The sequence below is a fragment of the Chamaea fasciata genome, unplaced genomic scaffold, assembly GCF_029207755.1.
Source record: "Chamaea fasciata isolate MVZ Bird 193981 ecotype frontalis unplaced genomic scaffold, bChaFas1.0.hap1 SCAF_5, whole genome shotgun sequence".
Classification (NCBI taxonomy): Eukaryota; Metazoa; Chordata; class Aves; order Passeriformes; family Sylviidae; genus Chamaea; species Chamaea fasciata.
The window spans coordinates 14,262,622-14,473,689 of record NW_027094090.1 but is presented as its reverse complement, the minus strand read 5'-3'; the positions used below and the strand labels follow the sequence as shown (position 1 = coordinate 14,473,689).

Here is a 211,068-nt window from a genome sequence, read left to right as displayed (position 1 = left end):
CCTTAGAGACCAGCCACAAGTTCACTTCATAATTTTTCAGTTGAGGGGTTTTTTTTCCCCTTAAAGGCCTGATCATCTTCAGGAAAGTAAACACCAGCTCCTCGAGGAACTCATTAATACAATCCCCTGGGAAACTTCCTTCAGGGACAAGAAAGAGAACAGAGCTGGCAAATTTTTAAGGACATCTTCATGGAGCACACAAATTAGTGATCCCCAGGCACAAGAAACTTGGCAAGGAAGGCAGGAGATGGGAATCACTGAGTCTGGACCTGCTGGTCAAGCTAAAGGGCAAGAAGTATGTGTGCAGGCAAAGAAAGCAAGAGCAGGTAACCTGGAAAGAGTATAGGGTTGCAGTCCAGTTCTACAGGGATGGGGGCAGAAGGCCAAGGTGAAGTTGGAGCTAGACTTGGCAAGAGATGCAAAGAATAACTGGAAGGGATTCTACAGGTGTGTAGGGACTTTTTACAAGAGCGTGTAGTGACAGAACAAGGGAAAATGGCTTCAAACTGAAAGAGGGCAGGTTTAGTTTAGACATTAGGAAGAAATTCCTTATTGTGAGGGTGGTGAGGCACTGGAGCAGGTTGCCCAGAAAAGCTGTGGATGCCCCATCCCTGGAAGTGTGCAAGCTGGATGGGGCCCTGAGCAACCTGGTCTAGTAGAAGGTGTCCCTCCCCATGGCCAGGGGGGTCAGAACTTGATGGTGTTTAAGGTTCCTTCCAACCTAAACAGTTCCATGATTCTATGAAGTGAAAGCTTTGTCCCTTTAACAGAAGCTGTTTAATCAGCTGGATACTGGCAGAAAACATCCTGAACATCTCCTTCAGTTTCTAATTTAGAACCACGAAGTGCATCATCAGCTATTCAGCAGGAAACAGCAGGAAAGCTTACTCAGGCTTTGAAGTACTCATCTGCTCTGTTATCATACAGACCATATAGAGTATATAGCAATGCAGTGTACCCCAAAGGATGATGAGAGGGGAAAAGCAGGCAGAGGGAAGATTATTTTCAGGAAAGATAAAGGGCAGGAACTCCAGGGACAGCCCCTCTTTTGAGGAAACCAGGTCTTCTCTGGCCTTCTCTAAGAAAAGCACAGTTTTGAGGCACCTTTGTTTAACTTAAAATCCCCATAGAACCAAAGTATCCATAGACCATTTACTACTGTAGTGGAAGTATTCCCACCACTAGGTGTCAGCCCATTTTAACATATGCACAAATTTCTTTAAACAAAATTTCACTTTTGTTATACTTTAATCCTTTAACTACATAATGGAAATATTCATATGTACTTATATAATGCATACATACACTTATAGCACGCAAGCTGACGCTAGGAAACATACCTAATAACAATTTCAGAAAAGCATGTTGAATACCTAAAATCTTTTTGCAAGTCAAGTAGAGCACCTGCTTTCAGAAAGGTACATTTCATAGAATCATTTAGTGTGGAAAAGTCCTTTAAAACCATCGAGCTCAGTCTTTAGCCCTGCCAAGTCCACCATTAACCATGCCCCTAAGGGCCACATCAACAGGCCTTTTAAATATCCCTGGGGATGGTGAATTAACCACTTCCCTGGACTGCCCATTCCAGGGCTTGACAACCCTTTCAGGGAAGAAATTTTTTCTCAATTTCCCATTTAAACCTCCCCTTACACAACTTGAGGACATTTCCTCTTGTTCTATCACTTGCTACTTGGGAGAAAACATTGACCCCCATCTGGCTACAGCCTACTTTCAGGCAGTTGTAGAGATCAATATGGTCTCCCCTGAACCTCCTTTTCTCCAGGCTAAATACCCCCAGCTCCCTCAGCTGCTCCTCATAAGACTTGTGCTCCAGACCCTCCACCAGCTTCATTGCCCTCCTCTGGACTTGCTCCAGCACCTCAGTGTCTTTCTTGCAGTGAGAGGCCCAAAACTAAACACAGGGTTTAAGGTGCAGCCTCACCAGTGCTGAGTACAGGGCAATCACTGCCCTGGTCCTTCTGGTCACAACATTTCTGATACAAGCCAGGATGTCATTGGCCTTCTTGGCCACTTGGGCACACACTGGCTCATGTTCAGCTGCTGCTGACCAGCACCCCCAGGTCCTTTTCCACTGGGTAGATTTCCAGCCTCTCTGCCCCAGCCTTCATCATTCCATTGTTGAGGGGTTGTTGAGACCAAGGTGCAGGACTCAGTACGTGACCTTGGGGAACCTCACACAATTGTTCTTGGCCCATCAGTCCTGTCCAGCCTGTCCAGTGTCCTTTGCAGAGCCTTCCCATCCTCCAGCAGATCAACACTTCCACTTTGGTCCCAACTTGTTGCAAACTGACAGGAAGCATTTGATCCCCTCATCCAGATCATTGATAAAGGTATTAGTCAGGGCTGGTCCAAATTCTGACCCCTGGAGAATGTCACTTGTGACCAGCCATGACCTGGATGTATCACCATTCACCACCACTCTTTGGGTCCAGCCATCAGACAGTTTCATACCCAGCAAAGAGAGTGCCTGTCTGAGCCCATCCATTTGGAAAGCTGTGAAGATGATGCACCTTCACATACAAAGAGTAGTGAACAAGTATGGCGCTATGGACAGTACTTAATCTTTTTAAAATTTAAATGCCCAATAGCTAAAATGAGAGCTGAAAAGGTCGAGGTAGAATACCTGCTCTGCCACTGTTTTCTGAAGCAATGAATTCATTAACACCACAGAGCCCCTGCTGGTTATGACATAGAAGCAGATGGACCATTTATCAGCACTTTGTCCAGGGGTGAATCAAATAACTGTCATATCACTTCTGAACAGGCTCTGTCTGAGCACTTTCTGTCATTCAAATTAACACCACCCCCTCTCCAGCTGCAGGGTTTAAACACACAGAATGGGGATCTAACACTGGAAAGAATATTTATTCAGAGTATTATGCCTTCAGTGATAAATATGCATGGGCTCTTCAAAGCAGATTTCAAAACCAAAAAAAAGGTGGTTATAAAGTCTCGTGTAATTAAATTTTCATTCTCCTCTCTAGGGGAAGTATGATGAGACAAAATTGAATGTGAAAAAATGGACTTGACTGACATTGCTCTCTGTCAGAAATAGCTTGCACGGGAGAGTCCCCAGGCAATACCTAACACAGCTTCTGCAGGCTCACCAGGTGGTGTAAAGCACTGCAAATAAAATAATGGGAGAGCAGGAAGAGGGGAAAAAAACAACAAAAGACAAACAAAACAAACCCTCAGAAAACAAAGCCAAACAAAAGCCATTCAGAACCTCCCCCACAAAAACCCAAACTCATTCTCACATACATCCCCCCCTTCCAAACCAAACAGAAAGAAAATCCAGAGTTCCACCCCCAAAAAGCCCAACTGAACTAGCAATGATCCAGGGAAAAGAACTGTTCCAGAAAAACATCTTCCTTCACAGCAATGCAGAAACAACAGCCTACAGTCTTTCCTTGCACACAGCCTCCCTCTCCTGTCAAAAAGATGAAGTTTCACTTCTGAAATATACTTGTATCACACTGCAACATACAGTCCTTTCACAGCTGACCCAGAATCTCTCTCTGCATCTTGATATCTCACCCTATAAGCTCCATAGAACATTTAAATCAGTGTCAGCACCAAAGCTAAGAAGGGTGAAGAAATGAGGGATCTGGTACACAGCTGATAGCAAAAGCCAATCAGAGATGGCTAATGTCAAGGACAGACTGAATTAAAACATGAAGCAGAAAATTTTATTCCAAACATGAAAATGTATGTAGCCAAGAGAGGAAAATGGGCCCAAGACATGAAAATTATATTCAGAATAAACAATAGAGATGACTGAGAACAGAAGTCAAAAAATGGCCCCTTTACAACCCAAATCAACCTGGAGTTCCAACCAGGATTTCATTTCTAAAACAAATCCTAGGAATGGGATGAGCCTTAGGGCCATAACTCAGACCAAAAAAGTTCTTGTGGGTCTTTTGGTGTGTTTTCCAGCAGCTTGCTCCTTCCTTTGGAGTCCACTTTGCAGCCTCCAACAGAAGCTCCTACCCCAATCAACTTCTACAAGGAGCTAAAACAAAATACAGTTACAGTAGACTCAGATCTAACATTGTGTTCACTTGGAAAGTTTCTGTAAGGGTCAATGCATCCTCCATTCATACATAACATTACACCAATTTCAAGAAAATATAACAATATGCATTATACACTGGATGATGAGGCCATGGAAATTGGTACACCAAACCAGAAGACTCTGTGACATGGAATAATAGCCTGTGGCCAAAAAGAAATGGAATCCCTTTTTCCTGGAGGTGTTTAAAAGAAAAGACTTGATGTGCCACTTGATGTGCCATGGTCTAGTTGACAAGGTGGTGTTAGTCATAGGTTGGACTCAGTGATCTCAAAGGCCTTCTCCAACCCAGCTAATTCTGTGACTCTATACATCTTTTCAAACTATGTGCATAAAACACACTACAGCTGATAGAGAACTGAAGACATGGAATAAACACACTGAGACCCAACAGAAAAAGAACAAATTGTTTAAATTAGTTAAAGATCTGGGGCCCTTTGTTGTGGTCTTCATGGTAAGCCATCCACTTACCACCATTCATTGACAGAACATTAGAAAGAAGTCAGAAACATATGAAACTTCCAGAGCAGAAGAATGTTTAAGAGGCACTCCAGAGGTGAGGTTCTTTGCCCTCTTCTCATGGTCTGGTAAGAATGACATTCTGACAACTACACTTTACTATCAGAGCTCAATTTTCCTGCCAAACATCAACACAAGGACAGCTCAGTCACAACCTCTAATCACTTCTACAGATCATACAATGGTTTGGGTTGGAAGGGAACCTTGAAGACCACCTCATTCCAACTTTCCTTCTGTGGGTCGGGATACTCTCTACTAGACCAGGTTGCTCAGTCTCATCCAACCTGGCCTTGAGCATACCTAGGGATGGGAGATCCATAACGTCCCCAGGCAACCTGTTTGAGCACCTCATCACCTCCACAGTAAAGATTTTTTTCCTAGTATTCAATCTAAACTTACTGTCTTTGAATTTGAATCCATTATCTCTATTCATTCTGGTGATGATATATTAATATCTTCACTTGATCTTCCTAGAAAAATCCAGGAAAACTACAATATAGATGCTTACCAAGACTACCTCATTCTTTCCATTCTCCTCTTGTCTAGCTAATTAATACACTTCAGAAGACTTTTTTCAAACTCTACCAGACTTCCAGAGACTTAGCAGAAGCTGGCATCCTCTCGTACCAGCACTCCAGGGAACTGCTACCTGCAGAGGAATGAACCTTAGGAGACATTGCAAGATTAGTGTTTGAGACACCTGATCTCTAGGAGCTAGTTCCTGTATTTATTCAGGAACCTCAGAAACACTAGCACAGTTTTTTATTCTTTGCCAACATAAGTGGAAAGAAGAGGAAACATTAACTCAGGCTCAGACTGTCTAGCTCAGGAATCTACAATTTCAACAAATTATTTACTGAAGGAAACACAAGTGATCCAAGACTTCGAGCCAGCTGGGAGCTGAAACAAGCTAAGAGACTTCAGCTACACAATATTTACTATCAAGGTGGGTAGAAGATACACACTGAAGATTTCAGACATCTGTGGTTTCAAGCAAGAGTAATGTGGTGGGGGCCAAAAAGGATTGTGGTGGGTTGACCCCATCTGGACACCAGCTTCTCAGCAAAACCACTCTAACTCACCTCCTTACCTACGGGGGGGGGAGGGGGGGGAGATAAACATAGCAAAAGACTCATGGGTCAAGATAAGGACAGGGAGAGATCATTCACCAATCACCATTACAGGCAAAACAGACTCAACTGGGGGAAATCAGTTTATTGCCAAACAAATTAGAGTAGGGCAATTAGAGATGGAAATGAAGTCTTAAAACACCACCTCACCCCTCCCTCCTTCCAAGGCTCAACTCCACACCCTTCCACAGGGCGCAGCCTTTCAGGAACAGACTGCCTCGGTGCAGGTATCCCACAGGGTCACAGGTCGTCACCCCCAAAGCTCATCCAACCATAAACCCACCCACGCCACACCGCCCCTGCCCGGTGTTTATACCGAGGCACTGCGGGGCGGACCCCGGCTCCAGCTCGGCAGCTCCATGGGCAGCTCTTTCGTCAGTCGCTGTGCGGGGGAGCTGCCCGCGGGTCTGTTCTGTCTGCCGGGCGCTTGCGCGAGGCCCGCGGGCGTTTCCCAGGGGTTACCGGGGGCCGCCCGCCCGCCCGCGGGGCCGGTCCTTGGCCGTGGCCGTGGAGCAGCGCCGTGGGAGGGGCCGGAGGCCGCGGCGGGGGCGGCTCGGGAGGGCCGGGTGACGGCGGCCGGGCGGCGGCACTGCGGGGCTGCGGCAGCGGGACAGGCCCGCACCGCCCGGCCCAGCCCTGCGCTCGTCCCGCCGACCGGCGGATGGGCACAGAGAGGGCAGCGGGTCGGCCATGGCCAGCGGCGGCCCCGAGGAGGGGGAGGCGGTGGCGGGGGAGGAACAAGCCCTGAGGAAGCTGGTCGTCCGGCTCCAAAACGTCCAGGAGAGGAAGCGGCTGGAGACGCTGGTGCAGACCCTGAGCGACCTGCTGGAGCTGGCGGCCCGGCAGAGCGGTGAGCGCCCTGCCTTGCCTTGCCCTGCCCTGTCCCGTCCCGTCCCGCCCGCCGCCGGTCCCTAACGCGCTCTCTCTGTCTCTGTCCCCCCACAGCTCCCCGGCTCTTCAGCGGCAAAAACGTCCACGTGCCCCTGCTGCTGGTGGTGGATCTGTACCCGGGAGCGGCGGGCGTGCAGCAGGTCAGGGGCCGGGGCCGGGGCCGCTTCCCCCGCTCCGGCTGCGCTCCGTGGGATGAGCGAGCGCGCGGCCCATCCCGGGATAAAATTTGTTGTTCCGCTTGTTGATTTCTCCTTAACTTGCTGTCTGTCTCCTGGGCCGCTTCATCAAGTGCTCTGAGCTGTAGAAGGGCGCTGTCACCGCTGGCATTTAAAGGGACCAAGCGTTCCAGCTTATTGCAGACGCCACTGGCTGCGTCTCTGTTTTTACCGGCAGAAGGAGGCGAAATAGAAAATAAAAATTAAGCCATGTGAATGCTGTCATGCAGGGTTCTAAATTACCGATAATGTTATCTAATATAATTTTGTCGTGTCCATATTGAATTTTGCCATGGTTAGACAAACTCCTGAAAAGCGCTATTTTTTACTATGAATTCATATATATGTAGCCATACCCATGAGACTTGTGCTAGCACAGTTTTTTAAAGGCAGAAGGGAATATTTTAGGTAAGGGTTAGTTCTGCAGTTTAAGGTTCAGCCTGCCTGCTCCTGTAATTTAGCATTGGCCCATTTGGACTAGGTGTGGTGCTTGCACAATTTGATGTTATACTTATGGTACAGCTGCCAGACTTGTCATATGAAACAGGTCCTTCCTGGCAGGCATATATTAAATTTCTGACTATGCTATGCATAGAGGATGTTTATAAGCTCCAGATTTATGTGCAATTCACTTGATTCTTTATTATTATTATTAAGCCCATTTACATAGTTACAATATTTTGGGCACGTTTTGAGGTTTTTTCAATTCAGCTGGAAGGTAAAACATGAATTATATTGCAAATGCCTCTTAAATAATAATACATTTTAAGGTTTTGGGTTTGGGGGTTTTTCTGTGTACTAGACCTTAGCCAGAGGTCAAAAGCCCAAAATCAAGATTAGGTATGAAATTTTATTTCTGTAGGGATTAATCTGAAATAAGAATGATCTTGGGTTTTCTTTGAGGACTAAATATTTATGCAGTGTCTTAAGATTTTACTTATTTTACTATTTGATTGTCAGCTTGTTAACAAATACAGGAATATGAATCAGCAGTTATCTTCAAGATATGTAACAGTTTAAAAAACCTCTGCCCAGAAGTTTAAACTTAGAAGTAAAACATCAATCACCACAAGAAGTAGGTGTGAAATGATAGCACAAGACTCTCAGAATTGCATAAAGAAGACAATGATTAATTTTCTTTTTAACTTTCTTAAAATACCTTACTCTAATGCGGAATTTTAAAATTAATTTTAATCTTCTATCTGCCTACATTTGCAGTCATACAGTCTTTCAGTTTAGAAGTTCTGGACCTCCTTTGCATTACTTTGTTTGTGTCACAGTGGGAAATACATTGCCGGTGCAAAGCTCAAATCCCATTCCACATAAAATGTCTTGGGCAGCTCTTCTTTCACATTCAGTTTTGATGTTTACAAACATTCACACTATATAAGTAGAGTTCTGTCTTCTTGCTTCATTCACTGCTATTTGTTTGTAATCTTTGTGAATAAATTCTCACTTTACAGCAGTGGCAAAGTAATGAGGTCCTGATTTCAGTGCAGTCTCTTTGCACTATTAATGATTTTTATTGAATAAATCATCAACCATCCTCCTTTTACTTTTGGCATTGTAAAAAAATTGACTCACATAAGAGAATAAACACAGAGACATACCTGAAATGAGAATTTTCTTTACCTCCCCTCCTTAACTGGTTACAAAGCATCGTGGATTGCTGCTGTTCCACTAACTTGTTCAGGGTTAATTTGCCTAGTAGATCAATATTGCAAGTACTAGCCCAAGTCAGACTGCAGGTGAAAACTGTGCAAGCTCCTTCACAAATAGGGAGGTGCTGGTGTGGAAAGCCAGTAGTTCCTGTAAATAAAATATGTCTTTAAGTAAATAGGGTAGTTTTCTGTGATTTCTCTGGCCATGATTGGAGCAGCTGAGAAACTCCAGAGCAAAATATGAGTGCACTTGAGTAAAGAGCACTCAGCAGAGCTTTATTGTCTTACGTAGGTGGTGGGCCCTAATGTAATACAAATTAATTGCATGCTAGCAACAAAAAGGGTCTGATATAAAAAGTGTTTCAGTGCTACTACCAACTGTTTCTGTATCTAGGGACCCCTTTAAGTCTTTATAAGGACATCTTTGTTTGCTTTATTTCCCTTCCCTGTAACCTTTAGGATTTCTGTTATTTAAAAGACCCTTGCTTTCTTACTTAATTATCAAACAGCTAATAAGCTCTCTGTTACCGCAGGTTGTGATTTTAATATTGTAAAATAGACCACGTATCAGCAGGTCAGATGTTCCATTGGTCTTCTCTGGATCCACAGTTCTGATAAATGTTTGTCAATACAATCCAAATAAAAGTGTTCAATGGGAATATAAAATTCATCAGAAACAGTTAATACGGAAAGGAATTTTCTAAAGTAATCACATCTAATCTAATCACATCACATTCTAAATCTTGTAAGAACAGTTAGGATGCTCTTATAAAGTGGGACTTCTCAAATAAAATGTTTTCTAAGGGATAAGCAGTTCATCAATTAATAGTCACCTCTACAATGTTTTTGAAATTTGTACCTGATTGACTGTCCACCAGTAAACTCTATTTTGCTTGGAGTATGGAAATTTAGGGAATTACATATCATCATCTTGGACTGATGGTTACTAAGACTATTCATTGTACCTACACTTAATTAGGACTCAGTTACACAGACCAGCTTGAATGTCTGTGTAAGTGATTTGTAGTCTCATGCAGGGCCAGGCAGCTTGATATCCAAGGAAGAGAAGTGTGTGGAAAATGAGCTTGACTATCAGCCGATCTGCAGACATGAAGGTTGTAATTGGCTTAAAACGGTTGTCTCTGCAAATCTAAACTGAAACAGAAACAAAAGTACTGCAGATATGGGCTATGCTCACATTGCAACCACGTACATGAAAGACAGAAGCGGAATTCCAGTCCCCAGGGAGCTGCATCACCTTTTGCACGCTCTACAAAGCTGTCAGGAAAGCTGTCTAGATTCAAGCTCATGCTGTTCCTGTGGGTGACTCTACACTACCAGACTTGTAATTCAGTGTCTGTAGTCTTACTGATTGCAGGGTTAGGCATCATGCACTTTATATGAACTTTGCTGTTAAACTCTTTGGAGGTAGCCATTTACATTCCTGTTGTTGGCTGTCCCATCTTGACCTCTTTGCTTTACATAACTCTTCTGTGTAAAAGTGATCCAGTTACGCATAGAGTCCATGACTTATTCTGCCTTGCCTCTATTCTTAAAGTACAGAGGCCTGCTTCCACTTTTTTATTTACTTACAGGCTCAAGGAAACTCACATGCCTTGTTAGAATTCCTTTTTGTACAACCTGCTTCATCTTGACTTTTGCCATTTCACAGTTCACAAGTTTTCTTTCAATACAGAGGGATTTTCTTTCATCAGTTATTTCTTTGTACAGATTTTGTTTACTGCTTCCTCACTGCAGCCGATTCAGTCACATCATCCTGTAAACATTCATAAGAGAGCAGTTTTTTTCCAATTCAGAAGATCAAAGAGGAGTGTTTTTAGCTTTTGGCATTATTTACAGATGTTTGAAAGTCAAAGAATTTGCATAGGATGGAATAGGTAGTTATTATGAAGAAATACACTGGGTTTAGTTGTCTTTCACTCTGTATGATCTCAAAACTTCTACTGCCTTCATGACATTTTGAAAGCACACAGTACTGAGGATTAATGGCAAGAATATGAAATGTATGGTAATTTATGTATCTCATCCCCATTTAAAACATTGAAGACCCTTAAAAACCTATACTTTATCCTTACAATTTGCAATTAAATGGCAAGTTCTTATGAAAACACATTTTTCATTAAAGCTGAACCCCCTGTAATAGTGCAGGGGTTTTCCCTGGCCGGTGATAACATACTATGGATCACATCATATGTTTGTCTGTCAGCAGCTCATTTAACTGTGTGCCCTTTATTCTCAAACAGTGCTGAAGCAGATTGAGAGTGATGTGTTCCTGCAAGCAATGCAATCAGAATCTTTAGCATATGTTCTACTTCCGTCTTTTAACTTTCCATGCCATTTGTCTTGTGTTAATTAATTTTCCCTTAGTGATTTAGCTAGGTAACAGAACAGCTGTCTTGCGAAAGCCAAGGATATTAGAAGACAATGTAGAAGTTCCAAGCAGAATATCTATTGTAAAATATCTGCATTTTTGTTTTACAGATGGGCTGGTCACTTCTTTGTAAATTAATAGAAATCTGTCCAAGTACTCTACAAAACATAGCTCCTAAGGATGTTGGGAAGGACTGGGAAGTACTGGGTGTTCACCAGTAAGTATTTTGTATATGAAGAGTCTGCCAGAATGCTTGGTCGTTTTGGCAGCATATAGATGCAATGAAATATATGAAGTTATTACATCAGGGTTGTTTTTTTTTTTGTATTTCTTCAGCCTTCAGAATGTGACACACACAAACAGGCATCTTATCTGTGTATTTCAATACCTGGTGCAGAAAGTAAAGGAGATTGAGTCAGGCCTTTTTTAGTGACACTCGGGGACAGAATGAGAAGCAGGCAAGGGGCCCAAATTACAAAACAGAAAATTCCACTTACATATGAAAAAAAAAATCCTAAGTAACCTTTTTGGCAGAGGCAGTATTACCTGGATGTTTGTGTTTTTTCAAATGTGAGGAATTATATCCACAAACCTAAAGTAGTGTAAATCAAGAAGAGGAGGTTTTGTCACACCTATTATTATTGTCTTAAAGGTAAATGTTTATACTGATCACCTCAACTACCTGTGAATTCACTAGATACAATTGTCTTTAGTAGGGATGGTTTGTTTTGTCTTTTTAGTATGGAGCTAACTGTGCTTTACACTTGCTCAGCTCTCATCCATCAGCTGTCAAAGGAAGCCTAAGCAAGTGTTTTCTGGATGTCTGTGGTTGGATGGCATGAGCACCCACATAAATTGGCTGAATTGTTGCCCAACAGCACAAATGCTAATTGTAGATGTGGGCAGGATGCGCATGGGAGTTGGTTTGGGGGCTTGGTTAGGTGTTCTCACTCTTGCACAGATTGCTGCCTTCAGGGCTGATAATGACAGCGGCAAGCACTTACAGCCTTATAACCCCATGAATCTGCCTCCATAGTCCTCACCACACCCTTCCTTGGAAAGGCTGTTTTTGAAAAATAGCATGAAGATGCGTTTTGATTTTGTGAGGGTTTGTTTTATAGTGGCTAGAATACGTGGTTAGTAGGGGAATGAACTCCCTTGGAAGATGTGTTGGCAGTGTTTGTTGGAAAGGAAAAGTGTTTTGGGTTGCTTTTCATGAGCAAGAAATAACTGAGCTGAAGCTGCACATGCTAGTTACAGTTTCTTTGGCAGCTTAAAAGCTTGTAAATTGACTGAAAGTTATCCTGAGAGCTGGAGATGCTGCTGCTCATTCTCAGGTCCCAGAAGAATTACTTTCTGGGACTAATCTTTCCCACAGCCTCCTCAGCGCCCACGCTGTGTGTGTGGTTAACAAAGAATCCTTTTCAAACTCAAAATTCACTAAAGATCTCATGATAGCATTGCTGTACATGTTTCTTTCTCGGTACCAATATTTTAGCCAACTGTGTATCCCTGTCTGACGTGTTGACGGTTTTCCTTGCTGAGGAGAGATGTAGTGAGGGGAGTGGGCTCAGGCATTTCTGTCAGTGCCAAAGGCAGAGCAAGCCAGCTAAACTAACATCTCATGTTCCTTGAGCATGGATTGTACGAGAATTGCAGTGAATCAACACCATAATGAATACATCCTGTTTACAGCAAGGCAGGAAACAGTTACAGTAGAGAAGAAAAGGTCATTTTTTTTGGCAGGAGATTTTCCCTTTTGTGTGTGTAACTATTTTAGGAGAATAAGAATATTAAACCAGAAAAAGCATTTCTTTCTTTTGTCTCTCAGCTGTGATCCAACTTGACTACACTGCAGTTATATTTACAAATGGTAGTTTGCTATTGGTTTAGGTGTTTTTGACCGACAGTGTAATAAATAAATTGTTGCGATCACCCTGAAGAGAAAGAGAATTTCCTTCAGTGTATTTGCATTCTCTCTGCAAGCTTAAATAGACTTCCTGAGATGTTTTGTAATCTCTTAGGTTAAACTTTCCTACAGCAGAAGTTTAGAAAGGTTTACATCCTTCTTCTTGGTTATACTTGAAATGGGAGGATATATGGGAGGGAATTCTCTAAAGGTAAATTTAGAAAATTTTTGTTATACCTATAACTGATTTTATACCTCTCTTCAGATTTTGTGTCTCTTGTTTACTTTGGTCATCATAGCTACAACACTAGTGCTACAACAGAGGAGAGAGAAACTAGCAACATCATAGTATGACGGGAAAACACCGATACGTTCATTCCAGTTTATAAATTTAGGCTTCAGCAAGGCAAACAACATCACTGCCAAAGCTGGGGTATGAAATTTGGATGAAACTTCAAGTGCTGCTTATGGTTTTCAAGACAGGTCAAGAATATCAACTGAAGTATCACAAGCTACTGCACAATCTATTTTTATTAGATATTATATATGCAGAGATTCACATTTGAAGATAATTAAAATTGCAGAATCAAGCTCTCTAAAATAAGGAAAAGTAAAAAGAAGTTTCTTTAATTTTTTGTGTGTAAATTTATGCATTTTAATTTGGATTTTAATTACAGTTTCCCCCATTTTGAGATATGCTTCATTCAGTGTGATAATCACTGCTTTTAAATTTTTTTTTTGAAGAGGTGTTACAGATGTTTAGTCACAATTTTACAGATAGCGGTTTGAGTAAAGTACATTAAAAATACTTACTGATTTTTAAGTGCCCAGTTTGATACACAACCTAAATTTTGCAGCACTTGGCATTGTTTGACTCTCTTTGTTTAACAAGTCAGAACAGAAAGTAGCGTGTGCAGCTGGCAGTCTAGGAAATGTTTCCTTTTAGTGATTTGTCCAGCATCATGTAAGTGCTGTAGGGCTGAAAAGTAGTGTAGAGTTCACGAAGATGCTGTTCAAGTTCTTCAGCTGGGAAACTGCTGCTTCTCTTCCACCAAACCCTTGGTTGTTCAGTGTAACTGAGCTCTTGCTGCAAGCAGGGCAGTGCTGTGCTGTCCACACTCTATGGTGGTCTGGAGAGTAACCACCTCCTAGATGACCCTGCAGAAATAATTTATATGATTGGCTAAAAATTAAAGTAAATTGGATAAATTATACATAAGTATTTTAATGAACTATGATCATAGTTGAAATTCCAATATTACTTTATTGGTAACTTGGAAAAATATAAACTGAAATAGAAGTGTTTTTGAAAAATTATTTGAGAGCATTTAAGGTTTTGCTAACTTCTGTTTTCAAAGTAAATGATAAAAATCTGTGTTTGTCAATATTTCTTTAGCTATAACTTTTTTTTCCCTTTTTTTGTCTTTAATTTTTAGGCAGATTCTTAAAATGCTTACGGTTCACAAAGGAAATATAAATCTTTCAGTAATAGGACTAAAAGCATTAAATCTACTCCTCATGTCAGGTATTGTGTGCCTTACTTTCTTGTTTTGTCTAAGCCTTTAAAACACAGAGCTGATACAAAGTGTGTGACTGTACGTGGCAGACTGGATTTTTCTATTTTACTCCATGAAGTCACTTGTCATTTGTACTTGTATACAAAATAATAACAGTACTATTTTGCACCTTTTTTTACCAGGTTCATACCAGGTGGTTATGAACTGTCTTTTGGTGGTAAAGTTTTAGAACATCAGTACAGTAAAATCCTACCTTAAGAGATAACTTTGTCGTGGGTTATACAAAGCTGGATTTGAACTGTCAGAGTAAATTTTAAGGACAGTATTAAAGAGTTTTGGATTCTATAGTGTTTCAGTAAATATGTTGAGAAATAATCAGTGCAACATGTAATCTCTTCTGTTGTTCAGATATAATTGCTTTCCTGCTCTTGGAAGAAGAGGTAGATGTGTTTTCCTTGATATTTCATGCCATGCACACCTTCCCTAAAAATGAAGAGATCCAGCAGCATGGATGTAAAGCATTACACAAACTTTTTGAGAAAGGTATTTTATCTTGTAGTTTATGACATTAGAAAAATGTATAGATTGGGAGAGATGACAGATATTAATTTAAATGCAGTAAATTAACTTTAGCATTCTACATTGGTTTGTGAATTATGCCTGTTCTTAAATGAGCTAGCACAAAACAGACTTTCCAAGCAAGATCACAAATTCTATAAATTAGGGCAATAAAAATGACATCTTTAAAAAAATCAAAATATCCCTTCATTTCTAACTCCAGAGTTAACTAAAAAGATGGGATTTTTCATTGGTCAGTAACTGGAATAAGGAATAGTGACATTTGACTTTAATTCTCAGAAACAGAATTGTGTATTTAAAGACTGGTAAATTTTAGTAACAGGAACAGTTCTAAAATCAAGCAAAATGTTTTTACTTTAGAAAAATACTTGATTCTGCATTTTACCCTGACCATGCTAAAAAGTGATTATGTGTCCTTACAATATTCCCATTTATTCTGAAGAATGAAGTCACCATGTACTGAATTTTTTCAGAAATCTCAGGAACTGTGCATGTTATGGCCTTGTTGTAGTCCCCTTGCTTTGAATTGAATTTCTTCGTTCAAAATAAATATTGAGAAATGCTATTGCTCTGTTGTACTCCTTTGCTTCAAAGATAGTCTTCAGTTCTTCAGATTGGTCTTTTTGGCATCATTCTATATTGCTTTTTTAAGTCTTTCTCCCACGTGTGCTTGGAATTATCTTCTCTTTTCCTCTTCCTGTCCCTAAATACTTTTGCCCTGCTATATTTTCTCTTCAGTCTCCACAAAAGTCTGAACTTCTTATGTTTTCTGTGCATGTTTTTTGTAAGTGCCAGATTTTCACAGATCTGGCTGCAGGTACAGACTTGCATACCTTCTTCTTGATCTCAGCACCAATGTGGCAAGTTCGTAGGCTGCTCTTGCCTCATTTTCTCTACATCTGAGCCACCTTGTCAGTTTTTGTTATGTGGATGTTTGCATGACCTTATCTTGAACCAGATTCAGAAAACACTTCTGCTTGTGAAATTTAAAAGGCGCTGTTTCTCATCCTGGGTCAGTTCCCTTATCTGGTTCATTGCACAGCCACACAGTTATGTCAGTATGTGTTACAGGGGCCAGGAAGGGAAAAACCTTTAGCCATTAAGGTAAGATATTATTAAATAGTGGCTTTATGGAAAGAAGTACAGTATAAAGAAAAAAAAGAAAAATTAAATAAAATCAGAGTATGCAAAATGTCATTCCCTAATGGTTTTTTTTCCCACTGTATGCTTAGCTTTTCCCTCACTTACATATTGTATTGGTTATGGCTGTCTGTGGAAACTTGGTTTGGACTGTCATTTTCTGAAGAAGGCTAAAAGACTTCTAAAATACAGATTCACAAGGTAGCATCTAAAAGTCAGAACTCTATTTCATCAAGTGTAAGCTAGAAAAAATGTTTATAAAACAGCTTTTTTTTAGTTAAAAAAGCCATAACCATTTAGTTAAAAACTTCTAACTAAAATATTTTAGTTAAAAAGGAAAGTACTTTACTTTCTTTGAAACATAGAAGATAAATACAAGGAAACTTGATAAAAACAATTGTCTTTTCTCATGATGTACGAGGAAAAGAATTATTTCCTCAAGACACCCTGTATCTCTTGCCTTTCAATTTAGTTCCAGAAGAGCAACTGACTGAATTTGTTGAAAGCAAAGATCATATGATCATACTGAAAGTATTTAAAGAGTTTCCAGAGAAAGAAGAGGTGATTCTTCCGGCACTTTATTCATTACATTCCTTAGCTGGTCCATGTAAGTATTAGAAGTTATTTTCAATTCCTTTTCTCCCACAGTGTGCATCAACTCATGCTTTCTGTGATTATAAAACGTAATCTTTGTGTGATTGCAAAAAATCATTTAGGACTGGTTGGGAGTTGCCAGACAGATCACCTTCCTGTTTTATTTGGGAAACACTTTTTTTTTTTTTTTAATGGGATATTTTTTATATTTAACCATTAAAAAGCATGACTCTCTCCTAAATAGCAAAAAAATACTTTGTTCCACTTGGAGTAAGTGGTAGCAAAGATGCGTATCATGGTTGTAGAGACTGAAGTTCAAGACCCTGCCCTGTCATCTTTTATTACTTGAAAAATAAGATACATTTATTGACTAAATAAATCTTCAATGAGTTCAGGTTGCAGGTAAAGAATATTCTTGGCAAAGTCTGTCCCACAAAGGGAAAATTGCCCATACAAATTCAGTGGCCAGGCCTGTGAAAAGATATCTGAGTTCAGACACCTGCTGTGGTCATTCAGTGGTGGCTGCAATGGTGAGCATTGTAGCGCTGTGCATGTGGTAGTCTTACAGTGTCCTCAGCTGTTGTGCAGTAAGACTGGAAGAAAATGTCTTTGTTATTATCTCTTGTCTTCCCATAACAGCATTCCCTGTTATATGCAAAATCAGATCCTGAGAAATGTGTCAATTTGTTGACAGCAATCTGATCTTGTTGACACAGAGGCAGCTTTTGTCAGCTTCCTGCTGACAAACTTTGGGAAGCCTAGAGCAGGGTTCTGCTCTCCATGTCTTTCATGGGGTGCATAATGTTGTATCTCCTGCAAATGTGTTTACTTACAAAGCCTTGCTCATACATCCTGTCTGGCTCTGTAGGAACTGTGCTGGCCCCATGAATGCACACTGAACAAAAACTAGATGGAGTGTCCTGCATTTCATCAGACTACAAGCTATCTAGTTCCTGTTCCTCAAAATTCTTGCTGTTCCAGTTTGTGTTTAAAAAGTTTAGCATTATTAAAATAAAATAAAATAAAATAAAATAAAATAAAATAAAATAAAATAAAATAAAATAAAATACAATAAAATAATTTTTCTCTAGCCCAGAAGTTACTGCTGCTTTTAGGGAAGAGGATGCTACATTTTAATTCCTTTTCAAAACAGTAAATAGTTATACAAATTGAAACAAGAGAAGGCATGAAAAAGACCTGCTCTTAAGTCAGTATTTATTACTCTTATTTCTAATATGAAATATTGAAAATAGCCGGAGGAACAGAGACTACTTGCACATGAATGTGCAAAGGTGGTATTCATACTCTTGGCTGGTGACATCCCTCAAGATCTCAATGAAATATATTCCTTTAAGGTCACCACAGAGAAGACAATTCAGTGTAAGTTCACACTGTAACTTACCCAGTAGCAAAATGTCTCCTCATGCCCTGAAGTTCAGGTCTCTTTCTGAATGAGTACCTCACTATGCCTTCTTTCATTAATACATACTTTGACTTGGTTCTGGCTCATGTCATAAGAAATTGTAAGATAAGGGTTTATTCCAGTGCTGTACAAGAACTCTTAAATCTCAGTAGTATTTGTGGCATGAAAAAAATGCTTTGCTGCTAGCTGTCCTCCAAAGTGGAGTGGTGGATCACAGAATGTTACCTATCTAAATGGCAGGCACAGGGAGCTCTGTTTAGTAGGAAGAAACAGTCACTTCAAAAGAAAATTTGCCTAACCCTAAAACCAGTTGGGATGAGTCGCCATACAGAGTTGCTCAGATCTCATCATCAATTGTTGAGAGAACCTGGATGACCAAATTTTGGTGGTTAAGATTAAATGAGATCTGTTTCATCTCTTTTTCACTAACTTGTTCTGGCAAACAGTGACTCCCTGCAGATGTACCATTGCTTGGCTCTTGCAGATTTCAACATGCAGTTTATTATGCCATCTCCATAGTGATCAATTTTGGAATTGTCAGTTTTACTGTATTCATAAGTATCACCTTTAAAATCATAACTTGTTGTGGAGTGATGCAATACTGTCTTGTGGAATGTGTGTTTTCATTTGAGAATGACATGATAAATTGCTGTCCTATTAAAGCATTGTGAAAGGTACCTTCCTTCACTATCAAATAGAGTGCTTCAGAAATGCTTCCTACTCAGAGCTTGCTTTTTCATCTGGTAGGTTGTCATTATTAAACGTCATTTACAGATGTATTATTTTAAAGATTTGTTGCTCTTTTTAAAAGGGTAATTATCTTTAATAATGCAGTTGTGAGTATTTCTCTGATGTTGTATCCAGGGAAGCCAAGCTGTTGAAAGAACAATTAAGAAAATTTATAGAAGTCAGCAGAGTAATGCTAACTCCCTTGGAGTTAGTGACAGGACTCTCTTTCATTCATTTGGCCCAGGATGTTGGCCAGGATTTCTTGGGTTCATGTTCTGTCTCATACCCTGGATAGAAATACTACAAGGTTGCTTTCATACACTGTGTTTTAACTACCATGATGATGTTTTGCCTGAGATGACTATATGTGGGATCACTCTGTCCTAAAGTTGGAATGGACACATTCTGTCTTTGTGTGGGCTCACGTGATTGTCCTGTTGGTTTCTGTATCTGGCCTGAGTAATAAATAGTAAACAGGGTGAGTGAGAGTGACCAAGCTCTGGCACAGTTTTCTTGGAGGGGCTGTGAAGTTTCCATCCTTGGAAATACTCAGAAGCCATCTGGACAACCTGCTGTAGGCAGCCCTGCTTGAACATGTGAGTTGGACATGGTGACCTTTTAGCTGTTCCTTCCAACATCAGCCTTCTGTGACTCTGTGAAATACAGGGTGTGCAATGGCTTTCAAAACATTGCAGGAATAGCATGATGAAAATTTCAGTACCCTCAGTACACAACAGGTGTACGGTAGAACTAATTTATATGATGATAGTAACTTCCTTACTTGCCCCCTAAAAAAAGAAGGAAAACTTAGAAATACATTATTAAAACAAATAAATTATTGCAAAATAAATTTTATGAGAAAAAAAATCTAAAGTATTTCTTTATTTTATGCCCCTGGGGATATTACTGAAATGCTGTAGAATGTGTACTTGATCACAATCACTTTTGAAACACCATTTATAAGATTGATATAGTGCTTATAAAATAGTTTGTTCACATTTAAGAAAAAAGCTACTTAATATTAATTTGAGAGGAGGTTTCTGTTACATGGCCTGATACAGAATGGGAGAAAACCAAAAATGGTAATCTGAACTGTGATTGCACATTGAAAACCACTAGCTAGATAGGAAAAAAAAGTCCTAGCAGTTAAATTACCATTCTCTATGTGAGAAAGTATTGTTTTAATGAATAATTTCCAAATGTACATTGTAATGTACGTCTTTTATGGCCATATCAAGCAATAAAGCCACCTTTCTTTAAAGATGCAAGGTAAAAACTGCAATGTAGTCACAGTTCTCTAAATAAATCTGTTTAACTGAAGTCTGAATTACAATCCAATCAACTGGGTTTTTTTCTCCTTTCTCTTAAGAAGCAGTTTTTGTTTCTGTTTCTTTCTTTAGCCAGCAATGTTGAAGTTCTCATGTCGGGAAATGTGCGCTGCTACAATGTTATAGTGGAAATGATGAAAAGTTTCCCCAGTAGTGAAACTGTTCAGGAAGTCAGTTGCTGTTTGTTGCACAAGCTTACATTGGGTAAGTTTACAAAGTTTTTTGTATAAAGTCAGCTTATTCTGTGTAAGAATTGGAGTTAACTGGGAGTATTACAGGCAATAGCTGCTATTCCAGTAAATCTGCAGGGTGCTGCATAGATCCTTGTGTCTAATGATGCAAAACCCTAGTGACAGTCAATATGATGTCTTTACGCGGTATATATAAGTAACAATGAGAAGCTGCCATAAAAGACTCAAGTTAGGGGGAAGTAATGAGACAAAAAAGGGTGAGAACCACAACAGGAGAACGGGAAATCAGTAGGTCTGATTCTGTATAAAGTTACTATAGAAGAGAAGGAAATAACTTAGAGATTTCATTTTTTGAAGTGCCAGTGGTGAATGTGTGAGAAACAACTGGTGCTACAGAATTAGTTGAAAAGTGTTCTCTAAAACTTTGGTTTTCCTCCTTTCAATGCATCTATCAGACCTGTGCTGCATTCCTGACAGTGATGATGCTTGTCTTCAGGCCCCCCTGTGCTGCAGCAGTGAATGAATCACTGGCTTCTGGACTTGCCTTGACTTGAGCAAAAGTACTTTGGTTGTCTGGGCTAAAATGGGCTGCTGTCACATCAAGAGAAATTATGTCAGTGGCAAAAAGTTGTGCCTCTCAGCAGCCCTGTTCTCACACGTGCAACTTTAATAAGTCCATTTGCACACGTAGTAGGAAGTTCAAATGAAAGTAAATATGTTTTACCCCTGCTGCATACAAACCCACTGTGAGCAGCTGCCTGAGCAGCCCTCACTCCATGGCTAGTTCTTCTCATCAAGAGTTAGACTTCCCAATTTTTGCAGGTGGTGGCCTCAAGCTACTGCAGATGTGGTACCAGTGCATGACTCACCATGACAAAGTCAGTCCCATCCTTTCACCATCTGTTTCCACTTCTTCATGCAGATATGGTGGAAAATACAGATCAGACCTGAGTGCAAGCCAGAGCAATTTCCCATTCCCCTTCAGAAAGCCAGATATGATTTTTAGGAAAATATGGTGGCTGCTGAGGTGGCAATTGCAGGGTTTTTTGGCAAGAGGTGAAGCTAACCTTGAACAATTTGCTGTGCAAGGCTAACTGAAGACAGGCAGGGAAACCAAGCACTTGTGGAGACACAGAAACTTGGTTGATAGGCCTTGATCTTGCCAGGAGTGCAACCAGCCTGGTTTCAATCAGATGTTTGCCATGTGTTTATGCTGACCAACAATGAAGACTGGCAGAAAAGCAGCCACAAGATCCATTTCTTCTGGAAATAGTCTGGAAGATTTTCACATGTATAGCTGGTGTTGCTTCCCAGATTGTTCTGATGCACACTGTCTTCCTAAACCCGTCTTAATTGGCAGTAAAATGGTAAAGTCAGCATCTACTAGCTTTCAAAATCACCATCATGCATTCTTGCTGATCTGGTAATGACTATCCTAGATTTGGCTGTCTTTGGTATTTTAACTGCTGATACCTGTTTGGCCAGCCACAAGTCAAACAGAATTACTCATCACGTAGCCTAGATTTATTAATTTCTTTAGGTAAGTGATGCATTTACACAAACCTACCTATTCCATTAAAATATGTTAAGAAACAGCAATGCTGATAAAACATGACCACACAACTGATCTTTCACGTTGTTTCTCTGATTCTCATTTTTGCTAATCGAGATTTATATGAAATTAAGTATCAAAATAGAGGCCATAGCTATCAAACCATATTTGACAAAGTGAGAGTTGGTGTATTATTTTCTAATCATACTCCAAACAAGGAAGTTATTTGAATTTTCTTGCTTTTTGGAGAGTGACTTATATATAGCCTATAATACAAAATACTGTACAACTTACAATAATTGTTATGCTTTAAATGTATTTGTTATCCAAAGGTTTTCTTCTGTTCCAGAAGGAATATATTCTATATTTATAATGCTGGCCTCGATTTATTTATGAGGAGGGTAAAACCAGAGAGTAAACTAGGGTTAAATTACTTTTGTCATAGGATAAATCAAATGATTGCAGGAATTCAGGACCAGGACTGCATTTGCTTCTTGGCAGGAAGTCTGCAAGTGATATACCAACTTTATTTTTCTTATTTTGATGACAGTGTGTGTTTCGTTTTGTGTTAAACCTCTGTCTCTTGTAAAAAAAAAAAATATTAAAGGTCTACAAAGAATGTTGATCCCAACTGTTTTTAATCTTAAACTTCTTTCCACAAATAAAATTTGGGTGTGTCAAGCCTTGTAATAAGAAAACCAACATTTGGTACAAAGTTTTTGTGTTGCGTGCTGAGAATTTTATGTTAAATGCATGTAAAGCTCTAGATATCTGTTTGTATTAATTTTATATCTTATCCGATTTCAGGAAATTTTTTCAATATCCTTGTATTACATAAGGTTCCAGAAGTAGTTGTGAAGGCTGTTACAACATATCCTGAAAATGCAAAGTTACAAGCTGCAGCTCTCAGTTGTTTAGCTCTTCTAAGTGAGTAAATTTCTGTCTACTTGTTAATTTTTTCATTCTAGTAATTTCCTGTAATAATATTAAACTCCATTTCTTTAACACAAAAGCCTCAGGCAGGACAGCTTCAACAAAGCTGGGTTTCCTACATGACTACAGTTTGCTGTTTCACTATGATAATATTGTGTTCATATCATATGCCCAACATCTGCACAGTGTTCAGAGCTAGTAAGTTATGCTGACAGATCTGAACAGAGCAAACTGTTTATTCATAGACAAATTTTGGATAATCCCTTCTTAACATAAAGTCTCCAGTGATAACAACACTGATTTGATGTTGTGTTTGCCAGGTGTGACAGTACTCACATTGTGGCAGTTGATAGCAACACCAAATCAATGCTTGTGCTTGAGTTCTGAAATCAATTAGAAGATGTACATTTTTCCTTGAGTTCTGTTTAGACAGAAATTAGTTAGCTAGTGGGGAAAAGCTAAGAACCTGATCCCCTTTGTCCTTGAGTAATTGTTCCAAATAAAAGTCAATAGAAGTGCTGTTTAAGAATCCCCAAAATAGCAAAGATTAGAAATCAGTACAGATTCCATTTTGCCTCAGATATTATGCTTAGTGTTGGTATCTCTTTCTTTCCTTAATTGCTGAAAAATCACAGGTAGAAAATTATATATTTGAAATTCTGTTGCATTTTCTAGGATCAGGTATTTCTCTCTTAGCAACTGCAATTTGCATTTTGTTTTTGATGGCATTGCTTCGGAGTGTTAGATGGCTCTGTAATGAGTGGTTCCATGCAAATGATTCACAGTTATATTTTATGTCTGTGGTGCTCTGTATGTAAATACACAACAAAAAGAGATACATGGTTGTCTTTTCAGAGCCAAAGCCTAGACTGATCTGTAACTATATGACTCATTTACTACCTTAAACTTAAGTTCTTAACTCCCTTTATAACCTTGAAGACATTTTACAAGTCTGTCTTGGAGTTTGTATCAAAAGATTTCTCCCTTCCCAGAAAAGGCTTATCTTCCCACTGATTTTCACATTGCCATTGCCAGTGTGAGTGCCTTCATGACTACAGAAAGGTTAAGACATAGGTGTTTTGTTTTCACAGTAAGAATTTATAGTAAATATTTTATATTTCCAGCTGAAACAATATTCTTAAACCGGGACTTAGAGGAAAGAAAAGAGGAGGAGGAGGAAGAAAAGTTATGCTGGTTGGAAGCATGTTACAGAGCATTAGAACTGCACCGAAAAAATACAGATGTGCTGGTGAGAAATTATGGATGATGGGGATATGAAAGGCTGTATTATGTATTGAATAAAATGTTTAGAAACATGCTTTTCTCATCTATCTCCTCAGGCAAAAAAAGGCCTTGATGTCTGGATTAGATTTAGAATAAATCTTACTTTTCTTGCCTTTCTTTGTTCATCTCAAGAGGTTTTAGTTACTTCTTCAGACCAAATGTAGGTAGTTAAGATGAGGGTTGTACCTGAAACTTTGGCCATGCAAAGATTGTTGTTTACATACCTTCTTTGTATCCAACAGCCAGACACAGGCCCATCAGCAGAAGAATTAATCTTGGCCTAAAATAGATATCAAAATGCAAATCAAATAGTGAGATTGTAATACATGTTTGTAACTTGGGCCTATCTGAGCTATGAAGAATGTTACAGCATACATTTTGTTGTTCTTTTTCTACATAAAGTACCTTGTACCTCTTTTGTGAAGTGAAAAGCAGTCAAACTATTTTAAGTTTTTTCATGTATTTTTAATCTTGTAGAGGTATATTTTCTTAATCTTTTTTTTCTTGCCTTATATTTAGGAGGCTGCGTGCTGGGCTTTGAAGAATCTCTTTCTGTATCAACGCAACCTCCATGAGAAGATTGGAGATGGAGATAATCAGTCAGTGTTGTCTTAAACTGGATTTTTGGAAATGAAGGAAAAAAGAGTGCCTATAATTAGGGGATTTGATGTGTAGTAGATGAAATGCATGATGATCACACCTGGGAAAGTTTCTTCCAAAGTGTGCTAACCTTGACTCAGGAAGATCTGCTAGTGTTTTCATAAAGGATCAGAACACAGCCTATTACAGATAATTTTTACAGTTCATAAGGAATTTTGCCTTCAGTTGCAACAGGGATAAAGAATGTAAGACTTGGGAAAACAGACAAGATTAAGATACCTAGCATGTAGGGAGTGTAGAAAAGTAGTGCTCATTTTCTCACAAATCAAATGATAAGGCACTGTAGAGGAAATGCTGCCTCATTAGGGAAAATCTACTGGGCATGGGTAAGACATAAATTTCCATTTTACTTAAACAATTTCTCAGAGTTCTTTAAAATTTTAGTTGCTCAATTTTTGTAAGCCTGTTCATACCCCTTTCTGGACCTCAGGTCCCTTGGAAAGTGTGGTTCCAAGGAATTCAGTGAGACTCAGACTAGACAAAGTTGCATAGGTTACAAAGGGGTTTCTGTCAGCTGTTGCTCTGGAAACATATTAGAAACCAAGAGCAATCACCTGTAATTTTCATTATGTTACATAATAGCTTTTAGGAAACTGAACTGCATTTATGAAGTAACTGCTGTAATACAGTCGATGTGCAATGATTTGTTTCTCTCTGAAAGGTTCCCAATAGATAGAGCAGTGATGCTCTCCATGCTGATGCACTCCTCTTCAAAAGAAGTGTTTCAGGCAGCTGCTAGTACCTTGGCAATTTTGTCACAACAAAATGGTAAGGGACTTTAATTAACTTTTCTTTCTCATTCAGCAGAAAGTTATTGCAAAAGTATTAAAGAGAATTTAGTGTACTGTTGAATGAATACAATACTCCCTGTGATTAGAATATTATGTTGTGTTAAGTAGGAAATTTATTCCTTGCTTTTAAAAAGTTACTGTTGGCTAGTATCAAAAAATATGAGGAAATAAAGAGCTCTCTTCCATTTTATGTGTTGCAATTGCTACTTTTTGGAGCAGGAGACATGAAAGAAGTGTGCTCTCTTTGTATGCTTGTTTAAATATTTATCACATGTTTGAATTTCGTCAAGAGCAGCATTTGTTGAAAAATCACATGAATAAGGAACACAGCCCAGCAAATACCACTTTCTTGCTTAACACAGTCCTGTTGACTTCAGTGGATCAAATTGTCTAGAAACTTAAGCATGTGCATGACACTTTTCAAGATTGCTTTGCTCCTGATCGTGTCCCTAACATGGTTTCCTAACTTTTTTCAATTCGCAGACCCCCTCAAAATTTTTCAGTGGAGATGTGGACCCCTGAGTAGAGTATTTAAGCCTACTGACAGTTGGCCTACTTTTATTAGATAACTTTCACAGACTCCTTTGAAATGTTTATGGACCTCAAGTGGTTTCCAGACTGCACATTGAAAACCACTGGCTAGATAGGAAGAAAAATCCTAGCAGTTAATTACCATTCTCTAGGTGAGAAAACATTGTTTTATCACCAGTTTATAGAGCTGTCCGAGTACATAAAACCTAACACAGAGGTTTTATAATTATTTATGAGATCAATGTGTATCTATACTGAGAAATAGATCTCATAAATGTATGCATTCTATTGTCCTGTACCAGGTACTTTCATAACTGTTACTGACAAGTGGATCTCTGATTCCTTTTGGAAATCTAAAGCAAGGTTTTCTTCTTTGTTTCTTTTTAATTATTATTCTTTTTTTTCCCCTGAATGAATGTTCTTACAGCAGAAATGATAGACGTAAAGAAGCTTAGTAAAACCTTCTGACATAATGCAGTATTGCTTGAACTAAACCATCTGAAATGGATGTACTGAACTGCGAATAACAAGATTTGGTAGAAGTTAATATGATAATTTTAATAGTGTTCTAATTTTTATTAGTTACAGTTAACTCTACAACATGTGCTTGGATATTTGAATTTCCAAAAAGTGAATTAACAAAGTAAAAAGAATGAATGAGTGTAAGTTCATTTTTGAAGTTTAATTTTGGAAATTAGAAGGTTTTTTAAAGTTTTAGGCTCTAGCTATCCTACATGATTGCAGAATGCAATTAGAAGGAAAACGTTTAAGAATAAACATTTCTGAAAATATAAGTAAGACTATACATTCTCCTTCCCATATGTTAACTTTACCTAAGTAAAAATAGTAGATGTGTAGAAACTTACTAAACAGTCAAAAATTATAATGTATTTGATTAAGCTATGTAAACAGAAGTCAGCTTCAGCTCAAATTGTTTCCCATTTTAATTTATACTGTTATGTCTGCTTGGTGAGGCAAAAACACTGAAAAAAAAAGAGGAGGGAAAAAGTTGTTTTTGAGAACTACACAGAAAGATTTACTTACAGGATGCTTGGTATTTTGTGTTTTAGTAAATATTAGGAAGACACTTCTGGCAAAAGGCATACATATGAATGTTTTGGATATAATGAGGAAACATGCTCATTCTCCTGAAGTGGTTGAAAGTGCCTGCAGGATTCTGAATCATGTTTTTGAAGGAAGGTAATAAAATTAGAAATGCATGTCCAATTCCATGGTGAAGAGTTTTGAGATTCTGTGCCATGAGTGATTACATTTAAATTGTTGACTGATAGTAAAACTGACCACAGACTGCCAGCCCTGTTTAAGGCATGGAATTTTGTAAGCCCTTAAGCCCTGTAGTCAAAAGCCCAAGTGAGTGTGTGTAGGGAGCTGCATGTTCTTCCCTTTGTGGCTCTTGAGCAGTGAGTGGTCTCCCCTCCTGTTAGCCACACTGAATTCCATTGAGAGATAAGAAATTTCCCTCAAAATTACCTCTGATTATTAAAATAGTATTTTGTTGGTACTACTTGCTTGTTGGCTAGGATGCAATTATTTACATAGACTGAATTAATGGAATGACGTGAAAATAATTTGCTATGATGAAGGAAAGTATCACAGTTTAATTTATGTTTCAGATTTGGTGTTCCAAAGGGTTATCGCATGGTTTTAATTAAGGACAAATACATGGAAAATTTAGAAATGCATTCTTTTTATTTATTTTATAAAAATTATTTTCAGTTTCCCTCATCTGGATGTAATGACAGTAGCAGTATCAGAAGTTGTAAAAGCCATGAGGAAGCATGAAAAATCACTCTCTGTACAACTGGAAGCACTTCGAGTCCTTTTACACTTCATGATGCCCAGTAAGTCATCCAAAGGCATACACCAAATCAGAGAATAGAATCAGATAGCTGGCTTTTAGTCTTTCTTATCTAATGAGACAACTTTTAATGGGACTTCAAAAAGTTATTGCAGTTCTGTACATAGCAGAGAACAGCTGTAAGTCTTTAGGAATGTACAAGATGGGAGAAAATATTTGGGTTATTGAAGGTAACAGACCAGAATTATCACTGCTGATTTCCTCTTGATTTCATCAGTGAAGAGTCAGATCCATTACTTCTAAGGAATTCAGGGAATGAGTATGGAGCTATCAGTGTCATTGTGGTTTGCATCATGAATTCCATTTAAGTGAGAGCAAACCATGATAGTGGCATGAGCATTGCTGTAGCACAAAATGCAATTGTTTTGATTGTATCTCTTGGAAGGAACATAAAAACTCAACAGTGATATTTATATTTAAAGATATAAAATACACAGTTATATACTACTTTCTTGCAAAAAGGAGAAACCCTCAACCAGGACACTAGTTTAGAAATTCCTTTATCAGCAATCCAGAGGGGGCAAAAATGTTCTTTATTAGTTTCATGCCTTTAGTAGAATTTTGGAAAAGTTTTAACTCTTTTTGTCAGTGTACTGCTATGTATCCTGATTTTACCTCTGATATTGGGTCTAGGAGTACAGACATGGGGTACTGATTTCTTTCTTCAGAACAACTTTTTGCAACTATCTCTCAGCAGTTTTCGCTGAACATTTACAAAACTAATAACTCTGAAAAATAGTAACCTGGTTAATGTGCAAACTGATTGCAGGTTTTCAGTTTCTTTCTATTACTTGAGTTCTAATCCTAATACTTTCCTCTTTTTTCAATGAAGAGCAATATTTAGACTTGATACATGTGTTCTAACAGGCAAGGCATTCTGATTGCCAGTGTCCCGGAAATGAGACCTTCTAAAGTGTAATCAAATACAGAGAGCACCAACTGGATGTTGAAACTTGCAGGTTAATTAAGGAATAAAAAAAAGTAATTCATGGGAAAAATAGTAATCACAATAAATATGAATGCTGAAGTGACTTTGAAAGGATATCTGGGTACTTTCTGTAGTGTCACTTGACTGCAAGTGCGAAAAGCTACAAGAAGGGTAAATCTGAAAGACTTTTCTCTGTTTTTCTTCTATATGCTCACATTCCACTTAATGTCATCTGTGTGTAAAATTTGTCCTATGATGTGCTGCCAAGTGAGCAAGAACAAATAGTTTATAGCTTCTCTCGAGTGTCTCCTTACCAGAAGGAAGAGGCATTCTGAAGTAGGTATCAGAAAATTCCATACCTCAAAAAAGTAATATATTGCAGTGTACCTCAGAACAGATTCTTTGGCACGTATGCAGTGAGCAAATAGGTGGTGAAATTTTCCTTTCAAACACAACGTGCTCACATTACAATGTAAATCTGGAGGGATTCCAGTCTCTGCAATACAGTGTTCTGAGAGTACCATAAGATCTGAAATATGCTCTCTGAGTCACCTCAGTGTTCATTTGATTGTTAGATCATATTATTGGGTTAATGGTGGGGAGAATATGAAACCTGCTGTTCTGAGGAAGGCTGTTTTCCATTGTTGCAGATACAAAGAATGAACACCAGAATGGTTCTTCCAGAGATGTGGGAGATGCTGCTTTTGCACTTACAGGAAAAGTCATTAAAAGCCAATGTCTGTTGGAGGGAACTCATTCATTGGTGCTTAATGCTTTAAACAGGGTATAGTTAAAGCTTTATTTTAATGGATTTTGTCATTATTTTACACTTGAAACAGTGAATTATTTGTAAGTTTTAGTTCTGCGTTAATTTTCCTACTGATTTGGTAGAATTAATCTTAACTCCCAAGTTTCATGAATCTTTTACGGTTTCTTTTTACTTTCTTTTCTGGAGTGTATTAGATGATTCTTTATACAGTAATTCTAAAGGATATTTATTTTTTTTAAAAAAGCTAGGTTTTTTTCCAAGGATACAGTTTATTTAGTAATTCTTTTTTCTTAAAACAGACTAGCATATGTATGAAAAATGTCCTCATGCCTATACCTCAGCTACACAAAGAACTGAGTGGACAGCTCAGTTGTCTGCATTCTTTTCACTTTTTCCAGCCCCTGTAAAATAGAATGATCACAGTGCCTTGAAAGGGAAGCTGAAAAATGCCAGGCTGAAGCAGATTCAGTCTATGCAAAGGAAACACTGGGAACTTTGCACAGCAAATTAACCTTAAATCCTAGTGATCAGAAATGTTTAACTTCATGGCCTTCAGAAGAATTCAGTCTCTACAAGGTTTTCAAGGTTTACATGATCACAATCAAAATGTTGCATTTCCTAATTTTTTAGAACTCTGTCTCAGGAATTTTAAGCTTGCCAAAGAGATTAACTCAAGGAATTTTATGTCTTAAGACATTAATACAATTTATGTATTAAGTGACATAAATTTATCTTACATTTATTGTAGAAGTCAGAGCAAGTAATATATCAGTGAAATAGTTCTAGAGTGTCTAAAGGACTTCTCAACCCAAAGATATCAGATATAGGAGCTAAAAAAGGAGGTAAAATAATTTTTGCTTCATAAGGTCTTCAGTATTTCATGATCATCCCGATTGCATTTTCCAGTGCAGCTGGTTTGTGGTTTGGGGTAGTACAACATCAGCCAGAAGGGCTAGAAATTGACACATTTAATTAAAAACTAGAGACAGAGTAAGGAGGAAGATGGGCATGACTCCATTGAAACAATTTTGGAGATTTGTGATGGCTGTGACACTTTCAGATCTAGGCCTCATCTAGGTTTCCTCCATCTAAAAGTGGGGGGTGGTAATAGGTATGTTGCTTCAGGTCTTTTTCTTTTCATATTTTTTCAGTTGCCAGCATGTTTATCTCTTGTTCCAGTTCTCAAAAAAAAAACCAAAAAAACCCCCCAAAACAAAAACAAACCCAAAGCAAACAAACCAAAAAACAAAACCAAAAAACCCCCCCACAAAACCAAAACCACATTTATTTTTTTGTTTTTAACCTCAAAGGAAGTACACTTTCTCCCTGTGCTTGACCTAGAAAAATGGTGTAAACTTATCAATGAGAATTTGAGGGGAAAAAAATCAAGTTTTTCATCAAAAAAGTAGTAAGAGAACATTTTTCAGAAGCAAAGATGAAAATCTAGGGAAGTTATGAGCATATGAAACTAATGTTAGATCAAAAAATCTTTTTGGAATTGTGATTGTTATTGTTTATTGTCACATCAGTTGTAATTTCACATACTTAAGAACAAAATTCACTTGTTACAGAGCAGTTTTAAGAACAAGCAACTCTTCTGTTGCCATTGTAAGTAGAACAATCTTGAGGTGATTTTATCTTCCTTTCTCCACTAGTTCATTGGAAATCCTAGGATTCAGAAGTGTGGATTAAAACTACTTGGTTCCGTAGCTGAGTGCACTGGTGCACTAGAAATTTTAACCCAGCAAGGAGCTACTGACACTGTGCTTCACACTCTGCAGATGTATCCAGATGACCGAGGTAGGGAAGGTTGGCAGAATGAGAATGGCACGGCAGAGGGTTTGTAACAGACCTGTTGCTCTCTTTAGTGCTGGATGTGATGTAGGTTGCATGGCAAGAGAAGGCTGCAGTGCTGCACAGTCCTCAGATTCACCCATGTTGTAGTTATGCCCAGCCCTTTAATGGCTTGTGCAAGTAACTCTGGAATGTTACTGAGAGATTACTTAAATCATGGGTTTATTGCCCTCAGAATGTCTGAATTATTGGTGTCTGAATAATATTTTTTTTTTCTAGACATACAGTGTTTGGGTTTGAGTCTTCTACGCTCTTTGATTACAAGGAAGAGTTTGTGTATTGCAAGTATGCATGTCCTGGCAGCAGTTCTGGTTGCTACTCTGCGACGATTTAAAGAAGCCACTGAAATCCAGATGCATGTATGTGTCACTTCTGTCTATGAAGATGCAAAACTCAAAACTGTAGAAAATTATTTCAATATAGTTATATTTGAAGTATAATTCCGTATTTTACTTACTCGATTTTGATTTTATTGAAATTATTAGATTAGTATAAACCTTTGTAATTAAACTGAGACATTTGTTGTAGGGATGATTTTCTTGGAGGTGTATATTCAGTCCAGAATGTGTAAGCATAGGTTGCTTATCTAAAACTTCTGAGATTTGCAAACTAGATCAAATTTCTCAGTCATGATCCATCGTTCTGTCAATCTGTAACCTTTTCATGAAGTAAGCATCATTAGAGTACTGATTGTCCTTCTTTAAGAGGTCATACAAGATAACTTAGTTCCCAACCTTGTGGCCAGGAATAAACTTAGTGCAGGAATACTGTATTTAACAAAAGATATTACTGGAATACTATCAGACTTTGGACCCACATCTGGATATGGAAGGAAAGTTCTTTGTCTGTAAAAACACATTTAATCCTCATGTAAAATTCTGTTTCCTCTGCTTCAGAAGTTTTCCCTGTTTGTTACCAGTTTCATTATTCTAGTGGGGTAGAGTTTGCATGTGACATCAGCTTTCTGTGAGAGTTTCTATGTTTGTCTTCCAGGTGAATATGAAAATATCATCAGTATAGCCTCCCTTCTTTGCTGCCGTTTTCCTCTCAGCCTTTCTACATTTATCTTAGCAACCAATGTAGAGAGAAATAGAAATAATGTACTGGAATTAGGAAGTTGCTTTAAGTGATTTAGTTTCAATTGGATTTGGACAAAGAGTCCATAATTTACACAGTTCACCCTTCTAGGTGAACATTACTTGCAGAATCATGGGATAATTTTGTATTTCTTTGTAGTTTTTAGATATACCTGGTAATTTTTTCATTTAGTCTAACAGTTCTTTTCAAATTCAGGGATTACAGACCAACACACTGGAACAGGGGAAGTATCTTCATTCCATATCCTTAGAAGGGGATCATTTCCTCTTTACATTTTCAGGAAATCACAAGTGCATTTGTCACTGCCAGGCAGGACATAGTCAGAAATTATGGTGCATTTTTGGCTTTTCAAAATGTTGGTTAATATCTGTTCAAGTGGGTCAGCTAAACAAGCATGAAACTACAGCTATAGAAACAGAGATAACTGCTATTTCTGCCTTCTCTCTCAGACTTCTATTTGTTAAGTATTGCGTGTTTAAAAGTAAGACAAAAAAATTAAAGCACAAATCGTGTGGTTGAAATTTGATTTTGTTTCGTGACCTGTTTTAAAGTGACACTTTTTAATACTGCACTTCTTTCCGTGTCCTCTTTGTTTTCTTAGGGTTTTCATGCAATCTTGGCAATTCTTGGTTTGTCACCTTGTTTTGCAAAGCTGCTGGTAAATGAATCATTTGACACAGTCATTTTCTACCAGATGTCTATGTGTTTCACTGACCAGCGAGATCAACAGGTATCTTCTTTCTCTGACAGTTCCACCGCTGAAAAATATTGGTGTGTTTTTTTGTCCTAACTTTTATTGTTTGTCTTCCCATTCAGTTTCAACGCCTGTGTTGTAAATGTTTTGCTAAAATAGCTGAAAATGATGATTTAAAAAATACTATGCTGGAAAAAGCGTGTATGGAGTACAATAGTATTATGGCTGAATGTTTACTTCTGCTGGGAGCTGATATTAATAGGAAGACAAAGACAAACTCTTTGATCTATCAGGTAATTAATGGAAATATATATATATAATTTTATTGCTTAAAAATTTGTGGGTTTTGGTTCCTGTCTGTTGTCATTGTCATATTTATTTGGCAGAATGCAGAGAGCAGACAGACTGCTCCCACTTGCCCACAAGTACTTCTTGCTAGCTGTGACCACCTTTAAATTTAATTTTTTTTCTTTTAAGTGATATGAATAAGCACTTCTTTATTTTGGTTCAATGTCAAAGTTTTAAATAGTCTGAGAGAACTCCAGTACTGTGTGAAGGGAATTAGGAAGTGTTCAGTTCTGCTGGTAGAACTGTCTGGGTGATGAAGCACAGCTGGGTTTGGAACTGACCATCCATTCATAGAGTGTGAGGTAGGCAAATCAGTGTTAGCAAGCCACAGTGGACATATTGAAGTAACAAAGTCTTTGTAGAAAATATTTTGAATATTCACAATCAAGCCTGGTCTGTGTAGCAGTACAGGCTTGGAGACTGGGAGGAGCTGACTGAACCACAGAAATATAAAGGTTGGAAAAGACCTTCATGATAGTGAAGTCCAAGTTTTGGCTGAACACCACCTTGTCAACTAAACCAGAGCACTAAATGCCACATCCAGTTGCTCTTGGACACTTAAATAGGGATGGGGACTCCACCACTTAGGGTTTTAATGCTTAACGATCCTGTCAGTGAAAAAAATTCTTCCTGATGTCCAACCTGAACCTACCCTGGAGCAGCTTTAGGCCATGTCCTCTTGTCTGTCCTCATGTCATCTCTACCTAGCTACACTCTTCTTTCAGGTAGTTAAAGCCAGCAGTTATGGGGTTGCAATAATAACCTTAATGCAATAACCAAACTAGATAAATTACCATTCGTTTCTGCCTGAAAATTGTGTGCACTTATGACAAAAATTACAATTGCAGATCTTAAGCATTTGATACATTTGTGCAAAGCCTTCATGAAAGTGGGAATTGATGCTCAGATGCCTTGTGCTCCAAGGAGTAAGGAATTGCATAATTGAAAAAGAGACACAGTCCTTAAAATAAAGTCACTCTGAATTTGAGACAAGTATCTTAATGCAGGTTTAGCTGATTAATGCTTCATATTCTTGGTTTAATTGCTTTTCTCTATTAGGTTTGTGAGAAAGGAAATAATCCTAAATTGGTGGAATTGTTACTAGCCAATGGTGCTCGAGAGCAGGATGTTCGGAGTGCTTTGACCATCAGTATAAAGAGAGGAGATAGCCAAATCATCAGCTTGCTCTTGAAGAAGCTTAGCCTTGATGTCACCAACAGCAGTATATGTCTTGGAGGATTTGGTTTTGGCAGATTAGAGCCTTCCTGGCTCATTCCTTTGTTCCCAGATAAACTTACTCAAACAAGAAAACAGAGTGAGTATATATAGAAATTGCTGTACAAAATGTGTCAATATCTTTTGATGATGCTATGAATGTGTTTTAGGTGAAGACTTTCAGTTGAGAATCTCTTCATAGCATTCAGCTTGCTATAGAAAGTTTCACAAAACTTGAAAATAAATCAAGTTATTTCTGTTATTTTTTTGAAGCTACATAGAATTCTTGGAGATTATTTTATCTTTTCCATTTCTTGTACATACAGATGCAGGTTCTGCACTGGCAAGGATGGTGCTCAAATTCCAGATGAGGAACATTTCAGAGGATAGATCAAGAGCCTCCTCTGATCCAAACTTGTCTGAAGATGGTGTGGATAGAAACTATGATTGGAATTTCATACCTGACCCATTAGTGGAAAGTATTTTTCCTTTGAGTGATGACATTGATAGTGAAGGTAATTGTTTTTCATTTCTTTTTTGCTTTTTGTAATCCCAATCTAATGCACTAGGACTGGACTATAGCCATAAATCAGTTGCTTATTTGCATTTGAGATTTAACACCTCCCATGAAGAAAAAAACTTCTATCTAAAATTTTGTTTGGGGTAACAATAGAAAATAGTTTGTGGTGAGTATGTGCTTCATCTACAAAACTAAGACCTTGAAGAATTTTATTCAGTTATACATTTAGAATTAGTTTGTCATGCATTCAGTTTTTTGTAGAGAGAAAGAGTAAGATTCTTGAAACTGAATTTAGATTTTATCTTTTTCTGGCTGCTTCTGAGCTGCTGTTAGAGTCTATGACAAAAAAGCAAGAGCTTCAAGAGCCTAATTTGTCTCATCATGAAGCAAGGTGTATTGTGATCTAGAAACCCCTCTGTTCCCTGGGTAGTCTGTAAATAAAGTTTGTACAACCAGATCTGGTATAAAGGACTGTGTAATTAACAAATAAAGCAGGTGAAATAAGCCCTATCCCAAAGATAACTAATTGATCAGAAAGTGTAAGTGACAGGTTTATGTTCAACCCAATACCATCCTTTGTCACCAGGACATTTGAATGCCTTTAACTTATAGAAAGACAGCATTTCTGTCTATAATACCAGCAACTTAATAATTAAAGTAGCCTTAATTTTTAACATATCTTTTTTGTTGTTCAAATGTTGCTCTTGTTTTAGAACAGCTGGTTACTTAAAATCATCACAGATTAAAAATTTGAATTCTGGAATGAAAGAATCCTAAGGGGCTTTTTGATTCTGCTTTGTTCTTTTCCTCATATCATTCAGCACCACTTTTAATTTCTGTAGGTCTATTTGTGCTACATTTTTTCATGTAGAAAAGTTGTTATGATTAAAAAAATGCAGGAGTGATTTTAGGAGTTTAAAAAGTAGCTTTGAGAAGAGGGACATCAAATGTCTCCAGATAATGACACCAAATCTCCTAAATCACCAAATCCAGAGTGGCATTTGATGTTTCATTCTCAATAAATGCAGGAGTGCAAATTTATCAATTGAATATTTTCTTTTACCTTTCTATTTTAAAAAATTATTTACACTGAAGTAGCAGAAAGATGTGCTATGAAACATGCATAATAATCCTAATCCAATAGAAATTTACTCTTATATTTACTTAACTTTCATTCAGTGGATTCATGTTCATTAGAAATAAAAGTGGTTTTGTGGGATTGTTTGAAGTCATTTACTGCAGACAGCTGCTTTAAGATGTGTGATATTAAGTAGCATAATAATGGCAATGGAACAGAAAAACTGCAGGCAATTTATATCTTAAATTTTATGAAATTGGAAATTTTGTATCATAAATCATCAGTGCAGGTCCTGCAATCACCTACAGGTCTGATTTGAAGAATGTCAGGTGGCCCCTCTGCTCTAAAACACACTGACAACATTCTTGGCCTATTGCACACAGAATTGACTAGCAAGATCCTGCCAGTATTGAGGCTTTTGAAATGCATCACTTCTTTGTATGTCAGCATCTATATTACAGTTGAATTCTGAGCCTCATCTTTAAATACATTTTCTTACCTATTTCTGTTCCTGTGTTCAAGGAAGTGAAGGTTCACTTTTTACAAAAAAGAAGTCCAATTCCATTGCAGTTGCTGATTTATATTGTAGGGAAATGGCATGTCAGAGAAGCTCTCCTACTTTGCTGCGACATTCCTACTCTGTGGTAAGTCAGATCCATGCTCCTCCGAGGTTTTTAAGTCCATCTACATAGCCTACTCCAAAATGGTTAACAATCTAATGTTAGGAAAGGTCATGTAACCATATGGGCTTTGTCTCCCTGTTGCCATTCAGTGTTTCCTTCTGTTGTGGTGTACTGTGTGGATGAGTTCACGTCAGCGAAAATTGATGATCACTAAAAAGTAGACACCCTTTTGAAGTGTTCACATTTGCAGTCTGGTGTTCAAATGGAAATACAGGGATCATGGGCCCGTTCACAAAGACTTAATTTCCCCTTAGTGAAGCTGATCTTCAGTAATGATCAATGGAGAGAGACTGATTCCCTAAGAAGACATAGAGGACAAATTGATGGAATCAAAGTCAGGTTTCTTTGGTGGGAGCTTGTCTCTTTCCATTGACTGTAAAGGGAAACTGAAGAGATTGGCTTTCCTAGAGAAAGTTATGTTTTGTAATACTCTGCTCCATCCTATTACTGCACCCTAGTGAAAGTCATTCTGGGTTGCCAGAAGTGCACTACTTCTGCTGCACTTTAAATGTACCATTCTTTCATATTGCATGGATTAATATGTTTGATAAAGCTGTGACCTACTGTTATTTTGAGTTCAAGTGTGTGTGGTTTCTTTGTGTTCTCCGTGTAAGCTCTGATGAAGAGAAATCACAATAAAAAGACTTTTACCGAATTTGGATGATTTCAGAACATGCCTGTAGTCCTAAATGCTTTTTCTCTTGGATTTTGCAGGGACCTGGCTCAGATTATGAACCTTTAATGAAACAAAGACGAAAATTCTTGCTCTCAGATGAATCCCCCAGTAAGTAAACTGTACAATTTAAGGTATATAACAGATTTTGCATCCTTAATGCTTTCACCAGCATAGCATGCAAAGATTTGAGACAGATTATATGTTTGTTTAAGGGAGGATGCATTTTGGAAATACTGCAGTGAAGTACAAATAATGCATATATAGGGATTTTTATTTCTTGGGCTCCACAAATAATTTATGTAGGCAATGGAATTTCATGAGTGCCCTTATTGGCTTTCAAAATCTCCTTCTGTTGTGCAGTGCATAAACACTCACCTCTTCCTCTTCCTGTCTTATAAAAATATCTGTGTCTTAATAGAATTCTTCATGAATTTGGATCTTAACCAAATTCACTCTCTTCACCAAACATTCACTCCCTTCTGCATCTTTAGATCCCAAGTTAAATGATCCCAGTTTTACCTAAGCGATAAATGAAATTGTGGTATTTTCACATTTTTGTTTTAATAGAAGGCATCTCAAAATTGTCATCACACCTAAGACCATCAGACAGTCTTTCTTCATTGATCTCAGAGAAAGAATATATTAAATCACTAGATCTTTCATCAAATGAGCTGGAGAACATTGATGCCATCAGCCAGAATAGCTGCTTAACTAATCATCTGGAACACCTCGAGAAACTGGAGCTCCACCAAAATGCTCTTACAAACATTCCAGAACAACTGTGTGAAGTAATTCTGCATAATTTTATATAACACAAGTTGAAATTAGTTAAAATAAAGTGTAGATCTCTAATAATGTAGTCTGTATATATTGTAATAATGTATCCATAGCAATATTACTCAAGAATATGGGTGTATATTTTGGCATGCCTCATGCATTTACTCAACTTTCATTCAGTGGATTCATGTTCATTAGAAATGAAAGTATTTTCATGGGATTGTTTAAAGTCATTTACTGCAGAGAACTGCTTTAAGATGTGTGATATTAAGTAGCATAATAATGACAATGGAACAGAAAAGCTGCAGGCAATTAATATCTTAAATTTTATGAAATGGAACTAATTGTTTTTGAATAATGCTCTATACTTTATTTTTTCATAGAAATATTATAGGTTACATTGATGTGATTGCTAGTTTCTGCTACTTTTCCATGTGAGATAAATATAAATAAATTAATAATCCGTATAAAAATATAACTCAATTAGAAACATATAAATTCATATTTTCTTTTAATTTTTTACAATCAAATTACCCTTTTCTTTCAGAACTTGAAATGCTTGACTTACTTGGATTTGCACAGTAACCGATTTACTTCTTTCCCAACTTACTTACTGAAAATGAATTGTATTTCAACTCTTGATATCTCACGAAACGACATTGGGCCTTCCTTTGCTTTGGATCCGTGCCTCAGATGTCCAACTCTAAGGCAACTTAACCTTTCATACAATCAGCTGGTGTGCACTCCTGAATTTCTTACAAGTGTTGCTGAAAATCTAGAGCATCTCTTGCTGGAAGGGTGAGTAGCATGAGTAAGTGGACTGTATAGGAAAGAATAGATTTGTCATGCAGAATGATGACTCTTAAAGCATGCAAAGGATTGAAACACTGACATTGTCTTTCAAATGTGTAAATTGCTACAATTTTCGTAGTTGGAATGCAAAGTACAAGACATGAGAATGACTTTGGACCTTGATAGAATCTAAAAGCATTGCTGTTCCATTAACATACTAGATATGTTGTAGTTCAGTTTCTTTCTGCTACCATACTATTAATCTACAGGGCTGTGTAGCCTGACATATTGATACACAATAAAGTTTCCACTGCATTTCATATGCATAAAAGCTTCCCTGGAAGTAGTAGTAATGTAATTTTAGGTATTGGTATGGATATATTTTAAATGACAGAAACAGATGAAACAAGTAGCTTTTTTGTTTGCCAGCACTTATCTTATTTTTTTAGTGAGGTAATTTGTATCTATGTGGAATTCTTAAGAATGTAATTGATGATAGCTCTGTAAACTACAGAGACTGTCTCAGTCATTTTCTACACTTCATGCTAGATAAGATTTGTTAGTAATACTACCCTGGCAAAACAGTGGGTGTATCTTTTATCTCTGTTTTTTGGGGATCTTTCTCTTCCTCTTTCAAGTGTTCTTCTCCCCAGAATACGTTGTGTAAAATTATATACTCATCCTGAATTGCATTCCATACAAGAATCCTTTAAAAAAAAAGTTTAAGTTGTCAGTAGTTCTGTAATTATGATATTACAAACACTTTTTTTTAGGACACAGAACCCCCTCACAAATGCAACAGTCCTCTTTGTGTGGAATTGAGCTCCAGTATGTAATCAGGAAATTAAACTTTGTAACACCTTTTGATGCTTGGTCTCCAAATTGATTAAACTGGTGTTAATATCAGTCATGCTATTCCATGTTGCGATATGTACTAGTGTTTTTGCTGACTGCTCAGTTTTGATGTAGACAAAGCTTTCTAAATGAAACATGGATTATCCTTTTTCTTGTTATCACAGAAACAAAATTTCATGCTTGTGTTCACCCCTATGCTTGAAAGACCTGAAAATTTTAAACATTAGTAAGAACAGTATTTCGTCCCTTGCTGAGAATGTCTTCATGGGCTGTACAAAACTGGAGCAGTTCAATGCCAGGATGAATGCTCTTGGTAAGTGTCTGTGAAAATAGGATTCACCTTCTAGAAATTATTTTCAGAAATTCACAAAATTCCTCTGCTACCAACTTTTGGAATCTTGGGAGTACAGAAAAGAGTAACACCACATGTACTTGTCTTTGTTTATAAAGTTTCATAAGCATCAGCTTTTAATCACTGAAGCATAGAGTATGCTTCCAGTCATTTGATCTGACTCTCCTAGCTCATCTTGTTCCTACTTTTGGAGTGCATGTTGTAAAAATGATTGAGTATACTTGAGATTGTACACACTGTTGAGGAAGGTTCAAAAAAGAGAAAATCATTCAGATTTAGCTTGCAAATCTAGTACAAATACAGGTCTAATACTGTACTGTAATACATAGAAGCATCCTGGCTTGTACCAGCAATAGTGTGTCCAGCAGGACCAGGGCCGTGATTGTTCCCCTGTATTCAACACTGGTGAGGCCACACCTCAAACCCTGTGTTCAGTTTGGGGCCTCTCACTACAAGAAAGACGTTGAGGTGCTGGAGCGAATCCAAAGGGCAGAGGAGTTGGTGAAGGGCCTAGAGAACAAGTCTGATGGGGAGCATCAGGGGGAACCTTATCAGTCTCTACAGCTGCCTGAAAGGAGGCTGCAGCCAGGTGGAGGTCAGTCTCTTCTCCCAAGGAACAGGCAATAGAACAAGAGAAAATGGCCTCAAGATGTGCCTGTGGAGGTTAGATTGGGTATTAGAGAAAATGTCTTCACTGAAAGAAAGATTGAAGTAGGCTGCACTGAAAAGTGTTGAGTCACCATCTCTGGAGGTTTTTAGAAGATAAGTGAATGTGGCCTTTAAGACCTTTAGTGGTGGACTTGGCTGTGCAGGGTTAACGGTTGGGCACAATTGTCTTAAAAGGTCTTTTCCAACCTAAATGATGCTGTGATTAAATATTTACCACACTATATCCAGCATTATCTTCAAAACAAGAGAGAGTGTTTGGTTCACTTGTCTGCATGCAGGTGTCATTTGAGATGCCCTGATTCATCCCCCTGGGCTTACAGCTTCTGGTCCAGAAAAAAATCTGGATTTTCCATTAGCTCCTGTGTTTAATCTTTAAACCTTGTGCAGACAGCTCAGGTAGCACAGGACAAATCCCCTTCACTAGAACCCAGTGTTAAGAAACTGAATTGAGTCCATCCACAGTATGTGTCAGTGGCTTAGCATATTTTTTGCAAAGGTGTCAAAATCACTTCATTTATGCAAATTAAAAACTATACTAATTCGATTATCAATTATATTGGGAGAGTTTATAAGTTACTGTTAGAATTTATTCTTTCTTCAAGACATGAAGTCTTCCATTCAGAAATTTTTGTCCCATTATTTCAGAAGGTAACTCTTAGAATTGCATTAAACACAGCTGAACCATTAGACTCATTTTGATGAGAATGAATAACAATGAATGGGTGAATAAGACCCAACAAATCCTACGTCACATGGGACTCTTTTGTATACTTGCAGTACAGTAAAGTGTAAGTAAGATTATTTTGGTGTTTAATGCCACTAGGAGATGAAGGATAACAATGTATAATTTGTTAAAAGCCAATATATTAATTAATTTGGGGAGTTTCGTTTTTAATAGGCTTTAAAAAAAAAAGGATTTGAACTTTGCCTTTGGTAGGTGATACCTTTGTATGAAAATTATAGACTGACCTTTTAGTCTGTCTAAACTCCAGTTTTAAAAATAATTTAAACCATTCTTAAAAATCATAGGATTAACAACTTTTTCTGCTCTAGAAAAACTACCTGACTTGTCATCCAGCATAACAAGTTTAAAATTATCCCAGAACTGTTTTATTAATGTTCCAGAAGCAATTCTTCTTCTACCACAGTAAGTTACTCTTTTATTCACTGATGTTAATGTCCAGTTCTTGATAAAGAAAATCTGATGAGAAAATTGTTGTTAAGCAGAAAATTCTTCATGTTTTACTGATTTTCAGGGAATCCTCACTGGTTAAATCCAGAACTTGGTAGCTTTTAAACTGAAGACAAATTAGTCACATTTTCTTCATGGTTCTGAAACATTCCTCAGATTCAAATCACTACTGTTGAAAATATATTCCTTGACAGCTGAAGCTGACAATTCTTACTGAGAATACTAGGATTAATCTCATATTTCCTTGGAACCAACAATAAAAAGATATCAACTATGTTTCCTTTTTGAGTTCTGCAGACTTTTGCACAAGACTCCTGAGATTAGTTTTTCACTTCCCAAATAACATGAGAGACTTAATCTCAAAAAAACCCCACTTCCTCTAGAAAGGGTTGTGATAAAGATGCATGTGACATTTATTTTGCTATACCTTCAAAGCATTACTTATGTGAAAATCAGACTTCTGCTTTTTTAATAGAAATTGCTGACCTAAACAGATCTCTAGAATGAGATTGTGGAGGGAGCGCTTGGAAGGGGTGATCCAATAGGTGTGGGGAAATGTGAGGGCTGATGGCACCACAGAGAGAGCAGATCCACAGAATTGAGAATTTATATTAATGAAATTAACATGAAATTGTACAATTTCAGCATGCTAACATTCACAGCAGCAGATTTAATGGATGTGTTGGGGAAAAAAATGCAGTTTTCAGGCTCTATATCTCCCAGCTCAGACACATGAAGAAGGTGTTGTATGCATTTTTGTATGCTTCATTTTTCCTAGTAACATAAACAGCATACTTGTGCAATAGGTGTAGGTGAACCATGTAATTTCTGCACATACATGTATTTGCAAACACATCTACTTGTATTTGGATTTCAGTCAGAAAACCATCTCTTCTAAGAGCTAATCCACTTGTTTATTAAAAATTAATACAACTTTGGTTCCAGCTGATCTGGGTTTTATTTTTTCATTTGCTAACTTCTCTCTTTTATTTTCATGTTTTCAGTTTGCGATCAGTAGATTTAAGCCAAAACAAGATCATAAGCCTGCCTGGACCAATGCACTGGAAATCACTAAATTTAAGAGAGCTGTTATTTAATCATAATCAAATAGACGTCTTGGACTTGAGTGAAAAGGCATGTGCATGGTCTAGGCTAGAAAAGCTACACCTCTCCCACAACAAGTTAAAGGAGGTAAAGTGTAAGATTCTACCTAAAGCAAATTTTATTGCTTTTGAGTTGAATGCAATTTTTCAATGTTCATTTGATTTTCATGTCACCTCTCATACCATTGTGCACAGTATTAGTGAAATGGTGTGTAAGTGCAAATAGTATTCTGTGAAGGAAAATCACTAGATTCTATTCAGCTTTTCTGCCTGCAATGTGTCATATAATCAGTTTGTATACTGAATTATTTATAAGATCTTTTCTCTCTTACTGTGGGGTATTAGGCCTTTTCATTTAAAAAAATGAACTACAGCACTAAAAATAATACCTAGTTCTGTTAGAAAATCAATGTATTCATGTTCCTCATTTTAAAAAACATTTAGTTGCCCATTAAATGTTCTTTTATTTAGATTCCTCCTCAGATTGGCTTCCTAGAGAACTTGACTTCTCTGGATGTAAGTCATAATCCTGATTTGAGATTCTTTCCTGATGAAATGGGAAGACTGTCCAAAGTCTGGGATCTTCCTTTGGAAGGACTCCATCTTAATTTAGACTTCAAGCATGTAGGATGCAAAGCCAGAGACATTATCAGGTTTGTTGCCCTATAGTTCTTGAATATTCCTGGTTTGTTTTCTTGGGATTTGCAGTAAGCATAGAGAAAATAACATGCTGTTTTGAAAAGACATTCTGGATTGTCAAATGAAATCCAGGATGCTGTTCTATGGAAGGTTATGTTATCAAGAAAGAGATAAAATAGATTAGAGTGGTTTAGACCACTTGAATGGTGGTCTTGAATTGATGCTTGAATTTGATGCTCTTGCATTTGATGCTTCTATAAGCTGTGCAATAAATGTTGCTTACCAATTATTTGTAATATGTTTATTGTGTTCCCCAGTGCTCTGTGCAGTGCACTGGGGAACACAGAATTTTGGGATAATTACAGAACAAAAAAAGAATGAATTAAATTTTAGCTTTCAAATCAGAAATTAAGAGTAAACAGTGAAAAGAACAGTAATATCAAACAGATACTGAAAATTTGAAGAAAATGGTATGGGTCTAGATTTTTCTTTGGTCTTGAGTTCTGTTGGCCTTTTTCTCTGTTATACACTTCTATGAATTTGGCAAACTTTTTTCTACCAGATTTCTTCAACAACGACTGAAGAAGGCTGTGCCTTATAACAGAATGAAGCTCATGATTGTTGGAAACACTGGCAGTGGGAAAACTACCCTGCTACAACAACTTATGAAAAGCAAACGAACAGAATTGGGCTCTCCAAAAGCTACAGTAGGCATTGATGTGAAAGACTGGATCATTCAAGGGAAAGGCAAAATGAAGAAGGAGCTTATATTAAATGTGTGGGACTTTGGAGGTATTTCCTGAGTTTATTTTCCTTTACTATTGTCTTTTCTAACATTTTAATGCATTACTTATTCTTCAAGTCAGAAGGTAATTCAAACTGGGGACAGTCGAATCACAAGCATGCACCAAAAGTCCAATGACCATTTACGTGAATTCTGTAAATTACCATCTAATCCCTCAAATTTAGTATAAAGCCTCAGGAATTTCTTATCACCAAATGTAGTTTGACGACTCATTTCAACTGTAATACTTCAGAATAAGCATTTCAGAATAGTAAGAAACTGCTTGTAATCACCAGAAGAATCCTTCATGCAACTCTGTTTCTCCCTTTTGTAGTCCAGGTCTCTTTAGGCTCCGCAGTATCACAGGTTTGTAAGGCCACAGACAACAAAGCATTTAGGACAAGTCTTTGAACCTTGTATTTCCAGAAAACTTTCTAAGTTTGAGGGACTAGAGAAGCACTTCTAAAGTCCAGGGCTGTTTGAGGCTATAAAAAATTTACTTTTAAACAGAGGCGTATCACCATTTAAATACAGTCTATCACATTGCATAAGCACAGACCAGCACCATTCGAGCTGGATGTCCAGTTTTAGTTGTAGTTTTGAGTGCTTAATTGTGTGAATTTATTTTGAAGTTGCTGAAAGTATAGGAGAAAGGAAAGGAAGAAGGTAGAAGAAAAGGAAAGTGTGAGGGAGAAATTCAGTACTGGAGTTTTAGAAGAATCACAACTTCTTAAGTTGTCTATGCAGCAACCGTGTTTATCCAGTTAAATCTTACACTTGACATAAAACCAGTGTATGTGTTTTAACATTACACTTCAATCGATGAGCTACCACAGAGTGCCTTTCTAAAATTTATAGTTATTATTGTTTCCTGTCAATTTATATACATTTCTGCAAACATTACTTTCATTTATGAACTCGTGTTCTGGGGACGTGTCTTCTTCTGCCTTTTTGTGATCTGAAGATGTTGAGTCAAGGAAGTATTAACCAAAGGAAATTTTTGATCATTAGGACAAGAAGAGTTCTACAGTACCCATCCTCATTTCATGACCCAGAGGGCTTTATATCTTGCTGTTTATGATCTCAGCAAAGGACAAGCAGAGGTGGATGCTATGAAGCCGTGGCTTTTTAACATCAAGGTAAGACATACAGAATGGAATTCTCCTTTCCAGGGAGCTGCAGGTGAACAGCAAATTAACCATAAATATTTATACAGGGGAAGAAGAAAAAAAATTATTCAGAAAGTAAGAATAGTAATATTAAACAAGAGCTGAAATACATCATGTATTGGATATGAAAGTATTTTTAGACATAAAAAGACATGATCAGCACCATTTCGGACTTTAAATTGTACAAAGTGATGTGCAGAAGAATAGTTTGTATATTCTGGCAATATTTTGAATTTACTGATAAAAATAAGAAAGGAGTAGTACTAAAGAAATAATGAGTTAAATAATGCATTTGCTTTTACACCAGTATAAATTTTGGGGAAATCACAATTAGACTAAATTAAACCTGTCTAGATACGGGTTTGAAATCATGCTATTAAGTGTATGCTTAGTATCCTATTATTAGTAAGAATGATTCCAGAACTATGGTAGGAAATTGACCTGAGAATCTGCCTCTATATTTGTCATTTTTTTCTAAGTGTTTATCTCCATTTATGGATCCATTCCATGATGAGTGAATTGTCTTTTCTTTTGGTAGAATGCTTAGCCATGACTGGGCAATACACTCACATAAAGAGTTTGTTTACTGATCCTGTTAAACTTGTATTTTTCCTTCTTTTCACCTTGGGCATTGGTACAGGACACAGCCTTGCAATCAGTTTAGTGTTGATGAAAATCACTTCTGATGTGTCCTCCTTTGCTATGCAGTACTTGCTGATGTTTCACTGCTGCCCTGTTCCAGTGATGGCTAGCAAAGTACCGTGTCTTTTGGCTTTTTCGTTTGGTTGGATGTTCTTAACAAATAATGCCCCTCTGTTTTACTGCCTATTGTGTTAATGTGCAAGAATGAAATCCAGATGTACACTCCTTCCTTGTAGAAAAAGCTGATTTTTTAATATTTCTGTTTTGAAATAGTTCTCTGAATGTTTGACTAAATTACTCACGTTTTATGTGAATCTAAAACACTAAAATCAACATTCACTATTGAGTTAATCAGCAGTATGGATCTCACTAACAGGCTCGAGCATCAACATCCCCTGTCATTCTTGTTGGCACTCATTTGGATGTTTCTGATGAAATGCAACGTAAAGCCTGCATGAGTAAGATTACTAGAGAGCTGTTGAACAAGCGAGGCTTCCCAGCAATCCAGGATTACCACTTTGTCAATGCTACAGAAGAATCTGATTCCATTATCAGACTTCGGAAAATCATCATAAAGGAGAGTCTTCACTTCAAGGTAAGCCACATACTGTTTTTAATGTTGAAAACGTCCTTGTTTGACTTAAGTGAACACATTTTTGAACATTAATGCATAATTAAATAAATTTGCATGTGATTGCAAAGTCATCTTGCCTTCTATAAAATGTTAAATACAGCAAAATAATGAAGAAAAATCACCAGGTTTGTTTTGATTTTCTTCCCAGAAAATCATCTTAGTAAAAATCCCAGCTAAGTTGTGTTTCCAAGCACTAGGGCCAGAAATCAAGTATTTAATTAAAAATGGGCCATCTTCATCTTACAAAGAAATTTAATTAAAACCTTGGTTTCTTGGGCGGCATCATGTAATTACAGTAAGTATTGCAAGATTTCAGGGGACAGGAAATACGATATTGTGGTTTGTGGAAACCAACTGATTTCCAATTTACTGATTTCATTTTACATTGCATGAAACTATTTCTATAAAGAGGAAAGTGAATTAAAACAGGAAAAGAAGATCCAGTGGACTGAGTGATCCTCCTAGATTGGAATATCTACACTTGTAATTCTGTTGTCTCCAAAGTCATCCCAGCTCATTCCCTGCTCTATCCTTAGCCTCAGCATGAAGCCCAAAGTGTGAATGAGGAGACCAGCCCAGGCATGGAGCTTATAGAAAGATAGGATCTTATCTGTAAAAAAAAGAATATACTGTTTTTTAAATTTATACAACAACACATTTTTCATTTATATCATAACATATTGAAGAGAAAAGGTGATGTTCTGTGTACTTAAATCAATAGCAGAGCTTCAGAAATCGTACCAGAACCCAAATTTCTTTTGAATGACCACTTGGAAGATTTTATAGAGCAGATTATGTATTTATGACTGGCCTCACATCAGTGGTGTTACAAATGAGTTAAAGTGTACATACCTCTCTTGTTTCTTTTAGGAATTAGCAGCTTAGCCACATCCAAAATCTCCCTAACTTCATTCCACAGTGCAAGGAAATGTCCTAAATGGCAAGGAGGTGCCCTCTTAAAGTGAAATGGGTTAATTCCTCTTCTCATACATCCAGTAGGCATGAATAGAGCTGGTGGGTTTTTTATGTGGCTCTATGTCTCACCATACTTATTCAACACTCCAGAGAAGTTCTGATTTTTGAAAAATGTTGTTTCTTTAGTGTCTACATCTCTTGAGACTATGACTTAACTGATGTTTAAACTTCTACACAGATGTAAGGTGGCCTGAAGGAAATTAGATAATTACCATAAATGATGCAGGTAGTTGGTGAAAGGAATAAGGGATCTGCAGGTTGGCAAAGTGAGTTAAGTATTCAGCGTGGTCATCAAGTACTGCAGTCTTTGAAATTGCACAAGGTACTAATTTCATCTGCACAAGGTACCAATTATATTTTTGACACATTAAAAACATCACAGTGCATTGGTGAGAGAATGATTACAGTTAAGAAGCGTGTTTGTAAACATTGGGAAAGTTGTTTCCCATTTCCTCAAAAAAGTTAGTAGGTCAGCGCACATGGAGAAAGGAAAACCTGACTGGGTACTAGTGATTACCAAATATCAAAGGGTGTCTGCAGGAAGGAACAGAGGCTCAGGAAACAGGCACAAAGCACTTGTTTGTGTCACTCATGTGGCTAAATTTATTTCATTCTATTCTCTTGTCCACTTACTGCCAGTAGTGGAGACTTTTAATCGAGCTGCTACTCTTTTTCAGTTTATCTAAAGACATGGCTAGAGATATTACGTATTACAAGAAGTATAGGGGTTTTTTATTAATTTGTCTATTGTTTTGTGTTAACTGAAGATGTATGATATCATCTGTTCATACAGTGAATATTTTCCTTTCACTTTGAACCAAAGCTTCTCTTTGAAATAGCATCTTCTGAGAGATCTCATTTATTATTTTTAATGTACAAGTAATATGGAAATATTTTCTTCCCTGAGTATTTATTTATAGAAAGATATTATAATTCTGAAAGAATAATTACTTGTATCTACCTTTCAGAAGCCATGTTAGTCAATAAATGAGTGTTCTTGTTCCTTTCTGCTACTACTGAGTGGACGTGCACTTTATATCTTAGTTTTATTTTTTGCATTTTGCATGAATAAATGAATACATTTAAGATGATTATTCCTAACTTTACAGATCAGAGATCAACCAGTAGTTGGTCAGCTAATTCCTGACAGCTACCTCGAGCTGGAAAAGAGAATTTTGCTGGAACGTAAAAATGTCCCAGTGGAATTTCCTGTAATTGATCAGAAACGCTTGCTGGAACTGGTACAAGAAGGCCAGTTACAGCTGGATGAAAATGAACTCCCTCATGCAATTCACTTTCTGAATGAATCAGGTAAAATATTCTTTTCAATGTGTGTTTGTTAGCACTTTGTTGTAAATCTGCAGCTGACAGATCTGTACATGTTTTTAAGTCTTTTCACAAGATTGCCGCAAAATGGTGAGCTGTAGTGTCTAAGCTTGGGTAACATTAATTTGTTAAACCACATTGTTAGGAAGGAAATTCCATGATGTGAAGAATCAGTGCTGTAACAGTTCATATCTCTTGCTCTCTCTTACCCCTCCTTGAAAACATTCTACTTCTGGTTAAGCAGCACAGTTGCTGAAGAAAGATGCAATTGCTTTGATAGCTCAAATAGAATAGTGGTTAGAGGAACACATGGAACAGCTTATCTCAATGCAGTACTGACTTCCTAAGATTATATTATAAACTACACAGAGCTTAGCAAAAAAGCAAGTCAGATTGAAAATCTAACAAAAAGTCTGAAAATAAAGGTAAAGCTGAGCGAGCCATGCATCCACTCTACTGTTCTGAGATGTTGACATAAATATAACTGTATTTATTATTCAAATTGTTTATATCAAGTCATATAATAAAACCAGCCCAGAGTGGAGTGCTTGCTTTGCTTAATATTGATTTTGAGCAATGTATTGCTAATTACAGTATTCTTTGTGCAGGTGTTCTCCTTCATTTCCAAGACCCAGCACTACAGCTAAGAGATCTGTATTTTGTAGATCCAAAGTGGCTGTGTAAAATCATGGCACAGGTCAGACTGATCACCTTTTGTATATACATTTATGGTACATTTTCCCTTGTCTAAAGCCACTGTAACTCATCAGTGTTCCTTCTTCACCATTTCTTTATTGTTTCATGATCTAGAATTTTCTCAAGGCCCACATTTTTTTACCTGGTTCTTTCTGTTTCTGTTGTGTTCTTAACAGCTGACTGTGTTATTGCTTGTCTGTTCTTACACTGTATTGTCCAAAGTCATTTAAACTGCAATGGGCACAAGAATATATGTACAATAGAAAACCCCATGGATGCAAGGTAATCCTGCAATATGTTGCCACAGATTGGGATGAAAGCAAGAACTTTGGGCTGAAGGCTGTAAGAAGAAGGAAGAATTGTAATTGTATGCTAGATACAGATGGCAGAGAAAAGTGAATCAAGTTGGAATGGGAGAGCAGCAGACTGCTAAAGTGAGACTGTCATTGAAATGTTGATCTAGAAACACTCTCAAAATTTATTATATATATATATATATCCAGATTTTCTAACCTCTGAAACTTTCATCTAGTGATGAATGTACACCTGAAATTGTTTCACTTTTTTTTTAAAGATTCTGATGGTGAAAGTGGAAGGCTGTTCTAAATACCCTAAGGGAATTGTAAAGCGTTCAGATGTGGAAAAATTCCTTTTGAAGAAGAGCAAGTTCCCTAAAATCTATATGTCACAATACTTTAAGCTTCTGGAAAAGTTTCAGATTGCTTTGCCATTAGGAGAGGACCAACTGCTTATCCCAAGCAGGTAAGCAAGGAGCTACACCCACAAATGACAGCCAAAGAGATAGATCAAAATAGAAACCTCCCGTCAGACTAACTAGTTTCACTGGTCATCAGAGCAACTGGGCACATGAAAGCATGACGTATTCTTTGTATATTACATTTTAGTAAATGCTTTCAGAAGAGACATATTAAGCTGATCTTGTAGCAGATAAAGCTTACGTTGTATTAACATGGTAGCTAAATGAAAACTATTAATGATAGAATACTTTATGAGTATAGTACTTCTTTTACAGTTACCATACTTCAAGACTACAGCAAGGAGATTATAATTTAGCTTCACACAGCAGTGGGCCAGCATTACAGATATTTATTGCAATATAAAAGATAACGAAACGCTTCCATAATCTATTTGCGTGAAGTGAGAACCACAGATAAGTTACTCAGAGGCAGTATCTCCTTCCAAAAGTATAGATTCTAAATGTGGTGACAAAAAAAGTGTTATGACTTTGAATGTAGTTTTTTTGTTTTATCTGAAGCAGATAACTCAGTTTCTCTGCCTCAGTTACAGATTTCTCTAATATGTTTAGTAATGTTTACATTGCCAAATGGAGAGAGTGTTGCATCGCTGCACTGATTAGGATTTTTATATCCTTCAAAGCCCTGGGATAGGAAGATTTTATTTGAATGACTTACCAGACTTATGTACATCTCAGATTTTTCTCATATTTGCATTAAATATCTAATGATCCATTTGTGAGGTGCTGTTGGGTTTAAACTACAGTCAGAACTTCACTTTGACACAAGCGAGCAGAATAAACAACACTATCTGTTAGATCCCTGACCATTCATTAATAAATAATGCATTTTACATGATAAATAATATATGTCATCAGCTGAGATATATTACATCATCAAATACTGTCTTACCATTTTTATTCTTTCAGCTTGTCTGATCACAGGCCTGTTATAGAGCTTCCCCACTGTGAAAATTCAGAAATTATCATCAGGCTTTATGAGATGCCATACTTTCCTATGGGATTTTGGTCCAGGCTGATCAACAGGTTGCTTGAGATATCACCTTACATGCTATCAGGAAGAGGTACCAATCTTTATCTTCAAAAGGAATAGTGTGCAAGTTTGCCTTGAATGCCAACACCTGCATGTTAAAGCTTTAGTCCTCAACGCTGTTTTGCTTTAGCTAAATTCTGAACACTTCACAAATGTTAGAAAAAGACACTGGTCATTTTTGTAACTTAGAAAGTATCCAGGAACAGATAATGTCTAATCTTCAGAGTGGTGTGCAAAAGAAAGTAAAGATTGTGAGTGGTCCATTTCTCTCCTCCACATGCTAGAGATAGGGGAAACCCTTATGCTTATGCAATATTGCTATTTGCTTCCACAAAGAGTACAGGAAGGGGAATGTCTTCCACACAGAAAAACAAACTTCTTTTCTTCAGATTCATTAATTCTCCCTTTATTTAAGTCTCAAAGTTTTGCTTTTATCAGTAAGAGAGGATATGTCTTTACTTTTTTCCCAAGAATTCCATGCTTTCACATGCTGATACTCTACAAATATCACTTGTAAACACCTGATGTACTGGCATTTGAGTTTCTTCTGAGCATCAAATTCCAGTTGCATCCTGCTATTTCGTGAGCATGTGACAGGAAAAATTTAAATCGCAGCTTTTTTTCTTATTTTCCCTGAGATATTCTGTGCTTGAACCTGAATGTACCTAAGCATTTCTATAATGCCTACCTGCTTCATGACTTACCATCTGATTAAATATTTACAGTTTTTGGGCATGCCTTCTAGAACTGAACACAAGTTGGCATATATTTAGTTTTTGTGGGGCTATGTTGCCTATTTGTTAATTTGGTAAGTATAACCCTACAATCATAATTATATATTCAACGTACCATGAATTATTCTGAACATTTTAAAATTGACATTCATATTGGAGGTCAGACTTTTAATCTACTTTTGTGTTTTCTAGAGCGAGCTCTTCGTCCTAATAGAATGTACTGGAGACAAGGCATCTACTTGAACTGGTCTCCTGAAGCTTATTGTCTAGTGGAATCAGCAGTATTTGACAACAACCCAGACAGTTTTTTGAAAATTACAGCACCTTCTTGCAGAAAAGGTTAATTATTCCTGAGCCTGAATTTTGCTCCAGTTTGATTGCAGCTTGGCATTTTGGTTTGTTGTGCTTTTGCCTTTGGAATATAGAGTTTATCTTTGCAATTAAAAGTATGGCAGATTGGGTCTGTAATTTCCCTCTTTTTGTTTCTTAAAGGGTGCATCCTTTTGGGACAAGTTGTGGATCACATAGATTCTCTTATGGAAGAGTGGTTTCCAGGTTTATTGGAAATAGATGTGTGTGGTGAAGGGGAAACACTGTTGAAGAAATGGGCTCTGTACAGCTTTCAAGATGGTGAAGAACACCAGAAAATACTACTTGATGACTTGCTTAGGAAGGCTGAAGAAGGTAATATATTAATGTCATTTTAGGTATATGGAGGTACATTTGTATCTACACAAATACTGTGCAACATCTGCTTTATAACATTTGGGTACTTCATGTTATTTAAAAATGTATCATTTCCTTGAGAAAAAATTGCAGTGTAAGTCAAAACCATCTTTTTTTTTTTTATGTAAGAGCTGTCTATTATATATAAGTATAGAATGAGACAGATTGCATCTATTCTGTGTAGTTATATAAAAATAGTAATAATGGAAAGAACACTGATAATGCAGCTTCAATCTTGGAACTGAATCCAGCAGATAGTAAAACTAATACTTGATCTCTTGGTTGGATCACATTGCACAGTAATTTAAAAGACAATATTCATTCAGTATGGCATTCTACATACTAAAGGCATTCTTTCTTTTTACAGATAGAAAAATGTTCTGTTGGTTAGTTTCGTGGTGTTACATAGCAACAAATTTTTTCGCATTTCATTGGTACATATATAGAACCTTGAAAATACTTAAACATGTAAGAGCTGAGAATTTGAATGGCAAACTTAATCAGTATGTATGTCTCTGTGCATGCATATATATATGTGTAAGCACATATATTAATCTAATTTTAGGTATATTGATCTTACTCATTCTCAGAGATCCTCATGCCTTTCAGTGCTTTTCCTATGATGCCTACCCTTTTTTTTTTTTTTTTTTTTTCATTTTCTCTTTTGTTTTTCTTAGGTGACCTTTTGATAAATCCAGATCAACCAAGACAGACCATTCCAATTGCTCAGATTGCTCCTGATCTGATACTCGCTGATTTGCCAAGAAATATTATGTTGAACAACGATGACCTGGAATTTGATGAAGCTCCTGAATTTCTCTTGGGTAAGAATTATTTTGTAGGGTGGTTTTTTTGGTTTGTTTGATTTTTTTTTAACAGAGATTATGTAAATGAATCTATTGAAGTCAGTTCTGTAACATATGAAAAGCATTTTAGAGATTTCTTTTCTGAGAAATGTATTATTTTAAGGTATTCTGAATTTCAGGTTATTGAGTTTTGAATTTTTCATTAACTTGTGCACTAGGACACTGGTTTTTATGTGTTCAGTTTACTGATCATGAATCTTAACACAGTAGATCCATATATTTTAAAACTGAACCCTTTCAGCTATTATTTTTGAGAAATGGTTGTTATCCCTTTTTTTTATAATACTCTTCAATTTTATTGTTTCAAAGGTGATGGTGGGTTTGGATCTGTGTACCGTGCATCGTATGGTGGTGAAGAGGTTGCTGTAAAGATTTTCAATAAACATACTTCCCTCAGGCTCCTAAGACAAGTAAGAAATACTGCCTTTTTTCTGTAGTGTTGCTCTTGGAATACAAACCCTAGCAAAGAGTTTTAAAAGTTTAAGTAAATTTCAAGTTCTCACTCCAAAACATTCCTCAGTTTACTTTGGATGTAGAGATTATGCTATTGCCACTATTTCATCTGATTTTACAATTTTCAGGAGCTTGCCGTGCTTTGTCACCTCCACCACCCCAGTTTAGTGTCTTTGCTGGCTGCTGCAATCCGTCCCAGGATGCTGGTGATGGAATTGGCCCTCAAAGGATCTCTTGATCGTCTGCTTCAACAAGATAATGCAAGTTTAACTAGAACACTTCAGCACAGGATAGCTCTACATGTAGCAGATGGCTTAAGGTAAATGTGACTTCTGCATTGCTGTGAAAACAGGATATAGCTTCAATGATGATATACTGCAAATGAAAAGCTTCTGTTCTCTCACATCTCAAGCAGAATATTTCCTGGGTCAGACAAATGGTTGTATTTTTATGGTTGATTGGCTGATCTGTAACAGGTACTTTCATTACCTGTTTTTTAGCTGCTAACAAGTGATGCTTATATAAGTAGAGAAATTGCAAGACTCTGGGTGCAGTTTCCATGTGGCTGTTGATTTTTTACTGAAATGTCACCTCACCTCGTTGCAGTGTAACTTTAAAATGATAGAACCTGCAAGAGGGTTAAGCTTAAGGTTCTAAGATGCATTTTTCAAACTACCAGTGACTCTTCAGATAAAACTTGGTGCTGAAATACTGCAATGTAAATAGTAAAGTAGTAAACAGTAAATAGTATTTCAGAACAATTCTGAAGTCATTATCCAGAAAGGCTGTGTCATGCTGGTGATGTTTGACATTTTTAACACAATATTTCAAGTTTGAAAGCACAATTCACTGTTGTGGGAATAATGTACTCAATATGTGTATACAGGTGAATCCTTAATTTATGAATACTTCCAATAAATATTTTTTGATTACTAGGTACCTGCATTCAGCAATGATCATCTACCGTGATTTAAAGCCTCACAATGTGTTGCTCTTTACCTTATACCCCAATTCAGCTGTTATTGCAAAAATAGCTGACTATGGCATTTCCCAATATTGTTGCCGAATGGGAATAAAAACCTCCGAAGGCACACCAGGTATGGAAATATGTTTTGACTTAAAGTCCATTATGGTGAAAAATAGCTAATATATTTTTCATGTAGTCTGTAAGAAGTAACTCAGATCTAGTCAAAAATCACAAAAAGTAGTCCTAATTATACCTCTTGGCCTTTCTCCTGTTCATGTTTTAACACCTTTTAGAGGAATCAAGGAGTAAATTAAAGGATTAAAAAGAAGAAATTAAATTACATGCATTCATAATAAATTTTCATTGTCTTGTTTTCATATAGTTATTGTGATATTGAAATTATACTGCTTAAATCTCGTGCTATAATTTCCAGTAATGCAAACATAAATCTTAATTTTTTTTTAAAGGCAATAAATATCTTCACTATTCCCCAGCTTTAGAGAGAACCTATTAGCATCCATTCTAAAGCACTGAACATTCAACCACTTTGAAAAGTTCCTTTAGGTCTTTTAAATTGTGCTTGAGAGCATCACTTCAAGTGTTAAATGTTAGACCTTCAATAAAGACTGCAGACTTGCCCTCGATTTTCAGCATTCATTGATAAAATAATTACTTTATATTAAAATGGGCAAGAGCTCTGTAACTGATGTACTGTTCTCTTCCTTTGTACTTACTGCTGATATTTTTGGACAATTGCCAAATACAAGCTATTGCCAGCTCAGAAATAGTTTGATGTTTTTCCTTGCAATTCCTGTGTAATTTTTATCAATAATTGTTTACTTTTTAAAGAACAAACATGGCTTCATCTTGATATGAAGCATGTTTATTAATGAATGATTTATTTGCAGGATTTCGAGCACCAGAGGTTGCCAGAGGAAATGTTATTTACAATCAGCAAGCTGATGTTTATTCCTTTGGCTTGCTGCTTTATGACATTTTAACAGGAGGAGGAAGAATAATGGAAGGCTTGAAGTTTCCAAATGAGTTTGATGAATTAGCAATACAAGGAAAATTACCAGGTATGCCTTGTTTCTAAAAGTTCTAGCCTTTGTCCTGCCACTTCCAGAAATAGTGTATCTTATGAGTTATGTTGTATCTAACACTGATCATAGAAGGAGACTTAGAAAAAGATAACATTCTTCACATTCCTTTGGCATTACAATACATAATTATTGGCTGCTGGAAGGAAGATTAAACAGGCTATCAGGCTGGACATGATGTAATCATTTGGACAGTATAACTCAGGACAATGTAACTTGGGCAATTTCTGCCAAAGTGTTGAGAGCTGTTGAATTTTTATAGCACTACAAGCTTAATGTCTGGTGTTCCTATTTATTGCCCAGCAATAGTGGGTATACTCATGAAACATTCTGTAAGGAATGTTTTGCTCCATTTAGGAAAGAGCAGCATCACTCAGTCTGGCATAGCTTCTCCATTATGAGAGACAGAGTGTTCATACATTTTCTGCTCCTTATGGAGAACAGTCCAGTTCTTAGCTCAGACAGTTTCCACCACCTTCCTGAAGGGGATATCCCAGGAAGTGATGTCTAAATATGTCTTAAATGCAGCTGTATCAACTGTATTGTAAGCCCTGTGGAATAATTGAAGTATTAGTTTCTGGAGATAGTACAGCTCCTCCCACCTATGCTCATCCCTTCAATATTTCCACCAAAAGAGGGTCTGGCTGATCTCTCAAGCAAACAGTGCCTGTCTTTTGCTGCACTGAATATGTTCATTTGGAGGTATTCATCACTAATGTTACCTCTGTCTGAGGTAGAACTGGAATATTTGCTGTGGATTATGCTGTACTAAAAGGAGAAGCAATACAAACACCATCATGAATGATTTTTTCTCAGAGAGTTCAGCAGCTTTATCTTGTAAATGCTATATGGGGTTGTTTATCTATTTGCTGTATCTTTTATTGGAAGTTTATCTGTATGCCATATACTCAGAAGAATAAATCTGGAGAACAGTGTTTACAGGAATTTGAAAGACTGTTGACTAGAGTGACATACCCTTGAATGGTCAGCATTAATGGAAACACAACCCTCATTTATCTGCAATTCAGTCCCAGGCACAGGGACATCAAAGAAAAAGATAAAGCAAAATCCATTTGCTTAAACTGCTATTAATTAAAAGGACTCTAGTTCTAGCATTTCATGCTCCAGCATATAATGGCAGATGAGCAATTCCAAGCTGTTCATGCTGACATTTTAACTAAGAATGTGGTGTTTCTTAGAGCAGCTCAGTAAGACATTAGATGAATTCTAAAAATAAGGTTAGTTAGAACTATGGTAAATGCTGGTTAATAAGTTATGTAATTTTGCCTTCTAGATCCTGTCAAAGAATATGGGTGTTCCCCCTGGCCTGAAGTTGAAAATTTAATTAAAAAGTGTTTGAAGGAAAACCCTCAGGAACGACCAACATCTTGCCAGGTATTTCTTAGTTTATTTATTTGATTTTTTTTTTATGATAGATGGCAGTAGAAAGTTGTGGTTTCTGAAAAGGAGTCAGGCACTGAGTTAATGAGAAGCACGGGTTTCTTCCTGTTGTTCTTTTCTGGAATGGAAACTGCCATGAAATATTGCCTGCTCTCACCATCCAGAATAAGCTGTTCCATTGAAATCTACCAACCGCATGTTCTAGCTCATTATTTTCCCCTGTGTTGCTGTGTAGCAATTGTAGTGAAACACAATTCAGGTTACTTCTTGGTTTTTACAAGAGTTATGGAAAAAGGAGTTTATTAAGTAGTATCAGAGCAGTTACACACTATTCTGTGGCAGTACAAAGGACCAGGCTTGCTGAGATACTGTGTCCATATCTAAAAAATGTTGTTATCAGTTGCTTGTTATATATCGCTGTACAAGCCGTTGTTGTCACCATGGGCATGCTATGACTTTCTTTATAGGTTTATGAGATCCTGAATTCTGCAGAGCTTATCTGTTTGATGAGGTATGTCTCCATACCCAGCACATCTACAGCAGAGTGCATGGTGGCTGCCAATCAAAGCTGCAAGAAAGCAGGAGTCTGGATAGGCAATGGGAACACAGAAAAGGCACAGCTTTCGTTTGTTAACCTAAACACAGATGGACATACTTGTGAGGTATGTGGGAAAGTTGACATTTATTCTATTTTTTCTGGCAGACAGATGTATTTCAGAAAAATTAATTGCATTATTAGAGCACGGTATTACTTCTGGAAAGCTAGGCTTTGAGAGAACAAAGATTGCTCATAAATGAGTCATCATTGGATCCATGAAATGAAGTAGAAACGCAGTTGCTTTTTACTCTCTTTCTGCTATCCAGCCTGAACTTTCTCATAATACTGTCTTTCCACTACTGGATTACTTTCTTCTACTGAGACGGAAACTATTTCTAGCATGGAGACCACAGAAAGGAGTTAATGGTTGGGTAGACCTTCATACTTTTACCTCCTTTTAACTATCCAGGTTGTCTCTTAACAGCTTCCTACTTCCCATAAATGCTATCTCCTTGTGCCACTTTAGTGATGCCCTCCAGCTCTTTTCATTTGATTTTGGTATGTCTCAGTTCTATCCCATCAGCAGTGGGGAAAGGTTTTACTCAAGACTGATGCGCTGTGATGAACGTGTGCCAGAACTGAGCATGATTCATCATCAAAGTTGTACCAGTTCTATTTCCATCTGCCATCTGTTGACCATGATACATCTGAATTGGTAGCTTTGGTATAAATTATGTGGGTTGTTTTTCTAAAAATAAAATGAGAAAAAGAAATATTAGCCCAATACTTTCGTTATTAGCAATTAGTGTTGCAATAGTTGCATTTGTTCAATTCTCTGATGGCTTCAAGGCCTTGATTAGAATAAAAAGAATATCTTTTTTCTCAGCATTCAGCTGAGAGATTTTCCTGTGTACTGTTTAAGGGGTCCTTCCCAGCACTTTGAAAATAGGTAACCCTGTTGATGATGTATTCTGCTAATAGAGAATTAGATTTCTTAAAGGGGGAGTTGGGCCAAGGGAGTCCACGAGGATTGTGCTATATTTTTATCATCAGTAATTTACTAGCATTTACTGTTACTGAAATCATGACCCAAGTTGTTTTTCTTCTTCTTTTCTGACTCAGGATATTGCAGACAGTAAAATTATAAGTTTGGCCTTAGTGACTCTTCCTACTGAGAAAGAAAACTGGATTGTAGCAGGAACCCAGTCTGGTTCTCTGTGGGCAGTTAACACAGAAGATGAAACAAGAAGGCATCGTCTGCAGAAAATGTCAGATTCTATCACTTGTTTATACTCTAATTCTCAGTCAAAGCAAAGGTATAAATTAATTTTAAATGTTTTGAGTTACATTTTGAAAATACGGCTGAACTGATGTGTTCCAAAAATGTCATTGTATACTCTGCAATTTGTTCTGACAACTGCTTATTTTGCCTGTTTCACTTAATTTTGCACCCAATGCAACTGGGGACTACATTCATGATCACAAAGGTTGTGTTTGCTCTTAGCGTTTAATTGAATACTTGAAACACTAGAGACTTCTCAATTTATTTTTTCTTCTTACCTGATTAAGGCATTTTTAGAATTAATTATTTTATTTTATTTCAGCAAACAGAAGAATTTCTTCTTGGTAGGCACAGCTGATGGCAGACTGGCAGTTTTTGAAGACAGAGCAGTAAAGGTAGACTTGTTCTTTGCTGTCTGTTCTACAGGGTGTTATCAATAATATCTAAAGCAGCTACCAAGAGTAGCTTTATTTCGTGCCACTTATTTTTAATTGCTTCTTTAAAACTAAAATTAATTTTCTGCTGCAGTCTGAGAGGAACTGTACATTTTACAATAGCTGCTTTAAACAAGAGTTAAGAGGTGGAAAATTCCTTTGAAAGGCCTGGCAAACTGGATAGAGACTGACATTATTGGTTGCTGTTAAGGATATTCTAACAGTTTTAATCTCCTTTATTTATTGCTGTAATAGCTCCTTTTTTCTCTCATCTAGTAATTTTTTGTAAAACAGCTATGTTCAAAAATAAAATATTGTTTAGGCTTTTTGTAGATCAGAATCCTTCTCACAGAACAGATGAAGAAATGCTGGAAGCTGTTTGTATCAGCTGGCACCTGAGTGTTTGGCTCCTGACCATATGCATTTAGAGCAGCTATGGAGTTGCAGTGCATTTCAGAATTAGAATATGGTCCAGTGTAGGACATCTTCAAAGGCATAGATGTATCTTCCTAACCAGTTCTTCATTGTGCCAGGGGTTGCAGAAAGTGTCAGTGCCTGCTCTGGCCTGTTCCTGCTCACAGACTGTCTCCTATGGGACATCTGTAATGGGAATATGTTGCTTTTCAGTCAGTAATGTTATGGGAATGTTGTGAACCATCAGAAAATCTAGATGTGTAAATTTAATTCAGCAGGCTGTGTGGCCTTGTTTTAACAAGATTCTGAGTGTCTGCATCCTCCTTGTGTCTGATGCAGAGTATATTTTTTCTTGCAGTGTAAGGGTGCTGCACCTTTGAAGATACTGACTATTGGAAATGTTAGCACACCCCTGATGTGCTTAAATGAATCCTCATGCTTATCTGAAAAAAATGTCATCTGGGGAGGCTGTGGAACAAAAATCATTGCCTTAACCAGTGACTTTTCTGTTCAAAAGCTCATTGAAACAAAGACAAGTCAACTGTAAGTTTTTGATTTTTATAAGTGATGTTACTTGGCTCATTTGTTTTCATTAAAGATTTCTGATAGTACTTTGATGTCTTGTTCTAGGGCTCGTTCTTTGAGTTTGCTTGTTTCTGTTTTTTTCTTTCCATAATGCAGATGAAGTGTCAGTGAGTAATGTTGAAAGTGTTTCTTGCTGCTTTTAAGCAAGGAGATACATTTTTGCTCCATAAAGGATTGATGAAGTCAATATCTATGCAGCTGATCAGTTTTATTCTCCAGTTGGCCTAGTCCAGGCCCTGTCTACTTTACTTAGAATTACACATGCATATTTATCATGGTATTTGTCCTTCTGTGTTTGTCAGTATGCATATCTTTGCCCTATATATATTTAATCACATCAGATTGCTGACTTCTGGCTATTTAGAAATTCTTGACTGAGGGCTTGGGAGTGTTTTTTGATGTAATTCTCACATGGGCAAATCCTACTCTGAAGTTAAGGAGTGTTTTTCCTGAGCAGGGAAAACAGTGTTTGATGAGAAAGATTTATTAATAGACTTTGAGCATTAATGTGCCTCCAAGGATGTCATCAGCCTAACTCTGTTACTGTGAGAATTTATGTTGAACTGTAGAAAGATGAAAGCAAAGCCTTTCAGTTGTATCTTAGCCTAGTTTGATTTTAAGACTGAATGATTCTGCAAGAGTCAGAGGGAAACTAATCCCACTCATAGTAGTCAAGTTTTTTTACTAGGTATTTTCTGTGTATCTAACTGGAGTTCTTCTCTCTTCTAGGTTCTGTCATAATGCTTACAGTGATGCAAACATTATTTCAATAGCAATAGACAAATCCATCTACTTGGCAAAGAAAAACAGCCATTTTGTGGAAATCTGGGACAAGAAGACAGAAAAACTTTCTGAATTAATTGACTGTGCACATTTTCTTAAGTAAGTGTTTTATTTCAGATTGTTGGCCTGGTGGATAGGAAGCTGAATATCAGATTGCCTTCTCTAGCATGGCACCCTAACCTGACAGAAGTAAGGGATTTGCCCAGTTCGCTGACAAGTGTGGATTTCCTGTCCTGTCTTTTGGCCCAGAACCTCAGAATATTCCGTGCACAATCCCACTTTTTAAAGACCCTTACTGGATTTCCCAATTTCTCTATGATGTCAAGAAGGCTCATTTAGTTCAAGAAAGAAGAAAGTCTTTTGCTGTCCTTCAGGTACTAAGGCTAATCCAGCTACTTCCTGCATCCCCTGAACAAGAATGACTTTTCAGTGCACAGATTCAGCAGGAAATCAGATTTTTATTAACTGAAACAGCTTTTAATTTGCATTTAAATTTTTTCTGCCTTAACATGCCAAATCCATTTCTTTTTTGTGGTGAGGTTAGTAGCAGGTGTAGGTGTGCTCTTCCCACATTGCTGTGACATTAACATCCTGCAGACTGGGGGAGAACTGAGAAGTGTTCCTGCGTTCTATTTAAAGGTCTTCTGAAGAAGACTAGATGGCTCTTTGGAGTCCAGTAATTTTCATCCCAGCTTGTTGGCTTGAGAATTTTGTGATTTGATTTGGTGAATGATTGCTTAAACATCTGGTATTCAGAGTGTTGTTTTAGTAGCTGCAGAATAGGGTGCCACCAAATTCCAATGCAAATTCTTTCCATATTTGTAGGAACAAAGTGGAAAAATTAAATAAGGAATCAAAACATAAACTGGCTTACTCTGGAAGAGTGAAGACCATTTGTCTGCAGAAAAATACTGCACTGTGGATAGGGACAGGAGGAGGACATATCTTGCTGCTTGATTTGTCAACACGTCGTCCTGTACGAGTTATAGACAAGTTCTGTGATTCTGTTCGAGTCATGATAACAGCTCAGCTGGGTGAGTAAAACCTTCCAGTGATGAGTACTTTGAAATCATTGCTAAGTTTAGGTTTTCTCTGTACTTCTTGTTATAGTGTTCCAGGAACAGATTAGTGTTATCCAGGATTTGTTCATTCATTCTACTCCATGGCTGTCATTTTCCATCAGTGTCAGACTCTAGGGTATAATCTGAATATCAGCAGGCTGAATACCTGTGCCCACATAAAGCAGCAACTCTTCCCTGACTTGTCACTGGTCTGCGCATAAACCTCCCACCTTCACTGCATCCCTGTGCTGTGCTTCAGCACAGCTCTCACCATGCTCTGTCATGTGGTCTTCTTTTACGTGTGTCTGCCTGTGTTCTTTCTCCATATCAAGTGTTACACTTCTGGCTTCTCTCTCTGTTAGATTTTAATAGTTTTTCTTTCATTGCTTATTGCCTTGTTTTCTTCTTCCATCCTCATTCAGGAATGGTTCTTTTAGATTTGGGTCACAGGTAGATCATAGCAGAGCTGGGAAAGTGCTACACACCTGGAGGTATGGACTTGTGTAGATGTGCTGCTGCTGTCATCAGGGACAGTTGTTTTGAGCTGTTGTAGGCATACAGGAGTTGTGGTGTTTCAGTGGTGACCATGAACAGCCACAGGAATGCAGATGAGGAAGGGACACTCCTTAGCTGTTGAAACTTCCTTCACCTGTACATTGTCCTACACCTTTCCCAAAAGTAGTAAAGACCATATCAACTCAAGTTTGTGGTCCTGCTGTGGTGAATACATTCAAAATACACGTTACTTCAAAAAGTACTTTGTGGCATGGCATGAGGATTCCCATCACTTTCCACTGTGTTCTGGAAAAAACTCTGGAGTTTCCCTGTCAGTGTTACTTAAAGTGTGTTTGCTGTCAAAAAAAAAAAAAAAAACAAAACAAAAAAAACACCACAAAACAAACACTGAAACTGTTGTGAATTCAGCAACTCACTGTAATTCTGCTAGCAAATATCACAGTTGCAGGTTGTGGATATTTTCTCCTTACCATCAGGAACTTATTCTGTGGGCTGTTTCTTCCTTTCTGTTTCTTCCTTTCTGGAATCCATGGATTCCACTCAGGTCATAGTGCTGGCAACTGTGTTGTATGAGTCAAACGTACCTCACCTTCCTCTGACTTGCCTTTGCCTGAAACAGCAAGTGTAACAGTCCGTTCAGAGCCCAGCTGTTAATGGTGCCAACTACAGCACAGCATTATCATTCCATCTAGTCTTGATAGCTACAATGTTGCTATTATAAAGGGACATTTTATTTTTAGCATTTTGTAAAGAATAATTACTATGAAAATGTAATAATTTTTGCCTTGCCACTGTCATTGATAGGGAAAATACATTGTGTAGAATAGTGTGATTTTAAAAACTCTGAGGCTCAGTCGCCTGAACAATTCTAATCAAAATTTTATTTATAGAAAAATTAGTAATCAGAAGTTTAGCTGCATTTGAACAAATCTCGAGAATAGCAAATAAGATTGATATATGCAGTTTGATGTGTACTTTTTTCTCTTGATCATGTTTTTGCAGCAATTATTTATGAGGCTAGGATTTTTTTCCTAAATTCAAGGACTTGGTTTCTACTGGAATCTCTGAAAATGGCACTGAGGCTGCTGAGCAGTTTTTCAACAGTACCACATTGCTTATCTGAAATAAGAGAAGATAGTGGGAAATATTTTCATCTGAAATAGTTTTGTTTAAGGTTGAAACATATAATATCAAGCAGAGGTAAATATTTCAGGAAAAAGAGATTTCCAGACTTTGAGACAATAATTTTACCTGTACTTCATATATGAGTATGGAAATGCAATGTAATTTTCCAATTCTGTCACCTAACACATTGATGCTGAATAGGCATGAGACTTACCATAGAGAATAATTTAGATGTAAATCTGTAGTTTGTTTTGCAAGTGCAAATTTAGATTTCTATATAGTAAGACAGGACCTAGGTCTAAATAAGAAACGTTACACTTAAGTTCCAATCACTTTTGTAAGGAGTATGGATTGGAGTGACTATAGAAAAAAATCAAATTTATGAAAAATCTGAGCATGGAGGATGTCTATGGTTCCCACCATCCATCATCTACTATAACCAGATCTACATCACTCTCAGAGGAGAATATAGTGCTGATCTCCTCAGGGCAGGAAAAAACCTCTACCTTGCAGAGGTCCCAGAGTGTGTTAAAAAACTTCCCAAGTGCAGCTTTCACAATTAAGCCACACTCCAGTCTATTTATGCCCCAGACACTGCTCCCCTCCTCACCTTGGCCCTAGGGTGTAAGGCTCTGTGGATGAAGCCGTGTGAGGCACGGTGCTGCAGTGGGGTGTCTGCACAGTGGGGGTTGTTCCTTCCCTGGCCTGCTCCTGACCCAGGGACATAGGCTGAGTCTTTGGCAGCCTGCAAAATATCTTTGCAAGACATTTATAGACATGTCTTGTTGGAAATAAGCAGGAAGTTGATATTGAAACACTGGCACATTCTGTTTATCCTTTTGTGATCCAGTCACTCCTGTCTTCCAGGCCTTTATTTGTATTATTCAGTAGGTACCTTCTTATGATCTATCCCCTATTCCACTTCCCACCCATATGCCATCATAAGTTTAAGACTATTAGTTCATAATTTTTACTCAGTTTTTTGTCATATTTGGTTGGTTTAGTTTTTTCATAACTGAACTGGTATGCTTTGCTGTGCACTGGGACTTCACTTGCAGCCTGTCCTTTCACTGTGACATCTGTTTGCTGTGACTCTACCACCTCTGCCTGTGCTGTATAATAGGGGCTTTGTTCTTGGGCTTGTTCAGCAGGCTGGTTAGCTGATCCTGTGCTTATGCCTTGGAACCCTGATAAACCCTGACATTAAATGGAGATGGGAACTATATTGTCTTCATGTCTGGGTTTTTCATGGTTAATGATTCTGAATAAAGGGTCTGGTCGATTGATCTCTGCTTTCTGTCCTCTTGGTGCCTTGATGTCATCTACCTTTTCTGTCCTTAAATTACAAAATTCACATAAAAATTAAGGTTTGATATTTTATTTCTTTGAAAAAGGGAGCCTCAAGAATGTGGTCCTTGTTTTGGGATATTGCTATAAAAGTGACACGGAAGACAACAAATATCACAAAGGTATCTGAATTGTGTTTTATTAACTTGTATTATTAGTGGAGGAGACACTATTGTACTTGATTACTCATTGAGAGTGAAGAGTTGATCATCATTTGATACAATTTTATTAGAACACTACTATTAAATAGTTTTTGTTTTCTTTTGCATATCTGGGCTCATACAAACTAAAAGTAACTTCCAAAAATGGATCTGAGGTAGCCACTGTTTGAAGGATACAATACAATTTGTTGGGAAACTGTATTTGGAGAGTAAATGTCATTGTCTAATTGGAGAATGTATCAAATGGATTTCCAGAGGTGTCTGTGCTAGGTCAGGAATCCCCAATGTTTTCCTGAGTGATGTGGATAAAAGAATAGTGAATGTACTTTTCAGATTTGCAGACAACTCACAGTTAAGACAAGCTCACTGGAGGGCAGGATTAGAGCTCAAAGTGATCCTGACTTTGAATAGAACTAATGGTCTGGAAGGAAACAGGATACAATTCTGTAAGGACAAATGCAAGACCTTTTATTTAATTTGGAATGATCCGCTGTACCAGCATGAGGAAATGATCAGCTTAAACAGCAGTGCTGCAGAAAAAGGTCAGAATTGATCAGAGGCAGGTCATGAATCAGCCATGTCACATGGGTGCAGATGAGGCAAACACCACTCTCACACCATGAAAGTGGTGTCTGTAAGACATGAGCTAATCCTTACACTCTGCTGAGTGCTAATATGGCCTCTGCTGGAGGAGCCTAACCATTTATTGCTAAATGATCTGGACTATTAGGAATAGTCCAGGGAAGACAAATGGAACCTGTGAGGAAATGTTGCAGGGAGTTAAATTGATTAATATAAATAAAGCGTAGAGAGGACATGATGATAAGCTTCAAAAATGTAAATGAAGAGCAAGAGAATAAAGACTTCTACATATTCCCTGTGGGTAGGATAAGCACTAACAAGTTTCTGTTACAGCAAGGGAGATTTCGGTCAGACATCGGTAAAAGCTTCCTGACAATTAGGATAGCAAAGTGCTGGAAGATAGAAAATCTGCATCTTCAGATTTTTCTAAGAACAGTTACAGTTGATGCTCTGATCAACTTCTTGACCTTTATGCCCTTCTTCACCTTTGTCTCATCTCAGTTTTGGTGACTCCTAAAAATGTGGCAATGGTAGTATAAAGTTAAGGAGGACAAGTGTAGATGAGCTGCCTGAAATGGGTCAAACTTTAGAGCATTGAGTTTACACTGTGGTATTTCCCAATTCTTGTAACCAAAAGAACATCTATTGGCTTCTTGGCATTTTTTTTTTTTTAAGAGTGAGGTTTAAGAATCAGAGACTCCACAAGCCTTGGGGCCTTAGTTTGTAAGCCTCGAGTCATATAAGTATTCTCAATTATCCCTATTCTACCAAAACCAGTGTGAATTCTTAATGAATAAAGAGTTGTTTGCATGAATGGAGACTGAAGAAGTGACCTTTCCTCAGTATATTCACTAGCTTATGAAATCAGTGTTTATTTTACAGTGAATGGGGTTTGAGTCTCACAGGCAATTAGGGTATATCTGCTTGGAAAGATAGAGATGAAATTTTAGCAGGCACCTCGGTATTAGCATTATCTGTAGATCAAGTCAGTACCTTAAGGCCCACAGGCACCAGAAATGTTTTTTCAAGTGCTTGTAAATGAGATACTCTAAATTTAGGAGCTAGAATCCAAATCACTGTGCAAGTACAAACAGCTTGTAACTCATAACTGCATCACCTCACACATGAAGTGTCATGGAACTTGTCTTCTGGGTCCTAGAGATCATGCTTCATTGGGTAAATTTATGAGTAATTGAGAACAAGCAGATAAGCAAAATCATTTCTAATTATGCAATAACTCATCTCTGTTGCAGTTTTCAAATTTTCTTTTTTTTTTTCTCCAGAGTTACAATCCTGCGTGTCAGTGTGGGACATTAACCTGCCCCATGAAGTGCAAAACCTGAAAAAACACATAGAAATTAGACAGGAATTAGCAGAAAAAATGAAGAACTTTTCTTTGGACTGAAAAGTCACCCTGCAAGTGTCATTTCTTTTTCTAGTCTTCCATCCTAACATACTGTGCAATATTTACAACTTCTTCTTCTTCCTGTTTTTTTTAACCTAAAGCAGGAAGAAAATTACCATGGGAGTATTCACAGGATACCAAGAAGAAAAGTTATTTTTAATATTTGAAAGGACAGAAAACTGTTGAGAATTTCTGATTCTGAAATGGTATCATGTGTCTGTTGTTTACCTGTGAAGTTTTGCTCTCTGCAACTATGGCTCAACTTCAGTATAACATTGTTCATCCAGTTTTTGATCCCAGTTAAACTGGGAGTAAGCCAGGAGACTATAAATGGCTCTAATTTACTTCATTATCTCTACTGAGTTGAGACTCTAATAAGAAGCAAAATTTAAGCCTCTGTGTGTTTACTGCAGTTTGCATGTTTGAGTTTGCTCCTATGATTCATGGTTTAGTAACGTCAGAGCTCATGACCTATTGAAAACATCATATTTTATCTAACACAGTGTTTAAAGGAAGATATAATTACTACATTACTCTGAAAACGACAGGCAGAGTTGTCTTTCTTCAATGAATAATTGACTTTATTTTTCATTATGACCAGAAAAACCCCATTGTGCTTCAGTAATAAAATAGCTGCAAATTAAACACACCGTGAGGCTTCCACATGTGAGTGTCCTCCTGCAGCGCTGCAGTCTGCCTGCTCCTAGGAGATGCGGTCACACCACTGGGATCGCTGCCAGTCACGTAGCTCTTGTGCAGCTCTCTTGGAAGAGAGAAGAGAAAGCACGGGGTGAATGCTCTCATCTAAATGCTGCTATGACTTGCTCTTAGCCCAACTTGCTTGTTTGCTTACCTCAGTCTAAAAAAAGGGAACTTTGGCATTGATTTTTCTAACATGCAAAGTTTCCACTTAATCATTCGTGTTTGAATTTATGTTGTTTTGGGAGATAATCAGGGGAACCTTGAGGAGTGTAAGAAATGGATGCCTCTTCCAAATTTGTTTCCACACATCATCGTTCAAGAGTCACTTTTTGCTCCTTTCTGGCTGTAAGTCCCAGCTGCTGCTTACAGCCCACACTGACCTACTCTAAGAAAGTGCCTTATTTCTGTCCACCTGAAGACAGATGCCGTTCCCTTTTTTTGATACTAGGAGAATCCACAGGGCGCTCCAAAAATCTCAGAGGAATGGAGTATCCAGAGCCATTCCTGAGTCTAGGGAGCTGAACAAGGTTGCATAACCAAAAAGTTCTCAGTTTTTTTGTTTGGTTGGGTTTTTTTAGAAAATTACGTACTGGGATGACAGCATTTCTTGTGTCCGACTCTAGCATTGTTCAATTTTCTGCCAGTTGTGGAATGCATACTCAGGATTCTTTTCAGATATGCATCCCAGTTTCTATGTATTCTCGTAATCTGTGTACTGATAAGAATTTTCTATTTATATGGGATTTTATAACTCAGAAAATATATATTATGTTAGAATGAATATGGTTGGTTTTTTAAAAGAAAAGAATATATGCATTGTGATTAAGTTTATTTGTAAGTCATTTTGAAATGTAAGCCTAAACATTTCTATTAAAACTGTGCTTTGTTAATAATGTAAGTCTACTTTCTCATCATTGAATTTTTAAGGAGGGGCTTTTCTGTGCAGCTTTTGTGGCATTTAATTCCTTCAGGATGATGCAAAACCCTGGCTCTGCAGGAATTATTGACAGCTGCATTCCCACTTGTGCTCTGTCTCAGTGCGTCTTGAGCCCTTTTCCCTTTCCCTGTTTGTCTTCTGCTTGGTGTTCCTGAGGTCTTCCCCAGAGATGGGAGGTGATCTGTAAGGAGTATTGTCCCTGTGGTCTTTCGTCACCTCTCCAAGATTCTGGGTAACGTTGATCCATAGACTGAACTGGGGGTAGTGTATTCAGTATTACAGGGAAGGTGAAGAACAAAAGAAACAGGAGCCAAAAGAGAGTCAGGAGCTCATTGCAAACCCAACTCAACTGGCCACTGCTGATTTGCCCATGGCTAGAGAGAAAACTTCTGTCATGGTGGTAACTCACTGGGACTGTTTAGCAATACAGCACTCATTCACACAGAGCAAGGTGATCCTTCTGCATCCACACCAAATAGTTTTTAATACTTCAAGAAAATATTTAGAGAACATCTTGTGTTGGTGCTTCTTGTTAGAAGTGCTCAGGGACTGGCATCCCCTCCCCAGCTGGCGCCTGCTGCCATGGGCAGGAGCAGCACCATTGAAACCTGCACTATAAGGAAACCTGTTCCCCGAAACATCTCTACTGCCAAACTATAAGGAAAGAGGGAAAAAACCCCATGACTTTGTATCACTCTGGTTTCAGTGGAGGTGTTTGAAAACCAGTGAAAGCTGATCACATAAGAAGACAAGTCCTGTCAGATATAGTTTGTTGCATACTTAGGATAACATCCAACATGTGAAAACAGATAACCCTTACTTCAGAGAAGAGGTTGTTTGCTCATGGGAAACAAGCATGTGGTGTGGTGTGACTGAACACGTGAGCTGAGACACGTGAGTAACCCCATGTCCCTCAGTGGAGCTAAAGGGTACTGGGGTTTAAACCTAAAGACAAAGAGATTAAATGTACACAGTGACCTGAATGCTTGATTGAATACTGTTGGGGTTTTTTTAAAGTATCCTTCCCCTCCTGCGCTGCTGACTTTAACTAGTCATTCTTTTTTTATTGGTTGCTTGCTCTGATAAATTACATGTGCAGATTCACCTGGTCATTAATTTTAACCTCATTTCTTTTACAAGCAGTTCCTGTCAACCCCACTATAAACAAGCTGCACAGCCTGATTTAATGCGCTCTTGGTATTTTGTCCTGGCATTCCTCTGAACTCTCATACTGCCTCTAGTGTCCCATATTATTACCCTATTACTTCAGGCACCACTTTGGGGCAAAACTGGGACACATAAGGGAGGAGAGAGAATGAGGCCTCTTAGGTGTGGCTTAACCCCCAAACGTGGGCATTTGCAAGACAAATAATCCATTTTACAATGGATTCAACACTTTGGATACCAGAGACATGAGAGAGTAGTAAGGAAAAACAATGAGTCTAAGTGAATGAGGAAAAGACAGTGACAGTCAGATTTTTCTATTAGTCTTTCAAGTAGAAAAGCATATGAACAATTTTCCTCACTTTCTGGCTTTTGTCATTAATTTTTAAAAAATCTGGAAAGAGCTCTCCTTACCTGTCTTAAAAGAACCAAATTTCCTGATCAGAACTAGCAAGCATTTTGTTATTTCTGCCTCAGTTAGTTCTTCATCCATATTATGGACTTATCCCAGGACTGTACTGACCTGTATATTCTCTCTCATATATAAAAGCCTTCTTCATGGCCTTTGAACAAGTATAACTCACTCGCTCTCAGCATACTATTTGGTAACTTTTCCAATTTTTTTTTTCTGTTAGGTAGTCATGTGTCTTTGCAACAATTAGTTTATAAATACAGAGTAGCATAATCACATGAAAACAGAGAACCATACTTACTGCATATCTGTATTTTAACATTCATTATTTTAAGAGGAAGAAACCACAAGATGTCTTAATTATTGTTGTATTAGCAAAGGGAAACATCATTTAGCAAAAATTTTGAAGTGAACCCGGGTGAAATTTCTAACAGTTTCAGGAATGTTCTATGTGGCACCTGTGAGATGTGTGGGCACTGTGAGGACAGTTGTGCCTCGAGCTTTAGGCACCTCAGCAACACTCCTCAATGCTTACACTGGTCCTTGTTCACTGAAGTAGCTGAATTACAAGAATTATCAAATAGTGATACAACTTTTTCCCCTGCAGTCACCTCAATGCTGACTGGTACCTACCTCTTTACATGGGTTGTTTGGACTGAGCAGTAAACTGGAATGATTTTTTAAAAGTTATTAAAATTTATGGTACACCAATAGATCTATTTAAAAAAACAGTAGTTTTTTTAAACCATACCAATATGATTCTAGTATAAACACGATGAAAGTCAAAAAGCAGCAAGGACCTTTTCTTTTTTTCCCTTTCTACTGTGTTGCTTTGCCTTTCCTGCTGCCAGACGTTTAAGTGCTGCCGTCAGTCCCTACAAAGGCTGTCACTAATTAGTGAGGAGAGGCGTAAAAAAATCAATGTTGTGTCTCTGGCGTACGTATTTACTTACTTCACTTCCACCGCAGCCTATTAGTGTCACTGACCTGAAAAGTTAAAGCAGACAGAAAAAGGGAAAGAAATTAAAATCTCCTGGGACCATTTCAGTGTTTTGCCTTTTCTGAACCATTTTTTTCCCGTGCCTTTTTCCGTGCTTTTCCCTTGCCATGTCCCGGCACTGGCTCCTGAAAGCTGTGCCTGGGAGAGGGACAGACTCTGCTGGGGGGACTGTGACACCGCTGTCACCCAGCCGAGAGGCACTGACACCATTCTGCGGGAAAGCGGGAGGGGAGAGAAAGCAAGGGGGGAATGAGAGAGAGAGAGAGAGAGAGAGTAAGAGCGAAAGAGAGAGCGAAAGAGGGAGGGAGGGAGGGAGGGAAGGGGGAAAGGAAGGGGGAAAGGAAGGGGGAAAGGAAAAGAAGAAAGGACAAGCAGAAGCTGGTGGTGTCAGTGCTCAGCGGCCGAGCCGGCAGTGCTGCGGGGGCCGGGGCCCGGCTTTGGTGCTGCCAGTGCCGCCTCACGGATCCCCTCCCTCAGGGCTGTCCCAGCAGCGAGATCAGGGCAGAAAACGCGGTCAAACGGTGCCCGGGGCTCAAGGATGCCTGGACAGGAGAGAGCAGGCTGGAATCCCCTCCGGCGGCATTGAGCTGCATCCCACCGGGAGCTTCCCGCTCCTCCTGTGCCAGCACCTCCCGTGCCCGAGCACCCCAGCTTGCCCCGGCCACGGCTCCTCTCTGGGGCACCCCAGGCCGGCACCATCCGGCCTCTGCAGACCTGTTCAACGGGGCTGCAAAGAGGACAAAACCCTTCACGACAAGCTCTTAAGTGAAGGATGAGCCACAGTCAGTCACAGCAGGAAGGAGAGGCCCCGGTCAGCCCCACGCAGGGACCGGGCGGGCCGCGCCTCGGCTCGCAGGGTCCCACGGCTCCAGCCCCGCCGCCTCCTCCCCTGCTCGGGGTCCCGGCCCAGCCTGGCCAGCGCCATCGCGCCGTGAGCTCACAGCGTGTCCCATGTGCCACAGGACGCGTGGACAGGGACCCGTGTAGCAGCGACGGAAACACCTGGCGCTTTTCACTATAAATACAGCAGCATAAGGTCGGTGAGTCTCAGTTCTGCTTTTTCTTGCCACGACACCTCTGCAGTTGCCTTGAAAACATCTGTTTTCTGTGGAGTTACAAGAAACATCCACCCCCACCACCATCTGCCAGGCTCCTGGGCTCTGCAGCTTGAACTTTAAATCAACTGAGCTAAGGCTGAGGCCCAGAAATGACAACTTCATACTAGTATCCTCACAGATCACAATAAATATTTTTTAAAAGCTGCAGAACTGCTCTCAAAGCTATGAGCCCTTGGGTGAGCAGCAGCAGAGCTTGCAGCTTGCCACGAAGAGGGTGGGTTTGGGTGCTGCTGATGGAGGACTGAAAGGCAGTGCATTCCCGCTGAGGTGATGTTGGCCATGTAAAAAGCATTTCCCCTCTCCACAAGCCTCCGGAGACTGCTACAGTGACCACTCCTTTGCGTTAGTCAAGCACCATTAGGTTCAAGTGAAACTCAAAGGATGCTGTTAAACCGCATATGCATAAGTAAAGGTTTAATGAGCTTCCTATTATTCCACTGAAGTTCAAAATTTGCAAAGTGAATTTCTAAACTTCAAGGAGAGGTGCCCACAAGAGCCCACACTACCAGCTGAAGCAGAGCAACAGCAGCACCTGATGCATGCAGAGCCAAAGGCTGGGGCCGCCCTGCCCTGTTCAATGGCCCTGCTCAGTTTAAATGCCACCGTTGTTCACAGTCACTTTTAATAACCAACCACCAGCTAGGGAACTCAGCTTCGGTAAACAGTAATTTTCAAGTATTATCCATGAGTCAAAACTCAGCTCAGCTCACTTTTTTTTTTTTTTTTTTCCTTTTCCAAAATAGTCCTATGTGCTGAGCACTCTACAACTGAAAAACCTCATGGCAAAAGACAGTCTTACCTTGTAATTACAGGAAAAATTTTAAGGGATAAAACCCAACAACCCCAAACCCTTTCAGTTCTGTTTTTATGACTTTTACAGCTAAACCCAGGAAGAGACACAAACACCTGGACTCTGCAGGGACTCGATTGCTGCAGAGCACCTGGTCCTGCTGAAGGAGTCTGAAATCTGCTTTGCTGGAGCTGGGGATGGAAGTGGGGCAGGGGAGTGCAGGGCCCAGCTCAGAGCGGTGTCTGTGGCAGCTCCTGTCCGTGCCTGTGCAGGCAGAGACACGGGCACAGCAGCCTGGCTGGAGAAGCTCTGCTCATCCTGAGCCGGCCCAGCAGCTGTTTGCCATGGCCTCTTGCCTCCAGACCACACCAGGGCCCTCCTAACCCCAAACCAGTCTGGCTTTCTGTTTCATTTTTCACAAATCAAATTACTGGTCCTGCAACTCTGAACATTTCTACGTATATATGCAAAAAACAAACAAACAAACAAAAAAAGAAAACAAAAACAAACCCCAAACCGAGCCACAATGAGATTTTACTTGAATTTTGGTAAGTGGAAGCCCCACAGACAGGTTTTCAGAGCCTGCCTTCAGCTCTCACCAAGGGGAGGCTGCACTACCAGCCTTGAAGGTTCATGTTTTGATTAATCCATGGACCAGCTCTCACAAAACTCCTCCGGAAGGCAGGGAAAGGTGACACTGCCTTTCTCCTGGGCCAGCAGCAACGAGAAATGCTTTGGAAATTATGCTAAGCTACGGCAGAAGGAAAAGATGAAGTATTTAATATGCTTTTATATAAGTCAGCTCAAATGCATACCAGTGCTCTAGCAAGATGAGCACAGGCAGATGGTGCACAGACATACACCATCAAACCCTTGCCAGTGCACAAAAGGCGGTAGGTAAAGTCCCTTAAGGCTCCTCGAAGCATTAGTCGCTAAACATTAACTTTATATTGCAAGCATGGACATTTTCTCTAACCAGCAGGTCTACTGCCAAGGCCAAATATCAGACACAATTTGCATTCACTTAGCATTGGCAGAAAAAAAATGTCTTTACAAGAAGTAACTTTGCACCAATCTGAGCAAGGAAGGTGTAAATAAACCCCAACTTCTGGGGTGCCTTTTAAAAACAGAGATCTTAGCAAGTATCCCCAAACAAGCTGTTCTCCTTTCCTATCTTCCCAGAAGAAAGCTGCAGCACTTGTCTACCTCTGAAGAAATAGGGAGCAGAGAGCTTTAGTACCATCAGTGCCACCGGAGATGTGACGAAGGTGATTCTCCTGCTTCAGTATAACTGCATCATTACACAAGACATCCCTAGCAACAGATCCTCTCACAGAGAACTCAGTAGCAAAAGGACAAGGCAACAGCTGCCTCCCTGACCTTGGTTTTGTCTGTTCAGTTAATCATAATTGCATTTATACACCAAACATAATCTGCCTCTGACCCTTCCTAAGCAACAACACCCTCTACTTAGGGCTTGGTTTGTGAAATCAGTCCCTGAAAAGCTTCAAAAGATGTTGCACAGGGCAGGAAGGAAAGTCCTTGTTCAGTTCCATGCAGGACTGACTCCACCAGCACATGTCCCTGTCCTGCCATGGACCACCCCAGACAGTCACCCCAGGCAGAGCCAGTGGGTGCAGAAAGGCTGAGGCCCATATCTGCAGTACAGGTCCCCACCACAGAGCTTTTGAGAGGGAAAGAGGTGAATTTTCTTTCAAATAACTTACCTATTACTAGGATGAGAATTTCAGGGGAAAGCAGCTTGGGTTTGCTTTTTTAAAAAATGTCTGCTATATCGCTTAACCTAATTCCTTTCCAGCTACAGACAGACGTTAATTTCTTCCCCATCTCTCTACTAGCAAGAGCTCCAGACCATCTGCTAGAAAAGTCAGGGAAAAGAAAGAAAAGAGCCTGAAATAGGGAAATTTCCATTCCTATACCCACTTCACTGTCTTCTTGTGGTGTGTCCTGCAGTAGGCACAAAACAGAGATGGTAAGAAAGAATCAGCAATCTCTTGTGAAATACACCCAGGAACACAGTAATGAGGTGTCATTGTAACTCAGAGATTTTATAGCAACTTCTTGTCAATGCTGTGTGGTGCTGGCTCACAGGTGACATGGCCAAAAATGGTCTGGTCTGTTAAAAACCCAGATCGGTGTTTCCTCTTGAGGCATAAAACTGCCCCTGGAGCAATATCCATCCCCATCCCCTCCCCTCCCCACCCCTTGGGGCTGGCACCGGCTTCCCACAACACTGGGGTGAGGCTCGAGGCCCCAGGGACACCCCCAGCCCAGACACAGAACTCCAGGTGTCAGAGGCAGGCACAGGGACAGGGCTCTGCTAACACGGCCTCTCCCTGGGGGAGCAGGGCAGCAGCAGGACACAACCCAGACCACGCTGCCTGGGAGTGGGGAAGAGCTGATGGCCAGACAGACAGTGGTCTGCAAACGATGTGCTATGGACACACCTGATAAAGGTTAAAACTGTCTTCCCCTGGGCTCTGTCTCTTCACCATCGTGTAAGAGCAAAGGATAAAAATACATCATTTTTACCATCTTTCCTAATCCAAAAAATGGTGTTTTCATCTGCTATCCCCCTTTCAGAAAATACATATCACATCAACATCTGGGCTTCTGTTTCCCTTGGAAACTTCCTCCCATTTTTTCATCCTGCACTCACTTTTGCATAACGCAAATAAATGTGACCCAAAAGGAGTCCCTGCAATAAACTATTATTTCCCCCAGGACTTCCCTGCACGTGCTGGTTTAAGGTGCTGACAACACATGGTGCCAGGGTCAGCAGTACTGCTCCAACTACCAAACCCACTGTGGAGAGAAGGCAAACAGCACAGGGTCAGCTGATCCTGCATTCGCTCTGCAATGCAGCACCTCACATCTGCAAGCTGATCATAAATTTTCTTCCATTAGCAACCAGCCCTCACACAAGCTTTTTTTAGATAAAACAACACGAATATGCCACACAAGGATTTAAGACACATCAAGCTGCTTGGCTCTTTTATGTGAGAATAGAAAATAACATTTACAGTTCTGCTACAGAAAGTCAATTGAGATCAGTCTCTCCCACCAGTACGGTCTGTTCCAGGCAGATAAGAAACAAGTGTTAGGAAAAGCCCAAAGCAGAACCAGTGTGAGCAGAAGTAGAAAAGAAACCTCAGAAGGAAGCACCAAAGAGAAATGGGAACCAAAGAGTTTCTCAAGTTGCTGCAGTTTTAATCAGTGTTAAAAAAACAAAGCACAAAAGAGAAAACCCCAAACCTGGCTGTCATCCCCAAGGACCTGGCTTCCTTGAACTTTTTTCTTAATAGCCAAATTCAATAATAGTCTTTCCTTATTTCCCACATTTTATTTACTATTTCATTTCTTTTCAGGAAGCCCTTTGCTCTGCATAGCAAATCAGCTGTGTTATAAACACTATGCTTGTCAACAAAGTCCAAGTGTCCTATAAAGTACATTAATGGAAGTCAGCAAAATCTGACACCACCACAAAGATTTTTATTTTTGTTATTAGTCCTCTTAATTAAAATATTAGTTCCATGGTAAGGCCAGGATCAGCATCATCTTCTAACATATTATTAAATCAGTTTTGCTGAGAAGGAATCATATTAATAATTTTTTACATTGGTGGAGTAACTGCTCAACCACAGGTGTACACCAGTAGTTCAGCAGTAACATGATGTTCGTTTCTCAAAGCACCATTTGCATTAATAACATTCTTTCTCAGCAGCATATTTACAATACAATATTGCTCTCTTCATTTAATTTACAAAAACCTTCATGAACAGCAAGGATTAGTTCTGCAGATCCTCTCATCACCTGTCTGCAGCAATATGATTCAGATTCCCTGGAGTCACCTACTACCAGCTCCACACTCCCTGCTGGGCCAGATTTCCCAACTGCCCTGAACTGGAAGCTTCTTGCCCCCTTCTCCCTTCCCCTCTCCATTTCCTGCATGTGGATGCTCCCATGGCTCCCACATGAGCAGCACAGCTTCAACAAAGATTCCATCAAAGCAATTTCTTTACCAAGAAAGAGGCATACAAAGATTTCCTGGGTTTTTTTTACTATGGTATCTTGCCTTTTATCAAAACTACAGTCAAATGCCTTACTTAAAGGGCTTCTTCTTCCAAGTCCAAAAGCTGTGCAGGCTGGAGGGCATTCTTGGAGTCCTTGGACACTTCCACACCAAAGCCAGAAGTGACACTCACTTTTGGCACAGTGGCTATGTGGAAACACAGACAACTCCTCTGCTCCACATGTTTCTTCCACTAAGGAATGGTACGGCTGCAGAAAGGCAGTGTCTGTGACCAACATCATGGCTTGGGTTCCACCTTACTCTCTTGTTCCCTTCTTCTTTAGGATTTTCTAGGATTGCTGCCCAGCTGTATGAAAGGTGTCTTAGGCTTCAGCCCCAGCATTATAAAAGAACAAGAAAATCCAAACCCCCATTTGCACACTTAAGAGAAACTCCAGCTCTCTTACTGTCCCTCTGCGGCTGCTGCCAGCCCTTCCACACATCCCACTTGTACCCTTTTCTCCTTAGGGCCTGCAGCCTTCCCAGGCATCACTAAGATGCTTCAGTGGTCATGGGCAGCCACCAAAAAGACGTTCAGCTTGACCACGAATACCGTGTTGGCAGCAACACTCCTTCACTCCCCAGAAGATCATCCACCTCACTGGTCTCACAACTTCCTATGTCTCCACGTGCACTCAAAGACAAAAAAATTACACAAATTGTTTTGTTGGAGGTTTTTTTGTAAAGGCTTCATTTTTTTGCTGCCCATCAGCACTGTCTCAGCATATTGCACAATGTTTTCTTTATTATAAAAAAGTCTGTATCAGGCAGGAAGAAAAATTTTTTTCTCAGGAGGCTAATGTGTACTATTGTCTGTAATTAGAGGTAAGTGGTTGCTTGTGTGGCCATCTGGAAGAGGGACCTGGTGAAAAAAAAACAAACAAAAAAACAAAAAAAAAACAAGGTGTTACTAATGGCTTGACCAGAAACAGAATCTCCACCCTCCCTCCCCAAAAACACACACTTCTTTATTCTTGCATATTTCCTGGATGCCTTTTACCTGGCCTCTCATAGAACTGTTATACAAATTTGCTTGCCTTCTTTCCTCTCTCCCCGCTCACATAACCTTGCCAGCTGACAAACTTCAACCAAATTTGAGAGAAAGGCAGAGGTCTCAAAGGCTATCTACAGGCTTAAATGGGAAAAAGTAATATAAATTAAGTAGTTGCTAGAGAAGCAATTCTCTTACTGCCTAATGAAGGGAAAGGTGAAGGCTCAGCTCTTTCACACTGCTTGGCAGTAGCCTGCAGAGCAATAAGGAGCACCACTGAACCCCTGCAGCACACAGTGCCTCCTCTGCAGTGTGCAGGCCAAGCCAAAGGATATGTGAAACCAAAAGGAGAGAGACTGACCAGGCCTGGGAAACATGTAATTTTTGGAGCAATATGAAAATAAAAAGAATATAGTAAGGACAATGAAGGGAATGTAGGACATCTAAGAGACTCAGCTGCATTGATTCAATTTGTTAGAGAACTCTGCTTATTTACATTTTAGGTTTTCCAACTATTTTTAAAAGCTGTTGAATCTCTGCTAATATGAATGTCAAGGTTTATTGCAAATATCTTAAATTCTCCTGGGACCAAATCCCAAAGTTGTCCTTATCATCCATCCCCAGCTGTACCACTCAGAGAAATACTTAAGAGGAAGTTTTCCTTACCGATGTGGATCTGTAAGAGCCCAGTCTGAAACGGCAAAAAATAATTTCTGCTACAAATCTTCCAAAGCCATGTAAAATTCCTGCAATGTCAAACAAGATTTAAATTGTCACCAATACTAAAAATGTATTATTTATGAAAGCAATGCAATAAAGCTATGCACCATACTTAGACAGGACAGAGTGCAGTAAACCCATACATTAAACACTGAGAAATTAAGAATGGAAGTATCAAGGGCAGGGCAGGGGAGAATTCCAACATTCTGAAATGCATCAAGAAAGCAAACCTACCAAGTAAATGTCATTCCCTCTGCCGGCTTTCATGAGTGTGGGACAGAAATACCTATTTTGAAAAATCAGCTCTCAGATTGAAGCCTCTTTACTGAGCTCTCTTCCAATGAGAGCCAAGGAAAGAAATAACTTGTAATCCAGATACCGTATTATGTCTTGAGCAGTAAGTGAATTGTGCCTTTTCAACTCAGTTTATTTTCTTTGATGAAGAAATCCAGCACTACATTCACACGGAAAATCTTCCCAATTACTTCAGATGGAAATTTTATCTCAACTTTTGTCACTGATTTAATTACTGGATCCCATCAACAAGAAATACACAGAATATCAATAGGTGTGTGCGTGTGTGTACATACATATACACAGATATCTATTTATCTATAGACAGATATAGCCTTGCTCTTCCAGAAGTAAATTAACTTTGCTATAGTTACCAAAAAGGAAACAACCGGCCCTCAGAACACCAGAAATGCCATAGTGGGACGCCAAAACTGAGTAGCTTTCATGACACATTTCAATGCACACGAACGAGAACTTTGTCTTAAACCTGTTACAAGGACTCCCTGTACTTATCCATATCCATATGTACTCCCTGTACATATCCATAGTCCTGTTACAAGGACTCCCTGTACTCATCCAAAAAAAAAAAAAGTGATAGAACTTAAGAAGGAAGGCACTGATAATCACCTGTAGTTGAAAAAATTCCACCAATAATGCCACAGAGCCTCACTAAGAACTGCCAAAAAGGCATGTGTTCTTCTGTCACCGTCACCATCAGTGAACTGATGTCATATTTCATGAATATTCCTGACACCCCATGGCTGCCAGCTGCATGGTTAATTACTCTTTCCTGAAAGAAAAGACAGAAACCCTTGTTAGTCGCACTTGTTATTACTCACAAGAAAATCAGTCTTACAAGTTGGGACAACAAAGAGTTATTTAATCAGAGTTACCAATGAACAGAAAACTGGGGAGTATCAAGGTCATTTTGACCAGTACTTTCTAAAAGTCAAACATTGTGAAGTAAAAATTTTTGTTGAACACCCTTACCAATGGCAGAATCCCCAGATACATTACCAGATAGAATACCAGCTTGGAAGGCACCTCAAGGAACACCTGGTCCAACCTTTCTTGGCAAAAGCCTCTTTTCAAAATTTCTGTCAGTTACATCATATCAGACAACAGTCACACACCAAGAAATACATCTCAGTAAATAAACACCCCAAACTCACTACGACTACTCAGCACCTCAGCCCTAATCTGAGAAATTTCTAGTTTCTTTTCATTTGCCAAATTCTCAAACCAGAAGACACCAAAGAGGAGACTGTGGCGGCTATAAATACCTACTTTTTAAAAAAGGTTTTAGGAGAGAACACATCTTAACACAAGCTTCTTTCAAAGGTTTGCTGTAATTTTGTTGTTAGTGAAAGGTGTTGATAAATGCACTGCCAGGTAAGTCTGGCTGAAAATATCTAAGGACAGCAGAAAAGAACATAATGGACTGAAGACAAACTCTGCCATGCCTAAGCTAGTAAGAATCAAGAAGACAAGATAAGCAGGACTGAACAGAAAAGGAATAGATCATAGCTCCATTTGTCTGTATATTTAACAGTTTGTGCTCAAAAACCATGCAGAATATGGTACAGAATAAAAAGCAGAATATCACTTTGGAAAATGCAGGTTAAGCAACTTCTTCAATTAGCTAACATTGTCAAAAAACATACTGCTTTTTATGCTACCACGCCAAAATTAAAAAGATGTCAAAATAACATATCAGTAATGATAACAGGTCCCAAAAACTTTGCAATGGTTAAATAAAACAAACCAGTAGAAAACGCTTTCCATATTTCAAAGCATGAAAACTGTCAGCATTTAGAAATGGATGATCAGTCATACTAAAAAGGAAGAGAAGACTGAAGGTAGTTAAACAGAGACTTGTCACTGGCAAAGGACAAAACTCTACTTTTGTTTGCTTTTCCTCTGTTATTTCCCTAAGCCTTACTGGTCTTTTGGGGTCAAATGGTGGGAAAATAATATGAAGTTAAATAGAACACACAGAACTCCACCCTTAAAAGAAACAGAATTCTTTTTCTGCAAACCATTTTGATCTGCTTCCAACTACCACTGCTGCAGAAGATTTACACCTTTCGATTGCTAAAATCTGCTAAAAATGACTAACCTTGCATCAGTGATGCCTTGCTAGAATTAAATCTTTTTAACATAAATAACCACAGTATCTCAACCATCAAGAATAGTGGAGAAGATTCAGCCCACACCTCTCAAACTCTGCTTCCCCATGTGCCCAACACTGACAATTAAATCTCACTGCATTCAAGTTTGAGCCATGGCTGTCTGATCAGCTTTTTCCATGTCTGCACGTGAACCTACTCTTTCAAAATAAATGCACTAAGGTGTTCAGTGAATAGCTGTTCTTAGTAACCTTTCCCAGCTCATCTAATAGGAGTATTTGGTTCCCTAAGATTAAATACAAATAAGCTTTGGAGGCAACAGGGTTGCCTACTGAGGCAGCAAGAGCAAACAAGTACATAATGGACACTTTATCTCCATTATTCACAGGCTCTTCTTCCAAGCAACCTGTGGTGGTTGTAGCAATTTTTGTAAAAATACATCCCCCACAAAAAATTGAAGAGCTAACTTAGACTTGACAGTTAACTGAAAGAACAACTGTTACACAGGAAGAGAGAAAAACTGAATATAAGATGAAAAAAAAAAGAACACAGAACAAGAATAAGATAAACTGTTGACTGACATACAGAAGCTTAAGGAATGCCTTAGTTGCTGCAGACTGTGCAGAGAAAACACAAAGCAGATTGCTAAACCAGCAGGAGCTGAGAGTATACTGCATTATGAAACTCCTCTTCATTCTCTCTTTAGTCCAGAGTTTTGGAGCAAACCTTTCCCTTCAGTGGCCTGCATGTCTAAAGTTGAACACCAAGACATCACGCCTATCCCAGTACCCCTACCTCAGTATTTTTCAGCAGCACAACAGGGAATTGTGAGGAAACGAAAAATTCTTCTCCCTTTGAGAACATCACAAGCTGTAATACAGTGAACTGTCATCCTACTAATATCCACATTTTCTTTCAACCCAAGGCTTTCTCTGCCATTTTTAATTAAACTTTTCACAAAGAATTTTTTTTTTGCTTTTGAATAAAAGATGGAAACAGAGTCAGTGTCTGAAAATAAGACATGTAGCCAGTACACCCAAACTTCTTTTCCTAGTCTTTAAATTAGTACTTTATGATACTATGCTGCATCAACCACCCTTGTTATGGATTCAGAATTAAAAGCCTCTCAAAACCCAGAAGTGGAAGCACTCTAGGCTTGAGAGTAATTAAATCTGGTGGTTCAACAAAGATTAAACAAGACAGCTGAGACACTTAATGTGTGATCAGTTTTTCATACAAACTACCTGTTTCCATTTCTTACACTCCACAACCAAGTTCAGGATATTCAAGCAAGCTGCATCTTTCTTTGCTTCCCACACAGATAAAAAGCTAAAGGTGAATTAAGTATTTGTAAAGCTACACACTGGGTTACAGACCTAAAATTTGGAGGATTTCACCACCACCACTATTAGCATCCAATTACTGTCTATCATTAATTCTAGTATCAGACTCCAGATCTACAGATGCAGAACATTAACAGAGGATGTTTGCATGTGTCACCAAGCATATATATATATATTTATTTATTTCTTTTACCATCACTGCTGTATGATTTACAGAAAAATCTCATGTACAAGAATGTTCTACAAAGAATCTCTTCATGATAGAGTACTTCTTACAACCATGGTACTATTTTCACATTTGAACTTTTGTTATGAAAAATCACTTTTAGATTTTTCTTGTCTCCATGGTTTTTTTCTTTCTTCTACTTACCCTTTCTGTCACTGAAAATTGATGAGTTTCTGCTGAAATTTTGTATGTATGGAGTTTGGTTGGCACAACTGTGATAAAATATTGGAACATCTGATTGTCTAGAAGAAAAAAAAAAAATCTTACTGTTGAATCAGGAACAGAGTCAAAGGCCATCTGAGATAGTCACAAATAAATCAAAGAAATAACAAATCAGCTAAGCCATTTGCACTAGGTACATTCTTCAAGGAATGCCAGCACTGCCAAAACTACTTCAGCACCATCTGCACAAAGTTAGTTTCCATGGAAAAGACCCATATGTCCCATTTATACTCAGAAATTTACACTTTTGCCATGTAATGAAAAGACCCACTAAGGTCAGGTCACTCAAAGCTTCATGAGAAACACACAGGTAGTGTTTTCCAGGACTCTGGAACAAGTTTCACACTGTCACATGTTTCATGATATTTACAAATCTCAGAGTGGTCTGAAGAGATGTTGGCCATTGAACTGTATCTACAGTGCTGGAAGTCCTTCTAAACTCATTACAGATTTTCTCTGGATTACACTCCTAGAGAATTCTTCCCGAGACATCAGCATGCTCATGCATTTGATTGCTCTTTGTGCAATTCCCTAAGGGAACAAACACCAATAGACTGAAGCAATTTATTTCAACTACTCTAAACCATTCTGGCTGTAAGAGCCAAGGAACCGACTGGCTTTGAGACAACAGCAGCTGTAGAAGGCTCTGGGGTTCACTCTCACAGGGAATGCCAGTGGTGAGATGAGGCAGGTTACTACTCTATTTATACACGAGGAAACAAAGTGCTACACAAACCCATCCATCCTGTTGCAGTCTCACAAAACACACTGTGGAAGGGACAAACCAAATACAGGAATAGAACCCAACACTCCTGGTGCTATTTTTTAAACCAAATCAGGCTTATTTTTCCCCATTATGACAACAATCAGATCTGTGATTCTCCACTGTCACATACTGCTGCAATATGGTCAGACACAGTGAACTTCAACATAACAAACCTGGAAAAAACTGCAAATTGCCTTCAAGGAAACAGCACAGAACAGCAATGCAGATATTAGAAAGAAATGCCCATTTAAGATGCCATGTTTTTAACTGAACAGGGCATTGCTCACTACCAAATTTAGCCTGACATGCTGCTTGTCAATCACAAAATTTATGAAAAATAATACTTTCAATGTAACTATTGGGAAACTCAACAAAACAATTTTTTTTTTAAACACACAACACTTACGATCTGATGCAATTTTTTCTGTTCCATCCAATGGATTAATAATTCCTGGAATAAGCTCTCCAAATGACAAATGATCTATTCTATGGGAGAAGTTATAGGCTGAAAGACAATGCAGAGAAATGAAGCATTTTTAAATTATGAGATTCTGTACTTAGAGAAAAAGATGCACCCATTTCTGAGACTGAAATATTCTAATTAATGCATTTACCAAATACCACTGTACACGTCACTGGATCTACCCACATTTAAAGAAAACTCAAATCCGAAATATTTAACAAAAAAGGTTAAATTTTTCTACAAAACAGCTTCTGAATCAAGTTCTAAGTATATTAGAACCAATGGTGGAACTGAACAGAGTTATAATTTTATAACAGAGAATTTCTAGTTGGTCAAATACTTATATTATTCTACAGTCCACATTCTTGTAAGCAACTGCATTGAAAAGACTAAAATTTAGTAAATCAAATGTACAGAGGAAGTATAAGGCAGCTGCCAAGTTACTAACTTACACTGCCTATTTTGCAGGTACTTAAGATGTATAAAATTATTGAAGGTGTGTTAACATAAATTCATGAGCAGACATTTGGAGGCTTAACCAACTGTTTAATCAAGTTAATTTTCCACAGTAAGTCGCCTCTGCCTCACATTAAGTAAGGCAGCAACATACATTTAATATCTAGACTCACAGTCCAAAAATTAAGTTTCTAAGGAAAAAGGTCAGAAATTTTTAACCTTTTAAAAGGTCTTTGAGGAAAGAGGTAGCTTGGACTGAAATACAGGAATTTTATATGTTTATATGTTACAGCAAAGTATATCTGAGATTCCAGTGTTATTATTATTATAGAAGCAGCCTAAAGATAATCTTGATAGTGTTAAATGTATAAAAGCAAATTGTTACAGAGTCAGATCATTGCAAAGAATATTCTTGATTTTTTTTTTTTTTTTGCAATGCAATTGCACAGCTAGAACATCTTTAGAACAGCAACCTAACATGAACCAGGAGAGCAGTCTGACTGAAATGAATCATGGTGGTATGGAGATGACAGAAGGAACTTACACTCATGGCTTACAAGGGCTGCCAAGTGTGCATGGCCTCGAGGGTGTGGTATTGCCCTGAAGAAAGCAACAAATATTTAATGAATCCACACAGGACTATGAGGAAAAATTACCTTTCCTCCTCTATTTCAATAAATATTTTATAAAATATGTACATATCCTCATATGTATAACATATAATGCTCAAATAACTGTAACATATATATATATATTTTAAAAACTGCTATCTATTATGTGTATCTATATAAAACCCAAATATGACATTTTTATTACTGTCAAGTACAGACAGACTGAACAGTAAGGTCAGGAACCTTTGACTCAAAAACCCTCATACACAAAACTAGTGTCTTGCATTTTTAGAAATATCAAAAACTCAAGTCACTATGCTTTTGGAAGAGCCAGCAAGTCCTACTATATGAAAAGCTGCAAGACTGCTCAAGTGACTAACAAAAGTTTGACCATATTTGTTCCATGAGTAAGCAAGTTAACTGCACTCTGTATTTCCTCTCTGACAAAGCAATTTTCAAGAGTTTCCGTCCTATAAAACATTAAAATTCACAATGACTACATTACATGCAACAATGCACTGCACAGCACTGTTTTGGTAATTTATGAGGAAAATTAACAGTGCAAGAATAGCTATTACATGGAAAAGATATCAAGCATGAGTACAGGAAGGTCAATAAAACCCAGTCATTAACTGAAGCATAAAAGCACACACACATATACATACATGCACTATATAGAATATAGAAGTCAAGGGATTTTTTATTTTCAGGAATTGGACAGAACATACTTGCCCACAGTTATGTGAAAGTTCCCTGCCACTTTATTGACATAGAGATGACCATGAATTCTGCATGCATCTGGAGACTGTAATGAATTATCTTCCCTGTTTAAATTAAAAAAAAAAAAAAAAACATTGAAGGTACTTGAGAATATGAACTGCCTAGCAGAAATAACAGCAGTACAGTTAGACCTCGTTTTCCTAGCATAAAGATACAGCATTATCTTCTACCTGTCCTTACCGTACTCTTCTGGAATTATAGCAGAGATGGTGGAAGGGAAGGAAACTAGTAAAGGTCAGTTTGATGAAACCAATGAGCTTTCATTCATACTTGTATTCAGAGATCTGGCCTACAAGACTGGCTTATGATATCTGAACACACAAACAGAGAACATTAGACCATAAGTATATCTGCCCCAGAGATTTTTATTTTCCCACTTCCTTCTACCAAAAATGGCTCAGTGAGAAAATTTTAACGCTACAATGAACAGAACCAAATACATTTTGGTCACACTAACAACACCGTTGCAAGAAGAGCTTTCAACTTTATTTTTCACAAAAGCTTCCACTCCTCAGTCATGTTGTGATGTCCACAAAAAATCTATTTCCAAAATCGGCTCCTTAGAGGAAGATGAAAACCAATTTTGTTTTCAATACATCTCAAGCATAAATACCATTTCAAATACTGCACTAACAAGAAACACAAAGGCACAGAAGGACTTTAATTAATCTGAAGACATCAAGAAAATAAGAAAAAAAGATTTTTTGAGCCATCTATAGGCTTGCCTTATGAAGAAAAAGATCTGTTTATTCCTCTGGGAGATTACAACACGGGAAGCGCCTATGGCAGCTTTGGTGTTTGTTTTGTTTTACTCAGGTTTTGGGGGGTTTTTTGTGCCGTTTCTAAGTGGAGAGAATTTCAGCTTTCATGTAGAAAGTGTTTTTCCCTTGCGAAGAAAAAACCACACACCATCTAGATTCAGTGGACCAAACATACTATGCACTAATCTCTTAACATTTCCAAATAGCTGGAATTAAATGAAAACAGTAAGGCTTGTCCTTACAATCTTAACAGTGCTATCTCAGACACAGGAATTCACTAAGAAAACACATTTGTATTCAAAGGCCGATTCTTTTAAAATTATGAAGCATTATGACACAGGTAATAGCTGCACTGCTTTTAAAAGCTGCTGAACAGAAAAGTAATTTTAAAAAAAGACTCTTGTTTAGTATTGATCTGACATTACTAATTCCCATTAAGAAGGAAGCATCAAACCACATGGAATAAAAGCGTGTGTGTATATGTTTACTTATGTCTGTATATGCATGTGTAAGCACACACACAAAACCTGGCAACCTTCTCCAGTTTGGAAACCCCAGAGGTCTTCATAACACAACAGCTCTCCAAATCAAGTATCAAGTACGTTATTTTAAAAGTCATTAAAAATCAGTGAGATCTTTTCTTACAACCTTGTCTTCTGGGGGTGGAATCATAACCACAATAAAATGTTAATTCATAGGGTTGGAGGAAAGGGGAATAATGACACAAAATCCCAGTTTTTCTTACCGTGGTGGCAGTGCTGTAGAAGCACTTTTAAATGCACTTTTGAATATCACATCTTGAAGAGAGTGTTCTTCCTGCAGCCTACTCTGAATTATTTGCAGCATCCTAAAGATTAGAAACAAGTGTGAATGCATGCAACAGTAAAACAAAACCTAGTTTCACAATTCATTATTGGCTTCAATTGCAGGCTGCAAATCAGGACCTTAGCAAAGTTATGACAGTAATAAAGCATTACATTAAACTCTGGGAACAATATTTTATACAGAATTTAAAGCTCAGGTGTTCATAGCAGTGTGTTATCTAAATACCAAAAGTAGCCAGACCCCCAGGTAAGTTTCAGTACTATTACAAGACTATCGGTATAGTGGGCACACACAACACCAAGATATTAAAGTGATAAACACTGTGTCTATTAAGTTATAGGAAATAATTAATTTGTTTTAGCAAGAATGTGCCAATTTGTTACAATAGCTCAGCTTTGACATTTAGATAGCTATTTTACACATTTGATTCCATGATTTTAACTTGTGCTACCAAGCATTCATTTTGAAACAGAAGCTGAGTAAGTCCACACATCTTGGCTTGCAACTTCATGACCCCATTGAACAGGTAAGTCCAACGCCAATTTTCTTTTTCCATAACACAGATCTTAAATAATGAGGAAAGCAAAGGAACTTGGTATCTTTTTGCAGGGTTGCATTCTTAAATTACAAGCAGGAGCTGGTAGACTCAAGACATAGTTGTGTCATGTAGCTCTGATGTACTTCAAAGTCATTTCCAGTACAAATAATACAAAACATAAACATGCCTCTCAGTGCTTTACCTTTGCAATTCTTTTTGTTGTGGGGTGAGCTCAAATGGTACCTGAAACAAAAATAACACATCTAATAAAACATACAGAAAATACCTCTTCCATGAAATCTAGAAGAGAACTGAGGTGTGGGTACAGAGTTACAATCAACTTCACACTTAGTACCACATAATACTTTATGAAAGGATTCTGCAGCTTAAATAATATATTTTGTGCTCAAATATAAAAATTTCTATCCCTTCCCACCCAGAATTGCAAAGGAGCAATCTTTGAAAGACAAGCAGGTGCAGATTGCTTATTTCTAGGCTCATCCCACATAAAGCACTAAAGACAAGCTACCAGACCTGCTATACTTCATCGGCATTAGAGGATCACTAGTAACATCTGTTCACCAAGTTCAAACCTAAATATTTCTTAACACAAACTTACTCAGTAAATTCAATTGCAATTAATGCTCAAACGTACCCAGAAGCTATGGCAAAAGAGATCAACTACAGAGTGTTTCTCTGAGAGGCTGGTGGAGGAAAAAAAAGCAGCAAGCAAACAAGCCCAGTAGTGCTTTGCGCCACAAGGAATTAAATTTTTAAATAAAAAGCTAAGAATCAACTTACTGGTTCATAGATTAACCCATCTGCAGAGGCGACCATTGTTTCTGCTAAATCCAGAACATCAGCCCCCACATCTATTTTGAACACAGAGAAATATTAAGTCACACAGATGATCAAGGACAAGCAAAAAAAAAATTCAAGTTGAAATGAAGTTTCACAGTACAGTGATGAACTTCAGTATTTGTTATTGTTCCTTCGACCTATTTAACCTTCAACATCAGCTGATGGACACTGATCAAAAACTCTTCAGATTTGCAGTATTTTCTCATTGATTTAACACCTGCAGAAAAATAGTATGAACCATACACACACAAGCTTTCTAGTATCTGCTATGCATAAATATTTTCTCCTGTTTTACAAGCACTGAATAGATATCAAGACTAGTCAAAACAGAGGATAAAAGTTTATTTGCAAAAAAAACAAACAAACAAACAAACAAAAAAAACAACAAAAAACCCACTGAAGTACTGTACAATTAATGCAAGGTTTAAGCTAGCCAAAAAAAGTGAATCCTGAAAAATTTCTTGCATTCCTGGTAGAAATAGTATTCTCTCTTCTCTCAGTCCAGGACAAGCAAGACTGAACACAATAAAGGTTCATTACCTAAATGATGTCAAAATAATATTAAGTATTGCCTTTAATAAGGAATGTTATGCTCACAAGGAGGATGAAATTATGTGATGGTTTCAGCACTGTTACACTAGACCAGCTTAATATATCCCAAGTTCATAAATAAATAGAAATTGTTATAAATTCCTCTGCTGAGTTGTGTCTCACACTGAGCTTTTAAAATACTTCAGCTAATGAGAGACTGAACAACAGATCCTGTTCCTGCTGACAGACAAGACAAGGTTCTGCAAGATGTGAATGAAATGGCTCAGATATTCTTTACATTTCTTACTAATTCCTTCAATGAGTCATATGCCATCAAGATCACTACATCCCATTAAGATCAGAAGAAATGACACTGGTAAAATATTCTGAACAATATCCAACTATATTGTGAGCAATATAGTTGCTCTCTGAAGAGGCTTTAAAGTATTTGAACACTTTCATTGATGGAATACTTACATTGACACCTCATGGCAACTGTAATATCAATATTGATCCTTAATTTACTGGAAAGAAAAAAAAAGCAAAAATCCATTCAGTAACCCTGAGTACAAGTATCAAGAAAGAAATCTCAGACTACTTGCAGAAATCCAGTCAAGTACCAAAATTTATATTAATAAATATAAGACTGTTTAAAATTTGGGTAAAATAACATGGATTTTTAGAGCACGTTAAAGCATTTGTAGCTTAAGAGAACCTCCATCACACCAAAAGTCTGACTGTGTGGCATTCCCCAATATTCTGGGCATTTCCTATTGGTTTACAGGTTAAGTTTCACAAAAGTCATTTGAACTATAAGGAATAAACCCCCTCACTATAGTCACAGGGTTCTGTTCTCAGGGAGCTTCCTCTGGGACTTAGCTGACCACAAGCAAATCACATAAGCAAGGGATTCAACACTGGCTCAACCTGGGGTCAGACAGGGTCAGTAGGGTGGAGAAAAGCAGTTAAAATTATACCGGTCTCCATTGGTTCAAATTGCCAAGAACCACAGGCTGAGTGATTAGCCCACAATCAAACTGGGGAATCTGTAGTAGGACATACTCCAAATCCCGTAACAGTCTCTTAACTGATAGACTACCCTTCCTGTATGATAGCTTCACTTGGGATATAACCTACTTTAGCAAAGACCTAAATGTGAAATCCCAGCTGCCTGAATAGATTTACTATCATTTGAGCCTTTGATGCATCTCCTTTAAATTTTCCCTTTTTTTTTTCATTACAGAAACCTTCATTAATATCTGTATCTTTAGCTTGTTACCACAGCAACTACCTGAACAGCCTTGTAAGTTATTTCAGTTCAGTTTGTGGGTGCCTGGCAATGGGCCAGTGTTAAACCACAACACAGACACACGACATTTAAAGGTGTTCAGGGCACAAAATCTGCATTAACTTCACAGGGACTCATGGGTGCCTGACAAGCTCTGGAAGAAAGGCAAACACAGTCCTGACAGGCACATGAAACCATCAGCAAACAAAACTTATGGGGGGCTGTATCTGGAGACAAAATCAGTGGCAACCTCTAATAATGCAGTCAAAGTTCTGAGTGCTTCAGGCTCACCTCCAGCAGCACGAGATATAATGACAACACACTAACTGTATGAACTAGAGAAAGCCTCCAGGCAAACTTGGGGGGGGGGGTGTTACCTACTTGATGCTGAGTTACATCTCACAATGTTCTCTAAATTGTTAGCAAGTAATTCTTAAGGGAACTCCTCCAATAACAAACCTATACTATTTTGACTTCTTCATTGCAGAAATCTCAATTTATCTTCTTCATAAATTACATAGTAGAAAAAGCCCCAAAACAATCATCAGATGAAAAATCAAATCCCTGTAGTATTAAATTTGTAATTTCAATTAATTATACATTGCTTTCAAGTCACATGAACATTTTAAATCTATTCTTTCAGGAAATGCAGGCAAGTAACATTTTATAAAGAATTCTAACAAATAATGTTACCTAGTAAAATCCTTGTCTACTTCATATTCATATTTCATCCATGTGTCCTGGTACACCATGAACTCCATTATAGTCAGGAAAGCTATTGTTGTAAATGCTATCAGAGAAACTGGTCAGAGGAAAAAAAAAAAAAAAAAGTAGAAATTCAGACTGTGAGAAATATTATTCAGAAACATAAGCAGAACAAAATTCTAACAACTCCAGAAGTTGAACATTACCAGTACAACACTGGTATCTTTGATTTATAAATCCAAAACCTACTCTTAGCTATTTTCATAGTGACAGTATTTGTTTTCAGACAGGATTGGCAAAGAGTAAGTCCTACCTTTGCATCAAGAAAGTACTTTTTAAGTACAGTCAAATACTGGGATGATTAGGAGGTTGTGAAATCCCTGTATGGAAAATTTAAGAACAGGATAGATCTTCCTCCACATATAAAATGCACACAAATCACTGTCAGGGATGGGCTAGGAAAACTCCATCCTAACTTCCAACATGAAAGAAGGAGGAAGTGCACCTTGGAATCCCTTCAAGCCTCCACTTCTCTACAAGTTAAGTTTTTATAACAATTTTTTTTGTATCAAGTTTTAGATTCAAGAAGCTAGCAGATAAGAGAAATAAGATGCATTATATTACTTGTGTATAGCTGCATAGTCATGACTCCCACTCCAGTATTTCAAATAAGTCTCCCTCTGGCAACAAGCAACAGGCAGCTATCCATTCTACCAATACGTGAAGAACTTGAAATTATTTTTAGGATGAAAACTAATTGGTGTGTTTTAGTAGTATATGTGCTTCACTTATCTCCAAGGCAGCCTACTCATCACACTTACAAAGTTGTACAATGCCAGGGGAAGATCAGCCTGCTGCAGTCAGAAATGCAGGAACAGATGCACAGAAGCACCTGCTATGTCCCTTTTATTATATCATGGCTTTTGCAAGCTTGAAAACACCTCAGTTATGGAGCACAGTAGCAATTTGTACAGTTTACTGGCACTGTAGGTTTTTTCATTTAAGTTCTGTGGAGTATCTCTACGGAATCCGTGAAGGGCAACTTGAGACAAAACAAGCTCATTGTTGATAGGCTTCAACCCACTACACAGGGGTCCACAAGCCAGAGGTGGGAACAGAGAATAAAGGCACTGTCCTTACAGATCAGGAAAGAAACTATTGACTGTTGTATCCATCAGCAATGTTTCCAGTTCTAGCTTTCAGCTGACACTATGTAAGAATATGAAACCCTTCATGTCAACTGCACTAATCAGTTAATTATTCTGGCTCTCAATTTCCTTCTGGAACCAGCAGGCCAGGCTCACCCTGGATATGCAACAATAAGAAAGCTGGAGCCATATCAGCTATCCAGAGCCACATAATTAGAGCCACAGTTGCTTTCTGGAAAATTCTGAGCAAACAAACGTATGTGTGGATCTGAACAGGAAAATAAAGTCTTCTAGAATTTGCTTTCCTGAAGGGTCTCCCAGCCCCAGAGCTGGAGTCTCAGCCTGTCTGAGAGACCAATACTTCTTTTGCAATGGGTTTGAAGGCTGTGAAAGTCTGAAAATAGAGTCGTGGAATGTTTTAGAACCCTATCACATCAGAAAGTAAGCCTGACACCTTAATCCTGAATGAAACACAAATACTATATTCAGATTTCATAACGGCACAGAAAAAGACAATCCTATATCGCCATTTATAAGGTTACTGGGATAAAACCAAAGAATGTTAAAGTGACTTCTGGTGTTGAGAAATCCTTAAGGCACCATTCGCCAAAGCAAAGGTCTCATGAAGGATAGTGCTATACTACAAAAAAGGATTCTTTAAGCATTTGGTGTTATTATGCAAATTACAACACAGAAACAACACACTTACTTCCTCAGGGACTGGGACGAACATGAACAAAGAATTATTTAAACACTTTTTAGAGACTGTTTTATATACAATAATCCTTTAATTATTAACAGTGCACTTGAGGAAACAGCAAAGTAATTTGGAACCTTCTGATATTTACTTCTACACTATAAGTAGCATAACAACTTCAAAGGCTTATCAGTAGGTTGTAATTGCTTCCTGAAGTTTTTACTCAACTGAGTTTCAGGCATAATCACACACGAGAGATATTTGTCCTCCACTTCTAAGTGCTAGCAGTTCCCTATCTGCAGATAATTCCAACAGTCCAAGAGATGAAAGAGATGAAGTCACTATTTTCAGATCAGGCTACCTCTAACTCAGCTCAACTTAAAGACACAAGTTTATGATCATACATAAAGAAAGGTCTTTTTATACAGCACCAGCTTTTTCAGAGAAGCTCAAGTGACTAATAAGGACAGTACAAGTACATGTCCTGGATTAAATAGTTTAGTTCTTCAAAGGGTTTTCCTTACTCATAAAATCAAGTACACCTCCAAGATAAAAGCTTTAGAAAACCGCTCTTAAGCGTGATGCTCAACTTATCTGTCTCTGAAGAATATTTTTTTTTGCTTTTGCAAAAGCATAGTGTTGAATCCCACCATCATTTCAGGTCATGCCCACTCAGTCTCACTCAGAAACCTGACACCAAGAAAAGAGCTTGGTGAGACAGCAAATGAGAGTTTTATTACAGCCTTGGCACAGTGCATTTCCAGTTGTGACTGGTTAGATGTTTTTATTTTTAACCTTTACACTGGATTGAGCATCACCAGCTTTATACAAAATTCTCCCTTCAGATCAGTGACGGATGCATCTGTTTGGATAAGACACTGTGTCTTTACTTGAAGGGGATGAGCTCAGTCAGTTCACCAAAGAATTCAAGAAACCCATTTTGGCTAGTTTCAAGGGAACACAGATGTCTGTTTTCCCCATGCTGAAGCTTCTATCAATATCAGAACCTCAACAAGGCCTACCTGTGCCTCCACTGGCTGAAGTCTCCACATAGCTTTCAGGAACCTTTGGAAAGGCATCCAATTCTTTCATCAAATTCAAGGTCTTCTTCCGATTCAGTCGCCTCATCTTCAGCAGACTCCTCCACCTCCTCCTTCATATATTCCCTCTAATTTGAGAATAAATTGATGTGATTAAAAAGCACAAGCAATAGTGCTCAAACTGACCGGCTTCAACATAAAGCAATGATAAGGCCATTCAAACCCCAGAAATATGTTTTCAAGAAACACACACTAGACAACTGGATGTTCACTCTTGCTTCAAGAAAACTGTTAAGATTGGCCTGGACACCACTGCTTACAGTCCAGCCACAGCCATCTCATTCACCATTTAATTATTATGATTAATTTCTTTCTCAATTAAGTTCTTATTGGTAGTGAATATATCACATTTTAAATTTAAAAAAAAAATCAAACTCAGTCCTGAAGTAAATTTGCTAAACAGACCTGACAGTGCGCCACGTCACTGACTTAGGAAAAAATATCTAATATAAACTGCATAACCTTCAGAGGACATCAGACTGCTCTGGGCTCCTACATTCAGCCAATGTGGGCACAAACTATATCATAAAGGAGAAAAAAGGTGCATTTTGTGTTTTTGCAGATGTAGAATATTATGATCATAAAATGACCATTTTTTTCCTCTATAAAAATACCTCTCAAAGCAAGTTAGGCATCAAATCCTAACTCCATCCTTCAGAATCATTTCTGTACACAACATGATCTCTGCTTGGAGTCATGTTAAGCAGCAGGATGAGAAAAGCAGCTTGCCCTAGAAATACTGTCTTAAAGCATTTCCAAATCATGCAAATACGCTCACAGCCTGGTCCTGCCAATACACTGCAAGTTTTAACAAGTTGACACTGTTGTTTTTCTTCTGGGAAACTGCTGAACTTCACCCTGAATTTCTGAAGCTATGATGCATTTACTGTATTCTGGGAATATGTCATCTTATTGTTCCCTATTTAAACACTATAAGGTGGGCAAGCTAACCTACACTGCCAACACATTAGACAGCTCTCATCATCATCTTGTAGAAAAATCAGAGAACTCATCTACCCTATTTCAAGAGAACATCAAGTCTCTCACATGTCCTAGCAAAATTCTCAAGACCTATTCCATGCTCTGCCCCCTCCTGGTGCTGAGCAGGCTTTGTACCATGCAATAACAAAGCAATAGGCTCTACTGGAAATTAAAGTTCACACAAGAAAAATCATCTATGCCTGCAATTTTCTCATTACACAAATTGACTTCAGACACAGACACTGCACTTGGCCAGGCTGCAGAGATCAACAAAACGGTACCGTGCGTGTCACACAGGATTGAAAGAAACCCCAGAGTGGGCAGAGAAGTGCTGGAACAGGCTTTCGGTTATAAAGCATAAAAAAAAAAAAAAAAAAAATCAGGAAGCAAGGTTCTGTCCTTACCACACCACATAACTGTTTTAAACAATTAATTCAGAGCAGCTCAAGGACAAGTTGTAAAACTTCAGCGCACAGATATGGCAAAGCAGCTGCACGGACACAACTGAAGTCATAACATTCGTTAGCACAGAGGAAACACCAGCAGGGCTTGCCTGTTATCCTACACATATAGCGAAGAAGCCAACATAGCACCCTTTCATTTTCCACATTATCTTCCTTGCTATCGCATGTGTAAGAGCACACCGCAAAGAGGCACAAGATAAACACAGGGAATTTGAGAGCACTTTACTAAAAACCATTCTAAATCATCCTGCATCAGTAAGTATGTGGATTATTGTAATCCAGCTAGAAATATGCAAGCTGTTAATTGGTTTCTTTAATCCCATACAAACTCACTTTCAGCTACAAACCCACATGGAGACCTGACCCCTTCCCGTTTCCTATCCCTGCCCATCTCCACACATGTACTACAGACACACCAACACATTTGGAGTCCATTGCTATGAAAGCAAGATGATATGAATCTAAGAGCAAATTGTGTTAGGAAACTATTATTATTATTATTATTATTATTATTATTATTATTATTATTATTCACGATACGTAAGGGATAAAGGACAGCACAAATATGACTCAAGACCAGAGGCCCGCTCGAAGCCACGGCAACTCCGACCCAGCCGAGGGGCTCAGGCAGTTTTCCCTTCCTCAGACAACTTGGCAGCGAAGCCGCTACCGGCGCGTCCCACCACCCGCTGCCACGGGCGCGGAGCGGCCCCACGCGTGAACCCCCCGCCGGGCGCTGGGCCCCACGCCTGAACCCCCCGCCCAGGGAGGCCCCGGCCGCCAGCTCGGAGCCCGCACACCTGTGCGGGCCGCGGGCGCTCCCCGCCGCCGCCACGCACCAGGCGGCCGCGGGACGGGACAGGCCGCGTCCCCGCCGTCCCGTCGCCCTCCCCTACCTCTCGCTTCTGCCGCCGCTGCCCAGCGCCGCTGGCGAGGCCAGACGGAGGACACGAGCCGCAACGCGCTGCCCAGCGCCCGCCCCGCTGAGCATGGCACCGCCGCCCGGGGCGGGCTCGCTCCGCCGCCGACACCCGGCGGGAGCCGCGGGCCGACGGGAGCGGCGGAGCGCCCCGCCCGGCCCTGCGCGCATGCTCGCAGCCCTCGGGCATGCGCCGGCCGCCGCGGCCCGGGGCGCGCAGGGACGGCGCGGGGCCGTGCCCGCCGGACCGCCGGACCCTGCCGGGGAGCGGAGCCGGGAGCAGCCGCGGGCTGAGCCTCCGGAGCCACAGGGAGTGCGGCTCCACGCCGCTCGCAGCGCTCCCTGCGCAGCCTCGCAGCCGGTCTCGCAGGCGCGCGGGCTCGCGGCAGCGCCACCTCCGCCGTGACAGAAGTGCTGCTCCCGAGAATCTGTGACCCTACGAGGTATTTAGTGATCTTCTAAAGCCGTGGATGTCAAGTACCTTCCAAAGCCCACTGATTAAGGGCTGTCACGCGGCTTGCAGCGTTACTACTGGTTTGGACACTATGGACATAGAAGCTGGCAGCGTTTGACAAGAGGCAGCATCTTGGATTAACTGTGAAGGAAGAGGCTTTAAGACAGTGGCCTCTAATAGAGGAGAAGGAAAGATTTTAAGCTTACAAGCCAGTCTTCAGACTTGGAAGTAAAAAATGTAAGAGGGCTCATGTATACCCAAAATCTCAGTCCTTTTCCCGTGCTAGTGGAATTAATAGGCGCTGCCTCTCCACAAGCTTTATGCCTTAGTAACTGCAGCATTAGTTTATCTCCGGATTTTTCTTTACAATCCTAGCAACTCTCATCATGCTACTGCCACCCTGCCCACAAGTAGCTGACCCAGCCTAGGCAGGTTACGGCCAAAAAGGGAAGTCTCCCAATATCTCCCCGGGAGTACTAACATCTTAGATGATATCAAAATGATTCAGAAAAAAAATGCTTAATAAAAGGGGTTTTTATATATATATATATATATTTTATATATATATATATATATATATACACCAGACATTTATCATCATAGATCTGAAAAAAAATGAGACCGAAGGCTTCGGTATTTTTGATAACAAGGCAAGCAAATAAAACCCCCACCTTAGAAACACAGATAGTGGTGAAATCTGCAGCATTAATTCAGATTTGCTCTTTTTAATGGTTCAGAGGAAAAAGTAGATCCATGACAAAAGAGTTTCAATAGCTTGCCAAAGTATACACTAAGTATACTATTAAGTATACCATTAAACAACTCTGGGTATCTACAGCATTTGAGAATAAAAGGAGCCTGAAAAAAGAAAGGAGTACGAACAGATTCAGAGTATTTTTTGGTTTTTAGGGATAGGAAGGAAGGAAACAAACATGCAGCAACATACCAGTGTTCTCACTGAATTGCGATCAGTCTGTTTCCATCACTTTAGCAACTCTAATAACAACCGGATCAGACAGTCAAAAAGAAGAAAGGGGAGGGGGGGAAGTACGATGTTACAAGAGATAAATAACCAGGCTAAAAATATGTTGGTTGTATATTTGTTCCCTCATCTCAGAAAGAGCAGGCAGCTTTAGCTTCAGCTCATAAAGCTCTTACTTTGACATGCCTAGGTCCCAGGGTATAATTCAGCAGCCAGGGATTTTTCTGGCTAAACACTGTTTTCCCTTGAAATGCTCTTGGCGCTGAGGCTTGGAAGGAGAAACTGATAGATCTGGTTATTAGCTGTGCAGCAGAGATGCTCAACAGATGTTTTCCCAGGCAAACAATCTCATCTGCTCACAGACAAACATGGGCTCAGCCTTAGTCCTCTACATCACGCTGAGATGCCTCTTACACAGAAGTGGCACAGGATAAAACTGCTTGCAGCTTTGCACCACCATTGTCTTATTTATAACTACAGATGTCTCTATGAGATTCTATGAGGAAAAACACAGGGGAAAAAATCAGAATTTAGGAAAATCAGAGAAAAATTATATAATGATAACACTGTCCATTACACTAACATTATGTATTTGACTGCACTGTGCTGAAGAGACACAACAGTGATTGTTCTGCTCTCATCAAGTACCAGACTACTCCAATTCAAACTGCTCCTTTCCTTATGCCCCTGTTTGTTTTCTGCTCTCCTGATCACACCTAGAGTCGTGGCAGCTGAAAGGTATCTGCCAAATAACCTCAGGGATCTTAATGAGGAGGAAGAAATCAGCTGCCAAGAGCAAACCATGCATGCAAGCCAACAGGGTGCCCCTCAGCTGCTGCTTCACACATTTGTTTCATTTCAGTATTTAACAAGATCTCAAAGCACCCCGGGAATTAAATGCAGCCACCTATGCAAAATTAGAACTGCCTTCCCAAAAACCCCAGCATTTCCTAACACTGGTGATTTATAAAGTCCCTTGATGTGTGCAGAGAGAGGAAACCACATCTCATATCCATACGGTTTAGCAAACTACAAATTACATAGGAGGGAAGATAATTCCCAGGAGTACGGGCTATGAAGAACATTGATACCAAAGACAATAACAAAGAGGACGGTAGTAGACCAAACAAGAGAAACAAATGTAAACATGCACAGATATCGCCCACCTGCGCTTCAACACAATCCAGCATTAGTTAAAAAGCTGGAAACCGTGTGCAGGATATACAAACTAAAATAAAAACCTGGATAAAGCATGTCGAGACTAAACACAAGCCCCCATCGTTTACTACTGCTGCAGTCGCCTTGCACAGGTGGTTCACGATAGCTGAAAAAGCATTTCGCTAGCGCGAAAGGGCGAGGGAAAGGCTGGATAGATAGCACGAGTGGGATCGGCCAGGAGCGCCTGCAGGGGGTGAGGCAAGGCAAGGTTTCAAGGAGAGCAGCTGCTTTACCCGAATGTGGAGGCATCGAGGTGGCATTTAGGAAGGAGGAAGAGCAGGGGAAACAGGTGCAAAAAGAGCGAATATGGAGATGAACGGTGGGAGTGGCTGGAAAGGGGGTGGAGGAGAAGAAAGTCCTGGAGGTTGAGGGGCGAGGACTGAGAAGATTGGGAAGGATATAGCGTGAGGGAGGGGCAGCGAAGGGACGACGAGGGCGGACAGCAGCGGCCGTGGTGCGTGTGTGAGCGTGGCCAGGAAGGGCGGCCCTGACGGGGGCGGGCCCCGGCGCCTCGGAGCGGGATGGGGCGGGAGCGCCCTCGGCCAATGGGGAGGATCCACGCTCGAGGAGGCGGCGGGCGGAGGCGGCGGGCGGAGGCGGCGGGCGGAGGCGGCGGGCGGAGGCGGCGGGCGGAGGCGGCGGGCGGAGGCGGCGGGCGGCGGCGGCGGGCGGCGGCGGCGGGCGGCGGCGGCGGGCGGCGGCGGCGGGCGGCGGCGGCGGGCGGCGGCGGGCGGGCCGGGGCCGCCCGCTCTCCGCGGCCGCAGGCGCCGGGCGCCGGGTGCCGGCCTGGAGCCGGCGAGGAGCGGCCGTAGTGCGGTACCGCGGAGGTCACTGCCGCGGGGCTTACTCACGGACTGTCATTTCCTTCGTCTGTCTGTAGCTGGTGTCAATAAAAATAAGCTGTTGATAAAAGACTTGGTCTCTCTAGTTTTTAACATCAGTTTTCCAACTCAACCTGACATCTGGTCTTCTGGGAGATCCTTTTTTAAAATTGTACTATGGAAGATTTCTTGTCATAGGGTCTCAAAAGAAGAACTGTCCTGCTCACTCAGAGGAGGACGATGTTAAAACTACTGAGGCAATCTGAACAATTTCATTTTCCATTAATTCATCGTGTAAACAGAACGGCTTTGTTCTAGATAGTCACCACTGTTTTCATACGTAATTACTTACGTCTACAAATTTTTAACGATAAATTAATCCTAATTCTCATATTTAACATTTCTGTGACTTAGCTAACAATTAAGATGTAATCTATACAGCTGTTTCATGAAGCTCATGGGGAGCTTACAAGGCAGCTGAGGTAAGAACTGTGTTGTGCTGCAGTGAAGTACTGTGAAAGCTGGCTTTGAAAAATGTTACAGCGTAATCTTCCTGGGTTTTTTGTCCTTCTCCTAAGAGTTTAAATTGTTTGGTGCAGACAGATAACCGACTGGAAGCTGTGTCTTTCATTCAGCAGAGATTTGCTGTATGTTGTTGATAGATTTTATGGTATCTATGGGGAGGAAAAGAGGATTGCTCACTGAACTGAATTCCTGTCCAGATCATAAATGTCAGGTTGGTAATAAAGCCTGCTCTTTCACTGCTTGGCTATTCTTAGTAATTACATCATGATTACAAAACAGAAATATTTTGATAATTGATCAAGTTACACAAAAACACTAATTCTTCCACATAAAGTTCTCGAATTGTCTAAACATAGCACAAGGCCATATGAGGAGACAAAGACACATTAGTGTATGTTATGAACTTCAATATTTCTTTTATTTTAATGTTCTATTTTCTGTTCTTTGGAACAGTTTTCTTGAAAAAAACACTGAGCATTAATAAAAAGGTTTCTGAAAGTTTCTTTGAAGCTATATTCACAAATATACTATATTTTACTCCTTTGCTTAGAGTCCCAGCATAAAACGTGGTCTTGAAAAATATCACTAGTCTTAAAAAGATGGATGGTAGGAGGTATTTGGTCTTCTGCAGGGTTACCTGGTTGAGAACGGTGATAGCTGGCATAGTAGAGACCATTTGCTTTGATAGATGAAAAGCATTGCTATTTGTTAACTGCATTAAAGACACTTAAGCCTTTCTCAGGGTTTGGAACAGATCTGGATAAGCCGTATATGAGGTGATGGTGATACTAGGATATTCATAAAGTGTATGACATAGTCTTACTAGTATTTTATCAAAAAAAAATCAAATTGTGACACTTGTGGTGTTAGAATTATACTAGTAATATGCATATAAGGTGATGCTTAGTCGGCAGAAATCAGTATTTTTCCCCAAAGTTATTGTAAACTCTGTGTAGTATGTGCATCTGATTGTTTGGGCTCTATATGTGTCATAGACAGGTAGAAGAATTATAAAAGAAAGGCCTTATGAAATCAGGCCTCATTCTGCTAAAATTGCCAAAGCTGGCCTGTCATTTCTTCTAAGTGCAGCTAACAAGCAATTTGCAAGTTCCCATGTGAAGCTGTTTTGAAAATGAGAAGTTCCTTTAACACAACCGTCTGTACTGAGGGTGAAAAGCAAATGCACCCGTGTAAACAATAAGATTTGTCCGATGAGAACCCACAAAGGAAAAATGTAAACATATCTAGAGAGAGAAAATTTGTTAGACATAGACAATAGCACTTACTGACCAATGAACTGAGTTTCACTGTGCTGCTGACCAATTAGGTTAAACACAGTGCCTTCTGATATTTCCTATAAATATGAGCTTTGTGAATAAACAATTGGCTTTCTGCATGAAGAAAATGGAGTCTCGGCTGGTTTATTCCAATATATGGTGACCCTGAAGATGTGATCGATGCAAGACGAACAGCCTGTCACGAAAGAAGAAGGTGAAACGAGCCAAGCCGACCGCGGAACGGGGCGGTGAAACGGGACTTAGAGACGGAATATACAAAATCGTAAAAGGAAGATTGCAGCTGGCCGCGAGTACGGCCCAGGCGGCAGCGAACAGCAGCCTGCAGCGAGACGAGACACAGCCCGCGAACGCAACCACCGGCAGCGTCGCTGGCCGCAGGATCAGCACGGAAAGAAATTCAAGCACCGAATATCTATAAAGTAGCAAAAGGCTACGGCTACCGTTAGCCGCGAGATCAGCGCGGAACAAGCAAAGACAAGAGCCTGCAGGTGAGGCGAAACGCGGGTGGCGAGTGCACGGGGGCTGCAGACGGCGTAGAGAACACTTAGAAACGAACACAACCCCCGGGAGAAAGCGCGCACGTGGGAAGACCAAAATTGCCAGTCGCAGAACGCAAACGCGGTCCTGAACCGCGTATCGGGAGATCCGCAGCCGAACGAGAGTCGCGGAAGGGGCGGCAGCCTAAGAGTGAACGGTCAAGAACCGGAAAATACATTCCGTGTGTTAAAGCGTGGGGAAACAAGCCGCAGAATAGAACTGTGATGTGGAAATGGCACGAGGCAGCGGCGAGCGCGCGGAAACGTACGCTTGACGTAAAGAAAGGCAAACTTGGAGTTACAAGAGGCAAAATATGTTGGGAAAACGAGAAAGTAGGAGAAGTATATGCTGATACCTTTGTTACTGTGTTGTGTGGTGCAGGGGCTGGTCCTCTGTTCGGCAAATGTATTTAGTGGACCCCGAGCCTCCACTGCAGTTCCGGGACAGCACCTGTGTGTGTGTCCCTGCCTATGGATGCTCGGGAGCGCGCGACCTCTCTATTTTCCGGTCTATCTCGGGGCGGCGGGAGTCCAACCGCGTGGAGAAACTAAGTACCGGGAGCCCGGAGCCGCAACTATGTTGCATACGCTTGCAAAATTACCTCCGGCGCGATTAAGTTACCCGCCTCCCCCCCGATGGCGCCGGCAGGCCGGCTCCCGCTCTCTGGGGGACGGTGGCGGCTGCGGGGGACGGCGGGTGGTGGCTTGGCGGTCGTCAGAGCGTGTCTCGTCCTGCAGAAATCCCCGGAGCCCCGAGTGCAACGGCTCGGTGCGGAACTCGTAAACTGCGAGTCCGGCGGTGTCCGGACAGTATTTTTGTAGCAAAGCTTCTGTCGGGACCCGGCGGCTCCAGCGGGGTTGGGCCCCTGGGTCGGCGGGTCCCCCGCGGAACTCGCACACTCCGAAACACAAGAGCCGCGGGTGCTTTGTGTCTTTCTAGCGTTTTCTACTTTCGTCTTTTGGTATTCTTCCCCTTGCGGTGTGCAGTTTTTAGGGTTTATTTTTTTATTGCCTTTTTCCTTCCTGTTTTCCAACCGCAAGTACTTTAGTGGGGCGAAAACAGAGGTGCAGCGGCACAGGGCGGTGCCGCGACGGGTCCGTATGGCTCCCACCGGCGCCGAAGCCCGGTCATTCCGGAGTTAATATTCTAATCCCTACGGATGTGATACGGTACGGCGGGCTCGGTTCGCGGCCGCAGGACGGTGCCGCGGAGTTTTCCCTTCCCTAGTTGGCGGCAGAACAGCTCACACGCCCCGTTTCCCCCGCGCCCCTCTTCGAAACGTTGCCTGCCCGTCACTTGGGACCAGCTGATCTCTATTTAATCTGTGTTCATCTAAGAGACCTGTTGTAGATGTAGGGCGGCGCGGCGGGCCTCACCCCGCCCCGGCCGCTGCAGCTCTGTTACTTTTTTTTTCGTTTGCGGTGAGGCGCCACCTTTTATTTAGAAAACAATGGGGACAGGCTGGGGATAATACGGGGGACAAGGATAGGGGACAAGGACGGGGACAGTGCCACCGCACTGTCCCAACACCCGAACCGTGGCCCCGGGTGACAGCGGGGGTGACGTCCTCCGATCCCGGGGTGGCACCGGTCCCCTGCGGAGTGACAGAGGGCGGTGCAGGGGGGGCTGACAGGGTGGTGACGCCGAGGGGACAGCAGTGACATCTAAAACTTGAACTCCTTGTATTTCTTGCCCCCACCACGAGCGTCCTGGGTCTGCGCCTTCCGCTTCCTCTGCTTCTGCTTGGCGGCGTGCTCGGCCACCATGTCACTGAAGTCCTCCTTCTCCACCTGCGCCTGCAGCTCCTGCATGTGCTTCTCGTACTTCTGCGTCATGGCTGTGGGGTCCAGCTCCAGTTCCTCGGGAGTCAGCGCCACTTCCAGGCCCTGCGCCTCTGTCACCGGCCCTTTGCGCCCTGTCACCGCAGACATGTCGTAGATGTGGGTGGACCCCATCATGGCCGTGCCCACAATTGCCGTGCGTTTTTCGGGGACCACCGTGAACAGTTGGGGGGTCTCGCTCCCATCCATGGCCTCCTCGATTTTCTTCTTGCGGAGCTCCATCAGCTCCGGGGTCTCCATCCCGGCCGGCACCGAGGAGAAGCCTCCTGGGGTGATCAACCTACTGTCGGTGGGGGTGGTGAACCTGGTCTCGTCAGGTTTGTCTTCATCGCTCTCCTCCTCCTCCTCTGAGGATTCCTCATCCGATGGCTCCAGCTCCCCCCAGGGCGTACGGTTGATCTCCTCCTCGTCCTCCTTCATCTGGAACTCGGCGATGTCGGTGCCGAACACATCACCATAGAGCGGCTTCCCCGTCTCATCCACAGGGGGCTTCCCCCACCCCCCGGCGTGGTACCCAAAAGAGCAGCCCTCGGGGATGGGGGAGTTGAGACCCGGGATTTTGAGGTTGGGGTATGACGGGGGGGGTCCATAGCGCTGCATGGCGATCAGCCACGGGGGGGGGGGGCACCTTGTCAGCGTTTGGCCCCACGGGCATGCCCAGCGCCATCCGCAGCTCGTCTGAGAAGTCGCCTGGCTTCTTCTCCTTGAGCCGTGTCTCAAACTCCTTCCCTTCGTAGTAGAGGTCCCCATGGATGGTCAGCTTGGGCTTGGTCTGCCACTTGAAGAAGGCGTCATGGAGTTTCTGGTAATCGATGTTGATCTTGCCCATCTTGGGCCGCACCTTCTCCCGCATCTTGGACTTCATCGTCTTCTGCTCCTCCTTCTCCTGCAGGGCCTCACGCATTTCTTGGATGCCCGTGCGTTTGATGAACTCGGGCAGCTCAAAGGGCAGCTTCTCAATGCCCCTCTTGCCCTGCAGGTATTTCCTCTTGAAGCACCAGTGCCGCGGCACTGGCACCGAGTTCCGCATGGCCTTCAGGTGCACCAGCAGCTTGGGGTCCTGTGCGGTGACATCGTGCATCTCTACCACGTCAGGGCGGGCCACCAGCTGCTTCAGCTCAGCCACCGTGAACCTGTTCATGCGCCTCAGCTTCTTCTTGGACAGCTTGGGGACCTCCTGCTTCTTCTCCTGCTCATCCTCGGAGGTGTCCCTATCACTGCCCCTGGTGCCCTCCTTGGGTCCCTTTTTCTGAGGGGCCCTGGTGCTCTCTGCCTGCTCTGGCTCCTTCTCCTTCACTTTGTCTATCAGCTTGAAAGCCTCAAAAATCCTCTTGAAGAACATGAAGTTGGGGTCACAGATCTCAGGCTCCTCAGTCACGTACTCAATCTCCACCTCAGGGGTGTCCCCGAGGATGGGCTCAGGGTCCCCCCGGGGGAATGTCGGGGTTGGGGGCCCCGACAGGGCCCTGCCTCTCCCCCGCTTCTTCTTGTGGTTGCAGCGCTTCCGGTTCCGCTCCTTTTTGGATGTCCCTGTGTTGTCCTCTGCCTTGGAGGCTGATGCTGATGCCCAGAGCTCTGTCTCCATCTTGTCCTCAGCTGAGACCCCTGGGAACATCACCAGCTCCTCCTGGCAGCTCTCCTTGAGCTGCAGGATCTTCTCCAGCATGTGCGAAATCTTGGGGCCCACCCCGGAGTCTTCAGCGTCTCTGCTGTTGTCACCAGGGGGCGGGGGGGGCCCATGGGGCCAGGGGGCTCCCATGGGGCTGCCTTGGGGGGCCAGGGGGGTCTTGGTACCCATGTGAGCCCCCTTGTGAGGGGTGCAGGGGGTGGGGACGGTCAGCTTGGCCATTGTCGCCATCTTGTCTGGCTGTCTCCCACACCCGGCCCACGGCTCTCCTCTTCTCCCAAGATTATTTGCAGCAATTAATTTTAAGTTCTCAACTAAGTCCTATAACCCTGAATTTTTTCTGCAGCAGTTCTTTAAAGTTTAGAAATAATTAGCCGACAAAAAGAGATTTTACTGCTCAAGCAGACAAAGCCAGAATACAACCTGACACCCTGTTGGTCAGGGTGTTGATAGCAGTCCCAATTAACAGTGGCTATAGTCCTCCTGGAGTGACAGATGCTGATCTGTTGAAGCAGTGATGCTCTAGAAGGATGAAGTTTTTTTTTCCGGGTCGAGTGGTGGTGTAGAAAGGTCTGGTCTTCCTCTAGGAATCCAGTTGAAAAAGGCTGTCCGTTGTGTTCCAAGTCTCCCATTATATCCAGGTAGAAATGTTTGGCTCCTCCCCCTGGGCGGAGCATCTCACAATGGGATGATGTGATTTTATCGGTCATGCAGTGAGACTCAATGGCCCATTAACAAAAGATATCTCCTGGAGGGAGGATGGGTCATGGAAGAGATAAAGGACACTGTCCCACCCGCTTTTAACACCTGGGCCATTAACAGGAGACACTCTCCCCACCCCGCTCCCCCACCCTGGACTTATGAGGAATGGGTTATACGAGAGATAAAGAGCACTGCCCCACCTGGTTTTAACAGATGGTGATAAATACAGATTTCTGGTTACATCTTGCATTGCAATCTGAGACAACTAAATATTACTTTTCAATATTGTAAGATATATAGTTGTTTTCTTTTAAGAGATGGCTCTGACTAAAACAGCTGTGATGAAACACTGATAAACACCTGTTTGTGGATAAAGAAGATACTATGTGTTCACCCTTGATTTTGTCCAAGATTCTATTGCTCATTACAATCTCTGCTGTTTTATCTTCCATAGATAACATGGAAGAGTCAATGATGATTCTGTATTATGGCTGTTGTTGACTGTAAGCTGTTTCAGTGTTTTCCTTTGTTTCATTTTACTGTCATAGGTACATGACTGTTTAGTAAGGTGTTATGTCAACTTCCTAAGACGGTTACTGCTGATATATTGATTACATTATGTGAATTTACTGATTTTATAATAGGCACTATTCATAAAAATGTTATACTGTATTTATAGTCAGCTTCTTATATGCTTTATCATCTCTTTGTGTAATTATCTAAAAGGCACATGTCATTTCAGGACCCTTCTTTTTTGTTTTCTAGCAGCTTATGCATTTCTTAGATGAGGTAGGCTCTCTGGCTAGTCCCTGCAGTGGCTCTATGGTTTGACCCAATGCTGTGTCATAATTTTAAGTATTTTTCAGAGTTCCAAGAAAAGATATCTGATCTTTGTTGAAAGCCTCCTCTGAACTGCTAGTCTTGTGGTTTTTCCCAGTTATTATGACAGAAGCACTCTAGCAGTTTGTTGTGTTTGAAACATCTCTATCCTGAAGGAAACTTCAGAGGGATCCAACTGCTGGATGGTTTGATTAGTCTTTAACCGTTACTGATAACTGCTGTTCTTAAGAGCCTTGTTTTAAAATGTGTTTAGGGAATTCCCTCCCAGTTGGAGCTTGGGTGGTGGCCAGGCCCTGGCTCTACTTGGATGGAGAATTTGCCAATAAACCCAGATATTTTCTGCATCAAAACTGGATTCAAGTCACTTTGACTTGGCAATTTGACTCTTTACATATGACAGCTGAACTATTTTTAGAGAGACCTTGGGAACTATTATGTGGAAATAATTATCCAAGACCTCACTAAATTGAGGTTTGTCAGCTATTTGCAGACTCTGGGATGATTTCAGAGATACAGTATTTCAGAAATTCATAATTACCTAATTTCACATGTATTATTAAATATGTGTATTATCTGAAGTATTCTTAATTGTCGTACCTGACTTATTCCTGATTGCTCTCAGCTTCTTGTTCACTACATGTATTGTTTTCCCTTGATCTTTCTTCATGCTTATAACCAAAGACATACATCTCATTTTTAAAAAAATGATAAGAAGGGGAATTTAGTGCCTTAAGAACACCCAAATCATATAATATGTACCTTAGAAATTTAGACAACATATCATTTTGAATAATACAGTATTTACATCAGAAATTTGGATAAAAGATCATCAAATCTAAATCCCAATTGAATGTACAACAGCAAAGCCTAATTGATTAATTGACTTGAAGAGAGGGAGTGTTTGTGTTTTATCATCAGCAGGTTCAAAGCAGTTACCTCTTTGTTTAATCGGACACTGATTGCCTGCGAGGAAATGAGGCCCAGTGGAAAGAGAAATAACCTAATCACCTTGCAGCCTTTGTAGCCAGAAAAGGAACAGAAGTAGGACTGCAAAGACATAGCTGTGTCTGCAAACTGCAGAGGTAATTTGCGAACAAAAGCCTTATGTCATCATTGTGGTATAGTGTTCCTACTAGCCTTCTTTAGTTATTCACTGTTCCAGGATCCAGGAGGACATTCAGTGATGTCAAAGACCAACATTTCCAGCTAATGAACTTTCTCCCGAGTCTCAACTATTTGGACTTTAAAACGTTGGTCATTTATTTCCATTTGCCTAAGAGATGTTGGACATTATTCTTTTGTTTTCTCATGCTGTGAAACCCTGTGTCGGTGACATAATAGAATTTGACATGTTTTGTTGATTGTAATTGGTCTTTTGTGTATCTTATCCCATATCTAATAGATAACCAGTGATAACCTTAATGAGATAATACCCTCACAAGTCTGAGCTGTTTTAACATCAGAACATGAGCCTTTTTTAACTAACAAAAAGGCTGAGATGCCTTAGACAGGTAGAAGAATTATAAAAGAAAGGCCTTATGAAATCAGGCCTCATTCTGCTAAAATTGCCAAACCTGGCCTGTCATTTCTTCTAAGTGCAGCTAACAAGCAATTTGCAAGTTCCCATGTGAAGCTGTTTTGAAAATGAGAAGTTCATTTAACACAACCGTCTGTTCTGAGGGTGAAAAGCAAATGCACCCGTGTAAACAATAAGATTTGTCCCATGAGAACCCACAAAGGAAAAATGTAAACATATCTAGAGAGGGAAAATTTGTTAGACATATACAGTAGCACTTACTGACCAATGAACTGAGTTTCACTGTGCTGCTGAGCAATTAGGTTAAACACAGTGCCTTCTGATATTTCCTATAAATATGAGTTTGTGAATAAAGAATTGGCTTTCTGCATGAAGAAAATGGAGTCTTGGCTGATTTATTCCAACATTTAAGAAATCACGATTTTGAGCTCTTGTTAGGGGTTAAATTTCTTCCTCTTTTATTTATGGGATTTTTTCCCCATTAGTTGCTAAGGGACTAACTGCTGGGTACTTGTGGGTGCTTGACCAAAACAAAGAGGTGGCCAAAAGTCATGAGAGGAGGAGTGTAGCATCGGGCTACACTTCTTTGGTCTCTGAGAGTTTCCCTCGGAGGGGGCAAGTAAAGGGCGGCGCTGAGAGAAGCAGCAGGCAGTCTCTCGTTCTCAGCATCAGAAGGAGGATGGCCAAGCTGTTGCTTACTGTAATAGATGCAGCGTATAAATTTGCGTATTAAGATATTGTACGTGGTAAAGTTATACATTGTAACTAAAACTTGGATTCTCGGAAGCAATTCAAGGGTGTCTCCAAAATTTTAAAGTCCATTGTTTCACTGTGAAAACCACTAAATTTGCAACAGAAACGGTGAAGCTAGTCTTGAGATGAGCCATTAATCAAGGATGGACCACACTTCACGGCTACTCAAGAATCTGATATCAATCTTGGTGGAGGATCCAGGAGATGAGTGAATCAGCATCCCAAAGAGAAGTTTTGGGAGGCTTTTTGGGAAGTCTTTTCATTTCATCAGGAAATCCTTTCAAAACCCCACTTGGAAATAAAAGAATACATGAATATTCAGACTTTTCAATGGACATTGCCTCCAGGCAGAAAAACTGTATAAAAACTGTACGCCGAGACCCAGCAGTTATAGGCAAGATTGGCAGGCACCTTTGCTGCTGTTCCATTGACCACTCAGCATTCGATCGATATTGTCCTGATTTATTGTGGCGTTTCAAAATTGATCTCTGAAATTGCTAAATAAATCCTTTGATTTTGGATTGGCTTTTAATTATTTATGACACTTACTATGGGGGAACTCACTGCCACTACCAAGTCCGGTCCTAGAAAATCTATCACCATCTGTGTAATTCCTGTGTGCCCAGGAATTTTGAGCTTGCCATCTCCTGCCCTGCTGGAGCTGGGCCAGCCCTGTCCCACCACCGCCACTCCTTGGGCACTGTTCTGAGTCTTTTTTGCTACGCTGTAGCCCCGCACCCCCTGCCCTGCCGGGTTATCCCACTGTTCCAACTACCACCATGGAGCTACTGGTACATCTCATCCACCAGCCCGGGATTTCTGCTCATTCCTGCCGTTCCAGATTGGCGCTCCTCAGAGTCCTGCAGGGGCACCGGGATCAGACTGTCCCAGGGTTTTGTGAAGCAGAGCCTCTCCTCCATCCCTTCCCGTCTCGGCCAAGAAGGCTGTCATGAGGTTCCTGCTTCTGTTTTGTTTTTAATGCTGTAGTTGTTGTTTTGTTTGTCTTGTTATACATACTAGTAAAGAACTGTTATTCTTATCCCTGTACCTTTCCCTGAGAGCTCCTTAATTTCAAAATTTTAATAATTCGAAGGGTGGGGGTTTACATTCTCCACTCCAAGGGAGGCTCTGGCTTTTCCCTGGCAGACACTTGTCTTTCAAACTAAGACAGATTTCTTGTAAGTTATTCCCATGATGTCCCAGCAGGCCAAACAGAATATAAGGAACTCTTGGCAACTTAGTGCAAAGGTTTTCCTTTTATATGAATATAATTTTGATTTTAATAATAAAGAACATGAACTCCATGTATTGCTGAGGGATTTTTAAATTTATTTTATCATGCTTGTTCCTTTCTGTAACAATTGGAATGTGATTGGTGAGAGCTGAACCTTGCAAAAATAAGAACTGATTATTAAGCTTTATCTAGTCAAAGCATAATCTGGCAATCACCAGGATTTCAATTAATTTTCCAGACACTTCTGCAAGGCAATCAGAAGGGATCAGGATACTATTAGGTGAGCACTTCATCATGGACCTCGGTTGGTCCAATGCATTCTGTTACAAATGATCAATCGCCAATCCAATGTCAAAGAATTTGTTTGGCAATTTCCAAAATCAATTTAAAAACAGCCACGATAAAATTCGACGGCATCGATTGAATGTTGGGTGGACAGAGGTGCAGCAGCAAGGGTGCTGTCCAACCTTGTCCACGAATACTGGTTTTCGGAGCACAGATTTTATACAGTTTTCCTGCCTGGAGGCAATGTCTATTGAGAGTCTTTGTCCAGTCTGCATATTCATGTATTTCTTTATTTCAGAGTTGGGTTTTGAAAGGATTTCCTGGCAGTATGAAAGGCATTCCAGGAACCTTACATTGGGATGCTGATCTGTTCAATCTCCAGACGCCCTCCACCTAGATTGATATCAGATGCTGATCAGCCATGAAGTGGAGGTCCACCCTTGATGAATGGGCCATCTCCCGTTCAGCCTTGCCATTTCTGTTGCAAATTCTGCTATTTCACAGTTTCACAATGGACTTCAGAATTTCAGAGAAGCCTTGTGCACCTTTGAGAATCCAAACTTAGTGACAATTTCAGATTTATAACATACAATATTTTTATATGCGAATTTATTCACTATATCTACTACAATTCTAACCCTTCAAACAGCCACTGTATTTTTGACTTGCCCACTCTTGGAACAGAGACCCTGTAGCCATGTGGGTGGATTGCCCTGGTGCATTTTTAGCCTCTGTTGCTACATGGCAATATGTTTTTATGAACTGCTAGCAAATGGCACTTCTTTCATGACCATCTGTCTAAACCACAACATTCAACTACAACTTTGAACATATTCTCTGTAATCCCCTGCCCAGCTCTCTTCACATCTTCCTTGCCCAGTCTACGTCTCTATATTTACCTGTGGACCTCCTCAAAATATTTTGCTGCCAGGGCACCTGAATCAGCTGCTTCTCTTCCCTCTCCCCAACTTCAAATTGATCCTCACTTCCCCAAAGCTCTAGTCCTTTTCTGTTTTCTGTTGCAGGCTACTTACCCTGTGAGATATAGCAGAGACCCAGAAGTGCCATCTAGCTCAGGGTTCACAGACACCTATTCCCTTGACCCTATTGCTGGGACCTTGGGGTAACGGTCACAAACTACCTGGCGAGAAAGGAAGCATGACCAAACCAATTGTTGTTGAAATGTTCTCCACATAGGTGGTCAGCAGGGGAAAGATTGCTCCCTGCCTTCTCCTGACAAGAAGGAACTGCCTCAATGATGGCTTTTGAAAACAAGAGGCATTTCCTTCTCCAGCTTTGCTGCTGGCATTTGCTGTGCTTGTCTGGGTTTCCATCATACCCCGCTGCTCCTTCCTGGTGGTGACAACACTTTCTTTCCATTTGACAAGAGAAGATCAGCAAAGTGAAGTGAGACACTTTTTTGTTTTTTTTTTAAATTTCTTCAATCTGGCATAATTAAATACTTGAGAGAAAGCAGAGCTTATATATTCTTGATCCCGGGCAAGATATATAAATCTGTCCACACATTCCCAACTTACTAGCATGCAGTGTTCTGGCTCTCCTCCTATTATGTTGGTTATATCATTAGGGTCCATGACAAAATCTATTCTTCTCACTTACGTGTGACTTCTGTGTGATGCTTTCTGTGTTTGTACAGATTCCAGATGTTACAGGATAGACACAGTTAAAACTAAAAAGCTCAGCCAGCCATCATTTTGTCATGCTTTTAGGTAATTATCATGCATATATTGGTAGATTTCACAGAATCTCAGAATAGTCTGAGTTGGAAGGGACTCAGAAGGATCAGCAAGTTCAGTTTTTGGACTAGCCCATGTGGAAATTGAACCCACAACCTTGGTATTATCACACCATGCTCCCACCAACTGATACCTCTGGAAGCCTTTGTATCAAAGTTGATTTGGGACTGAAAATGAAGAATCTCCAAAATGTCCGTTTAGCTGTTTATATTGCCAAGAGCTCAAGATCATCTGACTCCTGTCTGCTCTGTTCTCACTGTCTTCTGCAACCAGGAACCTTGTGGGTAACCACAGGAGAGGGGCTATGTGAGGATGCTGTAGTGGTGCACAGCTAGACACCATTCCTGTCACAGGTGTTGGCAACACCAGATTTATCAGCTATTTCTCCATGCAGACAGATCTTTCTGAAGCTACTGCATCTTTCTGAAGATTTATTCATTTCAGCCTAAATGTGCTTTTTCTGTCTCCTAGTGATATGTGCTACTTTTATTTTTCCAATTATATGAGAAAGAAACCGTTTCTTCCAGCCAATGAAGTAAGGAGAATGAAAGTTATTTCAGTCCATTTCACTTTTTTTAACCCAAATGAATGAATATGAACCAAAATTGTTTTATTCCATGTCAATCTGAAACACAGTATTTAATTTTTAAGTCTTTGTAAAAAAATAAAGAGAAACTATGAGGGCAGATCTCTTTCATTTAAGAGACCAGTACTTCAGGTGCTTTCAGGAGGGTGGAAAAGTTGATTTCACTTTGTGCTTCTGACTGGAGGACTAGAGCCAATGACTGCCATGGGAACTCTAACCACTGATCTCTGGTAGCTCTGCAGTGAATGCTTTTGCTGCTGCTGTCACTGCTGTTGTCCTCCAGTGGACTTGATCTCTCTGCTCTTTGCACTTCTCAAACTGAAGCTGTCATCCTTCTGTAATAGATGTAGTGTATAAATTCGCGTATAAAATATTGCACGTCATAAATTTAAAATTGTCATTGGAAGCTTGGACTCCCAAAAGCCGCACAATGCGTCTCCAAAATTCCAAGGTTCATTGTACAACTGTGAAATAGCAAAATTTGTAACAGAAATGGCAAGGCTGAGCGGGAGATGGCCCATTCATCAAGGGTGGACCTCTACTTCACGGCTGATCAAGATCTGATACCAGTCTTGGTGGAGGATGTCGGGAGGATGATCAGATCAGCACCCCAATGAAAGATTCCCGGAGCGCCTTTCATACTGTCAGGAAATCCTTTCAAAACCCAACTCTGAAATAAAGAAATACATGAATATTTGGACTTTCAATAGACAGTGCCTCTGAGCAGAAAAACTGTATAAAAATCATGCTCTGAGACCCAGCATTTGTGGGCAAGGTTGGACAGCACTGTTGTTGCTGCTCCTCTGTCCACCCAGCATTCGATCAATGTTGTCCAATTTTATTGTGGCTGGTTTTTAAATTGATTTTGGAAATTGTTAAATAAATTCTTTGACATTGGATTGGCTATTGATCATTTGTAACACTTCTGTCTGTCAGGTTCTCCACCTGATGATCTCAATTTCTTAGGGCTTTTTTGGGGGGGAGCTTGTGGAACTGACTCTTTTTCCTTTGATTCATTTTTAAGTTGTGGTATTTTAGCATCTAAATTTTGTTTATTCACTCGCCCCCCCCCACCCCCTGCCAGTAAAACCCCCCAAACATACATCTGACTTCCCTAACAGACCCTAGTGTTATAAATGATCAGCCAATTTCATAAAATAAAATAATAAGTATTAATTTACGAATTTAAAACAAAACCAAACAAAACAAAAACCTATAAAGCCACAAGCAAAATACAGTTCTGATCCCAGGAATCAGCCCTGGGTGAACCACAGATCCTGCCCCTATGGCACAGAATCCCCCCTGGTTCACGATTTGTGTTTGCGCAGGGTCTACTTTTATACAGTTTTTGGGCTTGTGCAATAGATTACTTCATCCATCTTTGTTTCTTTGGGTCTGTTGCATATTCATTTAGTCCCTTTTTGTGTCGCTGGTCTGGTGTACAGCCTTTTTCTGGGGAGGAATGGACTATTGTTCAGTTTTACTGGAAACCGGTATTCAGATGCACAGTCCTGATGAGGTTTGATAAGAGAGATATCAGGTGATGATCACCAGGTCGTTGCTGCTGATCACAGGGCTTATCTTGATTGGCCTTATCTCATGTCAGTGCCGTCTATCTCTCTTCCGAGAATGGGCAACTCCCGGATTCCTGGCATAGGTAGTCCCTTCCAGGAATGTTTTTTATTCTTTAAACTTAAAATGGATTTACACAGCATTTCACAATAAACACGAATTAATTTCAGGATATCTATCACACTAGTAGGAAAGATTTCTGCATTGGTAAGAAAATGTTTCTAAGCCAGTGGGCCAGGGGTTTGTTAGGGGCCAGAGAGATTTTCTAAGCCCAAGATAATTTCTAAACAACATCAATTCAACCTTTGCAGAGGAATTTACTTAAACCTAGAGAAAAATACTTAGGACAATTTAGGCTGACATGTATGGAAAGTCTAATTAAAGGGACATAAAAGAGGACATGGCCACAAATTTGAACAAATAAAAATAGGACATTCTTTTCTTAGCCTTTTCAGCAGTACAGAGACCATTAGTAGAATAAGAACACTGTTATGCCCTATTAACAGATACTGTGGTGCAAAACGCTTTCTGGTGAAGAAGCTTCATGTTTAAGGTTGCAGTAGCACATTCCTTTTCTTTTTTCTTTCTAGTTCTCTCTGCTATGCTTTCATGTGCAATAATCCATTTTTTTTCCTCTTAAATTTAGGGAGAATAACTATTTCTGATTAATAGGCCAGCAAAACAATGAAAAATTAAATTTTTCAAGCCCTTGTTTATAGATATGAGAATATAATAGATATACTGTATTAAATTCGTGTATCAAAAATTGTGTGTATTAAACTTTGCAGTGGGATGTAAAAACCCTGGATTCCTGGAAACAATTCCAGGGCGTCTCTTTACATTCCACAGTCTTTTCTTAGTCCAAAGGTGTTACCTCGACATCTGCCGGAGAGATAACCAGGAAACGGCCCTTTAATCATGGGCTGACCACATCTTCACAGTTCATCAGGAGATCCGATATCCATCTGGGCGGCAGGAACCTTCCAACAGAGGATTCAGAGACTTTTCATTCAGACGTCTTTTCAATTTCTCAGTAAACTCTTTCAGATACCACTTGCGGGATACCAGACATTTCAATGATTGTGTTCCATACATGATGTCATGTTCTTCGGGTTCTTTGTTACCGTCTTGTTTATGCCTCAGGGTAGAAAAATGGTATAAAACACCTCCCCTGAGACCCTGAATTTGTGGGCAGTTCTCCAGAGACGCACCCTTTGCTGCTCCTGGATTGTCCACCCAGCATTCGATCAGTGTTGTCCGAGTTTATCGTGGTGTTTTCCAAAATTGCTTTTCAAATTTGTTAAATAAATCTTTGATTTTGGAAATTGGCTCGTTTCATTTATAACAAGAAGGTTCCTAGAAAGAGTCTTGTCCAGTTGTACTGCATGAACTCACTGAGAAAATTAACATGAGACTGCAACAAGGTATGTGACAGATTTCTCATCCTCCCAGTCCTACAGCAGGCAGGGAAATGTCAGGACCTTAGGAAATAACATGAAACATTGTATCTTGAATAGATATAGCTTGACTAGCACTTTTAAAATCACGCTGGTATTTTTAAATAAAATACACTGTCTTTTTCTTTGTTGTGCTTCAGGAATGTTATCCTCCAGTTTAGTACTTCTGCTAAAACCACTCTGCTACTTCCCCCTCCCCACCCCTCCAATTGGAGGCACAAAAGGCAAGGCTCACAGGTTGAGATAAGAACAATTTACTGGAAACAGCAATGAGATAAGAAAAACAACAGTAAGAGCAACAATATTAACAACAGAGGTGTACAAAAGAGGGAGTGATTCACCTGCAAAAATGCTCACCATGGACCCCTTGAAAAATAAACGATGCTGAAGGGATTCCCCCTGCCACGTTTTTCTTCCACTGAAGGAAGGAGAGTCCCCACTTCCTGCCCCTGGCTGCGATTTGAGCTGGTATTGAACAGTATCAGGGTCCTGGCCATGTCCCCTCCCAGCTACTGCAAAAAATTAACCTGTTCTGGCTGAAACCAGGACAGTCTTTAGTGTTGATTACTGCTATCAACACTGTGCCTGCCAGGGAAATAATCTTCGAGTTGAAGCTCCATTTCTTGTTTGGGGTGGAAGAATCAAACTTGCACACTAAAGGTGAAGGGCACTGTGGGGTGCTGTGACTGTAAGAAAAAGAAGAAACTTCTCATAAATTACAAGTAGTCTTGACATCCTTTTAAATTGTGAAAAAGCTCTTTAAAACATTTATTAAATACAAGTTTGAAGGTAGCTGTTTCCTTCAGGGTGCACAATATGGAGGAGCAGCCAGCCAATGGGATATGGGGCAAGGAGGCTGAGGGGTAGGGTAGTTTTTCTCTCCTGTCATGTTTGAGTTCTGTAGCGTATCTCTCTGCTGTTTTTAGCTCTCTCCTGATCAGATCTATGAAAAAATAAAAAAACCTTCTCTTACGTGATTGTAAACTTACAATTCATTCTGGTTTTATTATTCAGTGCTACATTCTCCCAAAATGTAAAACCACAAAAAAAAAAATTTGCCATTGAGAAATTTTACTTTAGGCATAAGATAGTCTTGAAGAAATGAGGGCAGAAACAGAAGAGGGGAAAGAGAATGTAGGAAGGTCATTTTGATTTTCAGACTATTACATTTTGTTTAAGATTTTGGCCATGCATTGGATTCACCTCAGTACATTGTAATTGCTTAAAATACAGGCATCTGTCCTAAACTAAGGAGCTGGGCTGCCTATAACCAAAGGAAAGCAGCAGATACCTCCAAAAAGAGATTTATCCCTTTAAGGTGTCTAAAGAAGGTGGTGGGACAAACTCTGTAGGGTTCCCTGTCTTCCTCCATTGACATGAAGGAAGTCCAAGTGATTTGTTTAGATTAAACACTTACCTTTCACACAGCAAGAATAATCCTAGGCTGAAATAATTTTCTTACTGAAAATTTGAAGTGGTGGCTCTACTCCTCCCTCACTGCTGGTTGGTGTCTGTGAAGAGCCTATGCTGCAGTGCTAGCAATTCCCATCCTTTGTGTGCACTGAGGATATGCCTTGGGCCTAAGCAAATGACAACCCTCAGACCTGTGATGACTTGAAAAATCACACACCAGTGCTATCTACCCTCCAGCCAGCATGGGACGAGTGATGCATTATAAATCCAGATCCTTTACCAGTGCAGAGATTAAAGCAGCAAGAAAGAAGTTTATTAATCCCTGCCTCAAGCAGTTTAAAACCTCCTTCTTGCTTGGGGTCCTACATAAATCAAAACACAAGACTGGCTATATTCTGCTAATAAATCTTCCTTGATATTTACTTCTCACATAACTTCTCTGTAACAAACTCTGGATTCTCCATGAAATATGCTAACAAAATGTCAGCCATTTTATAATTTAGTAGCATCATAGTAATAATACTTCCTTCAGTTGTGTCTCTTTCAGGCCACATTTGACATACTGCTTGCACATAAAAAGTAAAATTAATATCTTAATATATCATTTAGTCTTTTTCCTGATACCACAACCCACTAAGTAGAAACCATCTGTACAGTAATTAATCATGCATGAGTGCAAACCAAATGCAGATCTAATAGGCCTGAAAAAAAGGTCTCTCACAAGTAATTTCCACCTGCATTTGAGGAAAATATTTTCAAAAAAATTAAGTGTAAGAATTATTTCTGCTAGAGTTAACAATCATAATAATGGCAAAGGACACTTAGTACTGAGCATTGCAATAGGATTAAAGAACACACCTTTCTTTTTTTTTTCTGAAAGAGTAGGAACAACCAGAAGAAAAGGCAGTGATTAATTTATAAAACATATTTTGCTTATATAGAAAACCTTCTGTTTAAGTATGTGTGATGATACTTGACAGACTATCATGAGTTAAGCCTTACAGTCAGAGAAGAACTGATAACAAATCAGTTTTTGAATTGTTAACAAATGTCACCTCCAAAACTGTGTATCAATGCAACCTGCCATTGTGAAAACTGGAATCACAGTGCCACAGGCTTCAACAAAGACACCAGAAAACAGTGGCCAGTTCTGCACATGAGCTGTTGAACACCATTTCAGAGTTGCTCCATTACTATGTTGCCTGTGACTGTACTGTACCCCACACATAATCCTTACTCTGTGCTTGCTGCTGGGGACAGTCACAGGCAAACCTTGTGCTGAAATGCAAAGTCATGTCTCAAGGTGCCTTGTTGTCTTCAGTTTTAAATTGAGAAAAACCTGGTGCTCACACTGATGATCCAGAGTTTGAACTATTTCAGGTTTGGGTCAATATATCCACACAAGTGCAATCACAGCTGTCTGGCAGGCATGTTTACAGTCACCTTAGAACCCCAAACAGCCCTCCAGACTATTCACACTCCTGCTGTGAGGAGTTATCCTTTTTAGCCCATGCTCAGATAATCCAGAGCCACTAGACTTCTGATGTTAACTAGCTAGAAAGACTTTGATGTTTGGTTTCAAACCGGACCAACTGAACAGATGTTTAATTAAACAACAGACAGGGTGTTGTTTGCCAGCACTTTAAGAATCCCAGCCTTCTGTTTTCAGTTGCATGAACTTTTTCTGCCATGAACTTAACCTGTCACAATCGTCTTTCAATGAATATATTTGCTGATGCCAGAAGCAGAAGGAGTTCACAAATCAAGCTTTTGACAGGTTGCAGGCTGGGTCTCATTCTCACCTACACCTTGGTGCCTCGGGGGACGTGCTGTCTTCTCCAGCTGAAGTGCACAGGTATGCCTTTGCTTGCTTCCCTCACTCAGCTCTGTTCATTCCCAGCTGCGACACTTGGCTGCCTGGAACCCAGGTAAGACCTCTTCAGTATTTAATTTTCTTGTTAAGCATGGAAACAAAGTATGTTGGGCTTTTTCTGGTCCTTGTTTCTCTGTTAAAGGGAGTCAGGTTTAGAGAGTATCACTGGTATTAGATGTCATAGTGTTCAGGAAGGAATTGGATGTGTACCTGCCAAGATCGCTCACCACGGGCAGCTCTATTTCACTACAGTGCTGTCGCAGAGGCTGCAGCTTAAATCATCTCTGAGTCTGTGCATTATTCTGACAGAGTATAAAATTCAAAGTCCAACACAGGAGGAAAATATTTGCTGAATTTTACTTCGGACAGTGGATCTATGGCAAGGTCTCTCTGTAGCCAAGGAGCCAGGCACAACTGCATGGATGCTCACCAGCATCATCTCCCTGTCACATGCCAGGCTCTCTGTGTTGTAGCAGGTGAGAGTAGCTGCAGCAGCCTGAAAGCCTGGTGACCCTTGCTAGCTTCCCCTTCCTGTGGTTGCTGAAGTACTCATCTAGGTACAGCCGTTGTGTTGTGTTGTAACAGAGCTGTGTGCACCAAGCCTACAGGGAGCCTGTAACATCCGAAGTGCTTTTGTTTATGTTCCCAGTACTCTGGGGGTGTATTTCATTTAAGCTCACTCAGTACAGTGAGGCTGTGTGAAGGTGAGGAACAAGAATACAGCTGGAAAGTGGTGCTTGGGGCATGCTCATACAGGGGTGCCCCAGCTGCTGGAACTGTTTCAGGGCACACCAGCCTCACTGGTTCCTACAGGTGGAGAAAGAGGTGAAAGATGGAAAGATGGGAGCAGGTTTAGTCTGGGAGTTCTACTTGGTGGCAGGATGCTGGATTGTCATTTATACCCATGGCTGCCTTTTTTTTTACCAACAAATTTTTGTGTTGGGAAGTCTCATTTTCCTCCAGGTAGATAGGAAAAGGAAGGATGCCACAGTGCCACAATCAACCTCTCTTGGACTCATGCTGAGGTTCCTCTGTAGAAGTTTTTTGCATTGATGCTGACATTACCTGGTTTTCTTCACTACAGCTCAAGATGCACTTATGTCTCTGACAAAATTCATAGCACCTGACATCAGGCATTTCTCAGTGGCATCTTCATTAGGACCTCTGACTATGTTTTAAGTTAATGAAAACAAACAAGAACCTCCAGAGAAGGAGCTAGATCTCTGCAAACAGCCCTGCTGAATCCACTTAGAATTAAGTTGATTTTATTTGAATACAACAGTATTTTAGCTGATAGCATTCTGGTTATATTTTACACTAAGTGTGAATATGTTTTCATGGTCTTCTCTGAAAGCCTTTGTGAAGTGCTCCTCTGCTTTCATCCCAGTTTCAGTGCCAAAATTTCCATCATGAGATCTTTTTTTTCTACAGCTAAATCAAAGCCAGGGTTTCCTTTTAGTCTTTATATTTTTATTATGTCTCTGTCACTTTACCAAAGGCTGGTTCTGGGTACATCTGTATGCCCTGGTGAGAGAGAGCACCAAGTGATGGACCCGTTTTCTCTTGCAGCAGTACCAGTCAGAGTTTGATGGGGAGGCATGAGGCTGGGGCTGGCCATCCTGATACACCTCAGTAAGTACAGATGCTACAGTTACTGAGGCCAATTTTGAAATATTATCATGTGATTTACATACCTCTCCAAGATTTTGTTAAAGCATTTCTCTTAAGAAAATGCTGTTGAGAAACATGTGAGAGTGAATCCTTATTCCCCACTCTCCTGCCAGTGAGGGACCTACAAGTGATATGAAACAGTTAAGTACAAAGAAAACATACATGTTGTAATTGAGTCTGATTCAGGTCCTGAAAGGGGCAATCAACATCTGCTAATGAACAATGAACATAGATTTGTGTCACTAAAAAGAGCAGGCTAACTACACATAGGCACTGCTTTACACCTAAAGAGTCAAGTGACACTCATCTGAATTATAGCCTGAGCCATAGACTGAAATCTGGCTATAAAATGCTGTATTTTTACTGTCGCAGTTGTATTTCTAGTGTTCTGTGGGATCTTCAAGTAACAGTTGTAGGTTTTTTTTTAACTGCACCTTCTCTAACAAGTTGAGCCAAGTAAAGCTGAATGGATATAGCCTCCAAGGTACCCATTCCTTTTCAGAGTTTCAGGACAGAACTTGTTTAAAAGGAAAATCCCTGTAAGGGAAGTCTTAGTATAATGGGAAGATACTCAAAGTTGTTTCAGGCAAAACAAACAAAAAGTCCTGCAATTATTCAGAGAATTCAGAATTACCCTGTTTATATATTAATGACCACCTCATGGGGTCTGAGGGGGTTCTGACACTGGACTAGGGATTCATTGCAAATTAAAAGAAAATCTGAGGGCCCCCTGATATCAATCCTGGTCTCAATTCTGGTCTCATTTACACCATTATAACTTGGAAATCAACAGAAATAAGTGGAATTAATTCAAATCTGTCTCTATTCACAGAGCCAATTGAAATGCTCACTGTTCTTTTGTAGGATTGCTGGCAATGAGTATGTCACGGCGGGAAGCATAATAAATTATTGTTCACGGCAGATTTGGCATTTTTACTGAAAAATAATGTGCCAAAAATTTAAGTTTTAGCATAGATTTGAAACATGCTAGCTATTTTTTTAAAATTATTATTTTGCAGCAGGTGTGTTCATCACTGGAGTTCTTTAAAAAATGTATAACTAAGGACAGAATGGGTACAGGCAAAGATATTGAGTTTTCTGCTTGTGTTGGGATTTAACTGATTTTGTCTGGAGAATTCTGCTGGCTATATAAAACAATATAATCTTTCTTTGATCTTCTTTCATGCTCAGTGCTGATAAGACCCCAGCATGCACAGCATGACTGTGATGCTGGGTCCTGCCACCCAGCCCTTGGGGACCTTCTCCAGGGCCGCAGCAAGCAACTGACAGCCTCGTCAACCTGTGGCATGAACAGCCCTCAGAAATACTGCATTATAGGCTACCTAGAGGTTGGTTTACTCTTTCTTGTTTAATAAACTGAACTGTTCTTACTAACTGTATTCTCATCTATATAGGGAATTTTCCCAGACTAGGATGTTCCTGTGGGATTTATCTGAATAATTATCAGACAGTGTGACACTAGGTCTGGTGGAAGGCTGTGCCTCACTGCAGCACATATGGAGGGTTTGGCAGCAAACAGCCTCCAGAGTGATGTGTTCTTCTCAAGGGGGAGAAACATCCCTGAGATGCACAGGGATTGAGCACAGGGATTTCTGAAGGAGCTTTGCTCCCCAAGTTTCTTCCCACTCAGGCCCCAGAGGTGAAGCCCACCAGTCTGTGTGTGTGAGTGCAGGGGGAGTGGGGTCCCACAGGCTGCAGGACCTTCTCTGGAGGACATGTCCCTGTGGTGCTGAGACCTGGGGAAGCCTGTTAAGAGACTCACACCATACTCTCCTCTCTTCTCATCTGAAGTGAGGCCAGTGTTGCTGAAAGCAGAAAGCAGCCTCTGAAAAGGGAAGACCTTATGCTGTGGTCCAGGCTTTGGCTGTGTGCGTGGGTCAGCAGATACAAAATGTGTTTGACCAGAGGGATGCCTCTCACTCCCTGGCTGCAGTGATGAGGTTGTACCACTGGGTATATGGAAGGTGTGCAGAAATAAGGATTCCCCTGTTCTACATCCCGGAGGACTTGGCCCCACTGAGCTAATAAATTGTCGCAAATAGAAATATTTTCACTAAATGACAGCCTAGCTGATGAGGAAGTTAAAACACAGCTTAACTTATAATCAATTGAAAATAATTACAATTTATGACCTTCTAGCTTAATGCTGTGACACATTTTCAGAGTAAAGTATGGACATGGAACCAAGCACTGCTCCAAGTTGCATATTGTATCCACAGTTTTCTGCAAAATGTAAATATCTCTTTCCTTTGCTGTAATAGCCTGAATCATCTTTCTGGCCCTAAAGCTGGATGATTGCCTTTTATTCTTGCTTTTTAGGAGGAGATCAAAGAGCAATAAAAAATTAATATTTTCATTTGCCCGTACTTATCTTTTGAATTGTGTAAATACAGGCTCATGAAAAGGAGCAGCTGTTCTGCAATAATCCCTGTGACTTAATGCTGCTTCAACATATCTTGACCCCTGGTGGCTGTCTCCTGAAGGAGGTGAAAACTACAAACTCTGCTGCTTTGCAGAGCTTGAGAGAGAGAGACACTCTGGCAATGTGTTCTGTTCCATCAGCTTGCCTAAAATGCGTTGTCATCAACAGTGCATCAGAGTCCCACCTCACTTTCAATTTGCTTTCTCACCAACACATTTTGAACGCTTTGCTGGAGACAGACCAGGAAGTTTTGCATCTTGCATCTTGTAAACCAAAGTTCTTCCTCTCCCAGTTCCCCTCCTGATGACCTGTGTCAGGTTTCATAAAAGCAAACCTTACTCATGAAAGTGGGTATTAGTCGATGTGGCAAGCTACCAAGAGCCAGGATTTAGCTGGGATTCAGATGGGGGAAAAAAAGAGAATTCAGCTGCTTTGTGTTTGGAAAGACGCACCACAAATAATTTTTAGTCTTTCATATGTCTTGTTGTTTTTAAAATATAAGTTAAGTGGGTTTTAGCTCAGTAATTGGATTTACTACTTACACATGCTTTGAAAGGAAAAGACAGAGCACTCAGTGTTGAGGAGAGTATAAAGCTGCACAATTCACAGGCAAATGGGGTCTGCCAGACATGGACATGCACATGCTTGTCCTTTGGAGCAGATTTTTATGGAGCAACCGTAAACATAAGTTGCCCCACTGTCATATTGTATGTTTATATAAACCAGAGTGTGAGTGTGCACAGTCCTTCCAACTGCTTCAACAATCTGAGCTCTCCTTACTGGAGCTTTGTGAAATGAGATGACAGAGTATTTTTTTTTTTTATTTCTGTCTCATTTTCTAAAATGTGCATTCATACACTTGTCAAGTGTAGTCATAGAATGACTGAATACAATACATATTTACTAGGTTTAAAATACATGAATTATACCATACCTGTAAATTTCTATCTCTTCGTTTATTTAAATGCAAATAATTCCTAGGTGATTTCATACTGCAAAAATCTGAAAACCATTCCCAATTCTTCTCTGTGGATCTGGAGTGTGCCAAGTGGGGTGCCTCTCCACCCATCTCCTGGGTCATTTCCAGCCTCCCAGCCATGGGCACTGAACTCATACCTCCTCCTTCAGCTCCTTCTGGGGTGCTGTGTGAGCTCCTCTTCTTCCTGCCACTGTCCCCACCAGACAGGCACACTGCCTGGGCATCACCTTCTGCTGTGGCTTACTCCCACATCCTCACACTCAGGCTCTGCCCAAATCTCCTGCAGTCAGCCTGTGCAGTGTGTCCACCCCTGCCCACCCTGCTGAGCACCTCCTGGGACCCTGCTGGCTGTGATGGCTGCTCAGGCTCTCCACATGGCTGAGCAGAGGTCATCTCCCAGCCCAGCGTGTTAACCTTGTCACCTCTTCTTGGTCTCCTGCCCAATCCCCACCTTATCACCTTAAACACGAAATCCTTGCCCTCACTATCAAAGTCTCTCATTCAGAACTGAGATATTGGTTAATCATTACTACCTTCATCTTCTGCTTGTAACATTTTCAAACAAGACCCTTGTATCTTACTGATATCCTGATTTTCCTTCTTTGCATTGGTTTTAAACTTTCCCAATTTCCCCTATGCTTCCAAAGACACTGACAGCAGTCAGGGTGGTGGTGTCATCCCAAACCAAGTACTTACCTTGTACCTGATCTTACTGAGATCCCTTCTCTACAACTGAAAAAATGTAATTTTTATAAAATACCTGGGAAAGACCACACTTACTATGTCCATGCTTTGTGCATATGATGGTTCTTTAGGGTTTGCATATGAAAGGAAAGCACACGCATCCAAAACAACAAGACAGATTCAAGCCTTGCAAAGTCATAAATATATGTGTAACCACCTAATTTTTGGTGAAGAATCCAAATTAAGTTTTATTCTGCTCATTTTGTTTTCTAGGCTGAAGAGAAATGCTTTCTCTGTGATTCCAGATACCCATACAATCCTTATACCCAGCACAACAGTCATATGGTGGAAAATGTTATCACAACGTTTGAACCTGAAAGGAAAAAGAAGTGGTGGCAGTCAGAAAATGGTGAGTTTCTTGGAGAAAATATTACTGCAAAGTGTTACTGTGAGATTTCTTTATGTAATTGGCTTTCACAAAGTTGCCTTCGGGAAGAGATGAAAAAACCCCGCATCTGTTCTTTGATTAGGTAATACTGAATGATTTTAACCCATTTGTGTGTAGCAAGATAAGTTTCAGAAAGTCTGTTTTTCTATGGACAAGTTTTAAACTCAGCACCTCCAAGAGCTGACCAGAGGACCTGTGGCAATGCTGGGTTATACGTGAAAACCATATATTTTCCACAGGGTGTCTGCCCTGTGAATTTTCAAAGAATTTTCCTTTGGGTAGGGTGTGAAGATAGGGTGTAGAACACATATACCTGTTTAAAAAAAAATAATTAAAGCACTAATAGTTTAGGAAAAAATTAAATAAAGCCTGGCTATCAGTTCCCCTGTTCTGATACTCCCATGTTCCTTTTCTGCTGGGCTGTTCTTCATCTGTTCATCCCCCAGCCTGTGTTGATACTGGGGGTTGTCTTAACCCAGGTGCAGCACCTTGGACTTGGGCTTGACAAATCTCATCAGACTCCCATGGGCCCACATCGCGAGCTTTTCCAGGTCCCTCTGGATGGCCACTGATCCTTCACATGTGTCAACAGCACCACTAGGCTTGGTGTCCTCTGCAATTTGCTGAGGATGTGTGGGATCCCAGAACTGATGAAGACAGTATCTTTACAGCTTCTCTGGGAAGATATGCTAGGAGGAATAACATTTACTCTGTCCTATTTGTCATACAGTGATTATGTGAAAAACATTTGACTCTTTGGAGATTAAGGCATAGAAAAAGTACGATAATATGTTACTTCTATTTTGAGTATCCAACTGAAAATTCTTAAGCCTTGTTTTTTCATGGAGTTTATCAAGGATCTGTCACCAGCTTTGGACACCACTGCCAATAAAGCTGTGGGCCAACTGTAAGAGGAGGTTTCCTTGTTTTCCCTATCTTTCTTCTGGGATGAGGTCTAATGCCCAGCCTGGTCAGCAGGACTCCTGAGGTGGTGCATGCAGATGTGAACAATGGGGATATCAGCTGAGCTCCTGCAACTCTCTACAAAGAATGTATGACTTCTGGAGTTATTTTTCCATATTTGTTGCAGTTTTGGAAGATGCCTGGTGCAGTAGTTCTGCTCATGAAAAATTTCACATTTGGAAGTATAGAAGGATTTAACAGTTCTATTTAGTGTAAAGAAAACACCTCATTTTATTAGCTCTCTTTTTCTTTCTTAGTAACAAGTCAATTATTTGAATGGATTTTAAAATATAAACCTAACCAGATCTAGAAATACACAAACTCAGAACCCTACCATGACCATAATTTACAGTCTGAATTATCTGAGCAGGACCTTCAGCCATCTCCTGCAGTTTCAATGACATGTAGCATTGCTGGTGAGAGTGCCAGGAAGGCAGCACACTGTATTGCCCAGAGAGAGCAGTCCAGCTGCACGGGTTTGTGCATGGGGGATGGCCTAAAGGGTCTAGCTGCTGTGCTGGAAAAGGCTTCTTTAAATCCCCCATAGGAAAACTGTCTGAGCAACCCCTTCAATGTACACACTGTGCACTTCATTTTCATTCTCTTTTCAGGCATTGACCATGTCAGCATTAGATTGGACCTAGAAACTTTATTCCAGTTCAGCCATCTTATCCTGACCTTTAAGGTACATCTTTTACCAGAGCTTTTATGTAATGTTGTACACTAATTATTTAACCACAGGAATAAAATGCTTAGAGAGGCAATGAAAGCTCCATCTTTAGAGGTTTGTAAGAACAGGTTAGATAAACACCTGTCAAGTATGGTTAAATTATAGTTGATCCTGCCTCAGGGGAGGAGGATAGACTGAACAGCTTCCTATGTATGTGCCTTCTGGTCCTATTTTCTATAAATCCAAGAATTAAAACTGAAAAAATACTTTGCAAAATTAAACTCTAAAAATGTAGGACATATCTGAACTGCAGTTGCGCTTTCAATTTAGTTCAGCTCATGCGTATCTATTATGATCCATTTGACTGCATTTTTTTTTTTGGTACTAAATTCCTATATTGTTTTGGTAAATTTCGTTACTTAGAAAGTAATCACATATCTATATGAAATGTTTCCGTTCCCTTTTGCTAGAGAGAGGTTCTAACGAGCTTTTTCAGAGAACCCTGTAACCATCACAGTACCTGTAATGAGCCTATAAGCTCTCAAATAAAAAGTTTTAGCATCCTCCAAAGAAGACTATCAATATAACAACCTCTGAGGTGTCTTATATAATGCCTGCTTAGGCAATTCTTGAAATGTTTCTTGCAGACATTTCGGCCTGCAGCAATGCTGGTTGAGCGCTCTACCGATTTTGGTCAGACCTGGAAAGTGTTTAGATATTTTGCACATGATTGTGCAGCTTCTTTTCCCAATATCTCCTCTGACCCAGCAAAAAGTGTTGGAGATGTTGTTTGTGATTCAAGATATTCAGACATCGAGCCCTCCACTGAAGGCGAGGTACTGTCAAGTGTCTGTTTGTATGAGTTCAAATCATATCTGGATTTGAAGAGTCATGTCTGTGTCTGCTCAAAGCAGAGGCCTGTCCTTTGATACCATTTGTGGCTGCTCATTCCATCTCTAGAGCTTTATTGATTTGCTTTGCAGGTTGTTTTAAAAGCTTTGGATCCCAGCTTTGAGATAGAAAATCCATATGTGCCACATATCCAAGGTATGGACACTACATATTTTATCCAGAGACACTTTGCTGGAATTCTTTGTTTTGTACACTGAAAGGGTTAACAGCTCAGCTGGTGTAAGTCAATGATGTTGAAAATTAGGTACCTAAAGATCTTGGAGAGGGATTGCATTAATAAATGAAGTGGGCCAGTCTTGTTCTCTAGCCCTGGGGGCAAACAGCGAAGCTCTGCAGAGCACATCCATGAAGCTAAACTGTCTTTCCCTCTGGATTCAGGCCCAACCCACACTGCTTTCTGAGAGCAGTCCCAGAGGTACACATGAACCCATGAAGACACTGGCTGGGAAAATGCAGAGCCATACCAAGCAGGATGCTAACACTTATGCAGCTGTGTGCCAGGAGTGGGTCCCTCCACTGCCACTATAGGCATTACTGATCTTGGCCAACAGTGGAATCATTTTCATTATTTCTTCACTATGGGAAAGTTCTTGGATGACTGATTCAAGTTGAGGATTTCAAACTGTTCATTTCAGACTGAACTCAGGCTCCTGATCTCTCTTCTTTCCTTCCAGGTCTCATTACATTGACAAACCTAAGGATCAATTTTACTAAACTCCACACCCTTGGAGATGCTCTGCTTGGAAGGAGGCATGGTGATCCCCTTGAGAAGTACTACTATGCCATCTATGAGATGGTTGTGCGTGGCAGTTGCTTCTGCAATGGCCATGCCAGCCAGTGTGATTCCATGCAGAACTTACGGGGAGATGTTTTCCATCAGTCTGGGATGGTGGGTCCTTACTGCTGTCTCCAAAAAGGGGAGTCTCTATTGGTGTTTTGTGAGAAGAAAGAGATGGAGGGAGCAGAAGGAAGATCTCTGATAATCTTTGGATTGACCATTTACAACTGCTAGTTGTTAAATGTTTCAATGCAGACTCTTACTTTAAAACCCTGGGTTAGAGTGCACAGAAGCTGTCTTTGTTGGCACTACTGTGATCTTTGAAAAGCAACTGGGACAGGACATGTAGATAATAGCAGCAAAATTCCAGAGCTGTAATGGCGCAAATGTAATGCAGTAAGTAGCCTATGGCATGTGCAGACTTGAATGGCCACTTGTTGGGTGCATTCCACACTCCAGCTGGGCCTGGGGGCTCTGCAGTGGGATGGGAGACATTGGCACAAAGAATAGTTGATAATGCAAAGCTGACCCATGAAAAATGGATTATTAAAAATTAAAAGAATGTGATTGCAGGTTCTTTCCCTCTGGGAATGAGAGTTTTTTCTCCTGGAAAAATGTATCTTAATATGAAGACAGGTAAGGAAAGAAAGAGAGAGAATCTAAAATGCTGAAGTCTCCTTTGATAACTCTATAAGTAATTTTTTTCTAAATGTTGCTCAGTGGCTTTAAAACGATTTGGTTTGCAGGTATTCTCCAGATCTTTTACTCAAGTAATTGAAAATTATGTCAGCTGAGGGAGCCAAAGAGCTTCAAATTTTCCTGATCTTTCTGATGTACCTTAAGCAGATATTTCTCTCCTCTCCTCTCCTCTCCTCTCCTCTCCTCTCCTCTCCTCTCCTCTCCTCTCCTCTCCTCTCCTCTCCTCTCCTCTCCTCTCCTCTCCTCTCCTCTCCTCTCCTCTCCTCTCCTCTCCTCTCCTCTCCTCTCCTCTCCTCTCCTCTCCTCTCCTCTCCTCTCCTCTCCTCTCCTCTCCTCTCCTCTCCTCTCCTCTCCTCTCCTCTCCTCTCCTCTCCTCTCCTCTCCTCTCCTCTCCTCTCCTCTCCTCTCCTCTCCTCTCCTCTCCTCTCCTCTCCTCTCCTCTCCTCTCCTCTCCTCTCCTCTCCTCTCCTCTCCTCTCCTCTCCTCTCCTCTCCTCTCCTCTCCTCTCCTCTCCTCTCCTCTCCTCTCCTCTCCTCTCCTCTCCTCTCCTCTCCTCTCCTCTCCTCTCCTCTCCTCTCCTCTCCTCTCCTCTCCTCTCCTCTCCTCTCCTCTCCTCTCCTCTCCTCTCCTCTCCTCTCCTCTCTTGTCACCTCATCTCCTCTCTGTTCTCACCACATTACAGGTCCATGGGAGATGTATCTGCCACCATAACACTGAAGGTTTGTCTTGTGAAAGATGTAAAGATTTCTACAATGATGCTCCCTGGAGGCCAGCTGAAGGAACACAAGATAATGCTTGCAAACGTAACTCAAACATGATACTTTCCTTTTTAGTAGCCAGGAGTGGGCATGGCATGATCCTAGTCCAATCCATAATGGCATGGCCAGGTTGCTGGGAGGGAAACTTTTTCACACTTCATCCATTAAAACAGATTCCTGCATCCATAAGTGCTGTGTTATCCTACAAGAGGAAGAGCTGTTTCAAGTTCTTATTCTTCAAATAGACAAAAAAAAATAATGAGAGGGAAAAGCAACTAATGCAAAAAAGATAATTCATTATTGGTTTGCACAGTGTTTTTCATAGGAGTGAAAGAATTTAGACAAGGCTAAATTATTCGTTTCCACAATAATGAGTAATGTAGTATACACAAGCATAATATATTGGGGTCTGTAACAAATATTCAGCTAGAGATTTCTTCAGCAGAGCCGTGTTCCCCACTGCGTATCAGGCACACTCACCTGCATTTCCAAGTTTTGGATACAGTTCTGTCTGAAGGCTCCAATTTTTTTCCCCCAGCTGTAACACACAAGGCCTGGGAATAATCTTGCTGGGCACTGAAATCATACAAGTAACCAGTAACCCTGTGTTAAGTGTAGACAGCAATGTGGCCAGAGCACAGTATTTATATGGTGGGAAATACCCCACTGTTTGTTTTGGTTTCAGGTTGTAACTGCAACAGCCACTCCAGCAGATGCCACTTTGACATGGCCGTGTACCAGGCCAGCGGCGGGGTCAGCGGAGGCGTCTGTGAGGACTGTCAGGACAACACCACGGGCCAGCACTGCCACAAGTGCAAACCTTCCTTTTACCAAGATCCACTCAAAGCCATCTCAGATCCTGGGGCGTGCCTTCGTAAGCTTCCCTTTTTAACTGCTGGAAGAATGACCCAAAGCATGGTTGTTCTGGTTGCCTTTGCTCTGAGCCCTATGGCCATCCCCATGCTTAAATGTCCACATGGTTGTAAAAATGTTACCAAACCTATAACATCCAAACCGCCTCCCTAAGTAGCTGCATGACAGTATCCTCCAACCAGCACTGTAAAAACAGCTGCATATTCCAAGTCCTTGCTAAACAGATCTTAGAAATCCAGCAAAGTTATCATTTTTCTTGAACAAGGTCAATATGAGTATGAATAGCAGTAGTGATGTTGCTTCTGTGACCTTCAGCAATTACAGAAGAGGCTCCAAAATTATGGGAGGAATAAATAACTTTTGCTAGATAGCTCCCATATGAAAGAAAAATAATCTTTCAGACATGAAAGCTCTTCCTCTGAAAGATGACCTAAATTCATTATTAAGATGGGATGGAGAAAATGCTCTGAGCGTTATTTAATTGTAGCAATTGATTGGCATGAAAAGTCCTTCGGGAGCCAAGGGCAGATTACCAGCAGCTCTGTCATTGCATTTGCATGCTTTCATCTACATGTGCTTTTTTTATGTGTCTCCTTGACCCTGCCTGAAGCATGCGACTGTGACCCGGAGGGGACTTTGCCGGAGGGCGTGTGCGAGAGCCGCACGGATCCCGCGCTGGGGACGGTCGCGGGCCGCTGCCCCTGCAAGGAGAACGTGGAGGGCGCTCGCTGCGACAAGTGCAGGGCAAACTACTACGGGCTGAGCAGCAGCAACCCCCTGGGCTGCCAGCGTATGTAACCACCTCCTCCGGTCTCCTTCCAAAGCATTCTTAAGGCAGGAAGGTAGCTGAATGCACAGATCCAGACACTAATGCTCTGCTTGAGTCACAAAATACCCTGTTGCTTACTGTAATTTAACGTCAGCATAATTCAAGGTTCCTGGTGCAGCATCCAAGACTGAAACAATGCAAAATCCCTTCAGAATGCATAGCATAATGTAGCAGACCGGACTATTATTAATAGAAGGGTTATTAAATATACAATTTAATTGAAAAGGGATATTGAGATGACAGGAGCCGCTGCCTTGCCAAGACAACTTCCAGCCAACCTTTCCTCTGAGAAAGGCTTGGTGAAAACACGTCTCACCCCTGCCCAGGTGCACTGTGGGTTTGTGGAACACATTGTGCCCACTCCAGGTGCTCAGCCACACACAAGGGCTGCAGTGCAGATGAGCACACAGCACTTGGCAAACCACTGCAGAGGCCTTCTGCCAGTGCCTCTGCTCCCCCCAGAGAGGGACCCACCGAGGAAATTGTGCATTTTCAAGGGCAGTCTGAGGGCTGGAGGGTGCCAGGGCACATTCATCTGCAGTGTCTGTGTGGAGGATGGAGACTGCCTGTCATGCTGATGCCACATCTAACATAAATGCCAGTCCTGCTGCCGTCACTGGGGCCTGCAGAGGTAACTGCGCTTTTTTGTCCCTGCAGCCTGCAACTGCCATCCCTTGGGCAGTTTGCCCTTCTCCATCTGTGATCCTGCCACGGGAGAGTGCCTCTGCCAGAGGTTCACCACAGGGCAACGCTGTGAAAAATGCCTTGTATGTACTCAGTTTTTGGTTTCACTTCTGCATGTGGTTTTGGAAGTCTCCTCACCCATCTCACACCTTTTCATTGCCAGAAAAGTAAACAATGAGCCAAAATTCAAAACAATTTTATAGCTGTATGCTCCCATTCCGCATTGACATGTCTGCCTCTCTTTCACTGCTCCCAAATATTTGTGCAATCAAATTGCAGGGGGAGGAGCACTCCCAGGAAGGAAAGGAAATGTAAAATTATGTCCTTGATCCATCTTTGCTGTTTACAGAGATTTGCTTATACAAGTGGGTAAATATCTGGCTCCTGCAGTGGCTGAACACCCTTGCTATCCGGGAAGAGAAGCAATCTCCCATGGCCAAGCACAGTAGTGCTCCACAGCATTGTTCATCCAGCAGAACAAGTTTTGTTTTGCTTCGCATACTTAAATATTTGCCATAAAAGAACCTTTCTCTTTATACCAGGCAGGATACTGGGGTCTTGGCAACAGCTTGTATGGCTGTTCTCCATGTGACTGTGATATTGGTGGATCCCAGAACAACTTGTAAGTTAAAGTTCTTGAGGTTCTTTCTTGGTTTTAATTTTTATAAACTCTTAGGCTAGATTTTCTGGTTAGGTTAATACAGTCACAGTACAGATAGGAAAATAGAAGGTAGATGGAATTTCATCATATACAAACAGTGTAAAGTTGGGTAGAAATCTTGGAAATTTTTTTGTGGTAAGGGGATTTACCTATTTCCTCTGAAGTCAACCTTGAATCAGGTTGAGCCAAGACGTTTTTAATATGAAATATAAGACATATGCCATGAGAGAACCAGAGGCCCTAATATTATTAGAAATTAGAAATAAGTTAGAGGTGACTTTTTTAACCTAGCTTCCTACACCTACCTTAAATGCTAGAATTTTTTTCCTGGCTCATATTTAAAATGTATAATTTTAGAAGCAAGGTTGGTTTCACTTGGGCTCCTCCAAAAGTCTGTTGGGCAGGGGTCTTCACTACTGCTGTTAGACTTCAGATAGAGGAACACACAGTCCTATGGTGTAGAGCAGCTCCTTGTGAGCACATAAATTACCTGGTGTGTAAAATATATGTGTGAGTTTATGAAAACTTTCCATATCGCGTCAAAAGTCCTGATCACATGTCCTGCCTCTGTAATTGTGGGTGACTGATTATTAAAATTCATGACATAGTGTGGTTCTTAAAGAAAAAAATACAAGAAATGATACAGGAATAGAGAGTAACAGATGCTCAGGAAATAAAAGGATCAGTGCTTCAGATATGGAACAGACAAAGACAAAACAGGTCATGGACTCTGAAGTCATGGAAAAGTAGCATTGAATAAATCCAGCATCGGAAATGGAGGAGGTGGGTGATAGGAAGAAGTTTAGTAATGGAGGTAATCCAGCAATGGGAGAAATTAAGCAAAGGTGGAACAACAGTGGGTCTGAGCTGTCCTCATGCTGTGAGGAGCCAGCTGTGCCACACTGATGAGGACAGCTGTCCTCCCTTTACCAACTCCTCCCGTAGGTGCTCGCTGACGGACGGTCAGTGTGAGTGTCTGCCCAACATCGTGAGCCGTCAGTGCAACGAGCCAGCTCCAGGATATTTCTTTCTACCCCTGGATTATTATATTTATGAAGCTGAGCATGCAAAACCCCTTCCTGGCTCTGCCCCCTTGGTAGGTATTTGGCTTTTTAGGTGTTTACTGAGAGGGGATCATTGCGGTGGTGACACAGGAGCCAAGGCTGAGGACAAGATCCCTTGCTTGGGGAGCAGCTCTTTAGGAGGAAAATGCAAAGCAAGTCCCTTGACCATCATCAGCTTGTCTTTGCTTTTCATGAACATGACTATTCCTTAACTGTGGCTGTTAGAAAGGGACAGTCACTACTGCGTGGTATGACCTGCAAAGCTGCCCTTGCTGCTTCTCAAGTGCAGGCTGGCCTAGCGTGAATTAGAGAAATTAATTTAATTATTTAAATTAGAGGAAAGTGTTTGAGTTGCCAATAGCTCTCATGAAATGTTTTATTTCTGGGAATCTCCAACAAGGGAAGAATCAAATTACTCTCTGCTCCATTGGACTAATTCCTGCTGCCTTATATAAAGGCATTGATTGTAGCCTAATTTCCTCAAGAATTTGGCATCCATCTGTAATGTTTTTAGAAAAATTATTATTTTTTTCCTCCTTCAACATGGGGGTAGTTGTTCCCCATGCCAACTGCAAGCCTGGAATGCATCCCTTCCTCTGTCTATGCTTTTGCTAACATTTTTTCTCTGGCATGTTGGACAGAAACTATAGATAAGGAATAAAAAAATATGTTTATTTGCAGGTCACATCCACAAATATTTAGCTATAATCACAATCAGTAATTATCATACAGTCCAATAATTAAATGGAAAACAGATGTCTGGGACATAGCTTATAAGGGAAAAGTGCAAGTTAATCTTAAGGGAGTGAAGGAAAAAGGTTTCCAGCAGCTGCTGGGCCACAGTTTAGAGTTTCTCCCAGCAGAGAATAGATCTTGTTTTAAGAATGTGGATTTTCATTTAGTTGCTTACCACCCTTCAACATTGTTGAGACAGTGCTGTTCCTCTTTTATTACTTCATAGGTTCAGCCAAGCACTCTTCCAAGGTGTGACATCTACTTCCAGAAGAAAGGCTACGAGTTCATGATTGAAAATGGAAAGATTGTGTTAAACAGGAACAAGAAACGAACTGTAAGAAAATCTGGACTGGAACAGGTAAATTAGTACTTGAGTAAATACTTAAGTTTATAGCAAATAATAAAAATTTATTTTGTAACAAAGGGCAAAGAAATGCCTGAGCACATGGGATTCACAGTCTTAGACATTACAATCCTGACACAAATCAATCCTTTGGTATACAGTTGGGTTGGACATTTTATTATTCACACTGACAGGCTTGCTCTGCCATGTGCAATGCCTTTGTAGTCTCAAGTTCCTCAAATTTTTGGAAAAGTCTTTATGAAAGGTAAAATTTTTTTTTTGGTTGCAAGACATTTCCAACAAGTTTACCAAGACATTAGCATGGTACCTCCTGCACTTAAATGTGGTCATTTTAAGTATTGATATTTATGTGTCCAGCTTATAATGAAAGGTCCAGCCATGCACAAAATCAGGCTTAGTCTATTTAAGGTTTCCAGTGTGAATCTTTGGAGATGTCGGTTATTCAGAGGTGAGTGGATTATTCTAGTCCCTCTTATTGCTGTTGCTGCAGAGTTTTAGGAAGCTTTTCTTTTCGTGTGACCCTAAATACCTTACCTTTGGGAGAATTCTTAGGTTGTTGATCTTGAATTTGTTCAGAAAATGAGCTGGATGGCTTAAATAAGTAAACAACATGGCAAAAATATTTCCTTTCTTTTTTCTGAGTTTTTTTTGTTGTTGTTTTTGTTTTTGTTTTGGTTTGGTTTTTTTGTTATTTGACTGTGTGTGTTGTTGAAAATGTCAGTGTGTCCTTGCAGGGTGCAGTGCAGTTTGGGCAGGACTGGGACTCCGCGGTGGTGTTCCGGCAGCCCAGTGCTGGTCGGGCTGTCACGTGGACAGGACACGGCTTTGTCCGCGTTCCCAGTGGAGCTGGGCTGAGATTTGCCATCAACAATGTTCCCTTTGCCATGGACTTTGATATCATAGTTCGTTATGAGCCTGAGGTACTTGTGATGTCTTAAGTGTCTTGTGATGCTGTGATAGTTCAGGGTCTATTTTTGTGAAAAACGGGATGAGCAACTTGTCCTATTCTTTATATCTAAAATTAAAATTGCTTGCCTTTTCAACCAAGTTGCCTTACCAACCAAGTAATATGTCCTCCACTGACCCCCTTTCCACTCAAACATGAAAAATCAGCACTAAAAGTGTTTTCTAAGCATCAATCAAGATGTCATCTTTTGAATGTTTCTCTTTTGGACCTTTTCTTGGACTAGACTTTTACTCAAAGATCAAACACATGGAAAATGCAGTTCCTTTAAGACAATCATCCTGTATTCCTAGCTGGGATTTTTGGGGCAGTTAAACATGCACAGGCAGGAGTGATTTGCATAGATTATTTATCCAGGCCTTTTGCAGGCATCCTGCTTCCCAGCTGTTCCAGCTGGACTCTGAAATGTGTGAAAATTATAGGAAAATAGCCAAATTACTATTTTTTGCTTGGAGAAGATTTCTCAATGATGATGACATGTCTAGGGAAATCTGTTCATCCAAATCTGATTAAACTGAGTCCTCACCCATGTCTTCAAAAACACAAGCAAGTGGTTTTTTGGTACCAGCTTTTGTATACGCCTTACTCTTTTGCAGTTCTCTGGGACAGCTCAAGATTTTCCTGCTGTCTATTGTATTCTGCTCTCTGACTGTTACTCTGAGGCAAAACAATTTCCCAGTGTCTTAAAACATGGGAACAATTTTTCAGTGGGCTGGTTTGAGGTAGCTTTTTCTGTCTAAGGATTGAAGAGTTGGGTTTTAAATACATTTGTTTCAAAGTCTTTTATGTTTATTATTTCTTATTAAATGTGTGAGAAGGCAGCTAATGAAGGATATCTCCAGAATAACACTGTGCTAAGAAAAGAAACAACTCCAATGACTCTAACAGAGCTGTTTCCATTTGAACCAGCTGAGGTCCCATTTCCGTCTCTGCTTTTCATTAGCCATTGCAAATACAATGAATTTTTCACAAATGACATTGTTTTTCAGTGCTGTAAAGAATAAAGAGAAAATCTGTTTTGTCACTGCAGTGTGCAATCATTCAGATGGCTTTCATTAATCCTTGCAAAGGGAAAGAAGGTTTTTCAGATACAAAATATGGCCATAATTTTTGTCTTTTGTTTATAGTTCTTGGAAGACTGGCTTGCAAGTGTTGCCATCCAGCCTGCTGGTATCTTGTCAGGTCAACACTGCAAAAACAAGGTCCTTTCACAGGAGCCACATGAGTTGCCTCTCCCAGCGACAAAGAGGTCTGACTGTTTCTGTCTTTTTGCCTGTAGATCTTCTGTGTACAAATCATTTACTGAAGCACTGCGGAGCAGCACATGTGTGGGAGCGTGGGGATATCAGAAACACATGTGTGGCCTTTACTGTTACTGGCACACCACAATATTACGTAGGCTCTAAGGAAGAGTCTGATGCCCCAATCCTGTCTGGCAAAGGTTTGCCAAACCAAGGAGAGCAGACTGAGATCCAGCTGTGGTTAGTCGTTGCTCTGGTGAAGAACCAACTGCAGCTGCTTCAGTATAGAAAGGAAATACTGACTTTAAGTCACTGTCCAAGTCTATTTTCAAAACTAGCTGTTTGGCTTGGACCTGTGTAAAGAACAGAGAGAAGCTAAGAGGATGTGACCAATGTCTTGATCAAATAGGGGCAGGAAAGGATGAATATGAGCAGTGAGTTGCAACCCCCCTTGCTTGAAGCAGTAAAACCTGCCATTTTCAGTTTAATCTCCCCAGGTTTAAATTGTGCTTGGTGAATCATCCAGCAGAAGCCCTGCCTCTGTCCCAAAGCCTGCAAACATGGGGCTGGGTGCGCTCCTCACAGCAACAGGGCTTGCTCCAGGCTGCAGGCATCAGTTTGCAGGCACAGAGGGAAGGGAGAGCTCACAACATCCAGTAAACTTGCCTTGTCCTGACTCCTGGCTATAACTGTGCTTCATTTCTGCTAAACAGGATTGCAATTCTGCAAACTCCAGTCTGCCTGGAGCCGGGAACAGAATATTTTGTGGATGTGTATTTTTCTCAGCTCTCTGCCTCTGACAAGAAGGCAAAATCATTCATCTTGATTGACTCAGTGAGTAGTTCTGTCACAAGTCCCTTGAGGTTGTATTTACACAGTGATTTTTTTTACAGACTTATTAGAAGTATTTTTAAATAATTTATAGTGTGTTTTAATAGAAATCCAGCTTGTTTTTCTCCATTGGCGCTGTTTGCATAATTTTGTATGGAAAGTTATACTTGTTGCATATATTGCATGTATCTGTTGCTCATTGATCATGAACACAGTCCATGTATTTATGCTGATAAGATGCTGTGGCTATGGACATAGATTTATGCAGCTCCTCATCACTTAGGTTTTTTCAAATATCTCTAATTTGTCAGGATCACGGATATTTTTAAATATGATATTGGAAAAGTAAAATTAGTTGTGTACCTCCTGGGAATCAAGTCCAGATATTTCCCTAGTTTCCATCAAGTCAGGAACTGGGTGTTGGTTTTGGGTCCTTCTCTTGAGAAAAATATTTTTAGGTCTATTTCTCTAATTATTCCTGTAGAACTGGACCTGGCAATGGCTGGCTATACTTGGACATAGAACCTTCATCTGATTTTTCTCTATCACAGTAATACAAGTAAATATTTTGGCCAGATACTGCTTTTGGAGTCACTAACACAGCACAGCAAGACCAGTTCTGAGCATATATCAGAGGTCTTATTATAATTTTATTTTTTTAAGCACAGTCTCTCTTATTTGAAGAACTCAGGGAACATTTAGACCTTCAGAATAAATGTGAATTTAGATGACAGGATGGCACAACTGCAGATTTGGAAAACCAGTGCTCCAGGCCTCTGTCATTGCAATGATATTAGGAGAATGTGGGAAATTCTGGTTTTCAATATATCTAAGCAAAAATATTTTCTTTTCTCTCCTAACGACAAAGCTTGGACTTATTCCCAGAATAGGCTCTGTGGAGAATTTGTGCAGTGAAAAGGATTTAGATGAGTACCAGAAGTATCACTGTATTGAAATTGCATCTGAAGTTGGGCCTCACGTCCTGCCCGAAGCGTGCGCGCGTCTCATAGTGAGCTTGTCAGCCCGAATTCACAACGGCGCCGTGGGTAAGGATCAACCTGCACAGGCAGCTCTTTGGGGCAGTTGCTGCTTTTCCCTTGAGTTTGTAGGATATGTTGACAGTAGAGCTCAGCCTGCAGTGATGTAGAAGTGAAGCTGGTCAGCATGTGATATCCATGGATGCGCAGGGTATATCCCGCTGAACCCTCAGCGTGCTGCAAACATCTCTTGGTGGCATGAATCTCGGAGTTCATCACTCCTGATGGGCTGCATGGATCAGCATGGCAGGGACCATGGCAGTGATTTTGTGTCTTCTGAAAAGCATTTGAATCAGATGCCTTTACTATATGGCCAAGGCAGTAATGCTCCTACTTTTCTAGCTGCTGTAAAATGACAGAGAAGTTTCTAAGCCCTCTCTCTAGATGCTGTGGGCCAGCTGAATGCCTTGGTTCAGATTCCAGACATGATGGTACATAAGTTGGTGTACTGGAAGAGATTCACCAAGAAAACCTTGATGATATTCCAGCAAGAAGGCAGTGGCAGGTGGGGTTTGAAATTCCTAGGCAGCCTCCTGGACCCACCATGGAAAGATTAGCTGGGCTCAGGGAATTTCCCAGGTATTTGGCCTAGAGAAATGGAACTTCTCTGCACTTCCAGTAACAGGAGGGGCCTTTCTGGACAACTTTGATGGCCAGCTTCTTTCAGGGAGCCTAGCAGCAATGCCTCCAAAGTGGCAGCATCTGCTTGGATTGGGCGATTTTTAGGATTGGTGCCTCACTCAAATCGCAGGTGATGAGGTCACAGCTGTTAAAGCAGTGAACCCCTCATTTAGGCTTGGGCTGTGCTAATTCCCCATGGGCCTGATGCCTAAAATGATGAGATTCTCCCAATGAAATGTGGCACTTTGGTTTTCTAGTGCTTCCCAGAGCATCCTGGGCAAACATCCTCTGTGAGTTAGCAGTGCATCTTCACTCAACAAGTTAGTCCAAGGTGCCTAGAAGGAAACAAACTGTACACAGATGCAGACTAAATACTGTTTGCAGGTTATGTCCAGTGCTCCAGCTAGATACAGGTTTATAGTAAACGTTTCTAGACTTCAGGATGTCTCTAGTTGGATCTACACTTTGCTACTCCCTTTCTGTCCTACCCCAAATGCGTGCTGAAGGCAGTACCTTGAATGTGGCAACTGCAACACCAAGACTTGTGCTGGTGCCTGATATCCCATCACCACTGATGCTACACCATCAAATGATCTAAACTATGGCCCTCAGCAGGTTGGTGAACCCCTGAGAAGAATAATCAAGCTCTTTTCTACCTATTTTAAGGTGTGAAACCTGCAAGCTGATGAGAGCAGTAAAACTCTTTGACAACCAAACTAGTTTTGATCTTCTTTTTCCTTGCCAGCATGTAAGTGCAATCCCCAAGGGTCGCTGAACGCCACCTGTAGCAAACTGGGGGGCCAGTGTCAGTGCAAAGCCAACGTCGTGGGACGCTGCTGTGACACCTGCTCTGCAGGCAGCTATGGCTTCGGCTTCCATGGCTGCTACGGTGAGTGCCTTGCAGCCAGCACCACTACCAGCGCCACTAGCTGGCTCTTCACGCACATCCCAATTGTTAGGGCTTTGAATATGTTTGTATTCAAACGTTTGTGAGAAAAGCTTATGTGCGAAGCAATGTAGAAAACATTTCCACGAATAACAAATTCTCCATCCCAGCTGCCTTTGAGCAGCGTCAGCCATGAGATGGGCTGGCAGGAATGCTTTAAGGACACGGCTTTGCTTTCGGTGTTTTCCAGCATGCGAGTGCCACCCGCAGGGCTCGCTGAGCCCGCTGTGTGACCAGGTGACGGGGCAGTGCTCCTGCCGGCGGGAGGTGGATGGCCAGCGCTGCAGCCGCTGCCTGGCGGGGTATTTTGGGTTTCCCCACTGCCGCCCGTGCCCCTGTAATGGCCACGCGGAGCTGTGCGACCCTCGGACCGGGGAGTGCCTCAGCTGCCGCGGGTTCACTGCTGGGAGCCACTGCGAAAGGTCAGTTTTTGGGCAATGCTGCAAAGCTCCACCAGACACTGGGGGTCTCCAAAATGCCTGTGGAGCTGGGGACCTACAGTTCATCAATGACCTTAACAGGAAACAGTACCTAAACCAGGATGAAACTGGGCCTGGCTGCCGAATGTCAGGTTCCTATTTCTTTGGCAAATGCAGGTGGGAATGTGCATGCAAACATTTCTTGGAAGGAAAACATGTCTTTTTCTTTTTGCTTCAGGTTTTGAGAATGCAGCTTTGATTTTCTATTTTAGAACACCTTTGAAGCTTGATATATCTCTACCAGTTGATGGAGATAGCATTACAATGATCTGGAATACTAATTTCAATATATACATATGAATTGATTCACCTGCATGACAATTTGTCCTGTGTGTGTCGACTGCTTTGCCAGGTGCATGGATGGCTATTATGGAAACCCTCTAGATGGAGAACCCTGCCACCCATGCACGTGCCCAGGGACACCTACAAGCAATAGGTATTTCGCACATTCCTGTTACCAGGACTCCCAGTCTGCACAGATTGTCTGTAATTGTCTCGAGGGATATTCAGGTATGAAGCAAAATAAGGATTGGTTTTGATACTACTAAAATTAATGTAAGACAAAAAAATTATCATCCTCCACCTGTCACGTGGTCAGAAATGACAATGAGGTAATGCTAATAAAACAGCTAAAAGAGTTGGCTCTCAAGTTTACTGAAATTATGTGGTAAGTTCTGACTAGGAAGAATGGGAATTGCGCAGTTAGTGTTTTAAAAAGGGATTCACCTATGTGGATATAGAGAAGTCATTAATTATTCTGAAGTCACTCTCTGGAAATCTCCTTTCCAGAGGTATTATGTTTATCTGGTGGGGAGAGGGCGGGAGAACTGCAGTTGCTTGTTACCTCTGAAAAATAAGCATTGCAAGCCCAAATGGGAATGATTAGGGCATCCAAAAGAGCTGATAAGATTTCCTAACCAGAGAAAGTCTTTCTCCATACAGAGGAAACTCTTTGACATTATGCCTTAAAGTGACTGCTTCATGGTTCAAATGGTCACTTTAGAAATGGGGTTTCTATTCTCAACTGTCTCAAATGCAGATATTTTTGCAGTAAACTGATTCCTCATTTCCTAAGATCTTGTTGGCTTAGATTGAATTCCTGCAGGGAAAGCTGAAGATATTTCCCTTCCCTTGGGCATTAGAATGATCTCCTCTGATGGAAACAAAGCTTAATGGGAAAGCACTGCTGAAAATTTAACCTATGCTGTCATCTTTACTTAGGCAACGTTCCTTTGTAAGTCAAGAGTGGTTTTGCTTAAGTAATTGCTGTAGGGCCAAAATAATTCATTTTGGTGCTCTCCCAGGGGACTTCTGTCCTCACAAATCACTGCACTCCTCAGTTTTGGACTTTATTGCACCTGCTCCTTTCCAGCAAGGCTCTTGGTCACCTTTGTAGCAGTGGCCTCACTTTCTCAGAGACTGAGAAAGGCTCTGGGTCCTGAGGAGCACAGTGAAGAAACAGAGTCCTTAGCTGAGGATGAACCAGTCTATGTGGTTCCAGAAACACCAATCTGGGTTTTCAGCCCAGAATGGTTTCTGAGATGAAGAGGTAGCACCCAAATCAGGGTGAATGGAGACAAAATGCAGTAATAGTTGTAATGCCAGCAAGCAAGGACAGAACATCAGAGTTCATCTGAACTCCTGTGTACCCCCCACCCTTCAATGCTGCTTTTGAAGTGAAGGGCCAAGGAAAATCCTGCAAATATGGCTAACCCTGACTACTGCCATTGAATGGACTTCGACAGAAAAAGATGTTTGGAGGTGTTGTACGATGGGGAACCCATTTGCTCTTACAGAAAGGACTTCCTTGGTATAAACAACTTGGGATGAGAAGGGTGTATTTCCATCAGATTTCAGTGGGGAAGTTATAATTTAAACTGATCAGAGAATTAAAGGGCAATGGTCTCAAACAGGTGGATTTTTTCCATTGGAAATGTGCATTTGAACAGACAGTCTGAATCTTCTAATAATATTACTGGAAATTACATGTTTCACTTGAATTCCCATCAGCCAGCAATACTTTTACCTTCCTCTGGCAGGCAATCAGTGTGATGAGTGTCCTAGTGGGTTCTACAAAAACCCCAGCAGCCCTGGGCTTGACTGTGCACCATGTCCCTGCAATAACAACATTGATTCGACAGACCCAGAGTCCTGTAACAGGGTCACAGGGGAATGCACCAAGTGTATACACAACACCCATGGAGCAAACTGCCAGTTCTGCAAACCAGGTTATTTTGGCTCAGCCCTCAATCAAAGCTGTCAAAGTAAGTAACAGCACTGCAACTGTGTTTTACTACCAAGAAAATGTTTTTTAAAAATAGGCTATAGGGAAAGGCTAGACCTTGGAGGGAGGACAAAACTAAAGCAGATAAATAGAGAAAAATATAAGAATCACAAATAAATTTCTCTATTTACTAAATAGAAATATATCAGTGATTCAAATAACTTGACACAGCATCTAATTAAATTATTTGTCATCCAAGTCTCACTAAATCTCATACTGAGTATCACTCCTAGGAAAGAGTCATTTGTGAAATGAAAGCACTACTCTGTTAGAAAACTAAATGTGCATTCAGCTTATTCAGGAAGGAATCAAAAGTAAAATCAGTGATAATTGTTTATCCATGTTGCTGCCTGATGCCAGCTAAGCTCAGTTAGAGCTCAGTTAACCAGATGATCCCTTGCTGAACTTCCTGCCTTACCAGTTTTCATTAAGTGGCTAGAGTGAGAATGTTCAGGCAATTTAATAGATTCCATGAGGACATGTCAGTAACTCAGCACTTTGAACACAAAAGTAGGAGTGTAAGGAAAATCAGGCAAGGTTTCTTCCCATTTTTTCTCTATGCTCACTTTCACAGACAGGCCTGATTGATGATTTAATTTTTACAGACAAGTTAATTATAAGTATAGTCAAGAAACTGTTTTTCTGGGAATGTCTAAAATACAGTCCAGGCCCATCCCTCGTTCATTCTTGGAAGATGTCTGTTAGAAATTGTTAAGCAAGAACTTTTGGCTCCTCACAAGGAAGGCTTCTTATCTTACTTGGCTTACTGGGGATTCCCACGCTGGATAATGCCTACTGTAAATCAACTTATCCTTACCCAACATATTTAACATGGCATCCTAATAAGATTCAAAATTCACTGAGCCTTCATTTCTTTGTGTCTGTATTAAGTGTTGAACATTCTCAGTAAGTTTTCTCAAAGCCATATATAAGTTATTACAGAAAGACAGGTAATATGTATGAGATTAAACATGTTCAAGGTCACTAAAAGTAAACTTACAGTGTGGGCTTTATATCCAGCTCTGATTGTCCATCAGCTGCTGTATTACTGCCTGCTGTAGTAATTGTCCTTCTTTTTCCAGGCTGCAAGTGCAATCTGGCAGGTGTTCACCCTGCCATGTGTCCAGGGGGGGATGCAGCCTGCCTGTGTGACCCAGCCACAGGAGCTTGTCCCTGCCTGCCCAATGTGCTGGGTGCCACCTGTGACCAGTGTGCCTCTGGCTACTGGGGCCTGGCTAGTGGGAATGGATGTCAGACCTGTGACTGTGATCCAAAAAACTCCCAAAGCAACCAGTGCAACCAGGCAAGAAAATTACTCTGCTTTCCAGGAATGAGGGTGCTGGTGTTTTGACATGGCAAAGTGGGTACCCTCTTATAAATGAGGATTTTTTTTTGTCATATTCCCTGAAAACAAAAAATCCTTTGGAAGTTTGTAGTTGGTGCAATCACACTGTGAGTCATTAAATCAAAAGTGTTGTTCTGATTATGTGGCTTTGTATGTTGGTCAGCAATTTCTCTTTGCATGTTGTTTCTTTGTCAAGTGGATCTTAGAAATACTTTGTAAAGGAAAAAACAGCCTCATAAATATGCATATAGAGAAGAAGGAAATCCAAGTTTGGACCCTAGACTCTTATGAGTATTTTTTGAGTGTTTATTTTCATAAAGTAGCAGCTGTGGCCATTACATTAACCATTCCTCATCTATTGTAATGCTAGAGTACCTTTCCTCATCTTTAATTACTGTGTACATTTTAGGGCTAGAATGTAGAAAAAATTAAACAGCATTTCAGAATAGGGAGGTGAAATTGTGGTCCCATGGAGTCAACAGCAATTTTGTCATTGACTTCAGAGCACCAGCAGCTTATCCAAAACTCTTGTTGGTGTATTTGCACATTTTTCTTTCAATATGCTCTCTGTTTGTTCCAGTTTATTCAGTAGATTTATTATTTTTTATAGCAAATTTGGTTCTTGTCCTCAAAGAACTACTAGCAGTTATCAAAATTGTAATTCCCTAGAGTTTAATTTAATAGCTGAATTACAAAATTTTTTTTCTAGGGCAATGTGCATAACATACCCTCAAGGTTTTCAGTTACAATTAATATATTGTGTGATTTAAAGTTGAAATGTTAGGATGAGTACTTAGACCCAGCAAAAATAAAAAATAAGTCTGTTTTGCCAAGGAAAAGAATCCTCTCAGATCATAGTCAGAGGATGAGTTCTCAAACAGCATCAATAGACTGGATCATACAAATCTCTGACATTAGTACAGTAAAGCCATTTCTTAGAGCGCATTTTGTTTTCAGGACCTTCAGGAGGAAGACAGGAAAGTTGGGCCACTACTGTGTAAGCCATGGTGTTCAAAGACTGTGGGCAAGCAGTGTTGCTGAAGTCCTTGTACAGCTGAAATAATGTATATCCAGCCCTATGGCTCTGCTGGAAGTTATTCAATCCTAACTGTCTTTACAGCTTACAGGCCAGTGTCCATGTAAGCCAGGTTACAGTGGAAGATGCTGTAATGAATGTGAGGAAAACTACTTTGGCAATCCCCAGATGCATTGCGTCTGTAAGTATTATTAAGTGGGACAACAGGATTAGAAACTGTCTCGACATAAATGCTTACCTTTTATATTCACAGGGGAGAAAGGGCATACATGTAGAGAAACAGCCTTTTATATGTTTGTGTATATGAGATGGGCAAGTGTTTATATATTTATATTGTCATTTCAATGGTTAAGATGGAAGTCAGAGATGAAGAAGAGTCACTACTGTGCACTCCACCTTGCTCCAAATCAAACACTGGTTTGCTTTTGTTATCTTAAAATGCACCTTTTTCATGCATTAATCCCACAGAAAAGGAACAACTGGATGTAACCTGCTGTTCCCTTCTTGCAGCATGTGAGTGTAACCTGGAGGGGACCCGCCAGCCCACGTGTGACAAAGCCACCGGCGCGTGTAACTGCCGCGCTGGTGTCACCGGCCGGCTCTGTGACCAGTGCGGCCGCGGCTTTGAGAAGGACTTTCCCTCCTGCCATCAGTGTCATCTTTGTTTTGATCAGTGGGACACTGAAATTGCTGCTCTTGCTCAGACTGTGAAGGGGTTAATGAGGTTTGCAGCAAAGCTGGAAGACAGAGGAGGACAGATGCCCAGCTGTGACATGCGCTTCAAAGCCTTTGAAGATGCCATTTCTGAAACTGAACGCATTTTGAGACATCCTGTCCTTTCACTGCAGGCCCTTTCAGGCATCAGGGAATTCCAGGGCTACCTTCAGTAAGAGCTAGGTTGCTCCTGAAAAAACCCCTTAGCTAAGAAACTGTCTTCCCCAGAGTCCACCAGCCATCCCTACATATCAAGTCCCACTTCAGATCAGCACACAGATGCTGGTCTACTAAGTTACTGTTTTCAATAGCTCTGTGAACAAAATCATCTTTAATATATGCCTAACACATACAGACATCCACTTAAATGCTGGAATTTTCCAGTTCATACTAAAGATTTTCTAAAAAAGCCATACAATTAAATGTTTCTGCTTATCTTTAAATATATCTCTTTCCCTATAAAATATTTTGTAACCCAGTTCCAGTTTAAGAACAATCTGGTCTGACTTCTGCATAACTGTCTTTTCCCCTTCAGACAAAAAGTTGCACAGATGAAACCCCTTCACAGTTTGCCCTTTGAGTTTCCTGGTCTTAACAAGAACATAGAGGATATTGGAGAAGAAGCCAACCTAGTGTTCGAACTTCTACAGCAGAAAATACATCTGTATCAAAGTTTTCAGTACCTGAACTTCAAAGGTAAGCCAGCAATGAATTAAAATGGGTGGACATTTTCCCTGAAATTTTGGAATGCTTTCTCATCATTAAACCATACAACATTCCAAAGATCCCTCGATTTTAGCTTCCTATGGTAGCACAAAAATGTTGACACCAGCGACATTTTATACTTACTTTCCAAATTCTCTTGTCTTAAAATACTATGATTTCCAGCATCCCAAATTTCAGATGTATGTGCCACAGTCACATCAGTCAGAAGTCTCATAAATCCAAATGCTTACATCAGGATATAAAAGAAACACAGTTTCAAAGTACAGACTAGCATGCAAAAGAACAGCAAAGGATTCCCCCCATCCATGTCTGACTCCTCTTGCTCCTAGGAATACTTAAAGAATCTTGTACAAGAATCGTTTGTTTAATTAAAGCATGGTGTCATAGTGCAGCTTCTTAGTGTTCCCATGGGAAAATATTTGACTTTATGTGGGAAGAAGTAGCTCTCCATCATCAAAAAATGTGAAAGCAAAACTGAGCTCCTTGGCATGTTTGAAAGAATTACATCCTCCATTCTTAGGCTAAGTATAGTCTCTATCAGCTGCTAATAGTTGTAATGATGATGTCCCATACTGGTTTCTGGAGAAAAATGGGGATATATCAGGCAGGGATCTTGAACAGATGCTAGACCACCCACAGTGGCAGAAGATGGTCAGCAGAAGCCTCTCCAAAGAGATGGCTGCCATGATATTAACCCCCAGAAGTCAGGGTGCTCACTACAGAGGACACAAGCTACAAGAAATGCACTCCCACTTACAGTTCCTCTGTGTTTCATTCAGGCAAGAAAAGCTTGGCCCAGGCAAGTTTGTTTTTTCGTTTGTTTAAAAAAAAAAAAAAAAGGAAAAGTCAACAAAATGCAAAGTGGAGGGAATGGAAGAGGGGGAAAGAGGGATTAACTAAGATTTAGGTCTCCCCTGCCCTGTTGTACTTGGCAGCACCCTGGAGCAGCTCCTCAGCTCAGGTCCCTCTGCAAGCAGCCAGCTCAGCTCTCCCAAGCTCTGCTTCTCAATCCAGCTGAGCCTTGCACAGACTGAGAAAGGCAGAAAGGCAAAGAAACAATAAATCCCGGGGAGGTCAGTGGATGCAGAGCTGAAGCATCCATGGTGCTCTCTGGTCACATTCCAAACCCACTTCATCTTTTGGCCTCTGGAGACAGATAAACAGCCCTATAAAAAGCACATGGGAGTCTGGGGAGGGGAAGACCTTGAATTTAAGACTAATTTCCTATCAAGGCCACAAATATTCATTGGTTCTGCTACCAAGCATCTAATAGCACAAAAATAACATTTCCCTCAAGATAACCAGCTTTTCTGATACCCACGAGAGAGACTGGCTCCTCATTCCATCTTCCTTTCAGACAAGCAGCATATCCTATATATGGCTCTGTCTGCTTTTTCCTTTCCTTTTTGCTGAGGTGGAGCAGGATATGGCCACATACATCATCTGGGGCACATCTGGCACTTGTGCCATTGACGCACAAGGAGAATGAGCTCCTGCCTACATCTCTTTGCAGAGAATCAGGAGTTGAAGTTTTCCTCACAGGTATACAGCTAGGTGCAGCTAGATGACATGGAAACAGCAATATCTAATGATAAATTAAAACCATTGGAAAAATCAAGACACAAGTGTCCTTAAAAGAATGTTTGCAGTCTATGAGATCTCATTAAATTATGGCTTTCCAGTACTGGCCCCCAGCTTTGCAGATGCTGAGGTACAGTAATGTAATGAGAGAAGCTTCCTAGGCTGTAAATCAAGCCTGGGCTAAGACACTGTGTTTAATGTAAAGGAACTTGGAATCTCTACAGCTCCATCAAAAACCAAATGTGGAAAATGCATTTAGGCCACTTAATGGAGAGCTGAACCACTGTGAAATATTCCTGCAATGGAATTGTTGCACAGAAAAAAGTCTCTGGCTTAGATGAGGAGTTACAGCAGTCTCTTGCCAGGTATTTTGTATTAAGAGCTAACTTTAAACCGTATATTGTTTCCAAGAATTACAAGATAAATAAATAGCCCTGGTTCCACATGATAACTAAACATTGTTCACCTTCAATCAAAGCACAGCCAAGGGCCTTAGAGCCTGAATCAGAGCACAAAGGACTTGAATGTCTTGTCTTTTACTTCATCTAGTAACTGAGTCAGTTACCAGCACAAAGAGATCAGAGACCTCCAATGCATTTTCACTTTCACATCAATTCTGGCTCTGGACATATTTCTGCCTAGGAATGTGGGGACAAATCTGGTCTCTCTGGAGATCTGGGAAACCTCGACAGCAGCAGTAACAGCTTTAAATTATGTGTGTTGCAAAGGGCCTGAATCCTTTTCTCAGGCTATTAATCTGCAAAAAATGTAATATCCTCCAACCCTTTTGAGCCTACTTAAGAGAAAGTTTTCATTAACCAAACAAGACTCTTGCTGGAAAACATTTTTTGCCTGGCCTATGAGCTTATTGTGGAAGTGGTTTTTTTTAATGAATCAGTCCTGAAACTGGATTTTCCAGAGACAAAAAAGCCCTCATATATTCCCATTTGTAATGTCAATTTTGGTCCCAGTCTAGCAGACCACTTAACTCTTGGGTGTTAAGTGCTGAACAGAAAGGACAGATGCTTTCTTGACTCCCAATCAGGGAGCTAATCATTTCATGACAACTGGCAGAAACAGTTTTCCTGCCTAAAACATAATAAATGTCAGGAGCTTTCATCCAATCAACAATGGCAGCAATGCATGAGCTACTGATGAATCCAGATCAGTAGCAGTTAGTGCCAATAATGGGATCTCCTTCATACTTTTGTTTATTCTGTTGCCTTCTCAAACACCTTGGCATCCTATGGATGACATAGGATCCACCATATATTCATCTAGTTTAGCAGGTTTTATGAGCATCAATAACTATTTCTATTTGGCAACTGGATAAGTAAAGGATTAAAAAGCTTGGCTGAGGAAATGACAGTTCCTGTCCTGCCCTGCTGTCCCAAATCAAACACCAGTGAATCACCTGTCAGTCAACAATTGTCCAGAATTCAAGTAAATGCACAAACTGAACGCAACCAAATGCACTTGGTACTAAACTCTGTTCTGTTGGTACAGAGGCCGTCAGCAACATTAGGAAACACTCTGAAGTATCATTGCTGGCAGAAGAGAAGACCAGGGGAACAACCCCTGTTGTTGGACACTCAGAGTACACCAGGAACGACGCACTCGCTTTGTTGGACCATAAGGTCTTAAACACAAGCAATGTGCTGCAACAGCTCAGAATGATCAAAAGCCCTGACATCCAAAACTTGAATGAAAAGGTAGGTGTTGTGGTTTTTGAATGAAAGCTAAAAAAACCCCAAACAAACAAACAAAAAAGACCCACCAAAACAACTCTTTTTTTGATGTTATAGTAGGTTTTATTTTAAAAGGCTGCTTACGTGCATTTTTAAGTCTGGAAATGGCACTTCCTTGCCACAGCCATGCAATCACATCAAAAACAGCTGCACTTCCCAGCTGCAGATATTTCTAGTCTTTTGGAAGCCATTGTTCCCAGTATAAGGAACTGTTTAAGTACTCTCTAGTCTCAAGAGGACGTCAGAGTAATTTTGGAAAGATTAATGCAAACCTCCTCCATGAGGAAGTTAAACTAAGCAAAGTAACTTTGTCCTGGAGTGGGTGAGGAGTGCTCACATATCCTTTGTGTCACCTCTGGGAAAGAAGGGGATTTCTGTTCTTCTGCAGGGCAGAAGTAAATACCTGATAGTACCAATTCATGACAAATCTGGAAGAGATCATCCACCTAAGCCTTTAGGTTTCATATCTGTGTCAAAATACATGGAGGACTAGACATGGCACCTTGTTCTGTTAGAGGTTATCTGGATCCTTTAGAAGAAGCCATTGACCCGTGGGCTGGATATATAGTTAGGGAATGGTTTCAGCCTTTTTGCTAAAGAAGAGTGAAGCAAGGGTCTTAGTGTAACACATGGAACCTAACAAATGGCTCCTGCAAGGATGTTCAGAGCCATGGCCTGCTATTGCATCCTTCAAATCAGGGGAGAGTGACCTGTAACTGCTTGTGATACCCATCTTTATAATGACCAGATGCTGTGTCTTAGGGAAAATCCCATCCCATATTCAATGTTCATAAGATGTCAAACGTCTTCCTTCCCTCAGAAATGTATCTCAGGCCCCCAGAGGAGTCCTAACATAAACATCTTCCTTATTGCAGATCTGTGGTATTCCAGGAGACCAGCCATGTGCAACAGCAGCCTGTGGAGGAGCTTTGTGCCAGGACAGTCATGGACTAAGGCAGTGTGGTGGCCCAGACTGCACTGGAGCTCTTCCTCTCTCCTCTGAGACCTTTAGGAAAGCTGAGGAGAGTGCTGTGTTGCTAAATAACTTGACTACTCAGCTACAGGAAACTGAGAATCAGGTGCTGTATATCAAACCCACATTTGTTCAGTGAAATGGATGGAGGATAAGATTTGGGAGGTCACAAATCTGCAAAAACTCACCTGCTCTTTGGACAGAGAGTGGTGATATAGTGATGGACTCTGTCTCAACATCATACACCTATCACGATTCAGTACCAGGTGCCAGCCCCACCGAGAGATTGGCTTTATCTAGATCTTCTTCCTCACAGCTCCTAAGATTTCAAAAGTCACGGTGGCCTGTGTCTATGGGAGTGGGCGATTTCAGGCTAGTATTGTCTATATTTTTACTGGGAAAGATTCAAATGGCACCATTTGTCAGTAGCCTGACATGCTTATTGCAGTGGGATTACTGCTGTGCATGGCAGTAAGCTCTATTTATACAACTGCATACTACTCTTATGTTTGCCAATAAATTCTGAAAATAATTTCAAGATGAAGCTTTTCTGCCCCCAGTAATGTTTAGGAGGACATCAATTAGTCGACTATACTGCACAGTAGCAGTGAAAAATTCAAGCTAAGTGTGGCCAATGCAACACATGCCAAGGAAACAAAACAGACAAATCCCAAAGCACCAGTAAAGAGTTTGTTCTTATTAACAGTCAGAGATGACGCCTGTTACAGTTATAGGCAAAGCACATTTTCCAGCAGAAATTACATTCTGCTGTGGCTTTGTCCTGCCCCTGCAGGATGCCTGGGCATCAATTTCCTCTATTTAAAATGCACGAGACGCAGCATCACAGCTAGCTGGCTTGGAAATGAGCAATTGGGGCACCACCCTGGGGCCCCAGGACACGGAGAAGCGGCAGCCAAAGGCAGCTGTTGAGCCGGGGAGCGCCAGCCAGGCTGCCGGGACATCGCCTCTGGGGCGTGCAGCCCCAGGCACCTCCCTGATAATATGAGTGAACTATTTTGAGACATTTCGGAAATAAAAACATCAGCATTTTTCTCATTGCATGGGGAAAGACCAAATCTCTTCCCTCTGCAGACCACAGATGTGCCCAGGCCATTCTTGAAGGCAATGCCCCTACCAAAGAAAAGTACTCTTGGAATTTGATTATTAATCTACAGTTCTCATTTAAATTATCAAGAATACCAATTTAGTGGTGAAATGTAACTTTTAGAGACAAGCCTTGAACTGTACCTTCCTTGTATCCTCTTAAAGTGATTTTTAACAGCAAGTCCAATATGAAAGGACAAGTGAAATTACATTTTCTGTAATCAGAGCTGAACCTATTAAGATCTGCTTAGATCTGAATCTGATGACTGACATGCTACAGTACTGCAAAAATTGTTGGTACTCTTTTTTAGAGACAGAAGGGGGCTGTGGTTTAGCAGTGGCTGCAGAGAGAAAAAATGCTTGATTTAGTCTTTTTCTGAGGCCAGATGAAGACCAAGATGTAGCAGTTTCTGAAGTTCCCCAAAGGGGTCTCCTACTACTTTTCAAAGACACATCAAGTGATTCCAGCTGAGGCTTGGATCAAAATCACCTTTGTGTCAGAGCCCAACTCGCAAAGCAATGACAGATAACCTACAGAAAATGGCACTGCTGTTTCTAATAATATTTCCAGGTTGAAAGCATAAGAAAGATGGCAGAAGACAGCAAACTGAAAGGCTCACAATTTAATGGGCAACTGGAGATGGCTACGAATCAAATTGAAGTTGACGGAGAGATCACTAAGGAGTTCATCCAAAAAGTGAAAGACTTCTTGTTAGGTAAATACGCAATGTTCTTTTTGACTCATTTTTCATAAATATTTCATTAAAAAAAAATATCCAATATTATACAGCATAGTAGACAGCCAGAAGATGATCTAGCTGTGTATGCATGAAATTTCTCATCTGCCTCCTGAGCTGTGTAAACTTTTTCAATCCCTTTTTTCTAGTGCTTCTTTCTCCCAGGTGACAGTACTTCGTGTCAATTTTACAATATATCTATTACATTCTGATTATCATCTTTTATTACTGTGTTTAATTTGAAGTAACTCCCTCTGTTCCTGGTTTATCTGAGTAAAGGACTACTAAGATAATTTCATACAATATATAATGGCCAGGCATGTCCAATGCATCCTCAAATTGTTATTCCACCCCCTTCTTCCAGGCCCATAAATAGAGGCTCTCAGTAGGGAGCGTGGGAATTAGGACACATCCCACTCCATCGTCTCCATGAAGCTGTAACTTGAGGAATCAAAGGATTCTGGTAGAACTTCACAGCTCTCATAAACAAAAAATAACAAAACAACCTTATATACCCTAAAAATTGTCCCCTCTCGGAATTGCAGAAAAATGCTGTAGGAAACAGATCCTAAATTTTTTTACCAGATGCACATCAAAGGGTTCAAATGTGGCAGGATTTTCTTCAATCTCTTCAGTGTAGCTGATCTGATAAATTTCTATGGATTGCAGTCTTTTGGCATTCATATCTCTACATCCAAATGGGAGCAAGGGCAGAGGACAGAGGACTCCTTTTGTTTGGAAAAATTTACAGTATTTTATTGAACTGGGAGATTTAGGTCCATTTAATTCCTTCAAGAGTTTCAGATTTTTATTGATAGCCACTGAATATTTCATCTTTCACTCTTCTTTTATGTCTCTTAGTAGACATACAGCATTTATTAACAATTATAAAGGAATTTTTTTTCAAATCTTTGTTTTGTTAATTGAAGTGTAAGAACAGGAGAAGCTGAAAAGCATACAGTTACATTAAAGCTGCTGTACTCAACATTGATTTTAATGGTGATTTTGGATCAATATATTGCTACAGAAAATAGCTCTCAGGAATGCACTACTGTTTTCACACTAAATGTCTTCTATTTAATTCTTGCTGACTGACTGGAGATTAACACAACCATTTAATGTATCTCAACTGCTCTATCACACAAGGGCTTGTCTATAAATGGAAGTGAGCAGAAAACAAAACTGATGATGTGACTTTTCAAGGCATTGACTACTCTGTGTCTGCCTCTGCCTCTTAGCAAAGAGCAAGGACAAGCTCATTTGTAATGGAAATTGTCAAAATATGAGGTTTTTTCTATTGTAAATTCCCATTCTATGCAAGTCTGACCCAAGTTCCCTCTGCAGCTTAGCCTCTCATTAACCAGCAACGGAACCACTTTCTCAATATTGTGGCAACTCCAGGGAAGGGATTACACCCACTGGCCAGCTTGGAAATCTCCATTCACACCCCAGCCTCACCAGCACCTCTTTGATCTGTGGGCCAAGGGAGAAATGGGCTCTGACACATCTAGCTGTGCTGGGCACTGATTTAAAACCCTCCATGGGCTCTGTCCTACATCAGAATTTTAATAACACAGTTCAAAGTGGGTTCAAATCCTCATTTCAGCCAGTTCTGACAACACTAACAGCAGTACCTGGAAGCATAATATTAAATTACAAAATGTTGGAGATAATTCTCTTACTCCCTTGCTGTGCCTGTCAGCTTTATTCTCCCCCATAACTCAAAGGGTAGGCAGCCATAAGGGCCATTTGCTGGGAGGAAGGAGCTACTTCAGGACACTCTCAGCTCCTTTTCTGTTGCAGATGAGAGTGCACCTCCAGAAGATACTGAGAAGGTGGCAAATTATGTTCTGCAAATAAACCTTCCCCTGACTCCACAAGAGCTCGCAGGCATGCTTGGCAAACTCCAAAGCATTATGAACCACTGTGAGAAGTACAAACTGAATAAGAGAAACATAAAAAGGGAGGATGCTCCGACCCTGCTGATGGAGGCACAAGAAGCTCAGTAAGTATTCTCATAGTGGTGTGCCAGCTCCAGTTGGGGTGACACTGTGCACAGTAGGGCTGCTCCATATTCCTGGCAGTATCCCAGTAACACTGGAAGGAGGGTTCAGATGGTGATTTTACCTTGCCTTTTCCACAGGGCCCCTCCAGCAGGAAGGAGCCATCGCTGTTCAGGCTGCAGGAGCCAACATGGTGAAAGGAAGCAGCTCCTGACGGCTCTTGGCTTCTCTGCCTGCTGAGTCAGAGAGGCCAAAGCAGCTACTTAATTCCACCTTGGACCTGGTGGAGCATTACATCTGGCTCACTGGGTGGTTTGAATAAGGGTGATAAAGGCCCAACAAAAGAAAAAACACGTTCACCCATGAGTCTATCCTATTAGCAGTGCACCAGCAGGCAGCCAGCAGCATCCAACCTCACCTGAGTACAGCAACTCAGGTGCTCCCCCACAAAGCCCTTTTCTGAGGTTTTGCTTTACCAATTTACCACAATTTTAATGGCTGCTGTTGAGGAAACATTCCTGCATGACAGCATGGGGGCATTTGAAACATGTTCTTGCTCTGCTCACCACACCACGTTACTACACACTCTACCTTTTTTCCATTACAGCAAAGCAGCTAAAGCTCTTCTGCCAGTGGATGAAATTAGTACTAAACTAAAAAATGTCGTGAAGTCCCAAGGGCGCTCCAAAAACACCATCATAAAGTTAAATGAAGAGATACGAGGCATCAGAACACAAATCTCTGAGGTATCTTGCTGCAAATATTTTGATTTGTTTTCTATATTGACTAGAAAGAGATACTTCATTTTGAATTTTCCTTAACATAAGCTTAAGCAAATAAAACCAGAATGTGGCACAGATGTGACACCAATTCGATATTGCTTGAAGGTCTCTTAATCCACTGACAGTCCCTCATTGCCATGCTCTGCAAGCTGGATGGACATTACATAAGAAATCACAGCCTTGAATTGCTCTGTTTTAGGCTGAGAACCAAGTGAACAAGACAAAGGATAAACTAAATGACTTGTCAGCCAGACAGACTGAGATGGAAGGTGAAATTGCCACATGGCAGGAAAAAATGCTGATGAACAAGAATCAAGCTACAAAGGCAAGAGCAGAGGCAGAAGCAGCTCACAAGCGAGCCCAGAATATTGATAATGTAAGCCCTTCTGTCACATGTTAGGGAAATAAAACCTCCTCCACGTTTAATAGTATTTTTGCTTCAGAAGCATTGCCCAGCTGTCATCAAAACATAACATTTTCCTTATGCCATGCAGTGTAAAATGTCACAGGTTAAGAAGAATTTGTGTTTTATTTTAAGGCTTCTGGCATACACTTCTGTTTGCTTGAATGAAAGAAAACATACACATTTCTCTGGCTACTTCATGACATTTTTTCTTGCACTGTGTATAAGACTTGTAGTCACCATGGGCACCAATAAACACAACAGAACAAATCACAAAACCAGATATTAAAATACATGAGTGATGGAAGAAGCACCTCGACAATTCATCCTGTGCTGTTCTCCTTCAGAGAAAATTGCTGTGGGAGTCACTTGGAGTTTTTGGTTGGCTTGGTGCTTTTCAGTAGTTCAGTTTTTTGAAAATGCAGCTAGAAATTTGCTAAAATGGCAAGAACCAGGTAGCCACAGCACAAGCTTGGATCATGGCCATACTTCCAAGTTACAAGAACCATAGGCAAAATCTAAACTGTAGCCTCAACAGCAACTTAGAACAGCAGGGAACAGATTAGCCAGTAAATATTACTGCAATTGAAAATGAAAAAACCCCAGTGTTACTACAGATAGTTCATTAAATTTGAATTAAGCCTTAAGGCAAAATGAAATTTACAGAAAAGCCCTATCAACAGAAGCAAAACCAGCATAATCTTAAAATATATAAAATAATATAATATTTTCTTTATATCCTTGCCCTTCCTTCTTCTTTAGATTATTCTACTGGCAGTTTGTTTTAATTGATTTCTATCACATTTTGCAAAGCATTTTCAACGTCTACAAATTAGGGATATATTTTTAATATTTAAGATAATCAGAAATCTAAACTTTGGTTCAAAGAGGATGTTAAAAAGAAGTATTAAAACTTCCTTCTGTACATCAGATTTATTATCTCTCAAACTAAGATTAATTAATGACTCCTAAACTAAGTAATGGCATTTTGTTACAGGAATTTACTGATGTCAAAAGAAAGTACACCGTTCTTCAAGAAAAGCTAAAAACCCAAGGACCTCCAAAAGTAACACTAGAAAAAGTGAAGCAGTTGAAAGAAGAAGCAGAAAAACTGGCTGAAGAGACAGAAAAGAAGATAAAAAGAATAACAGGTGATGTTCTCACTTCCACAGTGAGTGGTAAGCACTGAGCTGGTCATGAATTCAAGGCTGAAGTCCTTGCCCACAGACACTAACACACTAAGTTCACCCAAAACTAGGTTTAAAACAATTTACCTGGTGAAAATCCCTGCCTGAAGCTACTCATTTTAAAAGTAGTTGAACTGATTAGGCTTATGTCCTTTTTCTGATTTAAATAGATTGCCATAAGCAAAGATTAAGAACTGTCCACACAGGGACCTGCAGTGATTTTCTTCAGTTTAAAAACAGGGCAAGTGCGAAACCTGCATAAAACCTGGCTGCAAATTTAGCTGGAGGCCGTGATTTATGCATTTGCTTTGGGCACTTGGACCTTCAATCCTTCCTCTACACTCTGTCTTTCCCCACACCACCCAAGCGAGGGCTCCTGTGATAGAGCTGTAGGGCAGCTGTTTTCCATCAGCCCATACTTGGTTCCCCTTCAGACGTTATCTCTGAGCAATGGCAGAACACGCCAGGTGCAATTACCGGCTTGTGGAGACTGAAGCTGACGCTGAATCTGTGGGGCCATGACTGTCAGGCAGAGGGGCCATGGGCAGTGGAGACTGTAGCCGCTGTGGCTGTACCGGCACTGCTGCTCACACAGGCTTAGAGGGTCACCAAAAAGGAGGAGCACATCTCATGTCCCTGCACACAGGGAACCTAATTCTCCTCATAGTGAATGTCTGGGCATTCCCACTGGGAACACTTAGGCCTAGGATTCTGCCAGGCTCAATATCAGAAAATGCCATGTAACATCAGCAAAACTGAAGCAGAAACTCATCCCAGGAGAAAACTCCTCAGGACAGGATCCAAATAAATATTTTGGGCACATACCTTGAGGAAAGGCATTAAGGTCATCGCAGTAACACCAAATGCCTGGGTGAAAAGGACATTAGAAACAGACACTGAATCCTGTGGATTTAACTCATCACCAATATAACCTACTCATTACATTGGTGTAGTTTCATAGGAACCAGCAGAAAACTGTTACACAAATGAGGGAGACCTAAGCCTGTCACACCCAAATTGTCTAGGCTTTACACACATCAGTAGACACACTGTTCCTCTGAGTGTTTGCATGTAAACCAAGTCCTTTAAGAGCTCCATGTCCTGCCCCATCCTAGCAGATGGACAAATCACATGGCGAGAAATTAATTTCTTCAAGGCTGTCATGCTCCTCTTGCTATCCAGAAGCCAGACTTTTCCCTCCAGTTGCATATGTAACATTCCCCATTCAAAAGAGGCTTATTGCCTCTAAAACTTCTGGGAAAAGAAATGCTGCTAATCCTTGGATTTTACTTACACAACAAATGTGAGCATCATTGCACATCTCTGCTCTTCCAGATTTGGAGAAGAAGCTTCAGGAACTGAATCAAACCAAACAAAATAAGGCACAGCAACTGAGACAACTAGAGGAACAAGTGATAGCCATTAAAAATGAAATCATGGAGCAGGAAAGCAAGTATGCAACATGCAAGAGTTAGGGTCTGAACAGACCATCAGGTAAAATGAAGCTGAAATCACCATGATTACCACGCCCTGAGCATCCTGGCACAGGCCATTGTCCTCTGGAAATATATCTGAAATGGCCTAGGGAATAATGTTATCTTTTTTTCTTTTTCTTCTTTTGTCCAGTGGGGTTCATATGGAAATAGGAAATCTCTTTAATAAACCATCTGATTTAGTAATGTGTAGTCTTTGAGGGAGCTCTACAATATACTCCTGTGCACAGTCTAGAGCTTCTTGTGGCTGGGGGGTTGGAAATGCAAAAGGAGGACTGCTCAGAGAGCTGCCGGTAGCTGTCTCAAAGACAGTCTCCCAACACCCCATGTCTTCTGCCAAACCCTAAAAAATGTGGTTGTGCCATGACCCTGCACAGGGCTGTCCAGACTTGGATGGGGCGACGAAAATGAAACCCTGCTGGCTCTTGCAGTCACCCCTGTTGACAACCAGCGCCGTCCCCAGGCATTGTCACTGCTCCAACCCCATCTCTGCACGAGGCAGAGCAGGGTTCCCTCACCGGGAGCCCTGACGATGTGAGGGTCCCGCCGTGTCCCCTGGAAATGCGACGGGCAGCCGCTCCGTGCAGCGCCGGGCCACCAGCGGTGGGCGACAGAGCCGATTCCCCAGTGCCCACTGGATGGCAGTGCTAAGATGCTTAACGCCAAAAGCAACTTAAAATCTTGTTTTTAAGGCTCCTGCAGTGCCCATTTTTCTTATGCTTATGTGTTTCACACATTTTTCATTAATGCAACCAACAACTGGAGAATAACTCCAGCTCTTAGGTGTAAGCAGTGAGTCCAAAGGGCCAGAAATGTTGAAACCAGTTTCTCCAGCCCTTCTCCCACAATGCAGCACTTCACAGAAGTCAGGGTTCACTCAGTGATTTCTTTTTGACGTCAAGAATACATGAATTGGCCTAAATTTTAGGCTGTAATTCTTTTTTTCTAATATAAATAAGGAAGGAATCTATGGTTAAGCAAATGTTATAGACATGCCAGAGTTTTAAAAAGACTGAAGCGAGCTACGCCTCATTTTCAAAGTCCCACCCTTGGTATACACACTCCTGCAGGACGCAGAGCAGACCGATGAGGGGTTTTCGCCAGTCAAAACCAGTTGCGTCATTCCTGGCTGGACTGTCCCCCAGCGAGGGACTTCATTCATCACGGCGATGCTTCAGAGCTCGGATGCAGCCCAGACCACATCTGTAAAACGAGGAATGCTCTGCGGGAAGACAGGGCTCTTAACATTTACCCATGCCAGCAGCACCCGTGAAACAATCCTTATCGATCCAACGGAGATAACCACTGCGTAGTTATCACCCTGTGTTTACAAGAGCTAAAGTTACACTGGTATGCGCTGGGGGCTTGGGTGGGAATTGCTGGCAGATGAGATTTCAGAGATACTCCTCTAACTCAAACCAGCTGTGCTCCAGGGCAATGTGCAACATGTATTACACTGTGAGACACATTCTATTGTGAAAATAATAGAATCAAATTATAATTTTGATATTATCTAACAAAGCCACCTGAATGCAGGAATGCACGGAATTTGTGGGTTAGCATTTTCTGAATTTTAGCCCTTAAAAAAAATCATCTCTGAGGTGTGAGGCTTCTAAGTTACTAGGCTGTAATCAGATGATTATATTGAGACTGACTTTGACGTAATGAAATCAAACATCTCTGTTTTACTCAGAGCACACACCAAGCTGCTCACATGCAGGTCTCCAGGTAATGAACGATTTTCTGCAGGTTTCAGTGCATCTCTGCTGGACTGCACCTAGAAGAGGAAAACTGAAGCTCTTAGAGAGAAACTCCCAATTGCATTTAAACCCAAATTTTTTCATTCATGGCTTTAAAAATATGAATTCACAAGCAAAAAGTTGAAAGAGAACTTTCTCCTATGATCCACTGTTGACTATGAGAATTGCTGCATGGCTTTCCACAAGCTGCATGAGTGAGAAATCTGTAAACACAAGGCAGTCAAACAGGCCTGGAGAGGAGATGTATCCATGGGGGGAAATAGAAATCGCTGGAAGGAAAACGGAAGTAGGAACAAGGTCAGCACAGAGTCTAACCTCCCCTGCCTGCCTCCAAGCATGCTCAGACACACAAAGGAAGCAGATCCGATGGGACCACTGGCCACAGAACCCCAAATCTATCCTGTGACAGCTTCTGAGGTTTACAACTGTGCAGCATTTCCCATTGGAAGTGACGCAAAAATTTTCAGAGTGTTTTTTCAAAGGTAATTTGTGGGGGAAATGCTGTCTCTAGACAAAAAGTACCTATTTGTAGCTCCCCCTGGACCTCCTCCTTGTGGGCAGAAATGGCTTCAGAAAACTGTTTCTTGAAAAAGAATTGAAATAAGTTTCTTGCTATAGAGCATTTCTACTTCAATGGTATTAATCAAAATGCAAACAACACAGCCAAACTGACATATAATCAAAGATATATTTAATCAAATTCATATCATCAACTCTGTCTACCAGGCATCTGACCACTACAGTGTTTTAAGAAAATGGGTGATCAAGTGGGTCCCACTGGGGTCAAATTCTGAAATTTTGTTTTTTGAGAAGACTTCTAATCACATACAAACACGGACACTCCAGGACTGTAAAGGTGGTTGACCAGCCACAAGGATAGGGCATGACACAAAACGGATTTTTTATCATTTGAAGAATCAAATTAAAATACTTCCACTCACTATTTGTCAAGAGCACTGCAGAGAGGGAGGGACACAAGTTCCCTGTTCCTGATTACTCACACACTAAATGTGGTGGTTTCAGTTATGTCTAAAAAGTACCACAGTTACGGGTAATGGTGGCCACTACAGTCTGTGGCTGAAGCTCCAGCTCAATCCCTGATGTCGCACGGCAGGGTCACCCCCAGGCTGGAACAAAGCCTGTTTTCATGCTGTCTGTGGCAAGGCACAAAGGAGCCTATAGGGGAGGATAGGACTTCTACAAGGCTATGAAACAGGAAAGAAATGAAATGACAAAACTTCAATAAAAGCTGAAAAAATACAGGACAGAAAAAAGTCCAGTGGCAATGAAACCGTTGCATTTGGGGTTATGCCACTGCCCATCTGCCATGGACCAGAGGAGGCTCTAACAGCAGCAAAGTAAAACATTTTCTTTTAGTGGGGAGACAAAAGTGTTTGTTGTGCTGAAGCTTAAAAAATTTAACACGTTTAGGAATCTGAATTTGTTTTGTGAATTTAGAAGGCCACATTGCAGAAGCAGCTTAGAATATTACAACTCCTGCCCTGAAAGTTTAGAATTATTTAATTTCATGGGTATATTTAATGAAACAGCTCCACAAGTTCTTTAATCTGGAGTCTTGGGTTATGTTTCAAACCTGGTGTTTAACCTTTAGGGCAAGTCATTTGGTATCTCTCTGTTTCTGCTTATCCAGCTGTAAAATGAGAATGAACATATTTACCTACCTCAGCAGGGTTTGCTAGGCCAGACAGACCATGGTGTGTTTTCATTCTGGCACTGCAAATAGTGAGGGCAAAGTATTCTTGAGGGATGCTGGTACCTGGTAAAGATTTCCACAAGTACATGTGTTACACGTGCACAAGCAAAACCTGAGTATATAAACCCAGGCATTTGTCCCAACCACATCCGTACTTCATACAGACTCCTAGGCGTTCATTTACCAACCTTTTCCCTGGGTGCTGAGGGGATTCTGCCACCAGCCAGTGAAGCCCCCGTGTTCCCCAGCACAGGCCAGGGAACCGATATGGGAGGCTGGTGTGCAGGGGCAGCTCCAGCACAGCCATTCATTCCCTGCAGCTGCCCCAGTGCCCCTGGGAAGGCGACAGCGCCATGTGCTCCCACAGCAAATGAGACACACCAGCCTGACAGTGGCTGGTCCGGCCTTGTTGGGCCTCTCTGCCTGTGCCAGGGCCAGACCTGGCCATGCATGACAGCACGGCCACCATCCCCAGGAATGGCACTGCTGAGCCACATGTGCTGGCACCACAGCAGCATGCAGAGTGGGGCTACTGAGGCTTGCATGTGACAGTTGCCAACCCCCTGGTTCTTTGCTGGGTTTTGGGTCTTACCACACAAGTATGTACCACTGTCCATCCATCCATCCATCCATCCATCCATCCATCCATCCATCCATCCATCCATCCATCCATCCTTTCTTCACAGGGGCCCGGCTCCATCCACACTACCGGCAGAAGGCAGGATTAGGTCAATAACCCCAATCCTTCGTTGTTTCTCCACCGACGGGGCAGGGAGGGGGGGCATCCGATTGGTGATTCTCCCCACCTATCCACCACCCCTTTCTGATTGCCGCACCCTGCCCAGAGCCCGCTCCCGACGCTGGGGAGCAGCGGGAAGAGCACAGCCTGCGGGTCTCGGGGCTGGAGTCCCCAGTCCCCCGCTCTGGGCTCCCTGGCTACAGCGGGACAGGAGTTCCCCAGCCCGCAACCCCCTTACCTCCCACCCCACTGAACTGCCCTGCCTCGATGGCCGCGCTCCCTGCCCCGGCTAAGGGCCGGGCTGCCCCGGGGCGGGGGGCCGGGCGGGAGGGGCTCGGCCCAGCCCCGCGGATGCGAGGGGCGGAGGAGGAGGAGGAGGAGGAGGAGGAGGAGGAGGAGGGCGGCCGGGGGGCACCCGGCGGCGCGGGGCCGCGGTCGGGAGCGGCGGCGCCTGCGTGGAGCAGCCGGAGCAGCGGCTTTCGGCGGCGCGTGGAGGGGCAGCCGCGTCCCGTCCCGTCGCGTCCCGTCCCATTCTGTCCCATCCCGTCCCGTCCTGCCGCCCGCCATGGGCCGCCTCCCGCTGTACCTCTGCTGCTGCCTCGGTAACTCTCGCTCCCGCTCCGCTCCGGCCGCCGTCGGGGCACGGCGGGCTGGACGCGCCTCTGCAGCGCCCGCCGGGGCGGCTCGGAGCGCCCAGCCCGGCCGCGCTCCCCCTTCCCTCTCTCACCCTCTGTCCCCCTCTCTCTCTCCCTCCGCGGCCGCGCAGCGCTGTGGCCCGCGGCGGCACAGGAGCCCGAGTACAGCTATGGCTGCGCCGAGGGCAGCTGCTACCCCGCCACCGGCGACCTGCTCATCGGCCGCGCCGCCCGCCTCTCCGCCTCCTCCACCTGCGGCCTCCGCCAGCCCGAGCCCTACTGCATCGTCAGCCACCTCCAGGTGAGCGCCGGGCGCGGGCGGGCAGCGCTCCCGGGCACCGCGCTCGGTGCCGGCGCCGGGGCGGGGATCGCCTCCTGCGCGGGGTGCGCGCCCGCGGGCAGCGGTCTCCAGTGGGGCAGCATCGTACCCAGAGCGGGACCCACACCTCGGGTCCAGGGAATCCCCCGCGGCTTTCGGCTCCCGACCCCCCTTTCCTGATCGAGGCCAATGAGGAAGAATGTGCCGCATAAGTTCAATTAATGCTTTATTTCCAGGCTTGCTCGGAGTCGTCTGGACAGCTTCCTAAAGGATCGTGGGCTGTAGGGCTCGGCAATGTTTTGTTCACAGTCCCCGTAGTGTAATTATATGTGTATGGTCTCGGAGTGAAAGGATGCAAATAAGGTTGTCTGAGCACATCTGGTGAGCTCTTGCTTTTTAAAGTCAGAAGCAACTGACCAAACTTTAAATCTCTGAGACAGAAAGGATGGTGGAGAAGAATAAACTATCAGTTTATACGTGGAACTCTGCTGAACTGAAAGTAAAGGGATAATCTCCGGACAAATTACCGTGGAAACAATAGGGCCGGATTCTGGCACTTGGAAGGAAAACCAGGGGAAGGAGGAGGGGCTGTAGCACTTGACCCATTTGTGCCCTGAAGTTACCAAGTCTCCCCTCATCCTTTCCCCACCTTTAGTTTCACCGGATAAGTTCTGTCTAATAGAGTTAATACTTTGACGTGGGATTTAGCTTCACTGAATATTTTCAGTGTATGTTGGGATTGACTTCAACATAAGCACCTCCGGTATAACAAAATAACAAAGGTACTTTGTTACATTTTCTTGTCTCAAAAAATGTTGAAGTGCCGTTGTAAAAACCATCACTTCAGAAGTTCTCATGTGCCAATATTCCTGATCTCCCAGCCCCGGTTCAGCATTTGGGATGTCCCTGGTTATTCTGAACCACAGTGTGTGGTATTGAAGAAATCGTGGAAGGTGCCTGTATCCTCTTTGTGACATGGGGCATGGCCACACTGAGTGCTTGGCAGGATTAGGTCTTCTGGATTCAGTTTTGGTCAGAGAAGGAGCAAGTTGTGACATGAAGTTCAGGGGGAAGGAAGCCTGGAGCAGACAGTAGGGAATGTCTTCCCTGGGACCCCTGCTTTTGCCATTCTTTCTGCTGTAGGAGTGTTTGAGGGCCCGTGGGAGGTGAAGCCCTGAGCTTGGGAGGAGCCACTGAAGCCAGAACTGGTGAAATGGAAAGCCTGTGTGGTGCAGACCTGCCAGCACTCACATTCTTGGCTGATAAAGAATTGCATTTGTCTCCATAAACGTGCTAGAGGAATGATGCCTGTGTAGCTTTTGACAGGGATGAGTTGCTGGTGCCATGGGGCTCCTTCACTGCCATTCCATGAGGTCCTCTCCCTCATCTGCGCCCTCCCGTTGGTCTGGGCCCCCTCCCTTTTGGTTCAGTTTGCGCCCTACCTTGCAATCAGAAAGTGGTGGTTTTAGGCAGAAGGACAATGCAAAAATAGCACTGTTTGTAGTTATAGCCATGTTGGGGTTTTGTCCCCTTGGCGAAGTTTCCAGTTTTCCCAAGCAGCACATGCCAAACTTGTTCCAAGCTGGTTTTGCTTGGGCAGACCTTGTAATGTGTACAAATGGACTTTATGTACACAGTTTGGGGTTGCAATACCAGCTGAAGATGCAAGGTTTGAGTAGGAGTTTGGCAAGATGAATTCAGAGAAAAGGACTAAATCACTGAGGTCTCCTTGATGTGCACTGAGCCTCACAGGAGGTATCCCTGATGCAGGCAACTTCCATCTCCAAGGCAGCTTCCAAATGCCAGTTATTTCACACAAGTTGTTAAGGTGCAGTTTTGCATATGTGCATTTTCACAGAAGCAATTCAACAATTTTCTGAATTGTTGAATTCAAAACCAGTGCTGCCATTGGTTTTGAATTCCGCTGGAGAATGCGTGCGCTGGAAGAGATTTCCTGAAACTCAATTTTCATTGAAAACATGCTTCCCCTAAAGATGAAGTTTATGGAATTCCTGGCATATTTTCCATTTGGCAATTTGCATTAATTCATAAAGGTAAAAACACTTAGCATTTCAACAAAAAAAAAATCTTTGATGACTCCCGCAGGCAGAATGAGTGGAATGTGATATGGATGGAAAATACTCTTATCTGCAGGAAGCAACTATTGCCCCATGGATAAAATCAGTAGTGCTGATTATCATGTTGTTTCAGGAGGACAAAAAATGTTTCATATGTGACTCGGAGGATCCCTTCCACGATACTCTCAATCCCGACAGTCATCGCATTGAAAATGTCGTCACCACGTTTGCTCCAAATCGCCTGAAGCTGTGGTGGCAATCGGAAAATGGTATGCAGTTTGTCCAGAGCAATTTCCGGGGCCGGGAGCTGTTTTCTCTCCTTTTGTTTAAGGGTACCTGTGGGTTTGCTGTTATCTCTGGCCTGGTGATTAATGCCCTGTGAAGGATCATGCTGTGTGAGGAGCCATGAGTAAAACTGGCTGCTTTTGTGTGCCCTGGAGCAGTCCTTAATCTGTAACAAAACCCCCCACCCCGAGTCCGCCAGGAGTGCTGGAAACAGCTGTCCAAGCACTCTGCAAGAATCCTTTCCTAAAGAGAAGAGTTTTCCACACCGGGCTCAGCTCTCCCTCATATTTGGGCAGCAGGAGCGGAGCAGCCTTCCAGCAGTAAATATCCCCGGGGTGGCGCTGCCAAGGCAGCACACCAGGGCTTCCCCACGCTGTGGGCTGGAGCCTGTGGAAGGAGGGGCTTTGGGTGCAGAGCTGGGGGCTGTTGCCCTGCCTGCAGACCTCCTCAATTTCCTTTTCCTACCTCAGGACAGTGGAGCCAGGGATATCTCTTACCCTACAAGCTGCCTTCTCCCTCCTGAGCTCCCTGAATTTCTGTAACATTTGCCAAACAATAAAATGAACTGCAGAAACCAGCGAGGTAGTTAAAAACAAAAATTGCATATTAGTTTGGTTCGGTTTTTGTTTTTTCTTTTAATCCTCCCTCCGCCTGTTTTACTTTTTTGGTTATGCTTTTGGCATGCCTTCATACACAAAACAAGGCAGCGAGGGTTTCTCAAACAGCAGTCCTTCCCTAAAGCCTTAAAGCCAGCTGGACAGGATGGGATTTCTGCAAATGCATTGGCAGTAGCTGCCTTATTGTATATGAAAAAAAAAAAAAAAGGTAGTATTTGTAGCAGTTTTGCTGCCTATTAAAGAAAGGTTTTCACTAAATCCTTTTTAACCCTTTAGATCAGCCTAGCAAGCTGCTTGCCTCCAGCAGTTCTCTTCCAGCATTCCAGATAATTCATGTTTTTTGCAACAGGCTTGGCAGCATTCACACAGAAAAGTTTCTTAGCTCATAAGGTCATGAAAATGTCCTTCAACAATAAAAAACAAATGATTCTTTCTGTCCAATTCATGTTTTCGTCTATTCAGGCATACAGCATAAGGGACCATTGCTGCATGCTTCACAGAAGGTTACAGCTGGTCAAAAATTTAAGTGTCTTATTGTTTTATTATTTTCATTTCTTACCCTTTCTCCTCTCTGTAAATCTTGATTTTATTTTTTATTTCTAACTACAGTATAATTAGTATCCAGCTGTTTTGAGAGCTCTTTTCACAAGGCAAAATAATATTTCTAGCTGTTTTTCTTCCTTTCTGTGGAGAGTCCTTGACCACAGGTAGTCTTACAGCAGTTTGGAAAACCTTTTGCCTCTCACCATTTTCTTAACCCTTGGAATTGCAAAGCAGGGCTGTGATAGTTGTTTTAGGACTGTCTGAAAACCAGGTTATAAAGGAGCTGTTCTTGTGGCCAGGAGAGTCCAAAGTGAGTGAAAAATGATGGGGAATGGCCCCCACCAAAAACTGGAGAGACTGGAGGTGTTAAGACTTGTGCTGCTGCTGCTACCAAAGAGGCTGGGGTGTGGGAGAACAGCCTGTGGCTACCACACAGGTCTGGGCTCAGCCTCCCCAGCTGTACTGGTGGCTTTGGTGCCAGGACCCAGCTTGTGGTGGTCCTGTCCTTGCCCCAAATCCAGCAATGCCAGCCACGGTTCTGTCTCAAATGGCCCTGCAGGCTCACACTCTGGGTGTAGCGTGTTTGGTGCTGATCATGTGCAGGAATCCCATGCCTGACACTCTTCAGCAGGTTCTTGGTGTCTCCCCCTGCACGTCAGGCACGCACTAAACCATCATATTCCTTTTTCACAACAGAACCAAGTGGTAAAGAAAATAGTCTCATGCCAATAGAGTGAAGAGCTTTGGCAAAATTTAGTGGCAGGTGTCCTTGTTTGCGGAACACCGTCTTTTCTCTGTCCTTGCAGGTTTGGAAAACGTGACTATCCAGCTGGACCTGGAGGCTGAGTTTCATTTCACTCATCTCATTATGACCTTCAAGGTAAGGAAGCCACAGCCTTACCCTGAACCCTAGATCATGAGGAAATGAGAGGTCTCATAGTCCTTCATATCTATTTGATATTTGGGATTTGGGCTTTGTCTGAACTGTTTGGCCTGAATTTTTTAGAGCTGCCAACCATTTACCAGTGTTGAAGTCATCTAGAAAGGCAGAGTTCTGACTTGCATTTGAACTCCAGTGGGGCTGCAGAAGGAGTCATGCTGAAGCTGGGTTTTGTGTTGGTGTGTTTCTGATGGTTGTATTCTAGAAGACTGTTAGCTAAGTCATATAGTAGTGAGGGTTTTTTTCCTGAAAAATGTTGGCCGTGGTATCAGTTTTCATTTGGCAAATGGAAAGGTCTTCAGGAAGAAAGAACATCTGTACACAAAGTGTCTTTGTTTTTTTACAAACAGATGTCTTGGAATGGTAGCTTATGTCCTGTACATCCTAAATGCTCTTCCCATGTGGACAGATTAATCTCTTCATTTTTACGCATCAGCTTTCTAGGACAGCTGGTTCCTCTTTCCTGTGGCATCTACTAGGGTTTCTCCCTGTGCCTTAAGATGGTGGCTGAGGTAGAAGGTGGTCATTTCTACTGAAGCCAGCAGTGAGGGACTCCTAAAAGACCCCTGACATGATGTGGGTGCTGCAGCCATTGGCCACTGAGTGCCATCTTTTGAAGATGAGTGGTCTATGGTTTGATGTGTATTATTTCATCTGTCTGCCTCTGAGGAAAAAGTGGAATATCATCAGAAAAGTATTTCCAATATTTCCACATATTGGAAATAGTTGGTGCAGGGAGGGAGATTAAAATCCAGACATGTGGATTGCTCACACTAATAAGACTCAATGTAAATGCAAGTAATAATTAACCAAATGAAATCTCTTGTTTTTCTTACTATTAGACATTCCGTCCTGCTGCAATGTTGATTGAAAGATCATCTGACTTTGGACAGACTTGGCAAGTTTACAGATATTTTGCATATGACTGTGAGAGCTCATTTCCTGGGATTTCAACTGGACCCATGAAGAAAGTGGATGATATAATTTGTGATTCCCGATACTCTGACATTGAACCTTCAACAGAGGGAGAGGTCAGAGACATTTTTTTCTAATAGGTTTATTGTGTAGACTTACAAATTCAGATTCTCTTATTTTTGAAGCTGAATCTTTTGGTGTTTGAATTTTCCTCCAGGTAATATATCGTGTTCTAGATCCTGCTTTTCGAATTGAAGATCCATACAGTCCAAGGATTCAGAGTATGTATGCAGTTACCTTTCAGGCTGATTTGAGAGCATATCAGTACTTACTTGCTTACAAAAACCAGTAATCCACTAACAAAGTCAGGCATTAGCCCTGACAGCAGTTTTGAAGTCATATGAGTACCTTTGTGAACAGCTCCTTTTCCTGACTCAGACAGGAAAATCCATGTTGTGAACTCAAGGGATTGCTCTTGCACACTTCACTGGAGCTGGTCCTTTTCTTAATTGATCAGGGATTTATTTTCATTAAGGAACCCCTTTCCCAAAAATACATGCAGTTGCCTAGAGAAACCTTGGAATGTGATCCTGTAATTGTACAGTATTCAGAAAGCAAGTAAACAGAGCTACAAAGGTACTTATTTAATTTTGCATTTCTAGCTAAAATCAATGGGGTCATGTTTTATTTTTCAGAAGAAAGTTGTGACTTTGGAACAGTTGGCCATGGTAGCACTGCATGGCTAGACCACCCAGATGTGGTCATAAACCACAGCTTGCTGTAGTGTTTGTGCATGGTTGTGGCAATCCATGAAGGCAGAGGTAGAGAGATCTGCTGCTCAGTGTGGCTTAAAGAGAAACCTTGTGGGGCATTTGGCCGGAGGGAGCTGCAGTACTCAGCCTTAAGCTGACCTCTGATTTAATATGCATTCTCAGGTTGAGTTCATGTCCCTCAGTGTAAAGCTACCTGGAGCAAAAGGAAATATGTGAAGTAGAGGAGTGTCTGCTGTTTGCTATGAGTTTAATGTTGGTTCTTTTCTTTACTCAACATTTTAAAGGATGGGCTTGAAGTGCTTTGTCAAGCCTAGTTCAAGGCTATAAGAAATTACATAGGATTCACAATATCAAAGTAAACATGTGGATGGTATTAATTATTGCAATGTTGTATTCCCATGGATTATCCCTCAAGAATTTCCTTGTATTTGGTCAGTTATGGGGTGTTACTTCTTTCCACAAAATGTAACTAATTACATTTGCTAGGAAAATTTGGCATATACCAAAGAATTACTTCTCTTTGTTTCCAGCTAAGACTTTTTTCAAAAGCCTCATAACTCTAATGGCTCCTGGTCCACTTGGCAGCAGTTTCTTGATGTCAAGTCCTTACCCATCTTATATTTTAAAACCCCAAAGAACCAGTGTCTTTTAGGTGGTGCTTTTCTTCTTGCCTTTAACATTTGTATATGTGCCTGTGCATGTCTATAATAAAATAGACCATTATTTTAAATTATGCTTAAACTAACTTATACAGTTATCAACCTGTAGTAAAATAATGTAATTTTTTTTTTTCTTTTTAAAATTTGGAGAGTGTGAAGTGATGTGTAGGTGCTGAAAATAAATCTGATCTAATCTGTCCATAGGAAGCATGCTTAGGAAGTCACTCCTGGCTTCCTCCCATTCAATATATGATCTGGTAAATAATTCCAAAACAGGCTTGCTGGTTAGTTATTTTGTGTGTGTCCCTTGCAGACCTATTAAAGATCACAAATCTGAGAGTCAAATTTGTCAAGCTGCACACGCTGGGAGATAATCTTTTGGACTCCAGGATGGAGATCCGAGAGAAGTACTACTATGCCATCTACGACATGGTGGTTCGCGGGAACTGCTTCTGCTATGGGCATGCCAGTGAGTGTGCGCCCGTGGAGGGCTTGGATGAGCAAGTGGAAGGAATGGTAAATATTCACACTTCTCTGCATAAAGTTCTTGTTGTCTGTGCCTCTTTTAAGTGATTTGAACACAAATGTAAAGATGACACTGCCCCTCACCTCTGCACGCTTGATTTTCAAACAACAGAACTGTTATAGTTATTCCGCCTTGGCAAACATATCTGTCATTACTGGTATTCATCAAACACAGATCTCAGATTAGGTGATAATTGTTTTAACATTCCTTTTCTAATTATGTTAAAGAGCTGTTGAAACTGGAAGGTAGGAATGAAGAAAGGGAGTGTAACCTTATTAGGTGAGAGACCAGTGTCTGAGTTGACTTGGTTACCTTAAAACTGAAGTGGAATAGAGGCATCAAAGGCTGAAACACCTGTAAATCAAACATAACCTGTGCTTGTATTAGTCGTTACCAGCTGAGAAGTGGAGGTTGTAGCCCTAATAAACGCAGGCTCTGAAGGAAAAACCCTGATTGCCTCCATGGTATGCTGCTGCACAAGTGCCACATCCCTTCTGGCCTCTTGCTTTTCCCCATGATTTTTGCATGACAAGCAGTAATAGCACTCTGTTAACGGGTGAGTTATTAACTGGTTGGAGATGTGGAAGCATGTGGGATGGTTGTGTGGGTTGTCCAGGGCTGCAGGATGCGCTGAGCCAGGTATGCTCCATTGCCCTGTGTTTGGGTCAGTCTCCATCCAAGCTTTGCCTTTAATGTCATGGCTACAGTGCTGGTAGTGCTGGTGGTCTGTGGCAGCAGCTGTCACACAAGCACTCTTGGTCGGCTTGGTGCTTGTTCAGTACACAAGGCAAAGGCAAAGCCTGGGGCTGGTGGATAAACACCATCCAAACTTGTTGTTACCTTCGAGAACAAAGGCAGGGCTGGAAAGAGGGCGCTGGGCTAGTGACCTGGTGATATGAATAGATGCACGTTAATAGCTAATAAACAGCTAATAAATTTTTACTTCCAAGGGGCTTCTGTGGTTATTGGAGTGGAACTGTGCTCTCCTTGTTTATTTCTGAAAGCATTTATTCAGGCACTAGTTCCAGTAAGGAAAGGACAAATTTGTATGAGGACACCTGGGCAGGTGAAGGACATTCCTATGGCCCTTTATGCCTTTTCTAAATGCAGTTACATGGATTAAAGTTTCCAAAAGTATATGTCCATTATGTGCTACCTTTATTTTGCATTCATTGTAGAATGGTTTGAATTTTTTTCCTTTTTTGTTTATAACCAACTCATTTTTTTATTCTTTTTTTTTCCCTCCATTTTTTTCAATTACAGGTTCATGGTCACTGCATGTGCAGACATAATACCAAAGGATTAAACTGTGAGCAGTGTTTGGATTTCTACCATGACTTACCCTGGCGCCCCGCTGAAGGTCGCAATAGTAACGCATGCAAAAGTGAGTTGGAGTAAAATGCAGAACTGGGTGCCATGAGTGTTACATGCTGACTTGTGTGTAAAATCCTTCATGTCCTTTGATTGACACCGGTGTGTCTTCTCTGCAGAGTTGCATTTCCCCCAGGACTCTTACTCTGCTTTCTGTCTTTGTCACAGAATGCAACTGCAATGGCCACTCCAGCCAGTGCCACTTTGACATGGCAGTGTACATGACGACGGGGAACACCAGCGGGGGAGTGTGTGACGACTGCCAGCACAACACTGTGGGACGCAACTGCGAGCAGTGCAAGCCCTTCTACTTCCAGCACCCGGAGAGAGACCTGCGGGACCCCGACGTCTGTGAGCGTAAGTGCAGCCCCACTCCACAGGATGGGAAGGGCCTTGGAATCCATGAGGAGAGGTGGTTGTCTTGGAGATCTTAAGTGAGCCTGGCTAGGCTTTGTTTTCTCTTTGAGAATCTGGGAGTTTACCTGGTCCTTGTGTGTCCAACCCACATCATGTCTAATACTTGCAGGAGTGACAGTCTTTCTACACAGCAGCTGAGTTTCAGTAATTCAGTGTGAGACTTGGCCTTTAATTTTGTAGCAGTGAATAAAACGCGTGCGATGCTTCCTTCTTAGCTTGCAACTGTGACCCAGCTGGCTCCCAAAATGGTGGGATCTGCGACCGCTACACTGACTTCTCCACCGGCCTCATTGCCGGACAGTGCCGTTGTAAATTATTTGTGGAAGGGGAGCGTTGTGACCTCTGCAAAGAAGGTTTCTATGGCCTGAGTGCTGATGACCCAGCGGGCTGTCAGTGTAAGTAAAAACATATGTTCCTTTATGTGTGATCAAAAGCTCTTTGGGGAGCTGTTAGTGCCAGGAGAACTTGGTTTGTGGGATGGATTTTTTTCCCCTTTTTTTCATGTTTTGGCCAAAGGAAAAACATTACTGTAGATTTGATGTAGCTTGGGGTCCACCAGCCCTAAAAATGCTGTTCACCATTTGATCATTCTAGTGCATTCAGTGGAAATAGCATAATCCTCTTTATTTCTTTTCAATTATAAGTCTCTAGGCCAAGGAAGTTTTACTGGGATGGATGGTGGGCAAAGAATGAAAATAATTTCTGTAATGGGGCATTTAGGGGAAACTTTCATGTATATATTTAAGTTAAACGCTGTCTAAAATATGACTCCAGTCCTGCTTTTGACCTGCCTATTTGTATTTCCCAATCTAGCTTGTGCGTGTAATCCTCTGGGTACCCACCCCGGGGGCAATCCTTGTGATTCGGAGACAGGAAACTGCTATTGTAAGCGTCTGGTGACAGGAAAGCAGTGCAATCAATGTCTGGCAAGTAGTTCACAGTAAAATAAATTAGGAGACACTGGCGTGAGGGAGGCTGGAGTGTGGGAAGCTTGGAGGAAGGTGCTGGCCACTGTCTCTGGCTGTCTACTAGCCCATGCCTGGCTGTAAAGGGCACTTTGGGATGCCAGGAGCCAAGAGGGGTGCTGTGTTTTGGGGAGCTGGGATGCATGTCAAGGCAGACAGGAGCATCCAGTCTAATTCCTGGGACCGTAAGGAGTGAGACATTAGGATACCTGTGGTTGCTCTGAAAATGAGGGATCTAGGGCAGTTCTGCTGAAGTCCTTGCTGAGGTGAAAGACAAAATGGTCAGGGAAACAGTGTTACCAAAAAAATTGCTTTCTAAACAGGCCATTATTTTAGGCAGGGATTATTTCATACACATACATTTCCATGTAGTGTTTATGTGTGCTGGAGTGTTATAGAAACACACTGCCAGACAACTGGATGTGTTTGTACAAACACTGAGAAACTCTTATCTAGCAGTGAACTGCATGGAAAAACCAAACAAGTCTGTCTGTCTCTCTGTCTGTCTATCCAGCAAGCAAGTTGCAAAATACCAGCCCTGCAAGGGCAGTGCCCTACAGAAATACCTACTACCCCATGTGTGGCTCTCTTGCCCTTGAAATGGTCAACAAGGTGGGAGGAGAGCAGGTAGGGAGGTGTTGTTGGGGGTAGACCCACAACCAGGGGAGCAGCATTCAAGGGTTGTGGGGCAGTCTGGGATAGCTTGTGCTGAGTGTTTAAAAATGTGCCTTTGGGTTAGATGGAACTAAGTCTGCCCCAGGTTACAGTGCTGGTGATGTTTTCTCTTGCAGCCTGAGCACTGGGGCCTGAGCAATGACATGGATGGATGTCGGCCATGCGACTGTGACCAGGGAGGAGCACTGAACAACAAGTGAGTCTCAGCCCAGTTACTCTCCTGTAATCATTCACCCAGTTTCATGTTTTTGTGACTGCAGCACCCAGGGCTCAGTGTGCCCTGGGAGAGGATGTTTTGATACCCATCTTTTCTGCTTCAGAGGGTGGTAGATCTTGATTGCAGCAAGGGTGACTGGGGCATCCATGTCTTTTCTGTGCTGAGCAATCTCTATTTGTGCTGCTGGTGCAAGTGAACATGTAAAACTTTTTAGTGCAGCTCTGCCTTTGTCAGCCAGGGTAGGAACCAGATGTGGATTAAGCTCTGCTTTGGCTGTAACCCGGGGTGTGGTCCATGTCAAAGCTTTGCTGTTACAGGATGAAAGCAGGAATCAGGCGGTGACATGGACAGGCTGGTCTTGCTTTGCTCCTAAATCACCCTTTGGCCAGTCTTTCTACCCACTGGTGCTAGGGGAAGCACGCTAGCTGCACAGTAGTACTGCTCTGTTGCCCCAGTGGTGCTGCATGAGGTGGGATGTGGACCTAGAAGTGCCCACTGGGGAGACGGACATTTGTTAGAGAAAATTGTAGGTTTTGAATATGCATCCATCAGTATCAGCATGGAAAGTCATGGTTTAGATGCCCTGTCAGTGAGGTGCTGGGTGGTCGGATTGCTCCTCTGACCAGAGCAGTTCTCTGTGTGCTAGGTGCATGTCCGACCTCTGCCTTGTCAACCGCAGCATGTTCTTTTGCTTTTTTTTTTCCCCCCTCTCCCCTTCCTTCCACAAACCCTTTGAAATGTCATGTTTTTGTCTAAAGCCACAGAAGTTTCCCAAGGGGGTCAAAGAACTCTTTGCCACTGAAGCCTGTGGGACCACGCTGGGGGAGTGTGGGACTCATCTTGGTGTGACTCCCATAGGTCCTCACAGCCTACAGACACCCCATCTGCATCAGGGATTGCCGTGGGAATGTCCCACGGGCCATCTCTCCTGTCTGCTCCCAAGTGAATTATTAGCCCTTGGCAGACAGCAGTGTGGATGTTAGGGATTATTTACTCCCCCGTGCTGTCTCCCTGTGCACAGATGGGTTACACCACACAGCTCATAACAGCTCCCCCAGCACAGCTGCTTCCAGGGCTTTGGGGTAACAGCCCAGCCACGGCCCAGCCTGTTTCCCATGCACTGAGCCCAGCGATTGCAAAACCATGTGGGGAGGGGACGTGCAGCATCCTGGCACGGGCAGGCAGCAGCTGTGCTTTCCTCCAACCGCAGGAGAGCCACAAAGCCCAGCTCTGGCTCCTGACTTCACTCTCTCACGTCATCAGGAAGGGGGAGCTTTGCCCTCCTTGGGGCTCCTCTCCTCAGCTGCTGAATTGCTGCTTTCTGGCTCCCGCTCAGGGTGTGGGATGCTGTGCCTCACCCAAAATTCATCCCTGTGGTGTAACCCAGGTGGTGGAGTTATTGCCTCCCTGGAGGGGAAACTTCCCTCTTCTGGGACTGCTAAGGCACTTCTGGCATCTCAAGGTGAACATTTAAGTGAGTTTCTGCAACTTCAAAAACTTTTTGAGTTTGAGTTAAAAACTACTCTTTGTCTGGAGGCTTGAGGAGTCTGAAAATTGTTCATAGAAACCAGAGGCATTTACCTTTAGAAAATGTTTCTAAATCCCACTCAAATTTAAAGAAAGAGGTGTATTTTGGTGGACCAAAACACCTTCCTTTGAAGAAGTGTGATTGGATATGTGCAAAATTGCAATGTGCTTAAGGGTTCTTCATGATGCAGGGCAGACACTCTGAGGGCAATAAAACAGCTGAAGGCTGTTTGGGGATAGAGTTGTATTGTGTAAAGAAAATGGCTCATTGTGAAAGAAGGGTGTTTGGGTGAAATCTGTGTATCACTCTGGACAGACCTTCTGGCGATGGCCCTGACAACCATGTCACTGGTTGTGTCTGTCCTACTCTAAAGCAGCCAGGGATGGTTTGACCCCCCGTGTAGCTGCTGATGGCGACCTGTCTGGATGTTTTGCCGCAAGTGGGAGCAGCTCAGCATTCTGGGGCATGTAGGGTCGTGCATGTTCTTGCTCTGCCTCAGACCATACAAACAGATATGCTGCCTGTGTGGCTTGCAAGCTTGGAGCCAAAGACTGCCCTCAGCTTCAGGGCAGGTGTGCCTGTTTGGCTATGTCTGGTAGAAAGCAAAGCTCCCAGAACTCCTTGTGTCCCACTGTATCCATAGCATGAAGTCCTCTTGCCATCCAAACAGAGGAAACTACTTGCAAACTGCCTACTGGAAATGGTCCTGGAACCATGCTCGCTTCCAGCCTGAGCCTAGATGTTGTTATGGAGAGTGATAGTTGGGTTGAGCCAGGTCTGTGCCTGCAACTGTTCTGCCACATTAATAATGCAGGTGGCCCAGCTGCACAGCCCAGGAGCTTCTCCTGTCTGCTGTGTTCAGAAGTGCTTCTCCTGTGTCATTAAAATGTCAAGCGGAAGATAGCTCCAATACTGTCTCAGCATAGCAAAGATGTTCTTGTAAATTCATTGTTCTTCCATTTTAGCTGCTCAAGTGAATCTGGCCAATGTGAATGCCGGCCCCACATGTTTGGACGTCAGTGCAACCAAGTGGAGCCTGGCTATTACTTCATTTCACTTGATCATTACATCTACGAGGCAGAGGAAGCCAACTTGGGTCCTGTGAGTAGCAGTTTTAGTGGTCTGGAGTGTCTGAAGAGGTGTGGGAAAGTTGTTTCACCAGTTGACTCTTGGAAGTGTCTTTTATATCCTGTGTGTTTTGCAATTAAAATGTGGAAAACAGAAGACCGAAATGTACCAGAAAACCGTTAACCTGTAGCTTTTCAATCTTAATATCAATCAAAAATGGTGTAATTGAAGGGGGGAGGAATTGCAATTTTTCTTTTTAAACCTTTTTTTTTTTTTTTGATCATAACAGTACAGTTAGTTTAATGTCACCACCCGTCTCTGTACCCACCATTCCATATGTACCCACCATATCCACTTCTCCTACCACATCCATTCCATATGTACCCACCACATCCACTACCTCAAGAGAGGTGGGACACAGACACTGGCTCTTTCTTTGGTGCCACTTCACTGGGAGTGAACAAAGCACACATTTAAGCACATTGCCACAGTTTTTATAGTTTCTGTACATCAGTAACATATCTTCTGTTAAAGACTAAAACCTTACTGGTTGTGCAAAAAACTGTTTTTGTAAGTGAGGTTGCCTCTAGCTTGTTTTGCCTGCCGACATGGTACAACAGGGTTTCTGGCTCTTTCTGTTGCCCATCACACAGCCTTGCTTTCAATTAATTAACAGCAGCTAGGTGATTATATCAATCACTTTTGCCTCCAGCAGCGAGTCAGGGAGATGGAAATAATGGTTTATCTAAAGCAGCAAATCCTTGTCTGCCTACAATCAGGGCACTTGGTGCCATAATTTATTTATTTTGAGCAAAATGCAGCCATTTTACAGTTTCAGCTAAGGCAGAGGGTGTTTGCTCTCAGATACCTGCAGAAAGGGAAGACAGCACAGAGCAGACGTTGTACCACAGCAGAGGGCACATTAGCTGGCACAGGCTTTTTGGTGCATTTGTGTCTGCTCAACTGGAGAGGTGGTACCCAAGGCCCTTCCAAGGCTCAGGGATGAAGGAGCTCAGCACAAAAATCCACCCTGCCAGACAGAGCAGGATGATGTACTGCTGATTTGCCTTTTGAAACCTCCAAATTCCCAGGTAGAGGCCCAACAGAAGACAAAATGCAGTGGCACAGAGTTGCAGGGATTGACAGGCAGTGCCAAGCCCCTGTGCTCCTACAGCTGCTCACTCTTGCTCACGTCTTGCCTGCCATCCTTTCTGGGGAGCTCTGACCTTTGTGCAAAGCCAAAGGCTAATAACTTACAGCCAGGCTCTATTCAAAGAGTGTGAGAATGCATGAGGGGACATCCTGAAGTGATACGTATATATGTAGACATTTCCTTGCATTTTATCCCTTTCTACTGAAGCAGCTTCCTTAGGAATGCACAGGATGTTGTTCTATGGAGAGAACTATTTGTGGATACAGATTCATTTGAAGCAGGAAATTTAAGCACCGTGTTTCTATTTTGTTACCTTTTTCCTCTTCTTTGCTTTATATAAAAAACAGATTAAAACCCTGACTCCTCAGATTGAAAAGGGTTGACCATGTGTTGATTTGGCTATTAAATATCTATCAGTGATTAGGATCTCTGTTCCTTAGTGACACCCTGCTCGTTAAAGCCATGATCTACTTTTCCAACGTTATTTTGAGCAGTGGTTTTGTTTGAAACAGCCTGATATATTCAGGAAGCAATTAGCACTCAGGCTTGGCTGGTTAATGGGACAGCAATATGCCACTGCAGTAAATCCTACTGCTACAAGTACAATGTAGAAATCTGTATGGTGAATGAGATGTCATAGCTGGTGAAATAGTTGTTCACAGCAAATTTTTAATTTAATTCTGCACCATAGCAGAGAAATAAATGAAGAGTTTTGCAGTCTTTTTTTGCTTTTTCTCTCTTCCTTTTGTTATGTTGTTAAGTGAAAGGGCAACGGGGTGCACACATAGGGATTTAAAAGAATTTGTGTTGTCTGGGATGTAAACAGCAGATAGTGCAATCCTGTAGTCATCCATCAGCAGAAACCCACACTTCATGTACTCCTGTGGGACTTGGAAATTTAATGGATCAGTATTGTAATACCTGTTCCCTGTTTTGTAGGGAGTGAACATAATAGAGCGCCAGTACACGCCAGACCGCACACCGTCATGGACAGGCATAGGATTTGTGAGAGTGCCTGAGGGGGCATACCTGGAATTCCACATTGACAACATCCCCTACTCCATGGAGTATGATGTTCTGATCCGCTACGAGCCGCAGGTGGGTCTATGAGTATGGGCATTGCTGCCTCTCAGCAGGTGCTGGCTGTCCTGGTGCACAGCTGACATTAGTTTAAGGAGTCATCAGGGCTCAAGGACAAGGACAGGCGCTCAGTTAAATGGCTGAGATGTGTGAAAATCCAAAATGACATTGACTATTTCTAGTACTATTTGCTTTAGAGTTTGTTTCACTATTGCATTGTTTCAGGACCTGTTTAATGCGCAAATTAAAAAGCGACAAGTCCCATCAGGACAGATTAGACAATTTGTTTCTGGCCAGATGGGCATCATGCACCTTAGGAAGCAAATTACCCATCTTGGATGTTGAATGCCTGCAGCCAAGAGTTTGCAAGCAGTTGACTTTGATAATTTGCAGAGCAAAGGCAAAGAACAAAATCCCTCCATCTCCTTGCCTAGAGTTTGGCAGCAACTAAGTTCAGGGAATACGCAGATACAGGACCCAGAGGTGAGGGGAGAGGAGGTCACCAAACCCCCTGGTGATGCCATAATGCTGATGGGGTTGCTGGCCACCTGCTCCTTGCTCTCAGCCCACACCTGCAGCTGGTAGATGCCCCATTGATGCTGCAACTGTAGCCCTTGAAGCCCTTGTATCCTCCTTGAAGCACAGTGACCACCCAGTCTGTGCTCATGCTTTTCCTGGCCTGAGCTCTGGATGTTTTCAGGAGTTTATGATTATTACTTGAGCCTTTTTTTCCCCTAGTTGCCTGATCAGTGGGAAAAAGCTGTGATCAATGTCTCGCGCCCAGGCAAGATTTCCACAGGTAGCCGGTGTGGCAACACAGTTCCTGATGATGATAATCAAGTGGTCTCACTGTCACCTGGATCCAGGTTGGTATAACTGGATGGGCGAAAGGAAAGGGGGAAAAAAAATTGAAGTACAATAATGTCATGTTTTCAGTTTGCTCTGAATTCTATGAAAATAGATAAAAATTAGTTTGCAGCGTGTTACAAAAAACATGTTTGGTAGTGTGTCTGTAGACTCAAAGCTTTTAAGTTTATTCTCATTTTCTGATACAGTTTGTTCACTGAGTAGAGGGAGGGGGAGGTGTTTGCACAGCCTGTGAATGAACACTGGTTTGACTCTTTACCTTGCTGATAACCTTTTCCGGTTCTGACTTCCACAGGCCTCCAAACCACCTCTCTCATATCGCAGCTTTTGTTCTGTTGGGTCTCGGCTGCTTTCCGTTATCTTGATTGCTTTATAGGGGCACATGAAATGCTTTATGGTGCCGTATGTTTGAAGTAAGGAGTGTTTCCTGTTCCTCATTCAGATACGTTGTTCTCCCGCGGCCCGTGTGCTTTGAGAAGGGGCTGAATTACACCATCCGCCTGGAGCTGCCCCAGTACTCCTCGGTGGATACGGAAACAGAGAACCCGTACACACTCATTGACTCTGTGAGCAGAATTTATTTCAGGGATGCTCTTAAAAGCCTGGAAGTTTGCATCTCCCCTGGCATGTGTCTGTGTAAACTCAAAGTAGTATTTTGCAGTGTTGTTCCTTACAGCCAAAGTCAGATTTCAACTGTACAATGTAATGCAGCATAGGTTTCTTCAAAAGTTCCTTGAAGTATGTGAGTTGTTTTTCTGCTAAGAGGCTTTTGAGGTATTTTGCAGGACTGCAGCTAGTCCACAGACCTATAGTTTCTTTGGGGAGGCTGAATTGTATCATGTAAGTCATGAAAATCAATGTCAGTGTCAATCTTCTTCTTTAAAATGGATAGAATTTGGTAGATTTGCTAAGAATTTGTCAGATACCAGAAGTATTCCACCAAAACTAGACAAATACTGTTGTTTACCTTCCAAATTCTGTCTGGCTGTTTGCTTTTTAGCCAAAAAAAAGGTTAGAAACTGGGATAATACAGAATTTTCACAATTTTGGTGGAGGCTATTTATAAGTAGTGACACTTTCTCATTGCAAAATTGTTTTGTAGCTTGTTCTCATGCCATACTGCAAATCGCTGGACATATTCACAGTGGGAGGCTCGGGCGAAGACGTGGTCACAAACAGTGCTTGGGAAACTTTCCAAAGATACCGGTGTTTGGAAAACAGCAGGAGCGTTGTGAAAACTCCCATGACAGATGTCTGCAGGAACATAATATTCAGCATTTCTGCACTACTGCATGAGACTGCGTTATGTACGTAGCCATCTACTTGTGCCTGGGAGCTGGGTGGCGCTTGCAGGCAGAGCAGTTTGCATGGGGAAGGCGTGTACGTGGGATGAGGCAGGGGATTCACGTCTTGTGCCCCATTTCTCACTCTCTCCAATGTTTTTCTCTGCTCAGCATGCCAGTGTGACCCACAGGGCTCCCTCAGTTCGGTGTGTGACCCCAATGGAGGACAGTGCCAGTGTCGTCCCAACGTTGTTGGAAGACAGTGTGACAGATGTGCCCCTGGAACCTTTGGGTTTGGGCCAAGCGGATGCCGACGTATGTTAAACCCTTGGCTCTGGGCTGTGCTGTGGTTGGGGCCCTGAGTTTATGGCTTGTCGTGGAAACTCAGCCCCTCTCCTGCTCTCCTTGCAGCGTGCGAGTGCCACATCCGAGGCTCTTACAACGCCTTCTGCGACGTGGAGACGGGCCAGTGCCACTGCTTCCCTGGGGTGTACGGGCGGCAGTGCGACCGCTGCCTGCCCAGCTTCTGGGGCTTCCCCAGCTGCCAGCCCTGCCACTGCAATGGCCACGCTGATGACTGCAACCCCTACACTGGAGAGTGCCTGAGCTGCCGGGACCACACAGCTGGACACAACTGTGAGAGGTATGGCACATCTGCCCTTTCCCTGGCCCCTCTCCTTCCCCACAGCAGGGTGAGTGCAGCGCCTGTCCCCTCTGGTGCTGGAGCTCAGGCGGGTGTTAAGCCACAGGGAAAGTCCTAGGTCTGGGGAGTCAGAGAAGCACTTGCAGTCCTGGAGATTGATGTGAGTGGGGATCCCCTCTGCCCTGCCTGCAGCCTTGCACCTCACAGCAGTGCCTGCATAAGTAACCAAGTGCACATTGCAGGACCCCAGGCCTCTAGTGAGCCATTGCAAGCCTTCTGAGAAGCCTTGCAGTGGCTGGGCTGACATCCATCCTTGGGTCTCCTGCCTACACTAGTGTAAACCAGGAAAATCTGTAACTGTGGACACAGCTGCTAGGAGCGTGAGTGGTAAGGGAGAGCCATAAGGATGTTTCTGCCCTTTACTTCTTCACAGTGGTAGAAATCTGAGCTTAGTTACAGCAAGGCTGCAGTGTGCTTGTCTGCAGTCCCTGCATGTTGTGTACCCTGTTGTGCAGGTGCCAGGCAGGCTACTATGGAGACCCTATCCTGGGATCCGGTGACCACTGCCGCCCCTGCCCTTGCCCTGATGGCCCCGAGAGTGGACGCCAGTTTGCCAGTGGCTGTTACCAGGATCCAATCACACTGCAAGTCGTGTGTGTCTGTAGTGTGGGATACATAGGTACTTGGTGGGAGTATGGGGGGGTGGCTGGTTGAGTTGAACCTCTCAGGGAGAGGGTATGTTCATATGAGTTAGATGTGACCACAGCACCAGCATCAATGGGTTGTTTCTGGGGGTTGCGTTGCTTTGAAGGTGCCAGGGCAGAGTGGCTTGTGTGGGTGATGCCACCACGACCATGAACCTCATCTCCACGTGTGGTGAGGGGTGACCAGTGCTCAGCAAAGGGTGGACAGGACAGCCCTGGAACCGAGGGGATGAGCAGCATACCTTGGTGCCCTGGGTGGTACCATCCATGCTCTCCACCAAGTTGCCACGGTGTCACCAAGTGCTGTCTCTGTTTCTTTAAACGTGATCCAGTTAATGCCCCCCCCCCCCCAGTAATGGTCTTTATTGCCTTGCTGATGACGGGGCTGTGCACTAGGGAGCCGTGATTCCCACTGTGCCTGTTTGTTCAAACAGGCAGTCGATGTGATGAATGTGCGTCTGGCTTCTTTGGGAGCCCCGATGAGGTTGGCGGTGCCTGCCAGCCGTGCCAGTGCAACAACAACATTGACACCACTGACCCAGAGGCCTGCGACAAGAGGAGCGGGGCGTGCGTGAAGTGCCTGTATCACACCGAGGGTGAAAACTGCCATCTCTGCAGAGAGGGCTACTACGGGAGTGCCCTGCAGCAGGACTGCAGAAGTGAGTGGGAGACACTGCTGCAGCCCCAGCACCAGCCTTGTTGGGGGGCAGTAGTGGACACCTAAACACTTTTTACCTGGGAGCATTTGGGTTGGAGGATAAACCAAATTACTTTCAGCTGGAGTTGCCTGCATCTGCCCTGCAGCTGGGTGAGGCTCCTGGCCCCCTCCAGGAGAGGGGTTCTTTACATTTGAGAGGGAGGACAGGGACAGCATTTACATTTGCTGAAAGGAGGAGGATTTTGCAGGAGGGGGGCTACTTACCCTCTTGATACTGCTCTCTGTTAATCTCTTCTCCGGAGAAGGTGGTGGGGGAGGGTTTGGCTTTTGCTTACACCAGGTCCCTGCAGATGTGGTTGGGCAGTGGGAATGATGGCCATGACAGGAAGCTGAAGTGGGTGGTGGGGAGGCAGACCCACCTCTCCTGCGGTATCAGGCACAGCCCAGCAGGACAGGTGGGTCACTGAGCAGGTGAGCTTGCTGTTGGCCAGTTGGCCACTTTGAGCAGATCTGCCACCATAGCTGACTGATGAAAGCTGGGCAGAGCCGGGCTTGGTTGTACAGAGGGAGGAGTGGAGAAGAGCAGGGAGGGCTGGGCTGCTCGACTGAGGGACCCCTGTAGCCTTCTGTGTACTGGGGCAGAAGCTGTAGAGGTGGCCAGCTGTGGGACATGGGACTCTTGAGCAGTGCTGAGTGTCATTCCGTGTTGGGTCAGCCAGGCCCAGCCACTGGCACTGGAGCATGCCAGCATCTGCCCACACCTCTGTGGACCCAGAGAATAAACTAGATGTGAAGTCGGGGCAGTCTGGTAGCAGGGTCAGGTTGACATGGAGGCGCCATGCTCTTTCCCTCACAGAGTGCGTCTGCAACTACCTGGGCACTGTCCGGGAGGACTGCGAGGGCTCGGAGAGCTGCCACTGCGAGGCGGCCACGGGGCAGTGCCGGTGCCTCCCCAACGTGGTGGGGCTGACCTGTGACCGCTGTGCCCCCCACACGTGGCGGCTGGCCAGCGGCGCTGGCTGCGAGCACTGCGACTGCGACCCCGCGCGCTCCCTCGGCCCTGCCTGCAACGAGGTGAGGGAGCACGGGCACGTGCCCAGGGCTTGGCCTCTGCTCTGGTGCAGGGTGGAGCTGCTGAGGGGCTCACACCTCCTGATGGGTTGGTTTTTTGGCTTTGGCAGTTCACGGGACAGTGCCACTGCATGCCAGGTTTCGGAGGCCGGACCTGCCGGGAGTGCCAGGAGCTCTTCTGGGGTGACCCAGGCGTGGAGTGCTTAGGTGAGTCCAACCCTGGTGCCTGATCCATCTGCTCCTTTTGGAAATGTCTATGTGGCTGGGCACACTGTTACACCCCAGTTTACTGGGACACCCCTACCAGGAGCAGCCCACTAGAGCCTTGGAAAAGAGGGAAAAAGGCATGGTGGGGTCCTGCCCTCGGGTTTTGGTGCCTTGGGGGACGGGACATGTGGCAGGAGCCCAGCCCTGTGCTTGTCTGTGTTTTTCTTGTCTGACCTTTATTTAGAAACAAACCTCTCTGCTTAGAAGCAGCTCTTTCTTAAGGGTAGGGTTGCAATGCTGTCAGGTAAGCCAGCATGATAAGAAAACATATCACAAACGTTTGAGATTGAGAATTGGTCTGGAAACTAGTTTCCTTTGCCCTTTGTATGTAGCTGAAGACCACTGTCTCTTGTGTCTTCTTACAGAGACTGGAAGTTTTTTATTTAGTAGGAGACTCCTTATATTTCAGATGGAAATAAAGGAGAAAGCAGAGACTGTGCAGTGGGTTAGCCATAGCTACATGCTGCAAAACAGAGCGCTGTGAAGTAGGTTGTTTAGAAAACTGGATGGTCTCTGTCCTTTCATTATAAACAAGTCTGTTCATTAGCTGGAAAAGAAACTTCAAACATTGTCCAGACCAGAACAAACTTGTATCTCTGATCTGTTCAAATAGGAGCCTTTGCCAGGAGGGTTTGCAATAGATAGGTATTTTTTCCTGCAGGGAGGAATGTGCTCACTGTGGTCTTTAATAAATCCCTTACAATGGGGATACCTTAGAGCCCATTATCTTGGTAGGTAGGGAGGTTACAGCTACTTGGTTACTGCAGCAGATGAAAGGGTTGGGGAATTGTCCCAGATCCTGAGTATATATTGGGTTTCTTGGGGTAAAGGCTGCCTTTCCAATGTTTGTGTGTGTTCTGACATGGTAAAGGGTGTGCTGACCCTGCTGGCTCCAGGGCAGGGATTGTCTCTTGGTATCAGTTGTCTCCATCAGAGTTTATTGATGGAGTCCATCTGCGTACCTTATCAGCAAGATTTTGCAGCATACCATAAGTTCTGATCTCTTGTGGAGTTTCTGCTGTCTTTTGAACATGTGAAAACCTGTTTCTAAAGTAAAGAGAGAATATATTCTTCAGAGCCTGTTCTTACCATGAAAGATCTACACTCCCCTTCCAGCCCCCCATCCCTTCTGTGCCCCAGTGATAGAGGAGAATCCCTCGGGTGGAAAGGCAGATTTTCCTTCATGATTGCATCCAACAGGAGGTCTCTGTGGCAGGTGGGGAGAGCTGCTGCCCAGGGCTGAGCAGTGGCAGCCTGCAGCGTGATGCTCTGGACAGGCTCCAAGTTTGTGCTCGCTCGTGGAACACATCCAGCTGGGTGCTGCTGCAGACTCTCCCCGGTGTGGTGGGGTCAGCGCCTCCTGCCTGTCTCCTATCTTTCCTTGGCAAGAAGACAATTGACTGCTCAGTCCTTATTTAGCCCCAGGGAGTGAGTGGTGATGTTCAGGCTGGCAGACCTGCAGCTGCTGCGTGGGCAGGTAGCAGTTCTCAGGGGTAAACGAGTTGGAAGCAAACTGGAAAACTGTGCCATTTAAGGAGCAGTGTCCCTGGAAAACAGCTGAGATCTGGCCTGCAGCCAAAGGGAAACTGGAACTGAGACAAGGCTTTGTCACAAAGACATCTGCACCAGTTGTAGGGAACATGTGGACTCCTGCCATGGCATTTGCCACCTGGCGTGTTCTTGCTGCCCCAAGCAGCCAGTATGGCCACATTTTGTGCTGCATTCAGGAGCAAAATAGAAACCGATCTGGATGGGGAAGAGTAAAAACTCTGAACCATGTGAGTGTGGACACAACCTTCACCAAGCTGATGCAGAGGTGTGGACATTCTCCCAAGGACTCCAGCATGTTATCCTCCACTCTCTAGGGCAAGTGGCTTCTGCTCAAGGTTGGAAACCACAGGGTGAATCAATTACTCCAAGGGCAATGATGTGTGATCTCTTCACAAGAGTTCTTCAGGTTTTTGGCATCAAGAAACACAAGTTCTTGATGAGAAATGGGGACCATACTGCTCATGTTGCTTTGACAACTTTTACAATACTAAAACATCCGAAGTACCTGCACATAAGCTCTGGACATAGCTGTGTGGAGGTGGGCAAAATGTCCCATCTAGGACAGGCTGTGGGCTGCAACTCTCCATGGGTTCTCAGGCACTTGCAGCAGCAGTGAGTTGTGGATATGGCCCAGGGTCCCAGTACACCACTGGAAACCAGGCTCTAGGGCACTCTTCCCTGCCATCCCCATTGCCAGCTGCTGCCCCTTGGTAAGATCAGACATGGTGAAGCAGAAGTCAGGGAAGGCAGGTTTTGGACATGGTCTGGGTGCTTTGATTTACAGTCTGTGCTCCCTGCTGTGGAGAGAAAGTGTCATCCAATGTCTCCTCTCTGTGTGTCCGCAGAGATCACACTGGCACCACACCGCTGGGGCAGGCTGAGGTGGGTGCCTGTATTTGTGCAGCATCTTGATCCCACAGCACTGGGTGCACTTCAGCACCCACAAACGTCCACTGGGGATTACACAGAAAGACTGTGGGCTGGGTCTTCAGAGACTGTTTACTCCCCGTGCTTTGAAAAAGCACAACATTCTCTCACTGAATTTAAAATAATGCCTGAAACAAGAACAGCAGAGGCATAGAGGATAGGAAAGAGCCCAGAATTTCTCTCTTGGCTTCTGGCAGGTCCCTGGGAGGATGACAGTGGGCAGGAGCTGTGCTGTGAGCGTCACCTGCTCCAGGGGTAGTGCCAGCCCCTTGGCAGGACTCTTCTGCCATTGCTCCAGCCTCGAGCTGTCTGCAGCTCTGCATGAGCCTGCACATGAACGTGTGCATGTGCATAAAAATCCTTCCTAAGGTCATAAATAATAGCACTACAGAGTTCATCAAATTCAGGTCTCCCAGGCATTCTGCTGGAGCTTTTCCAAAGCCTGGCAAGTAAAGTAAGCTAAAGTGCAGGACTTGGCATGCTTAGTTCTGCACCAGCTTCAACCCACAAAGCACATCTCCAGCAGAAGGCTCCAGGCTCCTGGGAGGCCTGAGATGTGGAGTGGCTGCAGATGCAGCTCAAACAATGCCTTTGCACAGTAGATACTTAAAGTTTATGTTTCATCTAATGTGAAGGAGATGACAATTTTACTGTCATTACTGTTGTAATAAATTTAACAAGCAGATCAGAGTGCAGGTAGTAGGAGGTACTGTGTGAGTTTGGAAGTTAGGTGGTGGTGTTGTAGCCCCTTCATAAGAAGCATGTCCTGTGTTGGACATGAGTATCGAGTCCTGTTGTAAAATCACAGAATTTAATTGAACTATGATGAAAAAAAGTCATGTTTTTTGTCAAGTATACACTGCATACATTGAGAAGAATGTTATTTTTCTCAGTTTTTAGTCTTTGTTATGTGGCTGGTGCAGAAACAGCTGTTCACTGAAAATTACCCTATTGCCATTTAAGAATTACTTTTCTAGTCTTAAAATTTAACACTTGGGTCTTAAACTAGTCACATAGGCTACTTTTATAGGAGGTGCTTTTGGTGTTGAGGGAAGGCTACCAGATGTCTCGTTTTCTTCTGTGAGAAGTGCCTAAAGCAAAGTCAGACAAGTTCTATACTGAAGAAAATACAATTTTCACTCTGAGTTTCATAATTTTAATTGACCTAGGGTCATAAAATATTGTAGTGTGTGTTGATTGTTTCCAGAAAACTATCTTTTTGGCATGATCTGCTAGCATGTTAAGATGCAGCAAAACTCCAATAATTTTAGGCTGGGATCTTGTCTTAGCATTCCTACTGAAAATCATAATGCCGAGAAGTTAGCGCTATATTTGCAGGGTAACTTGAATCAATAGCTGATTATTCAGAAGAAATTTGCTAGCTCTGCAAAACTTTCAACCTTACAAATTGTTGAATGGTTTTCTTATCACAGTGCCTCACTACCACTGGAAAATGATGCCAGGAAATCATGTTTGAACAAAACCTTTGTGTTTTTCTGTGGAGGAGTTAAACATTTGATGCTCGCCGCCCTCAGTCTCAAGCAGTAAAAAAATATTTCTGGAAAAATTACTTCTGTTCAGTGTAGGATGATGTATAACACTTGCTTTTTCCTGGCATCCCCCAGTAAGGAACTGAACACTGATATTGGTCTTCATACAGCCCATTCAGTATTCATTCTGTCATGTCCGCTGTAGTGTCAAGTGCTCTGACACACCTGAGTTTAAATTAAGTGATGTGCAAATGTACTGCATATTGAATTATGGTAGTTTAAATGGAAGTGAGTTCTAAATATTTTAAATCAGAGGAAAAGATAGCAGAGCTGTCAGAGAAGATGAAAGACAAAGCAATTCTCATAGATCCTTTTGAGCTTAGAGCAAACCTCTCAAGTTAGTTATTTGCTTCTTTTGGATTTCTCCTCAGATTTTTACATGACTGCATTTGGTATACATAGTTGAGAGTTACTTCTATCTTTAGGATCAGGAAAAAGGAGGAAGAGAAATGCACTGATGAAGGCAATACAAAAATTACTCACAGATACTCAGTGTGTGCATGAACATACATGCACATGCATTTGTAAACAAATACAGCTACAATCCTTTATACTCATAATCTGCTAATCAGCAGATCCTGACTAAAGAATTTGGCTAAAACCTTTCCTGTCAAAAATATGATTTCCCTGAAGTTGAAGTATGCCACGGAAAAATTGCTGATTGAGTTACGCACTCAATTAAAGAAAACAATACGCCCAGTTCCAAAACGACATTTCAAAACAGAAACTTATTGTTTAGTTTAGTAAATGCTCCTTTGAAAACCCTTAAATCTTGGGCCAATGCTTTCAAAAGACTTCTTTTTCTCCACTGTGTTTTCCATGGGAGGTACTGCAGTGCAGATTTGAAGCCAGTCTAACACTGATCTTCAGTGCAAGCAGCCGTATCTGCATTAACTTTCAGCCCTTCACTTTGGCTTTGGGCCATCTGTCTGCTTGAAGGAAGACTAATCAACCATTTGTCTTGAAGGCATTTCCAACTCAGAGTGGTCAAGGCATCCAACTATCTTGAAGTAAGCTCAACATCTGTTTGGTCTTGCAGTTGAAAATGAACTACTTTCCCAGTTTCTTGTCATGTAAGCATAGGGAAGCCACGTAAAAGGAGTTAACAGGACTTTGTCTTTCCCTATACCACATATACTGTGATAAGAGTATAAAGCTGATGGTAGCCCCCGAGCCACATCTGAAAAAAATCTGCATCCCTAGATGTGGCTGTGTGTTTCTTATTCTTGAAAAAGTTCAGATTAACCGGACATACACTAACTCTGGATGTGTTGTATTACTCAGGTCTTATGTCAGACTTAGGAGTGTGCTGGTTCAAGCCAAAGTCTCCTGAACAAAGCAATACTTCGAAGGTTGTGTTTGAGTTAGCCTGTTTGGGTACAGCAGAAGCAAAACTGCTGTAACAGCAGTCCCAGTACTGGACTGCTTCTGCATCACACAGTGGCCATAGGAATAGTTGGACATAACAAAGGAGATGTTGGAGGAACAAGAACTCTTCTGTGGCTAGAAGTGATGGTGGGGTACTTTGGTCAAACATGATACTGGGCATGATGGATGGTTCTGGATCATTCTGACATGGTGTTTGTTTCTAGCAGGTGATAGGAATCAAGGTATCTCTGGTATTCACATCCCAGTTCATCGGCAGTGAGAATTGAATGTCACAGGAATTTTTTTGGTGCATGTGCACCCACCATCATGAATGATGGGTGCATAACTCAGTTGTTCTTCCATGAGCTATTTGCCAATCCTGTGTCAGTCTGTCCCAGCTTGGCGATCCTCCTTTCCTTTCACATACATAGTGTCACTATGCTTTTGTTCCTTTAGGATGAAGTCATGCCCTTTGGTCAAAGAGCCTGAAGCCAGTGGGTTCTTGGCAGGCAGGCATTGCCTGAGGCAGAGGTGAAAGCTGGCACTGAGCTATTTGCCTGGTGGACTGCAGTGTTCAAGGTGCTCCTCACTACCTAGAAGGCTTTCTATGACATTAGCTTGGGCTTTCTTTCCTTCTCTTCAGATCTGGCCACAACTGAAATGAGTAGAGGGTTTGATCCGCACTGTGGCACAAAGGGAAGGTTCTCTTCTTCAGTGGCCTTGAACATGCTCCTTGCTGGGGTGTAAAATGCCTGGTGGTGGTGTCCAGGGCACAAGGTAGAGGACTTATCCACTAGAGGTGTTAAGAGATGCTTAGGGGTGAAAACTGGTGTGGTCCTGTATATGGTTAATGTCTTGGGAAGATAATGAAGAAGAGGAAGAGCAATATGAAACCAGCACTTTTGAAAGCCGTCTTACATACCATTCATTCAGGGGACTGAGGTAATTCAGAGCCAGGATTGCCTGCTTCTGGGCTTTATATAAAATCTTAAAATGGAGAAATAACACACAGTAATGTTTCTAGCTGCCTTGTACAATTTTCTCACGGTCCTGCAAAGCTCGGTTTGGGAGTTTTGTAGGACTGAGTTCTTCCAACTGTTGTGCTGCATTTAGAATAAATTACTTCTTTGCTCTTATCACCCCCCAACAGGCAACTGTGGAGTTTGTGTTTTCACTTTGTGAACAGTATGTTAGTACCTAAATTATTTTCTCTTCTTCCCTAGTATTTTCTGGTTCCAGAGATTTTGGAATCCACTTTGCCATGTAAATGCTGCTAAAGCCATGTCATCTGCTTTTCCTGAACATGCAGGTATTCAGGAGTAGAATTACCAACATGGGGTTAAGTTGGTTTTTTTTTTTTTTTCACATTAAGCCTTTTAAATCCGCAAGTAAACATAGTGATCTGATTTGCCAGCAGCAAGTATTCATGTAACTTGATCAGACCTTAGGATCTTTGAGGAAAACCACATGCCATTTAGCCTCTTTCTATACAGAGGAATTCAAACAATTCATCATTATATCAAGGGCCTTATTAGTTGACAGAAGGGTTAACTGACCTTCAAACAGGACCTCAACGGTTTGCCTGCAGGGAACATATTCCATGGTGAGTTGACTACTTAAGCACTTTCAATGTAAAGTAAAAACAATCTCTTGTGTCAGGGTATAATTCAAAGAACAAAGGACCGTTTTGCTCAATTGTGCAGGCACCAGAAGTTATTTTTGTCTCTTGCCTGTCATATTTGCATTGTACAAGAAAGTAGTTTTGTGTTGAGGAGCGATTTGTTCTGCTGAGGCTCTTTGTGTAATTTTTGAACTGAAGACCACCACTGTATTCTGGCACTGAAGCAAACAATGCACAGTCTTGAAAACAGCTTTGTGTTTTGCCCTGTTTTTAAGGGGGCATTTGCTTTGGGTGTATGAATTGATTTATGGGCCCTTTTGAGCCATTTAAACTCCTTTGAGAATGCCTGGTAAATGGACGTGTAAGTGAGGGGTTTTATCAGGTATGCCAGACCTTTTCCTGTTTAAGGAACATGTGCTTGTCCTGTTCTGGGTGCACTCTGCCATAATGATAGGTAGATAATGTTCATATTTTCAAAGCCTCTCTTTTTGTTGTTTGCTGCCATCTCTTTATTAAAAGCTTTGCATGTTGGTGGTGTCCTCTGCTGCTGCTGCCTCTGGTGTAATTAAGGAGGTCAAGTGGCAGTCTTGCTGCATGGAAACACTTCTCCTGGTAGCGTTATTGTGTACAAAGCGTGTCTGTGCTTTCAGCAGTGACAGTGCATCATTAAGTTAATTGAGTAACTTCTCTCTGTGATGGGTTAGTGCCAAAGAAGTGCGTTTCATGAAGGTGTGAATACTAACTCCGAAGTTGGTGCTCAAAGTGTGAAATAATTAAAAAAAAAAAAATTAGAAATCTGTTAAATGTCCCTATTTCCGCTGAGGGTGACATTAAGGGGACTAACAGTATGGAGGCTCTTGGTCATTAAGACCTTAAACACTACAAAACTGCCTATGACCACATTCTTTGTTCTATTCTACTTTTCACTGCCAGATTTTTTCTGATTTTCTGTATACCCAAAATGTCAGCCCAGTGCCAGCCTCCTCAATGTGTGTTGTGAATGTTTTCTGACTATCCATGGCAGGAGGATGTTCTGAGCCAGTCCCTGTACCTCTGCCTAGATGTCACAAGGGCTTTTGCTCATGGATTTGTCTTGTTCTTGGAAGCCAGTTCAGCTTTTGCACCCACAGCGCCTTACAGAAGAGAGGTCCTCCACTTAAACAAGTGCTGTGTAATCAGTTACCTCCTTTTAGTGTGCTGTTTGTGGGAGGTGCAGGGGTAGGTGGTTGGATTTTGATCTGCAGGATTCCTCACTTGACTGTTACTCCTCCGCTGGAGGGGACAGTAAACGGTTGTTCCTAGTTCAGTTTTCCTTTTTCACTCATGGTTTGCTCTTAAACCCTCTGCTATGTGCCTGCCTGCCATTTCTTTTCCTGTCCCAAGAGACTTGCTCTACTCACTCTTCATTGCAGGAGAGAAACTGAGATCTATGTTTTCAGTTGCTATCCAGCTGACATCTGGACCTTGCAGAAAGTGGCATCCATCCTTGCTCCCTCATTGTTCTTATTTCCAAGATGTGTGAATCCTGGTCTCCTCTAGAGTTACTTCCTCATCTCTCTCCCCTTTCTCACTCACACTTGCTTCCTCCATACACAAGTGATAGATCCCTAATTCGCTTTTTTTAATTCAGACACTGACCACGTCTGTATTCATTTCACCACTTTAACTGATTTTTTTCCACCCTGCCAACATCACAGTCATTTCCCTCTCCATGGCCTTCACATTTGCCTTTTTTTCCTCCCAGCCTGTGATTGCAACCCTCGTGGCATTCAGACCCCGCAGTGTGACCGTGCCACTGGGCAGTGCATCTGCAATGAAGGAGTGGAAGGGCTGCACTGTGACAAGTGCTCCCGGGGCTACTCAGGCTTCTTCCCTGACTGTGTGCCGTGCCACCAGTGCTTTGCCCTCTGGGATGTGATCATCAGCGAGCTGGCTAATAGGACCCAGCAGTTCTTGGACAGGGCTAATACCCTCAAAATCACTGGAGTCACTGGCCCATACCAGAAGACACTTAGCACGCTGGAGGAGAAGCTCACTGAAATTAAAACCATCATCGCTCAAAATCCGGCAGCCGAGCCCCTGAAGAACATTGGGAATCTCTTCGAGGAAGCGGAGTGAGTACAGTTGTAGTTACATCAACAAGTCTGTCGTGGGAAGGAGTGGGAGTTCCAGTGAGCTGGGATTTACTTGAGTGACTGATGTCCCCATGCTGGGCTTAGGGCACTCCAGCTCCTCTGGCTGGGCGAGGGTGCTGTGGCTGCTGGAGCACCTCACCATGCGCCGCACTGGCAGCAAGTACCCATCCTGGGAGCAGAAACCTGGCCAGGGCAGGCAGGAGCTGTGCAGCTCCCACGTGTTGGGCTGGGGTTGCCCTGCTCCCACTGCTCTCCAGGCAGCTAATTACCAGGGAGCCACTCATGCTTGCCTCGTGCTGCCCCAGGGCAAAGGACAAATGCTGCTATTATGTGAGAGAATGAAGAGGGGGAGAGATTAAATTCCTGGATTTCCGGGTATAGCTGATGAGTTGGAAACTTGGGCTCATTTCCACACTCTGAGCACGTGTGGGGGGAAGCACCAGGTTTATAACAAGGATTGTTTCCATTTTTCTACGGGTAGAAGCCTTGTATTTTCTTCTAGGGCTAAGCATACAAAAGATGGTAGTCTGGAGATGGGGCCATCTAACATTAAGTAGGATTACAGAGGCTTTCTAGCCCTGTCTGCAACTGTTCCAACTTGCTTGTGCATTGTAAAGGGAACTGCACAAAGCAGAGGGGTGAGGATTAAAGCATAAATGTCTCAATTAGGAATAGTTTGTGTCTTACAGCTCCCCTCCCTCCTGGAGAGCTGGGGGTTGCTGCTGCTTCTGGACTCTGTGTATTGAGGGAGGTCTGAGCAGCTGAGGAGCTGCTTTTCCCTAACATACCTTATGTGTATGTGTTCTTGTTCCTCTCTGGCTGTATAGAAATGTACTGGGCTTTGGAGGAGTCCTGGAAAACAGCAGGCTGTTGGGCTATTGAGAGAGCTGTAAATTCATCTTAGATCTTACATACTGCCTTGATTCTTTCAGAATGAGGAAATGCTGGGCTTGATGGGATCACCATGGATGGGAATAGATTCCTATGCCCACTTCTGTTCCACAGCAGCCTTGACATGTAATACTCACTTGCTTTTCCTTTTAGGGTTATCCCATTAGCTAAAGGCTGCTGCATGGCTCCCTGAGTGAATGCTTAGAGCAGGAGGTTTTCCTTCAAAACCCTGGTGAGGAGGGATCTTTACAGAAGAGTTTAAAGAATCCATTATGTTAAAATTAAGGCTCCCCCTCCCTGCTTCTTGAAGTTCAAATCTGTCCGATGAGCTTGTAGTAATCAAAACTACATTTGAGCTGTGTGGGATGGGAAGCAAATTATGTATGGATCATAGTAGTCAACTCTGACCTATTGCAGTTGCCATGATACTAGAACATTACACAAGTCCTCTGGAATCTGCCTCCAGTTAATCTTACACAAAGCAGCTGTTTTCTGAGCAATTTAGTGGTTTGGGTTTATAAATGTGCTGTAGATTAAAAAGTAGTTTTGTACAATAAAGGAAACAAAACAGTATTCTAGATAGGCATGTTGTTACAAATCATTTGAAGCTCCACTGAGGGAGGACAGGTCCTGCCATGGGAGAAGCTGGATACATCTCTAGCCACCATGCTCCAGTGAAGTATGAGGTGTTTAACCCTTCTTCCTCCCATGCTGAGTCCTGTGCCTGTTTTACAGAAAGCTGACAGCAGATGTTACAGTTAAGATAGCTGACATAGAAGAGAACTTATCAGCCTTAGCAGCAAAGAGCAATAGCACAGACATGGACCTGAGCGCACTGGAGACAGATGCCAAAAGTCTCGACCACGTTGTGAAAGAACTTGCAGAGCAGCTAGAATTCATCAAGATCTCTGATGTTCGGGGTAAGTTTCAGAGGGAGGGGGAGAAAGCAGCAGGGTAGCCAAAGATTTAATTAGTGCATGGGTTTAAGTACCAAATTAATCTTCTAACTTGTAATAAAACACAGTTCCTCAGGGACAGGTTCTTTCTGTGCATTAGCAGAGTTGCTGATGCAGCAGGAATTTTTGCCTCCTCACCCTGTCTCTCTTCCTCTGTCCATTGCAAAGCTGGCTCAAATTCTTGAGGCACAGAATCGTCTTAAGGTGTCATGCTGAACACATTGTGGATGAGACACAACAGAAGAAAGTGCACCACAGATTTCAAGATATGCCTAGACATCCCCCTTGCACCCCTCAGTCTGTTAAACTGCTGTTTCTGGGTGAAGAAAAAGAGCTCGTAGTAAAGGGCCCAGTTTTCTGAGCCACCCAAGCCTTGCATGTCCATTGATACACTGAAATGGGCCAAGAATCGAAGTTTGCTGGAGGAAGAGGAATGTCAGCAAATTATTTGGAAATTTGGAAAGCTGACATCAAAGAAAGTATTTTAATATTTCTTATAAATTTTCTGGTTTGCAGAAAGTCTGAGATTGTTTCTAGTGAAAATGGGAGATTTCAGAGTGAGGCGAGTAGCATGTAGAACAGGGGAGTCCCTGACTTTTGGCATTCTGCAAAGGAAAGCTGCCCCGAGGTGCAGAGTATAGCCACCTCCATAGGGTCCCTCACACCCACACGAGCCCTCTCCAAGAGTTATCCAAAATCAACAGTTCCATAAATCAGCATCTTTCGTCACACAGTTGTTTCTTAGGAAAGCTCTGACCAGTTTCCAAGCAGTGACTCCGTCAGACAGACATCCCAAGGCAAGCAATAAGAATTAATGAGATAAGGGAATCCTTACAATACAGACTGTTCCCCTAAAAGCCTTAAAAAGGCTGTATCTCCTTTTGCCCTTAGGGCAAGTACAATTCAGTCACTGGGGTCAAAGAAAGGCTTAACTTCAAAGTCCAGCTTGACACATTGTCCACCAAGCAAAAAAGCACTTTTTTTTCGTACAAGAGGCCAAATTCTGTCATCCTTGCAATGGCACTGAACACATCTGCCAAGGCCAGCATTTCATTTAACATGATGTGATATATCACTAACCGTGATGTGTCATCGGCTAACATCTATAATATACATTACTCTGGGTTACTTAACAGAATACTCATCAGGAATCTCATCTGATTTTCTCAGGAGCCTTGGATAGTATCACCAGATATTTCCAGATGTCCCTGGAGGCAGAGGAGAGGGTCAATGCCTCCACTGTTCATCCTGATAGCGCCGTGGAGCTGTCAGCGCAAACGCGGCGGGAAGTGGAAGACTTAATCAATGAGAAGGAGGCCCAGTTCAAGGCTAAACAAGAGGAGCAGTCGCGCCTTCTGGATGAACTTGCCGGAAAGCTGCAGAGCTTGGATCTCTCTGAGGTGGCTGAGAAGGTACACAGCTGAGAATTGCTGGGCTAAAACCCCTAGCAAAAATAGAGTCAGGTTTATGATGAAGCGGCAGGCATGGAGGAGCTGTAGGGTGTGACAATGTGAGATGTGCAGTTAGTTTATGAAAAACGCACCTTGGTTGGTTGAGCAACCCCTCGGTTTTGTGGGCTAGAACTGGGTTGTTTAACTGGGGGGCTCTGACATTACTGGCTTTCAAAAATCAGCCTTTCATGTTGGTCTTCCTCCTACTCTTCCCAGCCCCAACAGAGCACCTGTTTTTGCATCACCCCTGTTGTAATCCAGTGTCCTTTGTTAAGGATGGAGTTCCCATGTGCAGAAGAGCGTGGCAAATCTGCTGGGCTGAGAGCCATCCTTTTAAGCCTATCCAGAGTTCAGTGCTTGCTTTCCCTAGGCTCCCCTCTTCCCTTCTGCAGCTCCATTGGGTACACTGTGCCTGTACAGCACCCAGCCAGGCTGCACTTCTGCTCACACCCACAGGCCTCAGCATCAACCCAGTCTCAACCTCCCGCTCAAGACAAAAGCAGAATTTACAGGGAGCTGGAGTCAAAAGGGCATTTTCTCTGTTGAAGGTGCCTGCTCATCTGTAAATATGATTAAGGATGGCTTTTTCTTGGGAGAGGCTGGGTGTTCCCTCAGTCTCTTTGAAGTTGGCCAGCTGCATTCAGTGAACAATTCCTGAGCAACCCCGGGTGAAGGCAGGCTGCAGGGCATCGCTCATTAACTCCCCTGGGCAGGCCAGGCCTGTGGTGGAGAGTTCTTCCCATGCTGATTGTCCCTTGTCCTTTACAACTAGTCATCCCTCCCACTCCCTCAGCCCTCGTTTTTTCTCTGGAGGGAAGAAAGAGACATCTTTTTGTTTAGTTTCCTTTCCCCTACATTCCTGCCCCTTAAGAACTGAAATCTTGGGTAGATGTTTATCAAGGCAGTAAATACTGAGTTGCTTGGAGGTGTAATCATCACACACACACACACACACATATCTTTCTGCTTTCTAGCTACTGCTGGGTTACATGCCAAACAGGTAAGAGGGGACTCATTTACGCTTCACAGGAGACAGCTGCAGCTAACTTGGCTCAGCCCCTAGGTTTTCCCAGGGAGGTTTTTTGGCTGCAAAACCTGAGTTAGTGACTATCATTTGGCAAAAAGAGAGCGGGGCGGGGGGTGAGTGGCATGAAAAGGTAAAAGAACCTCACAAGAACAGGGAATTTTCTAATTTTCCCTCTAGTTAAACCAACTCCTTTGTTATTTCATTACCAAACAATTGATCAAGTAGTGGATCATTCTCAGCGCAACGTTGCTGATAGAAATAGTTTCACTTCTCAAAAAAAAAAAAAGTTTATTCTGAAATTTTGTGGTAGGATAGTGTCCTACTCCAGCCCCCATGCAGCCTAGCAATGGAAATCAGGCAGTGACTGCTTCCCTTGTCTCCTGTGTCCCTGCAGACATGTGGCACTGCCCCAGGAGCCTCCTGTGCCGAGTCCGAGTGCGGGGGTTTGAACTGCCGGACAGACGAAGGGAAGAAGAAGTGTGGAGGTCCCGGCTGCGACGGGCTGGTGACTGTAGCTCATAATGCCTGGCAGAAGGCTATGGATTTTGACAGAGACATCCTCAGTGCATTAGCAGAAGTTGAGCAACTCTCCAGAATGGTAATGTGCCAAATCAATTGTTAAGATAGTAAAAAAAAAAAATAATCTGTCTGTTGTAGCATAGACACAAATTGACAAAGTATGTGCTGGTTTTCTGCAGAAAATACTTCTTTTGAGTTGTGTAACTTCATCATGCTTGTAAATATCTTCAGAAAGGGAGCTTGCTAAAGTGAAGCTTCATGGATAACTAAACATCAGCCTGAGTTGTTTAAACTAGCACTGGTGGTATGGATCAGGGCCAGCTTCCAAGTGTTCTGTGAGTTTTATGAGAAAAAGCATTCCTTGTTACTTTTACTTCTGACTCCGCATGAATTGTTTTTAAAAAAGCCCTAAAGCATAAGAAGATAAGCAAGCCTTCCATTTTCCTCTCTTTAGGTTTCTGAGGCAAAACAGAGAGCAGATGAAGCAAAACAAAATGCACAAGCAGTTTTGCTCAAAACCAATGCTACAAAAGAACAAGTGGACAGAAGCAATGAAGATCTGAGAAATCTTATTAAACAGATTAGAGACTTCCTAATGCGTAAGAATGTTACATTTTAATTATATTTTAATTCTGTATTTGTGAAAACTAGTTTTACATCTGTATTATCTTCCAAGGGTTACTGCAACAGTTGTCATCACTCCCCCCACCTCCCCTAGACAGACAGTGTGTATGATGAAATCTGGAAACATGAGAAAAACTAACAGAAAACCAAGATAAAAAGAGAGAGCAAAATGTGACATGTTCTAGAGTATGTTTCAGCTGAGGCTGTTGTACTGCTCTACTTTGCCAAGTGTGTTCTGGCTAGAAAGACAAAGTAGTATTAAAGGGGAAGGAAGTCAGAAACTGCATTTCTCTCTCTGTAAGAAAGCAGGTAAAGGTTAAATGAGAGCCTTGTTTGCCAGCAGCCCATTCCTTGCCTGTTTGCTCAGGGCTGACTATGCTGGGAGCACAAGTACATCTATGTGCAGCTGTTGGTTTTGTTTCCTGTGGGCTCGGGTGCCCCCCAGAGTGGTGCAGCTGAGCACCAAGATCTTCAAATGGCTTCCAAGAGAGCTGTGCCAGCAGGGCCTATACACCTGCTGGGCCTCTCCTGAGAGGGAAGTTTCGCCTTGGGAAGTAGGTTAAAAATCTTGATTTTCCATAAATCTGGAGAAGGAGGCTTTCCCATGATTTTCCTTCTTAAGGAAGCAGCTGAACAAGAATTTGAGTGCTCAGACGTGACAGAGGGAAGCTTTTACTCACATCTTTTGTCATTTGTGTCCATCTGCTAGAAGACAGCGCTGACCTGGATAGCATTGAGGCAGTAGCTAATGAAGTGCTGAACATGGAGATGCCAAGCACTCCCCAGCAGCTGCAGGCCCTGACAGCAGATATTCGTGAGCGTGTAGAAAGCCTTTCTGATGTTGAGGTCATTCTGCAGCAGAGTGCTGGAGACATTGCCAGAGCAGAAATGCTACTGGAGGAAGCTAAAAGAGCGAGGTATGCAGCCCTGTTTCATGTCATTGTATCAGAAAATGCAGTTTAACTTTCCCTGATTTAAATTCTTCTTCCTTCAGTAAGGGGCAAAACCAGCCCGTTGCAGAACATGTTCTTTTTCCAGTTCCAAAGTAAGAGCATTTTTAGCATTAACAGTCTTGCTCCACAGCAAAGGTGCAACAGATGTTAAAGTCACTGCAGACATGGTGAAAGCCGCACTAGAAGAAGCTGAAAAAGCTCAAAATGCAGCTGAAAAAGCCATCAAACAAGCTGATGAAGATATTAAAGGAACTCAAGACCTGCTGACTTCAGTGAGTCCTTTATGAGTATTTCTTAAGATAATAGAAACGGCACCAAGTCTGATGCTTAGAAACTGATGTAGCCTTTCTAGGGAAAGCCCTTGGGTACTGCAAAGCAGTGGCTGCAGTTAAAATGCATCTAAACCATTCCTGCCTTCACATCAATTTTTGAGTAAGTGGGACAGATGCTAAGGGACTATTTGCTCATGAACAAACCCAACTAGACAGCAACAAAAAAAAAAAAAAAAGAAAAAAAAAACCACAACAACAACAACAACAACAACAACAACAACAAAAAAAAAAAAAAAAAAAAAAAAAAAACCACCACAAAAAAGGCTTTTCTCACCCCATATCCTGCACCAGCCAAGTTAAATAAGCAGGACTGTAGCCCTCTAACACAGCAGATCTGACAAGACCCCTGGCAAGACACACCTGTCAGCCACACTGGTTGTGTATTGGTCTGCTCAGTGTCATCCAATGCAGCACCAGACTAAAATAAACAAATGCTGGATTGAAGTGTCAAGTGCTTCAATCTTGTCAGATAAAATATTTGCAGACTTCATCTCAAAGCCCTCATGAGACCACAGTGCTATCTATACTTATGAAGTTTGGCCAGTTTAGAAGCTTCACAAGTCCATTATCACATGATGGAGTCAAATGTCTGAAGTTTTATCAGCAGGTGAGTCAACTCTTGCGTGTATAATGCAATCAAATACTTTTTAGCCATGTTCCTTAATGCTTTTGCAGCCCCATATGTTCCATTCTCAAGCATTGAGTTTTTTCACCCTGACTGCAATGGGCTATTTTTAGCAAAACTAAAACAGTTTTTAACTCAGAATCTATGGACACAAACTAGTTAGCTGAGCAGAGTTAATGGAGAAAGTTTAGTGTTATATCCACTGTCTTTTGAAAGTCTAACTCTCATTCTTCTTTCTCTTAGATTGAATCTGAAAATGCAGCATCTGCAGAGACGCTGAACAATGCTACCTTACGTCTGTTTGAGCTGGAGAAGAGTGTTGAAGACCTTAGGCAAAAGGCTGCTACAAATTCAGGGAACTTGGGAAACATAGAAGACAAAATTATTAGTGCAAAACAAAATGCTGAAGACGTTAAAAAGGTGAGAAGCTCAGGAACAATCCTAAAGAGAAGCTAGCAGAACTCCCCCAGGTTTGGCTAAAGGGAGATCAATGAATACATGTGATCCATCACATTTATTGTTTATATTCTGGAGGTAGAAAATAATCCAACATTTATGCTCTTACCAAAGATAGCTACTTTTCACTTTGGTATTAGATCCTGAGACAGATGTATTGGGAAGTTCTCAGGTTCTGAAATAGCTGCAGAAAACCTGTCAGCCTTTCACAGATAGGTTTCTGTTCCTCAGCTTTACTGTCTGTCACAGGAGAACTGGATTTTTTTTTTTTTTCCACTTGTATAGAGTATTTATGGTTCTATGACAATGATAGGTTCAGGACAAACAAACCAGAATTTGGCACATACAGAATCAAACAACAGGAAAAATAATTATCTTAATATAAAACTGAAGTAATTGCTAAATACCAGAGATGCAAGATTTTCTCTGTGAACATATGGCATTACTCCCAATGTTTGCTACACACTTCTGTAATAGCAGAAGAATGTTCATTAACAAAACAATCGACCAATCTGCCAAAGGAAGTTTCATTGCTCCCATCTCTTGTCTGTAGTTAGCGTACCAATCTCAAGAGAGCCATTTTCTGACAGGAGAGCTGCATTATCCATCAACTCAACAATATCCAAACACTAAGTAGTATTTCAGGTGCTGTCAAGTAAACACAAGAGAATTCCAGTGCTGCTATGGTTTGTTAACTTGCTCAATGGTTGAATTTAGTTGGGCCATGGGATTTCTTAATCTTAACCCCACAAAAAAAGCACAGCTGAGAAACCAACCTTACAACTTTCCCAACACCTTCACCAAAACCAACAGGGTAACTGGTTCAGTTCTTGTTGCTGGAAGGGTAATAAGGGTATTCCTCCCCAGATGCAACCACTCAGCCAGGAGCAGTGCCAGGTGTAGCTTTCCAGTGGTTCTAGGGGCTATTGCTTCCATTAGTTACAGAACCCAGTAACTGAATCCCATAAATCTTTGCCAAGTGCCAGTATTGAAGCTGTAAAACAGCCACAGATCTGCAAAAGAGCAACTGATGAGTCTTCACCACAGCTCATCTTGGACGGGAAGTAGGAAATATCCTGACACTGTTTCTGCTTTTGTTAACTGAGCTCCCAGCGTGGTCTCTCCTTGCACCCGGATTAGTGGAGGACAGAGGGAAGAAATGCCAAATCCCGCTGTATTGGCTTCGCATGAGCTCCCTCTTGTGCTTGTATTCGGAGCAGGTCCTCAACAGCGAGCTGAGCGGCAAGTACAGAACTGTGGAAGAGCTCATTGCCAAGAAGACAGAGGAATCGGCCGAGGCCAGGAGGAAAGCAGGCGTGTTGCAAGATGAAGCTAAAGCTTTGTTAGCTCAAGCAAACAGCAAACTCCAGCTGCTCAAAGGTAAGGCTGTTCTGAGGAGGTAATTTGACACCTCAGAACGTGATGCAATTTTACACTGTTAAACCAGCTATTCATCAGTAGAAAGGGAAAAGGCACTTACTGTTACTGAGGCTTGATCTGCTTTCCTTATGGACATAATACAGTCTTTTGAAGCAAAGATTTCTATAGAATAAGCTGAAACAGGTGAGACACAAACTTCCGGTATGGCACCTCTCACTGCCCCCAGAACCACCACAGGGAAGGAACAAAACTACTCTGCTCCGGATAAAGACTCATCTGTTCCAGCAAGACCCTTATCTCCCAACAGTACTGCATTCACCCCACCCTGGAAAGCTCTTAAAACAAAAGCTGATCAGGACACAGGAGTTCCAGTTTACAGATTAATTTAACTCTCACTGTTGACTAAGTTGATTGACCCATGACGAGGTGGTCTGCCCCTTGCTACCAGAGACAAATTTTCCTTCTGGTTTTGCCATGCCAGGAACTCATTCTTCTGCTCTTTGCTACTCCTGCATGGTTACTGTGACTTGCTGAATAGTCTTAATCGTGACAAGCAAAAACATTTCACTGTTCTGTAAAAGCCACCATATAGCAAAGAATGACAATTATTTTAACGCTCAAAATATACTTTTGGATTTTCACCTTTGGAAAATAACTTCCCCGTTCCTTTACATCTCTATGTTAAGGAAAAAAAAAAGGTGCCATTCCAGCCTTTGTTTATTTTTGGGGGTGTTTTTTGGCTTTTTTGTTTGTTTTTGGTTTTTTCCCCCAATCAGAATAACTTCCACAAGTGAAATCAGTTTGAATAGTAGTTTATCTGTAATGATAATGATTTACGTGCATTAAAACACCACCAATTAAGCTGGGGTTTTTTGCCTTCCTTTGCCTACAGATTTAGAAGATACATATGAAAACAATCAAAAAGTTCTTGAAGATAAAGCCAAGCAGTTGGTGGAACTGGAAGAGACAGTTCGCTCCCTCTTACAGACAATCAGCCAGAAGGTTGCTGTTTACAGCACTTGCTTATAAACAGGAGCGAGAAGTGCTTGTGTTCGGGATGGGTTTTACAAGTATTATACTAGTTCTTTTTGACATTACACTAAGACCTGATAAAGTGAACAGGTTTTATATTGACTTTAAAGCCACAGAACCAAAGAAAAGTAACTTTTTGATGTTGAAAATAAACAGTACTTTTGTATCACTGTATGTACCTAGTATGAGTCATTAAGTTCCTTCCTATTTTCAGTAGCTGCAATGGTACATCAATTAATCCTTTAGCAAGTCTTGTTCTTAAATGGGTTAGAGCTCTAATAAAATTTTGGCTTGAACTATATAATTCTAAAGAAGGATTCCTATTACTATGAAATATAGTATGGTGACTCAGACCAAATTACCAGTGAATGAAGAAATACCATCCATGTGTAGTTAGTTATGCCACAGTACTCAAAAAGGATTGTGTGCCCCCTGCATGATACCCGTTTAGGCATAAGACTACTTTCATGTCACTGATTATGAAACACTTGATATGCAGGGTGAAAACAGATCAGCACTGAAAGTATGAATGCACCAAATTTATATGATAAACTAAGCTTGGAATCACAAAATAAGTAGAGTTGGAAGGGACCCACAAGGGTCATTGAGTCCAACTCGGCCCAGCACAGGACAACCCAAGAGTCACACCATGTGCCTAAGAGTACTGTCCAAAGACTCCTTGAACTCTGTCAGGCTGGTGCTGTGACCACTTCCCTGGGGAGCCTCTTCCAGTGCCCAACCACCCTCTTTGGTGAAGAACCTTTTTCTAATATCCAACATCAACCTCCCTGACACAACTTCAGGCCACTCCCTCAGCACTGGTCACCAGAGAGATCAGTGTCTGCCCCTCCTCTTCCCTTCATGAGGAAGTTGTAACTGCAATGAAGTCTCCCCTCAGTCTCCTCCAAGCTGAACACACCAAGTGACCTCAGCCACTCCTCATACAGTTTCCCCTCAAAGCCCTTCACCATCTTTGTCACCCTCCTTTTGGACACTCTAATAGTTTAGCAGTTTTTATATTGTGGGGCCCAAAGCTGCCCCCAGCACTTGAGATGAGGCTGTCTCAGTGCAGAGCAGAGCAGGACAATCCCCTCCCTTGCCTGGCTGGTGATGCTGTGCCTGATTCCCCCCAGGACACTCCTGGCTGCCAGGGCACTGCTGACTCACATTCAACTTACCATCATCCAGGACCACCAGGTCCCCTTCCACAGTGTTGCTTTCCAGCCTCTCATTCCCCAGTCTGTCCATACAGCCAAATGCAGAATGTGGCACTTTCCCTTGCTGAACTTCCAATGGTTCGTGATTGCCCAGTTCTATAAAGCTATGTGCAGGGCCTCTCTGCCTTTGAGGAAGTCAACACCTCCTCCCTGTTTTGTATCACCTGCAAACTTGCTTAGTATCCCTTCCTGTCCTGCCTCCAAGGCATTAATGAAGATGAAGAGCACAGGGCTGAAGATGGAGCCCTGTGGAGTCCCACTAGTGACAAGTCACCACTTGGATGTCACCCCAGTCACTGTAACCCTTTGTGCCTGACCTGTGAGTCAATGATGTGTTTAGCCAGCTGTGAGCTGGACATCCTGTCCAGAAGGCTCCTGTAAGTAGAAAAAGCTTTGCTGAAATCCAAAAAGGCTACATCAACTGTATTCCCTTGACCAGCTATGTGGGTTATCTTGTCATAAAAGGAAATCAGGTGTGATAAGCAGGACTTTCCTCTCATGAAGGCATGCTGGCTGTGACCAATGGCTGTGTTGTCTTTCAGGTGTTTTTTGATACCTTCCAGAATAATCTTCTCCGTAACTCTACCAGGCATTAAAGTGAGACTGACTGGCCCCTGACTGACTGCCAGTTTCCAGGGTCTCCCTTGCCCTTCTTGAAAATCAGGGACAACTTCCACCAGTCTCCAGTCAGCTGAGACCTCTCCAGCTTCCCAAGACTGCTCAAAAAACCCCCAAAAAACCAAAAAAACACCAAACCAAACCAAAAAACCCAAAGAAAAAGAAAAAAAAAGAAAAAAAGAAACCCAGGCACTTTGTGATGGCATCAGCAGCTCCCTGAGGATTCTTGATGAATCCCATCAGGCCCCAAAGATTTTGTAGGGATGCAGCTAGAGCACATTCTGCACATTTCATAGTCCTCCAGCTCAGGCCACTGAGATCCCCTTGGTCCATCATCTGTGCTGAAGACAGAGACAAAGATCATGTTAAACACATCTGTTTTGTCCCTGACCCTGTCTGTGACATGAACATCCTCATCCTGTAATGGGACAATGTTATGTGTTCCCATCTTAATATAAAAAAACTCTTTTTATTGTCCCCCACAGTTCTGGCAGCTTCAGTTCCAGCTGAGATTTGGCCACATGAATTTTCTCCCTACAGTGGCCAGCAGCATCTCTGTATTCTTTCCCTGGCACCTGACCATGCTTCCATTGGGCATCCATCTTCCTTTTTTATCTTGTTTCCACGAGAAGATTCCTGTTCAGCCAAGCCAGCCTTCTGCCTCACCTGCCTGACTTCCAACACTTGGGAATTGCCTGTTCCTGTGCCCTTAGGAGGGGGATGTTTACGAAGTGATCAGCACTGATAGACCTCGGCACCTGAGTGTAGTGGTTTGAAAGCAAAACAAATGAGAAGCCCCAAGTCAGAGATACAATTTAATAGAAGAAAGGAAAGTAAAATAAAATAGATGCAATAACACAAAAGACCATTG

At 41.7% G+C, this 211,068-nt stretch overlaps 5 protein-coding genes across 6 annotated transcripts; 3 read left to right on the top strand and 2 right to left on the bottom strand.

The window, feature by feature from the left end:
• Positions 1-5,920: 5,920 nt before the first annotated feature.
• On the top strand, positions 5,921-70,276 carry LRRK2 (leucine rich repeat kinase 2). Its single transcript, XM_066182910.1, has 51 exons — positions 5,921-6,592; positions 6,688-6,773; positions 11,012-11,118; positions 14,247-14,335; positions 14,736-14,870; positions 16,519-16,653; positions 20,193-20,324; positions 22,671-22,790; positions 23,921-24,045; positions 24,600-24,679; positions 25,402-25,508; positions 27,133-27,262; positions 27,800-27,924; positions 29,520-29,653; positions 31,294-31,438; positions 31,712-31,851; positions 33,192-33,320; positions 33,407-33,577; positions 34,692-34,947; positions 35,174-35,362; positions 36,968-37,089; positions 37,843-37,912; positions 38,372-38,592; positions 39,129-39,379; positions 40,393-40,541; positions 42,303-42,396; positions 43,446-43,632; positions 44,016-44,197; positions 44,746-44,975; positions 45,979-46,106; positions 47,155-47,373; positions 49,497-49,698; positions 50,322-50,410; positions 50,984-51,171; positions 52,094-52,248; positions 53,144-53,290; positions 53,444-53,635; positions 54,355-54,501; positions 54,853-54,953; positions 55,125-55,315; positions 55,933-56,093; positions 56,872-57,042; positions 58,358-58,458; positions 58,932-59,126; positions 60,125-60,318; positions 60,607-60,679; positions 61,491-61,675; positions 62,447-62,599; positions 63,326-63,534; positions 66,597-66,671; positions 68,576-70,276. The coding sequence occupies exons 1-51, from the start codon at positions 6,433-6,435 to the stop codon at positions 68,695-68,697; spliced, it is 7,599 nt and encodes a 2,532-aa protein (XP_066039007.1). The 5' UTR covers positions 5,921-6,432; the 3' UTR covers positions 68,698-70,276.
• A 7,531-nt stretch (positions 70,277-77,807) lies between these two features.
• Positions 77,808-101,719, bottom strand: ERGIC2 (ERGIC and golgi 2). Of its 2 annotated transcripts, none has more exons than XM_066182909.1 (14): positions 101,620-101,719; positions 96,291-96,436; positions 93,412-93,520; positions 91,908-91,954; positions 90,840-90,910; positions 90,241-90,281; positions 89,421-89,522; positions 87,863-87,958; positions 87,068-87,123; positions 86,011-86,109; positions 84,761-84,858; positions 81,546-81,708; positions 80,571-80,650; positions 77,808-79,775 (listed from the first exon to the last, which is right to left on the bottom strand). In XM_066182909.1, the coding sequence occupies exons 2-14, from the start codon at positions 96,394-96,396 to the stop codon at positions 79,710-79,712; spliced, it is 1,134 nt and encodes a 377-aa protein (XP_066039006.1). In that variant the 5' UTR covers positions 96,397-96,436; positions 101,620-101,719; the 3' UTR covers positions 77,808-79,709. The 2 variants fall into 2 exon arrangements, with proteins under 2 accessions (XP_066039006.1, XP_066039005.1); XM_066182908.1 differs by lacking the exon at positions 101,620-101,719 and adding an exon at positions 98,710-98,879.
• A 4,512-nt stretch (positions 101,720-106,231) lies between these two features.
• SF3B2 (splicing factor 3b subunit 2) lies at positions 106,232-108,206 on the bottom strand. Its single transcript, XM_066184513.1, is given in 2 exon segments — positions 106,232-107,032; positions 107,034-108,206. Coding segments are annotated over 2 exon segments (1,974 nt in total).
• A 15,436-nt stretch (positions 108,207-123,642) lies between these two features.
• On the top strand, positions 123,643-162,476 carry LAMB4 (laminin subunit beta 4). Its single transcript, XM_066182906.1, has 34 exons — positions 123,643-123,676; positions 124,907-125,064; positions 128,095-128,230; positions 129,844-129,917; positions 130,550-130,738; positions 130,886-130,949; positions 131,489-131,703; positions 132,974-133,094; positions 133,735-133,923; positions 134,533-134,712; positions 135,409-135,518; positions 135,978-136,057; positions 137,042-137,192; positions 138,122-138,253; positions 138,994-139,179; positions 140,351-140,472; positions 141,178-141,298; positions 142,164-142,341; positions 143,699-143,842; positions 144,090-144,321; positions 144,731-144,888; positions 146,418-146,642; positions 147,745-147,965; positions 149,128-149,224; positions 149,554-149,929; positions 150,293-150,453; positions 153,571-153,776; positions 154,688-154,891; positions 156,461-156,605; positions 158,430-158,631; positions 159,237-159,375; positions 159,611-159,787; positions 160,812-160,965; positions 162,337-162,476. Exons 1-34 carry the CDS (start codon positions 123,643-123,645, stop codon positions 162,474-162,476), a joined length of 5,421 nt encoding a protein of 1,806 aa, XP_066039003.1.
• Positions 162,477-167,163: 4,687 nt separating this feature from the next.
• LAMB1 (laminin subunit beta 1) lies at positions 167,164-208,536 on the top strand. The gene is made up of 33 exons (XM_066182905.1): positions 167,164-167,309; positions 167,474-167,643; positions 169,873-170,008; positions 171,991-172,064; positions 172,967-173,155; positions 173,257-173,320; positions 174,785-174,987; positions 176,261-176,381; positions 176,537-176,725; positions 177,001-177,180; positions 177,599-177,711; positions 178,542-178,621; positions 181,136-181,271; positions 183,331-183,489; positions 184,210-184,337; positions 184,781-184,904; positions 185,441-185,645; positions 185,793-185,936; positions 186,033-186,264; positions 186,780-186,943; positions 187,403-187,627; positions 188,483-188,700; positions 188,808-188,904; positions 197,726-198,095; positions 199,743-199,927; positions 201,134-201,375; positions 202,836-203,039; positions 203,415-203,559; positions 204,294-204,501; positions 204,668-204,809; positions 205,738-205,914; positions 207,171-207,330; positions 208,223-208,536. Exons 1-33 carry the CDS (start codon positions 167,273-167,275, stop codon positions 208,357-208,359), a joined length of 5,358 nt encoding a protein of 1,785 aa, XP_066039002.1. The 5' UTR covers positions 167,164-167,272; the 3' UTR covers positions 208,360-208,536.
• The last annotated feature ends 2,532 nt before the right edge of the window (positions 208,537-211,068 follow it).

Bases quoted from the DNA above. Each gene is read 5' to 3' on its own strand.
- LRRK2 (XM_066182910.1), top strand. From the start codon at position 6,433: ATGGCCAGCGGCGGCCCCGAGGAGGGGGAGGCGGTGGCGGGGGAGGAA. The intron at 38,593-39,128 runs GTAATTCTGCAT...CTTTTCTTTCAG, and splicing joins TTCCAGAACAACTGTGTGAA to AACTTGAAATGCTTGACTTA. The intron at 61,676-62,446 runs GTAAGTTTTTGA...TCTCTCTTCTAG, and splicing joins GAAACAAAGACAAGTCAACT to GTTCTGTCATAATGCTTACA.
- ERGIC2 (XM_066182909.1), bottom strand. From the start codon at position 96,396: ATGAGGCGACTGAATCGGAAGAAGACCTTGAATTTGATGAAAGAATTG. The intron at 89,523-90,240 runs GTAAAGCACTGA...TCTAATCTTTAG, and splicing joins CAACAAAAAGAATTGCAAAG to GATGCTGCAAATAATTCAGA. The intron at 81,709-84,760 runs GTAAGTAGAAGA...CTTTTCTTTCAG, and splicing joins AATTTTCAGTGACAGAAAGG to GAAAGAGTAATTAACCATGC.
- LAMB4 (XM_066182906.1), top strand. From the start codon at position 123,643: ATGAGGCTGGGGCTGGCCATCCTGATACACCTCA. The intron at 144,322-144,730 runs GTCAGTTTTTGG...CTGCTTTGCCAG, and splicing joins GCTGGGAGCCACTGCGAAAG to GTGCATGGATGGCTATTATG. The intron at 153,777-154,687 runs GTAGGTGTTGTG...TCCTTATTGCAG, and splicing joins TCCAAAACTTGAATGAAAAG to ATCTGTGGTATTCCAGGAGA.
- LAMB1 (XM_066182905.1), top strand. From the start codon at position 167,273: ATGGGCCGCCTCCCGCTGTACCTCTGCTGCTGCCTCG. The intron at 177,712-178,541 runs GCAAGTAGTTCA...TTTCTCTTGCAG, and splicing joins AGCAGTGCAATCAATGTCTG to CCTGAGCACTGGGGCCTGAG. The intron at 185,937-186,032 runs GTATGTTAAACC...CTCTCCTTGCAG, and splicing joins TGGGCCAAGCGGATGCCGAC to CGTGCGAGTGCCACATCCGA.